The 245907-nt window shown below is 44.3% G+C and overlaps 16 protein-coding genes and 1 long non-coding RNA gene across 18 annotated transcripts; 13 read left to right on the top strand and 4 right to left on the bottom strand.

Moving 5' to 3' along the window:
• Positions 1 to 9447: 9447 nt before the first annotated feature.
• On the top strand, positions 9448 to 22921 carry gfpt2 (glutamine-fructose-6-phosphate transaminase 2). The gene is made up of 19 exons (XM_068740773.1): positions 9448 to 9624; positions 10235 to 10379; positions 10985 to 11092; positions 11600 to 11725; positions 12060 to 12118; positions 13076 to 13210; positions 14133 to 14194; positions 15725 to 15804; positions 18116 to 18233; positions 18330 to 18493; positions 18719 to 18814; positions 19102 to 19199; positions 20740 to 20860; positions 21035 to 21192; positions 21589 to 21703; positions 21881 to 22008; positions 22121 to 22288; positions 22416 to 22577; positions 22810 to 22921. Exons 1-19 carry the CDS (start codon positions 9448 to 9450, stop codon positions 22852 to 22854), a joined length of 2265 nt encoding a protein of 754 aa, XP_068596874.1. The 3' UTR covers positions 22855 to 22921.
• A 2862-nt stretch (positions 22922 to 25783) lies between these two features.
• On the top strand, positions 25784 to 34915 carry mapk9 (mitogen-activated protein kinase 9). The gene is made up of 12 exons (XM_068740350.1): positions 25784 to 25983; positions 29243 to 29389; positions 29543 to 29672; positions 29835 to 29893; positions 30077 to 30215; positions 30417 to 30582; positions 31857 to 31928; positions 32075 to 32257; positions 32364 to 32488; positions 32585 to 32648; positions 32890 to 32961; positions 33104 to 34915. The coding sequence occupies exons 2-12, from the start codon at positions 29274 to 29276 to the stop codon at positions 33238 to 33240; spliced, it is 1263 nt and encodes a 420-aa protein (XP_068596451.1). The 5' UTR covers positions 25784 to 25983; positions 29243 to 29273; the 3' UTR covers positions 33241 to 34915.
• A 152-nt stretch (positions 34916 to 35067) lies between these two features.
• On the bottom strand, positions 35068 to 36986 carry LOC137895291 (rho GTPase-activating protein 24-like). The gene is made up of 2 exons (XM_068740771.1): positions 36088 to 36986; positions 35068 to 35400 (listed from the first exon to the last, which is right to left on the bottom strand). Exons 1-2 carry the CDS (start codon positions 36984 to 36986, stop codon positions 35163 to 35165), a joined length of 1137 nt encoding a protein of 378 aa, XP_068596872.1. The 3' UTR covers positions 35068 to 35162.
• Positions 36987 to 71054: 34068 nt separating this feature from the next.
• On the top strand, positions 71055 to 77219 carry LOC137894864 (ras-GEF domain-containing family member 1C-like). The gene is made up of 13 exons (XM_068740340.1): positions 71055 to 71270; positions 71449 to 71571; positions 71755 to 71892; positions 73595 to 73816; positions 74818 to 74892; positions 75140 to 75238; positions 75644 to 75746; positions 75821 to 75900; positions 75996 to 76091; positions 76528 to 76623; positions 76715 to 76838; positions 76944 to 77016; positions 77094 to 77219. Exons 1-13 carry the CDS (start codon positions 71055 to 71057, stop codon positions 77116 to 77118), a joined length of 1470 nt encoding a protein of 489 aa, XP_068596441.1. The 3' UTR covers positions 77119 to 77219.
• A 1723-nt stretch (positions 77220 to 78942) lies between these two features.
• On the bottom strand, positions 78943 to 79763 carry tmem126a (transmembrane protein 126A). Its single transcript, XM_068740457.1, has one exon. The coding sequence runs from the start codon at positions 79658 to 79660 to the stop codon at positions 79034 to 79036; it is 627 nt and encodes a 208-aa protein (XP_068596558.1). The 5' UTR covers positions 79661 to 79763; the 3' UTR covers positions 78943 to 79033.
• Positions 79764 to 80074: 311 nt separating this feature from the next.
• LOC137894608 (dual specificity protein kinase CLK4-like) lies at positions 80075 to 85370 on the top strand. Of its 2 annotated transcripts, none has more exons than XM_068740047.1 (13): positions 80075 to 80193; positions 80815 to 80966; positions 81879 to 82122; positions 82695 to 82797; positions 83105 to 83171; positions 83268 to 83384; positions 83461 to 83627; positions 83714 to 83808; positions 83896 to 84025; positions 84110 to 84192; positions 84267 to 84346; positions 84475 to 84565; positions 84655 to 85370. In XM_068740047.1, the coding sequence occupies exons 2-13, from the start codon at positions 80815 to 80817 to the stop codon at positions 84856 to 84858; spliced, it is 1533 nt and encodes a 510-aa protein (XP_068596148.1). In that variant the 5' UTR covers positions 80075 to 80193; the 3' UTR covers positions 84859 to 85370. The 2 variants fall into 2 exon arrangements, with proteins under 2 accessions (XP_068596148.1, XP_068596147.1); XM_068740046.1 differs by having other exon boundaries at positions 80815 to 80975.
• Positions 85371 to 86257: 887 nt separating this feature from the next.
• LOC137895290 (collagen alpha-1(XXIII) chain) lies at positions 86258 to 172792 on the top strand. The gene is made up of 32 exons (XM_068740770.1): positions 86258 to 86563; positions 86851 to 86920; positions 147027 to 147071; positions 149922 to 149929; positions 150714 to 150740; positions 156110 to 156136; positions 156226 to 156252; positions 158532 to 158558; positions 159368 to 159394; positions 162547 to 162621; positions 164067 to 164183; positions 166248 to 166274; positions 166421 to 166447; positions 166601 to 166654; positions 166749 to 166808; positions 166911 to 166946; positions 167053 to 167130; positions 167348 to 167371; positions 168659 to 168703; positions 168783 to 168827; positions 169005 to 169085; positions 169177 to 169230; positions 169772 to 169837; positions 169945 to 169971; positions 170049 to 170108; positions 170193 to 170264; positions 170378 to 170404; positions 170487 to 170540; positions 170729 to 170815; positions 170980 to 171072; positions 171975 to 172013; positions 172673 to 172792. The coding sequence occupies exons 1-32, from the start codon at positions 86258 to 86260 to the stop codon at positions 172721 to 172723; spliced, it is 1863 nt and encodes a 620-aa protein (XP_068596871.1). The 3' UTR covers positions 172724 to 172792.
• LOC137894576 (uncharacterized) lies at positions 109977 to 113274 on the bottom strand. The gene is made up of 3 exons (XR_011105518.1): positions 113213 to 113274; positions 110133 to 110239; positions 109977 to 110038 (listed from the first exon to the last, which is right to left on the bottom strand). It is a non-coding gene; the product is annotated as an uncharacterized lncRNA (long non-coding RNA).
• Positions 172793 to 175963: 3171 nt separating the features above from the next.
• rack1 (receptor for activated C kinase 1) lies at positions 175964 to 179136 on the top strand. The gene is made up of 8 exons (XM_068740071.1): positions 175964 to 176175; positions 176659 to 176830; positions 177354 to 177501; positions 177740 to 177835; positions 177998 to 178108; positions 178357 to 178497; positions 178701 to 178811; positions 179025 to 179136. Exons 1-8 carry the CDS (start codon positions 176067 to 176069, stop codon positions 179088 to 179090), a joined length of 954 nt encoding a protein of 317 aa, XP_068596172.1. The 5' UTR covers positions 175964 to 176066; the 3' UTR covers positions 179091 to 179136.
• Positions 179137 to 179670: 534 nt separating this feature from the next.
• Positions 179671 to 181804, top strand: nme5 (NME/NM23 family member 5). Its single transcript, XM_068740812.1, has 5 exons — positions 179671 to 179796; positions 180281 to 180486; positions 181006 to 181106; positions 181370 to 181488; positions 181631 to 181804. Exons 1-5 carry the CDS (start codon positions 179671 to 179673, stop codon positions 181712 to 181714), a joined length of 636 nt encoding a protein of 211 aa, XP_068596913.1. The 3' UTR covers positions 181715 to 181804.
• A 1329-nt stretch (positions 181805 to 183133) lies between these two features.
• Positions 183134 to 186774, top strand: hnrnpaba (heterogeneous nuclear ribonucleoprotein A/Ba). The gene is made up of 9 exons (XM_068740811.1): positions 183134 to 183247; positions 183663 to 183940; positions 184323 to 184491; positions 184593 to 184751; positions 184846 to 184977; positions 185067 to 185157; positions 185267 to 185434; positions 185543 to 185628; positions 186056 to 186774. The coding sequence occupies exons 2-8, from the start codon at positions 183699 to 183701 to the stop codon at positions 185611 to 185613; spliced, it is 1032 nt and encodes a 343-aa protein (XP_068596912.1). The 5' UTR covers positions 183134 to 183247; positions 183663 to 183698; the 3' UTR covers positions 185614 to 185628; positions 186056 to 186774.
• Positions 186608 to 191284, bottom strand: phykpl (5-phosphohydroxy-L-lysine phospho-lyase). Its single transcript, XM_068740810.1, has 13 exons — positions 191226 to 191284; positions 191036 to 191154; positions 189907 to 190066; positions 189750 to 189824; positions 189579 to 189666; positions 189378 to 189494; positions 189168 to 189250; positions 188865 to 189090; positions 188557 to 188711; positions 187837 to 187926; positions 187614 to 187744; positions 187483 to 187527; positions 186608 to 187342 (listed from the first exon to the last, which is right to left on the bottom strand). The coding sequence occupies exons 1-12, from the start codon at positions 191282 to 191284 to the stop codon at positions 187505 to 187507; spliced, it is 1326 nt and encodes a 441-aa protein (XP_068596911.1). The 3' UTR covers positions 186608 to 187342; positions 187483 to 187504.
• A 1003-nt stretch (positions 191285 to 192287) lies between these two features.
• Positions 192288 to 195148, top strand: LOC137895289 (protein FAM53C-like). Its single transcript, XM_068740769.1, is given in 5 exon segments — positions 192288 to 192387; positions 193089 to 193136; positions 193212 to 193294; positions 193296 to 193973; positions 194241 to 195148. Coding segments are annotated over 5 exon segments (1236 nt in total). The 3' UTR covers positions 194568 to 195148.
• A 1887-nt stretch (positions 195149 to 197035) lies between these two features.
• ctbp1 (C-terminal binding protein 1) lies at positions 197036 to 203942 on the top strand. The gene is made up of 9 exons (XM_068740330.1): positions 197036 to 197096; positions 201477 to 201631; positions 201766 to 201910; positions 201990 to 202196; positions 202495 to 202709; positions 202824 to 202954; positions 203035 to 203162; positions 203553 to 203670; positions 203768 to 203942. The coding sequence occupies exons 1-9, from the start codon at positions 197036 to 197038 to the stop codon at positions 203940 to 203942; spliced, it is 1335 nt and encodes a 444-aa protein (XP_068596431.1).
• A 10421-nt stretch (positions 203943 to 214363) lies between these two features.
• Positions 214364 to 219403, top strand: spon2a (spondin 2a, extracellular matrix protein). The gene is made up of 5 exons (XM_068740555.1): positions 214364 to 214592; positions 215870 to 216090; positions 218314 to 218505; positions 218831 to 219002; positions 219216 to 219403. The coding sequence occupies exons 1-5, from the start codon at positions 214364 to 214366 to the stop codon at positions 219401 to 219403; spliced, it is 1002 nt and encodes a 333-aa protein (XP_068596656.1).
• A 3079-nt stretch (positions 219404 to 222482) lies between these two features.
• kdm3b (lysine (K)-specific demethylase 3B) lies at positions 222483 to 237610 on the top strand. Its single transcript, XM_068740017.1, has 25 exons — positions 222483 to 222969; positions 225691 to 225855; positions 226181 to 226294; positions 226613 to 226718; positions 226948 to 227072; positions 227672 to 227731; positions 227842 to 228525; positions 228624 to 229800; positions 229870 to 230083; positions 230219 to 230433; positions 230600 to 230752; positions 230895 to 231002; positions 231111 to 231238; positions 231321 to 231621; positions 231713 to 231966; positions 232201 to 232473; positions 233270 to 233441; positions 233582 to 233672; positions 233825 to 233955; positions 234050 to 234166; positions 234827 to 234850; positions 235692 to 235831; positions 235963 to 236139; positions 236234 to 236368; positions 236666 to 237610. The coding sequence occupies exons 1-25, from the start codon at positions 222763 to 222765 to the stop codon at positions 236744 to 236746; spliced, it is 5352 nt and encodes a 1783-aa protein (XP_068596118.1). The 5' UTR covers positions 222483 to 222762; the 3' UTR covers positions 236747 to 237610.
• Positions 237611 to 238201: 591 nt separating this feature from the next.
• Positions 238202 to 243798, top strand: reep2 (receptor accessory protein 2). Its single transcript, XM_068740018.1, has 8 exons — positions 238202 to 238233; positions 239932 to 240004; positions 240719 to 240795; positions 241405 to 241525; positions 241647 to 241760; positions 242227 to 242407; positions 243390 to 243556; positions 243653 to 243798. Exons 1-8 carry the CDS (start codon positions 238202 to 238204, stop codon positions 243722 to 243724), a joined length of 837 nt encoding a protein of 278 aa, XP_068596119.1. The 3' UTR covers positions 243725 to 243798.
• Positions 243799 to 245907: the final 2109 nt, after the last annotated feature.

The raw sequence follows: 245907 nt of genomic DNA, 5'->3' as shown, positions 1-245907 counted from the left end.
CGCATTTTTGATTTTTTTTTTAAAGATCAGTCTGTTCCACCGAGGATTGTGCAGTTTGGTGATACTTCTCTAATTGTGCTCCATAGAAAGGTCAGCCTTGAGGGAACACTGTGTGAACTTCCATCGACTCATGCGGGTGTGCGAGAACACCCAATGTCAAGGTGATCCCGGGAATATAATGAGAAATGCTCTCACCAGTTAATGAAGGCAAAAGTCTAAGTACAGATTAAGCACAGTGGGGGTGATGCAAAGAATGTATTTCTTTTGTGTTTGCTACATCAGCTGTGTACGAGATATTAATCTGAAGAAAAGCAATTTTGTTGAGCTGCTCTCAAGAGTCCTACTGTGCTAAGATTATAATCTACAAGAGGGAAAAGACATAAATACTGGAATTGCACTTCATTCATAGCTCTGTATGCAATATCTTGTGGCTTCTCCAACCACAGCCGTGGAGATGCACTCGTTATTCCCACGATGACACAGCCGGACATCAAACCTGGAGGGATTTTAAGGGGGTCCCACCCAGCGTTTGCCGCTGGGTGGGACTCCCTGCGTCATAGGCGACGCCATCCGACGCCATCCGACTCCAGAACCACATCTGGGTCTGATTCACTGTGAGCTGGCCTGGAGGTGAACCCGCCGATCTGAGACGGAGCTGACCGGAGCTGACGGCTGCCTTCAGGTACTGTGTCGATGCAGCTATTAACACAGATGTAGGTCACACACACACGCACACACACACACCTACTCACACACACACACACAAATTGAATCAGTATGCAATAACAACCCGATGTACATCATGAATTGTGAATATGCAGTCTTCCCTATCACTAAGTCGGTGTTCCCGAACAGCAAGCCCTCCCTGTCTTACCTGGTTTTTATTTCATGCTGGAAGCCTGAGAAAATAGAACTGCTCTGATAACCGTTGGCTGTGCCTCCATTATCTCTGGGCCACATATTCCTGGAGCCACAGAGAATTATGATTTATTTGATGATTTTGAGAGTTATGATGCAACATCCTCTTCACACATTCTGGTAAGAACTGTGTGAATGCGTCGTCACTAACTTGTGGGCATAGAGGTTCGCACTGTTTCCTCACAGCAAGAAGATCGTGGCTTCAAATCCCAGCATTCCCAACATGGCCTTTCTGTGTAGAGTTTGCCTCTTTCTCCCCGTGTCTGAATGGGCATTTCTTCAGGTAATCCCCCCCCCCCCCTCCCCGACCACATCCATTTGAGTAACATTAGGTCATGTTGACCCATTGTGCCGCAGCACTCAGGACTATCTGTCCACTTTAACCTCGTAATTTTGTTGAACAATTTGTATAATGACAAATAAAGCCTCTTCTTCTTCTTCTTCTTCTTCTTCTTCAAATGTTCCACAACAGTCTCCTGCAGACAAGTAGAATAGCGGTTTGAAGGGAGGAATATCTGCCATTTTGTAAACGAACGATTTCCCCAGTGGTGCTGCTGAACAAAAACATCTTCTTGTCTTAGTCAGCAACAAACATCTCACCGGTACTTTTCATTTACCAGATCTGGAGGAGTCCAAAATGACGGTCGGCAGCCATCTCTAACACCCGGCAGGCTCGTAGCAACAGACTTCATGCTCGGTCACATTCAGGTACAAGTTACTGACTGTCAGGTGGCATTGACTTGTTGGCAGGTAGAACCTGCCACATTTGGGAAAGAGTTGCCTCAAATCTTCCCGGGAAGCAGAGGCTCAGGATTCACAGATAGAGGTACTGATTTCATCTTAAATTCCATCCTAGCAGGTTCTTGGTTTCCGAGTGCCGTAACAAGCCATTTGCCTCTTGGCCTTTTTGTTGACGGGCGAGCTCCTCGAGGGCAAGCCCACTGGTGATGTCATCCACTGGAATCCTGCTTGACTGCACATATCCCCAGCTGTGCTCATCAGTTAAGCTCTGTAATCCGAGCTCCCACAAAGACCTTGATTCTGCCAGATTGTCGAGTGGAGCCATGCAGTATCCAACAGTGTTGTCAGCCTGCTTTGGGGGGAAGGTGAGGAGTTTTTGCCTAATCAGACTACTCCCAGTCTGTCGTGTTGTGAAATCATTCGTCGTCACACTCAACTTGCCTCTGAGGGGGCAGGTTCTTTGCAAACATGTTCTCATTTTTCACCCTGATGTTTATGATCTTTGGTTCATGCTGCTGAGGTTGGCCCATTAGGGCAAATACTCCCCTGGTGGTCCAAGATCCCAGTCCGTACAGACTTGAGTCATCTAATAGTGTCACCAGCTCCAAAGGTCAATGAGATAGCTAGCTAATTGAAACATAGAGAAAAGTGAGCAGCAGTTGTGAATTTGGTTCGGGATTATCTGTATGTGCTTTTATTTTTTTGTACATTAAGATTTTGGAAAAACAACAGATGCATTGAACTACACTGCAGCTTTTCCATATAACTGAGTTTCCAGCCTCCAATCAGGCCTTCTCCTGCCATCCCCCGCTTAGAAAGGAAGAGAGAAGTAGAGTGAAGTGTTGGACCCTCCTTTTCAGGCTGCCAGGGCCTAATACGAAGCAGATGTGAAAGGGGAGATCCCCTTACAACAAGGTCTGAACAGTCGGCTCACCAGAGCCACATCTGGTTAATGCACGCTTTCACCAAGTAGCGTCACATGACCAGAGAGCTGCCAAAGTCTAACAGTCCGAGAAAAAGCAAAGAATGATTTTAAGATGTAATACCGAAAGTGTGCTGGATGACTTGTGTCTTTTATATGATGCTATAATGTGGGAAATCATTACCCGAGGTATGTGATATGTCACGTCATCCAGGCTAAAAGGTTTCTTGATCTAATCTCGCAGATATTGTGGTGACTAATTATCTGCGTGACATAGAAAAAGATTAGTTTTTGTCATCATCACAAGGAACAAAAAGGAAGAATCACATGTTCAAGTTTGATTTGAGTCATTCATTTTGTTTCACTGCTCATCCAAGAGGCTTTGGGGACAGAGGTCAATAGAGGGCTTCGTCCTTTTCTTAACAGTATCGCACAATGCAACGGCGTCGGCCATATTGCAAGGCTTTGTTTACAGAGATTTACACATTCACAATAGCCGCTAATCATAACGCGCGCCATTTTTCCCAGGTGGAAATTAACTTTTCATTACCCTCACCGAAGGGGAGGCGAGGGTATTGCAATTGGGTTTGGCTTGTTTGTCTGTTTGCTTGTTTGTCTGACCGTGCGCATAACTCAAAAACTAGTAACCCAATCGACTTGAAATTTTTACACAAACAAGGTTCTATCCGTGGCTCGGTCCTCCCCAAGAATGGCGTTGATCCGGATCTGGATCCAGATTCTAGAATTTCTTTTACATCTGGAATTGTGCCTGTGCTGTAACATGGGAGTGTCACACGACCAGAGAGCTGCCAAAGTCTAACAGTCCGAGAAAAAGCAAAGAATGATTTTAAGATGTAATACCGAAAGTGTGCTGGATGACTTGTGTCTTTTATATGATGCTATAATGTGGGAAATCATTACCCGAGGTATGCGATATGTCACGTCATCCAGGCTAAAAGGTTTCTTGATCTAATCTCGCAGATATTGTGGTGACTAATTATCTGCGTAACATAGAAAAAGATTAGTTTTTGTCATCATCACAAGGAACAAAAAGGAAGAATCACATGTTCAAGTTTGATTTGAGTCATTCATTTTGTTTCACTGCTCATCCAAGAGGCTTTGGGGACAGAGGTCAATAGAGGGCTTCGTCCTTTTCTTAACAGTATCGCACAATGCAACGGCGTCGGCCATATTGCAAGGCTTTGTTTACAGAGATTTACACATTCACAATAGCCGCTAATCATAACGCGCGCCATTTTTCCCAGGTGGAAATTAACTTTTCATTACCCTCACCGAAGGGGAGGCGAGGGTATTGCAATTGGGTTTGGCTTGTTTGTCTGTTTGCTTGTTTGTCTGACCGTGCGCATAACTCAAAAACTAGTAACCCAATCGACTTGAAATTTTTACACAAACAAGGTTCTATCCGTGGCTCGGTCCTCCCCAAGAATGGCGTTGATCCGGATCTGGATCCAGATTCTAGAATTTCTTTTACATCTGGAATTGTGCCTGTGCTGTAACATGGGAGTGTCACACGACCAGAGAGCTGCCAAAGTCTAACAGTCCGAGAAAAAGCAAAGAATGATTTTAAGATGTAATACCGAAAGTGTGCTGGATGACTTGTGTCTTTTATATGATGCTATAATGTGGGAAATCATTACCCGAGGTATGCGATATGTCACGTCATCCAGGCTAAAAGGTTTCTTGATCTAATCTCGCAGATATTGTGGTGACTAATTATCTGCGTGACATAGAAAAAGATTAGTTTTTGTCATCATCACAAGGAACAAAAAGGAAGAATCACATGTTCAAGTTTGATTTGAGTCATTCATTTTGTTTCACTGCTCATCCAAGAGGCTTTGGGGACAGAGGTCAATAGAGGGCTTCGTCCTTTTCTTAACAGTATCGCACAATGCAACGGCGTCGGCCATATTGCAAGGCTTTGTTTACAGAGATTTACACATTCACAATAGCCGCTAATCATAACGCGCGCCATTTTTCCCAGGTGGAAATTAACTTTTCATTACCCTCACCGAAGGGGAGGCGAGGGTATTGCAATTGGGTTTGGCTTGTTTGTCTGTTTGCTTGTTTGTCTGACCGTGCGCATAACTCAAAAACTAGTAACCCAATCGATTTGAAATTTTTACACAAACAAGGTTCTATCCGTGGCTCGGTCCTCCCCAAGAATGGCGTTGATCCGGATCTGGATCCAGATTCTAGAATTTCTTTTACATCTGGAATTGTGCCTGTGCTGTAACATGGGAGTGTCACACGACCAGAGAGCTGCCAAAGTCTAACAGTCCGAGAAAAAGCAAAGAATGATTTTAAGATGTAATACCGAAAGTGTGCTGGATGACTTGTGTCTTTTATATGATGCTATAATGTGGGAAATCATTACCCGAGGTATGCGATATGTCACGTCATCCAGGCTAAAAGGTTTCTTGATCTAATCTCGCAGATATTGTGGTGACTAATTATCTGCGTGACATAGAAAAAGATTAGTTTTTGTCATCATCACAAGGAACAAAAAGGAAGAATCACATGTTCAAGTTTGATTTGAGTCATTCATTTTGTTTCACTGCTCATCCAAGAGGCTTTGGGGACAGAGGTCAATAGAGGGCTTCGTCCTTTTCTTAACAGTATCGCACAATGCAACGGCGTCGGCCATATTGCAAGGCTTTGTTTACAGAGATTTACACATTCACAATAGCCGCTAATCATAACGCGCGCCATTTTTCCCAGGTGGAAATTAACTTTTCATTACCCTCACCGAAGGGGAGGCGAGGGTATTGCAATTGGGTTTGGCTTGTTTGTCTGTTTGCTTGTTTGTCTGACCGTGCGCATAACTCAAAAACTAGTAACCCAATCGACTTGAAATTTTTACACAAACAAGGTTCTATCCGTGGCTCGGTCCTCCCCAAGAATGGCGTTGATCCGGATCTGGATCCAGATTCTAGAATTTCTTTTACATCTGGAATTGTGCCTGTGCTGTAACATGGGAGTGTCACTTTAAGAGGGAGGGACACGAATGGCATGATGGGAAAAAGAGTCCGGAAGGTGTGTTGTAGTACGCAGGAGACAAAAATATTACTTGACGTTACTGAACCGAGGACTGTAATTAAAAGTTGATCCGGATCTGGATCCAGATTCTAGAATTTTTTTAAGGATTCTTTAACATTGCGAGATAGCGCACTTGGAGGCGAGGGTCTGCAATCTCTGATTGATCAGCTTGTTGGATTTTGTGGCATGGAGAAGTATTCTGAGTCTGCGCTTAAACTCGTTACAAGGAGGAAACAGCTGTGATTGGAGGTGAAGATCCTCACCAGATCGACAAGACTGAGTGGAGTAAAGATCATGACATAATCCCAGACGTTTAATCCTGGACTAGCTGAATAAGCGTTCATGTGTTTCTACTGGACAGCTTGTTGTGTATGCTTGCGTGTATCTGAATAACTGCTAATGCATTACGTTAACACACTGGACACCTACCGGTATTCAGCTAGTTGTGTATGCTATGTGTAGAGAACCGACACAGACATTTTTGTCATGGTATTCACGGTTCATCTGTCCCTCCTGAAATATCTTTCTTTCAATATTCTACCTACATCTTTATTAGAACTATTCTGGCTTTGCCAATGCCATGAAATAACAACCTGGCTTTCCATTAAAGCATCTATTTCATCAAAGTGAGGGCGGCCCGGTGGCACGATTGCTTTACTAACCTAACACAGCACATATAGGAAAGCTTAAACGGAAGATGAAGCAAAACATTGAAACTCCATGAAATTCATTGATTAGCTTTGACATCCTGCTTTTTACCCATCATTTTATTTTATTTTTATCACTGGCGAGGTTAAGTAACCTTTGATCTTTGGTGTGGATCTCATTGTTATCCAAGGCTGACTAATTAATCCTTTAATCCTGGACAGGAATGTGGCTCTTTGCCTTCCGTCACTCGCCACAAATAACCTCAGCACGCCTGCAGTGTACAAGTTCCTCAGCACTTAGCATTGGACCCCTCCTGATTCTTTCATTTTCATGTGTAACCCCAAACTGCATTTTTTGGAGAGAAAAAAATAAACATAGAAATAAACATATCACAAAGGTGGCTTGACTAAACATGAGCTACACTTTTAGCTTATTAATAATAATTTTACTTAACAAGGCAAAAGTTTATCCAATACCCGAATCACCTATGTTAAAAGGTATATGCCCTCTCAATATAATAGCTGGTTGTGCTAATTTTAGTAGCATGAACTGCAATCGAATACTTCCTGTACGTAGAGATCCATCTCTGATGCTGTGGAGGAATTTGGCCCCGCTCTTCTTTTCAGAACTGCTTTAGTGTAGCCACATTGCAGAGATCTTCCGGCTTCAACCAGTTATTAATAATGCACTTTGGTATTTTTCTCGTTTCCTAGGTGAAAAACAAATGTTCAGTTTGATCACTTATGAGGTGCTTGGCAAGTTTGTTTTATTAAATAATAAAGCTGAGTCATTCATTTTGTCTTTACTCAGGTCGCCTGAAAAGGATTTCCGACTCCCCCTCTTTATCCAGAGCCACAGAAAAACATTTAATAGGCTCTTTCTTACAGAGTGTCAGAAAAAAAATGTCAAGTAGTTTTTATTTTATCTTCCTAACAGTCAAAAAGACACACCGGCGGAAAAGCACCAGTGAAAAAAAGAACCTCTGTATAGGATTTCCTATTTCCCTGTGCAGTGGGTTGGTTCTCAACGTGGACCAGTGCGGTGTAAATATAATTACCAACAGGCATCGAGGGATCCTATTGCACCGATTTCCTTCTCACATTGACACATTATGACTACAGATAGATGACTATAGCTTTCATTTCAAGCTTAAAGTTGAGATGCTATACCTGATACATAAATCGAAGCCCACCATCTGCTAACCTTTTAAACACAATTTCTTGAAAACTTTGCAAAATAATTTATCCACTTCACTAACTGCATTTGATTTTTGAGGCTTTTTCCTTGTTTTATTCCAACAAGAAACAATTGGAAAATACATTTCCAAACATTTTCTTTTATGACACAAGAACTGCTGAACTGATGTTTTGCATGGGCAAATACTCCAGCAGAGTAAGAACAATATTTCTCAAAGCACAATTCTAATGAATTTAGAAATGTCTCCATATTCAAGGAATCAGAAGAAATCTGCACATAAGGGGAGAGACCAAAAACCACCATGTGGTGGCTTTGGGTCCCTCAGCTGGCACTGCAGTAAAACAAGATTATTTTTTATAGGTAGTAAACACATGGGCTCAGGAACACACCTTGGAAAACTATTGTCAGTAAATACACTTTGTTTGTTGCTGAAAAGCCAGAACCTGAGACAGAATGGAGGGGGTGCTAAAGCGTGCATCTGTGAAGGCACTGTTGAATATGGAAGTTATATTTATTGCACCTCACCGTTTGGAATGAATGCTACCAAAGTCTCATTGTGGAAACCACAGACGTCTGGACTGTTCCCAAACACTAACTGATGTGTGTTCAAACGATGGATGATAAAACAACTCATAAACACTCTCCTCCACCCCATCCTCACCATGCTCGGCTTGTTAAGATGAGGAAAACATTTATTCATATTATTGTTTGTTTGTTTCAGATCATGGGAGGAACCTGCAAGTAAAAAAAAAAAAAACCCAGAACCTTCTTGTTGTGAGGCGGTGACAGGTTTACCACCAATCCAATCCACTGTGCTGTCCAGCATCCAATCCTCCAGAGAAGAAAAATCCCACTATGGAAAAAGGGGCACCTGCCAACCAGACGGTCTGTGGAAACTAAATTACGCATGTACATGTTTGGACTAGTTGAGTTATTGCGTTCGATTCACGTATCAAAGGCGGTGCATTTTGAGATTACTGATGAACCAACCAAATTTACTGCTATGCGATAGAAATTCTGTTTCATTTTCGAGTAAAGATTTGGGTACTTCATTCACAAGCCAAGGGTTCGGTGTACAGAGTCCAAGAGCCCAAAATGGCGTCAGAGACAGACCTTGGATCCAATAAACCACAGGTGTCAAACTCAAGGCCCGGGAGCCAAATGTGGCCCGCCACATCATTTTTTGTGGCCCTCGAGAGTTGTGTGCAGACATTTGTTTTTGGAAAATGCTGCGTCTGTCACATGTTCTGAGCAGCTTGCAACTATTGGTTGTTCTGTAGTTCTGCCCCTCTCAACAGTGACGAAAGAGTTTTGAACAAAGGTAATGTCATAACTTGTGTTTTTAAAATTTTTAAATAAGTTTGATCGATTGATTTGACCCTTTGAGGGCAACCATAATGCTGATCTGGCCCTCAGAGAAACTGAGTTTGACACCCCTGCAATAAACGAACAAAGAAAACAAAATGACCGACAACTGTAACTAGTTTTAATTCGCCTCTTATACTCCACATACGGGTTTAACAAGCGTCACCCATCGGTTTGGCCTTTAAATTAAAAGATGAACGCTCTTTAAAGCAAAATGTAGTCTTGATGCAAATGGAGGCGCATCAATTCAAAAGAAGAGAAGTATCAGCGCGTCTGCAGGACGCGTTGACAGGAGCGCAGGGAGGGAGGGGCCGCCGCCTCCGCGCTATAAGAGCGGTGGGAGTCGCTCTGAGCGCGGCAGCAGGACAAGCATCACCTCGACCGGGGAACTGCGAGACATTTTTACCCAGAGAACGGTGTCAAACGAAGGCGGATAAACTCGGAACCATGTGTGGTAAGTTTGCCTTTTTTTTTTTTTTTTTTTTAACGACTTCGGTGTCTTGCTGGAAAGTAGCTGCGCGCATTACGCACGGGCTTCTATTCCACGGTTACCAACAGCGGTAACGCCGTTATCACCGAACCCCGACGCGTAAATAACGATGAATCCTGCGTATCAGATCACGGTGCACTTCTTACGTAGCTATTGCGGCCTTGTTTGTGGTTGTGTTCCTGATTTTAACCGGTTGATCCGCGACGGGTTGGCCGCTCTGCCCGAAGCTGTGCGGATACCAGAAGAGCTTCAGCCTGCTACGTGTCAGTGCGGCCGGAGCAGGCAAGTAAGTTGCAGCAGCTGCCACAAAACCACACCGATTATTACATTCCATCACGAAACGAACCCGGATCCGCTCATAAAAAACACCAAATCGGCACAATAAACGAACATCCCAGCTTCGAGCAGTCTCGCTCGTCCCGCGGTGGAACAGGGACGTCGGACAGCCCGGGAGGAAACGCGTGAACGGCTCTCTGGCTTCTCCTCGCGTCCACAAGGGAGAGGCCAAAGGCTGCGGGGAAGGTTCCTGGCCGATCCGACACTGCGCTCAATGTGCTGTCCGTCAATGGCCAGCTGTGTGCGCCCACAGCCGCAGAGCTGCAGGAGCATTCCTACACGCACGCACGCACGCACACACACACACACACACACACACACACACAAACGTGGACAGGTATATAAGGACAACATAACCACAGGCTAACATGAAATGCAATACATTAGAGTAGACAGATGTTACTTCTGGAGTCTTATCTGCTCTTTTCAAAGCTTGTGGTAAATATTAAACATAATAAAAATTTAAAAAATATTGCACGGCTATGCTATAGGCTTGATCAACCATGTTCTGCCATGTATAATGAACCGGATCCTTGTCGCTGCCCCGCTTTTTTGTGTAGCTTATGATGTTTACGTCTTATTATCCTTCTCTAAAAGGGATCTTTGCCTACCTGAATTACCAAGTGCCTCGCACCAGAAAGGAGATATTTGAGACGCTGGTAAAGGGACTGCATAGACTGGAGTACAGAGGGTATGATTCAGCAGGTAAGAGACCCAGCTTCGGTTTTTTGCCACACAGACGACGCACCAAAGCTCCACGTGCTCCTTGGCAACACCTGCATACACCGTGCCCTTGTGAATGGGATCCATGAAATGTTTGACAGCTCTTCAAAGTATCAATTTTTAATTAATCAAATGATCTTGTGTTGAATCATACGGAACCGATGTGTCTCATGTGCAGCTGGGCCTTTCAAACTGGACTCCTACGGTACTGGACGTGTTGACGTCCATCGTAAAAGGCGCGATTATTGCGACGACATGACGAGAAACTTATAAAAGCAACGAATACCAGCAGCTGCACGAGGGATTGAGATGGCATTCCTGCAAGGAAAAAAACAAACACTTTCATTTACACAGTCAAACAAAAATATTATCTTGGCAGTTTATCGTGATTTCAATATTTCGGCTGCTGCTGCTAGCGCTCTGCTGACTTCTAACCAAGATCAGACCCCCACGTCAGACTTTCATGGAATGGTCCATCACCTTAACTGCCTTTCGGTGTTTTCATGACAAAAAGTTTTACCATGAAAGCTTCTTCTTATCTCACGATGGAATAATTCACATTATTCCCCAACTGTTTGGCGTTATAGGGATCGCAGTGGATGGCACCAAGAAGGCGACCACCGGCATCAACGGCAACACCATCTGCCTGATCAAGAAGAAAGGGAAGGTCAAGGCTCTGGATGAGGAGCTCTACAGTGGGTTTATGCTAATTTGCTGCATCTTTTCTGTGTAAACTTCTTCTTTATTACTCCAAATCTCTATTGTGACAAATTTTTATAACCATCCATTTAGTGTTTTAAGGTTGTTTTACACACTCAACCATTTTTTAAAGCTTTTACTTTTGAAGATCTGCTCAGAGAAAAGTCAAGAACACTATGACCCGACTCAATTAACATCTTGAGCGGCTCTTTTAAAGCTCCCTGCAGACATTTCATGAATGTTCTGCTTGTGTGCTTTTACGTAGCTGAAATCAAACCAACCTGACTGCATGTCAGTCCATTTATAAAGTAAATGTCAAGTAACATTTCTAGCTGACCACGCTACTATAGCAAATGCGAACTGGTCGCGTGACCTCCAAAGTGACTTTGAGCAGCAGGAAGTCTTGCCTCACTAATTCATACATGAGACGTGAATCTGAGTCCGTCGTGCTGTATGTAATTTGTTCCCTTGTTAAGTCTTACTCTTGTGTTTTTCCTGTTCAGAAAAAGACTCGCTGAACTTGGAGGAGGAGCTGTTCACACACTTTGGCCTCGCTCACACTCGGTGGGCCACACACGGAGAGCCCAGTGCTATCAACAGCCACCCCCATCGCTCTGACAAGGACAATGGTAATGTGTACTGTCGTGTATACTCGTGTACTGTCGTGTATACTTGTGTGCACAGATTGACATATCTTTGGGTAGCCTGCTTTTGAACTCCCACCCTACCGCATTATTACGTGTCATTTCCGTCGCTGCTGACAAACATCTACTCCGATGACGACGCACTTCGGATGTAGAGTAGCTCTATTGTGGGGTTGATCTAACGGCGCAAGAGTTTTATCCATATGAGCTAAATATCAGGACAGAACAGGGAAGAGGATTTATTAGAGCGTCACTAAAATTAACTTTTGACCTTTAGACCTTTTTGTCTAATCAGTTCCCTCTCGGTTCCCGTTCACAGAGTTTGTCGTCATTCACAACGGCATCATTACCAACTACAAAGAGCTGAGGGAGTATCTGGTAAGTCTTGTTATCTTTAGGAATTCCAACTAAATGACTTGGAGTCGGTATCATTTCAGCGGCCGTCATACGACCGTGACAGCCCTCACCCTGCTCAGCATCAAGCTGCGCTGTCACCAGCACAGTGCTGCCTCCTTTGTCTTGCTTAAAGGTTCGACAAATGTCAAGGTGTAGGCGTTCCTTTTGTTGTGGACTGATTCAGTGCATCGGAAACCACTCTGAGCAGCATCACACAAATGCTTCAGAAGAAGAAATCATTTTAAATGAGTGAAAGAATTCATATCATTTATTATACTTTGCCCATATCATCCAGCTACCAGCAGCAGAACTCCACGTTCAGACGCCATCCAGCATTACTAGTTAAATAAAAGGCGACTTGTGGACATCTTCTAAATATAATTTGTTTGACACTAATGAAATCTGTTCAAAGTCGATGAATGAACATTAAACATTCCGCATGGAATTATGCTATTTGCTCATGCTTCTTTAGTGTCTGTCTGTCAGTCTATATGTCTGTCTGTCTGGCATCTGTCTAATGGCTGTTGAAAGATACTTTAGCAAACACAGTAATGAAGATCTTAGTGTCCCGGGTAAATTGAAGACATTTACGTTCAATAAAGTAAATTAACAAGGGCATGAGGCTAATATGAACAATATTAGGTGGATGCAGGATATGAGACGTTTGGCCATATGTGACTATAGTTTATATTGCCTTTAATAGACTGCAGAAAGTGGACGCCTTTCACTACCTTGATTGCCAAGGTTGCGAGGTGCTATTATGATATTTGCAGAGACCTGTTTGTTTTGCACCTTTTTTTTTTATATGATGGCTGTGGTTAACAGTATTGATTGTTAAAGTCAAACACTACTGGTTCAACTGGTGTTTCCACAATGACTCATATCTTCAGCGTGTTTATATTGCTGTTAATATAAGCTACATCTTCTTCTTCCCTTCAGATCACCAAAGGATATGAATTTGAGTCGCAGACGGACACAGAGGTTATCCCAAAGCTCACCAAATACATTTACGACAACCGAGAGAGCGAAAGCATCACCTTCTCCACCCTGGTGGAGAGGGTCATTCAGCAGCTGGTGAGCGCTTCATGCCAACATCCCATAATCCGACTTACAAACGATGACTGCCAACACGCCACAAACCGCATAGCCCACAGCAGCACTGGCGGCGGCGGCGTGCTAATCTTCCTCTTACAATGACACTGCGAGATGCTAGATGTCACCTCTAATTCCTTTCTTCCACCAGCGTCATAGAATGTGTGTGTCATGACCGGTCATACACACGCTCATTTGTTCATTCTGGAATTTGGGGCCGGGGGGGCGGACTGCATGAATTTCCCGTCCGTTGAAACCCTATATGCCATCACTGTCTCTACGGCAACCGCCCAAGTAGCATCATAGGTGACATCATCACTTGTAAAAAGTTTTAGGGTGAGACTGAGCAGGATTCTCTTGTTTCAGTGAACAACTTCTGGGGCCTCGCTCATTTGGTTGCAGTGGGCACTCTCAGAAGCACCAAGTGGGGGGGGGGGGGGGCAGCTCCATAGAATTTGTAATAATGGGAACCAGATAGACGAGCCTCATGACCGTGATGCCCTCCCCTCTCCTCCTCTTACCCCCCCTACTCTCACCACCACACACAAACACACTCAAAGCCAGCTCTGCTTCGAACCACCACAGGCAGCGTTGCTGTCAGTGCTTTCGAAACACAGCTGGTCTTGTACAATGGAGGTCTTATTTCTTTTAGCACCCCCCCCCCCCCACCCCAACCCCGACTGCTTCCCAACCCTCACCCGCACCCCCTTAGCCCAAACCAAAACCTACAGAGCCAGAAGACTCAAAGAAAAGTTGTTTTGTAAAAGGTCTAGCTTCCCATCTTCATCTTTATAGGTTGAAACGCTCATCCTCGTCTTGCCCAATAGTCGACTTGAGGATTGATTTCACACGTCCATGCACCTAAATGTCAATTCAGGGTTTCCTCTGCTTATTTCTGTCTCAGGAGGGGGCCTTCGCTTTGGTGTTTAAAAGCCGTCATTTCCCTTGGGAGGCTGTGTCCACCAGGTTGGTACACACACATACACACACACACACAATGGAGGCGAGTCTTCTGATTGGAGGAGACGTCTTTTATCCATTAAATGCGACATGTTGTTAACACGCTTTTCTTATGATGATAAGCAAATGGACTGTTGATCAAGCAGCGCAATAAATAAGAGAAGGTTCCTGCCCCACAAAGCATGCGTCCGTCTTATCTGTGTCAAAGACCGGAGCGGAGCAGAGTCTGAATCCAGATTTCCCCCCCCTCTTCTTCCTGGGCCTCTGGGCTGCCGGGCCGATGCCGGCGTCTCTGTGAGTCATTAACGGAGTTTCCTGTTTCGTCCTTGCCAGAAAGACTCCTGCTTGATCATTTCTGATCACTTAATGTTTTCATATTATTCGCCTGGTAAGCTGTCAAGGACGGGGCGGGGGGGGGGGGGGGGGGACTGTTGGCGCATGCGAGTAAAACAGGAGGAGGGCAGGAGGACAATAATATGAAGGGAGATAAGAGGGTCATTACTGGTGATTTAGGGAAACATTGGCTGCGCCGGTGTTAGCATGGCTGCTCCTTGACAAACGTACCAATAAAGCATCTCATTAGTATGCTCGTTGTATATTGTATTCTGCACTTGAAGTTTCTGGAGAGAGGATTGCGTGGCGTTCCTTTTGTGATTAATATGTTGACTAGTCAGAATTGTCTCACGGGATGTCTGTATGGAGGAATGTTTGTAATTATCTAGTAATGCTCGTCACCACCCACCGTTTCTTTCCAGGGTTTGGCCTCCCAGCTGGACTTTTACTGTTTTTCATGTCTCATTCTCTCTCGCTCTCGAACTTTTTCTCAAGTCTGTTGTTTGTTTCCTCCTCTCTGCCGTTTTCTCTTTGACGTCAGTTGTCCTCGCTTTTCTCACATGCCTTTGTGTCGTGTCTCTCCCTCCCGCATGGTAAATATTGTATTGGTCGGAGAGACCATATGCTTTTGTTTTGTTCAAGCCCCACACCCCTTAAAACAACCCGTTGCCTTACGTCAGCACAGCCAAGTCCCTGAGAAACACTAAGCAGAGAGAGAGAAAAAAATTCGGACAATAAGGAGAGGCGTGTGCGGATGCGTCTCTCAAGCGTTGATGTCATAATTGCTCACTATGAAGAGATTTATTTTGCATTGTACCGCAAGATGAGCATATAAAGGGATTTTACAGCCTCCTTACTCACCTGTAGGATCGAGTTGCACCTTGTCTTCCTTCACAGTCAATAGGAGACAATACAAAACCATTGGGTGGTGAGGAAGCAATGGCATGGTCCAGGAAATATGAGGAAAATCAACAGGGATAAAGACAAATGGCGGATAGGCCTACTTGTAAAATTGTTAAGATTAGACAGGTGAGATTTCGTGTGAGGAGATTTCTGGGCCCCTCTCTGCACAAAATGATGTGAAACCCTTGTTTAAAATATTGAATTACGGTAATGCACTTTTCATGCCCTCCTCACTCATACCTTCTCTCCCCTCCCCCATTCTCCATCTCTACCTCCCTCCCTCCATTCCTGTCCTTGTAGGAGAGGAAGCCCACTGCTCATTGGTGTGCGGAGTGAGCATGAGCTGTTGACCGACAACATCCCCATCCAGTACAACAGTGGTGAGCTCTGTTCCTCTCTCTCTGCTGCTTAAAATGTACCCTACATCTGCTTAAATACACACACACACACACACACACATAAATACATTAGGTAGAAGCCAAACATTCTTCCTGTCAGGTCAGATTCATACACCTGAGAGCATCCTGATCTTGTTCCAGCCAATAATCACCCGTCACTACCCGTCTGTCTGGGGAGCGTAAAGACAATCACTGTTTCATTGGTCAGGAAGGTTTTCAAATTAAGAGTTTCTGACCCCTGAAGCTTTTTGCTTAGTCCCAAGACACAGTATAAAAAAAGATAACTCGATAAAGGTCGAATCATTTTCTACAACAGACTGGCACTGTCGTATTGAGCAAACTCTAACATGAGTAAATGTTTGTTTGGGATGGTTTTCAGCCATGCACAGATATGGTGAGCTACAGAGTATTCTCAGCGTCAGATTTGCATAGGTGGGAAGAAGTCTAAATAAACTACTGTTCTCATGTTCGTCACGCTCAAGGATCGCGTCACCAAATTAAATGGCATGCCTTTTTGATAATGCTCTTAACAGTTTTGAATGACGGTGACACGCCATGGCCCAGAGGGATAAAGTGTCTGCTTAAACACTCTGTGACCCAGCAACATAACCAGAAAGTAGACTTAGTCAATAGCCTCAAAACAAGGGGGAGAGCTCGCCATTCCTAATTTCTCCATGAAATGCAGCGTAATGTTTTCTGACTGTTGCTTTTCTCTGATGTGCTGTAACAAATCCACACTAACTCAGTCAAAATGACGCTATTGGCCAACTGCAGGAGTAAAAATAATAAATAATTGCTTTTCTGGGCAAAGGCGCTTTACATTGTGCATTATTCATTCACTCCATACTTAGAGTGTAAGTAATACAACATGGTTTTTTGTTTCTGGCATCCATTGTGCAATCATTCCATTTAAAATGATCCGAGCCAGCCAATTTGTTGTTGCTGCAGGTTTCTTTGTGTAATTTTAGAGGCTAGCGGTCTATCGGAAATTCATTTTGGTTCCGAATACCAGAACAGGAAAGTATTTAAAAGACAGTTTCTCTTGTTATATTCCAGATACCCGTCACAGTTATTTACTGCGAGCCAAGCCGTGCATTTATGGTTGCTCCTTCTTTGTCTCTACTGTGGGACGGACTGTCTTCACTGTCTTATCTATTTACTTCAATTTATGGTTCTTAATAGCTCACGTCGTATCAGTCCAAGGTTTAAAGCGGATATAAGCAGCGCGGTGCCATAAGGAAGCCAAACGTGATGTGTAGTGATAAAGGTCTTTATGACATGTAGTAACTGCTGTCCCTATTAGAAGACATATTTAAAAGCCTTTGGTTGTTTGAACTAATCCCCTTGCTGACATCCATACCCTTTAGGGTTGCCATGCCAACTCCCTGGGCAAAAAAAGTAGGGGGCATCTCGTGGATAGAATTATTTTTTTTTAAACTAAAAGTCTTTAAAAATGTAAACTTTGTGCCATAACTACGCAGAGTTCTTGAGTCGAACTCAAGAACTCAAAGCTCAATGCTCCATCATGCATGGCAATGCAATGGTGCTCGCTGGCGTACTTTCGGCAGCATACGAGAGCCGTGCCTCCGAATTCGTGCCGGTGTCATCCACGCTGCAATGTTGTGTCTTCTTCACAAAAAAACACAGTGACAGCGCTTCAGCCAATGAGGTGAGCCGCATTCTGTGGCATCACAGCAACGTGTGGGTGTTCGGTCAGCTCGTTTGTCACAGAGCGGAAGAGGAGAATAACAATTTGATTTAATTCTCATTCACTTCACCCTGTTGTTCATCGGCACCATAGCTTACAGCAGTTTATTTTTGATCCTTGTTGTTTCCTGTATGCCCGCGTCCAAATACGGGACGATTCCATTTATCAAGGGACAGTTGGCAATCCTAATCCCCATGTGCATATGGCTCTTCTTTTCTGGGGACCTACTGTTCTGTCATCATTCCATTAGCCCGTTCCAGCCTTTGTTAAGTGCTTCATTAGATGCTCCGGATTAGGTTTAAAAACTTTGGCTCCAATGATTTGGTCAAGAAAGAACTTGTCTCTGACAGAAATGCATTGCAAAAGAGGAGAGAAAATGTGGTCATAAATAATATTCACTGATGACTTCCACAAGTTAACAGACGGTCACAGCAAGATATCAAATCAGAACAAAATGAAGAAGGGACTTGACTACATCTGGAAGTTGAGTGGAAGCCGTCAAGTCACAAGCAGATCCTGTTTGTTTTAGTCACTTAAGTCGCTATGTGACCTCTGACCCTTGACCTCTGCCATTTGACCCTGTAGCTCACTTTAAGGAAGGAATTCAGGAGAAGAACAGCCACAACCGTCCTGACTGCTCCAAAGACATCAAGTCTGTGGGGGAGACCATTGCTGTGGAGTATTACTTTGCCTCTGATGCCAGGTGAGACGCCCGCCATCAGACAATTCCTAATTGTCATGTTGTCAGTGTCAAAAGTAAAACTGACGATCGCCATCTTCATCCTGTCTGTGCCCACAGCGCCATCATCGAGCACACCAACAAGGTTTTATACATGGAGGACGACGACATCGCATTGGTGACCAACGGTAAACTGTCCATCCACAGGGTGAACCGACAGGCTGGGGAGAACCCGGTGAGGGCAATCCAGACCCTGCAGATGGAGCTGCAGCAGATCATGAAAGGTTTGACACTGGAGTGTTGTTGTTATCTAGTGGGTGAAATGGGAAAGTACTTTGTTGTGTATATACAGGCAGCATTGTCATCAAGACTCATGTTATACCTGTTTGCCCTCTGCTGGCTCGAAGTGGAAGCAAAATACACCTCAGCCACTTTCACTACGGATCGACTGTGCTTTCTGTCTTACCTCTTGAATCTAATTTATAAATAAGCTCCTTGTTTTTTTACAGGCAACTTTGATGCCTTCATGCAAAAGGAGATTTTCGAGCAGCCAGAGTCAGTCGTGAACACCATGAGAGGCCGGATTTGTTTTGACACCAACAAAGGTTTGCATTGTACCTGTGCAAGTTGACTTATTACTAGAAGGAACTAATTCAGTGCCCAGGATCTGTCCTTTGTATTTGAACAAAGCGTTCGATTGATAATCTTCCTCCAGCTTCTCATTTAAATGCTTTACCCATACCTGACAGTCTCATAAGTGACTAAACATCAATAGTACTGTTATACATGTGTAATGATCTCAAAGAGTCGAGGCCTGATATGGACATTCATCTGGTTGAGTAAATTATACGTGCTTTAAATAGCACTAGATTAACATCATCTACTCCCTCAGTTGTTCTTGGCGGGATCAAGGATCACCTGAAAGAAATCAAGCGTTGCAAACGGCTCATCTTGATTGGCTGTGGCACGAGCTTCCACGCTGCGGTGGCTGTAAGTAGAGCTATTAAAAATCTGAATAAACAGAGTGATGCAAATGTTGAATTATAGTTATTACAATAATAGTACCACCCAAATTCTAAATACATTTGCACACTGTCCAAAGAATGAATCTGATCAAAATGTGCTGATTTTCATATCTCTGTCAATTTCTAGGGTTAGGGTCAAGTTCATTGCGTTTCATTCTAAACCTCCTCAGTGAGAAGCGCAGTCCTCTTACTTGTTTTTCTATGACGCCACGCTTTGTTTGGTGGACTGTTGCTTGTTATTGTGTTGCTGCAATACCCCAGCAAAAGGCATCTGGATGGCAGCGTCACAATCTGTGTGCGCCTTTTAGTATTATTGGTTCCTTCAAAGATGTATGCATAAGTGACTTATGCCATGGGCACAAATGCACCCCCCATACCAGATGGGGTACCAGATCCCGTCTTTAGAACTAGTGCTGGTCGTAATCTGGGTGGTCCTTTTTAACTTTCCTCTGAAAGACATGGCATCCACAATTTCCAATTACAAAAATGTGGACTCAGTCAAAACGTAGTATAATGTTCCACTTTGTGTTAGTTGATCTCAGGTGAGCTTGGGCCCAGGGAATTCAGCGATATTACTGCATGTTGCTGATATATGGCAATGTTTACCAGAAATAGCTTTCTAAAGTGTTTACACCGTCCACATGGTGATTCTAGAAAATCATCACCAAAAAGGTTCTAAATTGTTCTTGGTATCTTTATACACCAACCAAGAAAAGTAAAAGTGAATCTGAGTTTGTGTAAATCTCTAAATGGGGTTTCAATGTTAAAATGTAATATGTTTTGCTCATTCTCATTCTGGATTCGATCCGGATGAAATTCAGTGGTGAGATAGAGGCCCCCACCCTACTGTGTCAAATTCCATAAACATCGGTCAATAATCAACCGAGATATTGATGAACAATATTGAGGCTCCATTAACTGCAATGCTAATGAACATTTCAAAGTGATCCATAATCTCTTCTGGATCATCACCAAAATGTAATCAACTGTTCCTGGTAAAATTCCCAGCATTTCCTGAAATGTCATCAAGACCCATCTAGAACGTTTTTAGGAGTCATCTTGTAAACAGACAAACAAACCAACAGCGGTGATTACATAACCTCCATGTGGGCGGCAGTAACGAGAGTAGATGTAAACTTAAGCACTGAATAGAAACTTAATAAAGAAAGGGAACTTTAGTCAAGTAAAATAAGAGGAGCTTATTTTACTTGACTAATGGAGTCATGGCAACAACAAAATTCCTGCAGGCACAAACACCTGTCCTATCCCTGGGGGCTGAGACCCCCCCTAAGGTCTGACCCGAGAACCCCCTCTGCAAGGGATCGTAGCTATATGTTGCTCAATCATTATCACTTCAGTAAAAGGATTTATCTTTCTTCGGTGTAACAAACCAGTGGAAGGAGAACCTGAGTATTTCACATGAACTCGTGATGATGATGATGATGATGATGATGGTTTGGCGGTGCTAGTGATAAAACTACTACATTTGTATTCCTAATTTGCAGACCAGACAGCTCCTCGAGGAGCTGACAGAACTGCCCGTCATGGTGGAGCTGGCCAGTGACTTCCTGGACCGCAACACACCAGTTTTCAGAGATGATGTTTGCTTCTTCATCAGCCAATCAGGTGCAAACACCGCACAGAAGCCTTAGCTCCTATTCTAACAGTGAGAAATGTAATATCAGATGTGAACGCAGGTGAAAGCATCTTTACTCTTTCTGGTCTGACAGGGAGCTTATTAATACTAATTCTACATCACAAGCAGAGCATTTATTTTTCTCTCTCCTCTCAACTCCTCAGGAGAGACGGCAGACACGTTGATGGCTTTACGCTACTGCAAGAAACACAGCGCTCTTACAGTCGGTATTACCAACACTGTGGGCAGTTCCATTTGCAGAGAAACAGACTGCGGAGTCCACATCAATGCTGGGCCGGAGATAGGAGTGGCTAGTACTAAGGTATTTTATACTGTACTGCAATTTCTTCATGTCTTCAGTACTTCATCGTGTTCTATACTGACGTTGAGTCCTTCTGCTGCACTTAGCTGTGCCAGCATCCTCTGTGTATTTAGTACTAAACCCACTGCCCATGAAAAATGCTAGAATATGGCGACAGCAATATGCTGAGTATGCAACATTCCTTCATATTAGTCATTGTTTGCTATAGTAACCAAAATCGCTGCGCTCTACTCTCTAATTCAGTACCAACATGTTCCAGGATCCATTGTGTGCAATATAGATACTATATATATATACACACACATTTTTCTGTGTGGCAGCACATAACTCTTTGCTCGATACACTGTTCTGAACAGCTGAAGGTTATATGGTGTTTTTCTTGTGTATGTGATCCAGGCCTACACCAGTCAGTTTGTGGCCCTCATCATGTTTGCTCTGATGATGAGTGAGGACAGGCTCTCCCTCCAAGCGAGAAGACTCGACATCATTAATGGCCTCAGGATGCTACCAGGTCAGTCCTGCTGGAAAACAGTAACTCGCATACGCAATGCTCTGCGCTCTCTCCACGAGTACATAGCGTTTTTATATACAACATTCAACATCCAGCAACAAAACTATATCTATTGTGCACGCATATTTTCACCGTGATTAAACTCCATGTCCATAATTCTCACTCTTCCACTACTAGACCTGATCAAGAAGGTTTTGGCTCTGAATGACAAGATCAAGGCTATCGCCAATGAACTGTATCAGCAAAGGTCCTTACTCGTCATGGGCAGAGGATTCCACTATGCCACCTGCCTCGAGGGGGCGCTGGTGAGTCTGTCCAAAATCTGCAAATTACCTCTAATAAAATATGAGAACAGAGTGGTGATATTATGCAAAATATTTTATCAAAACTTGTTTGATTTTCATTATTCTAATTCAGAAAATCAAGGAGATTACTTACATGCATTCAGAGGGCATCTTGGCTGGGGAACTGAAGCACGGTCCTCTGGCACTTATTGACAAAGACATGCCAGTCATCATGATCATTATGAGAGACGGCTGCTACACCAAGTGCCATAATGCTCTGCAACAAGTTATTGCCAGATCGGTAGGTGACTGAAAAGCACATTTCATATGGAATAAACTTGCTGAGAGTGAACATAGGCGACAAATCCAACAAGATGAATTTAGTAACTAGCTACTGACAATATTGCTTGTGACTCTGCCTCCATCAGGGTCGGCCCATCATCCTGTGTAGCCAAGACGATCCTGAGATGTCAGAGAATGTCTACCAGACCATTGAGTTGCCACATACTGTGGACTGTCTGCAAGGCATCCTCAGTGTCATCCCCCTGCAGCTCCTGTCCTTCCACTTGGCTGTCTTGCGGGGATTTGATGTAAGCAATAAACACAATTTTGACTAATTAATTAAATAGTGCTTTTTTTAGTCGAGCAAAGCCTTAGAGATTTGTGAGACTGTTGGTTTGCTGATCTGATAAATTATTTATATGCAAGAGAAAAAACAGTGAGATTAAAGAGAGAGTAAAATCAGGTGTTAAAAACATGCAGCGCAGACATAGTCCGAATCACAGGATATTTACTCAGACAATCTACTTCTCTTTTTTGCAGGTTGACTTTCCCAGAAACTTGGCTAAGTCTGTGACAGTGGAGTGATTACAAAGAACGGAAGAGGGAAAATATGTTGAGATTTGCAGTGTAATTGTGCAATTAATTTACTGTGTGTGTAAGTGTGTGTGTGTGTGTGCGTCACCTGCTTGGACCAGCAGTCCTTGTGGGGACAAAAGACATGGATGCGTTCACACTTGCCAAATCCGATTGAATTTAATCAGCCTCTGGTATGCTGCTCATTGAATCAAATGTGAATGCTTCCACCTGTACCTCGGCGCATACCAAAGAGGACCAAGGCACCTGAACAGATCTCAGGTCTCTGTCCTTTTCCAAATTAACTCTGGTGCAGTTAATTCCAGAATATGGCTTATGTTTCTTATCTTTTTTTTTCTATGTTATGAATACCGTTGTGCACTAGGACTATAACTGCAAAATATCAGAGACATTCTGCTTTGGTCCGGAGATGTGAATGCACTCTTAATAAGATTAAGGGCAGGGTGTGAAGTGTGGTAGGATAACGGTTATGGTTAGGCATGTGTTGGTTACGCTTACGGTTAGGGTTTCATTATGAGTCCATAATGAATGAGTACTCCATCATATCTTTGCAAACTGGTGTGTGTGACTGTCTGTCTGTGTATGTACTGTTGCGTATGTGGGTATGCGCAAGCATTTATGATGAAGGTGTGAAATATGGAAGATATATGATACATTTATGTTTGTTTTGTTTTGTTTTTAAAGAGAAATGTGAAGTCAGACCAATACACTGCTGAGGAAGTACCTTTTAGGCCTTTGCAGAATAATCAAGGACAACAACACTAACCAATCCAAAACAACACGCCGTGCCTTTTGTCTTATCTCAAGTTGAGCCAAAACATATGCAACAGACATAGTAGGAAAGCATTCTTCTGAAGTGTTTACATTAGTGCAATATAAGGACCAAATGTGCATTATGAATGTACACAATCATGACTGAGTTGAGTCTTTCCCTGTTTTGTTCTTCTCTTATTCTGTTTGAGTCTTTCTTACTTCTTACTCATAGCATAATTGGAATTTTAGCAACAGTTTTTTTTCCAGAGAATTTATTGAATTATGAAAAGCCATCATGCAATAAAAATGTTTTTAGCAAAAGCCACCATAACAAGGTTCTGTAATTTAACTTTTATGTCTGCTCATTTTTATTGTTATATCATTTTAATTTAAACTATATTGTGTGTTTATTCTGTTAAACAGAATTGCAGTTGGCAGAATATGAGACATTTTTCCCAGAATTTCCATATACTTTATTTGCAGTATAGAATATTTCCATAGAAGATCATGCAATATTAAAAGATAGTACAAATAAATAATGCATTGTGACTTTCAATAAGTTTTAGTTTTCTCAGCCAGTTCTATGGGATCATGGTGATGATGAAGATGATGATAATATTCTATGTTTATCTGATTTTTATTTGAGGGGCTTCAGAGAAGGTTTGATTTTGTATCTTTAACTATGATTATATTTTATACTGTATGTTTTATAGATATACACAGGCACTATCAATCAATAAACAGCAAAAACATTCTATTCAGTGTGTGAAATTGCTTTTGCTGGTTTATACCTTCCCATAATTGTATATTGTAGTAAGAAACATCACATTGTGTTGTATTACTATAGATGCACATAAAAATATGCATTGCAATAATAACTTTAAAACAAATACAACAGGCTGATGAGATGAAGTATGCACAAGATGCAATCTGTTGTAGTTATTACCTAAGGATGTTGTGTTTTCAACACCATCTGTTTATCTGTTTGTCTTTTGTTAACAGAATATCTGAAAGTATTCTAAATAGGTTTCAGTCAAGATGCATAGACAGGTAGTCCTTGAAATGGGCAAGGACTGATTCGATTCTGGGCCGGCCCTGGTACCAAAGTACAAAAAGGAAAAATTGTCATTTTTAATATTATTGTAAATACAGAGGAGATTCAATTGTATTTTAGGTGTAAGGTGCACTAACATATAATAATTACACATACAGATCCAGCGAGTGCATGGTATAATTTTAAAGTATGTACTCTGTGAGTCCCCATTTTCTCATTTTATCCATTGAATAAAAATATTTTGAAGCACTGTAGTTATTATATCTACAAGGATGTACCGGCCATCAATAACAGTAGATACTATATATTGTTAAATCAATAACAGGAAAGAGTTGATTTTGGTTTCTAAGTTGAGCATGAACATCAAAATATTAATACATATAATTGTACTGTACTTTTAGTTATTTGAAGGCAGGATGTTGTGAATCTTGTCATGAATTTAATTAGTACCACTAAGGTCCATTCACAAAGTGCATACTTCTGCCAAGGCTGCATCGGTATGCAATCTAGCCATGGTGGAGCCATCATTGTTCTTTTTGATTGCCCATTGGCACACAAGGTTTAGCTTCTACACAGACAGCGAGTTTGTTTTATTCTAGTTTTCTTGACATGTGATGGAATCCATCCTACCTTCTTCACACTACAGGTTTCCGGTCTCCGAGAAAACCAAGAAGCCCCATAACATTACAGAGCTACTGCCATGTTTCCCCTCGAGTGTTATTCTGAGCTGAGTCTACATTCTTCTATACAGACCCCTGATCATTGTGTGGAGAAAGTTAGTCTTGGAGGTCAGCCAACATGTAGCCCTTAAATTTAGAGTCAATACATTTTGGAGTCTCCTTCCGGGATCCACTCATTCCCCATAGCAGGCCGCCTGAAATAAATAGTAATTGGAAGACGTCAATGTTTTTGGAAAGAACAAAGAAATATAAATAAATACAAAAAGCAAAAAAATAAAGAAATAAAAGCATATCATTCTTTAGAGGAGGTTAAAAGTTTTTCTGCTGCCATTTAAGTTTTTGAGGAGAAACAAATAGTTTGCGCCGCCCCCACCAATTTATGCGTGATGACGTAATCCGCACGCTCGCGGGTCTGGTCTCTGCTTGTTGTGGCGTTCCTTCCTCGGCACCCGTAGCCCGGCGCTGCCGCTCGAGAGAGAGTTAGCAAGGGGCAGCAGGGCGGTCTCCATGTCGTGACAGCCTGCTCTCCTGAACCTTTCCTCGCCTGGGTCGTGCCTGAAACACGGAGAGTGGGTTTTTATCTGTGTTTTCGACGCATGGGAGGGAGTGCCCGACGAACGACGAAGGGAGAAGGTAGGAGTGGGTCGCCGCCGTCCGCTAGTCCGTCACTGCTTTGAGTTCAGCCCCGGCCCGACTCCCGCGTTGCTACCGATAGATCAATGACGTCACGAGCTGCCAAACATGATGTGGATTTAATCTGCTGTGATGTTAAGTGTGACTGTTATTTCTGGCTCTGTGAGCCAGCGGTGTGTCATCCGTGGGTGACGTCATACCTCAGTGTGTGTGTGTGTGTGTGTGTGCGTGTGTAGGAGCAACACCAGGCATGCTCCGTGCAGAAACAGACGGTGTCCGTGGGTTACCCGCGGTTCCGTGCTGATTTAGATCCAGTCCGATGAAGGGACCCGTTTGCTGTCGTGTGTTCGTGTTTTAATCCGGTGTGAATGATATGAATGAATCTCGCTTTAGTGCTACACGTCACCTCCAACGTTTACTGGGTGTGATAACATTGTGAAGTGAAATGTATTGTTTATCGGCTGTGTGAGTTTAAAACGCTCTGTGAAACACATTATTATCAACAGGCTGCCGAGCCTTTTAATAGCATTCAGCCCACAAAACAATAGCCGCTATTCTAAGGGGACGTTGTATTTTTACACGTCGTTTAGTTCCGCATTTGTTGTCAGTCTGTTTGCGGGACACTCTTTGGTGTTGGGTTTGCAATGCCTCTTTACTTTTGTGTCTGATGAAAAGTTAAAAGGAAACAAAACAAGCGTTGCTTTCAAAGTGTGCACAATTTACCCAAGGTAAGCACGGAGGCTTGGTTTTAAGATTCTGGTGTGTGTGAAACTGAGAGCATCTTTCCTTGCTCAGTATCTCTAGTGCAGCAGCTGAGTCTTCGGGGTTCAGCCAATCATGAGCCAACGTCGGGTCCAAGTTAAACTAAGTATGACTATTAATGCGTGAGGAAGAAAGACCATTACCCTTCATTTTGCAATAAAATAACTCAATTATGCGTGTGGGAAATGGATTTCATTCTGGACAAAGGCTCCAGCGACATTACGACACATTATAGTCTGTACTGTATTATAATTTCGTTCCTATTTTGAGAAAACCTCCTCCTTTTTAAAATTGATCGTTCATTTATATATTCTGTAGGAGCAGATTCAGGATAATTCCAATCAAAGTTTATTTGATGAGGGTTGTCTATTATTTTATAAGCAATCTTGAATACTCAATTTGTGGTGGTAAAAGCCTCAGTAAAATCCAGCTACCTCCAAATGTTAAAGTTATAATGCTCTCTAAAAAATAGACAATAACATCTCTGAGAATGTCACGGCTGGGATCGGGAGGTGGGGCCGTGAATTCTCTCCATTCCGCCGTGGCGTGTCTGTGCCGTGTTACCAGAGGAACGGCGTGCTGCCCACTCTCTTGTCGAACGCATGCAACGACTCATGCTTGACATGTATCTGCCAGCTGCATGTCAGAAGCAGATCTTTATGGGGAAACGCTACAGCGCCCCCCACAGAGCCCTGCCCCCCCCCATCGGAGGCCTGCGCATCGGAAAACAATCCAGTTTTACGTGAGGCATGACGAACTTCAGGCCCGGTGACCTTGCACTGGTGGTGACTTTGTGTTTGTGTGTTGGGGTGAGGTATGTGTGTGATTGTATTTTCATGTGTGTGCATGCCCGGGTTCTGGAGGCTACTGGCGTCACGGCATGAACATCCTCCAGCAGCAGCTCTCATTGGACTGTGGTCTGATTTTAGACCGAGCACGCCTAATGTTCATCTACGTGCCCCTAAAAATAATAATAATACAAGAATTGGCATTTTAATTTTCTGAAATCCTTTAATTTCTTTAATGGTAATTCTGCAAACCTGTCATTAGAGGCAAAGATAAATAATTGCAGGTTCAAATGGCTTTCGATAAACCGATTTCATGTCCTGTATCCTTTATAAAGTCCTGATTTTTTTTTTATGAGTATACGGGTGGTTAATGTCATGGCACTCGTTGAAACAGCAGCACAGTGTCGCTGCAATATGCATCTTTATATCCCGTAGATCACTGATGTGTCTCACTTGTGGCCTGCCTGCAGTGGCCTACATTTCCATTTGGGTCATCATGATTCATTTTCACGACTCAAAATGCTCTTTGAATTTTAGCAGGTTCTCCAGTGCCTGCTGGCCAGAACCGTGACTGATGCCTGCTTTCAGAGCTTCAGGATAATAATAATAATAATATAACGCCTGTTCCGGGCTTTGCATTGGGTAAAGGCTTCTACATATTCAGTGATAAGCAGTCAAAGTTCATTTGGTTTGTGATTAATGGCTCCCTTTGTCACATAATTCATCTTCATGAATGCAGTGTGAATCAGTGTAATGCGTCTCTGATGGTAAAATGCTGCGTCGTGTTTCTGTGCTCTATGGCCTCGGATCCACCCTGTAATAATTTAATACCAGTAATAGTGTGAGCTAACCTTTTGTTTGAATTCAAACAAGATTTCACGCACGCAAATTCTCTTTCATTTCTGATGTGACCGTGAGAAACTATTAAAAAAAATATTGAATTATCAGACTCCTCTAACCAATGGGGTTGTTCTGTGGGAGGGGCAAACAGACGTGACTCGCTCTCTGTTGCACAACAGCGTTATTGTGTGCCGCCCACGCTCAAAGCGTGGCCGAAAATAATACTCCACCTCCTGCCTGAGGGATCAATGCTACCATTGACATATTTAACACCCAGTCACCTCCTGTGTTAGTATTAGGCCATGCTGGTGTCTTCCCATGCGTCGGTGTGTGATTTACAGTGTCGGCGTGAGTTAAGAGATGGCGGCGAGTCCTCGGGAACTCCGAGCTGTCTACAAACCTTTACTCGACTGCATGTCAGGCCCGGCCGAGCAAATAATTAAAATGATAAATGGCTTTTGTTTCATTCTCTAATCGGGTGATGAGGAGCTCCAGGACGTCGGGCTGTCTCCCCAGTTGGAAGACTTTTTCTCTTGGTTTTTTTTTTTTTTAATTTGAGCTAGCTGCTAGCTGCTGGCAGGTGGAGACAGTTTGGTCCTTAGCGTGATGCATCACACTAAAGACAAAGTTCTCTTTTGCCATTTGATCTCGCAGACACACAAATGTGTGATTCACGTTACTACCGCCACAGAGCAGGTAGAAGTAGACGCTCCGTTTCATCAGGGAAGAGTTCGGGGGACAAACTTTTAAATCTCTTTGACTCTATTGATCACTTTTTGGTTTGTCTGAAAATGAAGTAATGCCAGGGACTGACAGACGGGACCCGCTAAGCCCCTCCTATTCACTGGATGTTCTTTTGCTTCCTGCAGACAGCGCTGGCGGTCCTGACTGTGCGGCAGGATGAGTGACGCGGAGGGCCAGTTCTACAGCGTTCAGGTGGGAGACTCCACCTTCACTGTGCTCAAGCGCTACCAGCAGCTTCGCGCCATCGGCTCTGGGGCCCAGGGCATTGTCTGGTGAGAAGCTGTACCTCTCTTATACCGCTTCTGCACGTCTCAAAAGATGGCAGATAAAACATTTTTACTTTCTAAATTGCTTTGTATGATGCTTTTGTTTTCTTTGGCAGTAACCTTTCTTTCTGTGTGCTCCCTTCTTCATTAAATGTGCAGCTCTGCTCTAGATACAGTCCTTGGCATACCGGTCGCAGTGAAAAAGTTGTGTCGGCCCTTCCAGAACCAGACCCATGCGAAGCGGGCCTATAGGGAGCTGGTGCTGCTCAAATGTGTCAACCACAAAAATGTAAGCTTTAAGAAGTCATGAAAAGGTTAATGTCTGTCATTTGAAGTTTGGTTTCTCTTCTGGGATTATTCCCCATTATTTAAGATACTTGCTTCATTTCGTCATTTCATAATGCTTGCGTTCACCTGTTGGTGCACTAACGGCCTGTCGCTCTTCTTGCAGATCATCCGTCTGATCAATGTGTTCACACCACAGAAGTCTCTGGAGGAATTCCAAGACCTGTGAGTAGCAGTGGCACGCCGATTCCTGTAGGACTCAGACATTTTCCAGTCAATCTCTGCTATGTCACTAATGCACTCAGAAACCTTCAAACCATCTCTTTGCCTCTTTCTTTCCATTGGCGCTCCTTTGTGAATCGCATTTTGCCCAGTCTCACTGGCTTCCCTCCCTCCCTCATCTTTTAGGTATCTGGTGATGGAGCTGATGGACGCCAGCCTTTGCCAAGTGATCCACATGGATCTAGATCATGAGAGGATGTCCTATCTGCTCTACCAGATCCTCTGTGGTATCAGGCATCTGCACTCTGCTGGAATCATCCATAGGGTAACGGCACGGGGAGTAAATGTGCTGTGGGTTCAATCAGTTAGTGAAGCTGCCCACATGAAAGCAACATTGGTTTACTTAACGGGAAGCGTGTTGGGATTTGACTGTTGGGTCCTTTTAAACGGAACAATTTCCCCGAAACGAAGCAGCAGTTTTACTTGTGGATGTTTCTGTAGATTGATAAATGGCCTCTCCCCTCAGGACCTGAAGCCCAGTAACATTGTGGTCAAGTCAGACTGCACTCTGAAGATCTTGGATTTTGGCCTGGCGAGGACAGCCTGCACTAACTTCATGATGACCCCCTATGTGGTGACGAGATACTACAGGGCGCCAGAGGTCATACTGGGAATGAAGTACAAGGAGAATGGTAAAAGAAGTCTTTAAATGTTGGAATGAAGTGAACGAGATGAATGAGGCTCCACTGCACGTTGTCATACGGCCTCGCTCTGTCCCAGGATTGTTCATATTTGGTATTAAGCTATTGTGATTACTGTGATTTACATGATTCCACTATATCAGCACACATACCTTATGTACTGGTTGTAATGGTAGATGAAGCAGCGACCAGTTCGGACAGGCTTGCTTATCTGCTACGTTACATGCTAAGGTATTCACAACTAAACACAGGGTTTACTCTGTTAATAATAGTGTTTGCGTTTACAAAGCCGTGCCTGAAGTGGCCAGTCGCAGGTCTCTGATGCAGTCGGTGCCTATTTAAAGGCTCCGGGACAAAAATCAACATTTTTGAATCTGTTTGAAATCTTAAGGAACGCTGATGCTGTAAAAGATTGCAGCGGATTATCTATGATGCAGGTAGTCCTTCAGAATTTCATAAAGATTTTTCTTAATTAATTTTTTATAGTGGCGGCACGGTGGTGTAGTGGTTAGCGCTGTCGCCTCACAGCAAGAAGCAAGCGGGTTCGAATCCCAGCTGTGCAGAGTTTGTATGTTCTCCCCGTGTCCGCTTGGGTTTTTCCTCCCACCTCCAAAAACATGCTTTATGTGAATTGGCTGCCCCAAATTGTCCGTATGCGTGTATGAATGTGTGCGTGAACGGTTGTTTGTCTCTGTGTGGCCTCGCGATGCGCTGGCAACGCGTTCGGGGTGAACCCCGCCTCTGCCCATAGCCAGCTGGGATACGATCCGGCAACTCCCGTGACCCGCAGAGAGGAAAATGAATGACGGTCCGATATAATATTGAGGCAGAACTACGAATGAAGTCCCAATACTCTGATGTGTCCTCAGCTAAAAGCCAAAGGCTTTGCCCAGTCAAGAAGGAAACTGCCATGTTTGACCCGTCTAGTCTGTATAACCCCAAGATGTCATCGGAGCCGAGAGAGCGCCGAGCTTCTGTGAAAATTAAAGAGAGGGAAAGGCGGGTCGAAGCCTGCTCGCCACATACACACAAATCTGAAGCAAACATTTTCACTAGACGCACAGGAACTGATGAAGAGAACGACAGCTGTGTAAACTGATGAGCAGAGCCGCAGAGGGGAGGGAAGAAGGAAGGCTGCGTCAGGTTCCACGGGCAGAAGATGAGAATGATGAAAGCTCGGCTAGAGGAGGGAGGGGCTTACGCTCTGTGTTTCAGTGTGTATTGATGCATTCTGTGTGCTCATTGGTTATTTTGTCTCTTTCCAGTGGACATCTGGTCGGTGGGGTGCATCATGGGTGAGATGGTGAAGGGTAGCGTTATCTTCCAGGGCACCGACCGTATCCTTTATTGCCCCCCCCCCCCCCTTCCTCCCTCTCTCACCCTCTCACCCTCCCAATCCTCCATCTATTACCCAGTGTCTCATTCTTCTGGACGTACCTGCCCATCGTCCCGCAGCGTTCTCCTCAACAACCCGGTTGTCCAGACATTGACCAGTGGAATAAGGTGATCGAGGTTCTGGGCACGCCCAGTCTGGAGTTCATGAACCGACTGATGGAAACCGTTCGGAACTATGTGATGAACAAACCACAATATCCCGGGGTCAGCTTTGCGGAGCTTTTCCCAGACTGGGCTTTTCCTTCTGACTCGGAACACGACAAAGTGAAGAGTACGAATTTGCGTCGCGAACATAACACCGAGAGAGATGAAGGTCTGCTCCGATGAAACGACATCGCGGGTGATTTAACGCTTCTCTCTCTCTGTCGGGATAACAGCGGGCCAGGCGCGGGACCTGCTGTCCAAGATGTTGGTCATTGATCCCGAATGCCGCATCTCGGTAGAGGAAGCCCTAAATCACCCGTACATTCACGTGTGGTACGATCATGCAGAAGCTGATGCGGTGAGGGGCCTGTAGCGGGGGGGGGGGGGCACGCTTTTATCAAAGCCCCAGCTGTGGGTCACCCTGCTGACGGAGGCATTTCTCTCTGTCCAACAGCCCCCCCCCCAGATTTCAGACAAACAGCTGGAGGAGAGAGAGCACACCATCGAGCAGTGGAAAGGTAGGCTGCGCTGCCGCCTGTGGGCATCCGCCGGCGTTGCAGCGTTCGTGCTTCAACGTTTTAATTAACTCATTCCCTGCCAGCCATTTTCAGAGCAGAGCAATTCTTCTACTGAAAATACTAAGGCTCTACAAAATTGATATTCAACCAATTTTAAAATGTTTCTTCAAATTCCACCCCAAAAATAATTGGTGCAGGTTTAAGATGGCATCGGAATACAGTGTGTGTGTGCTTTCTACAGAGCTTATTTATGAAGAGGTGATCGACTGGGAAGAGAGGAACAAGAATGGACTGATGAAAGAAGACTGCTCGGGTATGCGCAGGCACCACTGTCATCCATTGCTCTGTCCTGTTTGGGGTCGGCGCAGAGCGAGCCTAAATCTATCATTCAGTATTATTTCTACCTGCGTGGCGTTTTACTGGCTGCTTCTCCCCTTGGATGTGTTTCACGTCAGATGTGGTGTCCAGTTCGGCCTCCCAGTCCTCATCGGCGAACGACATCTCGTCCATGTCCACGGAGCAAACGTTGGCCTCTGACACAGACAGCAGCAGCATCGACACGCTGACGGGGCCGCTGGATGAGAGTCAGTGAAGCGGCTCCACGGTCACCAGGAGGCCATCTTCACCATCGCTCTTTCCTTTCCTTTCTCAATTCTGTCCTTTTTTCACCTCGGTGGATAGGTCCGTGTTTTCTTTGTGTGTGTGTGCTGGATCTTGTTAATCCTACTCGACTTGAGTTTTTTTCGGACTGCTACCTAGTAGTCGAGTCAGAGGTTTATCTTCCTCTTGCTGTTGGATGTTGCTCAACATGATCTAGTTGATATGATGTACACATCCCCGTGGATCTCCAGGTTGTCAGCAGTAATTGGAGGGTTGTTGTTTTCGCAATGTTTTATTTTTTGTCGAGAATGTTGAGACAGTCATCAAATATAAGCAGATCTGCACAGAACATAGACCACAGCTGCTCTCGTGCATGTTACGCCAGTGTCAATAGCGGCTTATAAATCGATTGCACGGGGCCGTACGATGTCCACCCGATGATCAAACTCTCATCCAAAGTTTGATCCATCCTTTAGCTATAGCTCAAAGTACTGCATATTTCCTTGTGCGTCCTGCACAGTGCCTTTTTGCTTTCTTCATTTTTTTTATTTTTATTATTGGCTTGAGTATCGTGGATATTGACTTTATCCCCCTGAGAAATCGGGGAGTCTGCTGTTGCAGTTTTATTTCCTGATATAATGTACTGTATGTAAAGCTGTCATGATTTCGTTCATAGCGGCTGTACGCTCTCTTTCACTGCTAATAGATTCATTGTGCCCTTTTCTTTTTTTTTCTAACTAAACATATCTGTAGAAACATGCAGTATATGTTGACCACCCCAGTTCGATGTTAAGGTACCGACTAACAATGTATATCAAGATAATTTATCGTAATCCTGTAAAATTGGAAGAAGCAGAGATGCATTTATTTTTGTGTTCTTGCAAAATGGTGCACACAATCAAATTGAGGTTACGTTAAGCCTCTTATCGAGCATTTCAACAACAACTGTAATCATTCTGTTCCTTTTCTAAACCATTCCATTAGTACAGGAACAGTGACGCTGTTTATCTAAAACATGAAAATGCAGTAAAACACAAATAATGGTGTTTAACGTGCATGAAGGCATAAAAGATGCCAGTAAGATACCGTAGTTATTGTTCTAAGGAATTATCTCTCTTGCTGTTCCTTGATTGGCTCTGAAAGCCTGTTTATTCCATTTGTACATCTGTGTGTGATTGGGAGAGAGAAAGCGAGTGTGCGTTAGCAGAATGTGTCGTGCAGGATTCTCCACTGTCCTTTTGAGTCGTCCTTAAAAGACGGGCGTTGCTTGACTGCAAAGGCATCGGAGGAAGGACACAAAGCAGACGTGTTATTATAAAGTGAGTTTGTGGTTCTGAATGGAAACCCGGGCCTGGAGACTGAAAGTGAACCTCATACATAGCTGGTTTTTTGCAGAAATGATTGCACAGTGTGATGGACATTCATAAATATGACACTATGGAGTCGCAGAACACTTTCATAGTGTGCCCCGTGTTGCACACTATATTTTCCTTTTATAAATCATGCCCCTATTTCAGTCGGGACTAAAATCGACTGAGGAGTTCCCAGAATCTTAACAGATGAGGACTGAGTTCAATATCTTGTTTAAAAAAAAATAGAACAGACAGGAGGCTCCTTTGTGTGCGCCGTCCATCCCATGTTTCTGTTCAGTTTATTTCTTCTATTTCCAGACATGTCCTGTGTGATTGCAATGACAACAGTATTATCACTTGGCCAACATCTGATGCCCTTACAGTATGCTACTAAATAAATTGGACATCAGGGAATCATTTGCTTTGTTGTTTTGTGTATTTTTCTATCGATAGATTTTTAATGAAAGCTCTTTACCTCTCAATTTTATCCCCCCAAATGAAAGACACAAGTTCTAGTGCTATAATAGATAACTAACTCGGTCAGTATCATTGCGCGTTTTTTTCAGAAGTTCTTGGCGATACATTCTGTCTTCTTGACCTCGTAGTTGAGCTCTCCGAAAGTGTCGATGAATTGCTCCATCTCCTCCTGCAGAGTTGCGTTTCGAAGTTCTGCAACAGTCCTCTGTTTTTCCGACCCGGTGATCTTAGCCTGGACAGCTTGGTACCAGTGTTGCTGCTGCGCAAGGCTCGTTCTCAACCGGACAACCTCTGCCTGCAACTCTTCGTTCTTCTGCTCCAGGCTGGTGGGAAAAGAAGGAAGGTGAGAATAAGTCAATCACTTAGTGCGTAAGAAATCAGAACATTTCTACCAGTAGAACAAAATTCAGAAGGTTTCTTTTTAACAAGGGTTAGGGTTACTCCAGTCAGCCTAATGGAATCATCATTTTACTGTTGCCCTTGACGACCAGCAGTGACCTCACCCAGACCTGCTCCATCTATTTCAGTAATAATCGAGCTGCTCCTATAGGTCAACACCACAATCTGTGCTTCATTAACCAATTGGCGACTTTCAGAATTCTTCATGGTAAGAGGAAGAAGAAAAAAAAACAAGATAAATGCAGATATTTTGATATCGAGATTCCCAACGCTGAGCAACGACGGAGGATTGAGGACGATGGAAATAATTGAGATTGAAAGAGAGAGCGTCCGTGTTCTTCGACTTAGCGCCGCAGATCCTGGGAGAATTTAGGGATTCTTGACATTGTGCTGCAAGCTGAACAGGAAATAGGCTGAACTTTGAGGTCATGCATTGCCCTTCAATGGTAAAACCATAACGGCTGGAATTCTTAGAGTTGAGGAAGTGAAATGGAAAACATTTTAAGTGTCCGTTTTCTACCTGCTATACGTTTAACCTCTAGGTGAGGTTACCTACGTAGTTCTACGTGCACAGACAGCGTAGTAGCATTCAAGACTAAAAACACGAGTACCTGACGATCCGTGCCTCGTACTCCTCCCTCTGTCTGATTATTTGCTGTTGGAGGCCAGTGACGAGGCTTCGTTGGGCACTGGCAGAGGGGTCAGCCAGAGGTACTGGAGGGGGCACCCTGGGGGTCCAGGGTGGCTGCTCTGCATGCTGGGCTCCAGCATGCAGTTTAAGATGGGGGATCGTATCGGCCTCCCTAAATCCACCGGACACCGAGTCCAGCTCTGGCTCCTCTTCGTGCATCTTGTCTTGTTCAGGATTGGGCTCCTGCTTACAGGAACCACCTTCAGCAAGAATGATCTCGCAGGAGGACCAGAGGCTCGTGTCTTCGTTGAGTCCCTCGTCATCCATCATGCCCTCGACCTCCTCGGGGGCCCATACTCTGTACATCTGCTCCCGCAAGTGCTCCCGGAAGCTCGTTTCCACGTCGACAGCCTCCTGTCTGTCGGGGGTGACGGTGTCTCGGAGGTTATCATACAGAGATAGAGCGCTCCTGTGCGTCTCGCTTTGTGATGGGTTGGGGCTCTGTTTCCGTTGAGCTCTATCCTCAACTCCCCCGGGACCTCCTCGTAGCACATCCTCTCCTCCTCTCGCTCTGTTTGCGTTTGTATCCGGCGCTGCCTCCCAGTCCAGTATTCCCAGACCTCCTCTCCAGCTGTAGTAGTTGTGATCTGGCCAAGCGCCAATCCCTCCTCCCCCGCTGACCAGTGTGGGAACCTCGGCTGGGGCCAGACCAGGCTGAGGACTGCAAGGCCCTGGGAGTCTGGTTACCGCCGGGCACACCACCCTACTCTCCATTTCCCCTTCTCGCTGGGCAAAAGGTACGCAGTTGTCGTACAGTGGATCCGTGGAGCAGGAGCTGGCTGTGGTGGGGGTCTCACTGGGAAGATGGTGCAGCTCCATGATCCAAAGAGGCACATGGGGGGTTGCTGAGAGCTTTAGATAACCACCCGCCCCCCTTTTCCTGCCTGCTGCAGGGTTTAAGTCTTGAATTTTGGATTTGATGGCGTGGAAGAGAGTCTGTGCCAAATGCTGAAGGGTCGTGGGGTGAGCGAGGTGAAGACGCCCTCCACCCCTGTGGCCGGCTCTCTGCTGTGAAGCCGCTGCTGCTTAATGGCAGACAGGTTGCAGCGTGCGGATGTGTGTGTCTTTAAGTTTGACTGACATCAGCTGTTACTTTAGCTTCTGAGGGAGGGATCTGGGTGTAATACAGTCCTGCTCATTCCTAAAGACAGTCACACATAACTGCAACCACAGAAATAGACGTGGCCACGGGCACAACGTGCGAGCTACACGCTATTGACCCCATAATCTCGCCACAGTCTGCATTAAAATCCAGCAAAAGGCATAGAACAGTATGATACAAATTGAAACTAATAAACCGAGATAACTTCTTTTTTTTTTGGCTACTTGTTGCATGGCGTGCCCAGATGTTAACTTCACCTTGGGCTTTGATTTTGGCTTTCTGTGTGAATGCACTCTGTCTGCATGTGGGATTGCTAAAAACTAAGGTTTTGAAATGTAGACAAAACTTGACAAAATGCGATCGGAAAGCTGCACAGCACCAAAACCAGTGAAATCACCAGGAGCCAGGTGACAAATCATATGCCATAGGGTAGGGAGGACATTGTGTCTGGTGTTCAGGACGTTTTTGTCTTATTCCAGGGGTGTGAGTGAAGGAGCGCGAACTAACTAACTGGCTGAAAACATGTAGACGCAAAAAAAAAAACACCTTCCAGTATTATATCATGTTAAACCCACAAGGTGGCGCTGCAGTCTCTATTTCAAACGCGTCTGTGGCATTCAAGTCATTGAAGACACAAGGATGATGATGCATCGGATCTTAACCAGTCCCAGAAACATGATTTAAATGAGTTCTTTCTTTAATATGCATGTTTTGTAAAGTGTGGAACCCACGGCTGACCCCCACATCCCATCCAAGAACTTCCTCATTAGGCTGATTCATTTGGAGGAAGAGCCCACAGAGGTTCCCGGACCTTCCATCCATACAGAGGTGTTGTCCTTAAGTCACCATCAGATAGACAGGGAAAACTTGCATTACAAGTGTTCCTCTGACACATTTATTTATCCAGTATCTACTCCTTCATGCTTCCACTCCGCTACTTTTTAAAGGTAATTATACTTTTTTACTTTGTTGTATTTATTTAACTCATTTTACAGATCATGCTCATTGAATCTGATGATTTGCTGGCGATTAAAGGCTCCACGTTTCCTCACAGACCTTGGAGAATACAGCCGTCTGAAATGAGGCATTTCTATAGTGAAAATATTTCCTTTAAATACATTTTATAGACATTTTTACCCAAGAAGAAAACCGAAGACAGAATTTTTCTTGTAGCTGAGAAGAGTTTCTTATTTTGTGCTTGTGTGTGTGTGTGTATTTGGAGGGTGATATCTTACTGGATACAAACTGTTTCACAGCAGCCTCAGAGTGTCACTGCAATGCTTCATGATTCAAGGGCATGCTGCGGACTTGAAGTCTGCATGGCCACGCTAAGCAGCCCGTTGTCCATCAAACTGATAGAATACCACTCTTATCTGTCGTAAATCGCATTGCATCCTTCAAGGCTGAACAGAGAAGTCGGTAGAATACTCCATCTGCATTTGGATGCACATATTTGAATCTGAATTTTGGGAGAGTTCTGAAAATGCCGGTGGAATATGCAAAAAGGTGACTGTCCCCTCTGAGACATAAGGGGGGGGCTAAAAAGAAAAAGGACCAGGAGGAATACATGTGCTGCAGTCTCTGAGGCTTTGCCCTAACCTCCATCTGTCATTGAACAAGGATGAACGACCTCGACTTCACGCTGAAACCCTTGTCACAGCTGGATCGCCACCGCGCAGCGGGTTAATCCGTCCAAAAACCTCCCCTCCTTTGTCCCTCTCCACTTCCTGTACAACTGCGTAGTTGTTTGTAGCCATGACTACAGAATCCATGGAAACAAAGATCCCCATGATATCCTAAATAATAAAGCTGGATGGATGGAGGCGAGAGAGAGAGAGAGAGAGAGAGAGGGAGGGATCTCCGGCTATTTCAGCAAGCGTCTTGATGGAGACTAATTTACGAGAGTTCTTGTTAATGAGAGATCCACTCCATTAAAGAGATGAAGCCTCTGAGGGCAACACGCAGCCAGCTTCTGTTCCAGCTAGTGGGTGGATATTGGCAGGTGGAAAGAATATATATATATATATGTAGTGCCAGATACAAACTCAACACCCGGTGGAAAACCAAGAGAAACCAGGCAACGTGTGGCTGTTAAGTGGAGTGATTCAACATCGGCGGATAAGAATAAAAGCAGACAGTGTTATTGATAAATGGGATGTACTCTTGCATGGTGTGTGTTTTAAAGCTGCAGTGGAGCCGAGTTGACTATAATTTTACATATATTCTTTAGTTTTTGTATTAAAACCTCAGCTCTCACTGAGGAGCCAGACTTCAAGCTGCCGATCAAACTTTGCTTTAGGCTCTGGAGCGTCGCTTTACTTTATCCCTAATATTCTTACCTTCACAGACGGTGATAGAAAACAAATGAGAGCATTTACCTAAGACGCTTTTCTGACTGTTTTTCCTCTACTTTATATTTATTGTGCCCCACAGTTTTCATTACTCCGAGCAAGTAGTCGTTTCATCTGCTTCTGCATGCTGCAAGCCTTCCAATCAATTTGTAAGAAAATGGTTGAATAAATTAGCCTCGTGATCCACATGAAGAGAGCTGGGCTGGCTCTTTAATATTCTTCCAATGCCCTGGTGTTAATTCAGACCCCAATGACAACAAAAACAACAACAAGAATAACAACTCTTCAGTTCTAATGAACTGTCTGGTTCTTAGTTCATCAATTTTAACCAAGTGTATTTAAGAGTCTGATTATTTTAGAACATTGTTGAGGTCTCTGAATTTAACTCACACGCACAGACACACACACTCCTGCTCCAGCTCAAATAATCTCACATAGAATTATCCATAGATGCATTATTGGTATCCATGCGTGGGTATGTTGCTGCCATGCTGAATTTGATTATGTTGCTTTTTTTTTTTTAAACCATGTCTTGCCATTTTCAATTAACCCCGCTTCTGTCACTGTATATTTGATCCGCAGGCAGCTAAAAGATGTCATTATCTACCCCGTGACATGATATTCACTTGTTTGCAGGATTTCCCTGCCGTCATGGAGCGCCACACGTTTCGAAAGTGTCCAACCTGGCAGAGTTGCCATGAGAACGGCTTCTTTCAGAGAAGACAGGAGTGACGGGTTCAACAATTAAACTGTCGCCATGATTGACTGCAGCCCGGAGCCACTCATGCATGTGTTACGTGTACATATGTAACCGCCACTTTGCATCACACAGCTGCCATCACATAATAAGGTGAGGAGCGTTTGCACACTCGAGCTGAAAATGAAAAAACGCTTGTTACAGATATTTTGAATGGCTGGAAAGACGGAGAAAGTGAAAACAGAAACCAAGTAAATGAAATAAAAGTTAGAAGTGGAGCATCTGAACTGTGAAAACTCAGAGGAAAGGAAATATTTGCGTGAGTAGAAAGAAAACGGCGCAGCACACAGGCCAGCACGTAGAAGGTGAAAAGAAAAACGTTGCCGATTGGATGACTCATTCAGGCTTTCTCCAGGGAGCGTCCCTCTCTGACGGAATATGATTGAAGCGTCTGCATATGTGAAAGCCTGTCTGTCTGTCAGCGGAACAGAGGGAGGTGGAACAGACAGAAATACAGAAACAGAGGGTCGGGAGGTGAGATAGCGAGGGAGGAGGCAGAGAGGAGTTACTGTAAATAGGAGGGGATGTGAGAGAAGAAGACAACGTCGTGTTCTCGTCTTTCGTGGGAACACCTCAGCAGGCACATAGAACATAAAAATACAGGTTGCTAATCAATATAAAACCCATTTCTCACTCCTGGTGAGGGCGGAAGGAAGACGCCGCTCCCTGTGAGCGAGTGTGTCTGGGCACATATTTGAAACCAGTGCAGTTTACACAAGGCAGCAGGAGAGCTTGGCTCATTGGCCGGCCTCCTGGTCACCATGGGAGACGGCGCTGGGATGTCTGATTGGGCCTGGGAGAGCAAACAAGGAGGATGATGGGGGATAATGAATACAGGGGTCAAAGGTCAGTCGGGTGATCATACATATCTTCCTCATTGTATGCCGATATTTACACACACACAGCGGGTGTGCCTGCTGCCTGCTGTGACATCACAGGTAACTGTCCATCGCTGGGCACTGAAGCGAGCAGCAAGCGAAGATGAGCCAGACGCATTTCCGCTTGTGCCTTTATTTCACACCACCGTCTTCCACAGTGGGAGGGCCGATGGTTGTATTCCCGGCTGCCTCTTTCCGTGTGTGATTCTGCGAACCTTCCGCTCCTGCAGGCGCAGACATTTGCTCGCTATAGAAACGCTGTTTGCTCTTTAATTCGGGCTGATCGGTATACTTTTGCTCAAATGACAGCAATAAGAAATTCCCTCCTCGTGATAACAATTCACATTCTTGTGAGGAGGGTATTTTACGGAGCACAATAAGGAGGCCAATATTCCATCTGTCATATGTAATTCCCAGGTTTAAATAGAGCCTTATCTCTTAAAAGATGTGTCGAGGGAGGGGGTTCATAAAGAGGGACTGCTCTGTTCTTTTAATGCACCTGCTGCTGCAGAGGAACGCCTTAACCAGATACTCTTTTGGGAAAATCCTCATTCGAGCTTAGAAAGTGTCCATAACAAATCGAATTATCAGCTATAACGTGCGCCTCCATTTCCTGCTTCAGTCCATCCGTCTTGTTCGCGCACACGTTCCCACCCTAAACATCACGTAAACATTTTTTATCAACAGCACTGAAACTTTTGAATCAGAATGCACAATTGCACCACTAAGCAGACTTCAGCTTGTCCCCTGGCAGTGCATCTCATACTGGGACCTGTTTAGGGGACTGGTGGGACTGGATCGCAGCTCGTCTTCACCTCATCCAGCTCTGACCGTGTTCTTAGTTCAATTTGTTCTTTGCGTTTGCTGCGGACACAATTCGTTCACTATTTCAAGGTTTGTTGGCGTTTTCTCTGAGAAATATTTTGTTCTTGTATGCTTGGAAGTGAAGTGTCCTCGCTCTATATAAATGTTTTTTTGTGCAGGATGTTGAGTTTAAGTGCAGGTCCGTAGAGAGGCTTGTTGCTGCCATGGTGATGTTAAATACACACATGTAGTTAGAATAATTTGGGTCCACCTGGTTCACGAGCAGAAATACTATTTTTAATCGGATTCTCATCTTCAGAACTTCATTCTTCAGAAAAGTTCAAGGTGTTGCTGTCTTTGCTCGCAGGTTCGCTTCTTACTAAAGGCCCCTTAAGTTATTAATGATTCTGAATATTTGATCGAGGTTCTGGTTCATTTAAATATTTGAGAGAATTATAAATCACTTGGAAGTGGGAACATCTGTTTATAGATATTTCATTATTTGTTTCTTGTTTTCAACTTAAATATTTAATTGTTTAATTGAATAAATACTGTTACTATTACTATTCCTACTCCTGAAATAATGCTATATATTATTATTACATCATAACATTTCTGTCCATAACAAGCACATAAGCAATATTTTCTCTTGCTGTTGACCTTGCATTCTACATTCCAGGCCTGTTCCCTCACAATAGCGCTGAGCTGCACTCTTACCTTGGCTTGTGTGTAATTGCTTACTCTGTTTCTTAACAGGCCTCATTAAAGGAAACGCATCTCCCAGTCTCACACAGCCATAACGACGAGTCCCCTGGATCTTATTAAGCCTCATATTCAGGAAATCAATTAGGATCCTGACTCCGCAGCCTGATCAGGCAGCGGTTACAGATGAAATGTGTAGTCATTATTTACCCATTAGATCCACTTTGAGATGGGCGAGGAGCAGAAGACGCAACAAGCCATAGCGGAGTAATGATGAGAGCAGACTGGGACGAGGGAGACAGAATGCAGACCCCCAGCGTGGGAGAGACAAGTCTCTGAAGGGAGCTGACTGGAGGCAGAAGAGGGGAGACGAGGAAGGACAGCGAGGGGCAATATGAGTCGCCCTAAAGGTGCACCTCATTTAAATGCGCTATCATTCTAGACCGTCTGACTTCTCATAGAACCAAGACTCATAGCTTTTGTTCCCAAGAAGCCAAACTCAATAGAGCGCATCTCAGTATGAAAATGTGTCCTGAGTTTTTCCAAAGGGCTGTGATGTGATTTGGCCCCTCTCCGATCCACAGACAAAAGAGAAGCCCATATCAGCACTCCTCCTCCTTCTTCTTCCTCCCCCCCCCCCCCCCCCATCCTCCCTCCCTCCTTCCTCCGACTGCTTGTCGTCATTTCTCAGCTATCCATTAACTGCACCAAACAGATGCCCGGAGGAGGAGAGGGAAAGGTCCTCACTGTGTTAAAGGGATTTTCTGAGATATGGAAGGACGTTAAAAGAGGCAGCGGGGGGAGGGTGGGGCAACAATGAATGGGAGAGAGAGAGAGACATGGGCGAGGTAGAAATTGCTTTAAAAGTGGCAGATGATTGGTGTCAGTCACTGCGTTCCTCATGGCCGTTTCCCTGCCGACCAAGGATCGCTGCATTCCCTGAGAAACGACGCGAGGCTGTTCCTCTGCGAAGCACCATAATGGCAGCATTTAACAGGCCTCTGTGCCAGCAGATTCATCCCATCCAAGTTTTGGGTTGTTGTTTTTCCTCAAAGAGAGATTTTTTTAATTAGTCTTTTAAAAGCTGGAACATTAAACCAGGGCCTCTTCCCAAAAACTCAAGCCATACGGCTATCAGCTACTGTCCTGTAATTAAATTTGGATGAATCATTTTAACCGAGATAAAGCAACTATTCTCTCCTTGGCATTTAACAACATGCACTTTGGATGAGGCTCCGCTCACATCTGATTAACGCCTCGCTTTGAGACTTACAGGAATATGGATTACATTTTTATACCAAAATAAACGGTTAAGTATAATTTTGTGGGCAATAAAAGTTCGCCACCCAGGGTTGCTTCTGTAGCTGCTTCCTCTCCTCAAGGTTTTCTGCAAGGAGATTTTGACAAAGACAAGAAACACAAAAGCATGTCTGAAGTTCAGCTGCTTATTCTTAGAGGTCATTAATATTACAAATATATATATATATATTTTCTAAATGGATGTATGGAATTTAAACATCCAACTGTATTGACAGGAAATTAATGAAATTAACTTAACTTAATATTCCATCATGTCACTTTTCACAAATGTCTGTGCTATGGCTTGTTCTGCTGTCTCACCGTCTCAGAGGGTTATCACGAGACATAGCTGACATCTTATCTTTCTCAGTAACACACACACACTAAAATAAGAAACCCTCCCTGAAGCGTGGAGTGAATTTGTAGATCACTCATGCATCAGAAACTGGGCCGTTTGCACACTACTTCACACCGTGGAGCTCTCTGGGTAATCTTTGCAGCTCTATCTGGGTGCGCTTCAACATATAACACTGTTTAAGCAGGTCAGGATTGAAGCACCAAAGCACCGTGCACAACCCACCACAACACAAAGTCCCAGTTTGCTACTATAGAACATGAATGTCAGACTGATAATTAACCATTGCCTGCAGCGTGTTTGAAGGTAGGACTTGCTGCTGGTGGACTCCGAGGTTCTATTGGAAAAAGCAAAATAGCACAAACAAACAAACGAAAATCCTCAGAATGAAGGCCAATTTATTTTGCGCTTGAATAAACAAAACAAAATAATCTTATCTTGTTTTCCATTTTTGTTTTTCTATCCAGGTTTGACGATGATGGGATTTGACAGGATAGGTGGATGCAGGTGGGCTTCATGAAGCACCGCCAGCCGAGGAAAGCAAGCCGGCCTTAATCATGGGGGTCCGTCCATCATGTATAATAAAACAATACACCTCAAAATAAATCACCATATGGTTATTTTCAGTGGGATAGCTGGTGAACTGTCATTATTGCATTGTGTTTCCTTGTGTGTGTGTGTGTGTGCAGCATGTATCCCACACCTTGTTGAAACGTAATAAGCATGAGGCCAACGCTGAACGATATCGACCTGCTCTGTAACAGCACCTCACTGACATAGAAAAATATCCCTCCATCCTGCCGCTCGCTCCCCTCGAACTCTGATTATTCCACGGCTCGCCCTGTTTGTCTTCCATATGCCCACATATGATTGAATTCCTGTCTTTTTCCCTCCAGCTCGGCCTTTTCCATGAAACATCCTCCCGGCTAGAGCAACCTTTGTTACAACTAGCTGTCTGGAAGATCACACAGCATTGCGCCTTGGGCTTCTCATCAATAAGAAAACTGGTATTACAGTTTTTGTCAGTCGCTTTGGCACTTTTCTCATAATCACTATTAACATTTGCACAGCAGTTAGCGCATTTCTCAAAGCAATTAGTGCAAAAAAAGCAAAACCTACTGGATAACCTGCAAAAGCAAGTTCCTTGGTCAAAATGGATATTCCATTCCTCAAAAGCAAGTCTTCGTGGCATCAAAATGAGATCTCTTGACACCATCGTTTATGAACAAGAGAGTCAAATGGCTTTGTCATGTTCTCATTATGGCCGTTTATTCTCTGTGTTTACCGATGATAAGGTCAGAACTTGGTGACACGACCTGAAAATGCTCAAGGCAGCACTCGACACGACTTGCACAGCCATTTGAAAACTACAGTAAAGTTACACATTGCCGTAGTTAGGGGAGTAATTGAGTACAAGAATGCGTACGTTTCGCATCTGTACCGTATATGCTCTTTGCAATTCTAACAGAATTGTGCAAAAGAAAAATACACGACAGTCACTTATTTAGAACAAACACGAGAAACACCCTTTTGGTAGAGCTCAGTTCTGTAGATGTTAATTTTATGGATATATTAAGGGCTCCAAAATGCTAATCAGATGCATGAATGCAAACAATCAAAGGTCAGCAACTTAAAATGTAACCTTCCTGTTGTTTCTTTTCACTTTGACGCATGCTGTGATCTGCATCCTGTGCAACATACAGCCTTATTAGTAAAGGCAACCTTGAAATAAACATATAATAAAAATGTCTGTGGTGAATCGGTAAATGATTTCTAATTGGAGCCGCATGACCGGAGGTCAGAACAACATGAAATCTTCTATCTGTGCTGCGGAGAGGAGGACAAGAGGAGTGATCGCTGTGGTTCGCATTGTGGATGCCTCACAGGCATCGTTCTGTATTTCAGCCTGAGCTGCTCCGCTCTTCTCCTCGTCTCCATTTCAGATTCATTACAGCTCGTCAGGCATCTGGCTGCTTGCTGAAGATGATGGTTTCGTTGCTAAAAAAGATTTAGCAAGTATTTCGGTTGTTTATGAAATGCCCCGTGACGAAGGCTCAACTCATTCAGTACCGGCCGTTTTTGAGCATTTCGACTGATATTTATTCTATTTCACAGAGTATCGTGCTTTTGATGGCAAAATAACAATAATTTATTTACGAATAAATGAATGAATGTGTTTGACGTCTATGTTTTTTTCCCCACTGCTCAGCTGTGGTGATTCTGCTGAGCACAGAAAGGAATTGAACCCGGAACCTTCTTGCTATGCAGCAACAGCACTATCCACTGCATCACGGTGCATTTTATGTACAATTACCTCCACACAGTTTATGGAAACAGTTTAAAACCAAACTGCCAAGTCAGGTCTTATGAATCTTTTCCCAAATTTGTGCTAAATAAATTAAAGTTTACAGTCTGAATAAAGTCAATCAGTTTTACGGTGCAAATTGAAGAAATGGGGGAAACTCATTTTGAATGAAAGAGTAGACGAGCTACGGTTGACAGGACTACAAAGGACATGAAGATGTTCCTGTCATACAAAGCAATAACTGACGTTACGTAAACTGAGACGGAGAGACAAAGCCAGATTAAAGTAATGAATGTAGCACGATGACTGTAGTGGCCAGTGACCCCATATCTTGGGGGGGGCTATTTGCACAAACGTGTCAGCATTAGCCTGTGAGCTAATTCATCAAATGCCCCAGTGGCACTTCCGTAGATTGCCCCGCCGTGATTAGCTATTATTACGCTACTGTTGAGCTTTATTTGACGTGTTATTTTAGTCTGCTCATGCATTCCTATAATAATAGTGTAACAGAGATATTATGTTGCTGTAGCAGCTCAACTTAAAAGCCAAAACAGCCTTGATGGAGGATAAATGAGCTGCTTCTCATTTATGACAAGATTAAGACCTGCAGGCAAAACACTTTTTGCATTCCACTCTGCAGACGGCTCACTGACTAAAGAAAAAAAAAAACCATCAGTGTGAAAAACACATTAGGCAAATTCAGAGAAAATGCAAAAATGTGCTGTACCTGTTTACCACCCCGACCATGTATTTCTGTTTGCACCTGTTTCGAAGAGAAGAAATGACAAATGTAAACCATAAAAAAAGCTGATATTTTCTAAGGGAACACATTTTTCTCTTTATTTAATTAAGAGGTTGTTTAAGACACTAAATGGGAGCGAAGGAGGAGTTTTAAAGGTGATCATAATCTAGTCAGCAGATACTGAGATGGTTGACTTTTACGATGGCGTCGGTCGGGACTTGGGTTTTTTAACGGCACACTGTCCTGTCTTTCATTCTGTTTTTCTCCTTTCTCTCTCTCAGCAGTGGGCGTGGCAGAGGACGGACCGGCAGAGCATAGCAGACACACCTGCTACCCATCCTCCCATCAACCAACTGCTTAAATCATTGCTCACCTGTGTGACTGGCCACTGGATTGGCCTCTATCGGTTCCCGGGCCTGCGTGTGTTCCGTTCTCTGCCAGTATCGGGTTTGGTTTTTTTCCTTCCTGATTGTTATCTTGCATTTTGGATGATTGTGGTTTTCCAGCACGTTGTCTTGAACTGTCTTCGGCTGTGATTTTTGGTTTTTCCTTTGAACTTTTCCAGCTGCCGTGCTCAAGTTTCTTTTGGCTGTGATTTTGTGTTTTCTGATTGGACGTTCCAGCCCGTCCCTCCTCAGTACCCTTTTTAGGACTGAGTGTTTTTTGATGACGTTCAAGTGACACTCTGTCTCCATCTCCGCTTCTGGGGTTAATCTCTTCTGCCCGTGCTTCTCGTGATCTAACGGGAGTCTTCATTTTCCATGATGTACCAAATACGTCCTCCCAAGCTGGTAAGCACCCGTCCTTTACTAACTCTGTCCCCCAGTTTGCAGATGTAGGTTTTCTGTTAATTTTTGTAATCTAGCAGCTTCAGCTGTGACATCCAATATATTATTGTCAAATTCTGACACATCAATAAATAAGATTTTAAGAAGCTCCTGAGAACCACAGAAATAAGGTACTGCCTATGCTGTGGCAATTAAACGGACCTTTTATGTGAAATGGATACAAAATTAAGCTTGAAACGGCATGAATGAAGTTTCTGCTATATGTGAAAATCGCTCTTCTCCTGGTGTTTAATTGACAAACAGCCTACGATAGATATCACCAAAAGGGGGTCAAATATAATGAAGCCTGCTGATGCAGCAGATAGAACCAGAAAATGATTAAAATAATTTACTCACTTGCATTTCATTCCTCGCCAATGGTCACAATGCTCATAATTATGATTTTTGTGTGTTTCTATGGAAACAGGGTGAAGAATTATGGGATGCTTTATGCCCGAAACTTCTGAAAGGGCCCTTGCATGTCCAGTAATCTGTGCGAGTGTGAGTGAGCCCACACACCGGAAGCATCAACATCATGAACTGCAGTGTAATGATGACAAACTGGTTTGTAGAAACGCTTATTAATTTGATGGATTTGTATTTGGTCATTCCTGGAGTCTTTTAGTGATTCCTTGACTTTTCCACAGGCGTCACCGCCAGGCTGACATTTTGTTTAAGATGTATTGATGTGCTGTTTGGTTCTGGTTTTCTTGTCCCCTAAAAGGTTAATTGCAAATTGTTTGGTTTTTTTTTTTTTGTCAAGGAAAACCTCACAAATCTGTCGCAGACTTTAGCCTTGTTTTTTTTTTGTTTTTTCGACAGGATTTTTCACAAGCCAACGTCATGCAATCATCAATAAGCCACAGTCGGTATTAACAGCCGTATTAAAGCAGGAAAAGGCAGAATTGGATTGCGCAATTATATTGGGGTTTACATGCTTCATGCTCCCTGCTGATGTGCGCTACTCGGAACTTTATGACTTGTATCAGTCTGTCATTTTGCAAGGTAATCCAATGTTTAAATGAAATGTGATGTACTTGACGAATCATAATGAGTCTGTGGCAGCTCTCGAAGCTCTTTCATATAAGCAGCCTCAGGCCTTGGCAAAGACTCACGTGGGCCATCTGGGTACTTTTGGAGTGCAGCTGATGCCATGCTACCGGTCTCACTCGCTCATTTAACAAAATAAATTCAACAACTGATTAGGAGAATATGATGACGCCCCAGCAGTTATGCAATAAGCAAATCGGGAATATAATAGATCCCCCTCTGCTCTTTGCCCCAGAGGGACATTTCTGAAGCGGGGATCTGTTGGCTCTACATGCAAACATGAGAATACTGCTAAATGCACGTCCATGCATGCAACCGCATGTGCATCAATGCATGTGTGGGACTTTCAGACAATAGTCCCACAGTACTCTCGTTCCCAGCCCCAAATGAAATCGAGCCGCTGCCACAATGAACACCACAAAACAATTTGTCTCCCATTTTGCTGTGGAAGTGGTGAGCAATCGTCAGATAACTGTGGCTCAAACATTTGCGGCGAATCTGACGCCTCACTTTAATGCAAGCAGCGCTCTGCTCTGGGAATTAACACAGAGAGATGTACTGCAGAGACGGAAACAACACGGGGCTGGAAATGACAGAAGCGCTGAAACACAGACGGGGGGGTTTGCACACAGACTAATTCACCGGTGCATGAGGGGCCTGCTGTAATTTCTGCTGCTGTTTAAACACACACATATACAGATACACACAAAGAAATAAGTGCAGAGGATTTTGTGAATATGCAGCTCGGCATGCACAGAAAATAAATGCCCTCTTATCACTCCATCTCACAATAACACAGCTGATATGTGCCAGCGTGAGTGGATTTGAATAATATTTGGACCGACTGGTGAGTTGGTTTGAGTGGTGGTTGTGTGTGTGTGCAGCGTCTCCAAAGGCTCATTGTTAGTGCGGGGTAGGCTTGAACACAAATCCCTCAGACGAGGAGCGCAGCCCCCTTTATGCTCCCTCCACATGCATATAGGCTTTCTATAGCGCTATGACAGCTATGCCGTTGTATAACTAGTTGTGTATTGAATGTGTCGGAGTCTTTAGCTGGCTGAAGAAACCAGGCCTACACACTCTGACTCACTAAGGAGCCCCACACCGGTTCCTCAAGAGCGTGTCTCTTAAACACAGATGGTATCGGTGCAAAACATTTTAAAATATGATTTAAAGGGGGTCGAGCAGTGTGTATTCTTGGCAAAATGATGCACGCGGCTGTTTCCCAGCTCTTGAGTCTTCCCTATAGTAACCCAATCTGGTCTCCGCAGGAAGGTGGATCACAGCAAGAGCAGGAGAGACCTCGGCACAAACGGGTGCATGAACCGAGAAGGTACACTGTAAAGAAGCAACAGCTTCTTTCTTTTGGCTTGTCCCAACAGGCATCACAGCAGCAAACGTTCTCCCCTTCACCCTGCCCTTCGCATCGTCCTCCCCAACACCAGCCACTCATGTCATCCCTCACTACGTCCATGTCTCTTCTCCTGGGTCAACCTCTAGCCCTGTTCCCTGGCTAGTTGTTTGATCTCTGAAAATGTGCTGATCAGTGATTACTGGCTCTTTTCAGTCTTGAGCCTGTGTTTAGATGGATAAAGATATAAAGACTACATTTGTATTCTGTAACTTTTTTCCCCTCTTGAATAGCAGATAGCCACAAATCTGCATCAAAATATAATGACCTCTATTCTAACCGGAGATGCATCCTCACATCAGATTGGAAGTCCAATCCATGATAAACCGACGCAGCAACCAACGAACAGATAAATCTGAAAACTGACCTCTATGGCAGAGGGAACTACTATGTCCTCTGGATTGTTGTCTTTCACTACTAACTGTGTGTATTTCATCACAAATCGCAGTAGAAGAACAGAGTGTATCTGATCAATTGTGCTGTTATGACACAACTATGTATGTGACAATACATATACAGTGTATAGTACTACATCTAATGAGCCTGTGAAGATGTAGTTGAAGTGAAATGAATCGTTGTGAGGTTAAAGGAAGGGCTCTTTCATACTGAGGCTCATTTTGCGTCTCCATTGTGTGTGTGTGTGTGTGTGTGCGTGCGCGCGCATGTAGTCTGAAGACCATCTGTTATTGCTGCACAACTTGTTCCAGAGTGCTCAACACTTCCACCCACGCGACACGGTGTCGGGTACATGCTCGTGAACACACACTTACAATATGTACACACACACACACACATTTAGAGATTTCCATTTCTCCATGGAAACTCTTTCCACCAGGTAAAATAGCTTCATTTTTCATCTTCCTTGGCTATGTTCCTGTCACAAAGGTGGACTACATACTGCTTTTTCCTCCAGCTTCACTTTACATAGAGATCTATCATAACCTGGGTGTCTGAGAAACTCCAGACATCTCAGGGTTTTATGTTCACTGATCAGATGTAATACGTCAACGCTGACAGCTTTCTATCTTGACCTAAATAAATCCATACAATCAAGCCCGTGTCGGAGGGGAGTGGGGAGGACATGCAGACTGACACAGGCCTGTGTAATAAAAACAGAAAGATGAGAAAATGCCTCCTGCAGCATTAAATTGGGGGTGAATGCAGAGTAGATGGCTAATGGACAACCTCTTAGATGGCTGAAGACTAGGTTGGGGTTGGGGGGGGGGGGGAGACTTCCATTAAAGTAATTAGTGTACCATTTGTGCCAGCCCTCACACAGACCTGTTGCTAGGAAACCCGACGGGGCCGATGGAAGGACTATTAAACCAGCCTTGTCCCTGTTTAATTCCCTGCATCGCAGAATGAGATGCTGGACAAAGTAGTTTGCTACAAATATTTCCTTAAAAGCTGCAAAAGTCGATGAAATAAATATACCTTGTTCTATAGGTATATAGAAACGAAAACGTGTTAAAGATGCAAGGAAAGCCAGCAGAAGGTCAATGAATATGTATATATATGTAATGTTCTGTTATTGCTTTGTGCTCTGTGTGAGTCTAACTCGGTAATGATGGCGCAGCATGTTCTAATAATAGTGGAGATGAGGGTCAGACATGATTGAATTATCACACATAATGAGAACTGTTTCTTCCTCCTCCTGCCACCTTTCTTCCTTTCACTTCCTCTCTCCTCTCTCTCTTGCTATCTGGCCATGTGCCTTCCCTCTTTATCTGCTCTCTTGCTCAGTTATTCACACTAATTAAAGTTCAGTGTCTTTTCCAAATTGCTGAGCCTAATGTTTTATCGAATCCCCTCCGGTGAAGCGAGATGCCCTGGAGGCCTGGAAGATGACTTGCTGTGTTTTGATTTGTGAGTGTGAACCGTGAAGAGGTAGATGCAGCGCAGGAGGTGTGGCGACATGAGTGTGTGTGATAAGGTAAAGGCATGCTCCCAGAAGATAATGCAGAAATTGATGTTTCCACCAGAGTAGGATGCGCTCAATCGGTGGCTGCACCGACGTTGGCTGGCGTGTAGCTGAAGCTGAGTTTTTTTTAGGGCTGAGTGAAGTTTGTTGCGTCAGCTGGTAATAAAAAAGAAAAAAAAAAAGTCTTGTATGAGTCCCCATAAAACAGTCATGGCACAATAACTATGACAAGAGGAGTCTTGGCATGTGTTGCAGCTTGACAAAGGGTCATTAAAGGCATAGACAAAGTAATCCTAACTGTGACAGCACTGTGTGTGAATCACAGCGCCAGCGCGCCCCTCTGTGCATAATGTATGATTCTTGGAGGATCATAGTGGCACACCCACTCGGCGCCCTTGAGGAGTTGTCTGCAGCTGTTCATGACTTGGACAGCTGCTGCAGTGATCTTCGTGCTGCAGTCGGCACTTTAATCCATGGATCCTCGAGTAATGCAAAGCCTGACAGGCTAACTACCTTTACCAATGCATCATTTTGATTAAGTAGTCACTTTTATGGACAGTCTTTTGCATGTGTGGACTGATAATGTGACTCACTGTAAATCAAAGTTGAATTTAGACTCTCACAATCGTGCAAACCAGACTATGTAGCCCATAGGTGGAGCCTGAGTGGATCAGTCTGATCTTGTAGATCTGTCATACTGACACATTCTCCTGCTGATGGGCGGTGATCGCAAACTGAATGATGCGTAGGTCTACGTATGCTGCAGATACTGGTACCGCCACCGGGCTGTGCACAGCTAGGAACGGGGTTCATTAGGTGAATTTCAGGGCACCCTTTATCCTTCATACCTTGTTGTTACCTCATTATCACTAATGCTGGTAAAGTGGCGTATTGCAATATAGTTTATTTGATCTATTTCATCATGTAAATACTTTCAGCTAGTAGATGTAAGAGTATATTTGTCTCACTATTAACGATGAGTATTTAACAACTGGAATCAAAATCCCTCAATGATTTCCTGTTGTGTGTTTCATGCAGCATCTGTAAGCTCATTCCCATTCCTGACTGTGTGTGTGTGTGTGTTATGAAATGATGGTCATCCTCCTTAATTAAACATGTCACATACCTGCTAAGCAACATGGAGGAACTGCTGTGTGTGTGTGTGTGTGTGTGTGCGTGTGTGTGCTGCATTGAGCCACTCGTGACTAATCCAACAGTCACACTTGTCCACCTGCTTCTTGCCTCATTATCACGGCAGACGGCTCAGCGTCTCATCTCAATCCCTCATTTGCTTCTTCTCTCACATGTCTGGCTTCCACCTCCATTACAAACACAGCACTAATACGAAGCAAAGGAAATCTGGGGGCAAAGGAGAAACCATCGCGGTCTTCTACAAACGATGAGGGATTTACGAAGGAGAATAAAATACACTTGAAGGGAAAAATACAAAGAACTACTAAATAGTATCAGGATAAATTAAAGTGTCAGGAATAGAAACTGTCGTAGAGGACACGACGCTTTCCTATTTCGTGTGCGTGTGAAGTCTGACGTAGTGATGTCTCACTCCAATGTTCTTGGAAAACTCTCCCAAGAGACCATGCGAGTGTTATTGTTTACTTGTGTGTGACTTGGTCTCCAACAGGACGCTGTCGGATTGAAATCGCAGCCTAGATTAAGTCGCGTCTTTCTCTAAAGGTCTCCGTCGCATTGGAGAGGCTCCACTGGCTGCCTGCCCTGTAAAGGTGAACCTCATTACAATGGACCGTCTGTCGGGGTTGGCTTCCCATAACCAAAAGTCACATTCTATAAGAGAGAATTTAGCATTTGTCTAATTCTGCTGCAGGTGACGTAAGAAAAACTTAATCTGCTGGATGAGATTGATTAGAGCATGTTGTGGTGGGACAGGACAGGACAGGACACCGTGAAGGGAGTGAGGTGCTTAAGATATTTAAAATGAAAAAAAAATATTATCAATTATGCAATTAACAAGAATTGCAATTGATAAGGACAAATTATGTTCTATTTTTCTTAAAGTGAAATGCATCTAGGGCGGGGGGGTTTCATGCTTGTTGCATCCTAGAGGATATTTAATTTCCATGCATGCATGTTTACAGGACTCCTGTGATATTTCATAGGATTGTATTGGGTCAAAAAGAGCTAGTTAGGAAGGATAGCTGGTGTGGTTCCTCAGGTATTACGTAGATTCACACGTGACCCTTTAATTCTTTTTTTTTTTTTTTAAGCAGCACATGGACCAGGTATGAGTCATTCTCACACCTGGTTGAGAATGAGAAATGTATGAATTATTTCAGGAGTGGTCTGTTATCATTCTGTTGAGGACAGTAAAACAGATTATTAGTCACCAGTAACTCCACTAATCGACTCATGCGAGATGATGTCAGTGGCTCCGCGGGGAAACTGGCTGAAGGATGATGTCAGTGGCTCCGCGGGGAAACTGGCTGAAGGATGATGTCACGGGATCAATGCTAATCATGTCCAAGACTCCGTATTGGTGTCTGGGAGCCGGATTGTGTTGGCCACAAGAAAAAAATAGATGATGTCACCCATCTCACTTGGCACTGACCCAGCCCTGCAATAGTTTCTGCCTGTGTCAATAATGAACTGTGATAATAGCAACACTTTGAGAGCTGATGCTTCGTGGCTCAGACAGAAGAAGTGAAGCACGGCGCTCAACAAACAAACTTTCTCTACCTGCTCTAGTTGCGAAACAAAGACGCCTACTTTTCATAGTACAGCAACCAGGATACTGCACTAAAGAATATTATGTGAGTGAATCATAGGCAGGCCCTCACAGGCGCTGGCCTGAGGAGCGTGCCAGACTAGAAGACAGAATCAAACACTCGCTGCAAACTCTTCCTGTATTGCTGCCATTTGTCATGGGACTGATGGAGTCTCAACCATCCCTTGTTTCTCCCGCTTGCTCACCAATCTGAGGTGACAGAGCAGAGACAAAGTGCTTCAGCAGAGAAAACTCATCTGTCACCTTGGCAACGAGAGAAGTAGGAGGGGTATTATCCCGAGGAGACGCAGCACAGGCCTGTCTATCACACCGCCTCCTGAAGCATGTGTAAGGGAAGCAAGAAGATGGAGGGAGATCAATAATAAGGACAGACGGGGGAGGAAGTCTCGATGCTCCTGAATTGTTAGCAAATGCGAATTAGTGAAAGTTTCCTGGCTCCGTATTGCATGCAGATTGTAGAAAGCACTGTCCTCATGGCATCTATTGTACATCTGCCCATCCTGGAAGAGGAATTCCTTCTGTGAGGCTTCTTCCTTTTTCTTCCCTCTTGATATTATTTTTGGAGTTTTAGCATGGCGCATCATGGAATATTCAGCATGTCAACTCTATACATCCAGTTTCTGAGATTTTGGGCAAAAATTAAATGTAGGATTAGCAGAAATCAAATGGAAAAATCTTAATCATGACTTTGACTCCATATAAATTCAACTGAAAATTAGATTGCTGTTTGCAAAACTTTCATGGTTGATGTATAAAGATACCAAGAACAATTTATAACCATTTGGTGATGATCCAGATCACAATATTCATGGTGTAAATCCAATTTACGAGGGGAATGAGCTGCTTGGCGGAGGTTTGCGCTCTGAGTGCTTTTCTAGTTTGAAAAATCTGATTCTTTTTCTCCTATAGCTCTCAAAATATTTCATTTATGCCACATAAAAGAAAAAGAATGTAAATGCTTGTTTCATTTTGACGCAGCCTACCTGTAAAGCAGCATCCATTATGTGTGATATTTTGTGTGAACCTGCATCACTTTAGTCAACGCGTAGCCTACAGTGTATGCGCTGACCCCTCAGGAGATGAATTATGTCAAGACCAAAGCTCTCAACATGGATCTTGACAATGACCTTCAGTGGCCCAATCATTCCCATACTCTCTCTGTGTCAGTATAAAACATGGCCTACGTCACAAACTGTCAAGCACAACCATGCCCTGCCACTGCAAACAAAGCCCACGTGTGCCTCAAAAACATTGCGTTAACAGGCAAGCAACAGAAAAGAGGCTGCATGATTAACAAGCAGGCTCAGTTTCCCTCTTTGCAGCTATTAAATAATGCAGCTTGCGCTTATTTGTATCGTAAGGATTAATATGTGACTTAGGTTATTAGAATTTTGCTATTGTAAACTGAGAAAATTCAAGCATCAAGAAGAACAAATCGGAAGCCCTTTGCCCTCTGGCAGAGCGTTCCCCCCCCCCCCACACACACACCCCTGTGTGTCCATGTAATCCTCTGCAGCCGGCTAATTCCTGAATTACAGGGAGGCATGTAAGCCCATCCCAGAAGCTCTATCTTGGACACGCTAAAGACAGACGGATACCTTCGCCCCGGGAGCCCTGCAGCAAACATGAGAGGGATTACGACCCTTGTTTGAAATCTCAGCATGAGATTGACATCCAGGCCGACTGTGCACGGCAGTAATGGCAGTAATTACGTCTTCCTTTCAGATGGGGTGGCGCTGCTGTTACAGTGTTTGTTTTTAATAGATGCTTGTCATCACTCTCTCTTCGGGTTACAACATGCGTAGGTGTAGAAGGAAAACTGAAGGCATTGCAGCCTTGTCCAAGCCCATCAAACACACACACACACACACACACACGCGTGGATGCATTCATCAGCGTTAGCAACACCTTTAAATAAATTATATATTACATGGACAATTTTGGGATGTCACATTTTAGATTACAGATTGTCCATGCCATCGTTCTCTTACTAGTAGTTCATGCCATCAGATAGCAAGTCTGTGGAACTAAAAGCCTTCCAGGCATCCCATTGAGCTAGTGATTAGCTCACTATCATTTCCAGCGTGGCTCACCGTTTCAAGAGGCTTGTTAAATCTGCCAGCCTTATTACTGTGAACTGCGTTTGTCCTATGGGCATAATGACAGCAGCTAATGGAGGCGATTCAATTTAGCTTTTGTCATCATCATTTATTACATCACTGAGTGTAAAAGCTGCATTTGGTGCTACGTTGGTATAAAGGCTGATCTGCCTTGTCTGTCAGTACAAAGTATTCACCACACAAACCTGCATCCTGAGTTGTGTCGGTACCTCTACCTCATACTGTCCTACTACTTCATGTTGACCACGGATGCAGAATTCTGACTTTTCTGTTCAATCCGCTCTTCGTGTTTGCTTTAAACAACTTCCCCCTCTCCTCCCCGACCACCACAACAGAGTGCTATCATTTTATTGCATCTTTCAGTTCATCCCTCGTCTTCTGAGAGGGGTGGGGGGGGGGGGGGGGGGCATTATTCACCCAGGGAGACAGAGAGGTGCCTGGGGAAATGAGGCATGGATGGTCAGACTTGGATCTGGCATTAGCAACATTTTGGTCTGCTTGCACTCTTCACAAGTCTCAGCAGGACCAACAAATGACAGACAGAAAAGATCTTTCAACTCTTGCAACGGTAAGCAAAGCTAAGTCAGAAGCATATAAAAGAACAAAGAGTGAAAATAACCCAATATAAAGTGTCTTCTAACATTTTGGGAGATGGCATCAAAGGTGTTAGGGTCACTCGGTACTCGTTATGGAGCCGTCTGCATATAACAGCATCTTTATCGCGTTGTGCTTGCGATTGCAATATTCTCACCTTCACTGGCTGTTAAGGTTCGATTCAATCTGTAATTGTCAAGTTTATTAACAGCGCGTCTCTGGGCTGACGCTCCATGACACCAGGACCAAGCAACAGCTTTTGATGAAGCTGCAACGAGGGTGTTATTTATTGTATGCGTATAATTGAGCAAAAACATTTTTAGTTTGAAAGCAGCAACCAGAATGAACGCTTACCATTGCGCGCTTCTGCAAAGAATACGCGTGTTTGGTTTTTTGTTTGTATTGTATATTTGTAACATTTTTAAAATATGTATTGTATTAAATATTAAGACGCGACTTTCTCATGTGAGAGAGGTGGTGAAATGAGATCGAGCTGAGCCACATGCCAAGTGAGAAGCTGCTGTCTGCAGACACAGATTCAGATGATATCTTAAACTGGAAAAGCACTCAGAGAGCGCAGACCTCCACCAAGCAGCTCATTCTCATCCATAATTAGATTCACACCATCCAGATGGTGATCTGGATCAGCACCAAAAGGCTCTGAATTATTATTGGCATCTTTATACACCAACCATGAAAAGTAAAACTGAATTGGAGTTGATTTTTGAAATCTAAAGGGGTTTTTTAGATGTTAAATAGTCATAATTTTTCATGACCTCATTCTGATTCAGATCCAGAAAACATTTTCCGTGATAGTGCATATCGAGCCCCCTTTGATATTCGGTTAGTGAATTGAATGCATGTTTTACTAGATATGATTTTTTTGAAAAACCCTCCATTATAATTAAATGGGAAAATTCAGATCGCGACAGTATCCGCAATCCGGATCTGATCCGGATTACGTTTGTTGGTGAGATAGAGGCCTCCACCCTACATGATTGTGTCAAATTAAACATTGGTCAATAATCAACTGAGATATTTGAGGAACACATTTTGAAGCTCCATTTATTGCAAAGTTAATACAAATTTCAAAGTGATCCAGAATCCAGGATCTCTTGTGGATAATAAACAAAATTTAATCATCTTTTCCTGGTAACATTCCCAATATTTCTTGAAAATGTCATCAAGATCCGTCCAAAAATGTTTGAGTTATCTTGCTAACGGACGGACAAAGAAACGCCAGCGATCACGTAACCTCCGCCTCTTCATAAAATCTACTACACAGCAGAGAATTATGGATTACGGATTAGTTTGACATTTTTGGTAACATTGAAATCATATTCTGCCTCTCCAGAACATTTAATCAAAATCTACTCATTAGTTTTCTGAGAAATCCTTTTCGAGCAGAAATAAACGGGCTCCATGCGGATGTTGAAAATGAAAAATAAAGCATGCAAACGTTCCGGTTTAAACAGGTGGTGCCAACATTTATAGTCCTCCGTGTAACATCAGAGTGGCGAGCAGAGGCGTTATGAAACATGCATCTGCTTTCTCTGCTGTGCAAGAGGAGAATTTCTGAAAACTCCTATAGGAGCCCTTCTCACATGTGGACGGAGAGTACATCTCTGTGTTGTGTAATCATTTGCAGAGGCTTCAAACGACAGCACAAACACACACAAAACAAACTGAACCAAGGGACTGACAATAAGGGAAGGAGAGGAAGTGAGAGAGCAAAAAGACTGCCGAGCATCTTATTGGCCGACTAGCCTCAGCAGCTCAAGCATATTCTACGTTTCCCACATGCTTCCTCATATGAAGGCCTAGTCAGCGCGATTGTATGAGTGTGTCGTCGTGTGTGTTATTTGTCACACTGCAGAGGACTCCTTCCTCCTTGTAGGGGAAAACGCTAGATCATTAAAAAGCACCAACACTTCTGGCCTTTGGTTAATTGTCGAGACAGCTAACAGGTATAAGTTTAATACAATCTTCTTCTTGTCAGTTTTTTGTTGTTGTTGTTGTTATGTGGCTTTAAAATATATTTAAAAAAATAAACTGATGGCAAAGATGATTTGCAATATATTCTGTTCCAACTTTGTCGGTTGTTTTTCCCTCACCCGATCTCCTGTTTATAACCTGACCCTTTATTACATCTGACCACTCGTCTTTCTGGTGATCCTGTTTCCAGATGAAAATATTGACCGATTCTGCAAAACCTTAAACCACATTCAGTGGAACAGTTGTTTTTTTTCATCCAATGCCAACTACATCTCAGTTCAGAATGGAGCGCCATGGCGAGGCGCTCGGGTTGGGTGACTGTTTGAGGTTAGGACACAAGGTGAACACGAGAGACTGTTTAGAATAGATCGACCTTTTGTTGCATGTTGATGATCTTTCATTAGAGAATGGCAATCCGGGAACTGAAAGTGGAACTGTTCCAAAAGGCCACCGTACATCTGGCTGAAAACAGTGGCAATAAACTGACTCCATGTCTGTTATGGCTCCCGTCTTTTTCACGGACACACAGATATAGCCACAACAACAGCAACAGAAATACAAGGTTAGACCGACTGCTTTGTTTCTGCCACTGGTTTATTAAAGTGCATCCAGCGTAGATTTGTTAAACCACCGCTGCTATTGTTTTCTGCTGATTTTGAAAAGCTGCACTTCTTGATTTGCACACGTACTACTGACATATCGGTCTTTGCTGTGGATCCGTGTGTGCAGCGATCATTCCAGTCACGCAGGTTTTGAAAGCACAAAGAAAAAACATTGTGCAAACAGAGTTGCAAGCCACTGACTCGTTTTTCTTTGTGTATTGAAATGTTAAAAATAAAAATAGAATTGTTCAGCATGATGATGTGTGTGCATGTGTGTACGTGTGTGTGGGTGTGCATGTGTGTGCGTGTGTGTGGTTTTATCTCTGCTCTGTGCTGCAGTGTCAGACCTATCCTGTCCAGCAGCAGGCATCAAAGCTCCAGGGACAGTTACTCGAACAGGGCTCCTCCTGGCCCAGTAAGGACCTGTGCATCTCATCCACTTAATTATCCCGCTCTCCTTCTTCTTCCTTCCCTTCTTACTCTTCCCCCTTCAAATTAATTACTCCCTCCAACAGCCAATGTAATATGAAGCTACACCCAACTCCATGAGCCAATCTGTTCACCATCTCATCCCGACTCGGTAGGGAGAGTTTGGACATTTCTTCATTGTCATTTTAAAATTACGTTCATGTTAATAATCAACAACGTTTTTAATGGAAAAACATTCCGGATCTAAATAGCATATGCTAATTTACATATTCTGAGATGGAGGAGTACGACTGTAATCTGCAAACGACAAGATAACCTTGCTGGTCTGAAGCTTTGACAATGAGATGGCCTGTCAGACAAGCATTTTTTTATTTCATCAAATTCATAAAGCGATCTGGATACCAGTCTGGATACAAAAAAAACTGAATGAATCATATCTTGTAAAATATGCATTCAAGTCACACACCAAAAATCACAGGCATAAAGTGGTCCGATATGCACTATCATGCAATATGTCTTCTGGATCTGATCCAGAATGAGGTTTGGAAAAAACATTCCATTTTAACATTGAAAACTCCATTTATGGATTCAAAGATCAGTTAATAATACACATCAACTCTGATTCACTTTTACTTTTCACGGTTGGTGTATAAAGATACGAAGAACCATTTAGAACCTTTTTGTGATGATCCAGATCACCATGTGGACAGTGTAAATCTAATTATAGGTGTGGGATGAGCTGCTTAGCGGAGGTTTGCTTAAAATTCTAGTTCTGACTGAAATCTTGATTAATTAAAAGTCGGTTTAGATAAAAAGCAGCATTGTTGCTTTTGTTTGCTTTTTTTTGTTGTTGTCCATAATAGAAAACAGCGGTTAAATATTTTTGAAATGTCTTATTTTGAAAATCAAAAGCGGAAGTTGGATTATGCCTATTTGATCACGGCGCTCCGCTCGTAGTTGCCCCCGTCCCCTCTCCTCCGTGTAATCACTTGCTCCGTGGACGCGTGTGGATGTGCTGTGCGGCCGGCCGTGTCTCCGTGGCGCAGGACGCTCGCCACGCCTTCAGAGACGCGCCTCGTCACGGCGCACTGTGTCCGCTGGGAGCCCCCCCCCCCCCCCCGGAGCGAGACGCGTTTGACAGGTCCACGTTCCATCCTCCGGGTTCTGTCGGGCTGTGGCTCCGGACCAGTCCGGCTCCACTCCTGCGCTTGATACCAGTTGAACGAGGCTGATTGTGGGATTATCTGGAGCTGCGGTTCTATTGATTTGACATCGAACACACATCGCGGACCAAGATGGGGATCAAAGTGTAGTTTGGGTAAGTCTCTCATGTAAGACCTCACCGCGACCGGGTTTTTGCACGTTGAGATTTGCGCTCACGCCTCAGAGCGCGCACGGGATGCGCAATAACGCGCCACCAGCCCCTCTCATCCACCTCGCTGCATCTTGAACAGTGTGTCGTCACAGGTGGAACTTTATTAGCAACGGTGATGACATCATCATAATGCCATTCGAGTGGTCTTACGTAGTGTGGGAGTGTGAGTCAAAGGGCGTGTGTGTGTGTGTGTGTGGGGGGGGGGGGCACGCTGTTGTTGTCAGGCTTGTGTAATTAGTAACATGTATTAACGTGTGAGTAAAGATTTAAGTGAACTCGTGGCGGATTATCTGTCCGTCCTGCTCCTGCATGTGTGTGTGTGTGTGTGTGTGTGTGTGTGTGTGTGCGCGTGTGCATATATATATATATATATTTATTGCCTCTGAGCACAGAAGGAACAGGCGTTGCCCCGGTGACGTTTTACTGTATATTCTTGGGAATAGAGAAACACCTCTGCGTAAAGCAACGAAGCAGCCAGCAGGTTGTGAGCCGGCCTTTCTCCCGACTCCCGAGGCCGTGTCACCTTAGCCAGCCACGACAGCTTCACGTTTTGCATCTCGCTGCTGATTGCAGGACCGGCTTCGTCAGAAACCAGTTAGGTGGGGGAGACGTTCTGACCGGAGGTGTTGACATTACCGGTAAAGCCGCAGCTCACTCTCCTCCACCCTTCTTAGCCCCGGCTGCACCCCCCCCCCCCTCCTGCCTCCTCACCCCCTCAGGGGTGAGAGCGCTGGATTGAAGCATCACATTACACGATCGTGCCCTCTGAACACAGAGCTCCTCAGCAGCGGCGTCTTCCCTCACCGATCTGAAAATGTGTCCTGCTTCAGTCGGCAACCCTGGGAAATAAGTATTTGCTGTCTTCAGGGGCGAACAAACTAATGGAATACTTGATGGGGGGGGGCTAAAATGCATTCAAACAAAAAAGGTTTTTAGATCATCTCCATTTATATCTCTTGCATGGAATGATCCAAGATTATGTCAATTCCTCTCTGTTTGGTTAGCAGCCATTGCACCAGTTCTCCAGCCGTGCTGTGCTGTGCTGTGTTCGTTTCCTCGCTTGCCTTTGATGACGGGAATTAAAGGACAGCTCCGCTAACTGTGCACCAGATGTGCTGTTACAAGCATGAGTCATGATGGGTCTGTCAGAAATCACCGGTGAGAGGTCTGCAGGTATAGGGACAGCTCAAAGCTCCAACGCAGGCCCATGCAGGCTGCATGGAATAGCAGGTGTGCTGCTCAGAGCTCCAACGCAGGCTGCATGGAATAACAGGTGTGCTGCTAAGGAGGTGCATCGTTCTGCTGTGAGATGGAGAATGACGAGTCAATATGAATGTGAGGGCAGGGAGGTAAACACAGTAGCTGTTGGTCTGGTAGCAATGACAGCTTTATCAACTCTCCAAGGTTTATTTGTGTGTGTGTGTGTGGGGGGGGGGGGGTTGTGCACGTGGAATTTCAGATAGCGTGCCTGAATTCTACGACTGCTTTGTGGCAGGAAAGCGATGCATTCCACTCTATTGTGAAGAAACTAAAACGCTTTCTCGTCAAAACAGCCTTTTCAGAATAAAATCCTGTTTCGTATCGACATTAAATTAAACGGTCCGAATCTCCCACCAGATTTTAGGAAAATCCGTCATCTATTATATTTTGTATATTCCTGCTTAAAGTGAGAAATAAAAAATAAAAATAAATCAATTCCCATGTTTCTTTATGGGTGACCTCAATGTTCCTGCAAATGAGAATATTCCAGATATTGTCGTCCCCACATTTTCAACCACTGGGATTGTCATGTACGTCTGAATTTTCTCACCGCCTCACGCGCAGTCCTTCTGCCTGGAGCGAGCGTGATTGAAAAGCTGAACAGAACATCATGTTGATCTGACTGGACAGGCTTCGTCAGCTTTGCTACTCACGGGGGTTGAAGCAGACAAAATGCACACGTGAAATCTCTCTGTCATGAGAGCGGGGTGGAGGTGATGGTGTTTGGGATGGGGTCGATGAACTAAAAGAGACAAGGGGGTGACAGTCGGGACTCGACTGGCCTCTAATTACCTCCCAACAGGATAGAAACACATTCTCTCCAGCGCTGATTTTAGCTGCCAACGCAGAGCCTGCAATATGTCTTATGGGCAGCTGTGGTGATCAATAAACCTGTTGAATAAGCATAGAGATGCACCATCACAATAGTCACAGAGAAAAAAAAAATTCTTTTTTTTCCATTTGTTTTATTATCCATCCATCCATCCATCCATGAGGAGTTCCCTCCCAAACGATGCAGACCGGAACTCTCCGGCGTTTTAGGCATGTTTTAAATGAAGGGCTTGTTGTTTAACACCAAACGCCAATTCTATGAAGCAATGAAGATGAGGAGAGGGAAGGGATTTAAGATGGGGGGGGGGGGGGGAAGAATCCTAACGTCATTAGTTCAGTATTTGAAGGTGGTGGTTGGATCAAATATAGGACCAGGTGTTTCATTTTGGGTGGATGAAATTTGAAATACCATCTCTTCCTGTCTCGCTCATGAGCCTCCCGTGGGTATTATTCAGGTTTGACCTGAAGTAATGCAATGCTGAGTGGGTGGGAGAGTTTAAATCTAATTTTAAAGGACTATTGCGCATGCTGCAGGTATGCATTGTTTCATTCAGCCTTTCTGTCCGGATGCTTTTAATCACTCCTCTCTCTTTCTCCTTCCCGTATCCCTGTGCTGGTAATACCTCATGAGTGGCACTCAAAAACAAAATTACATTTTGATTTAGAGACAAAATTCGCTCTTGTCCGATTCACCTCCAGGGAGCGTCGCATCAGGGGTGGTTGTGAATTGAAATATTATGCATAATACATGACTATCAGAGCGCTATGACCAATGCCGATTGGCAGATTTAGGCCGCTCAAGGTACAGACACATGCTTCATTTCCCACTAAGAGCCGGTCGGTGCTGAGCTCCGGTTATCTCAGAGTGACGTGATCGACTGCTCTGACCCTTCGTCACGTGTCGCACGTTCAATTTATTTATTACACCTCTCAGATTCGGGTTCGAGGGAGAAGTCGGTTGATAATGGCATTCAAGTCGGAGCCAGAATCATCAGCTTCATCTGAAGCTAAGGACTCTGTGAAATGCCGATCCTGATTCTACCCAAGTATAAATAGCCAGATCGGTTTGAGGATTTTAAGGATGCAAATTGTGAAATTTGTCACTTTCAACACGGTTTTCTGGTTCACAATGTGAGAAAACAACTCGAGCCACACCTTTTGGATGCCTGTGGGACAGATGGGTGTATTCACAGCAAAGTACTGACTTCATTTGGACTTGGATACATTTGTTCATCCCTTTTTTGCAAGCATGCAAATAGAAACACATGCACGCACACGAGTGTGTCCAAGCCCACTCAGAACTTATGATGGCTGCACAAGGGCGTGTCCCTGAGCTTTCCATGTGGAACAGGTGCCAGGACGCCGGTGTGACCCCCCCCTCCCTTCAGAGACTATACAGGGGGGGTTCCAACAATGCATATTTGGGAAGTGCGTCCCTTTTGATCCCACAGTGTGATTCCCGACCTTTGCCGGGCTCATGCCACGGAGAGAGACTGAAGAGTGGGAGGGGCGCTGGAATGCATGCACAGAAACTCAATGCTGTGTTTTACCGCTGCGTGGGTGCAAGTGTGCATGCACGAGACATAATGAGCTCATTTGTTTGCAGCTCCGCTCCTCCCCAAGAACACGCACACACACACGCCATTAATCGAAGGCAGTGCGCGGCTTTGATTTTGGTGCAACGTGTGCGGCGCCACATATGTGTGGTGTTTCGCTCTCGCTCTGTTGTAAAGCATGCAGTGCCGGGACATCACCATGCAGCTCAGGGGCCAGATTGGTTCGGCCTCTGAACCCCGGCATTCAGTGCTAATGCCTGTAGTCTTTCGGGCCTCCTGTTGAGACTCATGGATGATGGTGGGGCAGAGGGCCAAGAAGACTCCCATTGCCAGCAGCTCCCACTGGGACAGCAGGCTGCTGCAGGGCCATCGTCACAAAGTAGAGCATAGAGAGGGCGGTGAAGGAGGAGGGGAAGGGTGAAGGAGGGGGACATGCAGTAAGGGAAAAAGGAGTGACAGACTGGAGGACACGGGGAGGTGTTTACTTAGTTTAAACCGCTCTTACCGGTACTTCTTTAGTTGCATTGCTTTCAAAGAATCCATTGGAAATTTAGGCCAGACCTATCAGAGGAGCACAAAATTATGTCACGAGCAAAAATACACGTCTCCCAAAATAGATGAAGCCGTATAACGTGTTAAAGGATCTTCCACGTGACTCTTCAATTTGGAAAAGAAGCGTTGGAGTATGTAAATTAGTCGGCGAGGAGCGAGCAGAAGAGTCAGATGATGGAGTCTGCAGAGGAAAAGAGGAGTTTGGCAAATGTAACATTCACAGAGGCTCGACTGTCTTGCACACTACCCTGGGGGGGTAAATGTTATCCTCTTACTCCCCCCTCCACCATCCAACTTTATCTCATATCTTTGCCATTTTATTCCCGTACATCTCGTTTTTCAGAGTGAGGCAGTGGATGAAGCTTAAACCTACGTCTCTTAAACTGCAGACCCTTCATACCGAGATTGTGCGATAGTGTTGCAGAATTTTTCATTTTCATTGAAGAAAAGCGCAGTGTGACCCCAGTGTTTGATTTTACATAGCTTGGCAGGGACTACTGTTAACACATCGGACACATCATCCGGTGTAACCTGCTTTAGCTTCCCTGTTGTATGACAGTTGGGCTCTAGGGGTCCCACCCAGTCTTGTCTCCCCAATCACAACAGTTTCAGATCACTTTCTTCTTCTTTGAGTTAGCTGCTAACTACCCCCCCCCCCCACCGGTTCAGCTCCGCCTCCTTGCATGTTTTCTGCTCGCCAGATAAGAGGCGGAGCAACAGCGAACCTCCGCTTTGCCTTCGTTGCTGTTTAACACGACAGCAACAATCAGCTACCGGTAAATGCCTACTGATGTAGGAATAGAACTGGGGGAAATGGCTGGATGTGAGCAACCACGCTTTTCGTGCAGCTTTGAAAAGCCTCGACGCTTCCCCGTCGACCTCAGAGGTCAGTCATTACCTCTTCGGTCTTAATGGAGCGGCTTGTCTCCCCATGGCGCTGACCCTCATCCATTAACTCCTGTCTACAGGAACTGATGTGTCAGCAGTGTTGTCACTGAATCTCCCCAGCAAAAAAAAATAAAAATGAAACACACACACACACAGAGGCCGGTGGATAGGAAGGTTAGTCAGAGTAACACTATTAATGTAGGCAAACGGGTTGTACAGAAACACGTACGAGGTAACAGACGTTGCGCTTGCGTGTCAGGAATGTCATTGTTGTATCGACGCCATCCGTCAATCATGATTGAGCAAAGAAGGCAATTCCACTGATGGTAAAGGTATAACAGCATGACAGAGCCAGGACGAAACGCACACGCACACACGCACACACACACACACACACACACACACACATAAACAGTAAGGACCTGGACAGTGACGCTCCCTAGGGCTGTCTAGACAAAGCACAGGGCTGCTGTTGGCTATCGTAGCTAGAGATCTCACGGGGATTAGAGCACACAGTTCTACGCTGCTTGTTTCTCACTAAGTTTCTAATGCAGCGCTGATGAAGTGCATCTGGGACGGGGCGATCGGGGCGTGTCGAGGTATGGAAACGAGTCATACATTGAGAACGGCTGTAAATGACATTATAGCAAAGACAAAGAGTGTCCAGTGATGCAATCATAAATTGATACACACCTGAAAATGTTTTTAGAATGCCATGCTCCTTCTGACACGCGCCCGCCGCACACTCCGCTTGGTGCTGGTTCTTTCTGCAGGTGTGTCAAAGGTGGCCGTCGGTGCATGAGGGCAGAATCGAGGTCTGAAAGGGGCTGTGCAATATTGTTAGCTGGGGTGCCTGGAAGTATTATGGAGTCGGTGTGTAAACACAACTGTATTTAAGCTAATGTTGTGTCGTGTTTTACTGTGACAGAGTAAATGTGCCAGGATGACAACTTCTTGATTAGGCGTCCTCATGCTAATAGAAGCTAATGGACGCTAACTCCCTTCAACATTCACGCACCAACAGTTATTTTCACCTCACAATTTCTAGTGTTCATCCCCAATTAATGCTGACTCAAAGGATAACTGCGGGGGGGGGGGGGCAGGCTGTCATCCAGAGACATTGATGACTGGTCTATGATTAGATTCTCACATCTGTAGAGGAGCTACCTGTCTGGAATCTGCTCACATGCTGCAGACCACAAGTATTTACAAATGATGAATCACAGCCCAGGGAGTGCTGAAAGGAGGAAGGTCGACTAAGGAGTGAAGAGTAGCCCTTAAGATAGAGGAAGGTTTTGGTGGTTTAGTCATGCAGAATAATAATGTCAATCACTCCCATATATAAATGAATCCAAACACACCTGCAAAGGAACATGTGACATGTGTGCATGAGCTGACTCGGAGATTAAATCTATTTACCAAAAGCACGCAGCGCTGAGGAGACTTTGTCTTCCTGTCTGTTTGACCACAGAGGAGGTTCCTCGGTCACCATTACGCTTCATCGCCGTTGTAGTAGCGGCTCGCTGGATTTGTCCATTCCTCTGTTTCTAAGGCCGTGCTTTCGCTTTGGTCGCGTGTTCTAATCCAATCTCAACGAGGTCACACTGCAAGGACAACCCGGGCTTCCTCCGTCTGGATCAAAGCGCTTTGATCAGCATTTTAGATCAGTTACTTAATACTATTAAGAGCTTCCGTGCTGCACGTGCAGAATGCATGATTTCGTAGTACAAGCCTTTGACAAACAGAGGTATTGACTTCCAGTTTTTTCTCTCCTGTGTGTGAGTTTTTGATCTGCCACGATGTTTCATCTCAGATTCACTGTTTGGATGCAATAACGAACACTCGTGGTTCTAATGCTGAGCAGCAAACGGGACATCATGAGAGATGTGGCTGTCAGTGGTGGGAGTAGGAAGGAAGGAAGGTTGTAAATGTGCCTCTTAGAAAGACTCCCCATCCCCCTCCATGTCTTGACCCCGTGTCTCTGTGTGTTTGCCTGTAGGTGTGTACAAATACACAAAAAAGAGTTCATGGATAATAGAACAGAGAGAGAAAAGGAAAGCCGAAGCCACAACACAGGAAACCCAAGACACGAGCTGCACCTTTGCATGATGGAGTGGGCTTGACCTTTCACCTTTCGCCCCACGGACCCGGGACACGATGGAGAGTCAGTCGAGATCACTAATAGGTGGGGTGGGGGGTGGAGGGAGCTGAAGATCAGCAGAGGATAAAATGATTGCATCAAAGCTGGGCCTTTCATCGGTTTCATCCATTTAGGATAATAAAGGGTTGCCAACCCATGCTACATAATTTATTAGGAGTCTTTCTACTCTGGAAATGTATTATTTTTTATTTGATTCCACCTATTTAGCACCACCAATGCGTTTCACTGAGGTCTATTGGTTTGTGTGTGTGACAGTCAGCAGGATTGCACAACAATTACTCAAAAGGCTTTTCATGAAATGTGCCTCGAGGGTTGAGCATGTGGAGGAACTCATTGCATTTGTTCCCTTCCACATTGATGAGACTGTTTTAAACCATTTTTGTTCATGGAGGTGAAACAGAACCCGTTCCCTTGGTAAAGAGTTCTGTTTCACATCTTAGATCTTGTGTTTCTGTCAGAATCAGTGCGTATTTGGGTGCGTAGACCTGTGCAGCAGCTCCGGCTGACTATACCTCGTGTAAATCTGAAATAACTTCCTGCGTATTGCTCAAGGCTCGTTGTCGGTGACTCCTGCAGGAAGAAAAGCTTTCTGATGCTGAAGGGTGCCTGAAGGCATCCAGATGCTGCAGAAGTTAACGACAACGAGTGATTCAGGGAGACAGCCAAAGCAGATTAAAAAAAATAACTGTATTACTATGAGTGAAATTTGATCACAAAACATAGAATAATGGCGCAAGATGTCTTAGAATGAGTTCCCCATAAGCCATCCTCTCTCCGATGTGTTGTCTGCCTCCCAGGAAGAACGGAGTCAGGTGAGCAGCTTTTATATCTGGCCTGCACGTCTCCATTGTTGACCGGATGCAATCATGGAAAGGGTTAATTCCTTTTGTGACTTTGAGGAAACACAGAAAGCACCAGCTTACCATATTCTATATATCTGAGCATGCAGAACAGTAATTGCTTCTTTCCACTACAGCTGCAGTGTTTTGGTCCACTGAGGGAAGGAACATGTTGAATTCTTAAAATGTGTAACCCAAGGAGAAGGACTTTCAGGTCCGAGCAGCAGCATTCTGCATTACAGCTGAGCTGAGTGACCCACATGTCCTGTGGATCTGGGTGCCATCGGGGTGTCCCCTGACTTCAGAGGGCTCATCTTCAATCATCATGGGATAGACGTGAACTTGCACATCCCATCTGAGTCTCTGGGACCCAAACCTCATCCCTAATCCTGCCTGTGTCTGTTTGTCTGTTAGACAGGAATGCCCCTGACTGTGTGCTCAGGCACCATGTTCACCAGTCCCAGCGGCTTCAGCCCCCATCTGGCCGGCGCTGAACCTGGGGAGGAGGAGGAGGAGGAGGCCCCACAGGAGGGCCCGGAGCCTGGAGCGTGCCTGAGCGAGGGACCTCCAATCACCTCTGCCTCCCTGGACACCCTCATCCAGAACCTGGTGCCCACTGCCGACTATTACCCTGAGGTACACGGACAAGCTCTACAGGCTTCGTCTATTATAAAATCCATTTCATTTTAGCGTGGAAGTGATTTTGTTGAGATTATTAAGTGCTTTCCTGCATCCTTTACTTACATGAAGGCATTTTGTTTTTCCCATTAACATAATGGCGATAACTTCCGCATCTCCTCCTTTGTTTTGGCAGAAAGCCTACGTGTTTACCTTCTTGCTGAGCGCTCGTCTGTTCATCGCTCCTCCGGAGCTTCTGGCCAGGGTGTGTGAGCTGTGCATCAAACAGCAGCAGCTGGACCAGAGCCCACTCGATACGGTCAGCACTGCACCACGGATAAATACGCCGCGACTCTGTTGGCATGCACACGCAAAGGAACAGAGGAGGAGACGCAGTGACTCATAATTGTTTGCTACAGATTGGTGGCTTTATTATGTTGTTTTCTTTCATCACAAATGCAGACTGAAGTGAAGTAAACCTCTTTCTCATCTGCAATTACAGGCAAAGGTACGCAAATTTGGTCCGAAGATCCTGCAGCTGCTGACCGAGTGGACGGAGACGTTCCCGACGGATTTCAAGGAAGAGAAGATGATCGGACGCCTTAAAGACTTTATTCACAGGATAGCTTCATGTGATGAGGTACATCACGAACAGCATTAGCACAGTCTAGTCTTCACCTAAAACCCTTTACCATTTCTGGACCAATGTAAAAAATCAGCGAAAAGAAATATTGAGCTAGTCATAAAATGAACAGTTTCTACCGGGCTTTGAAAAATAATCGAGTTAAGACTCCTGATTCTGATTCCTAGTGTAGATGTTGCAATAATCGGCATTGTGAGCTGCAGCGAGAAATATTCTGATGGGGAAAGGAATTCAATTGCAATCACGACCACTGTAGCGGGGTTATGGATGGAGTCAGAGTGTCAGTGCAGGGTGAGTAGCCACGACTAGTGAAACACAATTACGCATTACAGGAGGGGAAAGAAGAGAAGAGCAGAAGGAGGGATATCATAGGAGTGGCTCTATCTGCAGCGTCGGGGGAAGAAGAGGGAGAAAATGGGGGGGGGGGGGGGGGGGTAGACTAGAGGATGGAGGCGATGGAGTCAGACTGGAAGGCTAGAAGAAATGAATGTAGGAAAAGGGGACAGAAAGAGGGGCCGAGCAGGTGGTGATGGATTTGCTGCTATTTCCAGCTTGCCGGCTACACTGTGGGGGTTTGTACATCCATGCGGGGGCTGTGGCTGCCGGTCGAAAATCCACCGTGGCCAGGCATGAGGAGGGGAGAGGCAGAAGAACACACATCATCGGCACCAGCAACACACAGAAAAACCCCACATAATGACACAATGCAGCATTTCTTCTATATAAAATAGCTCTGTCATGTTTAAACTGTAATACGCTTAAATGTTAAGAGACTTTCCACATCACGGCAGTGGCTCGGTGATGCTCTGGTGCTGCTTTGCTTCCTCAGGCAGGATGTCAGTGGTGAGAATATTCTATGGCGTATCAGGAAATGAGTCAAAGAAAAAAAAACATGTTTCCATCTCCAAGGAAACTGAAGTTTGAAGAACACCTTCGATGCTCTAACAAACAGCTGACCTCAGCGTCCATCAAGGATTGGTTTCAGAAGAAGTCCTGGATCAGTCACGTGAACTGGAAGCAGCGTGCAAACCCAGGAGTGTAGTACTAAAGGCCTTGACTCATGAGGAATGGGCGAAGAGTCTTTAAGGAATGCTGGTGCTGCAGAACAAGCGTCTCTACAAAGTACTAGAGAGACTTTCTTCCCCAAGAGGATGAATCATTTTCAGACAGTATTAGTCATTAAAAGTAGCATTTTGTGCCTGTAACACTTGTAATATCTGTTTTATGAAGCTGTCGTAGTATTTGGTTATTGCAAACACTTGATCAATAAACTATTTTTCAAATAAATATAATACACAAACGTGACTGAATAATTTATCTCGTGTAAAATGTATAATTTCAATCTCTGAAATGTGTGTCTGTGAACGAAACTGCACATTAAATTATATTGGATGGCTGGATGGATGATAAGAAGACCACTGAGCATCCCTCCCAATAGCTTTTTATTAATGACTAATTGATAATAATAACTATTCTTAGTGGCTTATTACCGTATAAGTTAATTTGCTCACAGTTTCTAAAATAAAGGGTTTAAAAATTGTAACATACTTGGATAGAGAATAGAGCTCTTAATCACAACCTGGAAACCCAGAAGTTCTTACGATTTAAGCCTCACGACTGATATATGACGCATTGATTAATTATTCATTAACTAAATTATTGACAGCTCTTCTCTTCCCCGCCCCCCCCCCCCATCCAGGCTTACTGGAAAACCCTGAACCAGGTGCTACAGAAGCTCAGTCAAAAGCTGGCTCTGATGACCCAGGGGGAAGAGAGCGTCGTCAAGGTCTCCCTCAATGCGTCTTCCATCTCTGACAAGCTGATGGCCTTCAAAACAAAGCCTCCACCCATCCAGAAGGACATGCTCTCCATCTGCAACGACCCATACACACTGGCACAGCAGCTCACCCATGTGGAACTGGTGAGGAGGGGGGGGGGGGGGGCTGAGGGAGGGAGGAGTGCGGGTTAGACAGAGGTCAGGGTAAGAGATGATGCCAAGGATGGGTGAGGAAGGGGATTGTGCATATTAGATGGAGGATGAAGGAAGGATGTGAAATGGTGACGGGAAAGGACTGAACCGCTGGAATGTGTAACAGCAAACATTCTGTCGTTTACCCTTGAATATGGTTTGAGCTCTCCCAGCAGAACGGCGTCGCCCAGCGTAATTAAAAAGACAATAACGCATTGAAACATACATGAGCCGACGCCCCTCAGCTCACGTTGCATGCACGGTGTCTTCAGTCCGGCCATCCGTGTGTGGCTTGATGTGGATCACGTGGATCTGGGGGTGGTTTGGTTTCTCTCTCTCATCTGGTGTGTGTGTGTGTGTGTGTGTGTGTGTGTGTGTGTGTGTGTGTGCACGCGTGCATGCTTGTATCCTGAATGTTGACGTCACCGCAGAAGTCAGAGATTTGCTTGGGGCTTCAAACAAAAGGGATAAAACCGCTTTAGATATATGTGACCTGACAGCTTCACACTCTAACACACACACACACACACATGCACACACACACACAGAAGGAGATGGAAAGAAAAGGACAGACAAACAGGCATGCACGCTAATGGGATGTATTTACTGTAGGATTTAACAACATTCTATTAGTCATTAAAAATAGATGCCACTGAGATTGCAGTCAGTGTGTGAGTGTGAGTGTGTGTGCGCGTGCGCGTTAGCAGCGCTGTCATGTAGACTATATCGCCGAGTTGGTTTTTGCAGAGATGAGTCATTTTGATTCGCACAAAAGCCACAGTTGTATTTTAACAGAAGTAAATATGGACGCTAGTCGCTTTAAGGAAATATGACTCTGATGATTCACACCAGTGAGTCATTACTTCCCTTCATTGATTGTCTACTGTTGGTGAAATGAAAGAATTATTAATAGGACTTCCCCATCAGTGTGAATGCATGCGTGTCTTTTCCAGGAACACCTGAGACAGATCGGACCAGAGGAGTTTGTCCAAGCCTTTGTTCAGAAAGACCCGCTGGATGGAACCCAGGTAAAGTTGTATTTGCTGTTTGTGCTGTGTAATTCTTACCTCATGTCAAACCCCCATAATTATGTAAAAATAACAAATACAATCTGATCGAGGGTCATGCAAAGGTCAACCGAAGTGCTTCATCTTGTTCTCTATATATAACCATTATGTAACATTTTCACCCTCATCACTCATTCATGTCTTGTCTCATGTGATTTTCCATTGTGATCTTCATGCATTGCATTTCTTGTGCGTTTGTCCTTTGCAGCCTTGCTTCAGTGACCAGAAGAAGAAAACCTCCAACCTGGAGGCGTATGTCAGGTGGTTCAACAGACTGTGTTACCTGGTGGCGACTGAGATCTGCATGGTGAGTCAAATGCTGATCCATGAAGGGACTAAAGAAGCAAAGAAATTACACACAGTCATCTTATTATATTATATTATATTATATTATGTTGGTTAAAGCATTTTGATGAATGTTTTAGAATGTATGTATGCTCAGATTTCCTTTAGTATTTATTATTAGTCTGTTTTGTTTATTTCACATTTTCATATCTCAGTGGTATTTAATTCTTAAACACCAAATTAAGGGGCAGTAAGATAAAGGGTATTTAATTATTACAGAATGACACTGCCCCCTCGTGGTACTTCTGCGATACTACATGCTCGCTTGCAAGGACAGTTAATCGCTTTGCAACTCAAGAGAGGAACACCCTCAGTTTGAAACATAGAATATACATGAAACTGAAAATCTCTGGTCTTCTTTCTGAAGCCGGCGAAGAAGAAACAGAGGGCCCAGGTGATAGAGTTCTTCATCGATGTTGCTAGGGAGTGTTTCAACATCGGCAACTTCAACTCCCTCATGGCGATCATCTGTGAGTCTCGGCGTGGAGTGTCTGATAATATGATCTGATCTGTATTAATAGCTGAAATCAATTCCCTTCTGTAGCTGGCATGAACATGAGTCCTGTATCACGACTGAAGAAGACTTGGGGCAAAGCCAAGACTGCAAAGTTCTTCATTCTGGAGGTAAACAAAATCTAACCAGTCAGTTACTGAGGAGGACAGGAAGCCAATAACTTGAAGCCGACGGTTTATGTCTTGTTGCCAAATTGCTTTAACAGCATCAGATGGATCCTACGGGAAACTTTTACAACTACAGGACTGCCCTGAGAGGGGCTGCCCATCGCTCCCAGACTGCCAACAGCAACAGAGAAAGGGTGAGTCTTCTCTAAAAGCATTCTGGAATGGCTTCAGTCATTACCTCCACCAAGGAGGTTCTGCTTTTGCTGGCCTTTACCAAGACTGTGGAATCAGAAGTGGGCAAACTGATTTGTTGTATCTTCAAAAGCTACGGGTCAGGAAGAATCCGCCGTTACTGAAAGTGTGCTTTTTGTGAATAACTTCTAAACTAATAATCATATCAATGTGAATCTAATTGCTAAAGGTTCGTTTTCATGGTTAAGGAATCTAAAAATATAGATTAAAATAAATGTAGGGCCATTATTCTTTTTTGCTGTAAATCACAATATGGGGAGACTGAGGTGCTGGACGGAGGTCTGGACGGAGGTCTGGACGGAGGTCTGCGCTCTCCGAGGGCTTTTCTACTTTTTTTTTTAACAATCAAACATCTTTCTGCTTGTTTTGTCTCCTCAGATTGTGATTCCCTTCTTCAGTCTGCTGATCAAAGACATTTACTTCCTCAATGAAGGATGTGCAAACCGGCTGCCCAATGGCCATGTCAACTTTGAGGTGGGACCGGTCTGCTTTTCTCACGGTCCTTCCCTCTATTTGACCTTCCTAAAACATTTTTTTTTTTACTCACTGTGGTTTGGTTTCTTAGAAATTTATGGAGCTGGCACGGCAGGTCGGGGAGTTCATGACATGGAAACAGGTGGAGTGCCCATTCGAAGAGGATCGAACCATCCTACACTACCTCCATACTGCACCCATCTTCAGCGAGGACGGTGAGTTGATCCGGCTGAAACTTTTCTGCTCAAGTGTTTGTGATCTTAAATTCCCCCAATCCCTCCTCAGTTGCTTCCAACTCTTTCGTTATCATCCTTGTCCAGGACTCTACCTTGCATCCTATGAGAGTGAGAGCCCAGAGAACCAGGTAGAGAAGGACAGGTGGAAAGCACTCAGGTAGGGGGGTGATGACATGTCACGTGAGACGTTTTTGTGAATAAATTACATAAAATAATTTCTGTTTTATTCTCCAGGTCCAACATTCTGGGAAAGACATGAGGCCCCTCCTACCAGCGGCCGAGCATTCATTCCCATTGCACTAAAATGAACTGTGAAGGAGCCTAGCTGGTACTTAGGTGTTTTTATATATTGAGCTGATTTAAATAACTAAAAACAAAATGACCATGATGAACAGGATTCATCAAGATGTGTGATTAAAAAAAAAATCATACATCAGTTTAAGCTATGGAAGGTGGAGAAGAGCTATCAGTGAAGAGGTAGAGTGTGTTAGAGGGGAATACATCCCCTCCTTCCCTTAATGTGTTTACTCTGTGAAGACATGTTTACTACCATAGAGTACAGTTACAGGGACAAGCCTTTTATAGAGTGAAATTCCTACTGATGCTATTGTCGTTTTTGTATTGGCTCCCTTTCTCCTGTCGTTCGAGCCAAACTCTTGTCCGTGTATTTAATTTCACATTATTCCTTTACTATTAAATGTACTGTGATGAAACCTGCAACGATGAATAGGGCGCTGGCTAGCCCATATCAGCTCTCGCATTTTATAGGTCACCTGAAGGAATGGAAACTGTCTGGGAAGACAAGAGGGACCTGCGTTGAGCATTTTAACGCTACATCTCATTCCCTTTCTGTGCGTTTGAGAGTCAGATGCATTCTTGTCTCTTCAGGGTTGTCTTGTTTTGAGAAGGATTGGATGAGCTTGTCTCTTTTTCATCTCTTCTTGTATATTTATTTATTGTATTTAATTTAGGGAACAGGTGAGATTGCGGTTATGAACCGTTTCAAGAGTGTTGACTTCTTTTGAATTTACCGTGCCATCAACACAAGACAAGTATAGCTCAAGTCACGAGGATTATGTACAGGTTATGTTTACCCCCATCATCTTTCTGCTATTCAGGAAGTTTTCTCCGACTGATGTTCAGTTGTCTCGTATATTTATGGAGATTTCTGTGCTGACAGATGCATAGTAACCTTTCTTTATTGTAACCTTCCTTAACGAATATGAAGTCCGACGGCACGCTACGACAGGTATTCTCAAACGTTATCCACCTTGTAAAGATTACTACCACAACACAAACTTTATAGTCGGGATGCATTTGTTGCATATTTTTGGAAGGATAGCGACAAATCAAAATGAAATCTTCAAAAAGGAAGAGGGAAACTTGTGCCATATGAAAGGTTCCTCTGACTCGAAATGTACTGTTAAATGTTTTGTGCGACTCACATTTTTTTTAACTTATTGTCGTGATTTGGGAACCATTTAAAGGCCGGTGATGGGAAAGGGGCGGGGGGGGAGGGGGGGATTGGGGAAGAAAGTGGAAACTATTTCAGACTTAGTTCAGGTTCTGTTTTCTGTAATTGAGTGATGTCAGTGTTCTCTTAAAAAAAGCAGCTCTTCCTCCAATAGACTTTGTTTCTCCCTCCCATGTGGCATCATGCTTTCCTGTCACCCCCCCTCCCTCCTGAGAACTTAATAATATACAGCCAGAGATGTGAAGTCAAACCTCTGAAGGGGGAGACATGTTTAATAAAGACATTGCCTGTGCTGAAAATGTGTTTCCCACGGCAACCACCTCCATCAGTTCTGCTCTTTCCAACGATGTCATTGCTCATCTTTACATTTTTTTTGCTGCTTACACACATACACGACACTGCGGTTCAGAGACTGGGTGCATTCAGTGTTTCTCATGGTCGGCGAGGCTGAGCAGACACACTTTTGGCTCAAACATCGCTGCAAAACGTGTGAGTGGTTCCTGAAAGGCCTTTAATAAAGGTTAACCATGATCAATTGACCGGTTGTTAATTTTCTTTTATTCCTGGCATGCACCACTGAATTCACAACACAAAAATCTTTAAAGAGCATTCATTTTATTCTTTGCGGGAAAGTCTTGAGCATTTCATAATAGTTGATATGATGAGCATATGAAGTCAACAAACGATCAGCTCTTGAGTTTTATTTCAGGACATTTTCGTCTAAGAGTTCTTCCTTGTCCGAGTCAAATGCCATTTGGGCCAGTTTGTGGTACGTCTCAAAGTTCCTGGAGCTCAGGTAGGTGCCGAAGAGAGCCTGGATCACCATCACCACCCTCATCTTCCTCAGGACGGGTCTGGAGACGTCCACGCAGTACCGCAGCGTGTTGCCCTTCTCCGGCTTCACGATGGTGCTGTGCAGGACTGCGAAGCCGAGATTAATGGGCAAGGCCAGCAGAACGGGGTAGACCGCGCCGCCCACCACGCCGACGAGCGCACCTCGCAGCAAGACGCAGGAAGGACAGTTGAGGTCACCGAGCAGGAGAGGGTTTGACACCACGCCGCTGTAAAGGGTAAAGGTCGTCATGAAGGGCAACACGGCCATCGGCAGGCTGGAGGCGATGACCCCCCGAGTCACGTTCAGGGCCCTGCGGTACAGGCTGTTGGCTATCAAACCTGCCAAACTGGCGTTTGTCGCCAAGAACAGAGGCCCATGCGTTAAGAGTTTCTGCTCTCTGTCCGGAAGTCTCTGAAAATTTTTCGCCAACATTTCGGCAATCGTGTTTCTCGTGAGGTTTCCAGCGACACGCTCCTGCGTGTTCTCCGCCATCACGAACGTTTCGTGAAGCGACACGCACTGTTTACAACGTCAGATTCGTGTGTTATTCCGTTGACTTACCGACTTCTGGGTCGGGACAGGGCGCAGCCATCTTTTACCCACAATTCAATGCACTAAAATATGCGTGTGGCGGGGGGGAAATCCACCCCACATCTGTTCTATCAGGCAACGCTCTGATTAACGCTATTTCATACGTTACAATATATTTTTAGATATCATGAATTCTATCATAGATAGATAGTATAATAGATAGATAATATAAGCACCTCTCTTTTTGTAGCTCTTGAATTTTGGTACAGGCAGTTTGAAATAAAGGGGCGGTCGTACCTGAAAGGATGAACCCGGGGCATAAGTGCCCATGTGAATGAGTGGGCGTTGTTATTGTGTGCTTTGTTCGATCCGTCAGAGTTCTTAGGAAGTCCGCCATCTTTGACGATTACTAGTCGACGATATTTTCTCGGTTTAGTGTTTATAAACTGCATCAAACGCGTGTAACGTTTTGTCGAACGTTTATTATAAGGCAGGTAAGACGAATTATTTTTTAGTATTCTCTATTTCCTATCGTTATTATAGGTATTATCGCGGTTAGCCATCGTTAGCAAGTTAGCTTTCAGAGATTCGACGGCTCGACAACATGGCAGGTCTTTATCCGGTTTAACCGTGTCGGATAGCCAAGAAAAGTTTTTTAGTTTCGGATGATGTGCGAATTATACAGTCATGGAAGACACGTATTGGCTGTCACGCCATAACGTTAACGTCGTCGGTGAACTTATATTTCGTCATTATTGTCTGCATGCTAAAACTATTAGCATACCAGATGCTAAAGCGGCCTTGTTAGCGAGGCAGGGCCACTCTATGTTCTGCTATGTCGGCTCATCCCACGTTAATTATGGTGTATCAAATTACCCCAATTTATCGTACATTTTGTTGTTGTTTTTTTAGAGATTGTTTGTTCTGAATGTCGTTATTTAGCAACCTTTGCACCTTAATGGCGCACACCAAGTACCATCGTAGCCGAGTCGGTAGTAGTGAGGACATTTGTAGTCACAATGAACTCTTAAGTTAAAAAAATATATATATAAATAATCCGAGTTAATTGAGTTGAATGCAATTCTGTCGTTTTTTTCCCTTTGTCTTGATCTCAGATGCGCCAGTTAAAGAGAATCCACTCCCCAGACGTTTGGCTCGACGAGTACAGTTGGGAAGAGAGAATGGATTGTCGCAAGCGTCGGAGGGGAGAATCTCACAGTAGTGAAAGAGAAAACAAGTCCAGGAGAGCTCAGAGTCATCACAGAACGTATGAGGGGTAAAAATCTATTGTCATTTATTGTGTCGAGCACCTCCCCACATTCTGAGACTTTTTCGAGATATGCATTTTAATCAGTTTAATATTTTATGACCGGCTAAATTATATCGTGGAGGGGAACCACATTTGGACTTTTCCACCTACGTTTATTGTATTTAATTTACATTATGTAGAAAGACAATAGCAAAACTTTTAAGGTAGGAAAAATGAAGAGTCATTTTAGTGTTTCAGTGTCTTATGGTTGTTTTTGTGAGCATGCGTGATGGCCCCTGGGGTTGCATTTGATGTTTACAATTCAACTCTAATTTTAATTCTGTAGAGAGGCAGGATTCTTCCTGGCAGGCAACGGACACCGCTCGGGCGCTGTGGCCTTAGGAATTTACTGTTCCTTTTTGGTTCTTAGGTGCTAGCGTTGCCTTCTGGGCGGCTGTTCTAGAAGCGATTGCAAACTTTCCGTCAAAGGTCTGCAGGCATAGACTTGGGCACCAGCAAGTTGAACTTAAAGCTTGCTACAAATTTCAATGCCTAACGGCCAAACTCTGCCAATGTGGGTTATGTCGGGCTGTGTTGATCAAAATTACACGTTGGGTTGTCATGACAGCCGCTTGAATGTTAAAATTGGCCGAAGGTTTTGCATTACATAATAAAATGTCTCAGGATTGCAGCCTTTCGATGTTTGGGGTCCTGAGTGTCTCGAGGGTCTGAATCAGCATGTTGCTAATTACAAATGTTACGTAAAGGGCTCGGGGGGGATCGAGTTTGTGGCAGGAGGTGGGCTATCGTGTACAGTCTTCATTTTACTTTAGAGTTTAAACATGGACAAGGAACTACGCTGTTCCTGGCCTGGCTGAGGTTTTCTAATCTATTGATTTTTCTCTGTGTCATGTTCTTGTTTTACTGCAGGCAGTACCTGGAATCCCGCAGTTTGAACCAAAAGCTGGATTCTCGGGAGAGGCAGAGTCTGGGCAGGGCCTGTGAGGAGGATAATCGTGATGGCGCCTGCAAGGACAGACACTACGACCGGGACTGGCACCACTACAGCAAGTCTTCTGGGCGTAGTGGTCGGAGCGGACGTAGCAGGCGAAGCAGCCGCAGGAATAGAGATGGAAGGCACAGACGTAGCCACTCTCGGCACAGGTCGTCCTCGGTATGAGAACTTCCTCTCCCTTTTACGCCTGTCTTGTCTAAACCACCAAGTCGAATGGGCCATTATCACTGGTGTTTAGCCAATGTTAACACCTGTTATCTTTCTGTGTACTCTGCTCCTTATTATTAAGCATGATTTCTAGTAATGCATAGTAATAGGGGCGTTGGGGTAAGTGATTATGAGTGTGGACAGTAATGGGACTTGTAAAGAATTAAGTTTTATTGGAAGTGTTACAAAAGCCATGTAAAAGACTGTATTCAATCAAAGTTCAGTTTTTTTTCTGTGCTGCTGTGAGAAAGTCTCTCATCTGAAAATCTTGTTGCCATGTTTTTCTTCTGTAACACACACTATGTGGTGGCTGGCGCCCAATTTCTCTGACGGGGCTGAATTTGAATTTGCTGCTCCGTCCATTCGCCCGGCGGTGTAACTGAACGGCCTGAATCTATCCATCCCTACACATCCCCCCCTGGCCCGGTTGAATGAATGACGATGTCGCATTGTGACGGCCTGGTGCTGGCTGGCTGGCTGATGGGTTGTTGATGTGATGGCGGATTGCGGCGATTCCGGTGCAGAGGAGGAGCCATCAACGCAGGAGCGGGAAAAGATCCAGGAGTGTTGAGGATGATGACGAGGGTCACCTCATCTATCACAGTGGAGACATGCTGAGAGCGAGATGTATAGAATATATCCCTTTTTTTTCCTACTCTTGTTGATACTTTGTCTCTCACTCTTTGTTGTCTGGTTTTATTTCCAAATATTTCATAGAAGCAGACTTATTTTTGGCCAATAGGCGTAACTGCTATTGGATAGATATTTTCTTGTCTTTGTTGCATAAATAGCATTGAGTCATATTCATTTTGATCATAAGTCTGTTTCACAGTAGAGTTAAATAAAACGTAACATCGGGCAGTGAACCAGCCCAAGGACTATGCTTCACCTCGCCACTGCTGTGATCTTAACTACTCTTTTCTATTTCCTGTAGATGAGATTGTGTGTACTCTAGGAGAGGGTGCCTTTGGAAAGGTCGTTGAATGCATTGATCACTCTAAGTATGAATTCAATCATATTCCACGTAGCGCAGTAATGGTAATATTCTGCATTTCAGCCTCCTACGATGCTCAGAACAATTGTTTTTGCGTTTCCAGTGATGGAGCTCGAGTGGCTCTGAAGATCATTAAAAATATTGACCGCTACCGTGAGGCAGCGATGTCTGAGGTAGAGGTGCTCGAACAGTTGAAGTCCCTCGACTCCGAGAGGAGATTGTGAGTCCGCTTGTAACTTCCTGCCGTCGCCGAACGATCATTGCAGGCAGTAACTTCTGACCCCCCCCCTCCTCAGTGCTTGTGTGCAGCTGCTGGACTGGTTTGACTACCACGGCCACGTTTGTATTTCCTTTGAGCTGCTTGGACTGAGCACCTATGATTTCCTGAAGGAGAACAACTTCCAGCCTTTCCCCGTAGATCACATCAGGCACATGGCTTACCAGCTCATACAAGCTGTGAGATGTGAGTAATGGAGCCGTGCGTGCGGCCGAAGACGCCGCGTTTTAACATAAGCGCTGGGTCTTGAAATCTGTGGTTCTTTCTTTCAGTCCTGCATAAGAACAAGCTGACGCACACAGATCTGAAGCCTGAGAACATTCTCTTCGTTGACTCGGACTACGATATGGTGTACAACTCCGAGATGGTAAACCTGCTAAATATCAGGCAAAGTCGCGTTGAATTCTCAATCTCGTTGTTTACGCCGGGAGTTAAACGATTGTTTGATCCCCAGAAACGAGATGAGCGCACGCTGAAGAACCCCAACGTTAAAATAGTGGACTTCGGTAACGCGACGTATGAACATGAGCACCACACGTCTGTGGTGTCCACGCGGCATTACCGTGCTCCAGAGGTCGTTCTAGGCAAGTCGCTTTCTTTAAACGTTGACATTTTTGAAGGGATCATTTAGTGTTGACTCGTTATTTGGGAAACATTGTCTCGCTCAGATCTAGGCTGGGACCATTCGTGTGACGTCTGGAGCATAGGTTGTATACTTATTGAGTACTACCTCGGCTCTACTCTCTTCCAGGTAAACGTACTGAACTATTTATCCTCTTGATATTTATACTAGTCGGCAGGATGACGTATTGTTTCCTCCTTCAGACGCATGACAGTAAAGAGCACCTCGCTATGATGGAGAGAGTCCTGGGCCCCATCCCAGCAAACCTCCTGCAGAAAACCAAGTAAGTCGGCCTTTAACAGACAAAAACGCAGGAAATGAAGTCTTTTTATTTAGCGTTATCAGGAACAAGCAGCCCGTGTTGCGTTGAATAAATGATTAGCAGTCATTTTGTAATTGTGTGTTGCACAGGAAGCGGCGGTACGTTCACCGGTGCAAGCTTGACTGGGACGTGCACGGCTCTTCTGGAAGATACGTCAGGAAACACTGCAAACCCCTCAAAGTGAGGACGAGTCGTCTGAACAGTCGGTGTCTCAGTACTTGTGTACGAAGTGTGTTTGTAACACAAATGATTCTTTCCTCTTCTGTCAGCATTACATGGTGTCTAAGCACGAAGACCACCGGCAGCTGTTTGACCTGATCCAGAAGCTGCTGGAGTACGACCCAAGTCGGCGCCTGAGTCTGGAGCAGGCCCTGCAGCACCCCTTCTTCTCCTGCTTCTGTACGAGCAGCGGCAGCAAACGTGAGAGAAGAAGCAGTAGCAGCAAAAAAAAGGCCGACCCCCTGAGCCTGTAGACCCCCCCCCCCCCCCCAGCTGTGACATTGGTTGACCTTCATCATGGTGCTCAGTGCCTGCCTCTACTTCCTGACTCTCCAGGAGAGGTGTACCTTATGACTGTATCAGTCCACTGCCCGGTTGTGCTGTGTCCATTTCAAAGTCTAGTCTGGCCTTGGTCCAACTCGGTTAAGTTATTCATCTTGATCGTGTTTCCATCCAATGAATCCTCCTTTTTGTATTTATTTGCTGTTGTAATTTACTTTTTACCCTCTCACAACATACAAAGTCTCTTTGATTTCTTTTTTTTATTAGCCCAATTGTGTCCATGTTCACTGAATGAATGGTCCGGTCGGTACCGGGTTTAGAACCTGCGTCTCACTGTTAGCCTCAGTTATTGGTTAATGAAAAATGAAATGCTATTTAGGGAATTAAAGTCATCCACCTATGATTTGTTTTTGTTTTTCCATTGACTGTCTGTAACTTGACAGGTGTGTGCATCTTGTAAATAAATGTGAATATGTGTACTACACACCTGCGGTGGCGTGCTAGTGTTTGCTGTGGATGGGACGTTCGGTCGGGTGTAGTAGCAGCGCTCCTCCGCAGGGGGGCAGCAATCACTGAACATCGTTTAAGCTCTGAGATAATAAACGTTTCGGCCTCACACTTTTGGTTAATTCTGATCAGCGTTTTGTATGTGAAACCTAAAATCTGAAACCAAAGCCAAATAACTTTAAACTAATACAGGTCGGACTCCAGCCCGACTAACGAGCGCTCTGCGTCTCTGCGGTTCATTTATTGGATAATATAATCAGTCCTCGGTGCGTAGTGCGTAATGTTTTCTATTGACAGTTTATCGGGTTTTACAGTCTTCAAAAGAGAGTTTCTATTATCGCTTCGGACCTGTAGCTGCTCTCTGCGAGTTATTTAACGTCAAAAACGGTCCCAGTGTGAAGAATCTCAGTTCACTGGGTTGTTTTAGAAACAAAAAAGTATTTAGTCCATCGGCGTCTGAGACTAAACTACAATTCCTCAAAGCTGTCAATCGGCAGCCTCACGTGATGAGCAGGGCGGTCGCATCACGCATCATGAAAGGAGGAAAACAATTGGACCTGTTTGGCAGTCGGGATTCCACGTCCACGCAGGATACACCCCGACAGGAAACAAAGCCCTACGGAGTGGGGTGAGCGCCTTCTCTTTTTTCTGCTTGGCATCAGATCGCTCCCATCTGCTGCCTGCTGGAAGCCCGGTGCGCGCCGCCGCCTCCTCTTGTTCCACTCCTAAATAAAGACAAGGCGTTGCGCGGGGGCCAGCGTGCCAGACGCAGCGCGGGACCCCGACTTAAGTCCACAGAACCTGCTTCCGTTATTCGCTTTTCACCGACAAACCACTGAAGCAGGATTTTATTTATTTTTCAGCATGGATGTATCCAAGGACTCTGTCGGGGAAAGCAAGCCGGCATGCCATTGCGCGCCCAGGTCTGCGGTCCAGCAGTGGCTGCCGGGCTCTCTCATCGCGCTGTCCCTGCTGATGTCCCTGCTGATGTCCCTGAGCTCCCTCGCCGTGTGTCTCCTGATGAGCTTCAGGACCGACCAGCTGGAGAACCGGCTGCAGGTGGAGCTGACCGAAGCGGCCGGCGCTGACCCGCCGCGCGGGGCTTTTCTCAACCAGGATGGAAGCCTCATTCCAGAGCTGACCGCCCCAATAGGGAGCCTCGTGGAGGAGGTAAACTATTTGGTGTCGACTGTGGATATGTTTAAACTAACTGTCATCGATCGACTGTCTGTGAAACCCCTGGTAGGCGCACAGCTCCCTTGTGCGTAATAGCGGGGAACGTGCGTCGTTGGCTTCACGAACTCACGCGCTTGGCAGTTTAAAAACAATTTGTGGGCAAGCTATGCATGCAGCTGCTCCATAAAACAACTCATTTCAGTCTGGATCTAAATGCTTTGGGGGTATTGATTGTAATTGAGATGATTTATAACTCACACTGGATTTATGTGTTTCTGCAGAAAATGACGGTCCTGATGCCCAAACTGCGGACAGCGAGAGACGTGGGCCACGAGTGTGCCTGTCCTGCAGGTATCTGCCTCTGTTCTTTGTAGCAGTAGTTCTACATACAAAAAAACACACACACACAACATGTGCACAAAAAGCCTTCATGGGGTGTTTTTGACAGCTCTCCTGAACGTAAACAGTGTGTGTGTGTGTGTGTGTGTTCCCGGTGTGGAGGATTGAAGCCTCATAGGGTGGACTCAGGGTGAAAGCAGGGCTCAACACTCGACAGGGTTGGGATGCCCACCCTCAGCCCCGATGCCCCATGTCAGTAGAGATGTGCCGCGTGCCGAGACTGGCCACGTCCGGCCTCTGGTTTTCATTACGGGGCTTGTGTTAGTTGCTCAGGTGGGGGGGGGGGGCAGTGTGTGATCCACGTTACACACAGACTCCCCTGTTACGCCTGGAAATTAAATCAAGACTGTATTTCATTTTTTAAGTATGATGTGGTCACTTTGTGCTCGTGCCGTGGAAGCATGAACACCAGTGGGTTTGATCACATGATATTGGGTTTTAATGGGCCCTTTTCTTCTCACCTGTGAAAGGGAAATGATGTGTTATGCACCAAAAGATCGATGTGCGTTTCTTAAGCTGGTGTTTTATGATATTGCAGTTTTGTTAAAAAATATATGAAATCTCGTGTCTGTTCATGAAGTTGGTTTGTTTTTTTTGGGTGATCTAACTTTAAGGGATTTCTTTCCCCTGCTCTTCTTTATGTCTCTCTCTTAGCTGTGGGTTTGAAAAGCCCCGCAACAAGAAGAACATGTGAAACCATTCACAAGTGGAATTTATGAGCCTTTGTCATCACGTTCTGTTTTTCGGTCTGCTGGGCCAGGACAGATCCCAGCTCCGGGGGGCTGATCAGTGGACATTTGTGTGAGCATTTGTTGAATGCAAAGCCAAGTAGATGCAAATTGTATTTCCTTGCTATAGAACCTATTTTAACACACTACTAAAGTGCCATTCATGCAGGAGAATCCTAATCAGAGCTGCGTGCACCTTGTAAATAGTTTCTGGGTATAGGACCATCCTGCGCTGCCCCGTCGGCACAAACATTTCTACCGAATCATTCGATCAGATGTTTCATCCCATTGTTTTTGTGTAATCCATGCAGATCTGCTGATCTTGAAGCAGTTTTGACACTGAAATGCCGTCCTTCCTCCTCCCAGCAGAAGTGTATTGAGAGGTCTGTCTTTCCAGTTTCTGGTCTTTTAGTATCGTTTTTTTGTTGTGGCTTTGGTGCCACATGATGCCCGTGAACATTTGTCATGTTAAATCAAGTGGATGGCTCAACACGGGGTTGCTAACAGTTCTCCTTGAACTCTGTTTATTTCTATTGGGGGTCTCTCAGCTGATGAACTTGAATGCGGATGCTTCTTTTTTTAATGGGTGCTCCATGTTACAGTCCTCGCATGAGAATCTGCAGAGGGGGTGACTATATGCGACTCATGCAATAGATTTTTTTATGCGTCTATCTGAGCTGTTCTGCATCTGCCGAGGTGCGTCCCATCTGTCTGTGATGTATGAGTCTAGTGTCTGTCCCTGAGCCTTTGAGGGGGCCGACGGAGGCACCTCTCTTAACACGACACTGTAAGGGGAGACCCTCCTCTCCCTTTAGCACCAGCTCTGCCCGACTGAAACTTGAGTCTCTCACCACCGAGATCACAGGCCAAAGTATTTCTGCCTGTATGTGTGTGAGAGAGACGCACGTCTCACCCAGCACGATCTGCGTTTCGACCTCTGAGGCTGTGGCCTCCTCCTCTGGCCTTTTCGCCTGCATGAATACAGGCGCCCAACAGGGGGCAGCACTTCCAAGGCAGTGCTTTATTAAGTTTGCCATTAACACTGCACTGATTCTTTTTTTTTTTTTTCATGAAAAATGAACGTTTTTAGAAGAAAGGCTCCACTGCTTCATTCACCGAAGTAGCAGAAACAGTCTGGAGATAGTTTTTGCCCCGGGCTTCGACCCGAGGGACATCTCTTATATTGTGTGTCAGCAGAGAAAGCCTCATGACACTTTCAGACCCACAGACTGAACTGATCCAGCAGTCATTAAGCCTCAGACAAACATTTAACGCTGCTTACTTCAGGTGTTTGTAATTAGCAGCTGCCTGTTCCCTCAGACGCACGCAACATATTCTCTTTGCACACAAATGTAGACGAAGCTTCATTAGCCACACATAAACACAACACTCTCGACTTGGCTAGGTAATTTGAACCATGTGGGGCCTGTGTGTGTGTGTGTGTGTGTGTTTCGTAAAGGAAGTATATTGTCATCTCCGCAATTTGCATTATAAAGCTGTTTAACACGTCTGATGCCAGCAAGTGGCCATAAAGTCTGCACAGACCCGGAATTGAAGCCCAGCCGGAGACGCTGTTGAATATTCCTGAGCGGTCGGTCGATGCTGTGCTGCTGGAGGGGACGCTAAATATGGGAGAGATTTCTACATTTGAACCAACTGAAGGATAATACAGTGGTTTGGCGTAGCACGTTATGAGTTCATTTGAAAATGTTTAAATATATTTAAAGACATATTGCTATTTAATATTGTCTCAGTCAATCAATATCTATTTTTGATTGGGGGTCCTTTTATTAAAAATGGTAAATATTAAACACGGATTCTCCTCTTGTCCATTTAAAAAACGTTTTTTATGTTTTATAGCAAAAAATAACTGAATGATTGGGCCATTGTTTTTCTGCATTGGTGCTATTGATTAGCAATTTTCCAACATCACCAATCATTTGTGATTAAACTATTTTTTTTTTTCAAGTTTACACACAGTTGCATGACCTCAAGTGTAGAATTTAAGTTATCATTTGGACTCAGATCCCAGGTGGGTGTAGAGCATAGTAAGTGTTAGGGCAGGAGGTCGGACCCCTGACTGTGTGGTGAGATCAATTTCCATTAGATAAAGAGCTCATTAACACGCTGGGCAGGAAAACACGCCTCCCATCAACATGTGTTCATGTGTATTTATATAATTGAGAAAGCCTGCTCTCAGCGTGTTTCCTCGATGCATTTGACCTTCATGCATACAAGCAAATATTTATTTCTCCTCAAAAATTCTTCTGTCCTTTCTGTAAAGAATTGCTATTTGGGAAGGTCACTGGATGTCAATTTTCTGCTGCAGAAAGTACGTATAATACATCAGACAAGACGCTTGCAGCAAACTATACAACCTATAGCCATTGGGAAGAATACCACGGCCCCACAAAAGCACCATTAACCACTACTTTCCAAAAAAAAATGAAATGCAGGAAATGTGTTTGTGGTTGTTTGAGATATTTAATGATTCTGCTTTGGACTGAAGGCAGTCGCTCTGTGTGAATGTGTGAGGCAGAAAAAGGCGTTTCGATTCAGGGGTAACACTTTTAAACATACAATATGCTGCTGCTGCAAAAGTGTGTGTGCACGACAAACACACAAACGTTCTGCAGAGCTGATCTGAAGGATGTAGTGAAGAGTAGATTCTCCTGCACCCCTCACATCTAGCCTTTTATTTTATTAGCTTTATCATTTTTAGTCTCATCCTTTACTTGACCCTTTGCTCATAACCTGCTATGTGTGTATACGGCTCTACTTAACAGCAGATTGTAATGTCATATGGACATGATCGCGACGCAGCTGGGTCATCCTCGTGTCCTCAGGTTGCTTCTTTCCTTCAGTTCATGTGCGTGTTTATTCACTCCGGTCGCTGTAAGATTCAAATAATGAAAGGGACTCTCCCTGATGTCTTGTTCTCGTTTGGAGGATGATCTCGGAAGGCTCAAGCGTGCTCAGTTTATTTGTAGAAAGGAAGAGGAATACTCCCGTTAGGATTGTTGGAAGCATTTAGTTTGGGGGGGTGGTTGTGGCCTGAGGACATGGTGGTGCAGTTGTTAGCGCTGTGGCCACACTGTAAGGTTTGTTGCTTCCTCTCACCACCCCCAAAACAAGTTTTGAAACTGTCCATCTTGAGAATGACGACGTTATAGAAATCGAATGACCTTTTATGTGTAAAGACTTAATCAAGAACAGCCTGACGCTGTCGGAGCGTAGCTTCCACAACGTTTAGTAGGCCAAATGATTTGTTATATTAACTGGTACACCTTTTTAAAATGAGGTGAGACTTTTGTCTTGCGTTTATATAAATACACATAGTGTTGAAAGGTGAGCTGGATTCTTGCAGTTGAATTAATGAATGAATGGATGAATAGAGAATGTTCACCCTGATGTATTCAGTATTATTCTGCCATTTAAGATGAAGATATTTGTATGTTATGTATGTTTGTGCGAAGCTTTCTTGAAATTATTTTCATGTATGAACATCTAGATTGTCTTGGCCATTGGCTATGATACTCTCTCTCTCTCTCTCTCTCTCTCTCTCTCTCTCTCTCTCACACACACTCCATCTATCCATCTCATCAGCCTCCTTATTAAAGTCGGCTTTCTGTAAGCACAGTGTTGGACAGCAGAGCCGACATTCTCCCTTCAGAATAAAATCAAAATGAAATACACAGCTGGATGCAGGATGGCCAGTTGGCAGCGATATACTCCCACAAGGACCTCAGGAACACTCAGAGGAGCAAAGGGTCGGGTGCCAGGCAGCAAAGTTCATGATGTTCCAAGAGGAAACCCCTAACAGACATAAATTATCCTCTCACAATACATCGTCTCGCGTGCGAGATGATTAAAAGCAGAGCAGGCTGAGGAGGAAACACTGAGAATAACCCGTTTAAATCATTTTGCATCCATGTGTTTATGTTTAAGCATCAGAATGTAGGTCGCCACCTCTTGATTAGCAGTGGACATTTTTTAAAATGTTTGTGCGATTGAGCAACACGTTATGTAAGGGCCTGTTTGTAATTGTAGCGTTGTATTTTTCCAGCCGAGTCAGAGAAGCGAAGTAGAGCAGTTTATGAAGCCGAGTCTTCCCCTCCCTCTCTTTCTCGTTCGTAGCTCCATGTAGCGCTGCAGGGAAACAAAAACACGAAGGCATCGCCCATGTGTAAAATGTGGATGGGCAGAAATACAATAATACTGCTGGGTTTTTGATAAATACTGCACTTTGTGTGACGTATTTAGCACCAGTTTTACTGTTACGGCAGCATCTTTGTAGGGATGTCAGCTTCACATTAATGTTGGATGATATTTGAGGAGGTTTTCCTGCAGGCCTGTATGCATCAAAAGCATCAAGCCGTGGGTAAAAGCCTCAGGAGCATGATTCATTTCTTCAGTCTTGTGTATTGATTAAAAACATCCCCCTTGAGTGGCTCAGCGTCTGTGGAGCACAATCTGAATCTGAGAATCGTCCTTGCTATATGGTCTTTGAAAGGCTGCAGATTATTATAGAGGATCAAACAAATGTTATTATTATATTCTTCTCTGGCCCGCGGAACAATCCCTTAGTTTTTCCTGGTGATTCGCAGCAGCATCTGGATGATCAGGACGATCAGACGGAATCAAAATGGAAACGCCCAAAGGGTTCGGGTTGGAGCACGAGCAGACCCGGTTCCCAATGTGGAAACTCTTCTTGGTGTTGTCTTTAATTGCAGCTGGTGGCAGGTGACAAGGTGAATAACTTTCTAATGGAGTGAGCAGACAATAAATCTTTACCACCAGCATGTGGCCTCTGGCTGCCTGTAAGCAGCGAGGTCAAATGAGCGCTCTGGATTCATCCGAAACCTTAAAGCGCTGATTATACACTATAATAAAAATAATGCTGGTTATAAATATATTTAAGCAAACTTTAATTCCCAATCCCATTTTATTTTTTAAAGATTGGACAAATATCCAATATCAGCCTCTCCCTTGGTATTTACATCCCATCGAATGGATCAGGAATGCAGCGAGGCCGAATCCAGCTGTGCAGGACGGGAGTCCCGGGAACACAGCTGGATTTATTGGACAGATAACATCTCTGGACGTGAACACAGACAAACGGGGAGGCAGACTTGGAGCAGAGGTTATCGTTCATACCTTCCAGACACGTGGTGGAATGGGCAATCAAGGTGCCCCTCTTTGGGAGCCATGGGGGGGGGCAGCGATTGAGGTGTGGAGCGGGGCACAAGTGATCCAGATGGTGAACATGCTCCTGCTCAGTGTCAAGGTCCTTCGACGGGCTCGTCACTCTCCCGGCACTCCTTTAATGAGAGCAGCGCTTGTAAAAGAGGTCTTTGAACGGGTCTTCAGCATCACTGGTCTGTGTTATTCTGTCATAGCGGAGGTGAGGATCGCTTTGGGCTGGGACGCAGGGTGGCTTTCAACAACTTAACGCTGCACGTTTATTTATGTCTTCCAGGCGTGCTTTTCCTCTCAGTTTCACCTGTGCAAATGTGTCTGTCTTTTCGTCTCAGCTTTTTTTTTTTTTTTTTGCTGTTTTATAAATGATACACGTTTTTTCCCCTCTTTGTTTCCTCCTCCATCTTTGTCTGTATTTATCAAAGGAGAAGTGTCTAGTTAATGCGAGCTCTGGGATCTGGAAGCCGGGCCAGTGCGCTCGACGTCTATCATTAGCCAGAAGGTCAGCCGGGAATGAGGAGGGAAGATGGAGAGCGCCATCACGCTGAGCATATAAACAGTGAGGGGACGCCCTAGGGTGCTCCTTCAGGTGTGTCCATCCAACAAGCTCATTTCCTTTCCTCATACATGTCAGCAACAGATTACTGGCACAGCTGTGTCGCGGAAAAAAACGCTGATACAGTAATACCTCGACATACGAGTATTACTCGTCGCTGGAACGAGCTCGTAACTCAAATCGCTTGTAGGTCGAGGTATTGCTGTACACCACAGGTCCCTTTTATCGAAGTTAGAACCAGATAAGCACGTGTGTAAGCCCAAACCCTTGAATTCCGTCGCCGCCTCCCCTGATGGAGGAGGTGGCGGCGAGAGAGAACGAGACGGAGAACTTGGACCAGGATGTGCAGCGTGTTGGAGCCACTGTTCCATCTGTTTTTAACATACTGAAGGATTGTTTGTGGGGGGGGGTTGCGTGCGTGCTCACCTGGCATGTGCATTATAATAGCGCTCGTATGTGAGCGTGTGTTTTCACGTTTCTGCATCAGCATTCATCTCCATTGTCCGTCTCTGCTGGGATGTCTTATCTTCAGATTTGCTGTTCTATACTCAAGAATCCGAATGAATGAAGTGAGCCCTGGGTGTATTTTGGGAGCCAGGAGAGGGTATCATATATCATACATGTCCAGTCGGCTCTGGTTACACATGGAATATCTGTGCTGAACATGTGGCCAATCTATCAGCTCCACCATCTCTCCTTCCTCTCAGTGTTGCACGTTCTCTCTCGCCGCATTTCGGTTCTGTTGCTCCATTTTTTTCCTTACGCTCTTTCCTTGTCTGTCCTCACACATCTGATCGCTCCAGACGATCAGTGCACAAATGCGGTAATTTTGCACACACTTAGGGTTTAGATGAGTCGACGTCAGATGTTTATGTGTTCTTGAGTCTGCTACGATACAATTATCACGGTTCAGCAGCATCATACTTGATGCAAATCAGGAATTACAGGGCAGATCTGGTTTAACAAGACACGGCGGGGGGGCTAACTATTGCGCTTTTTACTCCACCACATTTATTTGGGAACTTTAATTACTGGTAACGTTGCTCATTCAGATTATCCAGTGTCTGCAGAATATTACACAGTACAGCGTTTCCCAACAGCATGCAGGGATATACTTTCCCGAACAGAGCAGGTCCTTTTTTGGACTTGTTTATTTACTTGGAGTGTTTTCCCACCTCCATGTGGTTTTGATTGTGTGGTTTGGAACAAATGCACGACTAGGATGAGTAGAGACAGTAGGAAGAGCGAGATGGAGACAAAGGGAGGCAGATTGTGAAGAATAGAAATGAGATTTACCTACTTATGGAATCTAAGTGGGATCATTCATCCTCTGCTATATTGAACTGTGCTGCACAAGTCATGTCTTTTGTATTCTATCATTGCTGCACCGTCTGCCAGGAACCCCATATGATTGATTCCCTTTACGTTCTAATCGGCGTTATGCACGTCCAATAAGGAACTCCGTCGTAACGCGCGACAGACTAATAAGGAAGCCTGACACAGTTCTAGCTGCTCTGCATGAGGCCAGTCCACTTGTGCAAATCACTTTTCTAATGTGGTTTAAAGAGAGAGAATTGGCTCAAGTTTAGAAGCCGACACCCAGGCCAAAGTGAGAAATACACAACCGATTACATTTGTCTGCATTTTTGCTTTGCCGGAGTGTGAGGTCAGATTTCTGACAAAGGGATTAACGCTTGTCGGGATCTGTCTATGTTCTGGAAGCTTTTAATAACAGACCATATGGATTGATTAGATGTTTTTCATGTGTTTATCCAAGCTCAGCCCCTGATGACTGATGGGCCGGGCTCTGCATCGGTGTGTCCTGCACACTGTTCAGCCTCTACGTAGCATCTCATTTGAACTGCTGACTCAAGGTAGTCTGTGAGTGAACTGCGTCACGGCAGAGTCCTGGTTGGTCGGTCCTGATCCGTTACGTGTCACTTAAGAATTCATGGGGGAACGCATCAACATAGACCCATGTCTGCAGCAAAGACGTGTCCTCTGGATGGCTTCATTCACATGTAATCTCCTGTTTCAGTTTTCATTTGTTCAGACCTGGACTTCCAGAGGGCATTTAGCCCTTCAGGAAAGGCTAATCCTTCTGGGCTGTTTTTATCCAGCAGATGTCTAGACAGATGTGATAATTTCTCTGTCTGGCTCACCAATTAACGTGCTTAGCGCAGATCAGCTGAATGCATTTGCTCTAATTATATATGAACTTTTAAACTCTATGCTTTAACATGGGCCCAATGTGTCCCTGTTTCTCCCTCCGCTGGGGAGACGGGCAGGAGTAAATGTTTATCCTTCCTGTCCAGGACGTTTGCTCTCTGCTGAGAATGAGAGCCTGTGAATGTGTTTTTTGATGGCACAGGTGAAATAGAAGCCGTTGCATTGACTCCTGTGCTTGTTGAAGGTGTAGTGTGGACAGGAGGGGGGGGGGCTTCCTCTTCTTGCCCACCACGCCCCATCCGAGTCCGATGCTGAAACCCATCCATCCTTATTTTCCAAAACAATATTCTCATGTTTGGTTTTTCCTTTGATCATTTTTCTCCCTCCCTGCACCGTGTCCCCTCCCGTTTTTAACTTGACTGCCTTTTCTGCGTCTCCCCTCTCCTCCTCCCCCTCCTCCCAGCAGGACCTCTGTAAAGTGGGGTCAGCCATTAGAATGTAATACTGTGTCGTTCTTCTGCCTCTCCCTTGCTCTTTAGCCACGTTCTTTAATACTAGCCTCTGTAAACTGACCGGCCTGTCGCGTCTCCCCCCCCCCCCCCCCCCCCCCCAGGGTCATGCCCCAGACGGGACAGTCGACCTAACAATTCAGAGTAGGGTCCCTCCTCCGGGGTCGCCTGTGCCATTTGGATAAATTGACATTTGTGTGTCTCGCTGTTTAATTAGGTGTGTTTGTTGTTTTCTGTGACCTACTTTAATGCTGTCAAGAGAAACGTTTACTGGTCATGTCATTCTTTGGGGGGCAACGTGGTCGCAGAGACTCTTTAAATAAGAAGATTTAAGGCCGAGGAGGGGAATGTGATAGAAACCTGATGTCCTTCCAGTCTGCCATGTCCTGGAATGATTGTCATGTATATGTAGCTCTCTGTATGGCCAAACAAAGACAGCTGTTGCTGCCAACCCGTGTTCCTTTCAGCCCCGTGTCGGTGCCTCCGGTTGCTTTAGCTCGTATCTGTAAATCGTCTCTTCCAGCGACGGACTGTTGAGGCGAGATGCAGAGCTGAGATTTTATCTTCAGATATCTGTACAACCTGCGGATTAAAACTTTGAACAGCACATCTCAAGTGATGTCGACCTCAGGTTCTCGTTGAGGCGTTTACTGCCGGCCCACGCAAACAGCGTCGGAGCTGTGTGTTCAGCCTCTCGTGTCCAGTAACAAACAACCCTCAGCCCCCCCGACCTCTTGACCTGTCGGCCAAGAGTGGACGCTTCTAATCTCTCCTTCAGTAAGCTGTAAACTAAATAAGTCCTATTTAATGTGTCCCAAAGAGAACACACACTAAACAGGACACACACCTCCCACCTCCCACCACACACACAGCCTGAGATTCCTCCCCTCTTTACTATGGGGATCGGAACTCCATCAGCACCCTGGTGCTGCTCTCGCACCAGGAGAGGGAGGGGGAGGTGCAGGGTGGAGAGGGTTAATGGACACTTCAACAAGCACAAGAAAGCACATCTGAGACAAGTCAGAAATGTTTAAACCTTCTGAAAAATACATGCGTGAATATTATCAGGAAGTGGGTCGGAAATGTCGCCTTGAAGGACGTCGAAATTTATCTATTCCGTGTAGAACCGATGTTGTAAAAGAAGGATAAAATATATATATATATATCAACACGAAGAGAATCGCCTTTTTAAGGAGTAACAGGGGGAGTAGCAGCAGAACCGGCGGTTGGGGGGGGTGACCTGGTCCGTTTGCTCAGGGGGTCAAATAGCCTTTCACCAGAAATAGGATTGAATTTCTTCGCTTTAATGGTCCAGAAGTTGTCCATCTGTCTACCTGTCAGTCTTTAAACCTGCTGGACTGTTTACAGGCCTGCCAACTGTCAATCATCAGTTACTCAGTCTCTCACATGTAAGCGCACACACACTTTGCCCCGGCCCCTCGTTTGACCTCAGGCGCTCGCACCGGACTCGACTGGGCTGATGCTGAAGTGGGAGACGGCGCTGAATCGAGTTAAACTCTATGTGACTCCATCAAAGCATGAAACTAAAATTGTATGTGGTGAGGTAGAAACACCGAGGGGAGGATCACAGATCGGCTAAAGTACAAGTCTTTTTTTTTTTAAATGAATAAAAAAGTCTTTAATGTAAACGTCAGCTTCGTAGAAAGCTTGCACACTGACCCCCCCACGCCAGGCCCCCACGCCCGGCCTGACCATTTTCCACTCACTTCCTCCAAGGATCTCATTCTGTATTTGGTGTCCCGGAGACACACGTGTTCGCCTACTGGCACACGAAGTAGCACGCTCCTAATTCCCCTGTTAGTGTTTAATGAATCCGCATTCTGCGTGGATCAGAGCATCGGGGTTAAATTTAGGCTTTCATTAACCTCTCCACGTCTCAGGTTGCTGCTATTGTCAGACAGCAGACACAAGTGTGGAAGACAGCCAGGCCTTAAGGGAGGTGTGTGTGTGTGTGTGTGTGTCGATGCAAAGTCAATGCACCGATGATCCAGAGCAGAGATGAGCAGAAGGATCATCGCCTCAACTGAGTGACAGCCGACAACAGATGTATCAATTGATAGAGCTGGATGTATAGATAGAAGGAGGTGTAAAATGACAATCCCCCGGTCCAGCAAGTGAGGAGGCCAGCCCTGGTGGGGGGGTCACTGGGTCATGACCTCTGACAAGTGTGGAGGCTTGATGCCATCGGAGGAAAGGAGGAACAGACGGTAGTGGTAAAAACTGAGAGAAGGAGCTGCAGGAGCAGACTGCAGCGCTCACACACACACACACACACACACACACACACGCATGCACACAAAGGCTCTATTAGTGCCAACTTGTCACCCAAGTGCTTTTTAAAGGCCTCTTTCAAATTAAATTTTGAGGAAGGTTTTTCTCAGCAAGCTAACACCTCAGCCAGTGAATGTAGCGTGTCCCGTGTTTGCTCATGTCCATATGGCATATTTGATTGTTAATCAGAGGAGAATAAATATACCACACTCTGACATAAGGGTATCACTTTCATGTCAGTCTCACATTGATTTGATTCTAACAGGCTTGTGTTTTGTGCTGAATTAAATCGATGATGTCATTTTTACTTCTTCAAAGGTTTTCCTCAAGAAACAAGCCTGCGGTTGAGAAACGAGGCTGCAGCCTGACTCCAATGAATGCAATTAGTTATTCAACAAGTCAAAATGACACGCGGGTTCCCTGGTGGCACCTTTTCAGTTTTAAGCATATGTTCTTGATTATTGTTACATGAAAACTGACTAAATTAGCATTTAGATGGCATCCCGGCCTTTGTACTCCATAAACAATTTTTTTAGTTGAATTAAGCAATGAAATGAATCAAAATTAATCTACATGAGAAGAAAGGAAAGAGTGCAAGATGTAACATTTATTTATATATACATACAGTATATACATGTATATCGTAGAGGTTGGAGTAAAGTGAGTTCTAACATTGTTTATTAGTGCAAGTCATCATGAAATGAATTTAAGCCTTTGTAATGTCCCCACAAGTGATGGAAACAAGGACGTGTGTAAGTGTGTGTATGAAAGAGAGAGAGATAAGTGAGAGACATAAAGGAGTGAGCCAGTGGCCTTGAAGAGTTTGTAAGGTCATGTAAACACAGAGACCCTTTAGCGATGCTCTGTATCTACAAACATCTGAGCTAAACACACTCACGCATTTTCCACGTCTGCCGTTGCAAATTGACTCTCATTACATGCGTGTTTTATTTTAAAAAAGCATGTAACCTCATGGGCATAGAATTCAACCCGTGGCTATTTTCAGTTTTATTAAAATTCTCGCTGTCTTGGACCGTTTTTCCTAATTAAAAAAATACCTCAGCAAATCCAGATCAGCTTCGGACACTGAATTTGCAGCAGGATAATGACAGCAGATGTTTTGTGGCTAATCAAGTCAATGACATTTTCCTTTGACATTGTTTTTGTCTTTAATTGTGTTTAAAATCAAGCTTCAGACCAGTCGGCACCGACGACGCTCCCCTGCCTGACTGACTTGTGTTGTTGTCCTTTTCATTCTTGATAAGAATATCTGTTATTTATGGCTTTGGCACAGAGGATCCAACTTTGTGTTTAGCATCCATCATGCTCTTATCAGAACTGTTGGGGGCGGTAAGGCTTCCTGATCGATAGGCTGCCCCCAATTTGTAAAACATACAACCCAGAAAAATCTGATTTGAAAACAGAGAAAAGGGCTCAAAGGAGAGGCTGTTTGCTGTGACATTTAGATCACTTTTAGAAACAGTGTCTTGCCCCGGAGGAGTGGAGGTCATGTTTGGAGGGGAGGGGAATGAATGCTTTGGCCCGTTGTCGTCCCTCTGGTCCAGCGAGCGTGGTGTCAGGTTTACCATGAGCCCAAGTTACTTGCATTCCCATCGCCCCCTCCCTAGAAACACCAACCGGTCCAGCACTAGAGCTGGATCATGGCCCGCCAGCGATTATTGTCTCACGTACTTCTTGTTTGACATAACGAGAGAGGCATGCTAAATCCCTCTGTCCACTGAAACGCATCAGATGGCAGCGAGGTAGGACACAGTCACCTTGTCCAAATGGGACCCGGTGTTTCCAAACAAATGGATAAACAGTCCGGCCAACAGCCAGACAGGCAGAAAATGCAATGAGGCGCAGCCAAGACCCTTAAAAAAAGAAAGGCAGGCTGAAGGAGTTTGGCGAATTTAACATTTACACAAAAACATTTTTTGAGACCAGTGCTTTAAACATTCGTGCACATGGAGCTGAGCATTTACACACAGGCTATTCTTGTCTAACTAGTCATCTGAAGAAATGCCAAGCTGGATAAGTTACATTGAGGAGGCCTGCAGCAGACTTGGAGGGAGGATTTTCAAGCTGGATAAGCGCTGCTGGACTTTAATGTCACTGTCGCTGTTGTTAGCTGACTGCATTTAACATGTTATGGGAATCATTGTTTGGTTGAAATGTGGGCTGAGAGTGTGTGTGTGTGTGTGTGGCCCAGATATCAAATCGCTGCAATGTGGCCCTGAATGCTTTGCATCCCGCGGGGTCGTTTGCTGCCATGCTGCGCTTTGCTTGCACACGCTGACCCTTGAGGCGACTTGCTCTATGCCAGAGATTCAGTTTCAAACGGCACGTCGAGAAGAAAAATAATGAGCAATAATGAAGTGTGTATCGGTTCATTTTTACATTTCAATTGACAGTAAAAAAAAAACCACACACGCACAAAATACAAATCACGACCTTGTTGAAAGGTCTGTGTCCACTCTCATTGTTCAGGCACACAGCCAGTGGAAAAGCCATTGAATTACCAGCCAGTGTGGTTTGTACTCCGTACGCTATAAAGTCCTTTGTCAGCACGTCTCCCTTTTCCAAATTCCAGTCAGAAGCCTCAGCAATCCTCTCCACTGTATTGCCTTTTGCTTGCGACAGAAGCGTCAGTAAAAATCAGAGCCGTGAAGGCGAGACCCGTATTTCTGCAGAGGGCAAATGTGTTTCATGATCTAAAAGAACTGGATTTAAATGCGGCTTCTCTTTTATGTTGTGTTATCTAAAGATTTTATTGCTTTTTGAGGTGGAAAAGGAATTTATTGAACACAATGCCTAACTTTAATGATGTGTTGATATATATATATATTTTGGTCTGTTAAGACCAAAGCCAACAATTATTCGCTTCTCTTTACAAGTATTATCTGTAAAGCCTCACTGTTTATATCTTTGACGTATGCTGCATTCAGGACTCGTTGAGAAACTGGAAAATACCAGTTATTTTAAAGCATACACTCAGAACCTCATGTAAAAGTTTTGTGATTACTAAGCAAACTTAACATAATAATCATGGCATTCTCCACAGTCAATGCTTACAACAATAATAATAAGACAAAAAGGGTTTTTTACAAACATTTTTGGGGTGTTATGTCCATATTCCTTAATTAAAGTTACAGCTTTTGCAAATATTCTGGAATAATGAACATTATCCATTAATGCAAGTTTTATTCATAAGAACATAATTTGCTATTGATATTGACAAAATCTTAAATTACCGAGAAGTAAATCTCCATTGCAGATGAAAATAGTCTCCTCTAAATGCAGCATTGTTAATTGTTTTCTGACCAGTTATTAATTAACTTGTATAACTAACTAACTTTTTTTTTTTTTTAAACAGGGAAATTTTCAACCGGACAAAAGTGTCTTCATTTTTTGCACGGAGAAAAACAAAAAGATTAAGAAGCATTTGAGGAAAATAAAGGTTGTGTTAGTCCTGCCCTTTAATTGTTCTTTCTGCATTACTTAAACAACCTGACCTGCAGGGTGCTGATTTCTAGATCGCAGCGTAACTTGCAAGTCTTTTTCTCAACCCATTATCTCCTGGCGTGCTGCAGGAAATTGTGTAGAATGTGTTTGGCCTGCAGACTCTCTCTCTGATGCCTCTCGCTGCGATTAGAAGTATCATTAGTTCCAGCAGAGCCTGAAAAAACATGTTTATCTATAGACACATGACGTTTAAGTACACATTCACACAGATGGACTGGCAAACTGTGTGTGTATGTGTGCGTGTGTGTGTGTGTGCCAGCCATACAAAGCACAGTTTACATTTCTCTTTATAAATGAACATCTATAAGTGCTGTGTTCTGGGTGTGGAATCGTTGCCAGGTTTAATTTGTGTACCTTTCACTGGATAAGCAGATGTTTGTGTGTAAACACTCCCTCTGCTCCAGATGGGACGTCAAATGGACCTCACAATAACTGGAAAAAGAAAGTGTGTCCTTGAGCGGCTTTTGTTAGATGATGGTGGATGCAGACGGTGTGACATCTTTCTTGGCTCAGAGGACCTTCCAACGCTTTGAGACCAGACTCTTGCATCAGTGCGTCTGTCTTCAGCCTTTAAGCTGATTATTCTTTGACTTCCCGTTTAATTGCTTCCGACTGGTTCTTACACCACTTATCTCAGAGTTGGTTTGGAGTAGATTCCTTTTCAGCCTTGTCGGAGGATATATTTGTAATGTTTGCATGCGGCGGCCTCTGTGTACTCGGCTCGTAATGCATGTGGAGGAATGTGTTTGAAGAGTCGATAGGAGTTCACCGCCCCCTGCTCCGCTCCCTTCTTCGCACCGTCTGAAGTGTGTGCCCCTCCTGTGACATCCCTCCAACCCTTTTTCTCTGTACCGGACCTCCCTTCATGCCTAACCCTCTTCTCCCTGTTCTCATAACCCTTACCCCATTCTCTCCCATAGTGCATCCTTGTATTATCACCCCAATGCCCCCCCCTCCACTTAGACCCTTCTTTGTCTTCCATCATATTCATTCATATTCTCAATGAGATGGCTTCTTGGATTGAAACGCCCAACTCTCCTTTGCGCGCATTTCAGCTTCCATGATTCGGCGCTTGAAGCCGACGCAGAGGAAAGGTCCACTGTGTGAGGAACCGTCAAACAAACACACATGCACGCCGCTCCGTGTGTAGGAAACGGCAATATTATGGTCTGAGGACAGATGGCTGCCAGTTCTCATCAGCTTCTCAGAAACCTGATCTCACGTCAGGCCTTATGGAGCTGCAGCAAAGCGAGGTGAATGGATGTAAGAGGTGAGTGAGTGTGTGTGAGTGCAGACAAACTCACCACCCGCATCTGTGTCCATGTGTTGAGCTGCGATTGTTCCGTGATGTTGATCCGGCAGAGCTTGGATGACCTTTACGCTTGGTCCCGGAGAGAAAGTTCAATACCAGGAATGGAAATGTTACCCATCTGCTGCACCGCACAAACAGCTCCCACAGATAAACACCAAATCAAAACAACAACAACAACAACATGAGACTTTGGTTCATTGAATACTTTGAGAAGTGGAGGCAGTGGAAGTTGTAAGACATTCCTCGATGAGCAGTGCAGAGATTGTTTTAAAGACATCATTCAATATAATTTGACAGAATAAAATGCTCCTCCTCATCACTCACATCCACATGTCACTTTTCCAAGAGTGTGAGAGGAGTTATGGGCAACATCCGAGATGAATTGCAATGTGCATGCTTTTGATCCCTTACATAAGTTCGTTGTTGAGGAGAAACTCATGTGAGTAGGTCACAGCGAAAGTGCAGCTGTGCTTTTCTTTGCTGAGTCTAACAGCATTTGGAAGCAGAAGAACTTCTGGTCAGTTCTTGCATGAAGTGACGATTCCTGTCCGATTAACCGAAGCTCAACCTTAGCTTTCTCCCTAAATAATCACAATGAAGGTGGGGAGGAGGAAAAGTTCTTCTGCATTCATTATTTTTATCTCTCTGAAAATAGTCAACTCCCAAACTTTGGGAGAAGAACAGAAAAACGACAACCCCCCCCAGTGCTGATGGATTAATCTCACACTGAGTGAAACTTTTGATATCTTCCTTTTCTTCTCCGACCCTTCAATCATTATTCTCCCCAGAGAGAGGCCAGAGCAGCTTTGCCCGGCTTGGTGTCGCGCGATCAGGGTTTCCCGGTGGGTGATAAGTGATGGAGCGGAGGCTGCATGGTTAGAATCTGCAGGGGACAACCGTGGAGAGGTCAGAGGGCATTTCAGAGGTCATGTGTGAGGAAGATGAAGACAGACTGGATCTAGCTTCTTGCGGTGCCACAACACAGATGGCGATGAGGGGTAATGGGAGAGGGGGACAAGGCATGGGAACCTCTCCTACTGTGATGTTCAGAGAGTGAGTGACACCGTTTAACTGGCCCTCCCTCTAATAAATGACTGTGTGTGCTCAAACACCGCATTCAAACGTAATAGTCAAAGCGGAAAGCTGTCTGACCCGGGGAAACTTAGAGCTTTGCTTTTTTTGAATACCTGTTTGAAGCAGCTGACGCGCTGCGTATCAATCTTTCATGGAGCTCGATGCAGAAAATCCAAATGGTGTTACAAAGCTATTTATTTAGCATGCAATTCAAACTACAAGGGTATTAGCTCATGTTGTTGTGTGTGTGTGTGTGTGTGTGTCCAAACCTTGTGGGATGCCCCCCAATTGGCGTCCTGGAGGCCCTTAAGCCCCAAAATGGGTGCCTGCTCCCTCAGTGGGTGTCCTGTTTGCTAACTCCATTGGGGGCAGTAATTACATCTTCAAAGAGTGTTATAAATGTGTTATTTTAACGAGATTAAATAGTTGAATTAAATGTCATCACACTATGGTGTATCTCTCGCTCTCTCTTCCAGCACGTCTGACCAATGGCCTCCTGTCCCATCTGAATTGTCTGTGCAATAAAAATCAAATCTCTCAGACAAGCATTTCCTGTTTGGGAGGAAATGGGATTTAGAGATAATGTCTATTTGCATAGATCTGGCAGGAAGATGAGCAAAATATGTGATTATTTCCTGGGAGAAGGCGAGTCGGGGTCGGCACATCCTCGTCTGGATAGTGGAATGATTGTCTTCAATTGCGTTCAGTTGATGTGTTTGGTGTTCTCTTATCACAGATGTTGGGCCTGAGAACTATTCCAATCCACTTATTGTTGCTATCGTGTGTGATTACTTATTTGTAAATGCTATACAGGCAGGGAATCTACCACAGCAAGCAGCGTGTGATTTGATGCTTACTTGGCAGACATCTTGGCAAATGTACTTCGAAAACCTTTATCCTGGCTTGGGTCAAATATAATATATATATATACATATGCATACCGCCACATCTTTGAGTTCTGTTATGCCTTGGTTCTGGGATGCATTCAACTCGAGCCAACTGACTGCTTATTTATTGTACGAGCATAAAGCTTCTCAGCAACATTAAGAAACATATTTCCCAACTCCTCCTGTAAAGAAATATCGGCCATTTGATTCAGTTGGCTGGAGTAGCTTCTCATGACCCCGTGATCTTGATGAGTTGTTTCTGTTTCTCTAAAGCCGTCTTTACTCCCCTTTAATCACGGAGAGACGTCTGTGTTTAATAAAGTTTGGTAAGAACACGCCACTTTCTGTTTCTGGGTCAGCCGATGACATGGCTGGAGGAGCTGGAATGAAGTGCGGCTCTCTCATCCAGTGGCGCGGAAGATGAGAAAAGTCATCATCGTTGGCTTCGGTTAGCGCTGAAATAGCATCCGTTGATTAGCGTAATAAAACTCAGCCTCAAAATTCACCGCTGCTATTTCGCCAACCAAAGAACGGAACTCTTGTAACTGCAGGATCAGAAGTGATCTGATTGGCTGAGAGAGGCTTCTGGCAATGCTTCTTCTTCTGTGGTGTTCTCGTCTCACACTGTTGTTGTGAGAAGTGGAGTGATGTCTTCAAACTGTGTACAGATGCTCTTCGTCCTAATTCAAACAGAGGGGATGTTATAAATGTTTGTGTCTGCTCTGTTTTTAGTGGCGGATTTGCGTTATACAGTCTTTACCCAACACACACACACACACACACATCTGATTTCCTTTGGGCACTGTTGCACAAACATATGCAAACAGTCAGTGGGCTCTCTGGAGAACATGGGCATGAGTCAGTTTTTATTCCTGCCATTGTACTCGTCACAGTTTATGGAAATGCAGGTGAGGACGTGGAAGAAGGTTTTCCTGTCTGTGGTGGTTGGACCGTTTAAGAGCTCAGGAAGGAATCCAGAGCTTTGATTCATAAGACAGAAATAAAAGATTACAAAGACTGAAAATCAAATTTGTGCATTCTGTAAAAGCGCACCATCAGCTTTAACCGGTGTGCTTAGATTGATAAATGCTTGGCAGCCGGGCTTATAGCACTGGAGGTATTCCACCACAGGGCTAATTTCTTTGCCTCTGTTTACTTGACAAAGCTTCATTATCATAATGAGGAAATGTGGCTGCTCAAAGAGCCACAGTGTTTAGCATAGACAGCAGAAAATCAAAAATGTGATTAGCTTTGACCGCTACCTAACGGTTGTATAGATTCTGTGTGATTTGATGGTCTGATACACACAAGGCCACACAAAAAACGGCCAGGTTTCCATTATGATCCCGAACATCAACCTGTGATAAAATGTTCCATTGTTTTATTTCTCTTCGGTTGTGCGACTTTAATTGAATCAAGGTTTTGCCTGAGTAGGAAAGTCCACACACGTCATACTTGCATGTTTTGCTTCCACCACGCATGGATCTGCGACTCGTTCTTGTGAGACTCGAGCTGAAGTAGGATATGAATTTGTGAATGCTTTGTGTTAAACAGCTGGCGGCGACTTTTTGTTTGTGTTGGATTGTCACGCTGATCCTCATTCCACTCCTCTCACCATGACTTCCACACATGCACTTGTGACACACATTTTGTATGTTGCTGTTATCGGTTTTGGCATAGCAGAACAGTTTTCAATAGAAAGGATGCTTGACTTTAGAGTTGCCATTTCATTTTTGCTTGGCATACACAACGCTCCGTCTTCCAAATTCCTTTACAGCAGTGCAGACTTCTTCATTGAAGTCTTTGCAACTCGCTTCTCAGTCCGTTCTGGTACACGAGGAACCCAAATGTTGTTTCTACATCTGAATCATCGGAAATGCATGAATTTGTAACAACACGTTCACAAACATTAGGACAGGAAACACATTTAGTTGGGCCAGAATCCAGAAAGAAGAAAGTTTGAGTTCAGAAATACCTCAAGTTAAAATTACTACTGAAAACGGCAAGATAAATAATCAGGTGTTCAGATTTCACATGCGGAAGGGAAGCTGTTGTTGTAGAATCCTCTGATAGAGTGCTGAAGAGGTTAATAGGCAGCCTGAGGCCCTATGATGATGACTTCATTACAATTGGACAAAGACCCCCGAGGGTCTCTGGGTGTCTGAAGGTTCTCGGGGGGTTAAGCTGCACTTCGGAGGAGCATCCGTTTGTCTGAAAACCAGGGTCTTCCAGTCTTCCTGCTCCCTGTGGTCTCATTCCCATGCATTTGATCTGAAAACATGTGTCCCTACGAGCACAAGCCCGGAAGGTGTTCACTCACACTTTCTAGCTGAGCGGCTACGAATCCGGGCTCATTGTTATCTGGATGCTCATTTCCTGCTTCTCACAGCTCGCTGCCATGCCTGCAAATACAAACGACATCCCCAGCATGCTCACTGTTCGGAGGGAAAGAGATTAAGCAGCTAGTTTTGTGGAGGTTAAAGGTTACCGAGTTCCTACCTCCCAATAATTCTGGGTCAGCGCGGTGTGCAAGCGTGTGCACCGTTGCGTATGGAGCCGCGTGAGCGACTGTGTTAAAGGTGGACAAAGCGAGGCTTGTGTGCAACAGCGTACAGCTGTGAGGGCCACGCTGTGTTGATGAGGTCTTAATCAGTGCGCTTACAGCTGAGGTCAGAAGGTCGACGGGTGACTCTAGGTTTTGATTGGGCCCCTGGGAACCTGACAGAGCCCGAAGGCATGAAGACAGGGTGGCAGCGTAGGGCCACAGCACCGCGGCAAGAATAATGTCCGTCGGTCAGTGCACCCGGATTGGCTTTTTCCCACACATTTGATTGTCCGCTACACCCAGACGTCAGGCAGGCATTTGTTACGATAAGGCAGGAAAGGCCAGTGTGTGATAAACCATCTCCTGTTTCCAGCCACAATCTCCTGAACCTCAAAACCTTTGAACCACCAGACTGACTCTTATCTCACTTTGAGCGGAGGGATGGCTATCAATCAGCCATTCAGGCGTTGCAAGTGAAAGAGTCAAGACAGAAACGCTTCATCGGGTTTTTTATAGGGAGTCCTCCTCTTGCCTGAGCATTGCTTTATCTTATGCCAAACATCTGAGAAGAGAAAGAAGAAGATCGATATGCCTGTTTTGATTTCTTTTCCACTGTCAGAAAATATTTTAAAATACGGTTGACCCCCCCCCTCCCCAAAAAGATATGAAACATGAAATGAATCCAAATTTGGATCAAAGCTTCATTTAATTACTTGGTGTGAAAAAGGACTGGAACGCTCCCCTGCAGGCCACTGAAGGCGCTTTGTGAATGCAGCCGTTTTCCCAGTTTATTCTGAGAAAGAAAAAATGAGGTGATTTTGACCAGACTACTGTAAGTATGTTGCCTTAAGCAGTAGGACATACTGGCAATGAGCAGCTAGAAGTGGACAAAAACACTGACCACAATTCAAACCAGTTCACCAGCAGATTTACAAACAACATGGTAGAAAAACACCCAGGGGATAAAAACCTCTCTCTCTCTCTCTGTGATATGCTCGAACCCTGTCATATATAGATCAGGTACAGTATATCCTTTAATATATAAGAAAAGCTCCACATCACATTTCCTAGTGACGCAGAACATCTGTCTTGTCTCAGAAGACAGATGTTCTGTAGCTCTCTATCCTTTTGTGAGGATCCAAGTCCTTGAGTCCTTCTCTCTCGTATAGAGGGCGACATGTTTGGGTGTTGCTCTGACCACTGTCTGAAGATAAATAGGTGTGCAAGCATGGACAGTGGATCAGCAAAAAAGAGGACGGGTGCACTACGACAAGCCGGGCTGCCCAGACAGATGGATCCTGCCATTGGCTACTGGATGCAAACATCCTGTATTGTTTCAATATCGCTGTTGGGACGAGTCTCTTCCATATTTTCCCATGACAGTAATTTAAGTTCCTTCATCTCCTCTTCTCTTTCAGTCTACTTTTTTTATTTTCCTGTCTCTCGCACCAGAGTGAAGATCTCCGGCCTCTAAAAAAAATAATAACATGACAAATAAAAATGATGAACGTATTATCTTGTGGCATGTGATATATATATATATACACTGAAAAATAGTGAATCTGCATCAGATGCATTGCCACTGTGAGCATGGTACCACTCCAGCAGAGCCGGTGTTAAAGCCCCAGGATGTGACGCCCTGTGTTTCCAGTGGGCCGCTCTGGACTGCAGGGTGTAACTATAGGCAGATTAGTGGCCTTCCGCTTGCTCAGTGAGCTCGGTTAGTTTTAGGATTTAGCTTTGTCACGGCAGGCGGGCAAACTGCTTTCCAAGCAGCTATTTCATTCAGCCTCAGTGGCTGGGTGATCTCTGGCCTGAGGGGACGGGAAGAGAGGAAGAACAGAGGAAACAAAATGCATGCGAGAGGATTCTGTCACGGCATAAACATCCAGATGAGTGTATTAGAGAAAAGCACCAGAGGATGACGAGAGATTAGAGGGTATATAGCAGATTATTAATCTCTGGTGATAATTGATAAATGCTGTGTTGCAGTTTAGTTCTGAAAAGCTCTTGAACGAGAGCATGTGCAACCTCGGCTCTGGCCCGAAATGAAAGACAGACATTTTTAAATGTTTTGGGTTTTATCCATCTTCTTGTTTCATGAGGTGTGAAAGCGAACAAAAGCGCTTGAGTCAGTCAGTGCCATGAAAGGGGGGGGGGACATAGTCATAGTGTGACCTAACTCATCAGCCTGTGATGAACGGGGAGGGGGGGGGGGGGGGGGGGCATCCAGTCTGTAAGGGAAGAAGTGCAGGAGAGTAGAACTGAAGAGATCTGAAAGACGGAGGATAAAGTGACACACAATTTAGAAAGGAAGGCATAAGAAAAAGGCTTTGACAGAAACTTCTGTTATTCATCTGCAGCCCACATCTGCTGTCCTGTTTCAGCAGCAGAGTGCCTCCTCGAGGCATCCACGGCCTTCTGCTGACTCTGTTCCATCCCTCCTTGCACCGCTGAAGGGCCGCGCCATGGAGCCTGTGTGTGTTTCACAGGGTTAAAACTGCATTAGTTTAATTTTCTCATTCTCTCCGTCGACAACATCCCACTGTACGTATCTTACCAACACCGAGTCAGGCGTTGCAGGCTCAACAATTTGTGCAGCGCTAACAGTGGACAGGAAAGGGCGATAGCGGTTTATTAGCCGAGTTTGCGTTGTAATAGACTGCAGGCTCTGCATGATATGGATGTCCAAGCCAATTGGAGGAGAACTTATTTTCTCAGGCTTTGATTGGCTGGTCAAAAGATGCCATCAGTGAACTGATGGCGTGGTATCTCTCTGATCTGCTCAGCATTAGAACCCCCTGTGGTGCAGAGAGCTTGGATGCTGCAGAGTGAAAACAGGCCACATGTTGATCCATGTTGTTTTAGCCCTCCGGGGAGAGCGATGATTAAGATCTCTGTAGTTTGGGCCAAACCCCATTGTTCCAAAAAGTGTGTGTGTGTGTGTGTGTTTGATTGAGAGAGAGAGAGAGAGAGAGAGAGAGGAATCCCTCACTCTATGAAAAGTGCAGACCCAGTAATTATTATTCTTGATGTCTTTGATGATGATGATCAGATTGTAATGCTACACAACGTATCCATAAACTCTGTCAGCGAAAGCATGAAAATATCACTTATGTTATGGAATTTCATAATTATTATGAATTAGATGGACATTAATGCCTGCAGCGCTGCACAACCACAACCACAGGGCTCCTGTGCAGAACATCGCGTCCATCCTTCCTCCAATGAAAGTCATTGTGCAACAGCAGTGAAACTTTCAGTCGCCTGTTTTCTCTCAGCCGCTGCCCTCAAACAAAACCGTCTTTACTGCATGGTATAGATTTAAATGATGACTTAGCTTGTGAGTGAGATCGACAGGACCCAAGACATCCATAGTATGTAATGTTGACTGCTGCAAACCAAATTGTCCTCCGAGGGACAAGCTAACAAAGTGAAGTGACATGCTTTTATGAGTCACAGTATGAACTCTGCAGAGCGCCATGCTGGTTTCTAATATATCATTTATCCAGCGATGAGTCCATGTGCAATAGTCACAACGCAGGTCATTAAGAAATGTTCTTTTGTGGGAGAGATTTTAATATTTGAATTAATATGAAGGAATAGACTAATAAAATTAGGACAATGCAACCGATTAAAGGTTAAATAATAATACCAGCAGTGTCGCTGAATAGTTACGTGTCGTATGAAGGTTTATGAACACGGCCTGCTCGTTGTCTTTTGCGTGCTCCATTCAGCTACATGCTCTACAGGGATTAACTGTTGCTTTTGCATGACGGCGTCTTGTTCTGGCTCAATTGAGTTGACAGCCCAGGTAGTAAGTAGTAAGACAACGCATCTGTTCTTGAATATCCTTATCAGCTTGCTGTGAGATGTCTTTGATCTGCAGTTGCATCTGCACTTACTAGACAGCTTTTTAAACCCTCCTGTCATCTTTCGTTGCGGAGTGAGTGCGCCAGACTTTGGGCCTCTTTATAACTTTTAAAGTCTAAATCGACAGGAAAGATCTTCGCTAATCCAGCAAAAAAGATGCACTGAAATAATCTGACATTGATGACTGCCAGAGGCGCTCTGCTGCCGTTCATTTAATGTGGGACAGACGGGAGCATTAGAAGCGGCGTAGGGAGAAGAATGAAGGTGGGATTATGAAATGGTGGGATGAAAGAGAAGTGAAGTAACATTGTGGATGCAAAGATTTATGGCGGTGGAAGTCGCTTGACATAAATGTAAAGTGATGATTACAGCCATGCTATTAGTGACAGATGGAGATATTAAGGTCACTGTGCTGTCATTTGGGTGCAGTCTCATATGCTATGGGTTCTTTATGTTCATGAAAACTAATTCAGACTCGGGTTGGGTGGGTTTGTGAGGACAGGAGTACGTAGCATATCGGTACAGCAGGCCATGGTCTTGATCAACCTCAGATCCTGCAACAAACCAGGCACCTGGTTTACGGCCAGCACTCAAGGCTCCAGACCTTTTGTTGAATCTGAAAAGTAAAATTCACCTTACTTCCTTTAAATCTCTGGCAAAAGCGTTCAAAGTTCTGCATGAATTTATGAATGAGCCTCAATCCAACTTCTTCTTCTTCTTTTTTACATTTTCTATTATTTTATTATTGTAGCATGTGTCTCCCCCCCCTCCTGTTCTCCTGTGAATCATTTTTCCGAGGGCTCTCAGTTCATGTCCCTGTCTGTCTGTGCTGGGGGGTGATGCATCGGTCAAGATTTAAGGTTGAGGCTAAAGGTTGGGTCGCTGCATGTGTCCATGATGGATGATCTAGTAGCTGGAAAATGATGATCTTTCCAAGTACACAAGTCCAAGTGTGTGTGTGTGTGTGAGAGAGAGAGATTTGTGGTTTGCAGGAGGTTTATTTGAACTGCACAACTTGGACTTTAAAAGACTGCTGGGTATGTTGCTGAAGGCTTAAGACACACACATCATCACGCTTCAGCCTCATGCATCACACGAAGACACACAGTTGTGCATGCTCACAGATGCATCTTTCATGGAAATGCTTTATCATTAACTATTCTTGCCCCCCCCTCTCCCTCTCCCTCTCTTATTTCCTCATGACAATGTCTCCCTGTGGTCTGACTTTCTTCTTGTCAGGTATGTGGTTCACATTTTCCCTCGGCCTTTATCCATCTCTCCCCATCTGTCTCTTTATCACGCAACCACATGCATCGAGCACATATTCTCAATGTTCCAATCGCTGCCTCGTCCGCGCCTCACTAATGTGTAAAACCAACACACTTAACACATCAGTGGAAGGCCTCCATGTGTCGAGGCAGCACTCGTACGTGTAGCCGCGGAGCGTGTGTTGTGCGCATATTGGAAGCATGCCAGTAAATATCGTTAATCATAGTCGTGTTTTGACTGAGTCAGACACGTGGAAGTGATTTCCGTGCATAAAATGCTCTGGGTTCTGTAATTAATTCTACTCACTCAGCGTGTCTTGCATTTTCTGCTCGAGTCAGACTTGCTCACACGGTGACGCTGCAGTTGTTCAGCCATTCTGAAAAAAGTGTATGTAGATGTTTGTCCTAATGGGTACCCGGTGGGTGTGGCCGCTGTACTGCATTAGTCGCTGGCTTCCGGGGGGGGGGGGACACACACACACTCATCCTATTTGGTGTGTAATGAGTCAGCCATGACACATCCTCGGTACTTCCTATATACAGAGACACACACGAGGACAGCCTGAGGAGACCTGTCTGTGGACTGTGTGTTGTTGGTGACAAATATAAACATCTTGTTTTTTAATGAGTCATCATCCAGGCACGCTGAATATAGAGACATCTCCAAGAGACGAGCTCTCCCAACCTTTGCAACGAAAGAATGAAACGAGAAAGAGATTTCAGAAACACACAGGAAACAGAATCCAGCATTTAAAGCTGCATGAAACGAATCGGTTTTAGTTTCCTCAACATTATTTTTTAGTTCATCATTAATTCATTGATCAGCTACAGCTACATTACACAAACATCCATACATAAATGTTTTTACTTTGACATATGGGTTCAGGATATCCTTTATGTCCATGCACGTGAATCTTTTTGCTGGACAGCAGCCACTCTGACCTAAAGCGGGAATGATGGGAGGCTGGGAAGTACCGGTACTTAAAAGTACAGTAGGGTAGCACTAAGGGTTTTAACGTCAGTAAAAACTGACTCAGACATGTCTGCTCCATGGCAGTATCAAATATAGGATTAATACTGCTCAGGTGTAAAGTGTAAAACTTTATGCTTGTGCATTATAGCTTTTAGTAACTTTCACTTGCGTCAATCTCGCAGATGTTATAACCTCACAGTTGAAAGTATTCCCGAACAGAATTTTAGCATAAAGAAAAACATTCCTACATCTGCATTAAAAGCAAAGTTGCCCATGTGTTCTGATTTTTGGACAATTTCTTGTGTATTTCACATTATTGTACGGACATGAAGATAACAGAGATCAAGTTAGGAGTCGCACACTTTATGTTTTAAAGTATTGTAAAAAATATACGCTGAAATCAAAATTGTCATCCTTTACTCTTGTCTGCCGCTTAAACATATACAAAAACCCATTTTAGTGTACTATTTAACTGCAACATGAGAATGTTTGTTACCAGCTGGAAGCCTTACTGCTGAATGAGCAACACACAACTCAGTTTTTGTTTTTAGTTTTGAGACAAAAGGACTTCCTCAGCAGTTCTTCTAATGTAATATCTAATGATAATATCACATTTCCAATAACAAAATACTTCCCCAATGACACCTTCCATCCTTCCGTATTGTATTTGCTGCTCTTGGGATCAGTTTCATAGACAAGCTTCTGGGATACTCGGAGTGATCTGATGACTGCTCAGACAGTAAAAGCGTTTCTTTATGCCAAATGTAACAGAGGTAATGGCCTGTTTTAGAACCAGTAAGCAGCAAAGCCTTCGCTGGAGTGATGATGATGATGATGATGTCTAACGATGCTCTCCCTCACTGGAGGTCGGCCTGGTTTCCTGGCACATCAAAAGGACATAGTCAGTACAACAACAAACTCCGTGCTCAGAGCTGGCAACTTCTATTGGATACAGACTGTAGAATGAAAACAAGCGCGATAAGACAAATAGGACCCCCTCCTCTGGTCCGACGGATGCTTGCTGGGGGGTGCACAGCTTGGCCTGTTGGGGGGAGTCCTTTAATGTGCTGGTTAAGCGTCAGGCTGGAATGCTCTGCACAAACAAGCCTCAGCTCACGTGTCAGGGACTGATGTATGTGTGGCGAGGAGAGAAATGTCCGAATGAAAGTTTGGTTTGTGAAATACCCGTCTTGCATTTTCCGCCCAACGCAGTACAGCCTTTGAGATGGAGGCGTTATCATCCGCAAACGTCCAATGGGGTTGTCAGTGAAGACACTGAAGATCTGATTGGACTTTACTCAGGGATTTTTATAGTTTGTTACACACGCATCGGTCAGTTACACTTGTTCAAGTGCTTTACCCATAACTATGTTTACTTCACATAACTGGCTGCTTCATTTTCTTGGGATCATTATTGATCATCATGAAAAGAAAATTGTTCAGTCTTGTATTTTGTGCCACTGATATCCTCTCAAACTCTTATCTCTAATATATGAAATGTATATTAGTGTGGCCACCATTAGCATGTAGCTAAACCTAGCACCACCTGTTAGACACGGCGCATCAAATGTGTTGGATTCATCACTTTGTGTGCTTGCAAGGTGGTGCATTGAATTAGTGACTTGATGCGTCACCTTTACTCAAACCACAACATATAGTAATCCCTGAATAAACAAAAGTAGTTTTGATTAAAAATGAAACTTTTATTGATGTTTTCATTTTCTTTGTAAACAAAAGTTAATATTCTTTGATGATTTAATGAAGCGAGGTAACAAAGCCATGGGGGGAAGGTAAAAAAAAAAAAGTTAACCCATCTCTAAGCTTTTGTCAGCCCTCTTCTGATTCTGTGCCTGATTCGCAAATCCCCACGCAAAGACCAAAACCTGCAAAACAAACTCCGAATAGCGGATTCAAACTCAAGACCATTTAAGGCGAGCACACTTTGGGATGAATTGAAAAGATCCAAAATGTAAAAAACAAAAACATATGTGCAATTATACTGTGACATAAAAAAAAATGTATGTCAATCAAAAATTCTATTATGGCTCTTTTCTCTGGCCAATGTTCCCCATAAAATATGATGTAGAGCCTTAGGAGGAAGCATCAGACAGATAGCTTCATCAAAACGTATTCACTGATTGATATTCAGCTGAGGTAGCGCTGCATTGCAATCATTGTAATGTTTCAATCAGACGTTTGTTGTTGTGATCCTCATTTTTAATTTCTTTCAGTATGCGTATGCATTTTTTTTCTCTTTATTGAAGCTGTGCACTCTTCTCTTCATAAAGTATTCCACTATTCCTTTTAAGTTGTACACATGATTGATGCAAAAAGTGTATCCAGTGGCCCTGAAAGCACACAGATGTCCAGTCCTGTCTGGCTGTGCAGGGCCATTTCCATATTATATGCTCTCATTTATGTGTGCATCCTCTCACTCCTTCAATCTTTCTTTCCACACCTTGCATGTTGCCGAATGTTCTGAAACAGTCAAATGGTTCCAATTAATAAAGCGCAGAGACATATGAAGGTGACTGCATTGATTGTGAAATAAAACATGTTCATGAAATTAAATTCATGTTCATGAAATTATATAGATTTCAGGAAAAAGAAAAAGCATCTGAAGGCTCAGTTAACGTCTGTGACTTCTTACTGATGAATTGGCTGAGCAGCTGCTATAACCATATGTTCATTCTGTTACTGCATGGGAGGAATCCTCTCAGGAGAATGGCCTTGTTCTTTCGGTTTGCCCTCTCCAGCTCTGCTCGCGATGCCATGTCAGAAACAATCATCTCCCGCCTGAGACATTAGGTGAAAACGGTTGAGGCTCTGCAAGGTGTGCTCTACCACAGAGAACAAAAAGAGGAAAGATAAATGGTACTGAGCTAAAGAAAAAGTGTAGCTGTTTTTTCCACATGATTTGACAATGACCAAAATCAGAAAAATCATGAATACTCTCTCAAAAAAAAGTTGATATTTAATAATATCTTTCTTAGAAATGAGACAATAAGAGGGGCAGTGAAGGTTAGACGTTTTGGAGATAAGATCAGAGAGGACAGGCTTCGATGGGTTGGACACGTCCAGAGGAGAGACGGGGTCTGTATCGGTAGAAGGATGCTGAGGATGGAACTGCCAGGGAACAGGGCTAGAGGTCAACCCAGGAGACAATACATGGACGTAGTGAGGGAGGACGTGAGAGTGGCTGGTGTTGGGGAGGACGATGCAAAGGACAGGGTGAAGTGGAGAACGTTGATTTGCTGTGGCGACCTCTCACGGGACAAGCCGAAAGTACAGCAGTAGTCTCAAGTAGCCTCATCGCGTTGCCGTTTCCCCAGAATAACTGAACCATAATAGTTGATAGAAACTTTGAAAATAAAGGAGGCATTTTCTGCTGCCTGCATTATGGACATTCATGAAGTGTCCAAGATGAAAACATAGGGACCGAGGGAAACATGAAAAGATAGAATAGTAGTATTTTGTCCATGTCTTCTGTCGTCTGGCTTAGAAACAGACTTTAGCTTTGATGGATGTGGTGTAAAGCACTAAAACACTCAGCTCGTTTTACGTAGACCTGCTACAGAGGTTGTAACTGCCTTGTCCTCAGGGGGTGACATAAATCTCAGCCCACTATCTAAATGAGAAACTCTCACTGTCACGCTGGAACTTTGTCTCTTTAAAACATATCCTTCATTATGCAGTTATTCATATATTTAGTCCCTCAATGTCCTTCCCTGACTTTTTTATTCTCAGCTCTACTGTATGAAATCATCATATAGTGATGCTATATTGCGTTCAGTTGCACATAAGGCAAGTCTGAAGGCGTCTCGTGCTCGTCTTTGATCCCTTGGACAAAGGAAAAGCTTTATGTCAATATCAAAATGAAACACTGTCCCAGCTTGTTATTCAGGAATAGGACGACAATAAAAGGGCTTTGTGTGTTCGGGGCTCGTGACAATGAAGAGTTTTGGTCCCCGTTCAGCTAACAATAAAGTTATATCTGGTGACATGTTGCGTCCAGGAACGACAAAGAGAGCAGCGGCGGGCCGGTTGGGGGGAGGGGTCAAAGGGTGATATATCGTTTTTATTTAACAGGGACAGATGTCCCATTACTGCTCATTACAGCCCATTCCTTTACTTACAGCATAATTTGTTTCCAGTTAATTATGCAGTAACTCTCATAATTTCCCATGAGCACACATTTCGGCAGAAATACACACACCTCAACTTTTGATGCACACGCACACACATGCACAACTTTGAACAGCAGGTCTGGCGGGCTGAAGTTGGGTCCTGATAAACAGTTTAAAGTGATTTAATATGCATTATTTGTTCAGCACTGAGGTTCAGATGAGCAGATGCAGCATGTGGGGATGTTAAAGGATGGAGGAAAAAAAGAGGATGAGAGCAGAGAGGATATCAATTGTTTTGTTTTTCTGTCTTTCACAACTCATCTTTATGTGGAGGATGTTTTAATTTAGTAGCTTTGAATAACGATTTATGTTCATGACGTTTTATATCGGAAACACGGCAACGTATTGTGTATTAGTACTCTCGTGATCATTTATATTACGATATGAGAATATCAGACATAAATATAGAATTTCATGGTTTTATTAATATGATACTGCTGAGCCTGGAGTGAGACGACATGACATCATCTTTGTCCAGCTGTTTTTCGTTTCAGAAAAGTCTCCACAACAAAGGCGCTGCACAGCATCACACTCGATCCATCGCTCGCCACATTTTCATCTTTAGTCCCATTCGTTTGTCAACGGCATTAATCGATGAATTGGATCAAACTCACCATCAATTGTGCCAGCGCCTGTCACGGTGATGGTTGAATTGTTTCCAGTAATAATCCACGTGCATCTTGACAAATGTTATTTCTGATTCTGTGAAGCAGGTGATTGAGACGCAGGACCGAGATTAGTGACCAGCAACTGAAATTATTTATTTAAACCTCACATAAAGTGAATACGGACAAAAAGAAAGGCTAATTATTGCATCATGTTAACTTCATGCCGCTCCAAGTTGGTGCTTTGGAAAATACTCGACAGCTGGACAAAGTTAAATTATGATTGATCATTTTAACCCTGATCATGATCAAGCACTGGAATAGAACTTTTGGAGGGGGCTGTGAGTTCCCAGACGGATGCGTGTCGTGCTCCCGGCGGAGCGGAGGCCGAGGTCCATGTCTGAACTGTCCCGTTCAGGCTGCAGATCACCTCAGCCCAGTCTCCTTCCCGCTGGGGGAGAGGGACACCTGATCCGAGCTCCTGTCAAGCATGGTTAACTACTTCCACACGCAAGGGTTGGGGGGGGGGTCACCGATGGAGCGCAGAGAAAATTCAGACTCACTAAAAAGTGATTTTCTTATTGAGAAAATACAAGTATTTCACTTATGCTAATGGCGCCGGGCTCTACCTGCAGCCGATGCCTTTAACCTGTAACAACCACACGAAAGTGAAAGCTGTGTCTCAATAAAAGAACCTACTCCACACTCCCCCCCGCCCCCCCGGTCTCACTCAAGTGTCCTCCTCCAGGGGGGGGACCTAATTGCCTGTCATGCCTTTCCACTCTAAATGATGATGTTACCTGAATAAGTCCGATCACTTGGCTTGTCCTGGGGACTCATTTTATGGTTCGCTGGCTTTGACAGTAAAACTCGCTTTAGCTCTGCGCTGTGATTGGCTGCAGACCTCAGAGAGCGCCTCCGAACTTTACCGAGAAAAACACCAAAGCAAATCCCCAAAGTAAATGAGGTAAATGTTTTCCTTTTTGTCTTTTTCATCATCAAGACGGAGCCAGCGGTGACCACAAGCTCGACCGGGACTAATATGTCTGCTTTGGCAGCTTGATGGCGGCACGCTTTCTTCTTGATCAACGGATGCAGGCCGTGATGTACATCCAAGAGAGTTTTACACTTTCACCACTGAACAGATATCAGGACTCGGAAGGGCCAGAGTGTGATGCGGTCACCGTTAAACAATCAAAGCTTGTTGTTTTCTGTGAAGAAACCGTTCTACAACTCCCACTGCCTTCATTTTATTTAACCTCGTCTGTGTCCCGTAAAGGAGTAAGATGCAGTTTAAAAAATGAATGGGGTGTTGGGGGGGGGGGGGGGGGGGCTGTCTTTGAGCTTCTGAGAGGGATAAATGGACAGGGAATTACTGGATGCACCATTTAAATATTCAATTGTTCTTTACCAGCGTGTGATTTTCATGCATCAGATAATGGCAGAGAGCCACCGGCATTTCTAACACTCCTTAACCCCATTAGCTTTTATCATATCACTTTGTAATCCTTGCAATGAGAAGCCCAGTTTTTCTTCCCTTCTGTCAGATCCATCTTGTCTCTCCTCTGTCTGTCTTGTCCTTAGCTATTGCGATGAAAGGCATCTGCCACCGCCTCGTGTAATTGTGCGGTTTGACAGGTGGCCAGCTGTTTATTTTTACGATGTCTCTTTGGCACCCCGAGCCGAGACGTAATCGGCCAGTCACAACATCGGCAGGTCGCTCAGACAGGGGAGGGATGGATGGACAGATGTGTGGACGCGTTTCATATCGCAGCGTTTCAACTGGAGTTGTTGGATTTCTCACATCTGGAACTTGACGGACTCATCAGACAGCGTGCATAAGTATATATGTGTAATATATATATATATATATATATATATATAAGTGTATAGGTGTATAGGAACACCTCCAACTGTGTGAGGAATCACTTCACTTCATCCAAAAATTAGTTTATTATAAGCCCCGAGTCAAGCTCGTCTTCAGACTTCTTCTAACTCAAGAATAGCACGTTCTACTTCTTATTTCTGAGCACCGGCCCAAACCGAAGCCTCGCAGCTGAATGATGTGTGTAAACAGACGTTGCTGTAATCAAGAGCTCCTTCACTTGCTTAACCAAACATGGACATAAGACTCGCCGTCTGTTCGCGCCCGGTGTCCGACATCCATCCCTGGAAATCTGATTCCAAATTTGTCAGTTCACACATGACATCAGGAGTAAGACTTTCTAATTGGGTCCCACTTCTTAATTCAATAGACAAATAAACATCTCCGTCACTGGGGAGACTGTTTCCATACACAAAGAAAGAAATGCTGTATAATTTAGATGTGTGGAACAGTGTTTTCTCCGTGAGTCGATGAAGTCAAATCATACTCCTACAGTTATTTGTCCTTTTATGATCACTCAGGAGGGTAAATGTTAGGTCTGATCAGGAGCTACAGCATAGAAGTTCTGCGAGGATGAATTCTCTCATCATGCTATGTTCATTGTTCTTTATTTAGTTAGCATATGAATTCGGGCTGAGAGAGGATGTCTTTGGGACGTTGGTGATAAATCAAAGTGGTGATGCTGGAAGAAAGGTTAGGGGATGAAGCTTTCAGCAATTCATCCTCAGCTCGCCAATAGATTTCATTTCTCGCCAATGGATCAACAATCGGAGAATGTCATCTTCACAATCAGGCTGCTGTCCATGCGAAAACTGTAAATGTATAAAGAGAAAACCTGAAGCAACGGAAAACACCCATCTCTGATTTCCCTCAGGGTAGCATGTCGTTAAAAAAAAAACCTTGTAAAAGTGGAATCACTCCTGCACTAATGTGTAGCATGGGGGGGAACTTCTTCCTGTCTGGAACGCCGTGTTTCATGGTCTGGCCGTCCTCAGGCATTGGAGCAGGGTTGTTCCAAAGACTGAATCTGAGGCGAAGGGCAGGGGGGATCACGGACCCCTGACCTCTCAACTCTTGCTGCGTTAACTTCTCGCACCCGCTCCATCTCCTTCAGCTGTTAACCGGAAGCAGGATTTGCCCCGAGAGGCAGCCGATTGCTCGGTCCGTCTGTGCAGAACAGATGCTTTGACCCTGACCGGACATTCCCAGACTATTCCGATACCCCTGACCCTTCCTTCTTCGCCCATTACTCATGCTTCTTCACCTCTTCATTTACCAGAACTCTCTGTGGCTACTTATCCTCCCTAACTAACTGAATTACATCGTCGCTGCAGGGGGGGAAAGAAGAGCCATCCACGAGGATGGAACGGTCAATGGCGGGCCGAATCATCAAAGACATGGCTTTGATTTCTTCTTCTTCCTTCTGTTTGTTGTTAACGTTGTGCTCGCGAGCGTCGCCGCTGCTTCTGATGATGACATAAACAAATCTGTGTGAGCACAAAGAACGGGACGCCCCGTTAGTAAACTCTGCTCTAATGGTGAACGCCACAAATAAGCTCAAAACAAGCGAGGGATTTTTCTTCTCCTAAATGTACGGCCGCTCTCTAGGCTATGGGATCTTATATTTCCTTTGTTGCATTGCACAGAATTCTAGAAGAGAACAATGAAACCTGAACCGTGCATCTTTTATTCCACATGATCATGTCTGGGTTTGTTTAGTGACGAGGAGACAAAATCAGAATTGTTCTACTCTCTGTTGGTTTCTCAGGGGACGCCTGAAGAAGACCAAGTGCCGTCCAAAAGTACAGTCAGTTCACTCTCTTTGCATTATGAATGCTGGTTTGGGGCACTCAGCTGTTTATGGGCTGTCCGGTCCTGCAAAACAAGCCTCCATTAGCCAGTAAAGCAAACCAAACTGTTTAACAGGGTTGCCAAGCTCATCCAGATAAAAACCAGACTCCTTCTTCTACAAGTAAAATAATTACTTGACTGTAAAACTACTTCACTTTAGTACTGAAGTGTGATGGTTGTGTTTGTGTGGCATTCAGATATTTGACCTCGGCGTCTGGAGACCTGAGGTCAGACAGAAATAGTCGGAGGACTCATCATTTTGTCGTTTTTTGCACGTCTGGCAGTTGTCTGCGCGGGATGTGTAGAGACGAATGCAGAGAAGCAGGTTCTTCCTTTAGGACGGAAGCTAACCAGAGACATGTGGCGAGAGGCGATGCGATCGGCCCGGCATGTCGTTGTTCCAGAATACTGGAACAATCAACCATGATAACAAGGGCTGATTGGCTGAACACCTCAGGACATAACATCCAACACGATATCCCTGCTCTTGAAGCCCTTTGTCCGATTAATCTCAGGTTGATTTTGATCAGACCTGGACTTGAAATGGTCATTCGATAAGATCTGCAGCATTAATGTCTTCGCTCACACTTGTTGCTGTTGTTCTTGTTTGTGGGCCTCCATCTTTTTCCCCTCTCATCTGTGAACCACGGAGCCTTTTGTTTTATAGAAAACAGCAGGGGGCGGGGATGCATCTTGCTTTTCTCTTCTGAGTCCAAGAACAACAAGTATATTGCTGGAAAGAGGCCTTTTTAACCATCTTCGCTTCTGCGCATGGTTTCAAGATGAGGAAACATCATATCTGAATGAAATTAATGTTGAACAGCTGCACTATTCTCTTACTCGAAGAAGGTCAGGTAAAAAAAAAAACATCCTTACACGAGTAATACATTACCATGTGAAATTGTTACCTTAAAGTTTTCCTCAAGCTTCTTCTCCTTTCTGCTCGTATCTTTAATTTTTCTCATGATTTGCTGTTGTCAAACATGAAAGAGCTGGGGGGCAGCCGCGAGGACCTGATAGACTGGAAATGGTCATGGTCGGCGTCCACAGAGAACAGACCCAGAAGATGCACTAAAGATATTATCACACATTCTTGCAGGAAAGATAATCTAACGCCACCAAGATGCCGGGAAATGCCTTTTGAGCTTTTGGATCATTTAGCCTCAGGCCCGCGGCATCTAACTTTAATAGAATTAAAATATATATTTTCCATCAAAGCCACTGCCCCCCCCCCCCCGACTGGTCCCACAATGAGCTGTGATTCTCCCACTTTCTTTTTCTTTTGGTATTCTGATACTGACTTGATCCAGGTGCACGATCGAAATAAAGGATCGCAGACAAAGTGAGCAAGAAAAATAGCGACAGTGAAAACTGAGGTTTCCCCCAACTTTACAGCTCTTCCAGTTTTAGCAGTGCAGCCCATTTTACCAAAAAGGCGACGTGGTCTAAAAGTCCTTATTCTTGTGTCCCCGTCGAAACTATCCAAACTTGAGATGCAAACGTGTCAATGACAGAATGGCATGGGGAAATAAAATACGGGTGTGCAAGTGTGCAAAGGTTTCCTCTTCTTGAAGGAATAGTCCAAAGCAATAATTTTTTAACCTACCGCAACACAATACATTAAATAAAAAAACTTTGGTGAACTCAAATTGGGTCACCAGCTTTTTGTTTCTCCCCTGTCTTCAACTGAACAGTGTTATTTTTACCACGTTGGAGAGTTCTAGTAACGGAAGTGCCAGAGGCCGTTTGCGTGCTGCAGACATCTGTCTGATGACTTTGCCAAACCTGACTTCTCCAAACACATCTGATGGTGTTTTGATTTGTCAAAACTGTCAATTTCCTCAAACACTTACATCACTCGATTCTTCCCCGTCCAAGCACATGTGCCCTCCTCCGCTTTGTCGGGAAACCCTCTCTGCTTTTCCTCGGACCTTCAGGAGGCTCTGCAATCCCGTGAGACCGATTACCTCTCAGGTTAAAGTCATTGAAGGAGCTGCATAATCTCAGGTCGTTATTTACTTAGATGACATCAAACATTTTTGTTCATCTTCTTGTCTAATAAAGACGTAAATGACCACAGCTTTGGTGTTTGACTGTGTCATTTCTTGTTATAATGATGGCAAAATGGCATTATCCTATCCTATATTTGCAGCTGACGTATAGCTAGAAGTGACTGTTGGGGCCTCTAGATCTGTACCTCATGCTTCTGAAATATTCAGGTGGATTTATCAGCAAAGACCAGGAAAATTCCTTGGCAGGTGGTAAAGATAAAGACCGAGCTCTACAAAGAGCGTGTCCAGAATTTGGAAGTTTGTGCAGGTGGAGGAAATGTTTCTCCCTGCATGCACCATGTGGGGTGCTGCAGATCTGAGCAGCATGTCTTGCATGCTAGCGACAGGTCAGAAGTGATCAGTCTCAAGGATACTACAAGACAGAGAGGATTAAGGAAATGCCTAGAAGAAATCACAACACAGCAAAATGAGTGAGGCTAACCTGATTCAGGTTTCTGAATCGATGCCTTCAGAACATCGAGCGGCCTGGGACCCAAACGGATGAGGTAAACGCAGGCAATTCTTGACAACAGGGCTATTCCGTGAAGGTGGTAAATAAGAAACAGGAAAGAGCAAGATGTTCACATGCGGCTTGTGTTTGTACAAAGACAATCATCATCCGTCATGTTGAGCGATGGAGTGCAGCAAGGCCACCATGGTGGGGAAGCTTGGTTGAGTTATCAATAGTCCTGGTAAGAATTAACCATTGTCTCTTTAGCAGAGCAAATTTCTTGTCAGTGATTTTATGGGTTTACCTCTGCAGTCTTTTTCCTTGACCATCTGGACCTGACCAAATTATTCTGAGTAATAGAGGGAATGAGATTATCATTATCAGCAGATGTGGTTGGCCAATGATTTAAACAAACAACAAAGAAATTATGTGGAGCCCAAAAATATGGAGTTACTCCTCCAGCACTCCTTTGTAAAAAGCACTAAAAACACAGGATGATTTAATATGACTGTCAAGGCCAACTTTTGAGTCCTGCAGGCAAAATGGATTCGAGTGTGAAGCCTGAGAAGTCCACTGAAATAGCCAGCCACGCGATTGGGAGTGGGAAAGGAGCCCGATATAAAAGCACACTTCCCAGAAAATCCTTTGTGAAGCCAGTAATGCTCCCTTATAGTAATGTATGAGTTGACATTTGATGTATTCTCATGGTAGAAATGTGTGCACAGCAAAATACCCTCTATTAATACCAAAGTATCCTGAATCTGAATTAAAGCAGTCTGGTAATGAAACATCAAGTTGTCATTGATAGTTACAGAGAAATAAGGACGTGGTATTGTCAGCCGCCGAGGGGGGTTATGTTTCTGTTTGTTAACAGGATTACAGAAAAGCTGCTGGTTGGAACTTGATGAAACAAATCTGAACATGGATCGTGTCCTAATTTAGATCTCATAAAATCGATCCAGACACACACAAAATAACACAAATCTAGATTTTCATCAAATCATATCTTGTAAAATTCACTCACCAAAAATGTACACAGTTCCTGATCTTGTCCTGTTACTGCTGTTCTTCCCTGGGGATGCCCTTGAGCTGTTTTTTTTCTTTGTCTATGCCGCTCTGGCTAGACACAGACACAGCCAGAGTAATGGCGTAGACACACTGAAGATAAATGTGATACAGTTACTGCTGAGTTTCAATTGATCTGATGTATCCTTATGGTCTCTTCCGCATGATCCTGTCATCCCTTATTCCCGTCCTCAGCGAATTGCAACAGCAAACACACACAGACGCTCCCCACGACTTCTAACCATCCATTTACCACAAGTATGTTAGCTGAGCCTAATTCTGGTCTCTGTGCATTAGCTGCACATTCCAGTGGTGTGGATAATGGTAAGTTCTATTAAGAGTTGTTTGTGGCTGCGTTGTGGTGTGTTTCACCAGAATCCAACATTAGCTGGGGTTTTAACCTTGTCAGAATAAGGATCCAGAGAGAATGAGACGCCGATGCTTTGTCTTCGTGTCTTGTTTGTTGCTTCCTCTCTACACATTTGTGCTGCGTTGCTGCAGACTGGAAGCATGCTGATCTAGCCTTCTGCCCTTCTTTTCATGTTCATATCTCATTCCTGCATTTTACACATTCACCTCCGTGTGGTCTTTGTTCACATAATGTGACATGCGTGCACGTGTACCCTGTGACTCTGCGTGCGACTGTTGGAGACCTTGTAGCCGGAGCACCAAGAGGAGACCTGTTGACACAGAGTCATGGCAGGGGGGCTTCCTTCTCCCCAGGTCATAGAAAGCAAACAAGCTGTAATCAGAGCCAGCACGCCGACCCCGGTTTAGCGCTGCAGCCAGTCAGCTGGACAGAGGACAGTCATCCTGCTGCAGAGGAGTTACAGTAAAAGGAGAGAATAGTTTGTGTTGTTTATGAAGGTGGCATTAGGCACAGATGTCCCCCCCCCTAACCCTAACCCCCCCCCCAACAACCTTTTACAAATGTGGGTTTCAAAGTTTCACAAGCCTCATCCTGAATAGCTGTTCCAATGAACTATAATTAAAAGGCCCAGATTTCTTCAAGAGGACATCATAGTTTGAACTGATTTTTACTTTTTGAGAGAGCAGTCTCACCCAGGGGTTAATTTAGCAGCTGTTGGAGAGCTCTCAGTCTCACCAGAGGAGCTGTCAGAAAGTTTTCCACTTTTTTCCTGAGGTTTAAAAGTGGTGGTTTGGTCTTTGTCACTGTAGTTTACAGTAAATTACTTTTGGATTAAATACTATTATTTACAGAAAATGACATGAAAGGATGCAAAGAAATTTCCAGCAGAATTTTTTTCTGAAACGGCCTAATTCATTTTTATTAAATCAAGAAAGCACGAAGCGTCACAGTTCAGTACGCAGTAGAATACCCAATAGACTGAACCTAGCCGTTCAGACACAACCAGTCGGGAACCTTGGTTTGATGGTTGGTTCCCCACTCCCTTGTTTCTTTCTTTTCCTTTTTTTGTAAAAATCATGAACATTTAATTAGCCGATAGTTCTTTTTTGTATTTTTCTAAACAAGCTTTCCTCTGCAGTTTATTCAGGTGTTTGTAGATCTCTCCTGAATGATCTCCTCCATCAACCATCTTCTCTCAACATTTTCTGTCCACTTCACATATTTGTTTGCTTTCTACTGACCTTTTAAAAAGGACACACATATTAAATTCCCTTCCATTGCAACACTGCTTATGTTTAGATTGTCCAAGTAAGTTTGTTAAAAGGTCACATTTGCAAACATACAGAAGCTGTGATGCTAAATAATGTAATTCCGTGTGTGTGTAAAAATACTTCACTCCCACCTACCTCATTGAAGCACTTCTCTCCACATGTTGCAGAGTCTAAATTCCAATGCAGATTGTAACTCCTTTGTAAACATTATTTCTCTTTGCCTGCTGCCTCCCCTTGAAGACCACAAACAAATAAATCTCTGGCTTCAAATCAGCACCCATCTATACTTCACAGCGGGCACAGCTTGATGAGAGGCGACCTCCTTAATCACCTCCAGAGAACCGTAAAGAAGCTGCTTGTAGACAGCTTCACGATCACCCATGATCCTCGGTGGATATCCTTGACCCGATGAAAGCTAACAGGAGCAAGCTAGGAATAATTTACGCAAACTTTGCATTTGTCCCTTTTGAACCTTTTGCATGGTGTCAAACTGTGTCCATGAATTTTGGTCATGGCCGTACCTTCTTCTGTCAGCGCTCTCAGGCTCCACGTCCTCACAGCCTTGCATCAGGGGAGAGGAGAGAGAACGCTGGAGTAAGGGATGCGCACACAGCAGCTGTCTCTGTCTCTGGACTTCATGACAGAGGCAATTTGGCATCTTTGTTATCTGCTTCTGCTCTTCTTCACACATGCTCTGGCCTCCACCCATGAGCAGACATATCACGCAGCAAAAGCATGAAGATGCACCAGGATCATTTATCATAGGATTTCTTCCAGCAAGACTGAGCGGGAGGTCAATCGATCAAGACATTGTCTTTACAAATCTAAAAATAAAAACACATTGAGGTTTGGACCAACTCTCCATGCGGATCAGTTTGCTCCGAATGTTTTCTGTTGTTGGCAAATGCAGAAAATCTTACAATGATCAAAGTGAATAGAGAAATTGTGATGGTGCACACTGCATAAACCACAAAGTCTTTGGATTGCAAATATTTACAATTATGAAAATCTATTTTGCATCCAGATTTCGTGAGTTTTAATATATCTTACATATTAAAAGTGGATGTTAACTTACTGTGGTGATCACTCCGGTTCCATATTTCTCATAAAGATACGTAGGTATTCTCAGTTGATATTATGCAGTGTGGTTTCCCTTATTACATTATTATGTTATCTTTTGTACTCCCTGGTAACGGTGCCTATTTCGTTGCAATTGAAAAAACTTAATATGTCCATAATTTTACCTGTTTTTCATATTATACAATTACATTTGTATCTCGTGCCAAGTAGAAAAGAAACTGAGATGTCAGGAAAAAGAAAACACACACACATACATTATTTCTATCTACGTAGATGCTGCGATAGCAGAGATCAGTTACAGACCTAAGTGGAAAAAGGTGAGCTTTCCTGTGACATAAATTATGTCAAACTACCGTGCAAATGGAAGTCCCCACAGATGGCCACAAATGGGCAAGCAGGCTGGTTATCAAACCGACGACCGTCTCTGTTCTGCTCCATTGCTCATGGCATCACTAGCTTCAGAACAATATTGAATAAAGAGGAATTTGCCTTATGCCTGGCGGTGCAGTGTGTCGGTGTCAGATGGATTACCGAAGCATACATAAAACACAACATACCACACATATGGTCCCTGAACTCCCTTCGGGGACGGGTGCACAGTGGCCCAATCTGCAGCTCCACTCAAACGAGCATCAAAGAAAATGTACGATTACACAGCTTGATAGTGTGCGCCGCGTTAAAGAACTCCCGTCTGCTGACCTGAACAGTACACAACTCGGGTTTTACACACAAACCTTCCTGCCCCCACTGATACACTGCAGGTTTGACACACGTTACTGGTGTGGGTCTGCACAAGCTGGATGACCCACAACTGAAAGATTAGGGACCATGCATGTGGTGTGGGCCTCCGTGATACAGAGCGTGTGGAATTTCTCTGTCTCAGTGTGTCCTTTGTCAGACTTCTTGTTCATGAAATGCGGCACAGCCCCAGGAGTCGTAGTGGGTACTCTTGTCATTGTGGTGAGTCGTGCTGCAGGAAACGGAGGATGCTGGGAGCCCTTCAAAGGGTGTTTGTTTCAGTTGAGGTGAAATGAGCTGAGAAGATCTGGAAAGAGGCAGAGACAGAGGCTGTGGCGGGGCCGGTCTACTGCATGGATCTGACAGGAGTAGATCCAGAGACCAAAACAAGCATCCATCTCACAGCGATGGGGCGGCTCAGACACGCAGGTCTACAAGACCTACAGAAAAGAGTGACAAGCTGAGGCAAAGACATTAAACAAATACATAAAATAGACTGAATGAGAGAATGTAAACTTCAGCCAACGTTTGTGTTTCCATGTTATGTCTTTGCACCCTCAACCACTGATAGTTTCACGCTCACATTACAACTTCTTGACCACGGAATCCTACGCCCAGGATCTGTAATCACGGTGGTATTATCAAGAATCCAAATCAGCACATTTTGAGCAACAATAAGGTCTTATTTGTAGATTTTCATATTAACTTTAAGTCAGGAATATTCTGAAAGTTCTGTAAAGCAACACTGAATCACCAAACCCGGTACATGGATCCATATCAGACGATGGCACAGTAGATTGCATGGGAATTAAATTGTGTAATTAACTTATTGGACAAGCATCCATGGTGTTGGAGGCAGAATGATAATGGTTTCGATGAAGAAAGAGCCTCTGGATCCAGATGTTACTCTGGATCACTATCAAAATCTAATGGACTGTTCATTCCTACCCTTCTAAAATGTTTAATGAAAATCTTTTCCAAACGTTTTGAGCCGACAAAGAATAAAAACAACAATAAGGGACATGAAATGTCACATTGTTGAGTTCCTTTGATACTTTTATGACTGAAACAAATACAAATAATTATTGCATTTTACGACGATTGTTTATACTCGATGGAAAAGCATGACTCGACAGTAAAAAAGATGTTTGTGTGACAAAAAGTAAACAGTGGCCACAACAGATTAGTGTACGGTGGCATTTATGGCGTATGCATGTGTATACAGCAGTACACGGTATGCTTGCATCATGAGGTGTTTACTGTGAATCAGGGATAAGATCCTAAATGTTTTAGTGGCCACCTGGCTGACTGTGCAGCTGGCCTTGAGCGCAACTGTGTGACTGCAAAGCCTGCAGAGCCGGGACGAGGGGATCCATCAAACAAGGGGCGAAGTGTCAGGACAGGAAGAAGCAGGTGCAACTGTATACGACACCATTAAAAAAAGAAAAGGACAAGACTGCTCTGGAAAACATGTAGTCGCATAAATTCCATGGAAAGGGAGCAATTATAACGTAAAATAATTCTTGAAGACAAACTTTTTTTTGGTTGAAAATCCTTGATGCATAAAGTTCTTGAAGAGTTGACAAATTCTCAGGCTGCATGATGAATAGAAAGACCTCCGGCACAAAAACGAAATTATTTCCTTAATTATTCACTAAATTTCCAGGCACATTTCCCCCGGTTTTTAACTATAGCAGTAACAAATTATGGGGACCCCCTGTCTTCTCATAACATGGAATCCTTCTGTAGCCTTGTGTGTGTGTGTGCGCGTGCGTGTGTTTCCTCACAGCTGTGCCGTTCCACTGAACCAGTGCACCATGGATGGCTGCTAATAACCCAACCTAATAATCCCCACATTACCTATGTCTCGCCGCGCTCAGTGCCATTAAATACCCATTTATTTTTGCCAGCACCGTGCTATTGTGTCCCAGAGGTGGGACATAACGCCAGACCGTCGCTGGCTGACTCTGCAGCGCTGCAGTTGGCTGGCTCATGCCCTTGTGTGGTTATCCTTGGTGATTACCCAGGGTTCCACAGAGGTGAAGCCCAGGAGCTCCCTCAGCAGGGCATTTAGATAATGAGAATTGGGAATGCCGATGCAGCCCCAGACCGGAATGATAGGAAATACAAACAAGCTGGATACTGTGATAGAAAACACACACACACACACACACACACATGCACACACACACACACGCACACACGCACACACACAGAGGCTTAGCATTCATTTGATTTGTGGTTTCTTCCTCACAGTGGAACATTGGGAGATCCTGTGAAAAGGACTCACAGGACAAGTAGCTAAACATCAAACGCACAACTTATATTAAATTGTACTTTTTGAACCGAGCAGATCTCAGACTAGCAGTATTCATAATTAATTGGGATTCCACTACTTAGCCTTTAGGTAGAGTCTGCATGAAGCTTTGTATTACACGTCTTGATTACAGCGCTCTAAATGTGGGCTCTAATAGCATGCACAAAGGAGGTTCCCCATGAGGGTGGCTGGGTATATACGCTGGGGAATCTGAGAGCTTTACTGGAAGCCATTAAGGAAACTAGACATTTCCGACCACAGGGAACGAGAAAAATGACGACAATGGGAGAGAAAACGAGACGCTCCAGGGCTGATTTTTTTTTTTACATGATCCTGCAGGGGGTACATATGTGTTTAGAAAACGGGCTGTGGTCTCGGTATGTGTTTGAGGCCTCTTTGTCCAGGTCGCGTGCCAAATTACAGGTTGGCATGGCAACAGTATGGTACTGACATACTGTTTTTGTTGTTGTTGCTGTACACACTTATGTACATATTAACATCATACATGTCTGTCCAACAAGTTGGACTAGCCAAACGTCATCAGTAAATCATTTAGCGTCGGCAGGTTCAAATTTTATTCTGAATGTTGAAGATTAAATGTCAGTTTCAACTCCGGCAGGGAAATGAACCCCGCATTGTGATTGAAACCTTACATGAAGCGTGGGGTCCGTTGGCAGCATCTGAACATCATCTGCAATGGCACCTGGAAATAATTGTGTTTGGTTTCTTGGAATATTGTATATGCATTTGGTAAATGATTCTAAGCATGTTCACAATGTTTATTTCTACAGTAATATCTGCCTGCGTGGCAGAACAACCAAGCAGACAATCTGTCAACTCTGAAAGTGAAGGAGTTAAAGTAGCAACAGCTGCTGCCTGTGTGTGAGCCATGAGCATCCACTGACGAACGAGTCTGACTGTATTCTAGGTTTCCCTCTTTGTGTGCACCACCGGATACAAACACTGTTAAACACTCGGCGCAATATTTTGATATCTGTCATCTTGCGCTGTTGTAAAGCAGCCAAAGGGAGAGGAAGTGACTTTGTTTGTGCAATCCATTTCCATCATAGTACACAAACTCTACTTTCTCATGCTGTGATTTTTATTTATTAAATTTATTTTGTGGCACCATAGTAAAAGATTAGTTCACACAGATTAATTAAGTTATAATCATTAAGTCAAAATTAACATTTGGTCAAAATGTTTAATTTTATGAAGAAACGGATGATGTTCTTTTAATTCTTGCTAATTAGCGCATGCATTTCTATTTAATTGCACTCTCTGAAACATGTGCGGCATGTTTCCGCTGAAACATTGATGACGGACACATTCGTGACAATCCAGAGCTGCTCTTTCAGGTCCAGGATAGTGGTGAAAGAATCTGAAACGAGGAGAAAGAGTCTTTCAGAATGAACATTAAGTTTTCTCTTTCTAAAATTTACATTTTTCAACATTTTTGAAATAAACTAAATCAACCCACAACACGGTTTTGCCTTTACGGCTGTCAATGAGACGGTAGTGTGTATCTGGCTGGGGTAAATATGCACCGTATGTCAACTGGTGAGGGTGGCAGCAGAGGGTTGGGCGAAAGGTGACACCCCGACAAGTGGTGTTTATTACAGTGGAGAATACCAAAGTATAACTGTGAGCCGCCTTGAATATGAGCTACAAGGAGGGAGGGTGACGGAGACGGGGATGAAGGTGAGAGGAAGGCAGGAATCAAGATACACACAGGAAGACGTGACGGCAACATGAAGATCCTTCTCACACTAACAGCACATTTTAACCCAGCGGTCAGAAAGGGAGCGGCATGGCGAGAAGGGCAGAATATAGCACAGTACTCTGAGACAACTGCAGGGCGATACTAGGAAGTGCTTGGCAACCCTTTTGCAAGCTGCATCGTGTGTTTGCAAATTCATTTTGTTGCTGAGTGAGTGAAGGTGTAGCTGCAAAAGAAAATGTGAATGGGTATGTGTGAGGGTCAGAGGTCACCTGTCGGAGACCCAGAGCCGATTTATGGGCTCCACCATCCTGAAGGCTGGAGGTCACATGCTGAGTTTGTTACGTGCTTCAACAAATGCATGCACACACACACACACACAGAGCGAGAGAGAGACAGAGCGGTAACAGCACACTGCTGATGATGGGTCACTCTGTCGAGGTTCAAGGAAAAGTTAAAGCAGGGAATGAGGCTTAATTTATGTCTAAGCGTATAGGATTGAGGATTTTGCCTCAGGACAAAAACCATCTCGGGCGTGATTAAGACGGAGGACACAGGATGTGATCAGTAAAGAAACAAGCTCCAGGTCGCTGATGAAACAGCCCAGCCGGCTCGTGTTGCTCTGGATTATTCATATCTATCAGCAACGAGACGGAGCTTAAACAACCAGACAAGGACGGATGAGCGGCTGATAAAAAAGAGGGAGCAGTTTCTGGGGGTCAAAGCGCTGGCCCTCTCTTCCTTGCTTTGGTCATTCTTTGTCTCCCTCCCTTCTTCTGTCGGGGGGGGGGGGGTGGGGGGGCTTTTATCTCTTGTGGTGTGGCTGTGAAATCCAAACCTGCAGGACCATTCATCCTGATGCAAACCTGCAAATGCTTGATGTTTCTTAATGAGTTTTGGTAAATATGCCTATTTGTTTTAGTGTTTATGATGACGTGAGAATATTGATGTATTTATTCTTGGAGGAATTATTACAAAGTCACTAGATTTTGCAGTGTTGAAAACCCCGTTAGCAACTTCTTGCCTTCTGCAAGGAAGCTAAATGTTTGATTGTTTATCAGTAAGCAGGATTACACGAACCCTGGTGAGAGGGTGAGATACGAGACGAGGAAGGACTCGATGAACTCCAGAGCGGATCTATAATAAGGGGCAGAGCTTGGATTTGTGAACACTGAATGAAAAGGCTTCCTCTTTAACAACTTGACACCATGAAACCAGGTAGAAAGGCAGGCGGCATTATCCCCAAAGGAGGCACCACTGAATCTTTGAAGTAAATCCAGATGAAGGGGTGGATCTACAATTTTTTTTCATGGTGAAAGAATTTAATACAGGTCCTGCATATAAATAGGAATGCAGCTCAAGGGGAGAAGGAACCCTTTGAATGCTCATCCTTTGTGGAGGTTTCTGGGCTCTGGCTGCTGTTATTTAAGGACAGCAGCTTGGAAAAGGTCGACGCAACTAAGAGCCAGTGATGCTTAGATAGAAGTAATTAATAGTTTTATGCATGTAAATAGCTACGTTATGAAATTATACATGTGCTGTGTCTTTGAGCATGGTTTGGCTGTAGCCTACTGCACCAAATCTCACCAGTAGCGCTGGTCCAAATGCAACGTGCTGCCTAACACCACCTCCAAAGCCCAATACTTAATGTATTCATCTGTTTTTCTTTTAATCCACGCGCAATTGATGCGAGGAGATCTGACATTATGCAGCGTTACCGTATTACTGTTCTAAGGTTGATTAGACTGACTAAATATCTGGAAATGACCGCAGCTCACTCGCGCTGTTACCAGGCGTGCACGAGATCACACGTCTGGCTTTCATCTAACTCCACTGTCATCAACAGGTGCTTTCCATTTAACCTGCTGCTCCTCCTCCTCCTCCTCCTCCTCCTCTTACAGCCAGAACAGATAATTGTGTCCTGCGACTGCTCCCTGCCAAAACTCGACTCTTGTGCTCTTAATTGCTTCAATGAATGTGAGACCATTTGAAATTGTCGTCTGAGTCTTTGGCTCTTTGTTGTGCTTTAATTTTCAACATCGTCGGATCTGTTAAAAAATCTGGGTTTTTTGAATGACCCACAGTTGGATTGGGAGAATACTGTTCGAGCCATTTTACCATAAGTGGTTTGGTTTAAGGCCTTATTGTGAGCCCCTCCGCCTCCATCAAGTGAACAGATATGAAACCTTTTGAAAGCACTATCGCTCGGTGCCCATGGGCAGGTCCCTAAATCACCTTCGACGTGACTGTAAAATGCATTTCTTCTACTGGGTCACACCTCACTCCTTGGCTTTGGTTCAGTGAGGCGGGATACTAAAGATGTTCCTTCTGATATTTTATCCACATAAGTGCTTCTAGTACTGAACCAGACGAATATATCAAATGTATTCCCTTGTGTATTTATTTTACTGTTGTTAGCTGATGCACTCTTGGCTGCAACCAGCTACACCAAGAGCGCTCAGGCTGCTCGTACACAGTGCAAAGAATAAATTCCATGACACCAAATAGTAAAGATGCTTCTGTAAATGGAGGTGGCAGCACTGGCTTTGGTTGAGGTGTCAGATGAACATGTGTTGAGTGAAACTAGCTAAGTGATGGCCGCTCTCTCTCTGCAGCTGTGTCCACTATCTTTTACGTACCTCACCTTGACCTTTATGAAAGGTGACTACATTATGAACACTCGTGTAGAGATTCGATGGGTCAAGCTGAATCGCACATGCCTCTGTTATATGGTCCCAGCTGTGTTTAACTTTCATTACTGCACATGAAGCTTATCAGACAGATCAGCGCCGTCAGCCATCCATCATAGTCACAGCTGCCGTAAAGGCACATAAACCAGCCACACATGCACAGACTCACAACTGTAAAGACCTTGAAAAGCACATGCATGCAGCACAGGCCTCTCGTGCAAGACTATCTGAGCACAAACACTCAAGCCTCAAATGCCTCGGCACATCTTTATTGCAGTTGATGTTAAATATGGCTGGTACATGAATGTTTGAATGTAAACTCACAACAGACCGTAACATGAGACTGAGCCCAGTCTATCACTGACTGGGTTAAAAGCTCGACAGCCATCCCAGTCATGCACCGACTCCAGGAACCCAAGCAGCTGATCACACCAAATATGGAAGCCACCAATCGGATAAAGTGACGCATGACCTCTTCCAATAAAGTTCACACTGGGGCAAGTCTGCACCTGCCACCGGGGCAGCTTCACAACGCGACACACACAAAGACACACTGTCCTGAATGATGAGGAATTGAAAGCGGAGGCGGGTTGTGTTACATCAGTAACATCACAGTGGGTGGGGCAGGAGGCATGTAGCATTCAGAGGACCTGCAGGGATGACATCGTATCTGGAAGCACTGTGAAATGATATCCTCCTTACGCACACCTGCATGTGTGAGTCTTTGAAATAAACACTTGATCATCTGCAAAAGACGTAGATGATAATCCTCGCTTTGAAATTCCAATGGGATGATAGAGCCGTGGCGCTGACGTAAGTCGCACACTGAGTTCACGTCCCAGCCGCCCTCACCACCGCTCACCGCCTGAGATGTGAAGGAGGCGAATTTTGGTCTGATTTTGGCCGTTTGATTAACGGTACTGAAAGCTGAAGCTGTGATGAGATGGTTAAAGAGCATTTTAGCTCCCTCCCATGTCTGTTTTTGTTGTTTATACATGAAAACAGAGTTCTATGGCACTCGATGGGAGGAGGATGGACCTGCATCGACCCCGTTTCTGTCAGATTTGGATAAAGCGGCGGATCCACGATGCTTCCACCTTTACGAGTCACAGGAGTTGCTGGAGCCTATCCCAACTTTCTATGGGGGAGAGGCAGGGTACACCCCGAATGTGTCGCCAGCGCACCGCAGGCCCACGCAGAGACAGACAACCACTCACGCACACACTCACACAATCCAGTCAATTTGGTGCAACCAGTTCACCTAATGCGTGTTTTTGGAGGAAACCAGAGAACCCGGAGAAAACACGCAAACTCAGCACAGATGGGATTTGAACCCAGTGCCGTCTCGCTGTGAGACGAGAGCGCTAACCACGCCGCCACCGTGCCGCCCAATCCGAACCCAATTAAATTTCATTCAAATATGGATCAACTGGATTTATTTATTATTTAAACAGAAAATGTATAAATCAACCACAATAAAAAAATACATATATAATAATAAATGAACGCGCCCCATCAGCCGTCCTTATTACATAAAGAGGCCTGCGTTTTTCAGCATGCAGTGCAAGAATTGTAGGTTGTAAATTTACCGTTCCGAGGTCCAGTAAGGAGGAAAACAAAGTTGACTGTAAAGTCTCATTCTCCGCTTGTCAGTATTGGATGACTTGGGAATGAGACAATTGAATCTTTCCCCAGAATCATTCACATCCAGAAACATCTTGAGCACAGTAAAATATACTAACTAGGAAAACACTCAGAGCGCAGACCTCTGTCGAGCAGCTCATTCCCCTCATAATTAGATTCATACCGTCCACATGGTTATCTGGATCATCATCTTAAGGTTCTAAATTGTTCTTGGTATCTTGATACACCAACCATGAAAAGTAGAAGTGAATCTGAATCTGACGGACAAACAAATGCCAGCGATTACATAACCTCCGTCCCATTTTTTTTCTAGCTACTTTGAATTCTAAACTGTATTTTAGCATTGTTAGAATTTAGCTGGCTGAGGTCTGTACTGATTCCTCATTAAGCCATTGAGTGGTCATCCAGATGTATCGCATGACATTGTTGGGTATTTGTTTAAGCCGGTATGCTTTTTGCAGAGCAGAGGAACATGCACTGGGATATGATGTGACTGGGCATACAGACTGGTATTAGTGCACAGTGGATAGGTATGGGGGCTGGTGAAATAATAGCAAGGAAGATCGCAGGAATAAACAATGGGGTTGTCAATGTTGTCATTTGGGTCTCATTTGTTTCCTGTTTTTTTTTTATAGCATATTCTTATTACCGCGTTTCTATTTTTGCTCTTTCTGTCTATTTTCCTTCCCATCTATCTGGTCCAAGGGTTTCACCCTTACTCGTATTAGTCCTCTGTGTTTTTATTTCTTGTGTGTCTCATGATCATTTGTTTTCTCCTTGTATTCCTCCACTTCACCACTATGTTCCCTGTCATCTTCGTTTTTTCCCCTCAGTTTACATGTGTTGTCAATGACTGACCATTATTTACTGGGCTGGCAATATTTTTTCAAGATATGATCAAATATTATTAAAAGGTTTGATTATGTTCAAGTAAAGTGTAAAAAGTGATCCATAATGGTATCAGTACCCAGACTGGCAATGAAATAGAACCAGCTCTTCCTTCCATTGCAAAAACCTTTCTAGATCCGACACACAGAGAAACATGGGTGATCACATCGCCTCCTCAAGGTCTCGCTGAGGTAATAAATCACAAAATAAGCTGTGATTTACTTGTGTTTTAAGGTTCTGCTCTTCGTGACTGTGCGATCAGCCTCTGGACCCCCTCCAACATGGTGCCCATTACTCAAAAACAGCCAGCCTGTGACTGGCAGCTTTGAGAGGAGTCTGCTCCCACCCCGGCTCCCACAGAGGCTGCAATTAGCCCGTCTGTTTCAGCTGGGGTGGAAGGAGAGAAAGAAACCAGAGCAAGGAGCGAGCTTATCTTAACAGCTGAGGGCATGAGGGGTGAGACGTCTGTGAAAAAAGCAGAGGGCTACAAATGAGTGTTGGGATTTTAATGCGATTTCAATTGGGAGAAAGGATCCAAAGAATCAGAGCGTAGCGATGAGTTCTCTCCAGAAGGTCTGTCAAGGTTAAAGAACAAACCTGCTGGGGAAATGTCTCCCTTTTGAACATGAACACCATGTTCCCCCAAACCTGGCCCACATACTGCCCAGCCCAAACACACACACACACACACACACACACACACACACACACTACCACTGCAGCTTTCAGTTAAAGTCATGGTGATCCATGTACTTTTCTTTTGTTCCTTAACACTCAAACACCCACTTCGTTCCCTCTGTGCCCAGATCCTTGGTTTTGCACTAACGTGTTCCAGAGCATCAAACCAGAACCACATTGTATGAATGAATAAAGGATCCAAAGATGAAAGGACATTTTATCCCATTATAGACCACCGTTCAACACAGATTGGCAGTGGACGAAACCAATACTTCACAATGTAATTGTCAAATTATCCACTGCACCATTGATGTCGCAGATGTTCATCCCAGAGAAGAATCTTGTACCTTGTGGTAACACTCGGTACACGAGTTAGACCTGACCTAACCAAGTTCAGGCCGGTCTCGGACCTCTTCCCTCATTCCCAAAAATGCAGTAACCTTTGTGTTTATTCACTCTGAAGCTGGATTTCACACCTCCAGACTCCAGAAATGTCTGCAGCAACAGAGGCCCCAATCTGATCTAATCTAAAAACATTGCCTTAATTCTTACCTCAACATCACACCAATGGCTGCCGCCCACTGCCCTCGGGCACGGGAGCGATTTGACGCACAGCTGAGGGTTGTAAATGATGACAGGAGGTTTATCAATAATGAACTTTTAAGTGTGACTTACAGTTGAACTGCTTCTAAGAGAGTCACCCAAAAAAGATGTGCGTGCATTTCAAAGCTAAAGCCATTTAGGGCAGATGTTTGTGTGGAGTTGTTTGGATTCCTCTTTTTCTTGCAAGTGTTTGTTTGTACATTCAAAATCCGCTTGAGCAACCAAATTCCAGCGTCTTGTGGTTACAGGCCCCGCTGATGGAGGTACCACCCAGGAGCCTGCATGGATGGTGGCAAATAACCAAGTCTCTCCGGTGCACACCACCGTGCTCGGCACGGACACACACATATCTGTGTGTGTGAAGGCGTATGCATGCTATTCCCTTTGCATGCATTTCAGAGAGGCTTTATCTGGAGTCAGATCATTGAAGGCAGCATCACGCAAGGACCGCCCCAAAAAAAGAACAGACGTGTTAACCTGTGCTCATAACACGCTCCATATTTTATTTTAAGCGGTTTAATACGATGTCTTCCAAAAACAAATGCCTGAATTGGTGTAGCCCTAAACATGCATGTGCTAGTTTAGTTAACTACATATTACAATGGAAGTCATGGACTCAGTTTGGTGACTTTAATGGTTCTCTCTCTTGTGCTATGTTGCGCTTCATATTTGCTTTTGCTTTTATCTGGAATCGCAGCTACAGTGGCTGTTAGTAACGCCGCTGCTGGTAACCCCTCAGGACAAATGTCTTATGACTGCTTTGATTTGGCTGCTCTGATTCACTTTATTGTGATGGGACTTTATTTGCGGACCATGCTCCCTGTTTTGACTGGGCCTCTCTTTGCGTGGGGCTAACCCTTCCCTGCTTTCACCTTTCGTTAGCTGCGACACACACCGACTACCTAGGCAGGCTTTCAGCACCGGCCTGCCACCCGATGTAAACCACCTGTTGGACAACGCAACATCGGGACTTGATGCAGGATGCCAAGATATCCTTCCCCAAACTGTGACTAGTCACTAGCAAATATAACATTTATGCAAGTTTACAGGCGCGCTGTTCAGCCTTAGCAGAGCATGTCAAGAAATGATATGTTGATCACAGTCGCATGAGCATGAAACAGGCATCTATACCCTCCAGCAAACAGGTAGTAGCCTCGCACTCAGGAGCTCTCTCTCCATCCATTCTGCAGCCTGCAGTGGATCTAGCAGGTTACAGGCGGCTACATTTGCTGGAGGGTCCTTGAGTTCACTTCAACCAGTCTGAAACATTCTTTTAACAATGTTTTATAAAGATTCAATTTTGGCGATTCTAATTTTAGGATTATTGCTCATAAAGATGAAGAAAGTGAACCTTGACAGAGCAGTAAAAATATGGCTGGAGGGCAAAGGAGCCTTTCATTAATGTAATGCCTGTTGCTGCAGTCAGCATGGGTTTAATTTTGATCTAAACATCTCCAACCATTTATTGCACTGTATTGGTTGCAGACAGATTGAGCCAGTTTTATTTATAGTTTTGGTGAGTGTGCTTATGAGATGAGTCAGAGTAAAAGTCACCCTATACCCAATTACCTTATTAGAGCTGACCCAGGAACAAAGGGGATTTTCTTTTATATATATAAAAATAAAAAAGATCATTATTTTAAACACATGTGTAAAATATGAAATTTCTAAATTGGGGATTATGTAATATGAGGACCATTTCCAAAACATGCTGTATATTTACCGTTTTTAATGATCTTCTGCTGGAACATGAGGAAAAAGACAAACATGGATTTGTTGGGACAACAATGTAAATACCTTGAGTGTGGTACAATATCTTTATTGCCGTAGCTCTTTAGTGCAGATGCAAAAACATTTAATGGGATAAGGTTGGATTGTTGTGTTACAGACAACAGGCTGCATGTTCTAAACCTCTTTCCGAGCCTGTAAACCTGTGCTGACCCGGGCAGGAGACACGGTGCAGCTGGAGAATGAATCACCACCATGTGAAAGCTGTGTGTTGTCTTTTTCTCTTTCTGTTGCTGTTTACATATCAGCATGTGCCCCCCCCCCCCCCCCCCCATCCTTTTGCATTGAACATTGGACAAACACAGGGAAACGGCTGACAGACCAGGAGACAGTTAAGTTGTGTTTCAGACAAGGAGGCGGAACAGCTGTCCCCATTTGTGCAAAGACGGAGCTGAACCAGTGGACGGGAGTTAACACCAGATCATTCAATTGTATTGATTACATTTGTTCTTCGTGGTAAGCATCAAGACTCTGACAAATGAAACGCCTTACTTGGTAACTTTTAACACATGTTGTTGCACCAGTACCTTTAAAATTATAAAACAAAATGCAATTTTTTGATATTTCTTTGTATGTGTATGTATGGTGATTTATTTATTTTCTTCCATTCACCCACTTCAGTCAGTTTTTAACCTTGTTACTTTAAATTAATAATTCTGTCCCTTTAATTTTTGGTGTTTTGTGTGATTCTCACGGTGCTGGACCGCCGCAGGAAACGGTTTGTTTGATGGTTCATTGTCAGATGTGTTGTTGTTGTTTTTCAGTAATAAATAAATACACTTTTTTTTTGTCTGATAAAATGACATTTGTAGAATGAAGCCATGATCAAAAATCCTGTTTGTTTTGCCTTTATGTCTGAAGGTCAGCATAGAGACACCTCCTCCTAGTTTATTTCGCTTTTTAATCGAAATAGATCAGAAAGAACACCGTTCTCATTCAGGAAAAGAATTTAGAGCAGAGACTGTTCCCTGCAGCTAATAGAGGGAAGCAAGGAGTTGACCTTTGCTACTTACACCTTCCCTCTCCCCACTCTTACCCCACGTGCTCTTCCTTTACACTTAAATTAAATGTTCAGGAGGCATTGCCGGAGGAGTGGTGGGGTTAGGAGGTGGATGGATGGAAGTCCTGCGGTCGTTCATGCGGAGTATCACATTCTGCTATTTTCATTTGGCTCTTTATTGCTCCCAGTTGTTGGGTTTAACAAAATGGGGCCTAAAATAAGGCGGGGGGGGGGGGGGGTCAGTCCATCAAAAAGCACCGCGTTCCCTGCAAGATTGTTTGCAAGAAATGTCACAGTAGCTAAATCGATGTGAAACAGACGACGCAGATGGCGGATGGAAGGGTGTGTGTGCTGGTGAATGAAACCAAAGGTGATGCAGGGAGCGTATTTTGCTGGATGATGTTTTGCCCTAAATGTGAAAGAGGGCTGCAAAGAGAGAAGAAGGAAGGTGTGTGTGTGTGTGTGTGTGTGGTTTTGAACATGCAGACACACTTGCAGCCTTTAAAAGTGCTGATGGAAAAATTTCCTTGAACTCGGTGAAGGTCAACTGTGCTTGTCGGCTAAAAATGTTGAATATGTGTTCATGTGAGGTTTTATGAGGATGTGTTCGTGTGCCCTGCCTTTCTGAATGTGTGTTTGTGAGCTTATAGACTGAATTCCCTCCGGTGACTATCAAGTTTTTAACCCTGTAAACGTGTCCATATGGTGTTTTTATGCTGAAACACATGAGCCAACTACGCATTGAATGCCATAACGCAGCGTGTCCAGCGTAGAGACACAGATTGCTAATGACAGAAACGCGGCATCACACAAGGTCTGCATATGTAACATAGCTATAGGCAACCCAAGCCATGGCTATCAGGGGAGGAATCAAGTTTAACTGCTAATGTGTATTTTTGTCTCACTGTGGTAAGACACTGTTATATTCATGCTCTGTTTTCTGATGCAAAGCGGCAAAAGGAGAATAGGAGAAATGTGAGCCTTCATTTTTTTATCTGAACAGGCCCCAAAGGGGGGAAATGCAAAAGATTTTGCCGCAAAGCTTATTTTGAAGCCAACCTCTAATGACATGTTGGTCAAACAGCGCATTATTCTGCCTCGTGTTTTGTTTGTTGATGACATCAGCGTGTTTGATGGCATCAGTCAGCGTTCTCCTGCTACGTTTTTAGGTTGGAGGTGAGAAAAGTTAAAAGTTTGCCATAGTCCCAAAGGTCAAATTATAAAAGTTTTTTTTCATTATTATCATTCTGGCAGAAAACATGAGCTCCTGATTTTGTCGTCCATCAGAATCACTTTCAAACATGTCTGACTGAATTACTCTTGTATTACACATGCTAATGTGTAGCTTATGGCAGGTAGCAAAATAGAAAGTTAGCAGAAGGTTGTGTGTTTGATGTTCACTTGAAGATAAACAGGTATGCTTAGGCTGCAGGCGAGCACTGATAGGTGGATCTGGTTACATCAGTGCTGCCAAATCTCCCAGGATGGCTGCCAGTGATGGCGGAGGTGGCCCGCTCAATGGGTGCATCTAAAACCAGCTCGCCAACTATATGTTACGTCGAAGCCAAGCAGGGATTAGGAAATAATGGATTTTCATCATGGGAAAAACTTCTAAACATTTCTAATGCAGAAATGAGTTCTGGGGGGGGGGGGGGGGGGGGTCAACAACGTCAGGGCCGTGTGGCATTATGGGTGACGGTTCCTCATGACGTGACTCAACACCTGCGACAGTGAAAGATGACCGCCTCATCCAGCACCTCCTCCCATCTTCACATTGCGCTGCATCTTGGTTTGCCCGCTCTCTCTCTCTCTCCTCCTTGATCATCCTGTCTTCTGGTTTGGATTGTAAGAATGACTTCTTCACTTTGACGAATGGAATTGTCTTCAAGTTGCATCACCAGCATTTTGATCGGCGTTAGCTTCAAGAGAAAAATGAAAAAAGTCAAATTACATGCACGGAGTAAAACCCGGCCCCCCAGACTATCTCTTTTTAATTGCTCGTCATTTTCACACAGATCATCCATTTTCTTGCTGCAGAGACCCGTCTCTTTGGGTGCCTTTGATTACTTAGAGAGTGATTGATCACTTTTCTCCGAGACTCTGTGATTTCTGCCCAATTTAAAGGCATATTTGGTTGACATGCGGGCTAATTGCTACAAGCTCTATTCTGGCGTGCGTTTGTGACACTTTCTGACCTGCTGTAAGTCGAGGTTTATCTAAATTAAAGCACTTTTGAGTGTGAATATTTCCCTGTATTTCATTATTCAATGATATCTTATGAAATATGAATAGAAATAGGGAAGTACTTCCATACTTACACACACACACACACACACACACACATGCAGCTGCTCAGTGATGCTGCCCTTTAATTCGTCCAGGCAATATGCTCTCCATCAGCTTGTCATCGCCTACCTTCATGTCCCCTCAACTCTGCCGCTCCAAGCCAATCACGCTCATGTGCTTCAGTCGCGATGACGCCCGCTCCTCCAGCATTTGGCGACGGTCGACTTTCATGTCTCACATAAAGGCAGAGTAGGCATGCCCCCCGGCGATCCATATCCCATAATGAATATCCCCTCTTGAGGCACTTTAAATGGCCATCGGCCATGTTGAACAAGGGTTTTTACAGGACTGTGAAGGCATCCATCCATCCCTCCTGGCTCCCTTATTTTTAATGTGTTTTTGTTAAATTTAAACCTCATGCCAACATGAAGTGCATTATTTTTTTCCTCCGCTTTGTCCCCTGCCAAGTCATTTTTCCACTGCCACTGTGTTTCCTTCCATCCTGCCACCCCCTGGAAATCTAACCTGCTGTTTATTGCAGCGTAGGCTTTAGCAGGGGAAGTCGCTGGGCCCACGATGGAATATGGAGTCTATTATTATAAATTGTACTGCTGGCTTAGTGCGTGTTATACAGGTTATAAAAGAGCAAAATGATTTAAATTGGTCAAACATTACGTTTAAACGAGCGTTAGCGGCTGTGTAATGTAAACCTTCTCCATTTTTTACATTTTAATTTCACTTGGTAGTTAATGGCTACTGCAAATGTCCAACTGCATCAAGTAAAGAACAAAAACAGAGTAGGAGGGGGGTGAATGTGGTTCATGCTAGGCTCAAAGTGGAGCGCAGGCAGCGCTTAACTCACCTGTTTCTTAGTTATTTCAATTCCAAATAAATTAATAGCGCATTGCTATTGCGGGAAGGATGAAAGAAGGAGAGCGGGCAGGCATGAGGAGGAGGTTTGGGAGCATGACTGAGCTCCATTTGAAGGAGTTGGCGGAGTAAGGAAGTGATTATGCCACTACAATAACCCCAATAATGACAATAGGGAAAAACATGTCTGCAGCCACAACCACTTAGCATCAGGAACAGCACACGGCGCGTCTCCGATTTCACTACAACGGCAGGGCCGAGCGTGGGAGGATGGGCGCGTGGAAAGACGGAGAAAGAAATAAGGTGTTGCGCGCAGGAGGGCTTCCGCCCGCAGAGAGCGCGAGGTTTAGTTGAGTCATAATGTAGCTGTCAAACCTTCTGTCCTCCAATGGAGCTTCTGTAAAATGTAGCAACAAGGTCCCGTTTGAAAGCTCAGATCCGTGTAAACAATGATCCTGTTTAAACGCTTTTTACTTGCATGATCAAATTCAGTACATAGTTCGCAGAATGAGTGAGCACTTTCACCGCTGATTATTTATTTTGAATGTACAGGAGAAGAAAAAGGTGACGTGAAAAATATCAGATGTCTTGCCATAATGACCCCAGTGGTCTCACAGGCCGCCGCCCAGTCCATCACTGCCTCTGCATTCCCGCTGCCTTTCCCCACCTTGTGTTTACTTGGCATATTTCCACAACTTTCTTCTCCGACTGTCGCCAAGAATTTTGAATGGTTCGTGATTTTTTTTTTCAAAAAGATCAAAGCAGACTTGAAACGCCGCGGACAGTGAGGAACGGTCTTTATGGTCTTGGTTTTCAGCCAGCATGAGAGGAGAACCTGTCTTAAACATGTCCAGGGGTCCGGTCCGTTCAGCCCGAGATGAAATCACACATTACATTTGGCTCTGAGTGTGTGACAGCACTGTTTTTTTATTTCGGCCACTTGAAGTGGTCCTTCCATCACTTTCGGACGGGCATTTCCATACGGTGCCAGCTCACGCAATCTTCATGCCAGACGCAACATACGACCAGCAGCAAGTCAAACGGCAGGTTCTGCTCAGCCGTGTGGTGCTGATTCGGAGGATTTAATGTTCTGTCTGCCTGTTTTCACAGGGCCTCCGGGGAAACGTGGACGGATGGGAAGAAGAGGGGAAGCCGGTAAGTGATGCTCCCGACCGGCTTTGTTTGTTTACTTGTCCTTTCTTACTTTTCCTGGAAGTCTCACTCTTTCACTCGCGCCTGCACTCGCTCTCCTTTCCTGGGTGACCGGTTTGGTTTCAGGTGCTTGTAAAGGCAGTGACCCATGAGCCAGGCCAGTGGGTGATGGGCCACAGTTGGCCTTACTCCCCTGTCCTCTGCTATTTGCACCGAATCAGCCTTAACCTCGGCCATGTGGTTGCACTAACCTTTCACAGATGTCAGTCGTTCTCGCTGAGCGGTAGCAGCTGCAGTTGTACACGTCTAATAAGACTTTCCCATGCCTACATCAATACCCGCCATTATTGTAATGCAGACCACAAAATACGCAATGAGGACCCAGAATAGTGTAGAAACATGACTCTTGCTATGCAAAAGGTCCTCTTGACATATAGGCCAAATGTTGGATTGGACGTTTCAGTCACATTCATTTAATTTGGTGGCGTAACATCACTGGATGATTTGATCTAAACCTGCAGGACTGTAGTTTGGTAGATGTGTGTCAGAACACATCCAATCTGGTTGCGAGTCATTGTTGGGGATATTGAGGAGTTCACTTCCTGGAAAGATATTGACAAATCACTGTTAAACTTTTATTGTCCTCCTTTGTTTACCGAGAAGCTTTTGCGAAATTATCAAAAGCAGAATAGCACAATTCAAATATAAATATTTGCAAGCTGTAGTTAGATTTTGTTTTGAAAGCAGAATGTTCAATTGTGACGTGTCATACGCTTTTAGTGCCACATTATCTTTATGATTTTTGTTTCCCCTTCATGCTGAAGGAATAAAGTTGTTGTTTTTTATCCCAAATATGTCGTTCTGTTTTCTTAAAGGCTCCACCGTGTCCTACGACAGCTGAGCACTGTTATTCAAACAGAGTTAAAACTGTATCTGCTGGCTTTAATGATCGGTTGTGATTATTTACAGCTGCATGACAGTGCATGTGGGACTGACCAAGTCCGACGCTGTGGCTTCTTGATGTGATTTTAATCGCTTTTGGACAACAATGGTAGCTGGCTTTTGGTGTTTCCATGGGACTTATTGACAATAAGACAAATATAGAGTGCAACCACTTGTCCTTTATAATTACCCTCATCCTCCCTCCTGTCCAACGATCAACGTGGATTACGCAAAATCTTCCGCAGTTCTGTCAGGCGATCACTAAAACGAGTAAATGACTGTTGTTAATCAGGGCGGCATGTATTTTGAGCCGCTTGGACTTTTGGAGGATTATCATTATGGGATGGTTTCATCCGAGGCGGGACGCTCATTGGCTGCTCTATTCTTGGTTCAGGATGGTCTGCGCTGAAACAGGGAGATGTGGTCTTGTTGACTTTGTCTCTTGTTGTTTCCGTTCGCGTCCTCACATTTCAGCCCGGGCATCGGCGTGAGGGTGGAACGGTTGAGGGGAGCTAACCCTAACCCTAACCCCCCCCCCCCAAGGGCAATGTTTTACAAGCCCGGGATTCTGTCAAAGAAACAAATGAGAGTAGAGAGAAGAAGCAGAAATCTAAATAACAGGAAAGGGTTCAGACAGAGGAACCGTCGGCGTGTCTCTGTCGTCACTCTGTCGTTTTCTTTTCTCTTCCTTTACTCTTCTCTGTTTCTTTGTTTTTGGTCTCCACGCTCTCACCAGTGTCAAGTTCAGCGGTTAAATCTGCTCTTCCTGACGCTGTTATTTACCCACCCATCTGCCCCCCGGGGGGGGGTCCCTGCCCCCTGCCCCCTGCCCCGCGGTCTAGATACAGCTAAACCTGACTGATTTTGTCTTCATGCCTCATAAACCCAGACACCTCTGTCTTCTTCCTCCTCTTACCCCCCCAGCCCCAACCACCTTCATTTTTTTGTTCCTCTTTCTACTCACCCCAAAAATGTTCTGCCTTTTGAATCAAACAGCAAACTTCAAGGCTCATGTAAATTCTGGTCACATTAGCATTTTTTGTGTGTGTGTGTTTAAATAGTAACAGAATACCACAAATGTCCCACTTGTCCCCAGAGGGATTCTGTTTCCAATCTTGGCTCGTCAGATGTTTAGTTTTGCATCTGACGAGCTCTCAGAAACAGAACGTGCATTTTGTTGCACGGCTCCAAATTGGGCCGTGTAATGTGATTCTGTTAACCACATATCGGCACGATTGGTTTTGAGTTTAAATCAGATCAATTTAAAGCAATTACTAATAGAAAAGTTTTTAATGGCAAAATGATATGTTCACTTTGTAAATGCTGAATGGGTTAGTGCCCTCAGCCTTGGACTTTTAAAAGAACATTCCATTAAGACCAAGACATAGAGGAGTCTTTGATCTCTCCTCTTGTTTTTCTTCGCGTACTTTTTTGCTGCCGAGACTCAACATCAGAGCATTTCAATCAGATCTGAGAGACTGCCCTGCAGAAATCCCTAAGACATCATTTTTTTATGCTTTAAGTGGGTGAATAGTTTGCAGCACAACCCCAATGTTTCCCGATCTGGAAGCACCCATACCTTCTTGGGGAAACAAAGTCTGAACATGAATTCATGTCCTAATGCAAAACATGATCCATTTTCCAGAAGTCTGTTTAACATAACAGGGTCACCGCAAACTCCGAATGCAGTGGCTCTAATGAGCTTTTTCTGTACCGTATTTACGGGGTTAATTGCAGTCATCATCTAACAAACCACATTGCATGTGCAGTTTTTTTTTTTCTGGTTGTTTACCACTGTTCAGAGGAATTGATTGCTGTACAAACCAGATGTTAGCTTAGCTCACGCCTGCCGTGCTTTATGCCACTGGAGATTTATGGTATTCATGCTTGATCTCTATTCTTCTCTTGCAGGACCTCCTGTAAGTACAATTTCATCTTGGTCAGGTAGTATTTACATCCACATTTAAATACTCTTGAGATATGTCCTCTGGAAATCAATATACAAATGCAAACAAACAACAGACACACTAATGTATTAGTCTCCTGCTGCGGTAACACGTGTGCGTTGGTGTGTGTGTGTGTGTGCGTGTGTGCGCGTGTGTGTGTGTGTGTGTGTGTGTGTTTCATGGGGATGGTCAAGGAATGTTGAGATTGGAAGCGTGTCATTTTTCTCTGTGGGATTATTACTCCTGCTGACACACATGCACGCAAACATCAGATCAAACACATGTGGGGGTAAAAATCTCATGCACTGACTTGGAGCTAATGATGCCTGCAGCTTTTTCCCCCCATTTGACGAAAAATGTTGCAACCCACCTCACAAGCTAGATCCATTTTTTTGAATTTTTTTATTTAAGATATTTGGTCGCATGTGGCACAGATCAAATGCGCAGGAGGGCAAATTCTCCTGAGCACACCATAAACCTTTCCTGCCTGCGCACCTGGTTTACGAGGAGGAGGCATGAAACAACATTGATTTGTGTTCCTGGAAGATTCCTGCAATCTCAGGAAGCGAGCGGGAAGACGTTGGAGTTCAGTCACTGTCAGCTGTAGTGATTCATATAAAAACATTGATCATCTGTATCATTTAATGTTTGTCTCCTTTAGAAGAAATTGTAAATATACACAGCATGTTGTGTGCAGTTGTGGGTTCCTGTTCTAACCTGTCGAAATGCTTCATGCTTTAATCTCTAACCTCACCAGGGCAAATCTGGACGGGATGGATACCCGGTAAATTTGATTTATTATTATTTATTGTTTCACTGTTTATTTCAACCAATCACAACTCTAATTGTATCTGTATTGATTCCACTCCTTCAGCTTTGAAATGTCTTTTTTCCTTCGTTGTCGCTTATCTTTGGGTACACAACTGTTCTCCTTGCCTTTTTGTGCAACCCTCGCTATTTGCTCTTCATCAGAGGTCTATACTGCCCCACAAAAGTAGAAATGACACAAATGTCAAGGACATCTGTATTTGTATCGTACATCAGCATTTCGTGTGTAAAATACATATACATAAAGAGCAATGAAACTGAAGATGCTATCAGTTAACTTCAGCCGGAGGATTTTATGTCAATGAGAATGTGAAGCAGTCACCCACGTGGTGGAATCACGGTCACCATGGGGACGACTAATGTCAATAGTTTTACTGTGTACATCCAGAGCTACTGAATGAAAATCCGATACCTGATTTCGACCAGAGGAAATCCACTAACGGGCCCAGTTCCTGTGTTATCCAGAGGCGTAGTGGCCTCTTGTGGAGAAAGTCTGTTATCTGCACAGACACCAGTGCTGAGATGAAACCGCTCGCGGCTCTGTTGCTGATTTGTGGTTCAGGCGTAGCCAAATCCTTACCATCGAAAACAGATTCAGCCGATGGATGTAATGGATACGGATGGTGAGCGGTTCACACGAAGCAGCATGAGCTGAGTCGATCTGGTCGCCATGGTGACTCACAATATACGGCTGGTGTTGGAGTCCGTAGCACCTTGTTGTCACTTTTGTTTCTTTTTTGCCATTTCATTTTGCTTTGGTTTGCATTGTGTTTTTGGTACGTTGGTTACCCGAGCTCACACCCAGTCGGGTTCCCAGTCGGGTTCCACGTCTGTCTGGCACTGTGCAGCCTTCCTGACTGGAAATGTCTGCTGCTAATTACACACAGGTGAACTCGGAGAAGAGGGCGAACATTTTTGTCGGTTTGCCTGTGACTCTCTTCATCCTTGTCATTGTCTTCATCAGAGAGCACCAGAGCTGTGGCACGTAGCAGTGTTTTAAGAATTACGCCATCTGCTTCATTAAAGGATGTATTGTGTTGCTTTAAAGATGCATAATCTGGTTAATCCCAGTTTAATTAGCATCAAAGTCACGATCTAGACTCACACAGAGGCAACAACCTGAAAACAGCTTGCTAAATCATAGAGGCAAAGTTCCTCTACATGACGCACAACGGCAGTTCCAATGACAAAGCGAGCTGTGCGGATGAAGTTACAGCTGATTAATCACACTGGCAATTAACAGGGACAGCAAATTATTCCATAAAGCAGCAACAGAGGTGCTCAGGTTTCAAACGCCGGCTTAAATAGACCCATTCTTCCTGTTTGGTAGAAGTGTTTGTGTGTCTGTGTCCATATGTGCACATGTGTGTGTGAAATCTATCCAACAGCCCAAAGTTTAACTGTAACAGAGGCCAGAGCTGCGTGTGCGTGTGTGTGTGTGTGAGTGTGTGTGTGTGTGTGCCGCTCACATGGAGAGGGCATGAACACATTTGAGTTAAGTCGGCTTCTGAGCGCCGCGGTGTTAACTGTGTCGTGTCAACACGTGTTCTCTCTTTATTTTCCACCTTCAAACACTTTCTGTCTCACCTCTTTCCCCCTTTAACCTAATCTTAACTTTAATCTTGTGTGGAGTTTCCATGTTCTTGTATTCGCTCCTGCTGAACTATTGTCCTCTCACAGTCCAACAATGTGCAAGCCCGTCTGCTGTATAACCCACCTGTACTTTTTGACATGGACTAGAGTATTTGTATATGTAGTGTGGGCACTTTTACCTCAGTGAAGGAATCAGAATACACCTCTAGCACTGAGTGAGTATCATTCATCTCTGTCTTGACAGTGTGTGAGTGTGCATGTGTTACCCTTTATTCAGGCGGCATACACACATGTCTCACAGCCCTATGTCTTCATTTGCCTAATGCATGCAGCAGTCCTCTTCCACTGAAGCATTACTAAGATGACAAACAGTGCTAATGACGTGTGGTTTGTATGTGCATGTGTGTGTGTGTGTGTGTGTGTATGTGTGTGTGCATGCTCGTGTCTGTTTTTTCTCTTCCCTGTCATGTCCTCCTCTCATAAATCACAGGAGTTGAGTTTCAGAAGTGAGTTTGCATACTGCCAAACAATTAAAGTCAGACTGGTAGACCTGTGTGGAGGTGTAACGTCATGCCCACACACACACACACACAGGCCAGATGATTATTCATAGGTGCATTCACCAGCATAGCAGTCACGAGTGTGTTTATGCTGGAATGCCATTGTGTGACATGCAGAGTCATCATAAACTATCCAAGGCTTCCATTGTTCAGCCTTGCAGACCTCTGAGCGCAGATTAAAGCCAGACAGCGACCCGACAACATGTCGGTAATTTTCTATCTCAGACGCACGGCTCTCTGGGTTCTGCATGGGTGTAAATGCTACTTTTTTTCAAATGTAATTCATCACAAGCTACGTCTACGTATCCCTGATGTATAAAGCAGATTTGTCCTTGATGTGAAATAAATGTAACCAGAGATGAGGAGAAAAGAATATTGTTTAAAAGGCTAAGGAATCACTGCAGGGGAGAATTTCCTCAAAGACTTGAGCAGTAAGGAAAGTAGACCCAGGAGAGAGGAAGAGGTTCACATTCTCCCAACATGATTAAGCTTAGAGAGTCTAAAGTGTGCGATGCATTACTGCAGCATATGTGTGAGAGACGTCTGCTCTGATGTGCAGACACCGACTTTTCACAACGCATCAACAATCGCACCCCACTGCATAATTACCCGTCTGCGCCATAGGGAGTACAATAAAGAGGCATAGACACTCTCTCACTCTGTTTCATTGAGATTAAGAGCTGCACATATGCATGCATGAGCATGCACACACACACACACACACAGACACAGACACATGGCTTCCTGCAAGCCAAAGTATTTTCCAGAAATTTGTTTAAAAGCTGTCTAATTGGTGGGAATGCTGAGTCAAGGCTTTTTTTTGTTTGTTTGTTTACTCTGCCAGAGGATGCTGCAGGTCAAAACAGCAACACATAAAAACATACAGTTTTATTTCCTCAGCAGATTCACTTGTGGGTTTAGGTGTACGTAATCTCACACTTATTTCACCCCCATTTCCTGACAATAATTTAAAAATATATATATTATTCTGTGCTCTTATCCTCATTTCTTTATTCACACCTTGTACACTTTTGTGATTCTGCATGTCTATCCCACACCAAAGATATTTTATAGCAATGCAGCTATACAGAAAAAACAAAGTCTAATCTCTCTCTCTTGTGCTCCTATTGTCGCTCTTATCACATGAACCTTTCCGTCTCATGTTCACCTTGGCTTCTGTTTCGTCTGGCCTCTGTTGCTGTTTTACATTTATCCTATTAGAGTGTCCTGGACCGCTTTTGTTGGTTTCTGGACTTTTGCAGCGACCGATGACCTCATCGTGTGCATCTCGTGCATCTCGTGCACTCGTCACGATAGGCCTTTAAAGGAGCCCGACGCTGATAAGCACTGCCAGATGCAAGGATATCACTGCACACACACACACACACACACACACACGTACACAAATGCATAGATCAAGAGACATGGACTCACATATGAGGGAATCCTCACTGCTAAATTTTGTCAGCTTGTTCCAATTCTCACACTTGCCATGCGTGACATGACAGCCGGGACATGCTGCTTTTAATGGTGTGATGAAATGACAACTTAGCTGGAACTCTGTAGACGTGTTGAAGGGAATGCAGAGCATTTCATCCTTCATCTTCACACTCCTCTCATCTTTAGACAGACAGAGTAAACGTATTGCTGTCTGATTGGTCCCAGTCATTTGTTCCACCCTGGTCTCGGTCACCTACTGCTCATTTCCTCAACGCCCTTAATCAAAAAGACATTAAGAAGATCAAAGGCTTTCCCTCTGTCCTGCTTCTCCTCTTCCTGCCATTCTGAGATGCCGCCTCCTCCCATCCGTCTGAGCAGGCGGCAATGACACTGCGGTAGGTTCGTGCAACAGGACGCAGCCTTGATATCGCCCATGGGGGCTGGTAGAGAGCCCCTCTCCTAATCTCATTGTGTAGCTACTATGCCATGACAATAAAGGCTTTCTATTCTATTCTAGAGGAGGAGGAGAGGAAGATCGAAACTCCTCTGATGTAAGATCCACACCTCTGCGAACGGCCGAGCCACCCGAGCGATGCAGTAAAAACTGTTAGCGTAACATCAAGTACAGTCGTTAAAGAGAAAGTCAACATTGGGTTTTGCCCCATTCATCACATTTAAGTGTTTTCCTGGAAAGTTTGAGACGAGAGCCGACAGCTCGTCTTTCCGAAGCGGGGTTCTAAATGTCCGTGTCACCGCCGAGTGTTGCTTTTCAGACGAGGCTCAATGACTGTTTCTGTTGAGCTAAACAGAGTTTAAGGCTTCAACCGCTGCTTCAGCACAGGAGCGAAGTTAGACAGAGGCCAAATATCTCATCACCACCAACACAGACATGATATTGTGAGGAGGATTAACCCAGCAGGATCAAATCACATCTTAATGTCTGAGTTCAACACAAGCACAGTTGAACGGGGCAGGATACAAAAAGAACCTTTCTATCAATGAAAGATAATTTTCCTTCTTCTTTTGCATCTTGTACTTTCCAGACTGACTCTCTCTCTCTCTCTCTCGCTCTGATTTAAAGGCTCTATTTTCACTCTTCTCACTTTGAGCACTTGTCAAACTTAACTGTTTTTCCTAGGCTGAGATCATTTACATTTGCTGCCTCGGAGATATACAGACAAGACTCAAATAATATAAACTGCAAACAAATATCAGACGTTTTATGATATATATAGTTTGTATACATTGATACATTGTGTGTTTGTGTGCTGGAATCTGTGTAGTAGTGTTGTGGAGTTCACTGTGTGCTATGTTTTTATGTATTTACTATGTTGTGTGGGTTTTTTCTTTCTTTTCAGTGGTTTTATTTTAGGAGCTCACCTGTACCATCTGGCAGGGGGACTGACAATGGAAATCAGCCTATGGCTGCAATTGTGTTCATTTATGTTTTCATTTTTTTATAGAAAATATTTATTAATGTGCATTGTCCCTTCTCAGCAAATAAATAAATAATACCGGTAATTATTATTATTATAAAAAAACATAACAACAAATTGTGACGATCCACATGAGTGTTTTTTAACCAGTCACAGTGAGAGTCTAACATTGTGGCTCGAGATCTCTATGACGGTGGCAACAAAAGAAAATGCTATTTCTCAAAATCTCAAAACTGTTAATTTATCTAAAGTCAGTGTCTTTTGTTATATTTTATCTTTGTGTGTCTTCCTCACAGGGTCCACTAGGGCTGGATGGGAAACCAGTGAGTAATACCATAATAAGAATAAACATTTAGCACCTGCAACCGCTTCAGTGGCTGACATCGTTTGGTTTTAACTCTTGTCCCCTCAGGGTTTACCAGGTCTCAAGGGAAGCCAGGTACAACTTCACACACCTTCATACTCAGTGATTCTCTAACTGTGAACCCAGAAGGGGATTTTACCCCATTAATCTTTTTTTTTTTTTTTACTGTTCCCATGGGAACTTGACAAATGCATGGTCACCATCTTGTTTCTTGTTCCACCTCTTAAGTCATCATGGCGCTCTCAGCCACTGTGGGGGGAATCATGGTTCAGCCGAATCGAGTGCCGAAATCCCTTTTGCACTTCACCGCTGATTCCCATCATCACCTTTCTCTGAAAACTCCAGGCTCATCCAGGCGCAGCGTGAAGACAGATGAAGCAGAGAAACGAGTTGCTAAGCTCTAACAAGGAAGCTCTTTAAAACTCATTACTGCGCCGTCTATCACTCCCCCTCACGCCTTCTGCCTCTGTCTCGCTTATCCTTTCAATTATGACAAGGATTCATCTCCTGAAATGTAAACCCCTTGCAGCATGATGAGCACTGTTTGACTAGTTCCATCCCCAAACACCATTAGAATGCCCCCCCCCCCCCCCCCACAAAAGTAGGCCCCAAGCTGGGTCGGTCGTTTAAGAGGGCTCTCCCCATTACAGAGGATCTGTCGTAAAATCCCAGCAGGTGTGGCACAGAGCTCGGAGTCACTTAAGTACAGGAGGGAGGCTGTGTGGAAACAGGAAAGTAACGGACTGAAGTTGCAGAACAATTGGATGATTTGACTGAAGTTAACGGACAATGTCAAGATCAATGTCGTACCGTAATCATAATTTGAAAATTGGGATGAGTCTCAGTACAAAGGTTCTTTCAGGTGATGCAAGAACAAAAAAAGGAAAAAGGAACTTTAAGACAAATCGTGCACCTTCGTGGTGAAACTGCTCAGGCTTGAACTCTTTCAGCCACTTTAAAAATGACACAAGTAGCACTTTCATTTAGTCGATACAAACATAAAGAGCTGAATATAGCAGTTCATGTTATTGTATTTTAAACATAATGCTAACAGCAGGCAGAGATCCAAATATTCATAGCTTTATTTTGTTTTCCACGTGTAAAGCACCTCCACTATAAACAAGACAAGGTACAAAAAACTAAAACTAAACATCATAGAATTGAAAAGCAAGCTTTCAAACTTATTTAGTTTTCCAATGTTAAATCATAAGATCCACTTTCCCTGTCTAATGCAATCGCACATTAAATTCCTTCATCATCTTGATCCAATCACACAGAAATCAATTTAAGCATATTTTCAATCCTGACTAGAGTCGAAAGTGGTTTGGCTTTGAACCATGTCTGGCTGAACAGCGTGAGTATGTTCGGACTATCCTGTCAGGGAAGTAAGGAAAATGAAACTAAAATGTGAAGGTCTATAATCATAAAGACGCACTTAAGTGAAAGTGTGTTTGTTGGCATTGAATTAAACCTCCATCTCCTCTTCTCCTCATCTGAAGAGAGGAGTGCAGGAGCTGCCTGTCATTGGATGGCCAGTCACAAGTCAAACACCATTTCAGCTCTATGTTCATATTCTCAGCTCCAGTCCGGAGAAAATGCCTGCCAGACAGATGAGATATAGACAGAGGCTTCATGGCAGATTTAAAAAGAGGGGGGGGGGGGGGCAGCGAGATGCAGTTTGGTATGAGTGAAGCAAGGAGAGAACTGAGACATGAAAATTGTAATAATTGAGTGGTTGGGCTGTGAGAGGTGGGATCTCCATACTGTGGTCCCTTTTGGACAGACGGGGTCTGAGACCAGACACTTGATGGAAAAGTCTCCATGTTGTCTCTGCCTGCTTGTCTCCGTCACAATTACAGGCTGATTGTTAGTCAGCCTGCGGTCTGCGGTTCCATTCCCTGGGACAGACAAGGAGATGGACTAAGGCCGAGCACGGCCAGATTGGCAGGGATTAGATCATCTGTGGGCAGATGTCAAACCGTCCCACACCACTGTGTATCAGTGTTTTTGCATACCGAGGGTGGACAGGCCTGTTTTTTTTCTAGCATTCCATGTCAGAAGCATCTTAGGAGTTCCCCTCTCAGCGAGGCCTGGTGGAGGAGCTAAGGAGGAACACTCTGCCCCTTCTGTTTTATCTCCTAGCAAAACAGTTTTTATCTCCCAAAGAGATTCTCACCGCAAGCTCACATCACATGCTCTTATTTTGAAATATGCCGAGACAGAGGCGATCGTCATCACGCTGCTTTAAGTGGTGTTACTGCCTTAACGTTTGATTTAGAGCTTCCGGTTGTAGGCCTGATATATGTTACTTGTATGATAATTGGTCTTGACCGACTTTCTCCTCCCTCTCGCAGGGGCCAGCCGGACCCAAAGGAGAAAAGGTACGCTTCAAATTGGATGACGACAGCTGCGAAAATGAATTTCTCTCATTAATTTACACACAGAGCACTTCAGAATGACACGAATTAAGTGCGCGCACTTTTAACACACAGCTTCACAATTGCTCCCTTCACTCACCCCTCGCTCAGCCATAGACTTCGCCTAGTTATGTAGGAGCTCGTATATCTGCGCACATTCCCACGTCAAGCCACTAAACAAGTTTACAGGCCTTCCGCAGGGCTCGATAATAGCCAGATGTTTTCCCGCTCTGTGAACCTCTGCTCAAACTGTAATTGTAGTGATCATGAGAGCTCTGCGAGAGCTGGCAAGAGCTCTACGTGTTGTTTTTGTGTTCTGCGTTTTTGTTTTTTGTTGCAAGCAAATAGTACCCAAATATGTGCAACAGCATCTGTCAGAGCAGGCTTTAGCTAACGAATTAATGGCACAAGGTTTGGACCGCGGGCTCCTCTCATGTGTTAATACTAGTAGCTACTGCGATGAAAGCATGAACAGATCATCGCCAGAGAAACAACAACCCCCAAGATGAACACCCTCAGTTTTACTTCACCCACGGCACCGCATCAGATGATTCCAATTGTGGTGCCTGTAATGATTTAGGGAGTAAATGCCGACATGCAGAGCTGGTTTTGGGACCAGTGACTTATGACCTGCTTCCTTCTCATACACAAGTATTTGTTTTCAAATCTGACTGTCAAACATGCGCATAAAAATTGTTCACTGTGTGACACATTCTATGTGAATATGCAATATTCACATATTGTTTTCTTGTTTGTTTGTTTGTTTTTCTCAGGGTGACCAAGGAGACATTGGTCCACGGGTAAGTCATGTTTTCATTTGCTTCCTCAGAAGGTAAAGAAAGATCATTTTTAATGTCCTGTGCTATTTTAAACTGTCCAGACTGAATATAGTTTTCCGTTAATTGTCTTTTGTTCCGCAACAGATTTTTTTGAACTGATAATGCGCTTCCTCTTAACCCTTCTCATCCACTTTTTGTCCTGTTCCTCATGCTTTGCTATTTTCCCTCTCTGCCTCCTATTTGATATTCACTCTCTTTCAGGTACAAGAGCTCCGCTTTCTCTGCTCACATCACATTAAGAAGTTAATTTCCTACAATTGGCATATTAAAAAAAAAATCTGTTTGCCACTTGCTTTTGCCTTTCCTTTGCCAGAATAGACAGTCTCCTAAATCCTGTGCCATGAAGCTGAGTGAACACACTGCTTGATATTTTAGCAGTGCTCCGTTGGTCCGATGAAATGCTCCTACATCTGCAAAGCCAGGATGAAAAATAATGACATGAAATAGTGATGGAAACATTTAAACTTCACCATCCAAACTTCATGGTTGGGGCAATGCAATAAAGCCGTCATCCAGACTGAAGCACACGATTTATCTCATCCATGTTGTCACTGTTGTCTTTTTATGTGACATCATTCCACCCACCATGGGATCTCTCTGTTAATATATACTGTTTTATCTTCCCAAACGACCCTAAAAACGCCCTCTCTATGGCCAGTGCACAGCCAGCACATTGTTGATGATGACTCACCTCTGTTAATATAAAAGGAGCAACTATTATTAATTTACTTGACAACAGTTATCATCTTAGATTCATTGTCTGCATAATAATGTCGCTGGTAGCATGGCGGTGGTGCAGTGGATGGCGCTGTTGCCTCACAGCCAGAAGGTTCCAGCAGTTTGCGTGGGCTTTCTCCGGCTTTTCCGGCTTCCTCCCACCTCCAAAAACATGCAACTTGGGTGAATTGATCACTATAAATTGTCCATGGGGGTGAGCGTGTGCGTGAATGGCGGTTTTCCTTTCATGAGACCCCATGATGAGCTGGCGTCTCATCCAGGGTGTGAACCACCTTTAGCCCGTAGCCAGCTGGGACAGCCTCCAGCAGACCAATGACCAGCAAGGCAAATAACAAGATGATTGAGATCCTCTCTTTTACAAGAATATGGATGGATGGATTGATCATAATGTATTCTGGTTCAATTAAAAACTATCAGTTAGTATTTCCCATATAGGCAGCGGCTGGTTAACACGGAGCACCTTGAGCCATTTAGCTTACAAAATAATCGCACAATATTGTTCCTATTAAAATACCTAGTCTTTGGTAGCCACTTCCTTTCTGTCTTCATTCATTTAAAAATTAATAAAGATCTAGCATAGATGGAATAGATGTGCGGTCAGTCCAACTTCCAAGAGTTGCTGCTTGACAATATTAGCATAACAGTGCATGAAGGATTCTTGGGATGAGACTGAATGGAACACAAATTAAGTTTGACAGAGCTGCTCATTGGAACAATTTTTAGATGTGATTCAGAAGCAGAAATTCCTGATTCCTATTAAGGCTTGGGTCATTTGATTCCCCAGACTCTCCCCAAGGATTTCAAGGCAGTGGTTTGTACAAGAGTCTTATATTTTGGCATTCTACATTACACACATCTTCCAAATGGTAAATATTGCACTTGGACAAGGCCCTTGAAACTTCAGTGTCCTTGGATAAATCTGCAGCCAAAAACCTCAGCGAATTGTCCAGAGATGCAGGCTTGGATGAAAACAAACCCTTGCACCTCTGAAACTACTGTGGTTACGAATGAGGTTTGGTGCTGGCGAGTAATTACACAGATATGTTGAGAAAGGTTAGCAAAAGTGAAAGTGTTGGTCTGAATGTTTAAGATTTGAGGTAAAACTCAGCTTAGTCATCCACGCTCCAGAATCGCAACACTAAACGCTGTGGCAAAAGGTCATGCATTGTGTCCCAAGCAGCGTTCACTGAAAAGCACAAAGCTGGTAGCCATTTTTCTGAGCCTCCATATTGTGAAATCCATGCGGGGGATGTTGTGTTGAAAGGCAGTTTCATCCCATGCCAAAGCCTCCTGTTACCTCCCCCAGAGCAGTTACGATAAGGTCATGGTTAGACAGGTCTCTGAGGGTGAATGGCTGCTTGCCTTAGTATCAGTCGAAGGTCTGATGAGAATGTGGTTATGGGGGTTCCCACTGTGGAAAAAGCCTCTTCTCTTGTGAGTTGTTTAACAAGCATATGTCTATATAGTATCCATGGTGGGAACAGTGTGAATGAGTGAATATGACAGTGGGGAGAGCAGAGTGTGAAGGCAAATAGAGGAAGAGAAGGGGGTTCTGTGGCATCAGAAAGACCTCGCCGCAGCCTGTTAACGGAAACCTGAGCAGACTGCTGTCTCTAGTTCTACCTCTACCTACCTACCTTCTACCTCAACCTCTCTTAAATCTTCTCTCCATCTTTCCCTTCATCCCATGTGATTGTGAAGGGAGTTCAACCATAGAAGCATTACTGTGGCAAACGCTTGACAGACAATTTCTGTTCCTGCCTGTCAACTGGAAACAGCCAAGCTACCTCTGTCTGGATAGGGAGATTAAATGGAACGCGCTCAAACAAATCAATAATTACATGTTTGAGGGAGAGAAAACTCAAATTTAATTTGTTTATTCTACTATATGCAGATTATGTGTTTTTGTTCTTTGCAGTTCTTGAGATCTTTTCATGAACATTGTTTTGGTACAATAAGTTGCTCACCTTTCACTTTTTTACTTCCTCTCTTCAGGGGCCTCCTAACTACAGTACATATGCAGGTCTGCACAGTAATCAGATTCTCACCGTCAAGGTTTGTTCCGTTCAAGTAAACCCATTCTTAGTCCTCTCCTTCAGGCTGCTGACCTGTGACCATCCCTGCAGCAGACTGAAGAGCAAAACATGCTTCTTGATCTTTCTCTTTTATCTTCAGAGGCTGGTGACATTTCATCTGTGGTTTTATTTCCCCCTTTATTGACTAATCTGCCTCTCTTTGCGGTAAATGATGGATTTCTTCTCCCGATCTTTTGCACTTCATCTCAATCATTGTCCTCTCATCTTCTCTTTACACTGCTTTTAATTTAGATTTGCTTTCATCCTGTCTTTCTACCTTTTGTCTCGTCTGCATCTCAGATGGTCTTCCCCCGGTATGACCACAGTTTTCTCTCTGGAGAGCAGTCCAACAGCTTTCAGAGACGCTTTCTGAAGGTAGACTATGACTAAGGCATGCATGCACTTTTAGCCTATTAACCAGCCTTTCTTGATTTTGCCATGATTAGCCATTCATCTCCCTTCTTTCACACTTCTTCACAATACCCAACAAGTTTCATGATTGCTTTTGACTCGAAAATAATCTTTGTGTGCTGATTTGTCCGATTGTCATGAAATAAAATGTAGAATTCGGTGAAAAGTTCTAAAACAACCACAAATAAGATAAGCCTCTCAAAAGATGTCAGATGAGCTGAAAGGAATGTGTGCTTTTTACTACAAAAAGAATGAAGAGCTTTGTTGTTCACTGTTCACTTAAAGCCTGAGCTCAACAAAGACATGATTATTAATGCAATTAAGTATACTTTTGATGTTGTATTATTTCCATGGAAAGTGCTTGGTTACTTACCACAACAAGGCAACCCGCAATGTCTATAGAGATAGCGAGAACAGAGAAATATCACCATATGACTTTATAGCCATCCCTGTGTCTAGAAGAGGAAGGAGTTCAACTTCTGTTTTGAATAAAATGCGTGTAAAGGTCTTCAGAAAGAGATGTGTTCCCACTTTGATGTAAATGCAGTGATGAAAGAATGTTTAATATTTGGTGACAGCTCTGTTTCGTATTGCAGAGTGTAAACAGACAAGAAACATGTTGTGTATTATTACCTCATTTTCCATTAACAAGTCATCATGAACCCGTTCCTCTCTCACTTTACCTCCTTGGGTGAGGACTGCTTTCATTGGCCTCTCCCTTCCCATCTCCCCGTGTTATCACCTTTTAATCTAAATCTACAAACCGCATGTTAATGGTGGAAAAAAACATTCATAATAATTATTGTTATAGTCTAATGTAACATGTTCCAAATGGCTACATGTATTTGAAAAGAAGAGACTACAGTTTATCTCAGCTCATTTTTTAGTTTAGATTTTAGGCCTGCAACTCTTCTGTTTGCATTGGTTCACATTTTGGCATTTTCAGCTTTTTTCATTCAAATAAATATTTAAATGTACGCTCAGAACAAACAGTCAGATATCCAGAAACTAGCTGACGCAGCATTTAGCAGCTGATAATTCCAGGAGTTACTAGAGGACAAATAAGAGCTTAGTTATTGAACTGAATGCTTATCTATCAGCACCATATCAACTTAAAAGTTGTACTTAAATCATTTTTCCTATTGCCCCAAGTGGCCAAAAATAATCTATACTACTGAGCACCTTTATTTTATATAAATGTAATCTACCCTTGAAATCTTGGTTCTTCTAATGGTCTGTCGTGGGGGATTATGGGGGAACTTCGAGGTAGAGATTGATTAAAGAATACAAAGAAATGGAACATAGTTTTCATTATTGTTTTAATATATATATATGTGTGTGTGCGTACATGTTTGGGTTCAAATGAAAATAGTTTGTGTTGCCTTCCTAAATCTTCTGTTTTTCATTAGGGTGACCAAGGTCAAGCTGGGCCTGCTGGCCCTCCTGGTCCTCCAGGTCCACCTGGTCCCAGAGGCCCCCCTGGGAACACAGGAAAAGATGGCCCACGTGGCCCTTCTGGAGAGCCAGTAAGAGCTTCTCATCATGCACACCTACTACACAATAGATTTTTAGACACCCGCACACTCCATCGAGTTGTAATTTTCCCTTCCATCATCATTCTCCACCAATAGATCATTTTCTAAATAAGGTTACCCCCCACAAGAATGCAGTCACTTAAGCCGACGCAGTCTTCAGGGACTGCCATTTGTTAACCTAATTGTGTTATTGTAGTGTTCCGTTGCATTGTTCTCAGTTTGCCAGTGAGCTGTGGCTCACCTAAAAGCTCCCAGAATAGCAGCTCTTGTCCCGGCTTCATCTGTTTTGTGTAAGAAAGCGGCCACAAGGTTTGGCAGCGTATCCCACTCTCCCACCTTCCGACCACCATTGTGTCACTGCGCACCCCCCTCAAAGAGATATGGTATTGTGGCAAGTTCATAGACAGTTTGCCGGCCTCACCGAACAATAGTTGCTCTCTTTGCATGAGGCAGTTTCTCGAAATGAAGTTTTTTGCGTCAGTCGTAGGTTTACACGCAGTGACTCCTAAAAGATGTGACTACAGGATGGAAGAGAGAGAAAGGATCTGTAAGGGTTCACTCATTCATTCATTTTCCGGGTATTGTTGGAGCCGATCCCAGCAGTATACAGGCAAGAGGCAGGGTACACCCGGAACAAGACACCAGTTCTACCACCAGGGTTTGAGTTTTTTTTATTTTCAAGAAAATAAATGAATGTTCTGCAATGTTCATGAAAACATTTTGGTTTCATTGCGGCTGACTTGAGAGCTCATGCAGAAGCGCCAAAAGGGAAAGCCAGTACAGCTCAGAAAATGACCAGAAACAGATGGGTTCAAAGCATAGGCCCGTCCTGTAACATAGTCAATTTAAAATGTATTAGCCGAGTAGATTAAAAGGTGTTACAAAAACCCAAATGAGCAAAACAAGGCAGAGTGTTGTATGGAGCTACTCCATGTTGTGGGCAGATGTTTTCATGGGTTTAGCAAGGCTTGCCAGCCGGGGGGGGGGGGGGTCCCATGACAATCATATCAAACGTTTCAGATGTCCGCATGCATAAATAATATTTGAACGTCTAAGTTTGTGAGGGCATTATGTCATCTAAATTGACCATGGCTTGCATTTGAAAATGCATTGGAAATCTGAACAGATCTTCAACATCTTCTTCAGTCAGGATAAAAGAAGTGCCAAAAATGATCTGCTTCCCACCGCTGTAGAGGAAAGATCAAAAGATGAGGGAGGAGGTAAAGAGGGTGAGAAAAGATCGGTTTAAAAACCACTGGAGCAACTGAGGATGGAAATAAAAAAGGACCCCGTGGCAGTGTAGAAGATCTGGGTGACAGTTTGGATGTGCGGTAGAGAGTAGGGAAGATGCAAAACAGCTGGGGAGCATCTACGTAGCTTCTTCACATTAAAATACGAGGACAGCATGAAAGGTTAGCGACCTCCAATTTAGAGCGAGCGTTTCTTGCTGTGCGCCGAGCGGTGGTCGTAGACACAACTGCTTTATAGCCCAAGGTGTTTGTGTCTGCGCCGTGAGGAGAAGGGAGACAGACAGATGCAAGGGCCCTTGCACAACAGCCGGAACGGTCTGGCGTGGATGACTTCATAACGGATGAAGATGTGTTATTGGAGTGGCAGAACCTCCATCTGGCCCGAACAAACAATCAGCAAATGCGTCTGTATACCTTCATAAGCCAAATCACAGATAGCCAGATGTTAGGAAGTGGGCATGGAACACTTTGCGTTGGTAGAGGGTTGGGGCTCGTGTGGGAGTCATCTCTAGTTCGCTGAAGCAAGCTGACGGGGCATGTTGTGTTATGCTGATGGCCGCGGAGGCCACGGTTTAACACCTCGATCCCAGATCTGTCGCAGGTGTCGACAAAGCTCTCACCACATTCTCACTCAAACTCAAGGCATCAGTGAGCCTTCAAGTCAAGCAAACTGCATCACATTCACTCAAACCCATTGGTTGGTCATGTCTTGAGTAACTCTGACATCTAGTGGCCAAAGAGCTTCAAATATTTGTTCCAGATTTGCCTTAAATTGAAAGAAGTTTTCTTTTTCTGTCCGTTTTAGGGTTTTCCAGGTCGAGATGGGGCTGAGGTGAGTGTTTGTTTGTTTTTAAATCAGTAAACACCTCAAACAATGTTGTTGCTGAGAACTTAAATGCTGACATGCTATTTAGGTCTGATGCGGTGGTTTGTATTCAATTGATTGTTTTGGTATAACCATATATATTTGCACCTTAGGGTCCACAGGGAATGCCTGGGAAGACGGTAAGAGCATCAATACATTACTAACCTTGACTCAACTTAATCGTCTTTACCTCTTGTCTTTAATAAACACTTCAACTGTCTTGTTAAATGCGCGCTGCAGAAATAGCATCAGACCAAAACCTTTTACTTCATCTTTTCACCATAAACCAACAGGGAGAAGACGGTGAGTCTGGCTACCCAGGACCACAAGGCCCTCCAGGGGACAAGGTGCAAACAAGCTTTCATATCTTTAATTTTGGTTATTTTAATGTGTCTGTCTTTGCACACATTGACCTCGAATGTTAATTGTGTTTTGAAACAGGGTGAGCCAGGTATAGGAGAAAAAGGAGAGAGGGGCATGGATGGACTTCCAGGATTAACGGTAGAATGCCTTTTAAAATACAAGCATCAATAGATGAATTAATGTTTATCTTAATAATTACATTACTAATACACTCTAAACAGTAATATGTTAATCACACAGGGAGACAAAGGGGACATCGGCGAGCAAGGGCCGATGGTATGGGTGTTACTCTCAGTGTTGACACTGATCAAATCATTCTGTTATATGATAAACCTGTGCTGTGTTACAATGACTTGTAACTCATGTATCTGACTGTCTTTAGGGTCATACTGGCGAAAAAGGCGCCGCGGGCTCCTCAGACATCATCGATTTCAATGGGAAGCTTCTTGATGCTTTCCAGGTGAGTCATAATAAATGATGGCCAGATTGATCATGCATCATGTATTCGATCAGACATCCATCAATTAATGTAGATCTAGGGCACTGTCATGGTGATGACGAGTGTGTGTGATAAACAGAGGGATACTTCTTCGGGGAAACTGAAATGGTAGTGTGATAAGAAACGCATCGGAATAGTCCTTTTGAAAACTGAACATGTTGCTGTTTCTTCTTGACAGGCCATCAGCACCATCAGTGTTTCGGTAATCTGTGGTCGTTTCTGCATGGTTTTCATGAAATAATCAGTAACTAACGCATATTAATGTGAAGATCTACAAAGACTCACATAAACACAAACCCTGTACGTGTCCACATGTTACTCCACCTGCTTCAGCCATTAGACCCAGCCAGTGTGTCTCTGTAGATGTCCTCTAGCCACAAACTGCATACTTCACTTGTATTGAATGTCATTGTAGAAGCCACATCAAAAGAGACTTGCTTTACTGGACTACCAGGCCCCCTCGTGTATTTATTTGGGATGAAATGCGCCAGGAAATATAGTACAGCTGTGCTGTTCTATCAGATAAAACGTAGCCTAAAAGGCATGCTTAATCACTCAGGAAAATGAATGTCCTTTGTTTCATCGTTCCACGTGCTTTTGTGTATCCAGTGAGTATCATGAGATGCATTGATATAACTTACTGCAGCGTAGCATGGTGTTAATTGTGTCGCTCCATGTCTCAGTGAATGTGCAAGGGTAGGCACTGGGGGAAATGGGAACCCCTCATTGAGTCCATGTACTGCGCTACATGCTAACAGCAGATGGCTATCAACACCAGATTGCTTTTGATTGAAAAACCACTGTGCACCAGACTCCCTTTGACCTGATCTATGGGCCCCTGCATGCAACACCAGCATGAGATGGACTACAAAGAGTTGGTGAAAACATGAACTTGAGATCTTATCTTGAGCCTCTTGCCAATGGGGAACAGTTGGTACCGAATCACATGCAATGTCTCAGCTGCAGTTACACTTGTTGCTCATTGGCCACCCAGTTTGAGCCACGATCTGTTCACATTCAGCATTGCTTTGAAATCTTTCTGAAGTCGAGTGAAGAAACAATCTGTTGTTTTTGTGTAAGGACATGTTTAAGCTTTATGTTGAGATTCTAGGAGTTTTCATGTTTTCCACCACTACACGCACACGCACACGTACAAATACACACTCACACAGAGCAGACAATTCTCAAAACAAAGGATAACTTAAGTAGAATTAATGTTGTGCACCCATTTATCGACTCGGTAGAACTATGACGACAACGTTAAGTTGTTTTGCTTCTCATAGATGTATAATTTAGCCACTCGTTGCTAACAAGTTTTCCCATATCTGCCTAAGCATTGAAAACGTCCTTTGTTTTTTTGCAACAAAAAAAAGACCTGTTAGCAAGTGGCCAAAATGAGATACTGCAGGGACAAGATTGATGAATTGTAGTTCAGTGTAACACTAATATACTGCATGTAACACTCACACATTTTCTGTATTATCTTCAGGGTCCACCTGGGCCACCTGGACCCCCAGGCTCTCCAGGGGAAAAGGTAAGAGACTACCAGTCTAATGCCATCAGTAAAGGGGTGCATACATCAAGTGAATCTTTACTCCCTTGTCTTCTACCAGGGTGAACTTGGATTACCTGGACCAGCAGGATTCGACGGAGAGATGGTACGGCTGCAAAGAGGCAGGAAGTGCATGCAGGCTGTTTCATTAAATGTCTTCTACTGGTGTTTACCCATTTTTTTGTGTGGATATTTACGTTGATTTGAGAGCTCAGTTTTTCTCCATTTCTCCTTATGAAATGTGACGTATTATAATGCGTACTATATGATTATTTCAATCCAGGGACCTAAAGGTGATGTGGGTGAGACGGGGCCACCTGGTGAAAGAGCAGAGAAGGGAGAGATGGGGCTGTCTGGGCCCGCTGTAAGTAGTGAGCGTAAGCATAATTTATATATGCAAAAAAAATAAAGAGATTTAATAATCTGGAGCATCATCTTGCTCTTCGTGGATTTAGGGTATAGATGGGCAGAAAGGAGAGAAAGGCGACTGCAGAATGGACGACGACCTGGTGAGTCTGGCACACACAGTTCAGAGCAAACAACAGCTTAAAGGACTGTAGCAGTTTGTCATTCTTTAACTCATTTATTATTTGGGCACCTGTAGTTTTGCATTGATTTCTGTGTAAATGCATGTTTGCAGACTGCTTTACAAAATCAGAAAGCAGTTTTGAAAAATGAGTGAAAACTATAAAACCAAAACTCCTTTGATTTTTTTAAATCTCAAGCACCTGGACGTTTAAGGGTTCAGATTCAACCTTCAGGGATTACCATGGCCTGGATGACTGGCAATCTACACCAACATAAAACTGAAAATCCACAACTCTTCAATATTTAAAATCAAAAGATCGTTTGCGATATATAACATGCGTGGTTGGTGGTCCAGGTCGTTATTGAAAATGAGAATTAGTTGTCAATTAACTTACCTGGTTAAATAAAGGTAAACTTTTTATTAAGTCATCTGGTGCAGACGTTTAAACAGTCGATCATGCATAAATGTAGCCATACAGTAAATGTATCCAAAATTACGCTACTGCATGACTCCTGTCTCAGGTTCAGATGATTTCCCAGCCGGGCCCGCCCGGCCCACCAGGGGTTCCTGGGTCTCCTGGAACAACAGTGAGTACTTAATGTATATCATTATCCAAATCCATATACGAAATATTCAATTCTTTTTTTTTTTTGTAGTTGTAGTTGGATTTTAACACTTGTTGCATGTTTTTCAGGGGCTGCATGGGATGCCAGGTCCGAAGGTATGACTACTGGTGTCCAGTATGTGGTGAAATAAAATGACAGGTTCAGTTCTCAGACTTCTTGTGGTCTCATGTAGGGTGAGCCTGGATTTGGGATGAGTGGAGAGAAGGGTGACACTGGCGCTCCTGGACACCAAGTAAGTAGCACTGAGCCATGATTATATTACTATTATAAACCACATGAAATGGTTAATCATGATAATGATGGGCTGTTGCTGCAGGGGTTACAAGGCCTCCAGGGCTCACCGGGCCCTGCAGGGTTAGTTGGTCTTCCTGGTGCAAAGGGTGAGAAAGTAAGCAAGCCAATCCCCGACTTCAGTGTGTTTACTCTTTTTTTTTGGTTACTTTTGTTGTGGATGTTGAATAAATAAACATCATGATTTATATTTGTGAATGTCTGTTCCAGGGCAGAACAGGAGAGCCTGGACTAGATGTGAGTTCCCCCTACCAAGAAAACAGACCCCAATATTTTTTAAAGTGACCGTCTGACCTATCTGTGCTGCTTTTATGTCCAGGGTTTCCCAGGTCTGATGGGAGATAAAGGTGACCGAGGGGACAGAGGAGATAAGGTTAGGGCAGAACTCGAATTCCAAGCCAATAAAATAAGTTTCTAGACCATCTTGTACATCTCCTTTAAACATATGGTTAATAATCAGCAACACAAGAGTATATTTCAAATGAAGACATCTCCTAATGGTTTATTATGGTCTATTGTATGGTAAGTGTATGCGTGTGTCTGTTTTTAACTTAACGGTAGGGTGACAGGGGAACAGTGGGAAAGAGAGGTCTAAAGGGTCAGAAGGGAGAACAGGGTCCTCCGGGCCTGGACCAGCCTTGTCCTGTGGTATGCTATCTCTGCTCTCTCTCTCACACACACACACACACTCTTCTTCTTTCCTGTCACATTGTAGATAGAGTGTATTTCTCTGCTCCCCTCTCTCTGTGCTTTCTGTCGTTTCCTGCGTTTCTTCCTCACTGTTCTGTTCTGTAACTGCCTCTTGCTGACAGGGCTGTCATGAGTCTAAAGGTCTTTCTGAGGAGGCGGGGCTTTCTTCCTCTCCACCTCTTCCTCCTACCGGCCTTGAGGCCCCTTGTCCTGTGGTAGAGTATCTGCATCCTTCCATCTTTATTCTTGTGCCTCTACTTTTGATTTATTTTATTTTTACATTTTCCCATCTCTCAAACTCTGCTATATATATTCATGTATATTTATTGTCAAAATTCATGAAGGTCTTATTTTTGTCAGTATTCATCACAAATGAAACATCTTATATTAACACAATATTGTCACCTACCTTCTGGCATTCAATCATTCTATGATGCATCGACACTTTGAAATGCAGTATTTATGTCCGTTGTATGTGACACTCGCATACATACATGTATTTACTCTTTATCTTTAGTATTAAAGTCATATTAAATATTCTTTACCGTTTCCATTCTGGATCGGATCCAGATGAAATTCGGTGGTGGAATAGAGGTCCCCACCCTACATGACTGTGTCACATTCCATAAACATCGGTCACTAATCAACCGAGATATTGAGGAACACATTTTTAAGCTCTATTGACTGAAAATTTAACGAAGATTTCAAAACGATCCAGAATCCAGGATCTCTTCACCAAAATGTAATCAACTGTTCCTGGTAACATTCCCAACATTTCCTGATAATGTCATCAAGATCCATCCAGAACTTTTTGTATGAAATAAATGAATTCCTTGAATGGCTCCTCATATTAAATCTTGCACAGTTTTTGATTAACAGTTTTCAGTCTGTGTCTTCAGCTAAGCTTGCGAGCTACCTGGCCGTAGCCTAGAATTTAACAAATGAGGCTGTTGATACGTTCAGCCAAAGAAAACAAATAGAAGCAGCAGATTACAAAAACGATCTAAAGTTCCTCGCTTTATTGCTCTTGTCACTGATATGTAAATGCAGAGTACATGAGAAGTAAGCGTCACATTTTCTGGTTAGTTAATGGACTTCTGTCATTGTTTCCCTGCAGGGGCGGGACGGACTCCCCATACCAGGCTGCTGGCACAAGGTGAGTGACATTATGTTGAAGACACTTTCTTTTATAGAGAATTAAATGGAAGCTGAGATTATTCCTCATTATTATTATTATTATTATTAATTTAAAATCAGTAATTGATTTTGCCAGTGTCACAATGCGCAAACCGCATAGCATGACTGTTTTGATCATTTTAGGAGCTTGTGTTTGGATTTAATTTGATGTAAACTAATACTTAATCCCTACTGTTCTTCTGTTGCAGTGATGACTAACCAGCAGCATGGAATCTGTACATATTGATATGGTATATATTGGAATTGAAAAATACATCAACAACCCACTCCCATTACATAATATATTGAGATTCTATTTTTAAACAAGGACATCTTTGGACCTACGGTATCGCAAAGCCCTTTTCAGAACTCGTTTGAATGCAGCTGTGATTTGAAGAGGACAAACTGAACTGGCAGTAGGACTCTTACTTTGAAGGACAGTCCAGATGGCTGTTGGAGTGCCTTAACAGTCTCGCTGCCTTACTAACTGACTTGCTGCCTGATTGCAATCATGAATGCTGTATGGATATGATGGTGTGAACTCACCCAGCCTGGAGGATGGATGGACAGATCTTCTGGCCGTGGCAGATGGAGGGATGTGGCTCTGTACTCTCCTCTCCTCTCTCTGTTTCCTAAAAGGAGGACATGCTGAGGCAGAAGCTAAAACGCAAGCGACTCTCTCAGCCCTGAAAAGGAGAAAGGCCACGCGGACGGGCGGAGAGCACACAGGGGAAGCCGAGTGAGCATTTAGTGAACACTCAGAACCTCCATTTTGGGGAACCCTCCAGGAACAGCAGAGATTGCATCGCAGTTAATGATCGCCACATTCATCTGAGAAGAAAACACGCACCTGTGGCTGGAGGAGATCTGGGAGTTTCTGACGTCACTGACACACAAGGAAGGATTTTACTGCATGTATAATCCGACATGTCGATCTCTTTTATGGCTCTTTTGTCGAAGGTTATTTCACTGATTAAATGCATGAATTTAGAAAATCACCGGCTTCTTTAGCATCCTGGTAGCTTGAAAAAACAACTTGCGGATCCCTTAAGGAAATCACTGTAGATTCAGTTTCATTTGCAATAAGCAAGCTTTATTCTCATGAAGAAGGCACTCCGAGGGCACGGTGAGTCTCGCCTTCTGTGGCTCACGCCCACGGCGGTGACGGCGGTGACTTGCGTGATATTCTGCTGATGTTCCTACATTGTTACTTTTTTTTTTTTTTTTTGCCCGGCTACATTTAGCATTCCTGTGCATTGCCATTCTTGTGGAGTATACATCAGCAGTGAAGTTTCAAGGCCAGACCTGAAGGAACCGTTCACAGTATTGCTGATAAACCGGTATTTCGGGTTTTAACAGAGGGCTTTGACTGATCATTATCCTATAATCACTGATAACGAAAGTGTTTGATTAATATTGCTGATTTCTCGGGACAGAGGTTGTAACATGTTGCTGCTGACTTAAATGTGTGTCAATTCTTTTATGTTTTTAAATCAATATTAATCATTTGTACTGAAGGACTTTGAGACTTTAGCATAAAAGATGAATTGAGTGTATACACAGCCAGTCATTTCGGGACATTATTCATTTTTATTCAGCAATGTATATTAGTAGCTCAGTAAGTTCATATTTGTGTGTGAGCGTGAGTGCGTGCGTGCGTGTGTGTGTGCGTGGTCACAAAAAGTTAGTCTTTGCAATGAGAAGACTTTTATTGCTGGGTTTTCTCAGATGGAATAATACTTATTCTACATTTAAAGCTCTGTCCAGCACATTCACGTGTAAAAGCACAGACGTGTCCTCAGATACTCGCGCCTTGTTGTTAAATGTTGAACACAGAAAAACAATTTACTTCAGATTGTACTTTTATACATACTTTAACATATTTTGTTGCAGCACAGGATATTTTCATGGTTTGCTATCTGGTTCTGATTGCACTTTTTAATACAAGGAGTAATATTCAAACACGAGTTTTTAATCAGAATACATATTCAGATTAATCACTAGACATGACTCACAAGCATTCATTGACAATATTGTCATTTTCAGCTTGACTATGAACAACTATCACTTTTTTTACTGTTTATTTTCGGTTGATTATTTCTAGGATACAACGTAGGCTGCTAAACATTTACGACCCCGATGCTTCAATGCAGTCGTGGTAACATTTGCAACAAAAACACATTTGATATTAGAGTTTTGTGAAGTGTATTTTTTTAAACTTTATTTCTGACAAGATCTTCAAATCAGTCTGAGGAACACAAGTAGATATAGAACGATGATGACGACGATATATGATGATGTGTAAAAAAGTAATTTGTAATTAGAATTATATGATCTGTTCAAAGTAAAACGTTTCAGTTCAGTTTCTGCTGAATCACATAATGATCAACTACTTTGTTACACTTATGAGACGCATCAACTAGCTGACTGGCGAACTCGCTCGTGTTGTGTTGCAGTTGTCATGATGTAAGCTGCATTACGATATGTAAATTAACCACTGACCAGCTTTATTGGTCAACATGGAGTACTGAAACAAATATAATGCATATCAGTGGGATTATTATCACGTGAGGCCCCATGACAAGTTTAATTTTAGAGGGGTGTGTTGAGAGAAATCAGCGCATTATGCGTTAAACCTATACTGCACCACTCATTTAGAAACGTACGTTTTCTGTTAAACAAAAAGATCTGAGTTGTATAACATTAAGCTGCAACTGAGTAGCTCAAGTACATATTTCAAAATGTCTTTTGACTAAGAAGTAATTAAATTGGTTACTAGAATCATTTCACTGTAACCGCAGCGCTTTGCTTTATTTCGCTGGAAACTCATGATTATCTGTCACTTACCATTTTGTGTTTATTTCTTTTGCAGATTCGATCAGTTTCCAATTGTAAGGCTGCATATGTATTCAGTGAATAATACAATGTCTGAGTATAGTTTGGGGGTGGCCAATCCTTAAATCACAGTATTAGTCTGACATTGAGAGAATGCTTTTGGTTGTGTATTTGGATGTAAAAGAATTAAGCTATTTTTGTAATTATCTGAAATGCATAACATCCAGTCAACGGAAAAAGCCGACTGAATTAAACATTTGTTTTTGTTTTGACTTTCTTTTGTCCATTAAACCATAATATCTCAATTATATTGTTTCATTCATTTTGATATCACATGAATGTGTGTGTGCGTGCGCCAGAGAGAGAGAGAGACTGTGCAGAACATCACAGCAGGGTGTAAGATGATGGCAAGCAAGGCATACAATTCAATTCCATTCAGTTTTATTTATATAGCGCCAGATTGTAACAGAAATTCATCTCAAGGCACTTTACAGGATTAGCAGGGAAAGACCTGCAAGGAAAGACAGAATCCAACTTGACCCACAAGAGCCAGTACTTTGGCAACGGAGGCAAGGAAAAACTTCCCTTTAACAGGCAGAAACCTTGGACAGAACCTAAGGCTCATGTTGGACGGCCATCTGTCTGACCGGCTGGGTTGATAGAGAGACCGCCGCAATGGCAAAGAGAGACACCACAGATATTCAATAACTTCACTTTTAGACCCGGTAGTATTACCAAAATCACTGCAGCCTTCAACTGGCGTAATGTCGTAATATTACAACTTTTTTTCTCGTAAATTGCGAATTTATTCTCATAATATTACGACTTTATTCTCGTAACATTACGCCTTTTTGTTTTGTAAAATTCTCGTAATATTACTACGTCAATCTCTTAATGTAGACAAATATTCTTAGTGTGGCCCTAATACTCCGTCGTGGATCTGAACTGATTTTACTTTATTTTTAACAATATTATTATATTTAATATTATATTTAACAGTATTGTTCGGTCACACTCGGTTGTCCGGCCTTTCCCAGAATCCTTTGCGCGTTGCTGTTGCGCTCCTCCTCATAGTTTTCGCATCCGGGTCGCGGCTTCCTTTTCCTCTGTGCCTGGGTGCGATGAGGGCTTAGGTGTTTCGGAGCCGCTGAAAAATCCGAATCCATCCGTGGTAGAGGCACCACCGAATTTCGCCAACATGACCGAGCAGATGACGGTGAGGGGTACCCTGAAGGGCCACAGTGGATGGGTCACCCAGATCGCCACTACGCCCCAGTACCCCGACATGATTCTCTCTGCTTCCCGAGGTGAGGTGTCGCTGCCAACATGGCTACCCGCTAGCATACGTCAGCTACTTCCCTGGTTTGCTGCTCTAATGTAAGATGCGCGGCGAGGCTGCGCTTTAGTGACACGTTTAAGTGGTAAATATAGCATAACGCCGCAAATACAAACGTGCTTTGTGTGATTTTGTGCCTACGCAACCAGCTGGAACCGGAAGGGCGCCGGTTAGCTATGCTAGCTGAAGGGCCGGTGTTAGCTAGCATAGCTAGCGCTGAAGTCGAATGAAGTGACATTAGATATTCACGTAATAGTAATACACAAGAGGGCAGAATCAAGTGTAGCTTGAATATTACTGGAATTTGCAACGACACCCCTTTGATGTCGTAGATCCTGATTATTGCTGAGAAAAAATTTCATTTTAAGTTGCATTTGACGGTGTTGGCGTTAAACCAGAACGTCTAAAGCAAGACGTTTGGTAACTGAATCTAAGAGACGTGTTTGTTTTTCAGATAAGTCCATCATCATGTGGAAGCTGACCCGCGACGAAACGAACTATGGGATGCCCCAGCGCTCCTTGAGAGGCCATTCTCACTTCGTTAGCGATGTTGTCATTTCCTCAGACGGACAGTTTGCGCTGTCTGGTGCCTGGGATTCAACCCTGCGCCTGTGGGACCTCGCCACGTAAGTTCAAAGGGTCGGAAATGTTCTCGGGCTGGTCTGATACTTGGGAGTTCAGTCAGTTTCCTCTACGGATTTGTTTGGGTCAGTTGCGAGAGACACAAGTTTAGCAGGAAAGTGGGTTTAAACTTTGCTAGGAATTCTGAGAGCATGAAATATAAGGCCGTAACTGTTGTGGGAAAGTGAGTTAAACCAGATCTGCATGGGTTTGGTGAAGGTTTAATACTTGATACTTGACCTGACTAAGAATTACAATTCCACATCCAGTAAATTAAATTCTATACTATAAATTTAGCCTTACTTATTTGTGAAATAATTACAGTTTTGCACTAACCCAAACGATATGCAACACCTGAATGTAGGATTTAAACTATCTGCAGTGTAAACAAAGACACTTAGTTGGTGAAATGTCTCTATTTTGACTGTTTGTGTAGTGATAGTAATGTTAAACTTGTTCATATTTGGGGACATTTTGGTTAATCGACCGATTTGGTGTTCTGAACTGTTGGGTTTTGCGTTTCCACAGCGGTGTTACCACCCGGCAGTTTGTCGGGCACACGAAGGATGTCTTGAGTGTGGCCTTTTCGACTGACAACCGCCAGATCGTGTCTGGCTCCAGGGACAGGACCATCAAGCTATGGAACACTCTCGGTGTCTGCAAGTACACCATCCAGGTGAGTTGTCGGCTCACTGATAGCAAGCCTTCCTGTCTACAAATTATTATGACGGGAAGCACGCATCTTAAGACTAGCTTTTGGCATCGCCATGCCTAGAGTATCTCTCATCCGGTGATACAGCGACCGTGGCTGACTGTTTTTTTTACGGCCTGGTCAAAGATGCTACGCTAGTCCTTTGACCATCAAAATCACAAATCTGGAATTGGAAATGGATGTATTCGTCTTGCGTCTGCAGGATGAGGGCCATACTGAGTGGGCGTCTTGTGTGCGCTTCTCCCCCAACAGCAGCAACCCCATCATTGTCTCCTGTGGCTGGGACAAACTTGTCAAGGTATGAAACTTGGTTTGCCCAATTAATTAAAGAAAATATGTGTCGGCTGATATTCTCAATGATATATTTTTTTGTTAACGGGCATGACGTGAATCTCCTCATGTGGTCTTCATAGTTAAACAGCCGAAGGTGAGTGCAGTCTCCCTCTCCTCTGCTCCCCAGGTGTGGAATCTGACCAACTGCAAGCTGAAGACCAACCACATTGGTCACTCTGGTTTCCTGAACACGGTGACTGTTTCCCCCGACGGCTCCCTGTGTGCATCTGGTGGAAGGGTATGAAATATTACACGAGCATAGCATAATTGTAAGCTGCACCAGAATGTTTTTGACCCATTATGAACGATACTGAAGCACCAAATTAAATCGAGCAAGCAGGTTTCAGCAATGATGAAAACTCCAACATCTGTTCATTAGTGATGATAAAGAGGCTGTTCCTGAGCTTCACCTGCGTTTTAAATGAGCATTGTGTTCTGGTGAAGGTATCATGGCAAATATGGTTAACGGTTTCTTCTCTCCTCCAGGATGGCCAGGCTATGCTGTGGGACCTGAATGAGGGCAAGCACCTATACACCTTGGACAGCTGTGATACCATCAATGCTCTCTGCTTCAGCCCCAACCGTTACTGGCTGTGTGCCGCCACTGGCCCCAGTATCAAGATCTGGGTAAGAGACTTCAGTCTAAATATGTTTGTGTTGTGTTTAAAGTGCAAGAATCAGTGATGAAACCTTGAATGTCAACTGTATGACGTGATGAGAAAGAGGCTGTTTCTGAGTTCACACCCGTTCGTTTTGAATATGTTGTCTTCGATGCCTTGCCGTGTTTAAGCGCTAACCGGTTGCATTTCCTCTGGTTTTTCAACATATAGGATCTGGAGGGCAAGGTTATTGTGGATGAGCTGAGACAGGAAGTGATCAGCACGAACAGCAAGGCTGAACCCCCACAGTGCACCTCTCTGGCATGGTCTGCTGATGGACAGGTACAACGCACCACTCTGTAGTCTGCCTCTCCCACTAGCTTGTAGTTATTTAATGTTGACCCCCAGTGATTATACCCATTCACTTTTAACTCTGATGTCGGCTGCTGACAGTCCTGCAAATATGAGGGGCTCTAAAAGAACAGCTACTTGAATATTAATGGTCTCTCAGAATAAACATGGTTGAATTTGTAACGCGTGTTCATCTGTCCTCAGACCCTGTTTGCTGGCTACACCGATAACCTGATCAGAGTGTGGCAGGTCACCATTGGAACTCGATAAGAGATTGTCCTCAAAGCAACTTTAAATAAAAGACAGTGTGAAAAGAGCCTGTGTACCGTCTTTGTTTCAATACTGTCAGCATTGATGTAATTGTACACACGTTTATACCCGTCACAAGTGAGATCTCAAAGTAATACAAAAGCATTTTTTCAAAAACACGTTGAGAAAACTGAAATTATGTTTTGGGTTGGTTAATTTGTCTATTTCATTCCTTAAGGTGCAAATACAATACGTTGAGATTCTTGCACACTCAAAAACTGGAGCAGGTGGAGTAGATTAGTTATGCGCTTTAAAAGTTCGGTAAATTGACCCGTTTCGTTTGCCGTAGAAAGTTACCCTGGCAACCTAAACAAGCAGCTAGCGGTAGTTGAAGCTTGCGTGGGCCATATTTACATTCGCGCTCACGTTTCTAATTAAATATTTGGGGCTAACGCAACGTTAGAATAAAAATGGGCTAAAGCTGTTATATTTATTTACGCTATTGGGAAAGTTCATGTTGGGTTAAACTTATCGCTGTGGAAAGCATCGTTGCTGCAGTAGCTTAGCTACAGGCTAACGTTAGAAAAGCATTGCAGACGAGATGAAGCAAACCTTAAACCCTCGTATTTACGTGGAAAGAACTTTAGCCATTGTTAAACCCGATGCAGTGCACAGGGCGGAGGAGATTGAGGAGGCCATCTTAGAATCGGGATTCACCATCGTTCAGGTTGGTTAATTATTCCTTTATAAAATACAATAACGCAAAACGATGTATTTTTTTCGCTATTCTCTAGGTTTTCCAGTAGAGGGCACAGATGGACTCAAAAAGGAGTTGAACTAAATTAAAATGTGGATCAAGTATTTGGTTTAAAAAAGAAAAGTCATCGAACACGAATAGTGTTGGGTTTTATTGCGGTTAAGAGAGAATAAATCAAAGGATAAGAGTGGGATTTTAACTTCCCACCATTTTGTTGTACAAATGTGCGTGCATATAATGTAAAGCGTTGTAGAGATCGAGTACATCTTCAGGGGCTGTCGAAGTTCAGAAGATACGCACAGACCAAAAGAGTATTCCCAAATGAACTGAATAAGAGTTTTAGGACCCGCATGCATAGGATCGTTACCACATTTTCTTAAAGTAAAATAAAGAATGTTGAACCCTCATTTACAAACGTTTCACTGACGCATCTCATATTTAATCCCTTTGGCAGAAGAGAACGCTGCAGCTGAGTCCAGAGCAATGTAGTGACTTCTACGCAGACCAGTATGGGAAGCTCTCTTTTCCCAGTTTGACAGCTTTTATGAGCTCTGGCCCCATCATCGCCCTGACCCTGGCGTGTCACGATGCTATTGCCCGCTGGAAGTCCATTATGGGGCCTGGAAACAGCATTCAGGCCAGAGAAATTCACCCCGAGAGGTCAGTCTGTATTTTTTCAAAGGCTGATTTAGACATTTGTAATGTCATATTTTATATATAAAATATTCTACAGTTTATTGTAGATTTTTTTCCCCCTGAATTATATATAAATTCAAACAAATGCACCAAATGTCTGCTGAGAAACAAAAATTACCACGAGTGTTTTTATGACTCTGCCAATTCTATTTATTTTTATGTTTCATGTATACTGCACATCCATTAGGATTAGAAATTACGTTGGCATACTATTTGAATATTTCCTTGCCATCTTTACCTCATGTTGTCAAGTACTTTATATAGTATATTCTCTATAATGTGTTTTTGATCAAGTATCCATCCCGATAATATTCATCATGGTCTTGGTGTAGTGTCACTTTATGCAAAAGATTGAATCCAATATAAATACATGTAAAGTGTAAGTGATTGATATCATTCTGTAGACAGTTCACCATAACCTGAGCGATTTATTGTTTTCAGCTCATGTAGAAGGTTAATGACTGTGATGCATTTACTCCTCAGCCTCAGAGCAAAATATGGCACCAATGAGCTGAAAAATGCTCTCCATGGCAGCGAGACAATTCATGCTGCTGTAAGAGAGATCAAATTCATCTTTCCAAACAGTGAGTACCGTAATGTTCATGCCTTCTGTTGTTAGTTAGGATTGACTGCTGAAGATCAGAGCTGTGCAATTTCTAGTTCCAGCGTCGACATAGCAATGTGTGCATACAAACGTATGGTCGTGTTTAGCCTTAAGTAACTTAAGTCAAACGTAAAATACAGGACAACAATGTCTTCACTGAAAACCTTCTCTGAGATAAACACATGGTTAAAACGGCTCGTCTTTGTTATCTGACAGTATTTTCTGCACGCTTTCTCTCTGTAGCTGTAATTGAGCCCGTTCCCTCAAGAGAAGATCCCAACCAATACCTGAGCAGGCTTGTAAATCCAACTCTGCTCCACGGACTCACTGAAGTCTGCAGGCACAAGCCATACAATCCTTGTGTAAGTGTTTGCAGTTCAATATTTAAAGCTCTATAAATACAGGTTTACACATTTATTCAATGTTTATTTGTCATCAATATGACTGTGAGCCAGTTGCTTCCTTGTGATGAACCTTTGGTCCCCACACTTTTATTTTCAATAGCTTTGGCTTGCTAACTGGCTGATCAAAAACAACCCAAACATGCCAAAAATAAGCAATGGACCCCTCGTGGAAGAAGCAGAATGAATCGAGGGAAACAAAAGGGACAAATACTTCGCACAATGTTGTATATTAGACCAATGTATCTGCTCAATACTGTGATATAATAAAATATTGTGAGGAATATTGATTTCTCCTGTGGTTTTACTTTCCTTCTTCTGACCTATTTATAGACAATTTGTTCTTTCTTATCACACAACATAATTGGTAAGATAGCTTTATATGTTTGTAGTTATTAATGTCCATAAAACCTTCTGAAACTGCAGCACGGTGACACAGTGGGTAGTGCTGTTTCCTTACAGCAGGAAGGTTCAGAGTTGCATTCCTTTCTGTGCAGAGTTTGTAGGATCTCCCCGTGTCTTGGATGGTTCTCTCTCTCCCACCACCAAAAACATGCAACTCAGGCGAGTTGGTCCTCAGGTGTAAGGCACTTATGGGTCTTCCACAACAGCTACAAGGTGGCTACGGTGATAGCAGACATGCTGGAACAACAAGGGCACAAAGACAGCGCACGATCCTGGAACTGGGCGTTCAGACAGGAAATTGCAGAGGCACTGAGAGTGTGAACGCATGTTAACCCGAGTCTAGGGGTACAGAAATGTGAAATGCAGGACTTAAAAATGAAAGAACTCTTCCTTTCCCACTGTCATGAAATTACTAATCAGCTGGCATGAGTCCATAACCACAGATTAAATGCAACTGTACTTGACTATTTACATTTTTCTTTTTCTCCAGATTGCACATTTATAAATACACACTCATTGCTGACTACTGCATATATAGCTGACTTTACGAGGCGGAGGTTATGTAATCGCCGGCGTCTGTCCATCTGTTAGCAAGATATCTCAAAAGTTTCTGGATGGATCTTAATGAAATTGTCAGGAAATGTTGGGCATGTTACCAGGAACAGTTGATTACATTTTGGTGATGATCCAGAGAAGATCCTGGATTATGATCACTTTGAAATGTTAATTGGCATTGCAGTCAATTGAGCTTCAACATTTTTTTATTTATTGCTTATTTTAAAATGCTTTTTTCTCTGTTTTTTTGAGTTGGTGTTTTTATCAGATATGTGATGTAATAAGATAACGTTCTGTGCTGCATCCTGGAGCAGTGCCTGAATGACAATGAAATAAAACTTGATCCAGTCAGTTATTTCTATCTATCTATCTATCTATCTACTCTAAATAACGTTCATACAACTGTGTGAAAAAACTTCCATACACCGTATCCTCCAATATTTCCTGCTCTCCTTCGCATTTTCGTTCGAGTTCAGCTCGTTAAAAGCGCTCAAGTGTCCAAAGAACGACGCTTTGAGAGGTCAGCCAACGCAGCAGTTACCACTCCTGATTGGTCAGTGCCGTGAATGGCAGCGGTGATCATCCAATCAGAGGGTTTGTCCGCAGACATATCTTTTTTCCTGCCGGTTCTAGAAAACCAACCACGAGTTGTCGCCGTGTGGGAGAATCCATCTTGAGGAGAGAAGCGATCTCTCCGGTTTTGTGATCAGTACGGAGGTTTCTCACTTCATTACGACCTTTTTTCCATCGTCATTACCACGTAAGTGCGAATCTTTTTGTTGTTGTTTTCGCCGTTTGTGCCCCGTAAATGCAGACCGGATGCGGTTAATGTTTAGAGAATACGGGTTTCTAACGCGGCCTCCGCATTACGTAACTGCACATTTGCGCGACCAACGCTTGGCGTTATCAGTGTGGAACGGACGGCCATGCTTTTTAACATCTGCTCTTGCAGAAACGTCCTTTCGACTAGCTAAATGTCGAATACGCATAACTCTGTTGCCGGTTTTTGTTTGCATCCGGGGATTATATGAAAGTACGAAACACGACGTCCAAAATGGTGGTGAATCCACGCACTGGCACCATGTAAATGGCGAGCCATTTTTTTTTTTTTTTTTTTTGCTTGTTTATCACCAAGTTCCTCCCTTTAACGTGGGTGCCCTTTTCTCTCGCCTCAGGTATTATAGCGCAAAAATATATATAAAAAAAAAAAAATGTCTGAAATAGAGCAACAGTATACGGAAACGTCAGAAAATGGCCACGAAGTCGACGACGACTATAACGGAGCCGGCCACGCTGAAGAGGGAATCGACGACATCGCTGCGAACGAATGCGGAGAGGAAGAGGAGGAGGAGGAGGAGGACGAGGAAGGCGGCCCCGGCGACGACGAGGACTCGCAAAACGACGGCACGGAGGGCGGACAGATCGACGCCAGCAAAGGCGAGGAGGATGCGGGGTGAGCTGCAGCGCTATATCGTGTCGTCGTTTTCCATGTCTCTTTGTTCAGACGGCCTTTGTTGGCGCCATATGCAGAGCAGAGAGAGGGGGGGGGGGGGGATGGGCGCTGTAGTCGGGATTACATTCATAGCACGGAGCCCAGATGCCTGCCGTGGTGGAACCGCGCAGATTAAATCTAGTTCAGTGTAGTTGTAAAGAGGCACGTTAGCATAGCAACGCTAGCATTTCTCCATATCTCGTGTGAACAGATGTTCCAGAACAAGCGTGTACATTAACCGCCCCCCCCCCCCTCCCCCTCATGCTCTGCAACATCAGGCCCGCCCGCACAAAGTTTGCGTGTGCAACGCGCGTCATGTCCCCGTCTTGCTTGTCACGTTTAGGAAAATGTTTGTCGGCGGTCTGAGCTGGGACACGAGCAAGAAGGATCTTAAGGATTACTTCTCGAAGTTCGGCGAGGTGACGGACTGCACCATAAAGATGGACCAGCAGACCGGCCGGTCAAGGGGCTTCGGGTTCATTCTCTTTAAAGATGCGGTCAGCGTAGACAAGGTGGGTGCTTAAATTAACTTCATCACGGAGGGATTGCTAACAAATCAAATGGGCTTTGTGCGAACTCACGCCATTTTTGTTTTGTTTCTGTTTTATTAAAGGTTCTTGTGCAGAAGGAGCATAAACTGGATGGCAGAGTCATCGATCCCAAGAAGGCAATGGCCATGAAGAAGGATCCGGTGAAGAAGATCTTTGTGGGGGGCCTTAACCCTGACACAGCGAAGGAGGTCATTCAGGAGTACTTTGGGACCTATGGAGAGGTACTTTGGATGGCTTTCAGTCCCTTTTTTCTAAAGAATTGTATGTTGTTGACATTGCTTGGGTGAAATTAAATTTTTTAAATTTGTCTTTCAGATCGAGACCATTGAGCTTCCACAAGATCCAAAGACGGAGAAGAGGAGGGGATTCGTATTCATCACGTATAAAGACGAGGCTCCTGTGAAGAAGGTTATGGAGAAGAAGTACCACACCGTCGGTGGAAGCAAGGTAAATGGCGTGCCGCGCGGTCTTCCTCCATCGTGACTCCGCGGGGGATTTACCCGGAAGTGATGCGACGTTATCTCGTGTGGTTTCAGTGTGAAATAAAAATCGCCCAGCCCAAAGAGGTCTACCAGCAACAGCAGCACGGGGCCCGTGGGTATGGAGGCCGTGGAAGGGGCCGTGGAGGTGAGCACATTATCTCCTCAGGGAATCCCCCCCCCCCCCACACTCAATTTTCTATCTAGTTTGGATACTTTGCATTAGTTATGACATAGGGCTCGATCATTGTTTCTAGGCCAGGGCCAGAACTGGAACCAAGGTTACAACAACAACAACAACTACTGGAACCAAGGATACAACCAGAACTATGGCGGCTATGGACAAGGATACGGATACGGCAACTACGGCGGCAGCTATGACTATTCTGCTGGTTATTACGGATATGGGGGTGGCTATGATTACAGTAAGCGATAAGTGCCCCCGGGGAAAGAAAAAGAATGAGAGAAACTTTATTTTCTTGGTCCTCCCTGTTGTACAGAAGAACTCAGTCCCTTTTTCTCTTGTCCTCCAGACCAGGGCAATACAAGCTATGGGAAAACTCCAAGACGTGGAGGCCACCAGAATAGCTACAAGCCATACTGATCACACGTAGTGCAGGTATGCATTTTTGCATCATCCGTGGTAGTATGAAAACATAGATGTAACCATTGGTGCCTTTCTGACCCCAAAGATTTCCATCTACTCTAAATCCATTCAAGTCTTGTGGTGGGGTTAGGGCAGTCCGTACGATGGGGGGGTCTGTGATCATTATTAAAGATGGGACTCATTCCACCTGTCAGCCATCTTGAGATGCATCTCTAGAACACTACTTGATCAATAAGGGTTGAGTTGGTGGTGGTTGGGAATAGGAATAGGACCGTTTCAGCTTTCATCAAGGTGCTAGGTGTCGTGCCCCCTTCCCTCCAAAGTGTCTTGTCCATTCGCACTGACCTGTCAAACTCATTCATGCACCTGTCTGTCTTTGTGTAACTGCATATATTTTGTTAATTCTCAGTAACGTTAAGCACCGTGTTTTTCTCTTAAGGTCTAAAGTAAGTAAGAAAAAGAGATCCATGGTCTGACCACAGCGAACATGGGCTCTGGCTTTTCCTTTGGAGTTGGCAGAAATTTGGACTCATGCTCCATTTGTACAGATCAAGTGAGGAACTGGGGAAGCAAATGTCACTTTTCCACTTTTTATTTTATATTGTTTTGTGTCCATTTACATTTCCAGTGATGGAAGTGTTATTTTTACTGTACTTTTTGGTACCTTTTTGAATCTAATGTATTGTATGGTTGTATTTTTACATGTCTACTGGATTAACGGATGAGCAAGAGCTTTTAAAGCTCACAAATAAAACGTCTTTTTTTTTTTCGGTTTATTTTTTTTCAGTTTGGTGTTTCTAGATCTTTAGTTCTGTTCCATGCCAAGTGTAAGGTGCGAGTTGCATGGCTTCAGATGTGGCGTGAGGCTCAATGAGGGATTTAACCTGATCAAAGGATTCATTGTAAGCGTGTCAAGTGAATGTTTGCAGATGGTCTAGTAGAAGACAACCAGCATCTTTATTTTACTTTTTTCTTTTGGATTTTAAGGAGTTTCTTCCCCCCCCCCCCCCACCATGTTTGCAATTTTAAGTGGCTTTACTAGTGTTATTCAACTGAACGCAAGCCTGTTAATGTACGAGGGTACTCCCTCTCTCACTGGAAACTCATTCCTCTAGTGTCTTGGGCAAATTGGTAGAAATAAACTTTTGGTTTATATTACACATGGATCTTTTTGTTATTATTTGTAAAGTTAATGTTAATGTTTTGTACTGCTATATGGCTTGCTTGTTTTACAATAAGTAGCATTAACATCTCTATGGAGGCCTCTTTGGGAAGTTGTCGGAGTGCCTCCCCATCTGCAGGCTGAGTATTAATAACCCCCTCCCCGCGCTAGATGTGGAAGTGTCATGTTTGAGCTTCTCCGTGAATGTCCGGGAGGTAAAGATAGTGGTCTGGTAAGTGCTCATCTGACGTACTGCGCATTCAGAACACGTTGCTGATAAGTTAGCGTTTGCCATTACAGTATCAATAATGCTACGTAGAGTAGAAAACCACAAGTCCATTTTAAACACTCTTGACTTTATTACACTCCCAATTCCGATATCTCCCCAAAAAAAGGTTGCGTTTCTTGCTGGTATCTATTGTAGTAATCATCTTCCTGGCAGTAAAGGTGTGCTGTAGCTTCCAACGATCCAAACACTTAAACATTTATTAACTTTACAGATTGTATTAAAACAAAGTTGATGGGTCTACTTCCAAGCGAAGCGATGGCCAACGATGGGGCGCTCTGAGGAGTGACATGAACAAACCGTTTTTCATCTGCTGAATATAATTTATATATCCATATCTCTACCTCTGAACTTTGAAGAATGTGACCATTTAATGATGTCTGATGCAATTAAATGTTTTTCTACAGGTTTGACAAACCTTAAATGTCTTCCTTTTCCAGTTAACTGTGACTGGCCTCCATATCTGTTAAAGCAAAAACATTTTTTCTACCTTTTGCCGCGTATGTGAAACCATCTCTTCGCGTGTCGGGTAACTACATTCCTACTAACCTGTGAGATGGCAGTCGATGCGTTGCACCACCGCATCCACATCGTCCATACTGAAGCACATGGGTGGTTTGAACTTCAGGACGTTCTCCCAGGGGCCATCTGTACTGAGGATGATTCTGTCCTCCTTCAACCTAATGTAAATGGAGTTGGATTACAGCACGCGGCCATGGCGGCGTACACGCAGGCATCACACTGATTACCGTATGGCGTCCCAGTCCCGTACCTCTTCACCAGTAATGCTGCTGCTTCTGCAGCAGGAGTCCTCTTCTCCCTGTCAGTTACCAGCTCCAGTCCTACAAACAGGCCCATTCCTCTGGAAGAGAAAGGATCTTTTGTTTAGTCCCTATTTTGACGTGTCGATATTAGATGCAAAATTCCTGTGGGACAGTAATGTGGCCAGATGCTCTGCAGTGACAATTTAGTATCGCTGTGAAACAAAAGTCAGGTGCTTTAATTGCGCTTATTCTGCCAAAAAGGATTGTCGTGTGCAATTCTGGACTAACACTGCTGCATGTACATGTTGCGTTTTAACACTACCAGAGTAAATCTCATGGTGTGCTCATGAAGGTTCATGAATAAAAATGGGGATGGCAGCCATGATAAACGCTCTTATTCAATGAATGTTAAAGGAAGGTCCTTCGACGTAATTACACACGATTCTTCATTGTTAAAAGAAAGATGTCATCCAACGATTAATTCTAGCCAGGCCGCGCAACCTAATTAGAAAACTTCGACTTTGTTTGCACACAGAATGCAGACGCACAACCCGTAAGGAATAAATAGGGTGGAATTGAAAATGACTGGCGTCAATTACGTCTTACCAATTCCCATCCTTAGCTGGTGTGTTAATGTTGGGTGACAACTAATGTTGGCTTTCGTTATGGTGAGTATTTGTTTTAAAATCTGTCTCATGCCATGAATATTGAATAAAATGCATCCTCACCGAACATCGCCAATCAGATGATGTCGTGTTTGGAGCCTTGTAAGCAAATCTTTTAGATAAGCTCCCACCCTCTTGGCATGTTCTATTAGGTCCTCTTTCTCTAGAACATCGAGAACAGCCAGGCCGATTGCACAGGACACAGGGTTCCCTCCAAACTGCGTTAAGTGTACATGCTTAGCACTGACTTTCACAAAATCATTTTTCTTTTTTTGCATTTTACACGGGTAAATAATAATGTTTTATGCAGTAATACGATAGTAAATTAAAAAGTGGGCACAAATGATATATTTAGACTGCTACATAGTCACCGTGTTGAAATATTCTACTCCGTTGGCTGTGAATGCTCCAGCTATCTCTGCAGTGGTTGCCACACATGCCAGGGGATGCCCATTGCCCATCGGTTTGCCCATGGTCACTATGTCAGGACAGAAGTCTGGCCCTTGCTGCTGGAAACCCCAGAAGTGGCTCCCCAAACGTCCAAAACCTGTCTGCACCTCATCTGCCACAAAAATGCCACCGGCTGAGTGCACATATCTGTGGAGAATGTGACGGTTGCATATTTTTTACAAAGAGTGGCTATAACAGAACCTGAAAAAATAGTTACCCCTTACTCTGCAACTTTGGCTGAATATCCTTGGGGCAAGATAATTTGACCTCCGACGCTTGGTAGTGATTCAGCAAAGAAGGCAGAGATCTGTTAGAAAAGACAATCAAAGTATTTGGCATTAAAGACATTTATTGCAGTGAACTCTGAGTGTATGTGGTGGTTAAGTGCTTGTGTTAGCGCACTACTGATTTTGCTCAGCTTTGGTAAAAAGTACCTTTCGCCCTTTCCCGTGCACCTCTTCTATTAGATCTTTTACTGTATTTGCATATGCTTGGCCTGGATCGGGATGATTCTCTCGGTATGTGCCTCTGTAGGTGTCTGGTAACGGTGCCTAGGAGAAAAGAAGCACACTCATAGGCAGAAGTCCAGTGATGCTCGGCAGTTTATGTAATCCTGGTTGCATGCATTTACACACCACGTGGACCCATTCTCTTTGACCTGTCAGTTTCCCAAACTTGTGAGGACTAATGTCGATGAGAGACTTAAGATGTCCATGGTATGCACTAGTGTAAAGGAGAGTCCATTGTAATTGAAAACAAGACCTTTGTCGGGAGGGTATTATATTGCAAAAAGACAAAATACTTACTGGTCAAGCACGACGACATCCTCAGTTTGGGTGTACTGTTGGGCCAAGCGAAGAGCAAGATCATTGGCCTCTGAACTGACATGCAAAAACATTTGTAAGGCAGGTATTTCAGGAGCACTATATTACATTGTGGGGTGTGTTTAGTGTCATTGTTTACCCAGAGTTAACAAAGTAGAAAACACACAGTTTCTTTGGCAGAGTGGCAGCGAGACGATCTGCAAACACGACTATGTTGTCATGCAGGAATCGTGTGTTTGTGTTCAGAAGGTCCATTTGTGCTGCTGCAGCCTTTGTAACGCTGGGGTGACAATGGCCCACTACAATAAACAAATGCATACAATTTTATTTACACAATGTTGTTCCTGTGTGAGGGGGGAGTGCGTGTTTTCTATGTGAAGTCCTATCAAAACCTTACAAATCTATTAACTAAACCTACTATAATACCAGTGTAGTTGATCTCAAACAATGCAGTACATTCTGTACAATACTTGGATTCCACTGATGAGAGAATTATAACAATTATCTGAAAAGTATCTAAGCTGTCAGACAAATTTAGCAAATAAGATCAATATCTGCTCCTGAGATACAGTGGATTAGCAGTGGTCAAGTTAGTTGTTAACAATAATTAGTTGTTTCTCATTTTTAACCAGTGAGGGATCCATAATGAAAACATTCAACTTTCATCTTGGGCCTTGCTCCTTGTGTTTTGAGATTCTTTGAATTTAGAAATATCTGTAATATTGTGGATTGTACATCGGGAATTCTGCACATGTGCACTGATAAATGATTTTAAAATTAATCCCACATTATTATTCTTTGAAACTAATTTGTTGTGAGCATTATATTCACAATTCACATATATTTACAAAACAAAATCAATAAAGTTTATCAAATAGATCTGTCGATCTGTCTGTTTTCAGATCATTGGCTTCTGAACTGTCAGAAAAACATGCAAAAACATTTGTAACGCAGGTACTTCAGGAGCACTCTATTACATCTCGTAGCTTGTTTAGTATCATTGTTTACCCAGACTTAACAAAGTAGAAAACACACAGTTTTGTGGCAGCGAGACGATCTGTAAACAAGACCACGTCGTCATGCAGGAATCCCGAATTTGTAAGAATCATATTCAGAATACACATATTTACAAAACAAAATCAATAACGTTTCTCAAATAAGTGTTAACTGTCGACCCTCCTGTTTTCAATTGAGTATATGTCATAAAGGACTTTTCTAAAGCTTTTTTGTTCCGCTTTCGGCAACTTTTTTGGTGGTAAACATTGTACCGTGCTGTACGTTACTGATGCAGTCCAGGTAGCGACTGCCAGCTTCATCGAAGAGATACTGTCCTCTTGCTCTCACTATTTTCACGGGGTCTTCTGCGTAGAATAGTCTACACGATTGCCTGTAATGAAACCCAACACATGTCACTACACAAAAACAGGAGCATATGGGAAGGAATAAACATTCCCTTACCCGATCAGACGCTTCCTCATCTCGATAGTGTTTTCTTTAATGAGCGTAACTCGAGACATGCTGTGTTTTTTTTTTATGTTTGCAGATGCAGAGAAAGGTTGTTCGCAGTTATCAAGAGTACTACACTGATCAGTACACAAGGACTGATCCTTGTCGGGCGTTTAGACTTTAGACACGTGTTATAATTACACTCTTCTGCTGGTAATTTACCTAGATTACTTTTGAACTATGTCGCACGTATCCTGAATTAAACCTGGCTGTAAAAAAAAATATATAGAGGAAGTATTTGGAGTTTTCTTTCTTAAGTGCGCACAAATGTTGAGGTGCTGTATTCCATATACAAACGTAAGTGGTATCGCCCAGAAGCTATAAATACCGCACCAGCCGGGTGAACACGTGCAGCTTTGGTTGCCAAGAGACCAGTCAGCGCAGGTAATACAGTACATCCGTAGCTCGGTCGCTAGCAGACATGAAGCGTAGCGCGTCTTAAAAAAGTAATTCATCCCCTGGTAGAGTGTGAAAACCGGTAGTAAATACGTTTAATATGACCAAACTAGCACTGACAATGTTAGGACGCGTGTTAGCCAGTTAGCTAATTTAGGATGACGACAGAAAACAAACATAGCTAAGCTTACTTATTTTGCTCACCACCTTGAAGTCGGTTCGCTATTTGTTTTTACATAGTCACTGACATCCAGTGAGCTGGATGTAGTTTTCTTTTCTTTCTATTTTACTGGCTAGTACAAACGTTCTCGATTTGGACAATATAATTATTTGGTAGTTTGAACGTAATAAAAAACGTGACGACGTCCTATCCCAGGCCTTACAGCAGGCCTACTCAATTATCCAAACAAATAATCCCCATTAATAGCAGATGAATTATTTGTATTTTTTGTGTCTCCACAGTGTTTGGGAACATTATAAAACATAGAACATTTACAACGCTTGAAGTCAGCGGGTGGTCGAAGCCAGTGAACTTTCAGAGATAACCGGTGGCTGCTCCGGGATGACTCCGAGGTTCAGTCCAGTTCTGGATCGGTGAAATCGCTGGTCTTGTCCGGCATGCGGAACCAGTTTTTCCCCACAAGGAGGCCCCTTGGTCTTTCCGAAAGGCAGCAGCATTTGTTGGGGGCTGTGGTAGAAGTTCATGCATTAATGTCTGGTTTGTTATCTACACCTAAAAAAAGGCAATGCAGATACTGTGTGATACTTGTATGCAGTGGATGCAGTTTGTGTAAAAGTTCTGTGACTCCTCATATTGAGTCTCTTGGATAATCTTCAAATATCCGAGTGGAAGGATTAAACATTATTCTGTATTTTAAACTGCTGTTTATGCACAAATAAACTGTGTTCTGTCGAAGTGGACGTGGAGTTTGTTTTGTGGTCCTTCCTCTAGGTACACTGAATAATTTTGCCTTTGATAATTAAAGCCCTCGAGACATGGTGAGAGCTTTTTTGCAGAGATACTGAGGCATGCTGCTAAGCCCTATTCATCTGACGCATCCTCCTCCCTCCATTACAACTCACAACTCTTATTATCGATGGTTACCGGAACTTTATTTCCACACTGACTCATCAAACGTTTTCACATCACATGGTACATTTTATTTAAAATGTCACTGTGCTACGTACGGTAGCTGCAATGAGAAGATGCCACGTGCGCGATGGAATGTGAAACGTCCCTTTGTTCTTTGTACGCTCCATCTCTTTGAGATCGGGAGCTTCTGCCATTCATGTGTGAATCCAGGCCTGGATGTCATGTGCTACAAAATTATATCTTAACCTTGGAATGACGGATTTCTCGCAGTCTTGTGGCTTCTATTGAATTCAGGTTAATATATTTGTTTCGGTCATTCCCTGCAGGAGGCTGCAATGCCGCCGTTTTGTGGAGTGCTTGTGGATCAACACAAGGCAAGTTAATCCGGTATAGCGCTTGCAAACCTTTGATGGGAAAATGTGTCTCATGTTGTCTTTTGGCACTTTCAGAGACCAGCTCAACTCCACCCCAACCATCAGAGCCTATCCAGAAACCAGATGTTACCTCCACAAACCAGGCTTTCCAGAGTTCACCCCCCGCTGCCGCCACCAAAGCGGCACTGCCGGTCCCTCTCTGTTCCAGAAGATCTGTCCCGGTGCCGGATTACCTGGTATCCGAGCGTGTCCCAGATCTGGATGAAACGTAGCAGTCAAAGTGAAGAAGCATCTACTTCAGGCTCTGCGGCCAGCCCTTCGCCCCGTTGTGCTCCCAGTTCCTCCTTCACCTCTTCGTCCTTATACTCATCGTCTAGTCCTACATTTTTTAGCTTAGCGCTGTCTTCTGACTCCCCACTGCCATGTGAGCTCTCACGGGACCCATGTGACAAAATGAGAGTAGCCTGTCCTGCCTCTTCTGCAACTCTTTCCTCCTGCTCCTCTTCACCGGCGCCCCAGGTTTCTCACTCAGTGCTGCAGAGAGATTTCTCCCTCTCCCCTGTGCACATGCAGGACGCCTCTATGGTGCGAACGTCACCTCGCCCCTCCTCTGCTGTGACCTGTTGGTGTTCTGGTGGCATGCAACACCCAGCCCTGTCTCCTTCTCCCACCTCAGCTTGCAGCACGCCATCTTCGTCTCGGCGCGGCGTTCATCCAGCATTGCCACGATGCCACTCGCAGCCCTGTGACATGCGCAGACCTCGTTTGAAGAGGAGCCGTGACCCCGACGTCTTGGCCTGCCCAAGGCCGCGCCTTGATTTCAGCAAGATGACACAGGTGAGCTGCGATCCAGTGCACGTCTGGCAATCTCCTCATTGGTTCATATAGCAAGGGACATGGTTATTGGCATTCATAATTGGCTAGCTTGATGGAACAATAATCGCTAAATCCACACTGCATTTATTCAATTGTATCTTTTATATGCGCTCCCCAATCTGTCACTTATTGTTTTATGTTTGACTGGGTCCTATTTCAGTCAGATGTTAAAGGCTAGAATTGTCACATGATAATATTATGATCATGACGCCTGTTTCTTTTGTGCAGATTGGTAATCGTGAGCAGCGAGCATGCAGCACAAGGAGCAGCCCAGAGCAAGTGTTTCCAAATATAGAGCAGTGCTCAATGTTTTCCCCTGCTGCGTTCCCGGGGCATGCCAGCATTGGTCCACTAAGTGAGAGTGAAGAAGAAGAAGAGGAACAACTTGAAAGAAAATGGACTGTAATGGATGGAGTACATAACATTGTTTTTGAACGAGACTACACAGAACTGGACTTGAACCTTATAGAAGAGAACCGACCTCTCTGCATTCATGTTAGCGCATCGTCGTCTTCGGCATGCCCAGAGTTCGTACTGAGACATCAAGCATTGTAGGCTAATTTCAAATTACGTTGTAAGAGGGAAATGTGTGTGGAATTTTAACACATTGTGCACAAGTCTTCATCTCTGTTCGCCAATAGCACGTATTTGGATATTATATATCATCACAGAGCACCATACAGGAGTGAATATAATGTGCTCAATATTTCCCCACAAGTGATGTGGAAACATACAAAATGCCAATGGCTTAATGCTAAGAATCCTTCTCAGATACTGGTGGAGTCCAGCTTTATATTTAGCTCTCAAAATTGGAAATGACTTTGAATCGGTTGACTTTGGACATAATATTTAAGTGTATGTCAAAATGATTGTGTGCACCAGAAAGTCTAAGAATTATTACCTAAGGGGAAAATGTTTTCCTGTATTTTAAACAAGATAAATTCCAGGATAATTTATGGAACTATTACAGCACAACAATCAATATAATTAACAAATCAATGCTGCAGGTTGAGTCAGATTTGAGTACAGTGTATGACAAAGCGATGCAGATGACCTGGTGGCCTTTCTGAAATGAGTTTTTACATTATTGGATAGAAAAACACTTGTTGCACAATTTGTGAACAACAAATAGTTTAATAGAAAATATTTTTTCCTAAACGTGTCTTGTCATCTCTTTAAAATGATTTTTGTTTCTCCGATGAGTATTTGATTATTATGGCAGCGAATGATTGACGCCAGTCCGAAGATGGAATAGTATTTAGTCGCAGATTACGTTTCACAAAAAAAACAGCGTGACTATTAGTTTACTTCTCATTGGAGATAAATAAATAGTTGCATCGCTGAAAAGTTTTGCTGACGGACAACATTTTAAAGTTTTCAAAGTTGCATCATTATGAAATAAAAACCGAGGGCCAGTCAGACAGTTTGCCGCTCCGCCGTGGAAGGTGAGGGCGCTCCTTCCAGTCCAGCACGCAGCCCGCCCGCCTGCCTGCCTGCCTGCCTGCCTGCCTGCCTGACACCACCCCCCACCAACAAGCCACTTCCTCTTTTGTCTAATTTCATGGCGATCAGGAGAGAGGGAACACCGCCGACGCACGCACACTGTTCAGCACTCTTGAAAGAGTTTATCCGGGGTAAATAATTGACGATTTTGTTTTGCAAGATTTGGTCACGGGGTTAAAAAGTAGTCTTGCTTGAGTTAATTCATGTGAGCGGTGCACCTTCCTTGTCGTTTGATTATTGTTTAACTACTGGCTCAGATATTACACATTGTATCGCCACTCGCTGATAACAGATCGGACGAAATGGGCTCCCCCCTCCGCTTTGCCATCTCTCCTAAACCCTCAGCGGCACGCTAGTTAACGGGGCTGGATGGCTGGCTAGCTAGCGTTAGCAGTACAGCTTTATTTTAAGTTTTCTTATTGCCACGCTTCCCAACTCGGTGGTCCTTGTGTAACGCAAAGTGTCGAGTATGCTCGGGAAATAGTACGTAGTTGTTTTCACAAAGACGTTTTCCACTTAAAGTCCCTAAATGTGTCTGTTTGGGACAGTTAGCAAACATCGGCCAGCTAGCTGTCGTGTTAGTTAGCGTTAGCTTCAGTCGCGTTTCACAAGTTAAAAAAAAGCCTTACTATTTCAACAAAATAGCTGACTTTTATACATTTGCCACAGAATGTGAGTTCAATAACTTGAGTATGTGCGTTGTGCAATATATTTATTTGTGTTATTCATCATTCAGTGACCCGGCCATCACCGAAAGCTTAGAAACATGCTAGCTAGCACCAGAAGCTAGTTAGCTACATAACGGTAACTCGGCTACTAACGAAGGGATTTCGAACCATTGTTCCATTAACTGCAGATCATCTTTAAAATTAGCTTCTCATTCTGCTGACGGTGACCGACGAGCCTGGGCGTAGTGGCCGTGGGGCCAACGTAGTGTCGATGTAAGGTTAAATAAAGTTGGGCACATCTTGGCAAACTATGATCAACAGTTTCAAGGAAAGCGATTGAGCGTGATCCGGTATCAATAAAACCAGAGCGAGCTTTGAGCTGTTATTACTTAAAAACACGCTGGACCCCCCCCCCCCGAGCTGCTATTGCATCCGGCTACATGTCGTTTTATTGACTCTTGTGTGTATATAATCTTGCAAATATTGTTTGTTGTCCTGCTCACAGATTTCAACCTTATAATTTGTCATAATTCACTTCTGTTATGAATTTGCAGTGTAAAATAAGTTTTCAACCTGACTGCCGGTGAGCATCGTTCTCCAGGTAAGTGTCTCGCTGCAAGAAAATAAAAATAAAATAATAAATAGTAATAAAAATGCTCACAGCAACCAATTCGTCTTAGTTTAATTTGGTGATCTTTTCAGTAAGTTCTTTCTCACTATTACCCATCTGCCCTTTATTTTTACATTTCTATTTATTTATTTTTACTGTGTGTGCTGGTTATTAAATTGTTAAAAGGTGCACTAAACCAATGGATATGTACTCCTCTGTCCCAGGTTCAAATTGCTTGGGCTATGGCTCTGATGGACAAACACAAACAGGTCAAACGGCAGAGACTTGACCGCATTTGTGAGGGTAAGATCTTAAAAATTCTCTCATACAAAGTTCTCAATAAGTTGAAACTTGTTTTAATCCGTCCATATTAAACCTGAAGAAAAGTGTAACGGAACCAATTTGTTCTCGCGGTGGCAGCGGTTCTCCAGTCTTATTCCGTCCATTCGTTAAATATGATTTATACAATCACTCGTGACAAAGTGTGGAACGTCAGCCCTTCATTGCCTGTGAATATGTGAGCTTTTTTAATGGCCCACTCAAATTGAGAAGTGATAGTCACTTGTGATTTTCTGGCTTCAAATACTAGGCATATTTTAAAATTTGAAAAATAAATCTGAAATTGAAGTCTTTCCAAATAACGAGTGTCAAAAAATATTTTAAACGTTATATTTAGTACATGCTGTAAAAAGGTACATGATACATATTTGTAATGTCCACGACAACCGTTTCAGTTGCAGCCTCTATTTGTGTCGATGGTATGTCGCACATTCATTGGAACCAGATGCTGACAGTTTGGTGCTGTTTTTATAGTAGCATTTAATAATATTTAATTATTGATGAATCATTGTGCTACTCTAGAAATATTATGCTTTTGATGCAATTCATTTTTCTGTAATTTATTGAAATGCTAAATCCTAGTGTCTTTGTGTTTGGCATTTTTTTTACCTGAATAAGTTATTTGAACTTGCTCGTTGAAATGCTAACCTATAATGCATTTGTTAAATCTAATAATACATTTTATAGTCACAGACACTCAATGTTTCTGCACTAGATTTAAAATTATGTTAACAGGCGATAGTTGAGCATTTACATTCAGTTAAACGTGTTCCTACAAGCAGTCGGGGTTCGTCCAGTGAAGAGCTCCAGAGTGCTAATGGGGATCAGATCTACTTGTGTGTTAAACTTGAGTGTCTGGAGATGGTCAGAGGGACAAGGTGATGGGTCTGGCTGCGATTTAGGGAAACGGGCCAGCTGTCTCTTTAAAAAAACAACAGTCCAAACCGCCTTTGGCCTCATCCTCGGCTATGCTAATGAGGTTAGTGCTGGTTAGCTGGCCCTCAATGGAGCCGTCTGTGATTGGTGGATAGCCGCGGAGGAGGGGCTGAGCAAGGATGACAGCTGGGAACCAGCCAGCCAAGAGCAGGCTGACAGAGGGACAAAAAAAAAAAAGAAAAGAAAGAAGAGCGATAGAGGGCAGAGTAAGGCAAGAGAGGGAGTGAGAGGAAGACTGGCTCACAGACTTCGCAATGCAAGGTTAGGCCCAGCGTTTGTGTGTTTTACGTTTGGAATTCGCTTTTAAAACACGTGAACTGCGCGGGGAGCGATTCGCTGCTTGGGTGTGTGCGCGTTTCTTTTTAAGTTCAGGGCGTACTGGTGTTGACGCAGCCAGGAACTGAATGGCCATGTGTGTGTGACTCGCCGCGTCTGGGTGGAGTACTGCTGCTTGCTGCATTATCATCGCTCGCCGCACCTCCCCCCTCACCTCTTACTACTCTATGCAGACAGAGCAGAGAAAGGAGGGGGGGAAAGAAAGGGAGAGGGAGAGAGGGAGAATGAATGAACCACTGAATGAATTGTATTGTGCGTGTGGCCATGCTTGAGTGTAGTAGTTCTCGGGTATACCAGTATCTTTTGACTGAGATTACTCCATGTCCAGTCCTGCTTGTATAAGTCCAGAACTCCTTTTTCAGAGGGGGGGGGGGGGGGTCTTTGTGATGAAAAGCTGTGGGTTTTTCTCCATAGTTGGTCTCTTTGTGCTTTCAGCTTTGAGCTATAGGCCTTTAAATATCCTGGAGCCGTCTGATTTAAACGTGATTGCCACTGCTTTAAGTACAATAGAGAGAATAATCGTACATTGGTACAATACTACGTAGTTTTTCTTGTTTCATTCATGCATTGGGGAATGCTTGGGCTTCAGTGGGAGTGTTTTCACCTTCGGCTACGGACTCATTCCCCCCCTCTTTGGTCTGACCGTGTACCTTCTGTAAGACCAGATGTTTCAGAGACGCTCTCCGGTGCTGCTGGGACACACACCTGTCACACAGCAGGGACGTAGTGTTGTGTGCTGGTGCTTACCAGGGTAGATCTGAATCAGAAAGATTGGCGAGAGGAAGAGTTAGAGATGTAAACAGCCGTTTATAATTTAGACCCTTGCTGCCTGTCCCCCCCCCCCCCCCAGTTTAACATCAATGCATTTTGGTGCATTGGACTTGTAACATTTAGCATTACAAGCAGATTCATTGCATTCATCATTGCACCCAACTAATAAAATAAGCTGTGCACGGAATAAATATTAATGTTGTACAACAGTGAGTAGCTGTCAATCAGATGCTGTCTAGCGGAGGTGAAAGGGGAGAAGCAGAAAAATCAGGAGGCACTTTTCCAGGCAGCAGAATTTAGGTCATGACTCAGACTGTCTCATGAACCCCCCACTGTCTCCCTTCCAAGACCCCACACTTTTCTCAACCCCCCCCCTTACCACACTTTCTCTCTGCGCGCTCTAATGCAGTGGCAAATCATGTCTGCAACTTTAACACTTAATCAAAATCGCCCAGCTTCATTAACCAGAGTCTAATCTAATCTTAGTGAGGAGTCCTGTGTGGAAGAGATGATTGGTGAAACCTGAACGGTGTATATTTGTTCCATATTTCCTTTATTGGGAACTGAAATCAATACTAACGGGCTCAGATGCCCTCTGGGCCTTGTCACTTTTATGACTCTGCACAAATGCAAACACCATCCTGGTGAGAGAAAGAATCATGGGAGTCTTAGATATTATTGGCTTCAGGGTGTGACATTTTTATCTCTTAATTTAATACACACTCACAAATTTGTGTGTTTAAGTTAATGCGTCTCGTAGTGCAGACTTGAGAAAACGATTTTTAGCTATTAGGAAAGTAACAATTTACCTAATTTTGGGACGTAATTATTTTTTAAATTGCTCGGCGCCATCATTGGACTACATCTACAAACATAGCACATGGTCATTTCTTTTGCTCGTATAGCTATTTTCCTTCTATCTCTTGCCACTATAAATGTTTTTTTTATGAACACCAGAGGACTCTAATCATGCCAGACAGACTCCAGAGAAGTTTGCAACAGATGCCCGAGATAAAGCATTTGATGCAGATTGTTAGAAATTTAGAATCTTTAATGAGAGGATAATTAGAGGCTTTATCAGGTGGGGTGAACGTTGCTTGGAGTCTCTTTCTGAACTTGCTCCTGAGCCTCCTCAGCTCGACAGAGAGGATGAGGGGGATCTTCTCCATCTTCTCTTATTGCTGCCTCCACGCTATCCAGTTCCATCCACACCACAGAGCTGACCTTTCTCTCGTGATTCAGTTTGCTTGCACCACAGCTCCTGATAGCCCCCCCCCCACACACACACACACACAAGCACACAACAGCTATAGACATTTATGCACAGCTGAAGACCATTCTAGACTTGATTCATACGCTGCTGTCATCTCCGTACCAAGAAAATCAGTGAATAAAAGAAGCTCATGTGACGAATAGGAGATAAAAAAGGTCGGTCCTTGAGATGAGGCGTCTTCAACGTAAAATGTTCTGTTTGGAATGAGAGCGCCACATGATTTAAAAACGAGCCATTGTTACAGAGGCTAACTACATAGTTTGAGTTGAATTACTTCAAACAACAAATGAGAAACTGGGTTGTTTAATTGCAGAGTCTGGTCGGGCTTTGACTTCCTTCTTTGTGAGATACAGCAGCGTTAAGAATTATTTTGAGGTTTTAGTATGCCAAGGAAACACTGGATATTCCTGTTCCAAAGTCTGATTGACTGACTTGTTTTGAGCACAAAAGCTCGCATAGAATGCTCGCGGTTCGACGCATAGTATAAACACTGGCTGTTCTTGTTCCCATGTGTGACTGACTGACTTGTTTCTGGCACAAATATCTGGCCAAGCCTCCAAGTTGGTAATAACACAGGGGTGACTGAAAGTGCGCGTGCACAATTGTGATTCAAGCGACAAGATCCAGCCTGATGATTTGCAGTAGTACTTATTTTTTTTTATAAATGCAAAACACAAGGGGAGGTTGCAGCAATAAATTGCTTTTATTGCGCACGGCCACTCTTGACTTCACTGGAAGGAATTACGACAGATTATAGCAACAGTTTACACGCGGTTACCTGGGACAGAAGAGTCAAAATAATTCAGTGGACTTTTCTTTAACGAAAACATCAAAGACCGGGAATTCTTATGTGTATAAAATAAAATAAAAATGCAGTGCATGTCATATTTATATAAATGACTTTATTTATCTTATTTCTTCCTTTTAATGTGATAAACTTTATCATGTATGACCACATTTTGGTATCCGTGCTACCCTAGTAATAGACACTAGCTATTTAATCTCATTTCGTGCTCCCGTGGTATCAGGTATCCGACCCCCCATCCTGAACGGACCGATGCACCCGCGTCCCCTGGTGGCTCTGCTGGACGGGCGTGACTGTACTGTGGAAATGCCCATCCTCAAAGACGTGGCCACAGTGGCGTTCTGCGATGCCCAGTCCACGCAGGAGATTCACGAGAAGGTAACCCCCCCCCCCCCACTCACCTGAGCATCATCAGGCGTGCACCTTGAGGATTGAGAAAGTTCTCGGGTTTCCATCCACGCGGCCAGAGGAGTGGGGACTTGTGCTGTCGCTAACCTGCGCTCCTCCCGCAGGTGCTCAATGAGGCGGTGGCGGCGCTGCTCTACCACACCATCACTCTGTCCAGAGACGATTTGGAAAAGTTTAAAGGCCTCCGCGTGATTGTCAGGATTGGCTCCGGCTTTGACAACGTTGACATAAAAGCAGCCGCTGAGCTCGGTGAGGGCTGGGTTTCGAGGTGAAATGATGTGAAGTGATGCGCAGCGTGGCTGACGGCCCTTTCCTTCTTGTCATCCAGGCATTGCCGTCTGTAATGTTCCGGCAGCCTCCGTGGAGGAGACGGCGGACACGTCGCTATGTCTGATCCTCAATCTATACAGGCGGGTTACATGGATGCACCAGGCCCTCCGGGAGGGAACCCGCGCCTCGAGCGTGGAGCAGATTAGGGAAGTAGCCGGCGGCGCTGCTCGCATCCGGGGCGAGACGCTAGGCATCATTGGGCTAGGTGAGTACGGAATGTAAACGGTTCTCTAGACTCATTCATGGGCGTCATAGCCAGGTATTCTAACCTGTTCTGGTGTCAGATTGCATTTGGCTTCTTGGCTTGTTAAAACCGTTCTGATTTCCGGTTGAGCTGCGCATGTTTTGGAATTAATGGCAGAAATGCGTTCCATTTATGGACGTGTGGTGCTTTCAAACAAACGGAAATCTTTCCGGGCGCTGGCTTGTCTGTAAGCCGGGTTTCTAGGCTGTATTAACGACGGCGCAGGGTAGATGCCCGTAACGCTTCTCCTGTCTCCCAGGGCGCGTTGGCCAAGCGGTGGCTCTGCGAGCCAAGGCCTTTGGTTTCGGCGTGATCTTCTACGATCCCTACCTGCCTGACGGCGTGGAGCGATCGCTCGGCCTGCAGCGGATGGCGACCCTACAGGACCTGCTCATCCACTCTGACTGCGTGTCCCTGCACTGCAGCCTCAACGAGCACAACCACCACCTCATAAATGACTTCACCATTAAACAGGTCTGTGGAAGCCCGCGTTTCTGCAGCCTCTGAATGCCGACTGGTCGATAAGCAGCGGCTACTTGCGAGATAAGTTCTATACGAGTTTAACATTCTGTTGCTTCTGTGGTCCAGATGCGTCAGGGAGCCTTCCTGGTAAACACGTCAAGAGGTGGCTTGGTTGATGAGAAGGCCTTGGCCCAGGCTCTGAAAGAGGGCCGGATACGAGGGGCAGCTCTGGACGTCCACGAGGCAGAACCTTTCAGGTGACCACACTAATATGAACGACTGTCTTTGACACACGGGCTCGCGCTTATGTCTGTAACAGCCTTTCCTTTCTGAACAGTTTTACAACAGGCCCTCTAAAAGATGCCCCCAACCTGATCTGTACCCCCCACACATCCTGGTACAGCGAGCAGGCTTCTGTGGAGGCCCGTGAGGAGGCAGCCAGGGAGGTTCGCCGCGCCATCACCGGTACGACACTCAAGACACCGAGCTTTAGCAGTCAGGAACTGTGTGCGTCTAACTCCGCTGCGAAATGTAAACATTTCATTTTAGGACACGAGAATTGTGTTTGGTGTGGTTGATTTACTTTAATTGTGAGTTCATATACGTGTGTCTGTGTCCGCTGCCTTCTTCAGTGCATGTCTGGATGAGACTTTAAATTATTAAAATAACAAGATGGTCCACAACAACTCCATTTATAGACGTGAGCCTCGTGGAACGCCCGAGTGGATGCTGTGCTAGCTAAATGTGCTAGCCTGTAGAGTCGTTTCGCCAGCGCAGTAAATGGAAATAAGGTGTCGCAGTTTTCCATTGGAGAGCAGGCATGAAGAGATGATGGGTGTGTTTTCTGTGCTCCAGGGCGTATCCCGGACAGCCTGAAGAACTGCGTTAATAAGGAATATTTGATGGCGGCCTCTCAGTGGCCCAGCATGGAGGCGGCCACCGTCCACCCAGAACTTAATGGAGCCACCTACAGGTGAGAGGAGAGAAAGCACCGGGGGGGGGAACCTAGACTTTTTCCATTCGGGTGCTTTTACCACAGCAGCTGTCGCATCGGTCCACGTGTGTTTCAGATTTCCTCCAGGCCTGATCAATGTGGCAGCAGCAGGGGGGCTTCCTGGAGCTGGCGGCGTGGTTGAAAGCCTTGTTACAGGAACCCTGGCCCACGCCATCGCCCCCGTCTCCCACCCGCCTCACGCCCCCTCTCCGAAGGCTGAAGCTGACAGAGACATCCCCTCTGACCAATAGCCTACACCTACGCCACCAGCACATTCCTTCACCTCTGGAAACTAACCCCCTCCACCTTCCAACATCAGACACCCCCCCCCCCCCCCCCCCCCAGTACATGGGCAGTGCCAGTTTGACCTGATGTGGATCTACAGTCTTTTTTTTTTCTTCCCCACCTCAGATCACATAACCAGCCCAGGATTGACTTATCCACAGCTAGTCTCATCCCACCCACACCCCACGGACACACACACGCATCCCACACCTTCACCCCCCCCCCCCCCCCCCCCCCCACAACGTCAGCAATAACTGATCTCAAGGATTCAATGATTGGATTGGTTTATATCCTTATTTAGCAGTTGTTTAAATGGAATGTTGGTCTGTTTTTGTTCTAGGTGTTCATGTTTGTTTATATATATATATATATATACAAAACTGGCATTTTTGACATTAGGCTTTACAGTCTGCCACTTCGTGTTGCCCTCTGACCAGTAGAGGCAGTTAAAGCCCCCCTTTTTATTGTACATTAATGGTTCATGTTACTGCTCTTCTTCTTCATTAGTTTTTCCTCCCTTTCATCCTCCATCTTCTCTGTCCTTCAACCCAGCCTGCTGGCTCAATGGCGCTCGGCAGACGCCTCTATGACGTTGACTCGGTTGTGTTGTCACAGTACATTATTCTGCTCCGTTCCTCCTCCAGATAGTGCTTTGTCATTTTTCGCCGTGTGGTGATCTGTTTGTTTCGGGCAGTCGTCCCTTTGCCTGTCGTGGATTGCTGCGTCGTGAGATGCATGAATAGTTTCTAGTGTTGTATCGGAAGCATGAAATTCCATCGGACACCAGAGTGCTGTGTGTGTGTGTGTGTGCGCGCTTCCTACTCTTGTTGCCCACATAATCAAATTTTATCGGTGTGTCAGAGCTGCGACCAGTAGAGGGCGTCACCGGACTGCAGCCGTCGTCGGTGGGGGGGGGGGGGGGGGCATGACTCCACACAGCTGAAGTTAAGAACCCAGGCGATGGACTGTCATCGCTTTGTTAAATGAGATTTTACTGCATCCCCCCCCCCCCCCATCACCACACCTCCCTGCTCCTTCCCCACTCTCACGGCCCACCCAACACCTCCTCGCCCTGCTATGATTACAAGCTGTTGTATAACTCCTCGACGCCGTCGCCCTGGTGTCCCGTGAACACCTTTCTAGTACCTCAGTAACAGATATTGAATGTACCGTGCATACCCTTTTTATTTTTTTGTACAGATTTTCTAAATACTTCTCTACTATTCTTTACCAGAAGGGTTGTCAAATTGTAGCAGTAATGATACAATAAAGAAATGCGTGACCCCCCCCCCCCCCCCCCCCCCATTAAATAAATTGAGTCAGTAAATGCTCAGGCTTCTAAACCAACGCGTTTCTCCTTGCCTTTACTGTAGATTTCCTCACTGTGGGGGAAACTCAGCACAACACTTTCCCATTGTTATCTTTCAGACTGTCGTATTTCGACTTTCATCCTCCTGGCTGATTAAAAATAAAACTCTGTCTGCTAGATTTCTTTCAGAAAGTCATCCCTCTTTTGTAAGGCTGCCCTTTCTATAGTGCATGCGAGGTAACGTTGTAGGGGGAAATACTATTGGCTTAAAGAATCTGTTATATTGCTGTTTCCATCTACTCCCGCCCCCCCCCCCCTCAGGGTGTTTCCAGCCCAAGTTGCCATTTTGTCGTGGTCAGTTTCCAGTGATGTACAGTTTTCCCCTCAGAGTCTATGAGCGACACGGAGCTTATCTGTGTTCGGAGATGCTAGGCTCCTCATGTCATGTGATGAGTATATATTTTTAAAAATAACCCCCCCGTAGTTTGGATTATGAGCATTATGGTAATCTTAAATTTTGCTGTTGATATTGATTATATATATATATATTTTCAGTTCAGCAGTGCACTGTTTTGAAGACCATTCTGTTATATTGTTGGATTTCATTTCTGTGGATATGCTTTGTGTTTTACATGTTGTACTGAAACATTTCGGAGAAAACGAGATCCCTCACCTGACTTTTTTTTTTTTTTCCTTTTTTTTTATTTTTTTTGTCTCGTCCCTGCGCTCCTCCCAGCTGTTACTCTCTTGGCCTTACTTATTCTCTCCCTGTAAAAGTTCGCTGTCCTAGAAAGTCGCCATGGAACCACTCGCTGCCTTAATACAGTTTGACCACAGCAGGTGAAGTCCGGAGACACACCCAGTTGAGAAGTGAAAACCACAGTTTGGCGCTGCTTGCAAGCTGCTCCTCGCACCCTACCGGGTCTCCACACGTCTGTCAGATAAACCACAGTTAACCTTGTGTACACAGTTTGTTTTTGGCTCCAGAGTGAATACTTACTGTGAATTAATTTAGATTAGATGTTTGTTTGTTTCTTAAACGGAGTCCCCAGTAGGGCTGGGAGCAGGAGGGCAAGCCGACACTGGTGTAGTCTGTCAAAAAGAAGAAGCAGAAACTTAAGAATTGGTCACTTTCTTTCTCTCAGGGTTCAAATGCACACATATCCTTCAGCAGTCACCCGTGTCTCACGTCTCTCGCACCAAGTTGTCCACCCTGAAAATGTAGATCCACCTCCTGCGTTTCCGGAAGCCTCCGTGCAGCGATCAGAACTTCTGTCTGTTTCGGCACTGACGTCTAACCATCTAACAAGGAATGAATGAATGTTTGAAAGTGACTGCGTGTAATGTTTAAATTGGGAAATGTATTTTTACAACATGTGAACGTGTTTTGTTTTTTTTCCACTCGGTCATTGTGAATGTTTTTTTTTTTCCTTTTCACCAGACTGCAAAAAAAAAAAAAAAAAACAACCTGTAACTAGGCTCTTAAGCTTTATTATTTTGTTTTGTTTACTTTTTTTTTATTAGAAACAATCATGTTTGTGATGGTAACTTCCAATGGTAAACTCCACACCGTATTTTAATAAACTCCTGAAAACCTTTATTTGCCGTCTCTTTCCCTTTGGCAATGCAAGTGAATTCCTTCATGGTGAGCAATGACGCTTAAATTCTGCTTTTGGTGTTCGTGTTTTGTGGTGATCATCTCTAAATTGGTTGCAATTTAGCCTCGGGTGTGTTTACAGGGATTGACATTTAAAGAAATGTTTACTACCACAGTTTTTAAGCACGTTTTATAGCTACCAGTGGTTATACAGTTCCAGTCCAGACAGTTTTACAAGTGGGCAGGCGAGGTGGGGATGTAACGGGAAAAGGGGCTTCTGTATATACACCCACTGGGCAGAGGAGGGTGGGGGGGATTATCAGACCCAAAATTGCAGCCACATGCACATAAACTGACTGAACGCTGATGTCCGCTGAGTGTCCGGATCCGCTCGCAGGTTATGCAAAGAGCTGGATTATGTCCGGACGCCACCATAATGTGGAAAGGGTTGTTTTTCAGCACGGGATGTTCAGCAAGCATCTTTTTGCTATCGGCGTCTCAGAAAACTACACTCAAACGTTCAGGCGACTCGTTTAGCTTTACGCTCCTTTACATCGCCAGATTGAGATTTTTTAAAAAGGGATTAAAATCAACATCGCACAAAATCCAGTGCCTACGTCACTGTTGCTACAGAGTTTTGTGGAGTTTGTATGTTCTCCCTGTGTCCACGTGAGCGTTCTCCGGGGTCTCCGGTTTCCTCTCGCCTCCAAATACATGCAATTTAGCTCAATTGACTACTCTAAAATTATCTGTAGTGTATGAGTGAGTGGTTGTTTGTCTCTTGTGTGGGCCCCACGATAAGCTGGCGACACATTTGGGGTGTACCCCACCTCTCGCTTATAGCGAGCTGGGCTTCTTTCTCACACGTATCAAACACACACTCCCTCACGTTGCTTCACGTTTTCGTCACTTGAGACTGTGCAACAGGGGGCAGCGGGGCATCATCCAGCTGCCCCCCCGGGTCATACGTTGCCCCTGTCGGCTGCCATGCTGTGCGGCCGGATTCTTTTATTTGTTTAAGTTTAGGAGGAGGGGGATGAAAGATAACCAGTTGCTCAAACACACTGTTTAAACCAGTATAAGTGGGGGCTGTCGGTTGCTGGGTCAGTACCTTCAGTGTAAAACAGACTAATCTGACTTTGATGTTCCTTTATTGGTTTTAGTAAGTGGGTCACCCCCCCCCAAAAAAAAAAGCATGTCAAAGGTCGGCAGGATCCATCCCACTGAAGTCCTGAGAACATCACTAAAGGTAACTCGCTGAATTTTTGGAGCCTTGATGGGGAGACAGACGTGGTTTGACGGATTGGTGTGCTTGTGAGAGACAGTAGATGTGCATGCTCATGCACGCTCGTGCATTAATGTCTGCGTGAGGAATTAGTTTCCAGACAGATGAGCTTGGATGGAATTCTGCTAAAAACAACCCCAAAGCCGAGTGGATAAATATTTGTCTTTGGTTGTCTTTGGAATGATGACATGTTGTTCCAGCCACTGAATGGCTCCGATATTGCTCAAGCTTTTCTTCGATGCTCAGACGGTACTGAAATACTTCTTGTATTTGATCTTGTGCAAACCACTTATTGATGTCGGATGCAAGTGGGATCTCATAAAATGACGAAACCCAATGGTGATTTAAGAACTTGCTCGTCTGTGCCAGGGCAACACATTTGTTTTGAAACTGTTGAAAAGGTATCGATGAGCTCTTGAATGTCACTGAATGTTGTTGCATATTTGAAGTTCAGCCAGTGATCCCGACTGATGATTTATGGATCAAACCATCTGCAAAACTCATATTCCCATCAGCCTCAAGTGCCCCGTCAAGGGCTATAGCTACTTAGCAAATGTTAGCATATGCAACACTAAGATGATGAAAATCAACATTACTTCTGTATCGCAATGAAGAGTCAGCTGGACTTGTTCAAGTTAGATCGAAGACGCTTTGCCTCTCATCCGAGAGGCTTCTTCATTCTGAGAGACTCGTAGAGAGTTTAGATACTTGTACTCTTGTTGGAGAAGGAAACAAAGAGACAAAGAAGGGAACGAAACCACCAAGGCAATCGGACTCCCCAGGCGTATTAAGCAACACACCCCTTCACCTTATGAATGCTAATGCTCCCCGGCGGTCATAAAACCTGACTAACGAATCCCCTGGAATCATTAGCATCCATAAGGTGAAGGGTTGTTGACCCCCCCCCCCCCCCCCCCACACCCTCAGGTGAGCTGCTTTGTTGGGATGGGAGTCTCTACCAGTCTCAGGACTGAAGACGCCTCCCGGATGAGAGGTGAACCGTCTTGCCGAGTCCAGTTAGAAGTTGAGAGTTACTTTCAGTGGACGCAAAATGAACTCCCCACGACAAAGCATTGATGCCATTTCATATCAGCATTGCATTATCATTGGACATTGTGTTTAATGTTAAGGGAAGACGTGTTGCCATTATTATAATGCTAGTTGTCTAAACAATGATTTTAAACTTGTTTTAATGTGAAACAGTTCATGTTAATAATGTAATATTGTTTTAACAAAATATTACATTTAATAATATTTATTTTAGGGTAGAGGCTCCAGATTCTTGCATACAATATGATTACTATTATTATACTAAACTAAAAATACTGCCTCTCTGTCTGCCTGTCTGCCTGTCTGCCTGCCTGCCTGCCTGTCTGTCTGCCTGCCTGCCTGCCTGTCTGTCTGCCTGTCTGAAGAATTTGCCGGTTTTGCAGCAGTGACAGCGAGACGATGAGTCGAGCGTGGCCTCGGCCCAAACCTCTGTGATTAGCTCATAGTTTTCCTCTTGTTGCTTCACTCCCTTGGCTCGTCTAACAGAGACACGGTCATGTGATTGACAGGAGGAAAACTTTCAGCAATCTTTCAGCACAGTCGTGCTGCTGGGCCTGGAGTCCTAACGCTAGCTCTGTGTGTGTGTGTGTGTGTGTGTGGTTTAATGTTCAGCTATGAATGTCTGCTTTCTAGTAATCAAAACAATCATCAATTCCCTCGTCGGTTTGCCAAAATACGAGCTGAAGTCAGTGCTGTCAGACTAATGTCAGCTGAAGTTATGTGTCGTTTGAATTAGGATTTGATGATTTTGTGCAGTTTTTAAAGAGAATTTAATGAGAGCACCTGTGGATCTGTGTTGATGACCTTTCACTTAATGAGCCGTCATTAATCAAAGGCAGCAGTAGGAAAGTCCGGGCTTTTTACTAACCTACTTTCAGCTGCGGATGGATGGATGGACGGACGGACGGATGGATGGATGGATGGATAGACTCTCTACACTCTGCCTTCTTTAATCTGATATATTTGTACTGAGGGCAGCCGGTCAGAAAAACCTCCCTGTTCGCCCATGTGCGTACCAGCTGTAGCAACTGGTGACCACACTCACACACACACACTCCTACACACACACACACACTCCTACACACACACACACACCTACACTCACACACACACACACACACACTGACCCGGGGGAGAAGGGCTAACTCGGCTGAGATCACAGCTGGATCTATCTTAGAACTATTTGAAAGTAAAGGGCCGTTTAAATCCCTTTGATTCTCTGTGATGTCCAATCAGTAAATTAAAACGAAAAATAAAAGCCTGTGTTTCTGCCCAGATGTCTGGAATTCAGGTTGCACGTCTGTGTTTCAGACCTCGTCCTCATTTCTGTCCCTGTGCGCACCTCTCATATCGTATCATAAGGAACAGCGTTGCTTCAGTTGTGTATGTAAATAGAGGCCAGTATGGTGTTGGTTCGCTTGCTGAATCTACTCTACCAATGAATGACAAGCTAGAGACGGACAAGAGGGAGAGAAAAGGAGGACAGTAAAGGAGAGGAGTGAGACCGTTAACTGCCTTCCCATACAAGGAGAGGATAGGGGGAGTAAAGAGGAGGAGGGGGGAAGAGAAACGAAAAGGCAGTGAGAAAGAGAGAGAGAAGGGTAATACGAGGAGATACAATCAGAGAGAGAAGGGAGGAGGAGGGAGAGAGATTTGGAAAGAGAGATAAAGACGAGGGGATAAAGGCTGATAAGGCTCCGCCGTACTGTGGAGAGGAAGAAGGGAAGCCGTGAAGCTGTATCCACTCTGAGACGCAAGTGTGATTGTGCTGAAGCCGCAGCTCCACTGAGTGGCTGATCCCGTCCAGGTAGGACAGACAGACAGACAGACAGACTGACTCCATTCATTCTCTGCAGGCTGGCTGGGTGGAGCAGCCATTCTCGAACCATGTGAGATGCAGCTAAAGGTTTCTTTATCTTTAAAATGTGTAATGTTTCAGCAGATGCATGCAGAGGCTGAAGAGTTAGCAATGCAGCTCACATGTATTTATTTATTTACACTTCAGTTACTTATTAAAAATGTATACAAAATGTGTTGTGTATATATAAAAGGGTTTTATAGAATAGCCAGCAAAATATGCATCAAGTATATGGAGGTTGCTCTTTATCATTACACTGTAGTTTATGAGTCGATTGTTCACACTGATGCTTGAACATGGAAGCAACCTTCTAATGCAGCGGTTCATGCAGGACTTCACATATAATCATCAGCAGATTGATTCATGCTTTATTGTGAATAATATTTATGTCTTGTGCAAATGGACTGATAATTACTGGAACTGTCTCATTATTTACATTTGACATGAAGTGCAGCAGAAACAAATGACACAAGAATGCTTATCAAAAAAAAAAGAGGATGTCTGCAACATTTATTTGGTTTTAGGGATGAATCATGTGTTCTTTTTCATGCAACTTCATCTTTCATGATGAACACTGCACAATGAAATTATTTCTATTTTTTACATTACGGTGCGTTACCTGTACACAAGTCAAAGTTCTGACTTGTGCATGACGGCATTATGTCTGTGTTTATGTGGATGAGCGTGTACGTGAAATCATGCGTGCATTTTACACGCACAAAAAATGTTAATTGAAGACTGTGATGCTTCTCCTTCATTGGAGTAATTTACTGCTGACCCAAAACAAAGTTTTACGGAGGAAACATTTTGAAGAAAATGGAAAATTGCCTCCCTGCCATGCTCTTGTTAAACTGAGCCTGCCTCCTCCTGTGCTGACGACTCTGTTCTTTACCTGCATGCCTGTGAATACGAGCCAGGCTGGATGTGTGTATTATCGCTGCATGAGTCTCCTGTAATTACACGGTGACGCCGCCCGTGGGGCGCAGCCTCTTCGTTTGGCTCCTCGCTGTAGCCCCATTTGGTTTAATGTGTCTCGTGCCCGACAGAAAAGCTGCTGCGTTTGTCGACGCTGACTGATCTGTGGCCTGAGCGCGGCACACACACACACACACACACACGAGCGTAAACCTTATTCTAACAAAAATAAGTATGTGCCTCTTATGGTGACATGTGTGCATTTTATGTGTGTGTGCTTGCCTGAGGAAGTTCAGTGTGTCAGTGTGGGAATTCAGAACATTTCTTTGTGTGTTATAGTGTCAGTAGGACTATTTCAGAGAAGGTCGATGGGCAGAGTGTAGCAGCAAAAATGACATGACAGCCACGAGCAGACTCCTTCACGTTATGTGAGAAAGCATGTCGAGCAAAAGAACATTTGTGTCCTCTCCTGGAATGTGTTTGCAGGACGTGACGGTGATGTCCTCTTTTCTACACTAAACATGGTGGAGGGAGCAGACAGGTAGCCGATCACATGTCGATGTGCTGAGCCTCCTTTAACCCAAAAACACAGTTTGATAAACAGAAATATAAAGATAAACAACTTGGAATCGGTCCGAAAATCATTATTATACCATTTTCCCAAAAGACGGTGACACACTTGAGGTTAGGTGCATAATGAAGTAGCTCAACTCTGAGTTTTATCTGCATCCTGCAGGTCAGCAGGGTTTCAGCAGGAGAGATGATTGGATACGAGGCAGCGAGATCCAAGCTGGGCTCTGTGTTTCCATAAGCATCTTGATGGCAGATTGTTAAACTGCGTGGTGTCTAAAACACGGCATGATCCAGCATTCAGTGACACACAAAGGGTGCGGTCAGAAAAGTGCCCGAGTTGGAGTTTTCATGCTGTATTGACAGAGTAACACTATCTGGCTGCTGGAAATAGACTTCAGGGACAATGTCAGTGGGACATGACAGTTATGTGTGTGTGTGTGTGTGTGTGTGTGTGTGTGGGTGGAAGGTGGGGGGGGGGGGCATATTTAAATGTCTGCATTCTGAAGCTGCGTGGAGATTTAGTTTTGCTATAATTACCCATAGATATCTCACAAGGCTGCAGCCACAGAAGTAATTATGTCGTCCATCCATCCATCCATCCATCCATCCATTCACCCATTCATCCATCCTCACAGCCTATCCCAGTAGTCTACAGGAGAGAGGCAGGGTTCACCCTGGACAAGCCGCCAGTTCATCGTAGGACCACATATAGATAGACAGTGATTCACACACACTCACACCTACGGACAAGTTAGTGGAACCAGTTCACCTAATTTTCATGTTTTGTTTTGGTGGTGGGAGGAACGCGGAGAACCCGGAGAGGACCCACGCAGACACAGGGAAAACATGCAAACTCCTTAAAGGCCCCGAGTTGGATTTGAACCTATGACCTTCTTGCTGTGAGACAACAGTGCAACCACTGTGCCACCGTGCCGCCCTAATCATGTCGTGAAGCCAGAAAAAAAAAATCATAACAGAGCATGTTCCAGTGCCCTCTCACCAAAATATAATAGTTAATATTGTGTATTTTGCTAAGTGTGAAATTTCTGATTTTGTTATGAATGATGAAATGCGTAGCCCCAGGCCCAGACCTCCACCAAGCAGCTCATTCCCCTCCTAATTAGATTTACACCGTCCACGTGGTGATCTGGATCATCTCCAAAAGCCACAATTCTTTTTTTTGTGCATTTATCATGCACGTGCCCCCCCCCCCCCCCCCCCCACTGCAAATAGCATGAGTCAGCGGCTGGTGGTCTGTGGATGCTCAGTCGCTGATGTCAGTAGAGCAGCAGAGCAGACAGGATCTGTCCTCAAAGATGTCATTCGATGTTTTATTTTAGGTTCGCCTCTCCTGCAGACGTTACTCTGACAGCACTGGCCGTTAACCATTTTGCCATGTTGTGGACCGACTCGCAGCCGGACCAGCCCAGACAGATGGGGAGGGGTTCTTTCACTCGAACTCTCCGGGGTCACCGGGTTCAGCAGGCTTTGTTCTAACAGAAACTAGCTGCGTTGTGATGAGAGGGCAGGGATGTAAAGTTTTCCTCCTTTCACTGATTTCCCAGAATTGTCTGGGATTGGTTTCCTAAATCTGGCAGGTTAAATACTTTTATTTCCTTGCGTGTGGATGTTATGTTCCCAAGTACTTCTGAGAGGGATAAGCTGTAATAAAAATAACTATAGGAGCGGTCTAAAAAAAAAAAAATCTTCATCGCTGTTTGTGTTTGTGCATGGAAATCAAATATATGCAAACTTGAAGTAAATCCAAACAACCATTTTTCATTTCTTCATTTCTTCCAGATGATGTCATCAGAGCACCTGAGCTGCCGTTGGCTGCTCCAGCTGCTGGCGGTGCTTCTGAAGCTTTGCCTCACTTCCTCCGGGCCGTTGCGACCACTCAATGGGACCGATTGCACATCTAAGGGCCCTGCTTCTTATATTCTGGTCTTCACAGGTCACTGGAGCCCACGGGCCTTCCCCAAGCAGTATCCACTATTCAGGCCCCCCGCACAGTGGTCAAAACTCATGGGTGAGACGGACTTTCTTGACAAAGAAATCGACGCTTGAAATCCATTTAATTCTATTGGGGAAACTGACTTCTGGCACACGACGTTGCCGAGACTTGAAATTATTATTCCAGATTCAAAGGAGGAGGTAGAAGATAGTAGTTCATGTTCATATAATGAGTGTGTGTGTGTGTGTGTGTGTGTGTGTGCGTGTGTGAAATGGGCTATGGGCTATGGGGGTGGGGGGGGGGGGGGGGCAGAAATGTTGGAAATTGAGTTTTGTAACAGCATAAGAGAAGATTGGGAGATGTGATGTTTTTCTGAAATTGTGGAGACATTTGAGAAAAGACCAAGGACACTGTCAGAGAGAAGAGGAAATGGAGTTTGCCTTGACCAAATTAAAAACTGAAGCGAGTGAGTGGGAATTGATCTTTAATGTGTTTGTTAAAACGTGACGTGCTTAAAAGTTTCAAGGTCTTGACGCTTGTGGGGGAAATTGTTAGGATGGAAATGCAATTAAGAGTATAAGCAAAAGCAGTTTGGGGTGAAACAAGATAGTGTGTAAAGTGTGCTGGGTATACGCCGTGTGTGTGTGTTGCTCATGTGTAGTGAGTGTATTAATACATGTGTCAAGAATGTTTTAAGTATAAAGCCATGGTTGTGTGTGTGTGTGTGTGTGTGCGTGCGCACGCCTGTGCACGGCTCTGAGCGGTGAAGTAAGGCAGAAACATCAGAGCCTTTGTCAGCGTGTTCCTGGCTAACCTTTCTCTGCCCTTAAAACCCACAAAGCCCGGGCCAGCGGCTCTGTGGGTTTCAATATGCAGCTCCAGAATCTGCAGCACAAACACCCTAAGCCTAAGTCAGTCTCTTATTTGCCGCAGATTTCTTAGATAGCAAGAGGTACACATGGGAATCTGGATAAAATGGTTCAATTGGCCCAAGGAATATGAATAACGGCTTTCCAAGCGGTTAAAGAATGTTTTTTTTGTGTGTGACTTCCTGACCTATCCGCCGGCAGCTTCAGCCTGTGATGCGGTTCGATCGGCGATAGATTGAAAAAAAAGATTCAGCAATACCCGTAGTGTCATGCCTGTGGGCAATTCCTACAGAATTATTAGGGTTTTTTTTTTATTGCAGCAAGGAGGAGGCAGCCATAGAAATGCATACGGGCTCCACGGTGGAAATGATCTCACTGTCTGGCTGAGGCTCTGTGGTGTTTCGTTGACACTGACGCACAAAGCCAGCGAATAAGTATCTTACTCCTGTCTTCTCGCTCTCCTGTTTCTTTCCTCCCCTTTAGCGGTCAGCCACAATCGTCATTTTCATCTGTGGGAGGAGGGCGTTCCCGCCGGCGCAGGACTACGGAGCTTCGCCGAACTTGGTTTGACGGTAGAGTTAATGAAGGCAGCCAAGGAGGCCAGGAAGAGACGCCATGTTGGCGCTATGTACCGGACGGCCGGCATCCCGAACGGCATCGGGCACAGTTCCACGGAGTTGCTCGTGCTGCCCCGGAGCTCATTGGTAGGCACAAATCGAACTTAAAGTAGAAGCAACGCTCACTCATAAATTCAAACGCATGCTCAGACTCAGTAAGTCACACAAACCATCTGTTTGACCGAATGTCTTCATGCATCTGGGGACCCGGGCTCGCACATAGTGGTGTCCATCTGCTCGCCACTTAGTTCCTCTATCCAGACTAAGTTTAGCCCAAGCGACGACGCTAAACGGCCACCGTGCACGATCTGCATTCTGTCTGCTGTCTGTCCCACTGCACTCTGTGACCGCAGGGTGAAGGGTGAAGGGTCAAGGGTGAAGTTTAGTAGAGGAGTGATTTGATATTGTGACACATCGTCACACCCTGTAAAGGGACAGTAGGGATTGTAGTTAAAGACAGGTGGACATTTGGAGTATCATTTGGATCATTTTTTGTAAATATAAATCCCGGAAGCAGCATATTTCCATGGCAGTAAAACTGCATTTTAATTTTATTTTTATGTTTATTAGGTCTAAAACAAAGGCAACGGATTTGAAACAGGAATGAGCTATGCCACTGTGAAAAGCTGATTCGTATCATTTCCAGGAAGAGAGTATTTGTTTGCGTTTAAAGAAAATTTGGCAGATGATTAAAAAAGAAAGGGAGAACATTTCCCAGCATTTGTTTGGAAATAGGTGCGTGTCCGGCTGAGACATTTGTATATTGGTTATTCCCTGCCTGAACTCAAAGGCCCTTAAAAATATAAGCAGCCTCCCTGGTAACTCATCATTTGACGTCAGCTTAGCGGTTTTTCATTAAGGCCCGTGATGACTAATTTTTAAGTGGGCCCATCTGTTTGACAGCATAGCTGGATTGTTGCGTATTTGTACTGAGCTTGACAAAGGCAGACTGAATGCCGTGAACCTGTTGACAGCTCCGTCTCTCACACACATACACAAATCTGGATCCTTTTCCCCCACTAAACCGAAACAGTCGTACGAAACGGCCCAAACATTCTGAACATGTGATTGTGATCTCCTGCATTTGCTCTTCGCCGTGTAAACTTGTTTTAATGGGGAAAAGGTGCGATGGATCATGGGAGCACTGAGTAACTGTCTGCTTGGCTTGCGTATTACAAATCGCCTCAGACTGATCAAGCCGGTGACGAGAAATAAACCTGCGTAGACGTCCTTGCGGAGCGGCCCAATGGAAATAACAGGCCAGGCTTTCCTTGGGGAAAAAAAACTGCTGTGTGAGAAGACACTGAAAAGGACAAGAGGGGGGGGGGGGGGGGGGTGTGTGTGGATATGAGCAGAGGATAGAGGGAGTCTGAGGAGGGAATGAAGGAGAAGATAAGTGGGGGGTAATGAAAAGCAACAGAGCTGCCTTTAACTTAAGGACTCCGATCCTTGCTGTGCGTCACGGGCAAGAGAACGGACCCCCACCGTCCCGCCGACAGGACCTCCCTGCTGCCCCACGCGATCCGTCGTGCCTACTGAGCTAGTCTGATTAATTTACCAGTACCCGCTCAGACTCCAGGTAATCCTTTCATATCCATTGAAAAACCTGCCCCCCCCCACTTTACTGAGCCTTAGGAGCTCAGCCCCTAACCCGGTCGCCAATCAAACGCACTCTTTCTTTGGGCGGCTTCCACCTCAGTGTGTGCTGACCCCCCCCCCCCCCCAGGCCACTTCCTGTATGAAGTCACCAGCTCTCAGGAAACATCTAGCACACGGGAGACAGTCTAACACGGCACAGGAAACTGGGTGGATGCACGCACGCACACACACACACATAGTCCCTGGGCCAACTGTAAAATGGCGATCAATGAGCCATTTATGGAATATATTTGTAAATAAATTTGGTCTCCTATGTACAATATAGTTCTCAGTGCAAATGGCGTGTGGAGGGAACATCGGAATGGATTCTAACAGTGTACAGAAATCATTCTGTCAATTTTGTGTTTAATTTTTTACATTTCCAAGGTTACAAAGTGAAGTAGCAGAATGGAATCTATCTGTGATGGCGCCTCGCGACGCTACGCTTCACTCAATACATTTTCACAAAGAGTTATAACCAAACACATCTCTGGTGAAATTCCATGTGAAATTTTAGTAATTTTAACCATTTAATTTATTTATTTTGTTTTTTAAAATGTAACTTTATCGAGAAATAATGAAATGCTGTCTGTATTTTTCTGCCTGAATCTGTCTTAACCAAATGTCCCTTTTGAGCAGCAAAGTAAAATTGACTCCCCTCTCTAACCTCAGCTGTCCCTGATGGTGAAGATCATCCCCAGCCCTGACTGGTTCGTTGGTGTGGACAGTCTAAACCTTTGCCAGGACAACCAATGGAAACAGGAAGTGACTATTGACCTCCGCCCCTTTGACGCAGGCACAGATAGTGGATTCACCTTCTCCTCTCCCAACTTCCCCACAAGCCCCCCGGACAACATCACAAAGGTGAGCTCATAAGCTCACAAGTCCAGAAACACCCGTCTTCACGCATTGACTCATTTAGCCACTGGTGCATTCCAAAGGCATCGTACCGCAGCCTTTATCCCTCGCGTAGATGCAAGGCGTTATTCTGCGATGCCTCTCTGTAAATAGCTGCTCGGCGTGGCTCACGCCTGGCCTGAAATGATGTGGAAAAGGGCCCTCTCATGCAATGGATCGCCTCTCCTTCCCCCAGCATGTGCTTAAACTGGACTGTTTGTGCATTTGTGCTTCCGCTGACAATTTGTTGGCGCTCTTTGATGAATTATGGCTTTTTCCGGGTGAACTCCAGATCACGTCTCAGATGCCAAACCATCCAGCCAACTCCTTCTTCTATCCACGCGTAGAGGAGCTTCCGCCCATCGCCAGCATAAAGATCACTCGACAGAGCCGATCGTCTGGCCGTCAAACGCCAATGTCTAATCATATCCTTCCAAACTCCATCAGTCCCTATCGCTTCTCAGGTAAAACCACACACTCCCTGGGTCTGACGATAGTACAGCAGCAACATTACACCAATTTGTTACGTCTATAATGACAATGTGGTGCAAGTCCATGAACTTGATAGGAAATGTTCTCCAGATGCTACACAATCACATTAGAAACCGTTTGAGCAGAGTATTACGTCTTTCTGTACCGACACGCTCTGCATTCATGTGACTTTCCTCTCTGTGCAGCGACACCACTGGACTGTGAAGTGTCCTTCTGGTCCTCCTGGGGTTTGTGTCTGGGCCCCTGCTCCAGAGGAGGCGTCCGCCACCGCACACGTTACATCCTCCTGCGGCCGGCCAACGCCGGCACGCCCTGCCCCGAGCTGGAGGAGCAGGCCGAATGCATCCCTCACAGCTGCATGAGACGCCAGTAAACTCCCACAGTGTCAGAAACACAGGTTACTGCTGGGTTTTCAACACTGAGACTCTCTTGTTTATTACTGCTGGACTGAGTTATCCAAACTCTCAATCAAAACTGGACTTGATGCTGCCCATGATTTTTGTGTTTGTCACAGTCAACTCCTCTGAATGTGTTTTAGTGGCGAGACGGGGGGGGGGGGGGGAGTTGAAATCTGTTTAAGATTATACTTTACATGTGTCGATATAAAAAGTGCTTTCTGTGAACTCTTGCGGATGTAGAATGGAAAACCTGCGAGGAAGCTGCTCCACAAATGCGTCTCCATTGACTTGCAGAATGAGACTTGACATGGTTAAGCCCGTAAGCTGATAACAGCACTAATCTTCAACACATGCACGCACTCTTACACGTATGTACATAAATGCCCATGCTGCATACTTTTACAAGCATGGCGGTATCAGTTTACTTGAGCAACCCGTACATCCTTGGCACATGCAGCTCTTTCAAAAATAACCCCACACACCGATTTATAAATATCCCCGTTCACGACGAGCACCTAAAAACTGACTTGGGGCTCGCAGCTTTTTGAAATGAGAAGCTCTACAAATTAAGGTGCACGTTTTTGTAGAAAATAATTTTTTATTATTATTTTTCCTTTGATATTTTTTGTATATACTGTATGATGCATTTTATCTTGTCTGACTGATCAATAAATGTGGAGGTGTGTTTTTCCAAATAGAAACACTCTGTCTTGCCGTGATTCCTTCTTTTGTGTTTTGAAAGTGCTCCGATGTAAAATGGAAGACTTGAGAGATCAAAGAATATTCTTTATGAGCCATTTCTTTTTACAAAAATACAGAATTAACTCACAGCCCAAATCCAAAACCACACATCCATATATATCATGAATGAAATGGTGATAATCACTTCTATCACTATCAAGTCAGCATTTTTTGGATTCATAAATGAAGATGCGGTGTGTTGCACAACATCCGCCAGTCATAAAATGTGTCGTAGTAATTGTATTGTTCGTGATTAAATGTATAGACGGAAGCAAAATAAATAAATATGTATTGTGTACTAGGTCAGCTCTAACCGCTACGCCACCATGCCTCCCCTTCGAACAGCCAGCGATGTCCAAACTTCAGCTACCCCGCAGATGGAGCGATTTACTTTATTTATTTATACTTTCTACTAATGAATGGTATCTTACACTGTAAATGTTGCAGGTTTCCTGTCGCCGGGGATGCAAAGCAGCTCCAGGGCATCACTGAGCCGCCACCAATGTACGCTCCATTCTTCCTCCTCCAGATATCACTGATCCACGGGTCAGACGATTTTATTTCATGCCTCCGCAGTACAGCTTCCCAAGACTCCTGTGGTCTATAAGTTTTGAGCTTCCATCTGGTTCTGGTTTTGGCTTGAGGACAGCGATAGTTTATGTCTTAGAGTTGGGGCATGAAGCTTTCTTGAAAATTAAATCCAAAAGAGAGAAAAAACAAACTTTAGAGCTCTACTGTTAAAGTGAGGCTATTTAGTTTGGAGCAATATTATCTACTAAATACGGTCGTGTGTTGTTTGTATTCATGTCCAACTCATTATTTTACGGCTTTTACTTATTTTACTCATTATTATTTGGGATGGAAGTTGATAATTTTGATAATATAAAGTAAAAAAAATATGTGGATTATGTGTTGAATGTGGAGATAAAAGGTCTTGCACTTGGTTTTGGGTGATCTGGTTATTGCAGCAAGGAATTTGTGGCATTATAGCGCCTCCTAGTGGTTACAAACAACACGATACCGTACTTTCAGCGTTTCCCATGAGGGGTCGCCACAGCAAATCAACGTTCTCCACTTCACCCTGTCCTTTGCAAAATGGTGCTGTGCAAACAACTTGACACCAGACGTAAGTAAAGAACTGCCCCTCCCCATTTTTATAAAGGGAGACTGTGTGGAAAGAGTTCACAGCACTAAATTCCTGGGGACTCACATATCAGAGAGCCTCTCTCTCTCTGTCTGCCAACACCACAGCTGCCATCAGAGCGGCACGGCAGCGTCTGCACTTTCTGAGAGATCAGAGGTAAAACAACCTGAGTGGAAAGCTGCTGGTGGCCATTTACAGCTCCACAATAAAGAACACCTGACAAATAGCGTCACAGCTAATCTCTACAGAGCGTTATGAACACTGCACACACACACACACACACATCATTCCACACCCTCTCCCACCCCTATATAATACAGAAATCAATCACTGCCTCGCTACAGCATCGCTAGACTGCGCTCACCCAAACCTATTTGGACCTCTGTCCTCAGAGAGGCGCTATAGGTCACTACAGGCCATTAAACCAGCAGACTGACGGTCAGTTGGTTACCCAGAGTCATGCAGACACAATTTATATATATAGTCTGTGGAAATGTTTAGTATTTTAGGAAAAATTGTGACCGGAGATTCAATTTAGTAAGAAAACAAAGTAGTTTATCTAATTATTATGTAGGATGTGCTTGCTGAAGTGAAATAAATTGTTTCTGTTCAGACCAGGATATTGCTTCTGTATGTTTCTGTTAATAGATACATGTTTTCCTTTTCCCTTGAAGACTGCATGATTATGCAGCATTTACACATGCATTTGCGTTGTGTCACAAACCCACATGAATCAGAATAGAGCTGAGAAATACTAACTAATTGTACAGAGTATTGCGTATAGCCGATTGCAGTTCCATTTCCTTAATGGAAATACAATCATTAGCTGTGTGATTTATTGAGAGTTAAACTGATCTGTTACTTTACCCAAGTATGCTCATACCACATTTCAAGACTTCTCTCCAAGCAGAAAAAAAGTTCGAGGAATTATTTTCTTAAACATTTTTTGGGGGACAGAGGTAGATTTAAATAAATGCTACTACTACAAATAAGAATCAGGATGATGTTTGTTGTTGTCGCTGAATACAACAATTAGTTATTTCTTTATTTCAGTTTGGGTTTTGTTCAGCAGTTTTGCACTGCGAACACGACTGCAGCACTGATACGGCCACTAGATGTCGCTGTAGCTCAGCGCTTCCCCCTCCGTCTCCGCAGTGCTACGAGGAGTGCGTTTGGTTGTTGCAGGACTCAATGGCGGACAGAGGGAGATAGTCGCGGAGGCATCGAGGACAATAACATCTCGACCGTGTAAATTCCCGGCGTGACTCGCTTGCTACGGTCGCAGCCGTTCGTCTAGCGCGCTAAACTAAAAAAAAAAAAAAAAAAAAAGCAAGTCGCTGCAGCAATCTTCTTGTTTGTCTTTTCGCGTTCTTCGAGTTTCCCCTTCCGAACGGACAAGTTCCGCTGTTCATGGTGGCTCACTGACGGCAGCCAGCTTAGCAGCAAGCCATGGGAGACTCTCTCGAACTGATAGGGAAGCGTTTGCTTTTCCTGCTGGACGACAATGGTTCCGCGAATGAATCCGAAAAAGCGAAGCTTCCTTGGGCCCGGAACTGGCTCAGGGGTACGGTCCAGGCAGTGAGCGTCATCGGCCTGACGGCCCCCGAGGTTAGCGGAGGAGAGGCTACGACAACAGCCACTGCTGCGGGGCTGACGGTCAGTGTTTACAAGTACTGCGCAACAACCCGTCAGCAGCTGTACAGAATTATTAATTACTATTATTATATATGTTTAATTAACCACACTGAACTCGATACAAACTTTACTAAATAAATGTTTTCTGACGGACAACGTTAGCTCGTTTACTTGTATATTAGCAAGCTATGGACAACAGGCACTGGTGCGAAGCCAAACTCGAGGCCGGGGATTTTCCGGCCTTCGCTTTGTTCCGCTTTATAGCGAATGACATTCAGCGACACCAATATTGATCGCAGGCTCGTAACAATCACTTGCAAAACAATGATGAAAACATAACAACCAGGATATTGAAGGAAATATGTCACAAAGCGGCGCTGAATGACAGCTTTAGCCTGCCAGCTCCCTTCGTTAGCTAACGTTTTAGGGCCCTCGGGTTCACGTGAGAGTAAAACGGGAACGTCCTCGATTTAAGACCCTTCAGTATCCAGACTAACGCGTGGAAATGCGCTCAATAAGCTCTTGAACAGATGATTAATTTCCCCCTTGCAGTGTTTTCCGTAGTTTAAACTGTACTCGGTTAAAAATGGCACAAACATTTGGTAAATGAGATCTGTAAAAAAGAAAAAGGGCGAGGAAAGGGTGGTGCTGACTGACCTACATTGGGTTGCACTTTTAATAGCTAGGATGTAGGAATTGGTAATAGTTGGAAATTGTCAATTATAATTTCAGGAATAATTATTAAGTAAATCAAATGTACAAAATTGCGAACATATCTATTTTCCAGAGCCCAAGGTGACGTCTTCAGATTCATGGTCTGTTGCAACAAACAGCCTAAACCTCAAAGTCATTTACCAAAACATTAATAAAACAATATTTACTTTAAGCTGAGGCAAAATTAGAATCTTTCTGAAAAACAGAATATCAAGTTATATTTTTGTAAGGGTCAATGATTATTATTATTATTATTATTTTTAAACTAAATACTGTCTAGAATAATTCTAAAACGTGCCTGTAGTCTCAAAAAAGTTGAGACAGGGGCTCCAAAATGCTGGGAAAATTTACGGGATGCAAAAATCACCCGAGTAGATAATTCCCCCGGATAAAGCGGTTCGTTGGTGACTGTTTCGTGACTGTTTCGTGACTGAAAGCACTCTGACCGTTGAGTGTATTGTCTTTGTGCTGTACATAATTGCATTTAGGTTTAAAAGGAGTTGGAAATCCTTACGTTATGCTTTTAGTTAACATTTTATACGTGTCAACTGTTTGATTAAACTTATAAATGAAGTAAATCCTTGCATGTCAGAAACTGGAACCATCCAAATGTTTAAACCTTTTACCTAAAAAGTGACTGATGATTATCTCAACAGTTTAAAATTCATTTGGAAAAATATGGTTGTGTGCATTCACTTTTACGTCTGACAGATGAGATTCATCAATAATGTAAATTTAGCAGCATACTGACATTCAGGGGAAACGCTGGTTTCCTGATATCACTGAAGTTTGTGAGAACCAGCGTGACAAGCGAGAAGGGGGGGGGGGGGGGCTGTCGTCCGGTAGGGTCTAATGTTGCCAATCCTTTTGTTGACTAATCGTACTCATGTCCCCCCCCCCCCACCATTATGTTAACAAGCTTGTCAGTCTGGCTGAAGCCTCTCAGGGTCCAGCTGGTCACCGGTCGGCCCCTGTTCTGCTGTCTGTGTGTGGCAGTACAGATTCTTAGGAGGAAGGTTATTTTTATCTTGGTGATAATCCAGATAATCCAGCGTATGATTGTGAGTCTAGATGTTATATGAGGTGTACTCCTCATCATCTTTGATGATCTGACATGATTTGTGGCTTGCAGTGAGCCTTTTGTTTTGAACTTACCTTCTGCACATAGTTGGGACTGATGCGTTCTCTGCAAAGCGAGGTTAAAGTGGAACTCTTTTAATGGACGGACAACTGCAGGTACGGATAAAGACTTCGATAGCGTTTTATGATCAGCCCTTTGATGTAAACTTGGGGAAGGATTGTACATAAATGTAAACAACTTGTTTTATTGTGTCTGACCTCATGGGTAGGAAGCTACAGATCTATGAGTCCTTGTTTCGCATTATGACTTTACAGAAAATAAACAGAACAATTTAGATTCTGAACGGTTATTATTGTACGTTTCTCATACTTTATCTGCAGAGGGGTAACATTTAGGATGCGTTCGCTCCTTTATTGACATGCTGTGCTCACATTTCTAACAAATTGCGTATCCATATCATGTATCCAACAGGACTCGTTCTTAGTTTTCCCAAATATCCCAAATAGTCAATAAAACCAATCGCCGCTGCGACCCAAGCCAATAATTCTTTTATTTAATCTACCAAAGATCATGTTCATAAGATGAGGATCTGACCAATGAGGACCTGAGAAGGGTTTATCACTGAAACGTAATCCTCGACACTCTTCTGCAGGACAGGAGCTGGATGGATAATAATTGATGTTAAAAGTGAAAGTGGTCAAAATCTCTTGCCGCCATCAAATTGTGCTGTGGTTCTTTTGCCGTCTCCCTATTCCAACATTTAGGAAGCTGCTTTTCATCTTTGTCTGGCCAGTTAGTTGTGAATTGTGCTGCTCTTTAAATTTAACTCCTTAGCTTTGAATTCTAGATCTTCTAAAGGTGAATAAGCCGCTGAAGTAAGAATCCTGAGCACTGGATGCAGCAGTCGATCGATGAAGCGTCCTCTGACTGTGTTCCTCTCGCTGCAGGTATTCGTTGAGTTCGAGAACGCGTCGCAGCGGTGTTCTTGGGTGCAGGTGTATGATGACGGCGTGAAAGCTGTGTTGATGGAAGACTCCATTGTTTGGGCCAGTCGGAGCGATGATACTGGGAATGCTGGAACCTCGGCATCAACCACAGCCTGGCCTGCTCTGGTGAGTGTCCAGCTGGAGAGTGGTGGTAAATGGGACGTGCCCAGAACTTTAATCCACAATTTGTGACTTGACCCAGCTACAGCAGTTGAATTCAGCAGTCGCTGGTGCTTGTTCTTCATTTATTGGCGCATTCCAAACCAAACTTAAAGGTGCACACTGCCACCTAGTGTTTTGGAGTGCATAACCAGTGCTTGTGAGGATTGTAACATTTGAGCATTAAGACCTTAAGTGTTAATGAATCTGAATTTCTTGTTACATTTAGAAAATCCAGCCATTATGGTATTTCTATTTGTCTTTAATTTTTGTCTTTTTTTCCTTTCCACAGGCCTTTCGCCCCCTGGTGGACAGAGTGGGATTAGGATCAATGGTTCCTGTGGAGTATTTTGAAAATAGGAAATTTGAGTTCCTGCCTGACAACAAAACTGTTAAGAGATTTGAGGTGTGTGCATTGATTGATAATTCATTTGTTCTAAGTGCTAACTAGAAAAGCACTCGGAGAGCGCAAAACCTCCGCCAAGCAGCTCATTCCCCTCCTATTTGGGTGTACGCCGTCCACATGGTGAACTGGATCATCATCAAAAGTTTATAAATTGTTTTTGGTATTTTCATACACCGGATTAAGAAGCCCAATGGGCCGTACATGTCCCGCGGGCCGTAGTTTGCCCATGCCTGCTCGAGTGGTTTTCACATGTTCTTGTTTCACAATATTGCTGTCGTGTGGCCCCACTCAGTGCTGTGCTTTTATGTCTTTGTGCAGATTGACAAAGACATGAGACACCCTTTGCTATTGGAGCAGCCCTCCCTGCAGACTGCCATCTCCACCTGGCATACTGACTTTGAACTGCAGGAGATCTTCAGGAAGGGCAAGATAAATACTATTTTTTCTCTTTTCCAGACCGTTTGTTTTTCCTCACTGCCTCTGTGTTATCACAGAAAGACAGATTATATCACCTGACAAGAAGAAGAGGTGATATATTTCTGTGCTAGATGTTTGACTGTGTATATAAGGGCGACAGTAATGATGGACGGAAGCATTTGTTCTGAGAGTTTTTTAGTTCACATCTTCATTACATCGCTTCTTTAAATCCACAGGTTCGTACACCATTCAAGGGCGCAGGGTTCGTGTGTACCAGCCAGAGTTTGACGAGTGCTGGGCTTCAGGATTGGTCTCGCAGCATGACCCTATTTCACACATTATGGAGATTACCTTAGACAAGGTAAAACAAACAACATATGTTACCAGTAGAACTGGCGGGCTGATGAAAATACAAAGCAGCATTTACTTTCAAAATACCTTTGATAGTTTGAGCGGTTTATGTTGTTGATTATGGAAAAAATGAGAAACAAATCCGATGGTTTTGGTGAAATGTTTTCTTTCAGATTGTGTATGTTGTAATCAACTCTATTAAATTAGTTCTTAGTTTAGTTTCAGGCAATTTAACCTCAAATTAGTTTATTTTATTATTTCAAAGTCTTACTTTGATCAAGTGATGTTGGACAAAATTCTTTTATTTTTTTTATTTTTTTTTTACTGTTCAAACAGATGCATATTGTTAATGGGAATAACCCTGACAATGTTTCAAGGTCACAAATGCACACATGAGACAAAGTATCAATCAAATGACATGACCCGAGTAACATTATATCTGTGAGATGTTTTATATCTCACTTTTGGGTTCAATGCTCTGTCCAGCTAAATTCTTTTGAAACATGTACTGGAATGGAACATGAAGATGATTGAAAGACGTATTATAACAAGCCTATATTCATTTATATCTTCCAGCTGTTGTGTGAATTTCTTTATGTTTTGCTATAGGCAGATGAAAATCAGACGGTAGACCCTCGTGTGATACATGTCATGCTGGCAGATGAAGAGGTAAGAGCCTCATAAATTAAAGTTTGTGGTGAAAGCTTCGTTGAAGTGTTTTCACCGAGAGATTTTCTTTAATAAATTAATAAACATGACCACATTTTTGACTCTCTCAGCTTGGTAAGAATGGACGCCGGAGGAAGGACAGTGAAACAATGAAAGGGGACAGTGGACGCAGACGCAGGACTACCTCAGAAGGTGAGGATGACTTGAACTTGAAGCGCTTTAAAGGAGCAGGAAATGCGGGAGCTGATGGCCACAACGATGATTCCAGCAAAACTCCAGTAGAAGGGATTTGGGGAGGAGACTCTGGTGAAAGGGTCAGCAGCACAACTAAAAATGGAAGCTCTTCAGAAGGAACTTTTCCTCAGGGTAGAGGGTCATCCCCCAACACCAAGTCTTCACTCCAGATGGACCAATCCAGCGTTGCTCATCGTTATCCTGCTCATATCAAAGAAAATGGTCGATCACTTTCCACACAAGGGGCAGCAGACTCGACTACCACAGTTACCCCGACCCCTCCTCCCCTCAAACCAGCCCCCTCTCCCTTCTCCAGTACATCTTTCCCCTCACTAGGCCAGATGCCAAGCCTGGTCCCGGGACCTCCAGCCCCCAAGGCATCTCCATCCCCTCAACCAGAGCGAGAGGAGGCCTCCCAGTCTTCTTACTCCAAAACAGCTGCTCTTGTTTCTCCGGGCCCTGTCACTATTTCTTGGTCACATGATAGCGGACCAAATGTGGCCCTCTCTGCATCCGCTGGATTTTGTCCTAAAGCCCCCACCTGGGGAAACCAAGCAGAGGTAAGATGATCAAAATGATCAGTGCCATTAAATAACGCCCACCAAAACAAGTAGTTTGATACTTTCATTTATTTAACCACATTGTTGTTATTTTTCAGGGCTCTAAGACGGCATCGGGTTTTCGTTTACCCCAGACTATGCCCTCTGCGTCAATATTTGGAGACGTTACCTCACAGACCAATGGAGCGCCTACTGCTACCACAACATCCCAGGACACTCCGAGGCCCTTCGGCTTCGGCTTCGGTGGAGCAAAGTCGGAGACTCAATCCCAGCAGGATCAAAACTTGTTTTTCCAGTGCATGACCCAGAATTCTGGCTCCACGCCAAGCCTGACTGCTGGTCAGAGTCAGTCCAAGGACATCAATTATTTCACAGCAGTGTCTGAGAGCCTGAGTAAAGAGCCCCCGAGCCTTTTCAAGCCTGCAACCTCAAGTGAGGGGCTGAAAAAGCCAGAGCAGCCTAAAGTGCCTGAGACCCATCCAACGGGAAATGGTGTGCTCAACAAAATGCCATCAGCCTTCCAGGGCCTGGGTGGCCCTGCAGGAGGACGAGTCCCCGGTCTGAGTGGTGGCCTGGCGGCAGCCTCTGGGTCTCAAAGTACTTCTTTGATGGGAAGTAATAATGTGACTTCAGGCGGGGGCTTTAATAGTTCAGATAGTCACCAGAATCTTTTTCTGCAGGGCTCCAAAGAGCCTGCTAAACCATTTCTTGCATATGGTGACAAAACTTTGCACCCCTCTTTTGCTGGCATCACTGGAGCTGAGCAACAGACGCTTATTTCCACCTCAGACAACCGGCCAAACCTGTTCCCTATGGCAGAGCCACTGAAAGGAATTCCGTCGCCTCCTTTCCCCGCACCTTCATCAGCTGTTTCAGCGAGCTTGGCCTCTTCTTCATCACAAGCGTCGTTGCAGAGGTCGCAGACTGACGAGACGGTGACAAAGGTTGAGCAAGAAGATGGGGAGATGCCTTCGTCCACCTCAGGCTGCCCCATGTTCGGAAGCACTGGCCCCGGTGGAATGGAGGAGCTTCCCGTGTCCTTTGACCAGAACCAGTCCCAGAACTTTACCCTGGAGGACAGGGGCCAATCGTCCAAGCATGACTCTGACTCCAGCAGCAACAGCGACTTGTCAGACCTGAGTGAGAATGAGGAGGGCCCAGAAAAGGGCCAGATTCCAGGAGGTCCACAGCAGCCGACCAAGGATGCGGCCATGTTGCAGAAAGCTAAGGCGCAAGGGCCTTCGAAGGGTCGTCCACGTAATAAGCCTTTCAAAGGTAAGTCTTAAACCCCAGAATCATTTGTTCTGGAAAACAACAAAAGTGAAACTGATATGTCTCCTCCAGTGGGCCAGTCCGTACTAAAAGACCAGAGCAAAGTCCGTCGTCTCAAGCAGTCCGGCGAGTCTTTTCTCCAGGACGGGTCCTGCATCAACGTGGCCCCTCACTTGCACAAGTGTCGCGAGTGCCGTCTGGAACGCTACCGTAAATGTCGATCTACAGACGAGGACAGCGACGACGATGACCCAAATGTGTCGTGCCGCTTCTTCCATTTCAGAAGGTACATATATGCTCGTGGTGTTCGGTCTCTCGCTCTAAAAGCAACACACATCCCAAAGTGATAAGGATGAAAGTCACCTGAAAAGACGACCAAACGCTCGTTGCACCGTTGACCTTGTTTCTAACCTGTGAACAGACTGGCGTTCACTCGTAAAGGCGTGCTGCGCGTCGAGGGCTTCTTGAGTCCTCAGCAGAGTGATTCGATGGCCATGGGTCTTTGGCTACCTGCACCAGCTGTCCAAGAGGGACTGGACCTCGATACGTCCAAGTACATCCTGGCCAATGTGGGAGACCAGTTCTGTCAGTTGGTCATGTCCGAAAAAGAGGCCATGATGATGGTGGAGCCTCACCGTGAGTATGACATCATCATCTCACGGTCCCCGCCCATGTCCTTATTTAGTAGTTTATCTCCTATTGTCCATGTGTACTACATTGTCCCCTCCATATTTGAGCTGTCTCAAGTGTCTACACCATGTACATGTATATATATATATATTTTTCTGGTACCTTTCTTCAGAGAAAGTTGCGTGGAAACGTGCTGTCCGAGGTGTCCGGGAAATGTGCGATGTGTGCGAGACGACCTTGTTCAACATCCACTGGGTGTGTCGCAAATGTGGCTTTGGGGTGTGTCTGGACTGCTATCGTCTTCGCAGGAACAGCCCAAGAGAGGGTGAGGAAATAAAGAGCTACATTAACCATGTGCTGCAGCCAAAACCTTTATTCGACGATATGTTTGTATTACAGTAAAGGAAACGGCCGTTTGACGAGGTTCTCGCTGTGATCTTTTGAAGTCGACATGTCTTCTCTCTCAGATTTAGATGAAGGTCCAGAGGATGACGTTTTCTCCTGGTTGAAGTGTGCCAAAGGCCAACCTCATGAGCCACAGAACCTCATGCCGACGCAGATTATACCCGGGGCAGGTAAAATATTCATTCTGATTAAATGACGGCCCTCGCATGAGCACTGCCGATTAAATAGATCTGTTATTGATAAAGTCAGAGGTGAAGTGGCATTTCTTTCAACTTTAGCGCTGTACAACATTGGCGACATGGTGCACTCAGCAAGAGGGAAATGGGGAATTAAGGCCAACTGTCCTTGTGCAAGTCGGCACATAAAGCATCAGGTGCGTCCGAGCGCCCCCAACGGGATCTCGCAGGTAATATTGTCGCGTGTTTTTTCCTATCCATCTACGCGCTTTGAAAAGTATTGAACGTAACGTATGCCGGTGCTTGCCTCAGATGTCTGCAGCAAGCAGCAGTAGTGTCCTCGCACCGGCAGCTTCTGGTATTTGCCCAACTCCAAAATCAGAGGGAGAGACGTCGGCAATCAAAACGGAAGCCGCACAAACAGCAGCGCCGTCCGACAGCGGAGGAGGAGAGACTGTGGGGAGTACCAGTAAAGACAGCGGCGGGACGGCCTCGCCAAGTAACGTCAGCCAGTTCTCTGCCAAGGACTCGCGCTCATCAGGAGAGGGCAACAGCTCTGCTCTGCACTGGCTGGCAGACCTGGCCACGCAGAAAGCCAAGGACGACACCAAGGGTGCGTGGGAAAGAATCTGAATGCGTGGGGGAAAGCAACATCCGTATTCAAGTTGACATTTTTATTGCGTTTTTTTTTCTTTTTCTCACAGAATCCGGTTCACTTCGCTCAATGATGAATCGAGACAGTCGGCCTCCCTTTGGCCTCGACTCCCTCAGTGCCCTGTCAAAGCCCTCCGCATCCAGCCCCAAGCTGTTTAACAGCTTGTTGCTGGGCTCCACCATGGCCCAGTCCAAACCTGAGGGCTCCAGTTTACGGGACCTGCTGAACTCTGGACCGGGCAGACTCCCCCAGGGCCCTGGAGAGAGTGGAGTACCGTTCCCCTCTGTCTTCACCTCAGCAGGCGTATGTATAAAGCTGATAGTGATCTTTGTAGTTATGTAAAGTACTACTCATGTACAGGGGCTTGACTAAAAAGCCGTAGAAATCAGTGTGTCCAAAAAGCAGTGCATCTGAAAAAAGCTGCCATTTAGGTTTCGGAAATACTCTTATGTACAAACACTTATTTAAATGAAACCAGTGGAAGGAAGTACAAGTATTTGATAGCTGGGTAATCAACATTCCTCTTTTATCTGTCAGAGCGACAAACTGAAGAGCAGCCTTCCGAATTTCCTCGATCACATTATCGCCTCGGTTGTGGAGACCAAGAAGGCAGAAGGCCGCCGCACTGGGACCTCCGAGGGCGGCGAGCTCAGCGTGTTGGGTGGGCGCAAAGACGGAGTAATGGGCCTCAGCGTCTTGGAGCCACATACCTCACACTCCTGGCTTTGTGATGGGCGACTCCTCTGCCTCCAGGATCCCAGCAACAGTAACAACTGGAAGATCTTCAGAGAGTGCTGGAAGCAGGGTCAAGTAAGGGCTCCACTTTGTGTTTTAACTCCTGGGGCATCTGGGGCAGAATGAGAACTAGCGAAGTATCCGCACCTGTCTATAAGCCGCAGGTGAAGTGAAGTGACAGATTTAATTTTGTGATCAAGAGTGCAAACGGCGTTTCTGCCGTCATAACTTCCAGCTCCTGTCCATCGTTGCTAGCGTCTCAAACGTTTGGTGAAATTTAACGCCGTCATCCAGTTGAATTCTCTCATTTTGCTTGTGTTTTTTTTTTTTTTTTTTTTCCTGTTTCGCAATGTCTCCTCATCCGGAATGGCTGATATCGATCTCTGTGAAGCAATAAATACAGGAAATACTGTGATCGCTTCGTTTAGCGTTACGCATCCACTTGAACTTCTCACATATCCTTGTTTTCGCACTTTTGAAGCAGCTTCACGCCAATTTGAATGAATTTTCTCATCGTGATGTTGCAGAATATTTGGTTGACGTGTGACCATTGGTTGATTATGGCTGAATTACGTTTGTGTACTGGTAAACAGGTCTGTGTGTGTGTGAATTTAGTGACCGTGTTCGATGTGATTCGAGTACCGCTAGTTTCATTGGTCCACTGTGATCTGTGTGATAATTTCATTGTTCTGATGGGAAGAGGCTAAAATGTATTCACAGCATTTTTAACCTGTAAAAATTCATAAATTAGACTGGGGGTGGGGGGGTGTAGTGCTTTATAATCCTGAAAACACGGTGATGCTGCTCATGAAGCCCAGATTGAAAGTTAGCCGCACTGAATCCTGTCTACTCTCTTCTGCTCTGCTTCCAGCCTGTGTTGGTGTCGGGAATAGACAAACGGCTGAATGGTAACTTGTGGCGGCCCAATGCCTTCAGCAAGGAGTTCGGAGACCAGATTGTAGACCTCGTCAATTGTAGAAACTGCGCCATCATCTCTGACGTGAAGGTGCGAGACTTCTGGGATGGGTTTCAGGTCCTCTCCAGTGAGTATCCAAAGTATTTAATTATTAAATGACTCATTTGTTGGGGTTGATTCATTGATTTGCATGTCTGTATTCTTTTTATGAAGTGTTTCTCTTAGATGTCAGACATGGCAGTAAAATGTCTTTACTTTTGAATTCAGAGCGACTGCAAGATGCTGAGGGCAACCCCATGGTGCTGAAATTAAAGGATTGGCCTCCGGGTGAAGACTTCAGGGACATGATGCCAACGAGGTGAGCAACAATGTTTCTCGTGTCGAATGCATTTGCTTACCAACCAAAACAAAATCTATTGTACAAAACCATTTTAAAGTCCAACCTTTTAAACTAATTAATGGTTTATAATGTACTAAATAAATGTGTTATTCTTCATTGACTGATCTCAGATTTGACGATCTGATGGAGAATCTCCCCTTGCCCGAGTACACAAAGAGAGATGGTCGTCTAAATCTGGCTGCCCGCTTGCCCAACTTCTTCGTGCGCCCTGACCTTGGACCGAAGATGTATAATGCCTATGGTGAGAAGGTTTAGCGGAGTGTGACGGAAACATTTAACCTCCAGACGATGCAGTCGCGTCACCTTGCCCCGCTCACTGCCTTACCGACCCTCAGGCTTAACGTCGTCTGAAGACAGGAAGGTGGGAACCACTAACCTTCACCTGGACGTGTCCGACGCTGTCAACGTCATGGTCTATGTTGGCATCCCGGATGCAGAAGGCGACGAGAAAGGTCCGTGATAAAAACGTGCTCTGCAATTGCTAAGTTCTTAACATTTTAATTTAATTAATGATAGTAACTTTTGTTTTTTATAATTACACAAAGCCTTTTAAAGAAATTAGTTTTAAATTCAGAGTACGGTAGTCGAATTGAACTTGTCCTTCCAAGGTATCCTAATTTTCAAAACTCTCTTGAATGACTTTAATCCATATTGATGCTCTTTTATTGTTTTCACTAATCATTATGTGAGTTGTTAAGCTCGGCTGGAGGCATCGACTGGTTTGTAGTTAACAGATATAAACGCTTCTGTGATTTTGATTTCCGATTCAGATGTTGTGACCTGACGGAAAGGCTTGAATTGGCGAACCTCCTTTTCTTAGACTGTTCTAACTTCAGATACAGAAGCATTAGTTGCTCTTAGTTAAAAACAGGTCGACTGATCAGCGGAGGTTTACATCAACTGAAGAAACATTTTATGGCGGTACATTCTCAGCTTCATTGCCCAACCCTAACGTTCAGTTGCTCTACAGCTAATCGAGCCCTCTGATAGTACCTTTGAAGCTGTCTCCGAAACATCGTGTTATTTACTGTGATTGGCTCGGAGTGGACCAATGAAAATACCCCTCAGTGGGTCTCAGTCATTTATTCTGTGGTAAAATGTCTCATTCACAGAAGCAGAGATCTCTGGATGCAAAGGTGTGTAGACTTCGTATCGCTTCAGTAGCATGCCCTTCTCCTAACTAACGTCCCTTCTTCATCCCCATCCTTTTGTCATCTGAAGTGGGGAGCTAGAGCACTGGGGGGGGGGGTTAGTTTCTGTGGCATGTTTTGTGCATTTCTCTGTCGATGCAACCTTTATTAACACCTTAAATGTGTCATGAAATTGAATGTTTCTGCGTCGTCAGTGTATCTAGCACGTCGTCTAAGCTGCGCTTTGGGGAATTCTGTTTCTGATGTCCCTGAAGGGGCCCAGGAACACTTCCTCAAGCTGGGCTGAGTTCCTTTAAGATGGACTCCTGTTTAAAACAAGTGCCGTGGCCCATTCGTTCTCTGACGAACGAGACACTTGTATTGAGGCGCATGTTTCTGTTCTGCACTTTCAGACATTAGCTGTGGTTTGTGAACATTGTCTCAGTGTTGAGTAGTCTGTCGTCACCCCCCCCCCCCCCCCAGTGGTTTTCAACCGGTCTGCTTAGAGGATCCACAGTTACTGGTAATGGGCCTGTGACCCTTGACTCGGTTCAAGAGGCACCAGCTGAGAACTGCAGCTCTGTGCCATTTTCTTTTATCAAACAGTAGAATTGACATGTGAATAATGTCACAAACAATAACAAATAGCAGATTATACACTACTGCCGTGTCCCAGAATGCATATAGCCATAACACATTTAGCCAATCATCAGCGTGGAATAAGGAATATTCAAGCAACGCTGAAGCATCAACAACCCAGGCTGGAAACTGTGTCATCATAGAGGGCCTCCTGTTGACTCTCTGGCGTCCTGCGTGTGCGTACGTCTGTTCGTGTTTGGTCCTCCAGAGGTTATGACCACCATTGAGGAGGGCGATGTCGATGAAATGACCAAGAGGAGAGTGTATGATGAGAAGGAGAAACCCGGCGCTCTCTGGCACATCTACGCCGCCAAAGATGCTGAGAAGATTCGTGAACTCCTCCGCAAGGTCAGCAGCCAGCGGGCGCTCGAGCTGCAATAACATAAACTCGGTCCGAGGTTTATTCCAGAGACCGTTAGAATCTTAGTGAACGGTGCAGCAGCTGCGATATGATGATAGTCTGTGCATGTCTCTGTCAGGTGGGAGAGGAGCAGGGTCAAGAGAACCCTCCGGACCACGACCCCATTCACGACCAGAGCTGGTACCTGGACCAGGTGCTCCGCCGCAGGCTTTACGAAGAATATGGCGTCCAAGGTTGGGCCATTGTCCAGTTCCTCGGAGATGCTGTGTTTATTCCTGCTGGAGCTCCTCACCAGGTCAGACCCACTTTTATTTAAGAAAACCTGCTTTGTCGGTGACCCGCTGTAAATCCACACGTGCCTTTTCTAAAAGCGTCCGCATTTCTTTCAGGTGCACAACCTTTACAGCTGCATCAAGGTGGCAGAGGACTTTGTGTCTCCTGAGCATGTGAGACACTGTTTCAGACTGACCCAGGAGTTCAGACATCTGTCCACGACTCATACAAACCATGAAGACAAGCTACAGGTTGGGGCGCTTTGATGACGCCGGTCCTGTTTATGCTTTTATTTCCATGATTACAATGTGGACTTTGGCTCCCTATGGGGGGTTGGTTTCATTTCTGAAGAAGATTTTAAATATCTATCATTGTTATTAAAGTGGTGCCTTTGAGAGTTTAAGCTTTTTGATTTAGTTTCTTTTTAATGCTGTAAAGTCGAGGATGTGAATGGACCTGGATTATTTCATGCTTGCTGTGTATGCATCCTGCAGGAACTTGTTTCCATGTCTGTCTCTGTTTAACCGTCTGTTCCTGTTTTTCCTCAGGTGAAGAACATCATCTATCACGCTGTTAAGGATGCCGTTGGGACGCTGAAGGCGCACGAACCTAAACTCGCATGTCCTTAGTTCCTTTCACTTAACACCGTCTCAAACTACCAGCCTCTGACAACCACTCCACTACGCACGCACGCACACACACACGCACGCACGCACACACACACACCCACACCCACATACACACACACAGTATGCATTACGTACACAACACAAGCGGCAGAGTACAAAGACAGAGCATAGGATTTGGGGCAGGGAACATCTGGGTTTGGGGATGGATTAGACGGGGGTTTGCTACTCGATGCTTGGATGAAGGAAACCCTTTATTGCTGTCAAACAGTATGCTCAAATGTGTCTAGTTTTCCAGTTTGTTTTTGTTTTTGGATTAACTGTATTTAAGGTCAGTGTGTTTGTTCTGTTTTCCTTGTACATGTAAGACACGAGTAAGGGAGGTAAACGCTGACGTGCCTTCCGAGCAGAGGTTCAGCGACTATATAATTGACTGACTAAATGTGAGACCTGGGCTAACTTTCCTGTTTTGATTATGAGATTTTTCTCCAATATGACCGAGGTTAACCTGTTTTTTTGTAGATTATTTGTTGATGGACTTTGAAAACAACTTACTGCTTCTGCTCTCTGTGGCCAAAATACATTTGTGAGGTAGCCAGTGGAGGGTAAGCAGACCAAAGTTTTGTATTTTACGTTTTCTGATTTTAATTTTAGAATGAGACCGCAAGGCTACGACATCGGAGGGTGTTTCTTTCCTTTTTGTTTTTGGTCATTGATCTTTGTCCAATGAGCTGAATGAAACGGATACTTCCTACATTGTTCAAGAATCACAATTACAGCTGAACACAACTACTGGCCATTAACATTGTATCAATATATATATTGATCTTAGCATTCTGTTTGATTTTTCACAATAAAGTTTACAAAAACTACCTTTTTGGTGAATTGTGTTTATTTATTTGTACCAACAAAATCTTTGCAAGCAAAACCGGGGATGTGGTCTGCTGGATTAAAAAAAAGTTGAGAGAAGGTCGAAAGCATGTATTTATTTATAACATTCAAAATAACATAATGCATTAATATGTACACATTTGAGCCTTTTTAGTTTACCAGCAATACAGAGCTAAGCTAGTTTGTAATTTAATAAAAGCAATCTGACTACGACGCTAATTCTAATTTAAGTTCTCTGGCTTTTTGGGATGATTCCACTCACTGGCTCAGCTGTCACGGGGGGGACCCACGGTGGGACCCACGGTGGGACCCACGGGGAGCCTTTCGGGGCTGTGGCCCTTTAAGAACCTCCTCCTGAGTCCCGACAGCCTGCTGAAGCAGAAGTTGGACCCGGAGACTGCAGCGCCTCCTCGGATGCCTGCTAACTGCTAAGCTAACCCGCCTGGCATCCATCACATCACAGCACGCCGCTCCTGGGTCGGGAATGGGGGGGGGGGGCACCTAGCCCGCTAGCTCGCTAACTACATTTCCTCGTGTGGCCGAAGAAGGCTCCGGGGTCCCGCGGAGATGGTGTCGTGGATGATCTCGAGGATGGTCGTGTGAGTACGGGTCGGGCTGCTGTTGTGCGTTAAACGCTGGGCTAATCAGCGGCTCCTCCGTTCAGCAGCTGCCCGGTGCTGAACGCCGTGCCCGTGGGTTCCGCCGTTCGCTCTCCGTATGTCACATTTCATGAACGTGTCGGAAATGCTGTTTAGCCCCCTGAAGCTAACCGCTCCGGCCATCGCTATTCCTTCAGGTAGGCACGTGACGTCACACGGTGATGCGGTGCAATATGCTTGTAGCTTGTCTGCTAGCTGCTGATGGCTAGCATGGGATGGGTTTGCCGTTGTTCTCGTCCATCCTGCATTACTGAGGGCACGAACCGGGCATCGAACTTGGCTTGGATGTGGTCTGGCTGGTTATTGGATGCATCTCATTCCCTTTGAGGCGATGGTAAAATTAGCAGGCCAGTTCTGGGGTGCATCTGTCTGGATCTGGATCTGTACCCGTGTTCTGGTAACCCTGGATCAGGTGTAAACATCCCATGTTCAACATTCCGTATGCGTTCCATGCTTTGATCATACATCATAGGTGCATTATCAGCAGGTCGGGCCTTTGCTTCCTTTCAGCTGCATAAACCGCCCCAGTGTGGGATGACTAGACTGAAGCAGACTGTTGTGTTGCTGCCCTCAGTGTGTGTCCCACGGCCCAGTGGGGGACTCGCCTGTGTGTCACTGAGGCTGGGGCATTTTGTTATATGTGAGGGAGGCATTTGCACAAAATTAAGGAAATTTGATACACAAATGTCATTAGGTGTTCTCAGAAGAGTTTCAGGCTGATGAGTTTTTCAGCTCTTTTTAATATATATATATATTCGAGCCGTGGGGAGGGGGGGGGGTGAATGCAGAAATTGCTGACTCACGGTATTAGTATTTAAGGTATGTCGAAACCACAAGACACCCTGGACAGCAGAACGTTGTTGTTAGCTGGATTTAAAAAAAAAACACATTTCGGACAGTGTTTTTATGAAAAAGTATTTGCCAAAGCCTTGTAGAATTGAAAATGTGACTAAGCAGTGTTAACTGTGTCACGCCCTCAAGCTCCCGAGGTGAACTTGTGATGGGGCAGGAAGCTGCTTGGGCGGGGTCTGCTCCGAGATCTGCTTCGAGATCTGCTTCGAGATCTCCTTGGCTAACTGTTCAAGCCAAGCGAAGCTGCTTTAGCTGACAGAGCAGCTCAGACTCTGACGGAAGAATGACTGAAATGATGGCCTCACTGTCAGACGTTCCGTTCGTTCAGATGCCGGCTACTGACTTTCTGAACTGCTTTAAGCATCCTGTCACATCAGCTCAAATCACCTCCGACTGTCCGGGGTGCCACATCACAAAGGCCGCCCTGCGTGCACACGGTATCCCGTCTGCTCTGACCAGCACGCTGACTCACCCTGGAAAGCCTTTGCGTGCTTTCCCGGTTCCGTCCTCTCCCTTATGCATTTCTGTACTGCTCATTTGTCCGGTGGTGCGTTTTGACAGAATGCTGTCCATCAGCCCTCTGCTATGGCGTCACCATTTGCATCAATAACACAGATAGACCAACTTTACTTCTACTAAGTAGCCCAATAATAAAAGACGTATACTGATTGCGTACCTCATAGGTTGTGTTTTGAGCAGGGACGCGTGTGACAGATGTCTGACCTTGTCTTCTGGCTGAATCCCAGTCCTCTGACCTTGGTTTCTCTGCTCCCGTCCTTTCTGCAGCCTCGCCTTTGGGACGCTCTATCCGGCATACGCTTCGTACAAGGCCGTCAAAACGAAGAATGTGAAGGAATATGTGAGTGCAGCTGAGCGGGCTGACCCCCCCTGTCAGCTCTGCTTCGATATTAGGACGTTTCCCCCCCCCCCCGAGTGGTTTATTTTCTATACCAGTATTTTTAGAATGTAGGTCAGGTATGAAATCGCACAATACTTTTATTGATCCCAACAAAAAGTGTTGATGAGTGGGCGCTGCACTAACAACTATTAGTGGAAGGATCAGGAAATGAATTGAGGGTCCTTCCCAAGCAGCAGGAGATGACAGATTTGTCTGTCTCTTTCTGATAGGTTGCCATGGCAACACCACCCCCACCATAGTCACTCCACAACAGACGGAAAGAGGAGCAGAGCGAAACCTTTTTAGAACTGAATTCCTGAATGTCTGAAGGTTTTAAACGTATGCAAGCCTCTAAAATACGTTCCCTGCAGCGTTGTTCTCTCTCCTTGGGTGGGGGTGGGGGGGGTCAAATCCACTGTTTGATTATTGGTACTGGTTTCCCACTCAACGTTATGGGGCTTGTTTCATAAATGAATGCCTGGTTTTAGAGTATTTTATTGAATTTGGGCAGTGTCCTACATTTCCTTTGTCTTAGCCTGACAGCACCGCAACACATCTGCTGAGCCTCATGCGTCTCAGCACGTGCACACATGATGCTGTGGGTTTCATGTCTTATATTTCGTCTTTGTGTGTGTGTGTGTGTGTGTGTGTGTGTGTGTTTGCCTCCCCGTCCAGGTGAAGTGGATGATGTACTGGATAGTATTTGCACTGTTCACCACAGCAGAGACGGCCACAGACTTGTTCCTCTCTTGGTGAGTCGGGAGCTGCTGCTCACGGTGACCCTCGGCTCGTTCGTAAAAACCAGATTATATAATAGAAGATGCACGTGTGTGTGTGTGTGTGTGTGTTGATTGGTAACTGTTTTTATATAGCATCATGAAACACAATTACTCAGTGTTTCTATTTCAGATGGAGGAATGTACAAGATGTAATTATTATCATAAATGATCGCTGATTCAGCCGTTGGCAGCGTGCAAATGCAGGAGAGTGAAAGTGCGTCATGCTGCTGTCATTCTTATTTGACTGTTTCAATGAAAGACTGCTTGATTAGGAGAGAGAAACGTCTGAAAGCTGGAGAACCCATCTTGTTAGAGCTACGCGACGTGAAATACATTTTTGCTCCCCACATCTTAGCCTTTCTCGCCCTCAGGTGTGGTTAAACTAAAGTCATGAACTTTTGATATCTTTTTGGTTCTGGCCATCAGAAATGGGTTATAATTTGTGTGTGTTGGCAGAGAGAAAAAAAAAAGCCTTTTGACCATCCCTGATGAGAAAACTGTATTCCACTCTCAAAATGTGCTTTCGAACTCTTGTCTCTTCCACTTTGCCGATGGTTCATTGATCTCTGGTTTGTTGCGCAGGTTTCCGTTTTACTTTGAGCTTAAGATTGCCTTCGTGATCTGGCTCCTGTCGCCATACACCAAAGGGTCCAGTGTTCTCTACCGCAAGTTCGTTCACCCAACCCTGTCCAACAAAGAGAAGGTAGGGACATCCTCTCAAGTCATTTAAACGCTCTCACAAACGGCTACGCTTTCTTTTCTTTTCCTCTCTTCTCCAACTTCTTACATCACTCTTTCCTTTTGACTGCGTCTCTGTTGACTAGGAAATAGATGAGTACATCGCACAGGCCAGAGACAGGAGTTACGAGACCATGATGAGGTTTGGAAAGAGGGGTCTGAACTTCGCCGCTAATGCTGCCGTCACTGCAGCATCCAAGGTGAGCCGCGTCCTCCAATGAATGGAGGAATTGATTTAATATCTCAGACAAATTCTTTCATCCATGTCTTCATTGGCTTCATTCTAGTTGCTGAATAATTGTTCCAGAACCCAAGTCCAATTCTTCAACTGTCTTTTCTCTGGAAAAACAGTTCAAAGTCTAAACATATTTAACTGACAATGAGTGTCATGCAATAGTTTTCAATGAATCAACCATTTGATGTGTTGAAAAGCTTAAATGGTCAGTAATGGAACATTTAGTGAGAAATAAATGGAACCATGCCAATTAATTACAAATATTCTGCTGCATGTTGTAAACGATTGAGGTCGCCTCGTCTACAAGAGGACGGATGGGTGGGTGGACGGATGGGTGGGTGGACGGATGGGTGGGTGGGTGGACGGAGCGGCGTTCCCGTACGGTGGCGGGGTTACAGAGGTAAGATCTTTGGTCTTGCTGTGATGCCCAGGGTCAGGGTGTGCTGTCAGACAAGCTGCGGAGTTTCAGCATGCAGGACCTGACTCTGATCAACGCTGACGGTGAACTGGATCTGCACGCCACAGACGCTCGCACGAGACGGGACGCTATGGACGAGATGAGCTTGGGGGCCAGCACGCTGCCCCGGGCCAAAAGCACCGCTGCACGGCAAAGTAAGACCAAGCGACACGCACAGGGCATTCTGTGATTATCAGCAGGCTATGGGTCAGTCATCCAAGTGGAGTTATGCTTTAAAGCATTGCAGCATAGCGGGGGGGGGGGGTGTATTTGGGATTGAAAACATGTGATTCCTGTGGGCTGAGGGTCTTGGAAGGAGATCTTTGTCTCACTAAACTGCTGGCTGTGTGGGCTCTGCAAGCTGTGAACTGAATACAGAGAGGCAAATGCAAACAATGAGCACAGCTCAACTTGACAAAGAACCCGTTTGTGACGACACAGCGCAAACTGTATGACGTCTAAGTGATGATTCAGAGCATTCAACAGCCTCTAGTCTGCATTCAATGGCAAGATCAGTCTGGTTTATATTAATAGAATCACATATTCTTCCAGATCAGTCGCCGCTCTATTCACTCTGAAGACATCAATTAGGTTTGAAATTGAATTTTGCCTCTTTTCAACGGCCAATAACTCCAGAACAAAAAATGGTAGGTAGGTTCTGTGTTTGCTTAGTCATAGTAGTCAGAGATGCAGATACAGCAGACTTTTCTCAGAACCTCAGAAAGTATAATTGACAAATGTATTTAATTAAATTATAGAGCTCACCCTCTGAATTATGATTTCTATTTTTGTGCTATCTTCATTGGCCGCAACATGAATTGGGGGGGGGGGGGGGGGGGGGGATTACAATGTTCACATCTTTGTGTGTTGTTTGCAGCATCACAGTGACAACCTTGTGTAGCAGAATGATTTCTGACCCTCTCCTTTCGCTTTAATCTCATTATGGCCGCCTGAGTTCGACCATTAGCCTTGATCCCGATCTTTTAATGGTGACTGCTAATGTAGACGGACTGTTCTGTACCCCCCCCCTCAAGTTAACTCTTGTTTCTGCTTTAAAGAGTCATTCAGGGCTGAGCCTGTTGCAGAATGACCTTTCTTTCTTTCTTTCTTTCTTTCTGTGGTGTGTGTCCAATCCAGCTCGCTCATCGGCGGCCGTGGCCCTTTCTGATGATGCGTCATCTCAACATAGTTCTGACCAATCCGATACAAGAACCGAACAATCTGATGAAGATGTGGCAGAAAAAGCTCCTAAACGTGCGGCCAGTGTAAAGACAACCAAGAAACCTGCTGCTGCTAAGACCGAGGTCACCACACACACACACACATGCACGCACACACACACACACACAGTTGATCAGTGTAATGCAGATTTCTGCCGTTTCTCTTTACTCCCACCACAGACTCAAACGAAGGCGGTGAAGAAGCCCACAAAGAAGAAGGCCGTAATCAACAATGCAGAGACGCCACCATGAGGCCTGCAGCCCACGTCCAGCAGGCTCCGCCCCCAGCCTGCAGACCCTTCCTCCTCCGTTCGGTCTTCACACGTACTCTGTATTTATATCCAGTGCTGAATTTGTGTCACTCTAGCTGGTATTTAGAGCAACGCACAGGTTTGGTTTTTAGCCGTATGTGGCTCGCTTTAGGTTGTGGACACTCCTTTGATGTTTACTGGGCTGTTGTTTATCTCCTTGTTTACTCTTTGCGAGCTCATCTCTGATTTAAGTGTGGTAGTACTATTTTAGTCTACAGGTTAGTGATGCACTGATAAATGCTCCTTTGACCCCGAGACACACGGTCGGGCCATCATATAGCATTTGATAACAGAAACTGGAGTTTCCGGTGTAATGGGTCCGCCGGTGCTGTCGGGGGGGGTCTTCGTTGACCGAGGCGGTTTTTGGTTTGCTCCTCTGGGTCCCCCCATGTGTCCCCTGTCCCCCTACTTCAACACGGTCACAGGGAAATCGTCTCGGCCCGGAGCCGAGGTGTCTCCAGGACCTGGGCTTGATGGTAGACATCTGCTTAATGGCCAGCAGTGACTGATGATGACGGCCTATGTTAGACCCAGCAGTTTCTGCTTGTCATTCGGCTGTCACCAGTCAAGCCCACACCAACGTCTCGTTCTACAGGATTATTTGTCTTTAAATTTGTGCTTTTTAAAATGCATTTTAAGTTTCTGGAGGAGTTTGTCTTCCCCTCACTAATATTACTTCCTAATGCGTCTGGCTCTAAGTTCTAGTCTCTCTAGCCGCGTCTCTCGGTTCCCTCACAGCATTCAAAAGGGATTTTGAAGTCGCATGCAGGTCCTGCTGGAGGAGTGGCTTGTTTAGTTTTAGATTAGTTACTCTTTATCTAGACGCTGCTGGCTCCGAGGTTAAATTAATCTGTGCCCATTTATTTCTTACCCTTCTCTTTGACAGTGTTAGTTTAAAGACGAGGACATGCTATGCATATCCAGCCCCCCCCCCCCTCCCCCGTGTGGTAACGCTACAGCTAAGCCCAATAAACGGTAGTAAAATGAGAGTTGCTGGTCTCTGGAGGATTCTTGGAATTCTTGGAATCTGTGGAAATCAATAAACCTAAACCGACCGGGTTGTGGCCGCTGGTCCTGAGACGGGCTGCTCCGGTTGCCGGCTGCTGCTTTGGTCCTGGTTTCTTTTGTAACATGAGGTTTAAAAGCATGAGACCACTTGTGCTCCCGATGCCACTATGAACCAGTGGGGGGGGGGGGGGGTCGAACCCATTGGCTAACACAACATGTAAACACGGTGTAAATAGTAATCTTGACTGTACAGGAAGAGCTTGCTTGCCTTATTCATCCTCTGGGATTCAATGCATTTAAACTTTTGAATCTGTTTTGTGATTATTTTTTATTTATTTATATAATTGACAAACTCCGCCAGTAGGAACTTCTATGGTTAGAAGTGATTTTAATGTTTACACCTTTTCACTTTAAGAGCTTAAGTTGTCTCAAATAGGACGGCTTTGTTCTTCCACATCCTGTATTAGATTAGTTATTTAATGTTTTATGGCCAAAATTCAACCCCCCCCCTCAATTTAATGTTAATGGCGCATACCTAAAAGATGCAAGCCTATATTTTTTATCCTGTGTTTGTGCTATTTTTGATATTTATTGTTACGTTCTCTGTTTAAACTCAGTATTGTACACAGGGATGTTAATCTGTACGTTTGTGCCAATGCTCAAAGTTCAAAGGATTACTGTATGCGTGCTGGGACAATGATATCTAACATGGCCATGTATAAGAAATAAAATAAAACTACTAATAAATGAAGCTGAACCAGAATGCTACTGCCTGCTGTACCTTTGAGGGAAGGGGGGGCATCCACCTAACGCAGCAAAAGAGTCGCGACAAATCCGTCACACATTTATGCGACTTTGAACTTCGCTTATCGCTCGGTAAACAAGCGCCCGGTGAACTTTGGAATTGTGTAAGGGTGACTTTTTAATCTGCTAACATGGCACTGCCAGCCGCCCACCATGCGCACACATTTGCAGTATTATCACATGATTACACAGTTACGTACACTTCTGATGGATGGACGAAAACATGCAATGCATTTAGACCCGCCTCCGCGTCGGTCCCTGACTGGGGTCCATTTGTCTTCATCCCATTAAGTTGTCTAGTTCCATGAACAT

This window comes from Brachionichthys hirsutus, chromosome 6, assembly GCF_040956055.1.
Source record: "Brachionichthys hirsutus isolate HB-005 chromosome 6, CSIRO-AGI_Bhir_v1, whole genome shotgun sequence".
NCBI classification, from domain to species: Eukaryota; Metazoa; Chordata; class Actinopteri; order Lophiiformes; family Brachionichthyidae; genus Brachionichthys; species Brachionichthys hirsutus.
The sequence above is the reverse complement of the archived record's forward strand: the minus strand, read 5'-3'. Positions and strand labels throughout refer to the sequence as shown.

Bases quoted from the DNA above. Each gene is read 5' to 3' on its own strand.
- gfpt2 (XM_068740773.1), top strand. From the start codon at position 9,448: ATGAATCCTGCGTATCAGATCACGGTGCACTTCTTACGTAGCTATTGC. The intron at 11,093-11,599 runs GTGGGTTTATGC...TTTCCTGTTCAG, and splicing joins TCTGGATGAGGAGCTCTACA to AAAAAGACTCGCTGAACTTG. The intron at 15,805-18,115 runs GTGAGCTCTGTT...TTGACCCTGTAG, and splicing joins CCCCATCCAGTACAACAGTG to CTCACTTTAAGGAAGGAATT.
- mapk9 (XM_068740350.1), top strand. From the start codon at position 29,274: ATGAGTGACGCGGAGGGCCAGTTCTACAGCGTTCAGGTGGGAGACTCC. The intron at 32,649-32,889 runs GTAGGCTGCGCT...TGCTTTCTACAG, and splicing joins CACCATCGAGCAGTGGAAAG to AGCTTATTTATGAAGAGGTG. The intron at 32,962-33,103 runs GTATGCGCAGGC...GTTTCACGTCAG, and splicing joins GATGAAAGAAGACTGCTCGG to ATGTGGTGTCCAGTTCGGCC.
- LOC137895291 (XM_068740771.1), bottom strand. From the start codon at position 36,986: ATGGAGCTGCACCATCTTCCCAGTGAGACCCCCACCACAGCCAGCTCC. The intron at 35,401-36,087 runs GTACTCGTGTTT...TTTTCCCACCAG, and splicing joins TACGAGGCACGGATCGTCAG to CCTGGAGCAGAAGAACGAAG.
- LOC137894864 (XM_068740340.1), top strand. From the start codon at position 71,055: ATGCCCCTGACTGTGTGCTCAGGCACCATGTTCACCAGTCCCAGCGGC. The intron at 71,271-71,448 runs GTACACGGACAA...TTGTTTTGGCAG, and splicing joins CTGCCGACTATTACCCTGAG to AAAGCCTACGTGTTTACCTT. The intron at 76,839-76,943 runs GTGAGTTGATCC...ATCCTTGTCCAG, and splicing joins ACCCATCTTCAGCGAGGACG to GACTCTACCTTGCATCCTAT.
- tmem126a (XM_068740457.1), bottom strand. From the start codon at position 79,660: ATGGCGGAGAACACGCAGGAGCGTGTCGCTGGAAACCTCACGAGAAAC.
- LOC137894608 (XM_068740046.1), top strand. From the start codon at position 80,815: ATGCGCCAGTTAAAGAGAATCCACTCCCCAGACGTTTGGCTCGACGAG. The intron at 84,026-84,109 runs GCAAGTCGCTTT...TGTCTCGCTCAG, and splicing joins TGCTCCAGAGGTCGTTCTAG to ATCTAGGCTGGGACCATTCG. The intron at 84,193-84,266 runs GTAAACGTACTG...TTCCTCCTTCAG, and splicing joins TCGGCTCTACTCTCTTCCAG to ACGCATGACAGTAAAGAGCA.
- LOC137895290 (XM_068740770.1), top strand. From the start codon at position 86,258: ATGGATGTATCCAAGGACTCTGTCGGGGAAAGCAAGCCGGCATGCCAT. The intron at 164,184-166,247 runs GTAAGAGCTTCT...TGTCCGTTTTAG, and splicing joins GTGGCCCTTCTGGAGAGCCA to GGTTTTCCAGGTCGAGATGG. The intron at 169,086-169,176 runs GTAAGTAGTGAG...TCGTGGATTTAG, and splicing joins TGGGGCTGTCTGGGCCCGCT to GGTATAGATGGGCAGAAAGG.
- rack1 (XM_068740071.1), top strand. From the start codon at position 176,067: ATGACCGAGCAGATGACGGTGAGGGGTACCCTGAAGGGCCACAGTGGA. The intron at 177,502-177,739 runs GTGAGTTGTCGG...TTGCGTCTGCAG, and splicing joins TCTGCAAGTACACCATCCAG to GATGAGGGCCATACTGAGTG. The intron at 178,498-178,700 runs GTAAGAGACTTC...TTCAACATATAG, and splicing joins GCCCCAGTATCAAGATCTGG to GATCTGGAGGGCAAGGTTAT.
- nme5 (XM_068740812.1), top strand. From the start codon at position 179,671: ATGAAGCAAACCTTAAACCCTCGTATTTACGTGGAAAGAACTTTAGCC. The intron at 179,797-180,280 runs GTTGGTTAATTA...TCCCTTTGGCAG, and splicing joins CGGGATTCACCATCGTTCAG to AAGAGAACGCTGCAGCTGAG. The intron at 180,487-181,005 runs GTCAGTCTGTAT...TTTACTCCTCAG, and splicing joins AGAGAAATTCACCCCGAGAG to CCTCAGAGCAAAATATGGCA.
- hnrnpaba (XM_068740811.1), top strand. From the start codon at position 183,699: ATGTCTGAAATAGAGCAACAGTATACGGAAACGTCAGAAAATGGCCAC. The intron at 183,941-184,322 runs GTGAGCTGCAGC...TGTCACGTTTAG, and splicing joins AAAGGCGAGGAGGATGCGGG to GAAAATGTTTGTCGGCGGTC. The intron at 185,435-185,542 runs GTAAGCGATAAG...CTTGTCCTCCAG, and splicing joins TGGGGGTGGCTATGATTACA to ACCAGGGCAATACAAGCTAT.
- phykpl (XM_068740810.1), bottom strand. From the start codon at position 191,284: ATGTCTCGAGTTACGCTCATTAAAGAAAACACTATCGAGATGAGGAAG. The intron at 189,495-189,578 runs GTGTGTAAATGC...CTTTTCTCCTAG, and splicing joins AAAGAGAATGGGTCCACGTG to GCACCGTTACCAGACACCTA. The intron at 187,927-188,556 runs GTGAGGATGCAT...TTTCTCTTCCAG, and splicing joins CATCTGATTGGCGATGTTCG to AGGAATGGGCCTGTTTGTAG.
- ctbp1 (XM_068740330.1), top strand. From the start codon at position 197,036: ATGGCTCTGATGGACAAACACAAACAGGTCAAACGGCAGAGACTTGAC. The intron at 201,632-201,765 runs GTAACCCCCCCC...CTCCTCCCGCAG, and splicing joins CGCAGGAGATTCACGAGAAG to GTGCTCAATGAGGCGGTGGC. The intron at 202,197-202,494 runs GTGAGTACGGAA...CCTGTCTCCCAG, and splicing joins GCTAGGCATCATTGGGCTAG to GGCGCGTTGGCCAAGCGGTG.
- spon2a (XM_068740555.1), top strand. From the start codon at position 214,364: ATGATGTCATCAGAGCACCTGAGCTGCCGTTGGCTGCTCCAGCTGCTG. The intron at 216,091-218,313 runs GTAGGCACAAAT...CTCTAACCTCAG, and splicing joins TGCTGCCCCGGAGCTCATTG to CTGTCCCTGATGGTGAAGAT. The intron at 219,003-219,215 runs GTAAAACCACAC...CTCTCTGTGCAG, and splicing joins CAGTCCCTATCGCTTCTCAG to CGACACCACTGGACTGTGAA.
- kdm3b (XM_068740017.1), top strand. From the start codon at position 222,763: ATGGGAGACTCTCTCGAACTGATAGGGAAGCGTTTGCTTTTCCTGCTG. The intron at 227,073-227,671 runs GTAAAACAAACA...GTTTTGCTATAG, and splicing joins TGGAGATTACCTTAGACAAG to GCAGATGAAAATCAGACGGT. The intron at 230,434-230,599 runs GTGAGTATGACA...ACCTTTCTTCAG, and splicing joins GATGATGGTGGAGCCTCACC to AGAAAGTTGCGTGGAAACGT.
- reep2 (XM_068740018.1), top strand. From the start codon at position 238,202: ATGGTGTCGTGGATGATCTCGAGGATGGTCGT. The intron at 240,796-241,404 runs GTGAGTCGGGAG...TTTGTTGCGCAG, and splicing joins ACAGACTTGTTCCTCTCTTG to GTTTCCGTTTTACTTTGAGC. The intron at 241,526-241,646 runs GTAGGGACATCC...TCTGTTGACTAG, and splicing joins CCCTGTCCAACAAAGAGAAG to GAAATAGATGAGTACATCGC.